Source organism: Carettochelys insculpta, chromosome 1 (genome assembly GCF_033958435.1).
Source record: "Carettochelys insculpta isolate YL-2023 chromosome 1, ASM3395843v1, whole genome shotgun sequence".
NCBI lineage: Eukaryota > Metazoa > Chordata > Testudines > Carettochelyidae > Carettochelys > Carettochelys insculpta.
In genome coordinates this window covers 134,194,293-134,442,792 of record NC_134137.1, presented here as the reverse complement: position 1 = coordinate 134,442,792, position 248,500 = coordinate 134,194,293, and the positions used below count along the sequence as shown (strand labels likewise).

At 44.5% G+C, this 248,500-nt stretch overlaps 4 protein-coding genes across 4 annotated transcripts; 1 reads left to right on the top strand and 3 right to left on the bottom strand.

Annotated features, from left to right (window-relative positions):
• Window positions 1-32,420: 32,420 nt before the first annotated feature.
• On the bottom strand, window positions 32,421-129,706 carry LOC142012321 (cohesin subunit SA-2-like). The gene is made up of 33 exons (XM_074992257.1): window positions 129,142-129,706; window positions 120,482-120,566; window positions 120,048-120,194; window positions 117,841-117,937; window positions 116,650-116,726; window positions 115,409-115,480; window positions 111,048-111,252; window positions 107,242-107,393; window positions 99,276-99,349; window positions 98,485-98,608; window positions 90,626-90,724; window positions 89,156-89,235; window positions 71,375-71,482; window positions 68,386-68,497; window positions 67,607-67,721; window positions 66,226-66,329; window positions 65,632-65,724; window positions 65,458-65,547; window positions 63,069-63,272; window positions 61,577-61,653; window positions 59,467-59,554; window positions 57,815-57,895; window positions 56,411-56,503; window positions 54,564-54,735; window positions 50,938-51,089; window positions 50,123-50,224; window positions 48,698-48,843; window positions 48,478-48,606; window positions 45,489-45,676; window positions 44,350-44,524; window positions 40,325-40,415; window positions 37,321-39,659; window positions 32,421-35,695 (listed from the first exon to the last, which is right to left on the bottom strand). The coding sequence occupies exons 1-32, from the start codon at window positions 129,183-129,185 to the stop codon at window positions 39,417-39,419; spliced, it is 3,819 nt and encodes a 1,272-aa protein (XP_074848358.1). The 5' UTR covers window positions 129,186-129,706; the 3' UTR covers window positions 32,421-35,695; window positions 37,321-39,416.
• A 1,472-nt stretch (window positions 129,707-131,178) lies between these two features.
• On the top strand, window positions 131,179-147,364 carry GTPBP6 (GTP binding protein 6 (putative)). The gene is made up of 10 exons (XM_074992206.1): window positions 131,179-131,630; window positions 135,683-135,820; window positions 137,684-137,754; window positions 138,559-138,689; window positions 140,244-140,314; window positions 142,075-142,233; window positions 143,663-143,871; window positions 145,539-145,687; window positions 146,108-146,260; window positions 146,807-147,364. Exons 1-10 carry the CDS (start codon window positions 131,291-131,293, stop codon window positions 146,928-146,930), a joined length of 1,545 nt encoding a protein of 514 aa, XP_074848307.1. The 5' UTR covers window positions 131,179-131,290; the 3' UTR covers window positions 146,931-147,364.
• Window positions 147,365-149,754: 2,390 nt separating this feature from the next.
• On the bottom strand, window positions 149,755-169,787 carry PLCXD1 (phosphatidylinositol specific phospholipase C X domain containing 1). The gene is made up of 6 exons (XM_074992219.1): window positions 169,676-169,787; window positions 164,622-164,758; window positions 161,053-161,181; window positions 158,778-158,933; window positions 153,466-153,649; window positions 149,755-151,007 (listed from the first exon to the last, which is right to left on the bottom strand). The coding sequence occupies exons 1-6, from the start codon at window positions 169,785-169,787 to the stop codon at window positions 150,742-150,744; spliced, it is 984 nt and encodes a 327-aa protein (XP_074848320.1). The 3' UTR covers window positions 149,755-150,741.
• A 38,477-nt stretch (window positions 169,788-208,264) lies between these two features.
• LOC142006819 (regucalcin-like) lies at window positions 208,265-224,447 on the bottom strand. The gene is made up of 6 exons (XM_074983304.1): window positions 224,285-224,447; window positions 220,904-221,086; window positions 219,312-219,527; window positions 217,497-217,628; window positions 211,024-211,178; window positions 208,265-208,315 (listed from the first exon to the last, which is right to left on the bottom strand). Exons 1-6 carry the CDS (start codon window positions 224,445-224,447, stop codon window positions 208,265-208,267), a joined length of 900 nt encoding a protein of 299 aa, XP_074839405.1.
• Between the last annotated feature and the right edge of the window lie 24,053 nt (window positions 224,448-248,500).

The following is a 248,500-nucleotide window of genomic DNA, read 5'->3' as shown; positions in this document are numbered from 1 at the left end:
CTCAGCTGTTTGTCTAGCTTTCCCAGTCGAGCCTCCTCCCCTGGGGTCCTGCCTTTTCCTTTATAACCCTCCATAGTGAGCTTTCAGGTACCTTGGGGCCACTAGCAGTGATTAGCTCTCCAGAGGACCTGTCAAGGGGATCCCCTTCTCCAGGCAGATGCTTCAGTAGAACAGGAGCTAAAAGCAGCCCCTTCTAATGAAATCTCTTCCTTTGCCACCAAGGCAATTATGCCCCCTCCCTACTACTATGTAGTTGAGTCTGCCTAAGGGCCTAGGCCCAGCACTTTGCTTTGTCTGAGGTTTAGGAACAGTATTGCCAGTGGTTATGCAGCTCTTCCCAAGCAAGGACACTTTTGTAATGTTTCATCTTACTAATATATATTTTAAACTTACACATTTCAGAATCTTATGGGTCACCCATCTTCTGGGGCATTACTAGATCAGTCTTTCCAACTCTTCCACAGACACCGGCCATACAGAAAAGCCTATCAATTTGCTGGACTGGAGGGAAAGCCCTGATTCAGTTTACTGGACTTTTTAGATCAAAAGCACTATTCTTTGTCCCTGGTAAAAACCAGTTTTGAATCAGTATACACAGTCTTCATGAGAGGCTGGTAGCTATCTGGGGTGTTTACAACTTAAAGTGATTCACCTTACACTCCCCTCTCTCCCAACTGTTCTTTGTTAGAACTGTGGTAAGCCTTCCCTGATCACACAGCTGCATACAATCACAAGTAGTCCTGTGCCACTTTACAGATTAACAGATTTTTTTGGAGCATAAGCTTTAGTGGGCAAGACCCACTGTGTGAGATGCATGACATGCATCTGGAAAATGGGTCTTTGCCCACAAAAGCTAATGCTTCAAAAAATTTGTCTGCAAAGTGCCACAGGACTTCTTGTTTTTGCTGATACCCCTCTGATACAATCACAGTAATACATAATTCATAAGCTTAATATTGCCACAAAGATCCTGATGCAGTTGGAATAGCTGTCACAATGGCCACTCATCAGTCCAAACACTATTTACCAGCCTGCCTTATGCAAGAGCTCTGACACTAAGTACTACATTCTGCCTGGATCGCAATAGCTTTTATTTTACTCATGCCAAATTCTCTGGTGGTCAATATGATTGAGCGAAACTGACATCATTCCAATTCAACAGCTTATTGCAAGGATTTCTAATGCCTGGAATTACTTGGGTACAACTAGCAAGCCTGGCTGGCAAAATGACTACATGAACTATAGCTTTTTTTTTCCTGCCCGCCCCCCTTCACCCAGAGAACTAGAAGGACCATCTCCTGAGTGTCACCTTTCTGTGCTAGTTGACCACCAAAGCATCTGTGAAGGGCTCAGTACAGATGCCACATCATCTCATTCAGCACTTGTGCAAACACTATGCTCATGTCCAGTTCACTCTACTGGACCTCCCTGCGAAATCATGAATACAGATGCCTTCAATGCTCAGGTTGGGAGCTCACCTCCAAGACTTTCAGTAGGAAAATACTACCAGTCATCTGACCTGGGTAATGATACTGACTGTGAAATGATCAGGGAGATGAGAGGCTATAAATAGACATTTCTATCCTAATGGGGAATTTCAACTATCCCTTTAGTGACTGGGTACATATTACTCAGGGCAGTATGCAGAAATGAAGTTTTTAGACACCATCGACTGCTTCTCAGAGCAGATATTCCAAGAATTCCCTAACAGGAGACATAATTGTCAGTTTAGTCCTAGATGGAGCACAGAATCTGGTCTGAATACAGCTGAACCACTCAACTAACAACCCTATCCTTGTCAAGGGAGGAGGGAAATACCAAAGAAGCCCAACACAGTAGTAGTAGAAGACTTCAGAAACAGGAGCTATACACAAATAAGGAGGCTAATTAAATGGAAATTAAAAGCCATAGTCAACTGAGTGAGATGTCTGAAAGTGACATAGACATGTTTTTAAACCACCATACAAGAGCCTAACATTAAATGTGTACTGTAAATTAAAAAGAAAAGAGGACAGAAATGCTACCCTGGCTAAACAGAGATCAAACCCGTTAGTGGCAAAAAGGCCGCTTTAAAAAAACAAAGTCAATTCCTACTGAAGAAGAGGGCGAGCCTAAACTCTCGCAAGTCAAGTGTAAAAGACTTTGATGAGTCATTAGCAAAAGATTCAAAAATTAACAGCAAAAATAAACTTTGTGTGCATCATAAGCTTGAAGCCGTCCACTTAGTGGGGCTACGGGATAACTGAGGTGCTAAAAAGAGCAGGCAAGGAAAACAAGGCCAGTGTGGAGCAGCAACATGAATTCTTTGCCTCAGTCTTCACTACAGAAGACATGAGGGAGATTGTGGCATGTTCTTTAGGTGACAAATCTGAAAAGCTGTCCCAGATTGGGGTGTCAGCGAAAAGGAGGTTTGGGGCCAATTATGAGACAAATGAACAAAAAATATTGGAGAGTCAACAGGGCCTTTGTAAATGGAAACAAGCACCTTGTTAGAATTTTTTTTTTTTTTTTTGGGGGGGGGGGGGCACAACAACCATGGATGAAGATGATAGTGTAGACACTATATTTGAACTTTTAGAAATCCTTTGTCAAGGTACCTCACATCATGGACTGTTCAGAAAAGTAAGCTGTCAGAAGATAAAAGATCCTCTCATACATCAGTAACAGGTTAAAAGACAAGAAGTAAAGGGTTGGAATAAATGGCCATTTTTCACAGTGAGGTGGGTAAACAGTGATGTCCCTAGGGGCTATAATGGGACCAGTGCTGTTCAACAGTCATATATGAGCTGGGAAAAGGGTCAAAAATTTGCAGGTGACACAAAATTACACAAGATAGTCAAGTCCCAACTGAATTGTAAAGAGTTATAAGTGAATCTCATCATCTGTGGTGACTGAACAAAAAATGGCAGCTGACATTCAATATTATCAATGCAAATAATTCACATTAGAAAACAGAATTCGAACTAGGCATAGACAATGGTGGAATATAAAGTAACTGATAACACTCAAGAAAGACATGGAAGTCATTGTACTCTGAAAACATCACTGTTCAGTCAAGAAAACAGAACAGAATTCTAGGAAAGGGACAGAAAGGATCATACTATATAGACCCATGGTATATCCCCATTTTACATATCATGTGGTGGTCTGATTCCCTGAGGTAAAAAAGGTTATTAGAAATGGAACAATTGGGGGGTGGGGGACAAAAATGGGGCACAGATTCCAGGAGAAGTGAGATTAAAAAGACGGACAATATTCTTCTAAAAAAAAAGATAACTAAAATGTGATATGGCAGACGTCTATAAGATTCACACAGAGGGGCGCTAATGTGAATTAGTAACGTTTGTTTATCTGTTTGCATAACTCAAGTTCATGTCATTCAGGGAAATGACTAAGCAGGAGGTGTAAAACAAACACAAGCAGATATGTGGTTACAAAACACAAACTGTGACACTTGTTGCCCAGGGATAGTGTGCAGTCCAAACATATAACTTTGTTCAAAAAAGAATGATGTAGGTTATTAGCATTCCCCCTCCCCCGCCCCAATGATCTAGGTATCCTTACGCTTTTACATCCCAGGTCCTGACAGCACATGAGAAATTGTTTCAGTGAGGCTCAATGAGTGGACTCTAAGCAAACCTCCCCAAAAGCTACACCCTTTATACCATCCAACATTAACTGTTGGATTTTTTTTTTTTTTGTCTGAGAAAAACCTCTCAGAAACAACCTGTTAAGACATACTTGCCCCAACCCCTGACCTCAAAGTCTACTAATAGTTATCATTTAACCCTGTTGTGATGCAGGGTCCTGAACAAAGAGAACGCAGTGATTAGCCTCACAGCTTCAGCATGCTAAGGCAGATATGGTTCCCAGATCACAATTTCTGGAACAGTATCAGAGGGGTAGCTGTGTTAGTCTGGCTCTGTAACAGCAACGAAGATGTGCCTCTGATGAAGTGAGTCTGTGCTCACGAAAGCTCATGCTCAAAACTTTTCTGTTAGTCTATAAGGTGCCACAGGACCCTTCGTTGCAATTTCTGGAATGTGACTGTCAAACTAGTTTATCTGGAAAGAGAAGCAGCCGAGCTGGCTTTTATATTCAAATTCGGCACATTAACACATGGTTTAAATCGTAACAGAGAGTAAGCTGCGCTAGTCTATACACTATCAAAACAAAAAGCAGTCAAGTAACACTTTAAAGACTAGCAAAATAGTTTATTAGGTGAGCTTTCGTGGGACAGACCCACTTCTTCAGACCAAGTGAGTCTGTCCCACGAAAGCTCACCTAATAAACTATTTTGCTAGTCTTTAAAGTGCTACTTGACTGCTTTTTGTTTTGATGGTTTAAATCTTGATGGGAACTTTCTGAGTCACTATAGGGGCTCGTCGGCATACTTGGCTCAATCTAATTCTTGACCTCCGCCCCCACCCCTCCACTCTCTGATTTGCTCACCTTGGCTACGTCTACACAAGCCCCAAACTTCGAAATGGCCACGCAAATGGCCATTTCGAAGTTTACTAATGAAGCGCTGAAATGCATATTCAGCACTTCATTAGCATGCGGGCGGCCGCGGCACTTCAAAATTGACGCGGCTTGCCGCCGCAGTTCTCGTCCAGACAGGGCTCCTTTTTGAAAGGACCCCGCCTACTTCGAAGTCCTCTTATTCCCATCAGCTGACTTCGAAGGGGACTTTCAAAAAGGAACCCCGTCTGGACGAGAACCGCGGCGGCAAGCCGCGTCAATTTCGAAGTGCCGCGGCCGCCCGCATGCTAATGAAGCGCTGAATATGCATTTCAGCGCTTCATTAGTAAACTTCGAAATGGCCATTTGCGTGGCCATTTTGAAGTTTGGGGCTCGTGTAGACACAGCTCTTGATTATCTTTTTCTGATTTGTCCTACTTGCTTACTGTTTTTGGTTCTCTGTGTCTTAAACATTGAGTCTGTTCTGGTCTGGCTATGGTCTGAAGAAGTGGGTCTGTCCCATGAAAGCTCACCTAATAAACTATTTTGCTAGTCTTTAAAGTGCTACTTGACTGCTTTTTGTTTTGATAGTTTATCAGGATGGGCCTTGCTGACCTTAAAGTCTACAGCTCACCTGCCTCTAAAGGCATGCCTTTGCTTTCCTTTGATGATAGACCTGCTTACCCAAGAAACCTGAGCCCACCCATCTCATCTTGCCATTCTTCAAAACCCTGGCTCTGGAGCATAGAACAGATTGTTCTGTTTCATGGTGTTGAAAAGCAGAAAAAAAAAAACCCTATCACAAGAAAAAAAAATTTTACTTGCAGATGAGGAATCATTTCCCAAAATCATTATCACCTTCTGAGCTTCACCTTTCTCAAGTTCACCACAGGCTATTGAACATGTCATTGCTTCTACAGTCCCCCTTGCCTCCATTACAGCCAGTCACCTACCATGTGACAAGTTTTCAGTATTTCTGCAGCCCACCACTGCAAATTTGACCAAGCTTTCAGCTAAGCAATACAGTCGCTACTCGCCATCTGCGGTGAATAGGACATTTTGTTGTGGTGAATTTGATGGTGGGGGGGGAGAAGGGGGATGACCAACCCCCCCCCACCCCCCCTGAGCTGCATGCGGCTCTTTGAGCCTTTAAATGCAGCGCCTCCCGAAAGCCACACACAGGGGGTGCATCTACAGTTGCATTCCTCTGTGGAAAGTGGTATGCAAATGAGGTAAACAGAATGCAAATGAGGTATAAATTTGCCTATGTGGTACCTCATTTGCCTATTATTATTTCAAAGGAGCTTCTTTCGAAAGAAGAAAGCCAGTGTAGACATTGCTCTTTTGAAAGTAAACCCCATCTTCAAAAGAATCCTCCTTCCCTTTATTTAGTGAAAAAAGGTTCTTTCAAAGATGGGGTTTACTTTTGAAAGAGCACCCTCTACACTGGCTTTCTTTTGAAATAATATGCAAATGAGATGTTAATATGCAAATTTTACATCATTAGCATTTTCAATTTACCTCATTTGCATGCCTCTGTCAAAAGAGGAATACAAGTGTAGATGCACTCAGGGAGCGCTATACACCCACTCTGCGCATATGCCCCCCCCCCACTGTTTGGTGGTAGAAATGCCTGGTGGCAGCGGCAGCAGCTCTGGTTAGTCACTAGCATTGAATTAGAATGGGGAGGGGCTGGGGGTGCCTGGCTCTGGGGGATGGGAGAGCATTTATTTAAAGCAGGTGGATGGGCTGGGAGGGTGATTATGGAAAGATGACGACACAAGTGTGGTGATCTTTGAATTCCTATGGACACTGCTGCTATCAGGCAATCCACTCCACCCCGGAAGCTTAATTTAGATTGCAATGCCAGACCCCTCCACTACTCCAGGTCCCAACAAATAGCTGCCTCCTGCTGCTCCTCTACAATCTCCATCTATGCTTCTTTCCCCAAAACCCCATCATCTTCTTGGCCCTATCCCCTCAGGGTACTCAGCTGCTCAGTCCCAGGAGCTAGCTCATTGCTCCATCCAATGTGCTTTCAGATCTCAGCCCTCCAGGGGCCCCTAACCTCCATTTCACAGACGCTGGGAATGGGCAACAGAAGATGGATCACAATGATTACCTGTTTGGTTTATTCCCTCTGAAGTACCTGCAATAAATGGACACTGTCAGAAGACAGGATACTGAGCTAAATGCACCTTTGGTTTGACCCAGCATAGCCATGCTTATGTTGTAGTCCTTACTCCCTGGACTTCCAGCAGCAACAGACCCTGCTCTGTGCTGTGGCTCTTTCTTATACAGGCGTGATGGGCCCCCATCAGCTTTCTCTCACATCCTCTCCTATTGACTGACTTTCATACAGTGGCTCCAGGGCTCTTTTAACTCTGTGGTGGCATAAGCCAGAACACTCCCTATTCATACCTAAAGTCTCATCTTACTTCCACATCAATAAACATGTTGGATTACCAGGTTTTTACTCCAAGTCCCTAAGCGGAAGAAAATAAACTGATCTCCATATTGTGGATGTGCCTTCTAGCTTAAGAGAACTAATCCTTTCTGAGCCTCTCCGACAGTCTTTAGCGACGTCTGTGCTACGGAAATAAAAGTCATTTGAGAGATGCAATTCTAGCTACAGCATTTGCCTAGCTAGAATCGACATCTCGGAACCGACTTATTTGCCTAGTGAAGACCTAGCATCTATAGTCTCGTGTTGATGGCCTTTTCTCCATGCGACAGTGTGGAATACAGGGGTTGACTGTCAATACCAGAGAGATCGATTTTGAAGCATCTTCACCAGACGCACAAAATCAAACACTGGCGGATAACCCAGACCAGGTCCATCTTTTGCTTAGTATAGACAAGCCCTTAGTCTTCTTTGCAAGAATGAAGAGAGCTTTGATTGGTTCCACACAGATTTACTATCAGAATGCAGTTTAACATCTTACAGATCTTCTGATAGCCCATCCCAACAGAGTGTACTCCTCCTTTCTAGCCCTACTTAAAAACATACCAATTGCAGACATTTGCAAGGTGCTCAGCTGTGCGCCCCTTTTCCAAGAATAATGCTATCCTTTTTGCTTCAGGAGGAGATACAGCCTGGGGCAGTTCTCGAAACTCTGCTGAATGTCTCAGCACAGCGCGCACACGCGTACGCACGCACGCACGCTACATGGCTGGGGCACTGCTCAGAACTCACCTAACATGGAGCACTCATAGGGACAACAGTATGAAGAAGCAGTTACTTACCTGTGCAGAAATTGAAGTTCTTCAAGATGTTTTATGCAAGTGGGTGCTCCAGTACTCACCTTCCTTTCCCTTCAGCTTCTGAGTCCTTCTGTCTGGACTGCATGACTGAGGACGAAATGTGGTGCTGAATCCCCTCTTTCAATATTCTGTCCAGCATCCAAGGACACTGATAGACCTTTGGATGCTATTCACTAAAATCTCCAATTAGACACAGCTGCCTACACACCTAAAATGGAACATCCATATGGACAATACATTATGAACTTCAATTACTGGATGGGTAAGTCACCTCTCCTCCTATAGGCCAAATCCTCCTTTTAATTATATCTGTATAATAAATTCCCATTGTGTGTATTGAATCTAGAGATGCAGCTGAAGGTAGACATTGGTTTCTCTGTTGGAAGTTAACTCTAACTATATATGAACCAGAATTAAATTCAATTTACTGTCCTATAGCTGTCAAAACTTTGCAGAGCTACAAAGAACAGAAGGGCTAAGAAGGTACTGAGTCTACACAATGCTAATCTTTTCAGTAAAGAATATGCTTTTTAATACACTTGTTTAATATGTCTGGACATGTCTTGTGTGGGAGTGGGCCTGCTATTTCTAGCTGTAGTGACTTATCTCACTCATCAGCTAGAGAGCTGTGGTGAGATCATATTTCTAACTGTAACTGAACCTGATCTACCAGCTCAGAATGGATGATTACCCTAGCACGAAAGGATGTTACCTCACAGTACACACCTGGGTGTTTTGCTGAGGCAGGTAAATCTGTGTCTTGGGCTGCCATTTTCATCTTTGTGAAAGGAAGTCCAGCATGACCTGTGCGATCGGTCTCGTCTTTCCTAATGACTATCACAAAACTGCAAGTTGTTAACATGTGACCTGAAAAACAAACCTTTTTGTTTATTTGTTAAATGCGTCACCCATCGTGTTAAGTAGGATGTGGGGTCGCTAATGTTTCATTTTCCAGATTTGTTGCAGAAAGGGTTAATGGACTGTTCCACAGCGTGGCCAGCTATGCAAATTAAAATATGTGCTCTTGAAAGTGTTCCAAAAGGGACAAGCAAAACAACCACCCAGTCCCTTAGCTCATCTCTGTAGCTGTACTTCTTCTCATACGTACTTGCAAATAGCAAACGCTGTCTCCTAAACTTACACAGCACGAGCAGCTGTTTCACTGCTTCATAGGTTTGACTGGCACGGCCTTATCACAGCAAATGCCACCAGTGGGCCACACCTCTAACAATGGGGATGTGGACCCTGAAGGGCTCTACAGCTATTTGTAAGTTGCCGGTCAGAGAAGAAAAAAAGGCCATTACTAGCAGTGAGGTGTGGAAGAGGAGGGAGAGAGAGAAATTAATCATATAACTCAAATTATACTTGAATTAAGCCATCAGGTTTTATGTAGGGCCAGCCCTCCTGCTCTAACCTGCTCTTGCTGAACATGGCAACACTCTGGAAATCTAGTGACAGGTTCAGCAATAGACAAAATTTTAAGTTTCTCTCTTACTGGCCTTAAATAGTCCATTTTAAAGTGCTGTCACCTCATGCATTGTTTACAGAAGTTTTCTGGGGAAGGGAGACATAGGGGCAATGCAAGTAGTGGGTTTTCACAGGTCAGTAGAGGACAGCTGGGGCTTTTGGCTCCGGTTCTCAATTTTCCACCCCAAACATGTAGCATTTAAAGAGTACTGTAACCTTGCAAAAGACAGGACCAGTTTGGTTTAGACGCCATTTATTTTGTACAGTCAGTAATAAAAGAACAAAAATGAAATCTGAAATTAACAAAGCTGGTAGGAAAACCACAGTGCAATTAAGAGAGCAATCGGATCTCCCAAGCTGCCTTTTAGGGAACAGTTCACCTTTACAGTGAGCAGATGAAAAACAGATAGCATCTGCCACTGAAACAATTTTAAATAATGATCAAAAACTTTACTCTTTAAAAGTCTATAATCTACATGTAAATTGTATTCTTCAAATGTTATTTTCTAGCACAAAATCTGAGAAATAGCCAATTCCCATTGCTCTTACAAAAGTTCTCCTGCCATTTCTTTCCTCTGTCTATCTCCGCTGGCCAGTCCCTCTCCCACACCCCATCTCAGGCACACTTCTCCAGTGTCCTAGTCACATTGCTCTTCTGGAAGAGAAAGGGCAGGATAGAATTCCTAAGAGTAGGAGTGTTGTGTTGCCTCTACAGTAACTGAACATTCTGCCACTTGCAGGTAAAGCATTTCGGAACTGAATTTGTTTCCTTGTAGCTCTGAGCTGGTGCCCGGATAAATTTTGCATGCCACAGAACTCTAATGAAAATTATCATCTTGCAGGCTGTGTATTGAGTGACTATAGATGAACATGACTGATTTCTTATAAAAATTCCCACGCTAATAAGGAGGAACAGGAAATCAGTGATGCTCACTCAGAGGGCCTAACTCTCCTATTAGCAGAAGCCTAACAGCAGCCATGTCAAGCATAACATGGGAGTATTTTCCCATAGAGGTAACAACTGCATCATTTGCAATTTAGTTATTGAATATACAAAGATCTCTGACCAGCTGATGTGGAGGAGAGTATCAGGAAGAGAAGATTATTTACCTCAAACTGGAAGTTCAAGATACATGGTCCTTATTATACACGACGGCCACATCAATACCACCCTGTACCGTAAACCCACTGACCGCTACACCTACCTTCATGTCTCCAGCTTCCATCCCAGACAAACCACACAATCCATTGTCTACAGCCAAGTACTAAGATATAACTGCAGTTGCTCCAACCCCTCCGACAGAGACAAACACCTACAGGATCTCTACCAGGCATTACTGAAACTGCAATACTCACCTGAGGAAGTGAAAAAACAGATCAACAGAGCCAGACGTGTGCCACGAAGCCTCTTACTACAGGACAAGCCCAAGAGAGAAACCAACAGAACACCACTAGCCATCACCTACAGTCCTCGGCTAAAACCTCTACAGCGCATCATCAGGGATTTACAACCCATCCTGGACAATGATCCCCCACTTTCACAGGCCTTGGGAGGCAGACCAGTCCTTGCCCACAGACAACCTGCCAACCTGAAGCAAAACCTAACCAGCAACTATACACCGCACCACAGTCACTCTAAACTCAGGGACCCATCCATGCAACAAACCTCGTTGCCAGCTCTGCCCACATATCTACACCAGCAACACCATTACAGGACCTAACCAGATCAGCCACACCATCATGGGTTCATTCAGCTGCACATCTACCAATATAATTTATGCCATCATGTGCCAGCAATGCCCCTCTGCTATATACATCGGACAAACTGGACAGTCTCTACGTAAAAGAATAAATGCACACAAATCAGACATCAGAAATGGCAACATGCAAAAACCCGTAGGAGAGCACTTCAATCTCCCAGGCTACACAGTAGCAGACTTAAAAGTAGCTATCCTACAGCAAAGAATTTCAGGACCAGACTCCAAAGAGAAATTTCTGAGCTACAATTCATCTGCAAATTCCATGCCCTCAGCTCAGGCTTAAACAAAGACTGCGAATGGCTGGCTAAATACAGACGCAGCTTCCCCTCCCTTGGTGTTCACACCTCCAGATCAACTGCTTGTAGTAAGCCTCACCCTTGCTGACTGAGCTAACCTTGTTATCTCCACCCTTGCTCTGGCTTACTTATACCTGGCCCTGCAGATTTCCAAGACCAGCATCTGATGAAGTGAGTCTGTGCTCACGAAAGCTCATGCTCAAAACTTTTCTGTTAGTCTATAAGGTGCCACAGGACCCTTCGTTGCTGTTACATGGTCCTTATTTGTAGCCCAGACATGTGGGTGGGGGGTCTGCATGTGCGCCACCTGCCTGAGCCAAACCGTTGTCTTAGCGGTGTTCACTGAACTACGCGTGCTTTGTGCATCCCCTCATGCCCACAGCCCAGGGGACAACAGGTCGTGTGAGTCACTGCCTCTCCAGTGTCTCGCCTACTGTCTGGTCTGCAGCAGAAGGGATGGAGGGCGACTATTGGAATGCAAACAGGGACCATGCATCTTGAAGAACGCTCAACTACATGTAAGTAACCTTTTCTTCGTCATGCGATGGTCCCTGCACGTCCTCCAAACATGGGTGAGGAGTGAGAAATGACAGGGGTGAGGATGAGGGAGGTAGTGCCTGCTGCAGTACAGCGCGCCCTACTGCTGCAGCCCCCGCTTGGCGACGGCATAGTGGGGAGTGAAGGTGTGGACAGAGCACTAAACTGCTGTGCAACAGGTACCCTGCCAGGAGAAAGCAGCAACACACGCTGAAGTAGCTGCTTACGGTCTTGTAGAGAACGATTCTTCCTGGTGGCAGCGTGTTGGACTGTGCGCGGCATTTGCAGATACGCCCGGAGACCCATTGGGAGATTTGTTGGGAGTAGAATGCTTGGCCCATGGCATGACTGTAACAGCTACAAATAATTTCAGAAAGGTGCAGAAATACGTAGGTGGATGAACTGATTCAGGTGGAACTCCAACACTATCTCCAGGAGGAATTTAGGCATAAGGAAACTTTATCCTTGTGGAAAGCTGGGCCAGGGAGCTCAGCCATCATGGCCACCATTTCTTGACACAGTGAATTGAGGTGATGGTTACCAGGAACAAGAACCAACTCTTGGGGTATGGTAAATAGACGCAACTGCTCCAGGCTTCATGCTTCACTGTATGTATATCATGCAGCATGGGACAGGTGGGTGGGGGATCGTAGGTCAGCCCGGAGAGGAGGGATGCTTGGGGTGCCTGAACGGGGCCAGGACAGTGGGGGAGGGGGGTGTTTCGCAGATTGCAGGGCCAGGACAGCGCAGGGGGTTCAGGCACACAGGAAGTCTCTATCTTTTCACAATCACAGAATTGCAATGCTGGTGTCAAATGCGGGGATGGATCTGGAAGCCTGGGTAGAGACTTCGGAATGAACGTGCCACTTTGAATCCTATTCAGTTCAAAGATATCAGTTTAATTAACTCAAAGGACCAATCCTGTTGTTACATACAGTAACATACAATGGCTAAGATGAGCAGGGACAGAGCCAAATGGAAAAAAATGTAGCACAGGTGCAGAAAAAAGGCTGTAAAAAAGAGCCAAGAAACAGATAAGGCACTGAAAGTTTCGCAGAAAATGTTTATGGTTTCTCACCGTGCTTTGGCTAGTGAAGAAAATGGGTGCAATCCACCTCCTCATCCAGGTCATTAATAAAGATGGTGAGCAAAACTGGACCCAGAACTGACCCTTGGGGCACTCTGCTTGATACTGATCACCAACCAGACATTGAGCTGTTGACCACTAACCATTGAGCCTGGTGATCTAGCCAGCTTCCCATCCACCTTACCGTTCATTTATCCAATCTACATTTCCTTAACTTGCTGTCAAGAATACAGTGTGAGATTGTATCAAAGGGATTGCTGAAGTAAAGGTATATCATGTTCACCACCTTTCCCATATCCACGGAAAGTCAGCTCCCTTGTCAGACGAGGCAATCAGGTTGGTCAGGCATGACTTGCCCTTCGTGAATCCATGTAGACTATTCTTAATTGCTTTCCCCTCTTCCAAGTGCTTCACAATGGCTTCTTTGAGGTTCCCCTCCATGATTTTTCTGTGGATGGAACTGAGGCTGAGCAATCTATAGTTCCCCAGATTCTCGTTCTTCCCTTTTCAAAGATGGGCATTACAATGGCCTTTTGCCAGTTGTCTGGAACCTCAAAATTTCAAAGATAATGGTCAACAGCTCTGCAATCACATCAACCAACTCCCGCAGCACCCTCAGATGTAAAAGATCCAGCCCCATGGATTTGTGCATATCCAGCTTTTGTAAACAGCTCTTAAACCGTTCTTTCCCCAGCAAGGGCTCCCCAGCTCCTTCTCATATTGTGCTACCTAGTGCAGCAGTCTGGGAGCTGACCTTACCTGTGAAGACAGAGGCAAAAAAACTGAGTACTTCAGCTTTTCCTAAATCATCTCTTAGTAGGTTGCCTCCCTCATTCAGTAAAGGTCCCACACCTTCCCTTACCACCTTCTCATTGCTAGCATGCCTGTAGAAAGCTCTCTCATTAACCTTCAAATCACTCGCTAGCTACAATTCCAGTTGCACTTTGGCCTTCCTGATTACAATCCTGCATACTGGAGCAATATATTTTATACTCTTCCGTAAGTCATCTGCTCAAGTTTCCATTTCTTGAACACTTCCATTTTGTATTTAAGCTCACCAACGATTTCACTGTTAAGCCAAGCTGGCTGGCTACTACATTTTTCTTACTGTGCATCAGGATGGTTTGTTCCTGAACCTTCAATAAGGCGTCCTTAAAATACAGCCAGCATGACTGGAACAAAATGCAAGGGTACTATGTTTCCCGCATCACGTGAAGAAACTCAGATTATGGACAGAAGATAATATGAGAAAGCGGTGCATAGATCTGGGCACTGCGCTGTCTGATGGAGAATCTCAGAATATTGATGATGCAGATCTTTTCTCACAGCTTCCAGTACTGTGAGAATTTGTCTCTGAAAAGAACAAGTATTGCACTTCAAACCTTCGGTTTCTTAAATCACCTGATAGTCCTTTCCCAAACACAACACTAGCATACAGGATTTTTCTCATAATTCCACTCACAGTGGCTTCAGGGGAGCACAGTTTCTCCAAATTAAAAAGTATTAAGAACTGACTACAGCCAACTGTGTATGGCTCAAGAAAAGCTGGATAGTCATGCCATTCTGCCCATTTACAAAGCAGCAGCATCAAATCTGACTTATGATGATCTGATAACAGAATTTGCTGCCAGGAAATTCAGGAAATTAGACTTCGGAAAAAAAGCAGCATGATACTTATCATGATCAGTGAGGGGTTTTTTTTTTAAATTATATGAACTTAATGATAATTATACCTAAGTACAGCAATATAATAACTACATTATAATTACACAATTGGGTGCTATCAATATTTAACCTGTAGCCTGCAGCTGCCCTTAAATTCACTGTACAGTAGACCCCCGAGATACACCAATCTGACTAGCACGTTTCTCCTTTTAATGGGAGTTGAGGGGGACCCCAGCAGATGCGCCAGCCACAGGGAGCTGCCGGGGCCAGGAACCCTGGCAGCACAAGGGCTTGGAGCTGGCTGGGGCACAGCCTCTGCAGCCAGCTCCAGCCCCATGGAGACGGGGGCCGGGGAGCAGGTATCTTCAGCAGCAACCGGCTGGGAGCTGGTCAGGCGAAGCCTCCGTGTCCAGCTCCAGCCCCACTGGGGGGAAGACAGGGGTCTCTGTGGCTCCACCCTGCTGGCAACCCTAGCCTGGAACACTGGAGGAGGGGTAAAGGGGTGGGGACAGCCAGCTCCCTTCTTTCCAAAAATAGCACTAGCCACCATTGTGGACTGCAGCACTTCTTAAAGCTCTCATTTTAGCATTCCCTAACTAGTGGATGTTAAATCTGAGTGCATCCAATCCAGCCAGTGATTCTACACCTGCTTCTGCCTCTAAATGGAAAAGAAAATCTACAGCTTCAGTGAAAAGACTTGAAGCTGTGAAGAGCTCTGAAAGAGGTGAAAAGACAAATGGACATTAGGCGTGTTACTGGGCTGAGGGAATCAACACTCCCTCCAATTAGGGACAATGAGGAGAAAATTAAAGAGTCTTGCAAGAGCACTACACGTTTATCTGCTGCCCGTGTAACAGTAACTAGGTCAGCTACCATGGAAAAGACGGAACGTCTGTTGACAACGTGGATTGAGCATCAAAATCAGGAAAATGTGCTGCCTTCAACCCAAGTGATTCAAGCAAAGGCCCGCAGCATTTATGAATTGTTAAAATATGATCATCCTCAAGCCAAACAATTTAATGCAAGTGCAGGATGGTTTGACAGATTTAAAGCACGCCAGGGATTTCATAACCTCAAAGTGACTGGCAAAGCAGCTGCTGCTGATAAATGTGCTGCAGATAAATTTCCTTCCATTCTAAAAGACGCCATTGAGGAGTGGGGCTAGGATCCTAGGAAAGTTTTTAAGCTGGATGAAAGTGGACCCTTCTGGAAGTGGATGCCAAGTCAAACATTTGGATCAGTTGAAGAGAAAACAACTCTACAGTTCAAGGCTGCAAAGGATCGCTGCACACTGCTGCTTGAAGCAAATGTAGCTGGTGACTTCAAGCCGAAACCGTCGATGGTTTACCATTCCGAAAACCTTAGGGCACTTAAGGCCTATTCAAAGGGACACCCAACCTGTGCACTGGAGAGCTACCAGAAAAGAGAAGTTACTCACCGTAGTAACGATGGTTCTTCAAGATGTGTCCCCGTGGGTGCTCCACCACCCGCCCATCCTCCCCACTTCAGATCTCTGTTTGGTGTTTTTCAGGAGCATCCGAGGCGGTTGGTCAAGGAACTAGCAGGGACTGGATCGCGCACGTGGCCGGGAGTGTGCAGGGGAGCGGCGCGCGCCAGCGCATGCGCGGTCCGGCAGAAACTGCTGGAAAGATCCGATCTGCAGCGCCGGGGCGAGCCCAACACCTATCGTGGAGCACCCACGGGGACACATCTCAAAGAACCATCATTACTACGGTGAGTAACTTCTCTTTCTTCCTCGATTGTCCCCATGGGTGCTCCACGATAGGTGACTACCCACCAGTAACCCAAGAAAGGAGGTGGGTAATCGGGTTACGTGCAGCTTGCCCTCGAAAGGACCGCTGTCGAGAGGTGGGTATCCTCTTGGAATACCCGTTGTAGGGCATAATGCTTGGCGAAGGTGTCACAGGATGACCAGGTCGCCGCTCTGCAAATGTCTTTTAGTACGATGCCCTTGAAAAAGGCTGTTGATGCCGCCACCACCCGGGTGGAATGAGCCCTAGGCAGGGCCAGTAAAGGAGTCTTTCGAAGTTCGTAGCACATCTTTATGCAGGACACAATGTGCTTCGAGATTCTCTGTGAAGAGAGACCCTCTCCTTTTGATCTGGGAGCGAGGGAGACTAAGAGTCTGTCTGTTTTCCGGAAGGACTTAGCTCTGTCCATGTAGAAGGCCAACGCCCTCCTCATGTCCAGGAGGTGCAGGAGTGCCTCCTTGTTGGAGCTATGAGGCTTTGGGTAAAACGAGGATAAAACTATATGTTCGTTAAGATGGAACTCTGAAGAAACTTTTGGAACAAAGGCTGGGTGCAGCCATACGGTTACCGCCTCCTTTGAGAATACTGTGCAGGGAGGCGTTGCCATAACTGCTGCGAGCTCACTGATCCTGCGAGCTGACGTGATTGCAAGAAGGAAGGTTGTCTTTATCATAAGGAGACAGAGGGAAACCGTAGCTAAGGGTTCAAAGGGTGGTCCCATTAGCGCGCTGAGCACCAGGTCCAAGCTCCACGATGGTGGAAGCGGTTTCCGAGGGGGGTAGAGGTTTACCAGCCCCTTCAGGAACCTGGTAACAATAGGATGGGCAAACACCGTGGGCCCTTCGTCTTCATGCCGAAAAGCCGATATAGCGGCGAGATGGACCTTCAACGAGGAGAGGGAGAGCCCGCCTCTCTTGAGGTCCAGTAAGTATTCTAGTATGACAGGTATAGGCACTTCAAGGGGATCTAACTGCTTGGTGGAACACCATGCAGTGAATCGAGTCCATTTCTGTTTGTAGGTCTTCCTGGTGGAGATCCTTCTGCTACTTTCCAGGACTTGTTGCACTCCCTCCATACATGTACTTTCTAGGGAGCTGAGCCATGGATTAACCATGCTTGTAGGCGCAGGCCTCGGGGGTGAGGATGCACTATGGACCCCTGGGCCTGCGTGAGCAGGTCCGGCGCTACCGGAAGGGGAAGCGGTGGACAATCCGACACGCTGAGAAGCAAGGGGAACCATTGCTGTCGATCCCACGTGGGGACCACTAGGATCATGCAGGCTCTCTCCCTCCTGGCTTTCTGCAGGACCTTGTGGATGAGCACCGTGGGGGGGAACACGTAAAGCAGTGGACCTTTCCACGAAATCGCGAACGCGTCCCCCAGGGACCCCCGCCCCAGTCCTGCCCTTGAGCAGTATTGGGGGCACTTCTTGTTGTGCTGAGTGGCAAACAGGTCTATCTGGGGAAACCCCCATACCTGAAAAATCGGTCGTAGCAGATCGGAGCGGATCTGCCACTCGTGTGTGAGTGCGAAGTGCCTGCTCAGCTGGTCTGCCTTCACGTTGTGAGCGCCTGGTAAGTACGAGGCTTTCAACGTTATATTGTTGGCGATGCACCAGTTCCACAGCCGGACTGCTTCCGCACATAAGGCACGGGATCGAGCTCCGCCTTGTCGGTTTATATAAAACATGGTGGAGATATTGTCTGTATTGATCCCGACTACCTTGCCTTGTATGTGGTCTTGAAAGTGTTTGCAGGCATTGAACACCACTCTGAGCTCCAGAATATTTATATGCAGTGACTGTTCCATAGGGGACCACAGTCCTTGCGTCACCTTTTCGCCAATATGTGCTCCCCACCCTATGTGGGAGGCGTCGGTGGTGAGAAAAATAGAGATTTGTGGTTGGTGAAAGGGTACCCCTGTTAGCAAGTTCTTGGGGTTTACCCACCATTGCAGGGATCTGCGCACCTCTGTTGTGGGCGACACCGCCCTGCAGACAGTATGGGATGCCGGCTTGTAAACGCTCGCCAGCCAATGTTGTAGGTTGCGCATATGAAATCTGGCGTTCTGTACCACGAACGTTGCCGCTGCCATGTGGCCGAGCAGCTGCAAGCACATTAAAACCGGCACCGTGGGGCTGTATGTAATGACTTGTACCAGGGAACCGATGGCGCGAAAGCGAGCGTCAGGTAGATAAACCCTTGCTGTGATAGAATTTATGCGTGCCCCTACGAACTCTATGTCCTGTGTGGGGTTGATCTTTGACTTCGCAAGGTTGATGACCAGGCCCAGTGAAGAAAACGTGTTTGCTGTTACGCGTATCATGCGTAGCACCTCTGCTTTCGAGGCCCCTTTCAGTATGCACTCGTCCAGATATGGGAATATAAATACCCCCTGTCTGTGCAGGTAGGCTGACACCACTGCCAGGGTCTTGGTAAAGACTCTGGGGGCCGAGGAGAGGCCGAACAGCAGAACCTTGTATTGGAAATGTTCTTTGCCGACCATAAACTGGAGAAAACGTCTGTAAGCCGGGTGGATCGTTATATGAAAATACGCATCTTGTAAGTCGAGGGCTGCAAACCAATCTCCATCGTCCAGTGCCATGAGTATAGAGGCGACTGTGATCATCTGAAAGCGTTGTTTGCGCAAGTACCAGTTGAGGCCTCGAAGATCTAAGATGGGCCTCCAGCCTCCTGTTTTCTTCTCTGTGAGGAAGTATCAGGAATAAAACCCTTTCCCTTGAAGTCGCTCCGGCACTCTTTCGACCACCCCTATAAGCATCAGGTGGTCCACCTCATGCTTGAGTTTCGCCTCGTGGGAGGCATCCCTGAGATGAGGCCTGGGCGGAGGTCTTGGCGGTGGGAGCGACTGAAAGGGCATCACCTAACCCGTGGCTATGATCTCTAGTACCCACTTGTCTGTGGTAATCTTTTGCCATTGTGAGTGGAACGGTCGGAGGCGATGATGGAACATTAATTGTGGATGACATTGCGCGATGGTAGTAATAGTGCAGCCCTCAACCTGTCCGTCAAACTTGTTGCCTTTGGGCCTGCCCCGAGGCTGCACGGCCTTGTTGGGAACGTCGCCTGGGAGTTCTATACTGTTGTTGCTGTTGATGCCGCCCTTGGTCATAGCCCTGTTGGTACTGAGCATGCTGAGGTTGGTACGGGTATCTCCGTTGTTGAGGGTAATACTTTTTCTTTCTGTATGGAGGGGTATAAATACCCAGTGTTCTGAGTGTGGCTCTTGAGTCTTTACCGGAATGAAGGACCGAATCAGTTGACTCTGCAAACAACTTCTGCGTGTCGAAACGGAGATCGACAATTTTTGCCTGCAGATCCCTCGGGATACCCGATGTCTGGAGCCAGGATTCCCTGCGCATGACCACTGCCGTAGCCGTTGAGCGTGCCACCGTGTCCACTACATCCAGGGCGATCTGGACTCCCGTCCTTGAAGCTGCATAGCCCTCTTGCACAATGGCCTTCAGCACAAGCTTCTTATCTTCTGGAAGCGAATCCATGAGAGAAGTAAGCCTGGAGTAACTGTCGAAATTGTGGTTCGCTAGATGTGCTGCATAATTAGCCACTCTCAGCAGCAGGGTGGAGGAGGAGTATACTTTTCTGCCAAATAGCTCTAGCTTCTTGGCATCTCTGTCCGTTCCCTCCGCTTTGTACTGGGAAGTCTTCGATCTCTGCTGAGACGATTCTACCACCAGAGAATGTGGTTGTGGGTAACTAAACAGAAACTCCATGCCCTTCGTCGGAACGAAGTATTTCTTATCCACCCTCTTGTTTATAGGTAGAGCGGAAGCCGGGGTCTGCCATATGGTAGTAGCAGACTCCATGATTGCTTCGTCGAGCAGGATAGTGATTTTGGATGAGGCCGGAGGCCTCAGGTTTTTGAGGAGCTTGTGGTGCTTCTCCTGCACCTCTGCTGTTTGGATGCCTTGCGAGAAAGCCACCCTTTTAAACAGCTCCTGAAACTGTTTGAAGTCGTCCGGGGGGGCAACATCCCCGGGGGCCGTAGCCTCGTCGGGAGAGGACAAGGAGGAACCACTAGGGTAGACCTCCCTTGAACTCTCAGGGTCCTGCTGCCGGTGGTACACCCTCTCACTAGAGGCTTGCGAGGGAAAATCTCGGGGTTCCAAAATCAGCTCCCCTTGAGACAGCTGTGTTGCCGTCCCCGTCCGTGAGTGCCCGCAGGGGTACTGGGGGGTCAAGGGGGACCTGCCCCTGGGTGTATGCCTGTGGTGTCTATGCCCGGCGTGATAAGGACGACCGTGGCAGCATGGGCACGGTTCCTGGTATGGAGACCTGGACCACTCTCGAGGTGCATACCCCCAATGTCTGGGGGAGCGAGATCGTCTGGGTGATTGAGACAATGGTGAAACTGGTTTGTGGTAGTACTCCAGAGGGTCAAATCCCAGAAAAGGTGAGGGTGGCCCGAGCCATGGTGAGGCTGGTTGGAGGAATGGGGAAGGCAGCTCTGGGTAGGCTGGGGGAGACCCATGTCTCCTGGTTGGTGTACGCAGCATAAGGGGAGGACTTGTTGAGAGCAGCCCTGCAGCCCAGTCCAGAGAAGGGCTGCGGTGCCGGGTTTTCGCTGCTGCCTTTCCCCTCCCCTGCGGGGCTGGCTCCGCCCCTCCCCGTGCCGGGGATCTCGGCCCCGCTGTCGGCGCCGCGCTCGGCACGCTTATCTGTGGTGCAGCGCAGGTGGTCTCCTCCGGTGCCTGCAGGCTACGTGCCTGTTGGCCCTGCACTGTTGGTGCCGCGGGGTCTGTGCCTCTTGCGGCGGTGCCGCTGGTTCTGGCGCTTGCCTGGCCGCCGCTCTGAATGCGCGGGCCGGCTGTTTAGTAATCGGAGGCTCAGCCTCTGCCACGTGCGCTGCTGCGCTGCTGCTCACTTGTGACTGCGGCTGGGGGCTGTGAGCTACACCCGTCCCGCTTGCTGTGACCGCCAGCAGGGATTGGGTTGGAGAGAGCTTCCTCCGTTTCTGCACTGAAGGGGTGAGGGACACCGCCTTCCTTTTATGGAGCCCTGTGGGTCCCTCCGGTTGAGGCCTCTCCGGCACGTCTGGCTGGAGGGCCTTATCAAACAGCAGCATTTTCAGCCGCATTTCTCTATCCTTTCTGGCTCTGGCCGTGAGCTTTGCACAGAAGGAGCATTTCTGGGTGACGTGTGATTCCCCCAGGCATCTGATACATTGACTGTGTCTATCAGAGGCCGGCATAGCTTCGCAGCAGGACTCACACTTCTTGAATCCTGAAGAGGACATTGCAGTGAGTCTTTGAGCTGTTAATAGGGTACTTAGCACCTTCTCTGTGCCTGTTCCCCTCTCACGGACTCCAGCCTGCCGCAGCAGGAGGCCTACTGGCCTTCATGTCCCCGGGGTGCCTCCCCTCCTCCTCTCGTTTCTAAGACTTTCTATTTATGCATATATATATATATTTTGCAATAAAGAAACAAACAATTTAACTAAGAACTCAAAGAACTCTAAAACTCTGAAAAACTCTAAATACGCTGACTCTGGCCGCAGCCTGAGCAGATTCCATCTGCAGCCGCGGGCGGTTAAGAAGGAACTGGCGGGGACCAGATCGCGCACGTGGCTGGGAGCGCGCAGGGGAGCGACGCGCGCCAGCGCATGCGCGGTCCGGCAGAAACTGCTGGAAAGATCTGATCTGCGGCGCCGGGGCAAGCCCGACACCTATCGTGGAGCACCCACGGGGACACTCGAGGAAGAAGGGTGGGTTACCGGGTCATTGTTTCAAGAATATTTTTCCAGTGTGCTCCATTTGGAATTGAGGGCTTATTGTAACAGGCAAAATCTGCCTTTTAAAACTCTAGTGCTTCTTGATAATGCCCCAGGACACCGCCCAAGCCCTGGAGACCTCAGCGAGAACATTAAGGTGCTGTTCCTGCCACCACACACAACGTCACTGCTCCAGCCAATGGATCGGGGAATTATAAGAGCTATTAAGAGCTATTATCTATGGAGGACATTCCAACTGTTTATCGGTGAAACGAGTCAAATGACACGACATATGTCAAAGAATTTTGGAAGAAATTTAACATAAAGATGGCCAGATATCATTGGAGAAGCCTAGAATGATGTTCAGTGGAAGTGCCTTAATGGAGTCTGGAAAAATATCTGGCCTGAAGTTGTGAATGACTTACAAGGCTTTGGTGCTGATTAAGTTATTAGTGATTCAAGGCAAGAGATTGTAGAGTGGGCTAAAAATGTTGGCTGTGAGCAGGCTGAAGAGGGAAATGTGGCTCAACTGCTAGACTCCCATATGGAGGAACTCTCCTTTGAGGATCCTCTGGAGCTGGATAAAGAGCACCATGAAGAGGAAGAGCCCAGGGAAGAAAATGAAGACCCCTCCCCCTCGAATTCTCGCAACAAAAGGCATGGCTGATGTGTTCAAACTGTTACGTGGTTATCTAGTCGTCTTTGATGAAAACAACCCCAACTGTGAAAGAAGTGCTAAGGCTACCCGAGTGATGCAGGAATCCAATGCTTGCTACGTAGAACTTTACAGAGAGAAGCAGCGCAAGTCGATGCAGTCTGCATTGGACAAGTTTTTCAGGAAAAACGTTGACACTAGTAGTTCAACCCAATCAACTGACCCTCGGCCCTCAACTTCAAGTAGAGAGCCAGCTTCCCCAGGGCATGAAATAGATTGAAGATTGTTCTACGTTGCACTGTAGTAAATGTATGTTTCCTGCGTTTCTTACAACACTGTACAGTACAGTTATAAAAAAGTTCACAATATGGTTTTGTACAATAAAGAAGTTCACAGAATGTTTTTGTAATGCAGTATTAGGGCTTTTTCCTCCTGGAACAGTGTGCCAGCACATTTTTTTCAAAGCTGGCTGGGTCCAAACTGCATCTGGCCCTTTAAGACCCGTTTGCAGCTCGGACACAGCCGCCTCTGGCTGACTCCTCCTCCACTCACTCCCTGCTCTGAAATGCCGGCAGAGGGTGGCCACATTGAGGAGGCAGCAGCAAGGCAGGAGCTGAGGTAGGGTGGGTCAGAGGCAGGGGGAAACCAGGTTGTGGCTGCATGGGAGGGGCAGCTTGGGGGCTGTGTGAAGGGGGGTAAGCCATAGTAGGGGACTGAGGCTGCACAAGGGAGCAAGCCACTGGGGGGTTGGGGCTGTGCAGGACAATTTGGGCCCCGGTGGGGGCCAGCCCTGCATGTTGGGGGTGGCTGGGGCCCCACACAGCAGGTGGTTAAGCTCCCTGAAGTAGTTAGGGCCCCACATGGGGGACAGTTAAGCTGCTGGGGGAGGCAACTTGGGCCCCACACCAGGCAGGCAAGCCCCCAGGGGGGTGGTTGGGCCCCGTGGGGGAGGGCAGCTTGGGTCCCCCAGGGGGATGGTTTGGGCTCCCGATGGGCAGTTAAGCTGCTGGAGGGCAGCTTGGGCCCCACACTGGAGCAGTATGGGCCCCACACAGCTGGTGGTTAAGCTGCTGGGGGGCAGTTAGGGATGGGGGCCTGGGGTCTCAGGGCGGTGGTGGGAGTGCCGTTTGGGGCTTGAGTTCCACCACCTTTTTTTGTATAAAAAAAGCACCGTACAGTATAATAAAATTGTTGTTTTAAAAAAGTTTAATTCCAGTACATTTTGTGTGGTAGGTAATACTGTAGGTCTAAGCAGTTTTTCTTTTCTTTTCCTTCCCCTTTTCCCCCCAAAAAAGAGAGCAGCCAGCTGAGTTGTCACTCTTCCTCCACCCCTGGGTTTTCCCCTCCTGGAAATGTCTGTGGTGCTCTATTGTGGCCAGCTCCCAGCCCCATTGCTGCTGGAGACCCCTGCCTGCCCGCCCGCCCTTGTCTCCATATGGCTGGAGCAAGCTGTGGAAGCCGCACCTGGCCAGCTCCCAGCCCATTTGCTGCCAGGTTTCCAACCCCAGCAGCTCTCTGGCGATGCAGCTGGCAGAGCGGTGTGCTCCACCAGCTCCCATCCCTCTTAACCTGGGGAATCCCCAGCCCCCGTGGCTCCCTAGGGGTGGAGCTGGAGGCCCTGCCACCACCTCGTCTTGCGCTAAACTCGAATTATGCCTGGTTCCCCAGGAAAGTGAGTAGCATGCAAGTCAGGGGTCCACTGTAACCAGGTTTCTTTCACCTGTCTAAAATTGTTAAGGGGAGCCCATACAGGCTGATTTGTCCCGGGCCCCAAAACTGTCTACAAACAGCCCTGCCAAGAACATCATGTTCAAGGAGAGAAAAAGCACACTACCAGTGGTTCAAAGGGAGGCTTTGTGGGGGCAGAGAACACAAGACTCAAGTCCCACAAGGGATGTAGGCTTCCCTTGTCATGGTGAGTGGGCTTGTGTGTTCCAGTGAACCTGCGCAGGGAGTCTCATGCTCCCAGCAGGGTCACCCATGGCAGCAAGATCAAGGGGGAGGGTCCAGACAAAGAACAATCTTAAAAGTCCTCAATGACACAACAGGCGGAAGATAGCAAAAGTAGCGCTAAACAGCTGTGAAGGCAGATGAAGGCTGCAGCACACAGGAGACTCCCAGCTGTCGTGGATTCCATGTCATTGGACCTGAGTTTTCTATCCATCAAGAACTGTGTGGTGGCTTCAGTGCAATAGTCCCTCCACGTTAAAAGTCAGTCAGGCACAGGCGTCTTTCTCTGTATACTACTCTCCTAAACTTAAGCCCTACAGTGCCTGGCGAATGGCGATGAGAGCAGGATCGTGAAATTTAGAAGCTTTTAGTCCTGAACCAGCAGGTAGTTGGTGAATGTATATATCAGTTGTTCTGTTTCAAGGACCCAGGTGGTAGAACAGTCCTGCTGCTGCATCCTTGACTGAGCAGCCCTATTTAGGATCCACTCTGCTCACCCCACATGGGAAGGGGGCTAGAAAAGGTGCCCTAAACATAGTCTACCTCAATCCCCCTGACTAGATAACCGCATCTAGTGGGTTCACCTCCAAGTGGTCGAAATCAAACAGTAAACATTGGAACATAGAATATTCAGACTCAACTGGACAACCCAGTCAGTGACCGACCTGAAAGACCCATGGCAAATATTGCCTGAGAGTTGCGATGCTTCAAGGTAGATGAGGCTATCTTCAGACGGCTAAGAAAAGCTTACAAATCACAGACCCTGGTTCTTATGGGACATTTTAATTATTCAGACATTTGTTGGGAGACCAGCAGCACACAGGCAATCCAGGAAGTTTTTGGAGAATGTTGGGGATAACTTCCTGGTACAAATGCTGAAGGAACCAACCAGGGGCCATGGGTGGCTTGATCTGCTGTTCATAAACCGGGGAGAACTAGTAGCAGAAATAGTAGTGGGTGGCAACTTGGGCTGCAGCAAACATGAGATGGTAGATTTCAGGATTCTGACAAAAGGAAGAAAGGTGAGCAGTAAAATACAGACCCTTGACTTCAGAAGAGGAGACTTTGACTCCCTGAGAGAACTGACAGGCAGGATCGCCCGGGAATCTGATATGAAGGGGAAAGCAGTTCAGGAGAACTGGTAGTATTTTAAAGAAATTTTATTGAAGGCACAGGAACAAACCATTCCAATGCACAGTGAGAAAAAACATGGTAGGCAACCAGCTTGGCTTACAAGGGAAATGATTGGCGAGCTTAAACTCAAAAGGGATGCATATAAGTAGTGGAAACTTGGACAGATGCCTAAGGAGGAGTATAAATATATGGCTAGAGAATGCTGGGCAGTAATCAGGAAAGTGAAAGCACAATTGGAACTGCAGCTCGCAGGGACCGTGAAGGGCAACAAGAAAGGTTTCTACAGGCATGTTGACAATAAGAAGGTTATCAAAGAGGATGTGGGGCCATTACTTGATGAGGGAGATATCGTAGTGACAGATGATGAAGGAAAAGCTGAAGTACTCAATGCGTTTTTTGCCTCAGTCTTCAAGGACAAGATCAGTTCCCAACCTACAGCACTAGGCAATGCAGTATGGGAAGGAGGCGGACAGCCCTCAGTGGGGAAAGAACAGGTTAAGAGCTACTTAGAAAAGCTAGTGGTACACAAATCCATGGGTCAGAATTTAATGTACGCAAGGGTACTGAGGGAATTGGCAGATGTCATTGCAGGGTCTTCGGCCATTATCTTTGAAAACTCATGGAGATTAGGAGAGTTGTAGTGCCCATCTTAAAAAAGGAAAGAGGACAATCCAGGAAACTACAGACCAGTCAGACTTACCTCAGTCCCCAGAAAAATAATGGAATGGATCCTCAAGAAATCCATTTTGGAGTACTTGGAAGAGGGGCAATTGATCAAGAGTAGTCAATATGGATTCACCAAGGGCAAGTCTTGCCTGACCAATCTGACTAGCTTCTATGATGAGGTAACTGGCTCTGTGGCCATGGGGGAGTCAATGGATGTTATATACCTTGACTTTAGCAAAGCTTTTGATAAAGTTTCCCACAACATTCTTGCTCATAAGTTAAGGAAGTATGGATTGGACACACAGACTGTAAGATGGACAGAAAGTTCACTTGACAGATGGGCCCAACAGGTAGTGATCAATGGCTCAATTTCTGGTTGGCAGTCGGTTTCAAGTGGAGTGGCCCAAGGATTGGTTCTATGCCCAGTACTGTTCAACATCTTTACTAATAACCTGGACGCGGGGAAGGATTGTACCGTCAGCAAATTTGCAGATGACACTAAGCTGGAGATCAGGTAGATACATTGGAGAGCAGGGATAGGGTCCAGAGTGACCTAGACAAATTGGAGGATTGGGCCAAAAGAAATCTGAGGAGGTTCAATAAGGAGAAGTGCAAAGTCCTGCACTTGGGACTGAAGAATCTGCATTGACTGCATTGTTACAGGCTGGGGACTGACTGGATAAACAGCTGTGTAGCAGAAACAGACCTGGGAATTATAGCAGACAAGAGGCTGGATATGAGTCAACAGTGTGTCTTTGCAGCTAAAAAGGCAATTGACGCATTGGGTGACATCAGGAGAAGCATTTCCCATAGATGTAGAAAAGTTATTATTCCCCTCCACTCGGCACTAGTCAGGCCACACCTGGAGTACTGAGTCCAGCTCTGGGCACCCCAGCATAGAAAGGACGTGGACACACTGGACCGGGTTCAGCAGAGGACAATCAAAATTATTAAGGGGCTGGAGCACATGACCTATGAGGAGCGGCTGAGAGATTTGGGCTAATTTAGCTTGCAGACGAGAAGACTGAGGGGTGATTTCTTAGCAGCCCTCAACTTCCTGAAATGGAGCTCTAAAGGGAATGGAGAGAGATTGTTCTCAGTGGTGACAGATGGCAGAACAAGGAGCAATGGTCTGAAGTTACAGAGGGCGAGGTGTAGGTTGGGTATTAGGAAAAACTATTTCACCAGGAGGGCAGTGAAGCACTTAAATGCATTTCCAAGACAGGTGGTGGAATCTCCATCCCTAGAGGTTTTTAGGTCCTGGCTTGACATAATCATGGCTGGGATGATTTAGTTGGGGTTGATCCTGCTTTAGGCAGGGGTCTGGACAAGATGATCTCCTGAGGTCCCTTCCAGCTCTAGGATTCTATAATTCTATGAAAACCGATATCGCTGCCCTGGCAGAAACACCTAGACCAACAGAAGGACAGCTAAGAGAAGAAGGCAGAGGGTACACATTTTTCTGGAAAGGAAGCCCAAAGGAAGAAAAATGCATTCATGGGGTAGGATTTGCCATCAAAAATGAACCGATAAAGATCCTATCTGAAGTCCCTGTCGGTATCAATGAGCATCTCATGACTCTTCACTTGAAGCTTGTCAAAAACCCACAGGCAACAGTCATCAATGCTTATGCACCAATTCTCGACAGCGAAGATGATGTGAAGAAGTTTTACACCCAACTGGGCACAGTTCTGAAAGACATACCCAAAGAAGACAAGATTATTCTCTTTGGTGTTTTCACTGCCATGGTCGGAAGAGACACAGCTCTCTGGCAGACAGCACTCCATAAGAAGCTGCCGACAGTACACCCTGAGGATGTGGAAGAACACTGGTGTTAACTGAAAAATGCCATCATTGGAGCTTGTGGAAAAACCAATGGCTACCAGACCAGGAAGCATGAGGACTGATTTGATGAGAACAATGTGGAAATTGAATGCTTAGTTGAGGCAAAAAGGAAAGCCTTTAGAGCCTGGCAAAGCGACATCAATTGCACAATGAAGAGAGAAGCACATGGCCAAGGCAGAAGTGCAATGTAAAACAAGGACTCTGAAAAACCAGTTGTGGACTGAGAAGGCACAAGAACTCCACCATCTAACAGACATCAACAATACAAGGAGTTTCTTCAATGCCACCAAACCTGCTTATGGATGAAGAAACGATGGAATCAATCCCATGAGATAAAAGGATGGTGTCCAACTCTTGAAAGACAACGAAGCCATTGCTTGTCACTGGAGGGAACACTATAATGAGCTCTTAAACCTCCCCTCCACTGTAGCTCTAGAATCCCCTGACCAAATCCCTCAGCAACCACCTAGAGACAATCTGGCAACACTTCCAACCCTGAGTGAGGTACAAGCTGCCATCAAAGCATTGAAGTGCAACAAGAAAACTGCACTAAGTGGAATCCGCACTGAAGTCTTCATAGAAGGTGCGCCAGAGCCCCACAAACAGCTCCACCTCCTGATTCTCAACATCTAGGATAGGGAGCAGATGCCACAAGACTTCAGACACAGACTGATTGTCAGTCTTTTCAAGAAGGATGGCAAGTTGGACTGTGGAAACTATCATGGCATCTCCATCCTGGCAACAGCAGGGACAGTCTTAGCTCAAATCCTTATAAACTGATTCCTGCCACCCTCAGAAGAAATTCTCCCAGAATCCCAGTGTGGCTTCCAACCATTCTGATGAACAGCAGACATGATCTTCACCGCCTGGCAACTGCAAGAAAAATTTCACGAACACAACCAAGCTTTATATATGAGTTTCATCGACCTAACCAAAGCCTTTGACTCAGCCAATCGTAGCGCCCTGTGGACCATCCTCTCAAAGATCAGGTGCTCTGAAAAGTTCTTTAGCATTTTAAGGCTGCTTCTCAACAATATGACCGCCACAGTATTGAGTAACAGTGGATCCAAAAGCAACTCCTTTCAAGTCAAAACAGCAACCAAGCAAGGCTGCGTTGCTGCTGTGTCACTGTTCTGCATCTTCATCGTCATGACCCTTCCACTCATTGCTGCCAAGATGGTGTGAAGATAGTCTATAGAATGAACAGGAAGCTTTTCAGTCTCAGGAGACTGAAGGCTAAAAGCAAGACCTCCACAACCTTGATCATGGAGCTCCAGTACACGGATGACAACATAGTTTTTGCTCTCTCTCATACAGCACTTCAGGTCATCTTAAGTGCCTTTGCTGAAGCATATGAGAATCTCAGCCTCACACTGAACATCAAAAAGACCAAGGTGCTCCACCAATCTTCATTGATGGGACAATCTCATGAAACTTCTCTTGAAGTCAATGGGGAACTGCTGGAAAATGTGGAGCACAGAAGACAAAGATGATGAAATTGAGGAAACACAGCAAGCAAACTGGGACTTGCATAAATTTAGTGAAGTATTTCAATATGCAAAGCTGCTAACCAATACGATCACACAATACAAAATTCATCACTGGATTGGAGTCTCAAGAACACTCAGCAAATAAACCAGGCATTGCTCCCACACCAGGAAATGTATAAGGAACTCCAGAGAAAAAGAAAACAGCTGCTGCTAACAATGCTCCTTAAGAAAGAACCACCCACGTTGTCTTCGCAAGTGTCCTTTCCCCAAACTTCACAAGCAGATTCACGATCGGCAGGCACATGCCTCACAGCCACCTCCTTCATCTCCTCTATGGTCTGCTTCCTCCAACATTGATCCTGATGATCTAACAGAAGGTCAGGAGAACCTTCCTGAACTGCAATAACCCAACTTCATCATCATTATGGAGCAAAATGATATTCGCGAAAATTCAACATTCATGAGGGTTCTGAACACCGAACCCTTGCAAATGTTGCGACCCTACTGTATAGCAGTTTCCCAGCAGTAGTCTGTCAGTCTGCCACCAGGTGCTAACCTGGTGCCATAGGTTTCTTCCTCTTTTTAAATCTGCCATTTGTATTCTGGTTCAGGTATGGTTTACATCGTTTGATTCACTGCACCGCACCCTTCCGTCCATTAAAGATGGCAAATTCTAGACCTCAATCTATGAAGAGGAAACAAGTCACATTGAAGATACAACAAAAAACAGATATCCGCAATTGTCTAGTAGGGGAGAAAATTGCAATAAAATAATGCAAGAGTACAACATAGAATTGTCGACCATTTATGATATCAAGAAGCAGAAAGGCGATTTAATGAAGTTTTATGCAAGTTGAGAGTCCACTAAAGCTATTAACCAATGTCAAGCTTTACACAAACCTAAGCTCAATCAACTTTATTATATGAGTGGTTTTTAATGAAACATTCAGAAGGTGCTCCTATATCTGGGCCTGGGATAATAGAAGCAGCTAATTGTTTTCATGAAAAAATTGAGCTTACTGAACCATGTGTTTTCTCCAAAGGCTCATTTACATGCTTCAAAGTTCAACATGGAATTAGAAGCTTTACATATCTGGAGAACAAAAGTCAACAGATCATGCTGTTAATGAATACTGCAGAACGTTTGTGAAAATTGTTCAAGAAAATGATTTATCCCTGGACCAGATTTACAATGCCAATTAGACAGGCTTGTTTTGGTAATGTTTGCCTAAGTTTATTCTTGCTGGCACTGCTGAATCACTTGCTTCAGGATTTAAGGAAAATAAGGAAAGAATTACTGTGTTAACGTGCGAATGCTGCTCATACTCACTGTGTGAAATTGTTAGTGACTGGAAAGTACCAAAACCCACATGGCATTTAAAAATGTTTGCTACCTACCTGTTGAGTATAAAGCTCAGAGTAATACCTAAATGAACAGAGAAATCCTTCTTGTTTGGTTTTACCATGTGTTCATACCTTCTGTTAAGGAACACTTTTGGAAGATCACGAAACCAAAAGACAGCAAATGTATTCTCCTACTGGATAACTGTTGTGCACATCTGCCTGAGTCTGAACTGAGGTCTGGTACTGTGAGGGATGGTGCTTGTTCCTACCAAGAGAGCAGGGGACTGGACTTGATGACCTCCCGAGGTCCCTTCCAGTTCTATGAGATTTGTATCTCCATATATTTTGCAATTTACCTGCTGGCAAATGTAACCTCACTAATCCAACCTATGGATCAAGGTGTGATCCCGAACATGAAACGTCACTACCAACAAGATTTTATTTGCAAACTATCAATCACAAAGGTACAATTACTGCTTTCCGGTCAAGTTATACCATCAAGGATGCAATATTTAATATTGCATTTGCATGGAATCGGGGGAAGAGCCAAACATTACAGAGAGTTTGGCTAAAGTTGTGGCCACCTGAAATGTCTGTTAATGCATCATCTGATAACAGGATTTCAAAGGCTTGAATCAGTGCAAAATGGACACTGTTCAGGAAGTGGTTTCAGTGTTTAAAAATCTTTTCATATGTGATGTAAAAAAAGATGACATTGAAGAATGTCTAGATACAGACAAAAAAGGCTGAAGTTACACACGTTAACAGGTGATGAAATCATTCAGTGGATACTAAACCCAGAAAAAACAAGAGCCTGAAAATGATTGCTCTGATGAAGAATATGCTGCAGAGAGTAAAAGTTGTTGGGCTACAGCTGCCCAACCTACTGAAATTCACTGAATGCCAACCATGCTACTCTGCACAGGAAGTGATGCAACTTCACACATTACACTCCACATTTCTTCCTCAGGGCCAGGCGTGTAGTAGGTAAGTAGATATTCGAGTTATGTTCAAGAGAGCATTAAAGTCTTGCAGTGATGTGCCAAAAGATACACAGAAGCAAAGTGACATGGAAGTGAATGATCCACCTGAAGCAGAAGTGTTGACTGTAACAGGTGTTGAGAAATAAAGTTCATACAGTGAAATAAAGTAAATTTTACAGTAATTAAGTTAAAGATAAAATGGTGAAATAAAGTTGGTTAAGTATGTTTCAGTTAAGTTTCATATAAGCACAGTACCTGTACAGTGAAAGGTAAAATAAACACAGTATACAGTACTGTTTAAGTTAAAAGATCGAGTAAATTTTAGTTACATTTTCATAAGTATAGTGTAGTGAAAGTAAACACAAATAAATACATACAGCAAGTGCAGTATAAGTTTACAGCACACAATACTACTGTTGTTAAAAAAAAAGTACTCTGAATACATTTTTGTTTGTTTCTTCATATCTAATCTTGGTTTTCTTTAATGTTGTGCATTGCTAGGTAGACCTCTCTATTATCCAGAATATTTGAACATCTGGCAACCTCCCAGTCCCAGGACGGACAGATATGAAAGAGTTTACCCTACCTGGGGCAGAGAGGAATGAGAGAAAGGCACTGTGGAGGGAAGAGAAGTGCATCACCCTCAGAGTCTTCCCCTAAAGCTCCCCCCTTAAACAACGAAGGGGCAGCTTGCACCTGTCATTAGTGATGAAGAGATTCCAGCCTGGGATGCCCCACTGGTGGAAGACATATTGGAATATATTATCACATATCTCCCATTCATGACTGAGGGGAAGAGTCCTAAAGAACACAATCGGGTCAGGGAATTTTGAGTGCCTCAAAGGTAGGTGACTTGAAACATTACATGATATTTGATGCACCAGCACCAGGGGTAGATGAACTTGAAGTAGTCGGAGGGAGACTTGGTGCCACCCTGCTTTTTATGTACACAATCACAGCAATGTTGTCGAAGAGTAAGTGTATGTGGCAGGAGCAACTGAAAGGAAGAAACGCCTGACATGCCAAAAGCACTGACCACACACATCTCCTGCACATTTATATGCATCCTGACCACTCAAGGTGTCTAGACACCCTGGGCTATGTGATTATCCAAGTGTGCTTCCAGTCCATGAAGGTGGTGTCGGGGATTTTTATCTCTAGGACATTATCGCCCCCGGGTGTCAGGGGAAACAAGCCTCTTGGCTGTGTTAAAATCAATGCAGGTACATGGCAAAATCTAAAGTCTCATAGGCTGCCATTTAGCAGCCTCCCCCAACAGTCACTCTGAGTCCGTTGGTTTCCCCGGTAACCTGAACTCATGAATAATTCATGATGGCAGGTTTGAAATGGAGTCCTCCGATTGGCCAGGTGCTGGGTTTTCTAGCACCTTCGGCCAAGAGGAGGACCTGTCTGAAACCACATGTGTAGAATTTTGGATATTATAATTAGGTTATGAATAATCATGAGATCTCTCTATAAATTCTGGGCTGTCAGCTCAGTCTGCGGCCCTTGGGGACACAGATAAGGACTCTGTGACCCAGTATGGGAGAGTGCTGGCTGCGAGAAGCGGCGTCCACTGATCCTTAGGCCAGCCCAGCTGGGCGAAGAAGCTATAATCACTGCAGCGCCTGTGTCAGCGGCGCCGCCATCGCTCGATAGCAGCGCCTCACCGCTGAGGGGCCGAGAAGCGCAAGATTGCTCGTCATCTCCATCACAGCCTCAGCGTACACGAGCAGCGAGGGAACAGCAAGCGGGCTCCGTGGCGTATTTGTCGGATGGCGAACTGGCCCGCGGCTCCGGCTGCGGGTACTGCGTACCCGGCAGGGAAACCGGGAGCCTGCCAGTGCCGCGTCACTGCCACCGCTGTTCCCGCCGCTAACACCATCAGCGCATACTTCAACGACTTCCGTACCAGACTTGACTATTGGACACGACCCCTTCTCATCAGCTTTGACACCGGATGCGACCAATTTACCTGATTTTACCTACCAGACAGGACACATAATAAAACTACACACACACACACATACTCATCTAAAATTACCTGGGACATCAGGGTCCCCACTGGGGAAGCAGTGGTCGCTCCTCTGTTGCGCGCTGGCCTGACAAGGCGAGCGCTGCCCCCGAGGACCTGACTCACAGAGCCGGGCCCATAAGCCCCAGGCTAATACTGGCTTCATATTGATATTTCTGTTTTGTATATGTTGTGTTAATTATTACAATAGAAATGTTAAGTGTAATGTAATAATTAGTCTTAAGTGTAGCCAATGCAAGTATTCTAAGGGACTAGTTAGCATAATTAGGTAGCATAGCTTAAGATATTATAAATATTATTGACTACCCTATCCTAGCTTTGCTGTCCACATTCCCATGCTCTCACTGTAACCCGGTGAGTAAGCTTAAGTGCGCCCTGGGTTGCAGGGTTGGTGTGGATGGATTATCGGGCACCAGACGGGGCCGGTTTGGCGAGAAGCACCCAGCCCCTAGGGATAGAGGTGGGGAGTAGCGCCCCCGCCTTCCCACTGGAAGTCTGGGAATCTGGACACTCATTCCCCATTTCCTATTTCCCTTAATCGATATATATATATAATTTATTTGTATAGCATAGTGAAATACAGTAAAAGTTAGTTCCTATAAATGTGATTTGGTTAGTTAATAATGTAAAGGTTTAGTGCTAAGTCATTAAGTTGTGTCCCTCAATAAATCCCCCAGTTTTGGCTTCCTCTAACTGGTGTTCAGTCTCTAGTGTCTCTTTCTCTCTCTCTCCCCTCCCCCTCGCCGGCTGCCGCTCACCAGCAGGGCTAAGTGGGGTCACGTGCATTACCCCGGGTTCCCTCACTTGTCTGGGTGGCGGGGCGGGTCTGCACCACCGTCCCTCCTTGAGGGTAGGCTCCCGGGGTTCCGAACGGATAGCGCAGGGGGGCCTCATCATCCGGTTGGCTGCCCGAGGCTGGCTGGAGCCACCCAGAGCAGGCGGTGAGGCGCCTTTAAGTGGTTTTCACTTTTTACCCATGACAGGTGGCATCTGTGGTGATGGTTGGCTGTGGTCTGTGAAGAAGATACCAGCCATGACCTGGGCATGGTTCATTTACCAGGCAATAGATCCCAGCACTGGGGGACAATAAGTCTTTCCTCCAAGCAGTTCCTGCTGGAACAATACATAGAGAGTAGCCGCATTTTGAATACACCCAAACATAGACATGCATACAGTGTCACAGAGATACAGGCTGACAGATGTCTAAGGAAGGAGAGACAACAGCAATCCATTTTGCATTGATTGTAGAACACATTTGTAATTACGGCCACCAGCATTGCAAAGTGGTTCGCTGGAAGGTTCATGCTACAATGGGCTCAAGATGCGTCCAAACAAATTTAACCGTCTACATAAATATGAGTACCCATTTCTTCTTCTTGATGCAAATACCTAAAAATGACAGGAGTGCACTAAGGGCTAGGATTGCAGAGAGGAAGAGACAGTCATTCAGGTAGAATGTAGTACACCAAGTAGCAGAGGCAAAGTACCTGTGCCATGGCATAGTGGAGACCTTTGTGAAGACTCAGAGAGCTGCAGCTGTATGGAAAAAGAGAACATAAAATAGGTAGAGATGGTGTCCTATGCAGAAACAGAGACATTTCCAAAGATCTGGGTTAATATCAATGTGGAAGTATGCATCCTTCATGCTGAGAGTGAACCAGGTCCCATGGGGGTAGGGGAGATAATGAATGCCAACGTCACATGTGGAATTTGGATTTCCTGATACAGATGTTCAGTAATTCAAGATCACGAATGTGACAGAGCCCTCTGGGATAAGGAGGTATGGGGAACAGAAGCCTCCTCTCAGGTAGGGAGGTCACATTGCTCAATGGCTCCCTTCACAAGAATGGAGGGATAGCTCAGTGGTTTGAGCATTGGCCTGCTAAACCCAGGGTTGTGAGTTCAATCTGTCAGGGATGTTGGTTGGTCCTGCCAAAAGGGAAGGGGAGTGGACTCAATGACCTCCCAACGTCCCTTCCAGCTCTATGAGATGTGTGTAAGGATGTCTGCTTCTTGCTAGAAGATGGCCCTGCTGGGAAGAGTTGCCTAAGGGAGGGCTGATGTGAGGAAATAGAGAAATTCTGTGGAGTATCTGTAATAGACAATCTCCAGTATCCAAGGCTCCATGGTGATCTTGCCCCAGTTGTGGGCAAATAGGATACGATAACCCCAAAGAGGGCATGGGATGCCTGAGATGCTATTGGAGGAGGTTAGTGAGTTTCAACAGGTTTTAAAAAATGGTTACTGGCCTTCTGTAACTTATCCTTCAAGATGTGTTACATGTCTATTCCACCACAGGTGTTTGCACACCCCGAACACAGGTCACCAGAATTTTTTTCTTAGTAGTACCCTCTGGGTACTACTGATTTAAGCATCATCTCATACCATGCAATCAGAGCACCCAGCTAACCTATCACACCCTCAGATGAGAGTACAAGGAGATGTGCAACTCACATGCAGTTCAATGAGCATTGCTAAAAATACCTTCAGGCTCAGGAACCTGGCACAAATGGGCACCCCCACATTTGAAATACTTATAATAAACATCACTCAAAGAAAAAAAAAGTTTTTCAACTAGCCAGATGTCTGGCCCACACCAAAACTGGCAACATGTTCTTAATCTTTCATTTCTTCCATCTGTTCCTCCTCAACTCTATGCCAACAGCAGCATTCAAATAAGTCACATGAAGAAGAAAACACTGTACAAGACAGTGCGCCACAGACGGTGTGCCACTAAGCGGCACTTAGTGTGCCTCACAGCTGTACACTGGGAGTGCCATCCGCCACTCTGCACATGCACCCCACCGCCTGGTGGGAGAAGCGCATTGCAGCAGAGGCAGCAGGTGAGCTGCCAGCATCGATTCAGGGAGGGGCAGAGGGGAGGCTGCAGTGCCTGGGTCTGGGGGAGGGGTGACGGACTGAGTTAGAGCAGGGGGCTGCGGACGCCTAGGTCTTGGGGAGGGGGAAAGGATTGGGTTATATAGGTTGGGTGAGCCATGAAATTACAAGCAAATCCTCCATTTAATGGACTAATGGGGGGAGGGGTATCCATTAAACCCAAAAGCCCGTAAAATACGAGGGCTTACTGCCCACCCACCCCACCAGGCTCCCCCAGCCCCAGTCCCCCCCATCCCACCCCCAAAAAAATGCCCACAACTCACCACAGCCACCGGCACTGGAGGAGCCACCAGCGCCTGTCGCCATGGCTGGAGCCGCCTTGAGGAGCTGCCAGCCGTCACTGGAGCTGCCATGTGCTCCTCCCACCAGGGGAACTGCTAAAGGCTGTGCAGGCGTGAAGCACAGAGAGGTACCTCTCTCCTGCCCTGGCCCTGCCAGAGCTGCCGCATCCAAGCAGAGGCACCTCTGTCTGGTGCCAGCCCCACTGGAACTGCTGCAACTGGGGAGAGGCACCTTTTCCCCAGCTGCAAGCTACTGAGGCAAGAGAGGGCTAGGAGGATTCCTCTCTTCCTGCTGTATACCCAGGACAGCCTGCACCCCAACACAGAGTCCTCCTCCTCAGCCAGAGTCCTCACCCCAACTCTCTGCCCTAGCCCTGAGTGCCCTGCTGCATCCCACACCCTCTTTCAATTGGTCAGGGGGCTCTCCCTCATGCCCTTTGTCCTTCTTTTGGTCTAGGAGTCCCATCAAACATGGTCTCAGATTTGTTTTAGCTAGCACTGGGTCTCCCTACTTACAGACAACCTTCCCCTGCCCTCAACAGTATACACTGGTGTTGTGGCCAAACTGGTCTGACATATGTCCCTCCGACAGCCAACCTTCAGCTTCACGCTGGTGGCAAGGTATGGCTGTACATCCCCATGGATGCACTGAAGGCATATAGTGGCCACTGCCCTGTCCAGTGACTTTACTAAATTAGCTTGTATGAGTGTCTAGTTGTACCCCAAGCCAACCAGACCTATTCCTGGGATGCCATTGACCTGCACGGTGATCAGAAGTTTGGGCAGGCCTCTCTTTCTGGCCTGTGGACCCGCAAGCTATGATTAGGTGTAGTTATAATCCAAAAAAGAGCAGTGTGTGTGAAGTGCCCCTACTGGCCACACTCAGAACATGTCTCCATTGCAGAGTTATGTCATAATGGTATGGTATGGCCCCTTGTCTTCCCATCAGCTTCTCAGGGTCCAACCACTGCCAACAGTAGAGACAGAATCGCTGAGTCACTGCTCAAAATCAAGTTCTGTGGTGAAAGCCCATGGAATGTCTTGAGGTTAACCTGGTGTGGTCCAAGATGATTTCCTTCCCATTGGCATAATCCACCTTGTCAATAGGAGTCTGGCAGGGGATTCTGGCCAAATATGGGACCACCAGAGTAACTCAGTGCTCAGGAAGAAAGCAAACCATGGTGGTGAATCACTCATATATAACCAACAATGCCTCTGAATTAGCTCTTGGCCACGTCTTGGAAAGCCTCACTGGTAATCCGGACAAGGTGTCCTCTGTCCCGCAGTCTGTCACGGTGGTCTGGGCAGTCCAATCTGTTGCAGAAGCCCAGACATCTGCTAACCCAGGCACTTCAGTTGGACTTGGCGCAGTGCTGCTAACTCCCTGAACAGCTGCCACTCTTGTTCTTGCTGATGGCCCTCCGCTGCAGCAGCTGGGCTGTTGTTGGGTCATCTTATACAGCTAGCTTTCCAGCATCCATTTTAGTACCTTTTTAGTATCCACACTGGCCATGGAGTTTTACCATCAAATCCTCCCCTCACTGGACCTCTTAACAGGACCTGAGTGTTACCAGCCTTCTCCAACATGTGTCAGGAGGGTTTGGTGCACTGAATGGGGCTGCCCATTTGCCAAGTGCAATGTTGATACACCCCATCACACAATTGTCAGGATTCCCTGTTAAATCAAACAACCACAATCCAGGGGCTCAGGACCCCTGGTGGCATAGAGAAAATAGTCCAAAGCCCTGGGATGGGGCACAGCAAATATTTGATCTATACCATCTCTCCTGGCCAGGGTAAACAACAACAGTCAGGGGCTCTCACCCTCTGGACAGGGCAGACTGAACCATCAGTCCAAACCAGTAGCCTCCACTAGTGCCCAATGAGGCACAGAGGAAATTGAGCCCACCCTACCCCACTGGGTTCCAACACAGGGCCCTGTAAAGTTAGGAAACTCCCTCTTAAGGGTTCAAGCCTCAGCTCCTGATACTTTCCCTGGGTCACTTTCTACCAAAGCCCATCTCAGGCACTTCCTCAGCTGACGGTGGCTCAGCACCCATGTCAGTCTCTGCGGTGAGTTAAATGTCCACAGCACAGTCTGCATCTGCAGTCCCAACAGCCTGACAAATTAACAGTTCCTCCTCAGGAACGTGAAGCACATGTTCTTCCTCCTCTGCTGCCAGCCCCGACTGAGCTGGGCTGCCCCCTTTTACCTGTCCCCTCCAACTGGAGCAGGCACAAAGAGGGTGAGAGGGTGTGGTCTCCAGTGTTTGGTCAGCACCCGCCGACTCACAGTGGGTTTGATACCCGCCATCGTGCACCTGAAAGTCAAAAAGTCCCATAAAGAAACACATCTGGGAAGACTGGAGAGAACAACAAGAACAAAAAGCCATTTACAAACCAATTCTGCTTGTACAACCTCCAAACATGTCATTCAGGGTAACGTTTAAATTCTAAAGGGAGCCCAAGTCAGGCAATTACTGTCGTAGTGAGAACAAGCTGAAGGAAATGCACACCTCCTACAGCTGCTGACCTCACTAACCATTAAAGAAGTGGTCACAAGTTCAGAGCTGTGGCCCTGCCCCTGGCCCTAGGACCGGAGGACATAGATGAGGTAAGGGGGATGCAACCCTCAAAAGTTTGGGGGCCCACTACCTCAAAGCAAGGTAGGGAAGATAGTTTCTTCACCTGCTCCAAGAGGTTAGTGAGGTTAGCAAGTTGCGGCATGGAATAACTGATAGCCCAAATCATCCTGACAGGTAAAGAAATAGGATTAAGTGGGATTTTATGGAAGGCAATGTTTACGGTTAGGGGGCTTGGCTGGGCATTGCTAGGCTGTCCTAAAGGATAAGACACGTCCCTGATGTAGGCCAGGAAGAGCCAATTGCTCATAGTAAGTAGCTTCGAAGTAAGTGGGACAGTAATGGGTACAGCCACTAAGTACGTGTGTTCAAAGTTGGACAAGTCAAAGCTAAACAAACATTACCGGGTCTGCACCAACAACATCCACATCAACATCTTCGCCCTCATCTTCTGCTCCACCGAGTGAAAAGTCTTCTGTCTTGATCGCTTTGTGGCTAGAACGAAAAGCCAAGCAATTTAGTTCTTGACCACGAAACACACTACCCTTTTATGGAGGTTCTATTTAGGATGAGTTTTGTTTTCTGTGTTAAAGGGGAGGACAGATTTTAAAAACTGCATTAATAAGATAGGAGCTGCTTTTAGGATTCTTGTTCAACATCTTTGGCCCAAAGTGCAAAAGAGCTTCACTATACTCTGATAAAAATGAATTTTGATTCATTCAGACTTACCATTAAACAACCATAAAGTGTAAGAAAAATACAGTAAACATCCTACAAGTCTGTCAAGCATTTTGTAACATTGGATCTCATTCCCCTCCCCCAGGACATTTTACAGCCAGACCCTGCTTTGAAGAGGGAACTTCAGGGGTGAGTTCTTATTTTAAATGATGCTACAAGAGGGCTAACAAGTTGATATCTGTTGGGTGTTGAACCTACGCCGACTGTGGCCCCTGGAACAGTTTGTTAACGTGTATGGGATGGAACGTTGATCCTCCTCACACATCTCCATAAAGCTCTCAGACAAGGAATACAGGAATTCTGCAGTGTGACGCTTATATCGAAGCACCTGCATGTATACAGCCAGTCTGGCCACTATTATACTAATGTGGCACTGAACATGCAAGTCAGCACCTCACTAACCTGTTTCGAAGTGCCTCATTAACATGCCCCTTCCAAAGGGGAAGGGCACATGTAGACATGGCCTTAGTGTTCTCTGAATAAAAATCACCAACATCATCATCAACAACCATGAGCTCAGTGCCCTTTGGCATCTGATGCGTCTCTCACTATTTCCTTCCATCTTTCCCTGTGCAGTGCAGGGTGGCTTAGTCTCAGCAGACTAGCTCCACACCAATCTACTATATCATTTACCCATTCTCTGTGGGGTCTGCCTCTCCTATTCCACCATCGATTATGCTGAATACCAGAGTCTTGATTTTTCGTTCATCGTTCTTTCCGCAAATATGCCCGAATAGCTGTAACTTACATTGTACAACCATCTAGAGTAGGTTCTCTTTCGGCTGGATCTTCCTACATAATTCCTCATTGGTGACCTTCTGCATCCATCCTGTTCTCAGTATCTTTCTATAATAACTCCTCTCAAATGCCAATATTCTTCTCTTTGAATCTTTCATTATCATCCATGTCTCACATGCATACAACATGCTGCTGAATACACACATTTTCAGGACTCTCAGCTTCATTCTTAAGCTAATTGCTTTTCTTTTCCAGACCTTATCCATCGCCTTCAAACTCGCTAGGGCTTTTGCTACTCTAGTCAATATTTCCTTCTTACAGTCTAGATCATATGTTATGTTGCTCCCCAGATACATGAACTTCTCTACATTCTCTAGTTAATCCCATCTACACAGTTCCTCCTTCCTATTTCCTTATCTCCAAATACCAATGTTTTTGCTTTATCAATGTTCATAATCAGTCCATACCACTTCCTTTCCTCATTTAGCACCTGCACCGTTTTTGCTAGCTTCTCCTCATCTTTCTCAATGCCAGTCCCAAGCCTGGATAAAGGAGGAGGGTTGGTCAGATGAGTGACAATGAACTGACCATGAGACAAGAATACGAATGAAATAGGATGCCAGTACGACTAAATGATAAAAGATGCCAGCTCAGATGTCACCCGGATAAACAAGATCCACAACATCCAATCAAGCGACTGGAGTTGGGTTGATAAGCTGTCTACTGAAAGAAAATAACAACTAACACATATGCTACGAATTGGAACATGGAAAGTCCAAACACTGTGGGTGACTGTAAAATTAGAGTTGCTTCAGAAAAAGATGGAGACACACCAATGCAATATACTTGGACTGGCGGAGACGTGTTGGATGGCATCGGAAGAAATGTGAGGTTGTAAAGTCATTTGGTCAGGGAACAAAACAAAGCATGAGACAAGAGTCGGATTCCTTCTTAGAAAAAGAGCTAGATGAGCATTATTAGGATACAAACTGGTGAGTGCAAGAATGAATAAAAATGATTAAGCTTAAAAAAATTAGTGTGTTTATTGTTTGTGTTGAAGGGGTGGGGAGTTTACAAACTTTACAGTCAAGCATACATCATTCAGGTGGCACCTCCTTAAGAGCATCAGACATGGCTGCCAACTCACTCATTCATAAAGCTGTTTTTCAAAGCCTCCCCGATTAGCAGTACCCCTCAATGTGCTCTCCTTATTACCTTGGAGTCTAGCTGCTCGTAAGTACTGACCAGGTGATCTGCTTCGGCCCTCCAGTCTGGCATGAAATTTTCATCTTTGCTCTCACATAAATTATGAAGCACTCTTCAGGCTGCCACCGCAAGGGAAATGTTGCTTCACTGAGGTCTAACCAAGTCAGGAGGATCCTGAAGCTGGCTTTTAAATGGCTAAATGCACATTCTACCACCATTCTACACTTGCTCAGCCTGTACTTTTACTGCTCCTTACTCCAGTCCTGGTTGTCTGTGTTTGGCTTCATAAGGCAAGGAAGCAAGGGGTAAGCTGGATCACCCAGGATCACTGGGATCTCCATGTCTCCAACGGTGATTGTCTGGTCTGGGAAGAAAGTTCCATTCTGCAGCTTTCTGAAGAGACCAGAGTTCCTAAAGATGCACACATCATGTGTCTCTCCCAACCATTCCACATTTGTGTCGGTGAAACAGTACTTGTGATCAACCAGTGCCTGCAACACCATGGGGAAGTACCCCTTGAGGTTTACATACTCAGTGGCAAGGTGATCGGGTACCAGGATACACATGTGCATTCCATCTATTGCCCCACAGCAGTTACGGAACCTCTCTGTGGAAAAAAACGTCTACTATGTCTTTCACATTTCCCAGAACCACTGTCTGTCATAGCTGAAGCGTATTGATTACCTTGGCAACCTGGATTGCAGCAGCCCCCACTGTAGATTTGCCCACTCCAAATTGATCGACCACTGACCATAGCTTTCTGGAGTTGCAATCTTCCACAGAACAATTGCCACAGGCTTCTGAACTGTTGGAGCAGGTCTTATTTAAGTTTCACAGCGCTTCAGGGTGGGGGACAGCCATTCACCAAGTTCCATGGAAGTGGCCGTATGCATGCAGAAGTTTTGCAGCTATTGTTGATCATCCCACACCTGCAGAGCAATGCAGTCCCACCAGTCTGAGCTTGTTTCATGGCACCAAAAATGGCGCTTCACTGGGTACAAAGCAGCAAGTATACCCAGCATCTCCTCGTTCCTCTTCTCCAGTGTCTCCGTTTCGTATATGTCCATGTTCTCCTCAGAGTCTTCATATTCATGCCTACTCATCCACGGCACATATTGTAGCACAAAGCATGAGGTGCTCATAATAATTCCACAACTGTTTTAAGCTTCACCAGTTCCATGCTAGCCTTGCAATGGCTTCTAATGAGCATGACAAAAGGGCATGAAAACCCTTTCTGCCATCGCTTTCCAGAGGGAGGCAGGAGAGACAAATGCCCTTTGAAATACTGACAACACACCCAGAATGACCCATGGCACATTTTTGTCTCATCAAACACTGGGAAAGAAATCCACAATGTAACAGAGGAGCAGGAACTGTGGGATAGGTATTCACAGTGCATTACTGAAAAAGTCAAACCTTGCAATGCTTATGGAGACACTCTCCAACTTTATTCATCAGCATGAACATGCACCTTCAGCTTCACAAAATCAGGTGCTAGAAAATAGACTTTAACAAATTCAAGCTCACTTCCTAGTGTAGACATACCCTAAGAAGAAAACAAAAAAGGTGGAACATAGAAACAAGAAGAGTGTGTAGCCATAGGCAACTGCTCCGTGGCAGCAGTAAGAACACAAGGAGAGCCCAAAAGTGTGACCTATAAGACAAGCAGCAGTTGCACAGTTTTGCAGTCTGCGTACATGAAAAATTTCAGCTTTCCTTAGGACCTTGTAAACCATTTTCCCCTCACCTACGTCTGCTGCTCAACCGCGCCGGACAACGGAACGGCAGACGTTCCTGAAGACTTGCATCTTGAGATTTCAACTTCTTTCTGCTTTTCCGTTCTGTAGCAGTGAGTTCTGGAGTGCACCGGAAACCTGGAGTCTTGTTTGTTACCTCAGTGTGGCTCGTTTCAGGCAGGAACCCTGTAATGGACAATAAATAGCACTATTCCGCGCCCTCGCTCCCTGAAACATTGGGAGAGGAGTATTTCACACAGTCCAAGAGAGAGGAAAAAGCAACATTAATTACAAGGGGTGAGATCAGTGTGGAAGCCAAATTCATGGAGACACTCTGAGGAAAGCATTCATTTTAAAATAGCACTGTGTTGAATGATCTAGCTAACATCTATACAAAAGATCTAAAATGAAAGCCTGGCCAGTGGATGATTTTGCACAGCATACTTGAGCCCTCCAGCTTAGATTTCTGTCCCTTGACTCCTCTCCAGACCCCAGGGCACAGTCAGCACTGCATAAACTGTGCAAGAGGCCCCTCTGGAAAGGCAAACCGACTTCGTGATGTGCTGCTGCAATTCCTCCTGTCCCAAGAGATAATGGTGAAATGAAGGGAATCCCATCACTCCTCACATGAAGTTTGAAAGGCACGGCTCTGAAGGCAACTATAAGCAAGGAAGGGAGGAATTTTAAGATCCTCTCAAAAAGATTCCCTTTGTTTCTCCTAAAATACATCCCAGAAATGGCACCAATAAGAATCTGTCATTAACACTTCTATAGGTACCTGCTAGTATTATTAAAGGGCCTTCAGAAAATTTATCCAGTCCTCAAAATTACTGCATGGAATCATGTCATATGAGCCCCTTGTACACCTGGAGAAACTAAGGCAGAGAGGTTAAGTGACTTGTTCAAGGCTACAGAAGGTATGGATGACAGCTGGGACTAGAACAGAACAGGAAAGTTTCTGGCTCCCATACACAGATCACTGGATCAAGCTCCTCTCTAGTGAATGATGAAAGCAACAAATCTGAAGGGAGGGAAGGGGGTTTAAAATGGCAAGTCTGCAACAGTAGTATTTTAAGGCAGTATGTTAACAAATCCATTTTTACTGAGGACACAACCAATCAGATTTAGCAAGATGGTGGCACTGTCATACCATGGGACAATTTTCTTTTAAAAGAAGCTGTCTTAGATCTGCCTGTGAGCGAGTCTCTTGAACTGCTGATAATAGAATTCTCCTCATCTTCATTTGCCAACAAAGAGTTCATGTACCAAACCAAGGGGTGCCATTCATCTCCTCTGCAAAACGCTGGCTCTGTTATATATCTCTGCAGGTAACCATACCTGGTAAAAATGAAAAGTATAAGAAAAATTAAAATCTCTTTGGTGGCTACCTAGGCTAGCTGTTCTTGTATTTGGGTTTTTTCTCTGCAACTGGGGAGACAGAACCAGATCTGTCAAGGAACAAAAGGGCCGGGGGCGGGGGGAGGTGGGGCTGGCTCCTCCTTCCAGGAAAACAAAAACACAGTGCAAGCGCTTCTGAAGCTGAAAGATTGCTTGGAACATTACAAACAATGTCTCGATTCCCAATAATTACAGAGCACATCCATCTTTTAGTACAATTTCCTACACTCTACTGCTGCCAGGAAGGCGTTGACAGTTTTGTTTTCTTGCAATGTTACTGCTCCCCAGCTACTGAGAAATCTAGTCCTGCTTACTCAGCTGGAGAGCAGAGAGAAAAGCAACTCAGGGACACTCCCTTTGATTTAGCAGGAAGACAAAATGTTGCAACAGAATTCAGAATTAGAAACAGGAGCTCAATGCCTTTCAGCTCATCACTTCTAATCCAGCCAGCACTGCTAAACTAGATACTACATTAGAACACATGCACAGTGAAAATGTTATAAATGTTAATATAATTAACTATATAATAATCATAATTATTTTAATAATTTATTATTGTTATTGCTGCTGCTACTACTACTACGATTTGCAAGGCAGCTTGAAAATATCAGAGTTTTCATCAAAACAAGAAAAAGACAGACCTGAGAGGACAAATAAAGAATTTTATCACTAAACTCCATACACTCAGAACACGTTGGCTATATTACTTTTTCACAAATGCTATTATTTTGTATATCATGTGCTATAGGCACATTCATAAATGTTATGCAAGTCTGTAGACCAAATACCATGTCTGATTAATAATGAAAATGAAAATAACCAGATGTTTATTTTTAAAAGTTCATGTTGACTTAAAACATTCCGTCCTGTAATTTATGATGCAAGTAAACCTAAATATTTCTAAAAGGAAATATAATCTCCAGACCCTGCAAGGTATTTTGAGCCTCCCAGAATAGAAACTGTTATTTTGCAAACACAGCTTGAATGTAAAGTTGTACATAAAACTACAAGTTCCCCCTTCTTACCAACTTTATTATATTTCATTTATTTCCAATACCAGTGAGCAAGTCAAAGACAGCTGAAGATAAACTGTAAGAGAGTTTCTTGCTTGATTCCTTGCAAAAGCGGTCAAAGATGAGCAAACCAGTAATGATATTCCTGCTTTCTTGTAATATACCCAAAATAAGATACAGCCTTTGAAAATCATGAAAATTTACCAAACTGCCCATTCTGCTCATGAAATATTTCCTTTTATCATTAAAAATACTCTCCTTAGACAAATTGATAAATAAAGACTTTTGCAAGGTTGGAGTAACAGAAATACATCTGGGGGAGAAAGAATGATTGTTCTATTTGGTCCTGTCAGCTCCTGATCCTCCCTTTCTCATACCTAATATCAGTATCATTTTCCCCCCCGGACTTATTTTTAAGCACACTTTTTGAATTCCTATAATCATAGAATTGTCTCTGGGTATATTTTGTAGCAAACACCAACTGATAAATAGAATATTTACCAGTAAACTCCATATACTTAGAACATGTTGGTTATAGTCACCTATAACTTAGGGCCCAGGGTCTACAGTGACCTAGACAAACTGCAGGACTGGGCCAAAAAAAATCTGGTGAAGTTCAAAGAAGGATAAGTGCAGAGTTCTGCACTTAAGAGGGAAGAATCCCATGCACCGTTGCAGGCCGGGAACTGACTGGCTAAGCAGCAGTTCTGCAGAAAAAGGACCTGAGGATACCAGTGAATGAGAAGCTCAGTATGAGCCAACAGTGTGCCCTTATAGCCAAGAAAGCTAACAGCATAGTGGGGTGCATTAGTACTAGAACTGCCAGCAGATCTAGGGAAGTGATTATTCCATTTTATATGGCACTGCTGAGGATGCATCTGCAGTATTGCATTCAATTCTAGGGCCCCCAATAGAGAAAGGATGGTGATGCACTGGAGAGAATCCAGTGGAGAGAAACAAAATAATTGGGGACTGGAGCACATGACTTATGAGGAGAAGCTGAGGAGTTTGGGCTTATTTAGCCTACAGAAGAGGAGTGGAGGAGTGGGGTGGGATCTGCTGGCAGGTCCGAAGAGGATGGAGAGAGGTTGTTTTCAGTGGTGACAGAACAAGGAGCAATGGTCTCCAGTTTCGGTGAGGGATGTCTAGGTTGGATATCAGGATAAACTACTTCACTAGGAGAGTGGTGAAGCTCTGGAATGGATTACTTTTGGAGGTAATCCCTAGAGGTCTTTAAGTCCCAGCTTGACGAAGCCCTGGCTGGAATGATTTAGTTGGGATTGGTTCTGCTTTCAGTGGGAGGGTGAGGGCCGGGAGGGGTTAGATTTGATGATCTCCTGAGGTCTCTTCCAACCCTATGATTCTGTGATTCTTTTTATTTGGTTGCAATTATAGATAAAAAAAGGAACTAGAATCAAGTGTGTAGATGTAAGATTCCACACAAAAAAAACAAACAAACATTAGTATAGGCTGAAATGGAGAAGATATCAAAACTGAAAAAGTATCTCCTCCTCCATGTTTTCCGATGGAAAATGGAAGAGATCTCTAAAGTTGGACAGACAAATGAGAAGTACTTGAGCAATTCCTCCAGCAATGACATCACTGACAAATTATTCTACAAGGATACGCTGTCCAGAAGCTATGTATGCACGAGTGCATGTAAGTGCTGCATGAGGCACAGATCACCTAACTTCAGTTGTCTGGCAGTAAGAAATGAAGGTAACTTACACTAGTCTTTTGTCAGGCTTTAGTAGTTTATTGGAGAATTCACTGATGATTAACAGAAAGTGTAAATTTGGAGGCAGGCACTTCCCTTCCACTTCAGCATCTCCTTGAAAGGCAAATTCAATGCCTTGTCTATTAGAGGGTAAAATACAAGAGAAACAAGGTAATTTAACAGAGAAAACAGAGACATGTCATGAACAATATATTGCTTTGTGGCACATACTTGTGTATCATGGCTACTGATTCTCTGGATTTCACCTGATCCCAGCCAAATGTCAGTGAAAAGCGACGTGCAAGTTCTTTAATGTTCATAAAAGATGCATCCATGCTGTTGGTGTTACCATGAGTTTCTATATGTTTCTGAAACAGCTGCAAAACCACAAACATCAGCATGTAAACTTCTGGGCAACAAAAGCACAAGGAGAGCACACCAGGCATACAAAACCTGCCTCATGTAGACAGGAGCTTTGGAAAAGAAAGTGACAAGCGCAAAACACATTCATTTGCTGAAGAAACACAGTCACTTGTAACAAACTTGAGAGGTGTGAGCGCTGCCTGACGCAATCTCTGCCAAGGATGCCCCATTTTTTTAGAAAGCAGGATTACCTCAATGTACAGACCAACATGCGTACGCCTCTAATCCTGCAAAGTGGGGAGTGCTATCAGCTCCCCCGGAGATCACTGGGTCTGGTCAGAGCATGGGTACACAGCTGCCCATTTTGAAAGAGAGGCACCAACACTTGCTAATGTAGTTAAGGACAGGACTGAGCCAACAGAAACATGGAGACCTTATTGCTAAGTTTTTTGTAACGGGACATGTAGTTTGTTCCCTTTGACATGCAAAATCTGAAGGTCAATGAAAGACCAACCTAGGCCAGTTGTCTATGTGATATGTAATACAGGCTTTCTGACTATGTGAGCAGAATCTATGTGGCCAAATGCTGCTTACCCTTATTTTATCTCATATTTCAGGGGTTGGGTCATGGATCTAGGCTCCTGGCAAAGTGTGTGAAGTCAGCAGAGCTCATGTGTCAGTCACTCAAGCAGGAGTCTGTTCTGCAACGTAGAGCATAACATGGATGCTGGGAGAACAGATGTCCAAGAGGTAACCAGGCTACAGCAGTTGCTGAAACAGATCATCAGGCTCAGTACTGCTATAGCTATAGGAGAGTCAGTGTAACTAGAGACGCAAGGGGCATCCTCAGGTGTGTCCAATTTCCTCAACACAAATCTTATTCAAATTCCCTAGGCAAGCATGGAAACACTGGGGGCCTGATCCCAGAAGACACTGAACAATACTGGAGAAATGTCAACAGCCTCCTACACCCAATTTCAGTGGGACTGGAGGCTACTCAGCGTCATAGAGCAAGAGTTCCTTAATCTGTGTCTTGCAACTCAAGATGTGCCATATTCCATGAATATTAATAGCCTAAAAGAACAAGCGTTTGGGGGGAAAAAAATACATTTTTACTCTTGGGTGAAAGGAATCACAGGTGTTTTAACAATGAAAAGCACCTACAAGAGTTTAAGAAAGTGACTTTTTCACTACATAATTATATTAGTTTGAGTAACTACGACAAGATACGTAGAAAACTATAGCGTATGGATGGCTTTTGCCGGAGTCCCGTTCCATCTGCATTACGCTTACCTGCTGCAGGCAGAGAACCAACGTCTTGGCACTCTGGATTCTGTTGTTATTCCTCGTCCTGCTCAGAGTTTCTTTGATTATATCTCCAAAATCATTGTAAGTCTATTAGTGCAAACAAAACAAAATACAATTGTCACTGCCTTACTATAGCTCAATGAATAGATGGGGCACATACTGGATACACAGGAAGAACAATGGCTCCTGAGAAAAACTGAACAATTCATAAAATATTCTGTGCCCTAGATATCTTGCTGAAAGGAACACTTTTAACAAGTTTTCCAAAGGATAAATTTATTTATGCTCCTTTACAAAGTACTGTGAGATCTACAGATGAAAAAAATGCTATAAAATAGGTAAGTATTATTATGAGAGGAAGACTGGATCAGTCATCTGGAAACCGAATACGGAGCTTTTCACAATAAGCTACTGATTTGCACCTAGCCCTGGCCACATGCAGACCAAGTGTCATCACCAGCAGATGGCTATTGAAACTACCAACTCATTTTACTCACGTTTAGAGTGATCCTAGTGACCAAGCGACACCCCTCACAAATGGCATCTCTCTGGCAGTCTGTGCACAAGCCAATAAGTCAACGAGCAAGGGATTAAACTACCCTCTCATCTAGTGATTATTCATTCTACTCTCTGGTACAGACACACAGCAGCAGGGAGAACGGTGCACGACTATGGTTCATTTCTGCCATCATTTTGTGAATAAACAGCTGACTCCAGCCTGCAAGGCTCATAATGCAGCTCCTGCCACAAGCCCTAGAGTCACTTTAAGGCATAAATGCCTTTTCAAAGCTACGTGTTACCTTCATATAGTGCTTATAGACCTCAGCGGCCGCAGACATCTCCACCATAGTAAAGACAATTAGCTTGCAATAGGCTGAAAGAAGACTCCGCCTCCTGTGCAAATCATTCAGTTTGGAGACCTCCATTTCCCTCTCCTCCTCTTCTGTCCAGTCTAGGGAAAAGAGCATGCCAAGGCTTTGGTCTAACATTTTGCTCAACATATTTTATTTTTAAGACCGACTTTAATCTGTATAACACAAACTCAGCTGTTCAGTCAACTCTCTGAACAACAGATGCTATCCTTACCAGATGAAATATGTTTATTTCCATTTCCAACCTTACACCTGATGACAGTGCAAGCCGCTTATTTGCATACCTGATCTTTCCAGGGATTTCACATTTCTACCAGTCAGAACCTTCTTGTAAGATCCTGGCTATAGCTGCACGACAGGGCCAAAAAAGAGAGCACAGAACAAAATCCAAACACACCTGACCAAAAAAGGATGAATGAACCATATCCACATCTTTCCCTGAAAAGAAATCAGTGTGAGTGCTCAACTCTCAGTTTCTGATTAACTCCACGCAAACAAAACAGCACATGCATCCCAGGGTAGAAGAATTAGTTGCACATTTTTAAGTGGCTCTTAACAAAGGGAAAAAAGAATTTATAGATCATTATGAATATCTAAGCCATTTGGGAAATGGTTAGTTTCCATGTGGGTGACATTTATATAGGTTGTAAACTCTCTGGGGCAGGTCGCTTTGTTCTGTGTATGGAGACCAGCACAGTAGGGTTCTGTCCATAACTGGGACCCGCAAGCATTACTTCAGTACGAACAATAATACATTTGGGAACCAACTGTTTTTACGGTTTTGCCACCCTGGCTGCTGGAGGGGATTGGAGAGGGAAAGAATGGGAGGGATAAACTCTTGCCTGGAGTGAATTCTGCCATCTCACTGCCAGAAAGCTTTCTGGATCTCAGGTCTAGGAGTTCCATGTGACCTGCTTCTGGCTCTCAAGACAGCATTTGGCCTAGGAACCAACGAAAGGCAGGTAGGCTGACCAGGAGTAAATGGCTGTCAGGGTTGCAAATGACATGGGGCAGCTCCCGGAATGGGCAGATGGGTTAACAGGAGAGAGATGACAAAGAATGGCTCCTGGATGAAGAGTTTGCAGAGTTTATTGTAGAAGGGAAAGTTAGAGAGTAAGTTTGGAGGGGAACATTGGGAGGACTGAACATAAGCTTCTTATTATGTTGAGTTCTTCAGAGCAATGTGCTGGAAGAATATCACAGAAGCATAGAAACACAGCATGGAAAGAGACCTTAAAAGGTCAGAAAGTACAGGCCCTGTACTGCGGCAGGACCAAGCAATCCTAAACCATCCCTGAGAAGTGTTTGTCCAACCTGTTCTTAAAAACCTCCCTCAGAAGCCTACTCCAGACCTTCACTACCCCTATCGTTAGGAATATTTTCCTATGGTCTAACCTAAATATTCCTTGCTGAGTATTAAGCCAATTACTACTTGTTTTACTTTCAGTGGGTGTGGAGACAATTGATCACAGTCTTCTTAACAGCCCTTAACATAACTGAAGACTGTTAGGAAGATCCACCCCCCCACCAGCCCAACTCTTCTTTTCTCAAGACTAGACATGTCCAGGTTTTTTCAACCTTTCCTCGTAGGTCAGGCAGTCTAAACTTTTTATCATTTTTGTTGCTCTCCTCTGGGCTCCCTCCAATTTGTGTATGCAATTCTTAAAGTGTGGTGCTCACCTAAGGCCTCACCAATGCCAAGCAGAGGAGGACAGTTACCTTCCATGTCTTACATGGGACACATCTGCTAATACACCTCACAATGATACTTGCCTTTTTTACACCTCTATCACACTGCTGACAGGGACACCATTTGCAATACACTATCATCAGGGACCGGGGCTTGGGTGAGCCTACTGGTCCTACACAGATCAGAGCTAGGATTAGAACATCTGTCAGTGACTGAAAAGTCAGGGGGGTAAGATGCCCCAGTAAGAAATCAGGTCAGAGGAACCAGAACCACGTTAACTAAAGAGAGACAAGGCTGGGTCCAAAGCAGGATTCAAGATAAGAGCATGGCTAGAATAAGACTGGGAAAAAGGTGGGAGCAAGTCTGACAGGAAGGTGGGAGCAGGAGCTATCACAGCCATGGGCTGATGGTTTGATCAACCACTTCAACTGCTGTTTAACAGCTGGAGTGTGGTTAACAGGATCACTCTAAGCCATTAAAATCAACGTACACTCACCTCAGTGCCTTCCAAACTAACAATGCCTCCCTTGGTAAAGCCACAAAAGACAAACAGCCGTATACTAACAGAAGTGGTAGCCGTGTTAGTCTGTAACTTCACAAACAAGCAGTCCTGTGGCACATTAAAGACTTAGGCTATGTCTACACTAGAAGCATCTGTCAACAGACGTAACTCTCAACAGGGAAATCTCGATGGAACCTCTGTCTACAGATTGCATCTACACACAACTTGCTTTGTCGACAGAGGGATGCCAGACTACACTGCCCTCTGGTGCCAAAAAGTGAAATGGCAGCTCTGCAAAGAGGGCTGCCCGGCAACCGGAAGTCCTCTCTCGACAGAAGTGTCTACATCACAGTTTTGTCAACAGTCCTCCATCGAGATTGTTATGCCTCAAATTTTTGAGGGATAATACAGTTGAGGCAAATGCAGAGTTCTGTCATGAATCTGTCGACAGAATGCTTTCAGTGTGTAGACGTCTTCTGACTTATGTTGATAGAAGGCCCCTTCTGTCGACAAAACTCTCCAGTGTAGACCCAGGCTAACACATTTATTATGTCATGAGCATTCATGGGTAGGACCACATATCTATACTAGCAACACCATCACTGGACCTAACCACATCAGCCACACCACTCGGGCTCATACACCTGCACCTCCACTAATGTGATCTATGCCATCATGTGCCAGCAAAGCCCTTCTGCCACGTACATTAGACAAACCAGACAGTCTCTGTGTCAAAAGATGAACAGACATAAATATGACACCAGTGATGTGTAACTCCTTTTTTCCCCTCCTTCCCCAACTCTGGTGCCCTTGCTATATAAACCCTGAATTCTATTTCTCTATCTGTAAAGAAATCCAAAGAATTAGCAGTCCATCCACCTGACGACATCAAACACAAAAGCTACGTCTACATTACAGAGATCTTTTACAAGAAGCCCTTCCAGTAGATCTTTTTTGAAAGAGCTTCTTTCGAAAGAGTGCATCCACACACAAAAAAAGCAGATCAAAAGAGTGATCTGCTATTTCAAAAGACAGCATCCACACAAACCCCGCTCTTTTGAAAGACCAAGGCCAGGGGTCGAAAAATCCAGACACATGAGGACCGCTCCTTTGAAAAAAAAGGGGCTGCAGAGCATCTACACACGTTTCCTTTTGAAAGAAGCTGTCGAAAGGGGGTGCACTTCCTGAAACGGGAGTGGAAAAGCGATTTCGAAAGGAGTGCTGCATTCTTTTGAAAGAACGCTTTCTGTGTATAGACGTACTATGGGATCTTTCAAAAGAACTTGCTAGTGTAGACGCAGCCTGCGGGTAAATGGCATCAGCAAATGTTAGCTTACTTTCTTTCTAAGGATAGTGGCTGACCTTTGATTTCTTCTTCCTCCTCCTCCCCTATGAAAACATGATCCTGGATAAACAAAAGCATTTTGGACTGCAGAGATGTGCTGGGAAGATACTGAAGAACTCCTACAGCTTCATCCTCACTTGAAGTTTGGTGACTCAAAATCATCATCAAATCACAGAGTATCATGAAGGCCTGTAAAATGCACACATGCCAAACTAGAAGTTAGAAAGTTGGGAAAAAGCTGCCAGACTGACAATGTTTTTTAATCTCTGTTACCAATTATTATTCCTCTGAGACCAACACTCTGTCTTTGAGCCGTGCGAGGTGGAATGCCCATAACTCAGCCCCTCTGGGAACCAAGACTTTGTGAGAGCAGCACATTCAATCCCAATCCGCATCTGCTGAATATTTGGTAACTTGTACAAAGAAGCTGCATCTTGTCATGTGCCAATGCCACTCTTCTTAGAAGTCTGAGAAGCTGAACTACTGGGCACTTTGAACCCGATTATCCTTTTGTGTAGTTACATTGTTAACAAGGAAACCCATGTTATAAAAAAATTAGGGTGGTAAATACACCCAACAGCAACAGTGTGTACAGTGACTATTAAAAGGACTGCAAATATAGGTATGAAAATTCAATTTATTTCCATAATATATGCCAAAGGTGTCCTGCCAACTACTCAAGTTCAAAGGAGATTGCACAGCACATCAATAATAAAGACAGCAACCTTTCTTTTCCTCTGCCACCCCCACCTCCCTTTATGCTTCCCTGGGTCACAGCCCACTGGCTCCCGATCCAGCATACTCCATGCTGTGACCTCTGTTTATATAGTCATGTTAATGCTGTGAGTCTTCTGATCCTCTAAGGCTGCTTCTACACTCGCCCCCTCCTGTCAGAGGGGCACAGTAGCAAGGCAATTCAAAGCAAGCTAATGAGGCGCTGGTATGCATATTCAGTGCCTCATTAGCAAAATGGTGGCCACGCAAATATTGAAGTGCGGACTAGGCGGGAGTAAGGGAATGTCGAAGTGGGGCTTTTATGTCGAAGCTGCCCCCATCTACACTGCCAACCTGCAATTTGAAGTCTGCACTTCGAAATTCGTGCGACCGCCATTATGCTAATGAGGCACTGAATACGCACATTAGCGCCTTGTTAGCCTCTTTTGAATTTCCTCATTACCATGCCCCTCCGACAGGAGGGGGCGAGTGTAGAAACAGCCTCAGAGCCATTAATCCGTCCCAAGAACACCTCTTCCAGGTAAATTTTACTCTCTCTGCTTTACAGATGGAAAGACTTCAATCAGTCAAAACTGCAGTTAGAATTTAGGAGTTCCTGGCACCTTTGCTCAAACCTGTAGATATCCTCTCTTCTCTTCTCCATGCCACAAACCTCCCCTGAAGCCCAGAAGTTAGGAAGGTTGAGAGGGAAAGAGGAAGGTTATATTGTATTGTATATTTTAGTAGTCTTTTTCGCTTACATGTAAAATTTGAGACAATTTTGCAAACCCTTACAATATATTTTTTTAATGAAGGGCTGCCTTCATTGCAGCCCCAGGATTTTCCTACTAGCAGTACTTAGCACAATTATTGTTAAGGAGGAAAAAAAAAAATCTTCCTATTTATATTTCCAGTACAGTTTTACTTAATGCTGCAGTTCAGACATAACCCCCAGTCCTGCAACTGGCACCATGCAGATGCAATGCTGTGTTTGTGCAGTGCACCCTGGCTGCCCAGTGCTCTCATTAAGGAAGATGCCACTTATTTTAAAAGAAGACTTCTAAGAAGCAAAATAAAGAAAGAAAAGGATTTAAAGGAGGAATGGACAAAACACCTCCCTACACAAACCAGCTCCTAGAGAGCCACTGACCTTTTCACTTAAGTCTTTATCTTTATGGCTGAGGAAGCATGCACAAATGTGGCAGAAAAATCTCAACTCTCCATTCAATGCCGAGAGAACCTCCTAAAATGTATGAAGAAAAAACCAAGATGAGAGAAACAATGGGCACAGCTACCTAAGGAAGAAGACGAGTGGAGTGGGGCATCAAGACATGTACAGCTTTTGGATCAGTCCCACCCTTCCATCACTTCTGAAACATCAAGGACAAAAGACGCTAGTTCCATGTTGGTATCTTATTCTGTATACAGGGTTCAAAAGAGGAAGAGGGCAGACTGCAGAAAACAATACTCACTGCAGTCAGAAATCTCTAGACCAGGGATCAGCATCTCCCAGCACAAGCACCAAGAGTGACAGGCAAGCCAATTTTCATCAGCACACAAGACAGGAGCTCAGCCCTGCCCTTACTCACCCATGCAGCTGGGAGCTCGCCCAAAGCCATGCTGCTTGTGGATTAACAAAAGACCAGCTAATGCTACCAACCACCACCTAAACAGTAAAGCTCTGCCTCTTAATTTACAAGAAGTCATGTGGCACCTTATAGACTAACAGATATTTTGGAGCATCCAAAGGACTTCTTGTTTTTGAAGATACAAACTAACACGGCTACCTCTCTGATACTTGTCATCTTAATTTATTTATTAATGAAGCTGTTGTAAGTAGGACTATTAATGCCTTTAAAAAGTATCACCAGCACTCGAACTGTACATAGAGGTCAGAAGGTCCATACTCCGCCTCGGACAAGCGGCTGACCCCTGCTCTAGACAAAGAACCTACACACTTATTTTTTAGCTGTGAGTGGATCAAAATGCCTGAGCATTCTCATTTTTGCAATTTAAAACTAAAATACCCCATGAAGTGCTTAGCATGCTTTTGGGGCTGCACAGTATCAGTTCTTAAAAAATTATTGTAAAAGAAAACTGATGGTGAGATTGCCTAACACGTGCCTTGGGCATTCTTCATGCACACCACAGTATACTAAACAAAAATGTACGCAAAGACTGAATTCCAAAAGTTTTTACTGAGTATCGTATTTTCACTTTCGTTATTGTTGTTGTTTTATTTTTAAAATCTGTTTACCAAGCAATCCTTGTCTCCACCACGTGCCAAGATTCAGGAACACAGATCTTTGCACCAAGCACAAATGAGCATTTGTTTAATTGAATAATGCCCTTACACAGATTTTGAAAATCTCTACTTTTCCAATATTAAAAACCTCAGAGGAGAGAAATGCCTAATCCTAATTTGGTTTCTCCAGGGAAATGTTCAGAGGATCATTTTGGGAGAGCTTGTGTCTTCCAGCCATCAAAGGACAGCAACTGAATGTGAATGTTTAAAGTACACCGCTTGGGTTCAGAATTATTTGCACTGGCCAACCTTGGAAGATGACCTCTCCACAGCTGAAGATAGCTGCCATAAGAGAGCAAAGTACGTGCACTGTAGAGCTGGTAGGATCATCTGCAAATAAAAATATATACCTTTTAATAATGTGAAAGGCTTGGTAATGAAAGCAAAGAATCAGCATCTCTTAGGCTACGTCTATAATAGATATAGCAGTCGACTGCTGACACGCAATTTTAGTTATGCCAATTGCATAGCTAAAATCAACTTATCAGCGATTGACTTTGATGTCTGTTTACAGGGAAGAAGATTGAAGGGAGCACTTCTCCTGTTGACCTTCCTTAATCCTTGCTGCTCATGAGGAGTTCAAGGGTCGACTCTGATCCTGGAAAGCACCGTTTCGCACACGTGCAAAACAAAACCCCTGAAGATCGACCCACTCTGCGGCAGTGTAAGCCTAGCCATATTCTGTATGCTGCTTGTAGTAGTATTTCTGCAGCACGAGACACTTAGATCCCAATGCCAGATCCAGTAGGCTTACACGCAAATAGGCATGGACTTCCTCAGAACATTTGTCACTGAATTAGGATTCAGTAAAGCAGTTAAGTCTTATTTACTTCAATGCACACTAAGCAGGCACAGGTTTAAGCGCTTCGCAAAACTCGCACGACGTATTCATGGTCAGCGAAGCCTATTAGTTGGTAATGCTGAGCAGCATTCATACCTCCAGCAGTATTAATGCTAAACAGTCAACTTGAGGTTAATAGTTTAGATATTAGTTAATAAACAAATTGGCTTCACTATTTGTTTTGTCAGTAATGGGTCTGTAATACTTTTATTTCTGATTAAATTCAATCCATAAGTGACAAGCAAATCCCTGAATTATTTGTACTTAGTTCAGAGCAACATTGCATAATAGAGAGAAACCCTGTTTATTGTTCTAAGAAAACAATTATTCCAGATTCCAACAGTGACACCTTCAGCACATAACTGGACAAGCCTTGCATTGAATTCATGTCCTAAGTCCACTGACTTCAATGGGGTTACACCAGAGATGAACTTGTCTCTCTGTGCCTCAGTCTCCTGATCTGCGGAATGGGAATAACAGCATTCATCTCCCCCAGAGGAGGATGGGGTAAGGTGGAACTCTGATTCGGGACCAGTGTTCCCTCTATTTTTTTCCACCCAGGGTGGAATAAATTCTATTATGTGCACCGAGACATGTGCTGATGCACACCACCAATAGAAACACATTCTGCCCATTGTGAGTGGCAATGGATGCTCTACTAACCAGCTGGGTGGCACCTGAATCTCTACTGGGTGGCTGCCCAAGTGCTTAGCTTACAGGGAACACTTTACAGCCTGTAAATGGCCTCATAAATTTGTTACATTTCACACATGCCCAATTGCCCCAATTCCTAGTTACCTTCTCCAGATGTCCAGTACTGTAAACATCTAAATCGCTCTCTTTGATGGGATTGTGGGAGCTAAGGTTTCTGCAGGTTGGAGCAAGATAAAATGCAAGAAATAATCTGGGAATAATGGATGGGAGTGGGTATTACAGGGCAGGGCAGAGGCAATATTAAAAAACAGGCCCATGCACAGCTCCAGTGTAAGGTTTAGTTAATGTTTATAAAGTAATTTGAATAAGATAAATGCTTTATTAGTACTAAATACCATCAACTTACCTGGACAGGCAAACTTCCATGGTTCATCTCAAACACCAGTAGCTTTAAAGTCTTCCCATAGAGATTCCATTTGGTGAGATTGTGAGCACTGCCAGTCAAAAAGGAAATTACATACCATACTAAAATAATCATAAAGAGAAAAGAGAAAAGCCACTGTTTGTAACAGTCCCATTCCTCCCCATATACAACCTGCTCCGAAATATAGGACCACAGCTACCAAAGATATTATGTTTTTATTTGGGAAAGAGAAGGTGATGACCTTCAGAGTGGTTCCTAAATTCATTAAAGGAAGTAAGGAAAAAAAAAATCTCACTGACATGGATAACAAGTAAAAGGTACCCTCTTTTTACCAGCATCTAACGGATACCAATGATTCTCTGTGAAAGCTAACTGACGAACACCACACAAAAAATTAGATCAGCTTTGCGTGTGCTTGATCCTTTTGTTTCCTGTGATCCATATAATTAATTTGGAAACAAATAAAACAGCCTCCATCTATGCAGGTTCTACGTAAAGCACAAAGATCTCCCTCCAGCTTGATGACAAATGTTAAAACCGGTCATGATTTCTGCCCTTTACAATGAAATCTATTAAGAGGGCCCAAAATATTCCAATATAACGAAGTTTTCATTACAAACAGAAAAAGGAAAATACAGATTTAGTGGAGCCTAATATCCATTATAGTCTTTAACACATTGTTTCAGCAGTTATCACCCAATCTCATTCCTGCTACAAGTATGCAAATTGCATGAGCCAAAAGGAATAGTAATACGCAAAAGGAAACAACTGCTACACTTTTTCCACACAAACCAGGAATGCTCTCTCCAAACACTCATCCAGTAGAAAATGAGTCACAAACTCATCAGTCAACCACACACCTCATTTGGAAATGGAAGTAAACAATTAGGCTGCATCAGAAAAAGCATACTGTAAACTACTGTGTTACGCAAAAACTACTAACAAAATTAAGGAAAAGCAGCAATTTTTTCAGCATAGGAATGTTTCAGTGTTCAAATGTAAACGTCTGAAAGACCAAACAGCACTTTGTTCAGCGTTACAACCAACCTCCATTTTCAAGGTGTTTGTAACTCTGAGGTTCCACTGTACTACTTCCCAAGAGAGCTCTCAGGCGTCATGCCTTAAATAATATTGGGCCACGTCCACACAGACACTTTACTGTGCTGCAATTTTCTTGCTCCGGGGTGTGAAAAAACATCCCAAGCACGGCAGCCTCCGGTGTTCGAAAGTGCCAGTGTAAACGGCTTTAGCTACTCCCCTCATTTAGGTGGTTTACAGAGAGCACTGCGAGAGCACTCGCCCAGCACTAGGCCGTGCCCACACTTTCACTTTAAAGTGCTGCTGTGGCAGTGCGTTCATCTTTCAAGTGTAGACTTAGCCTTAGAGTTCTTTCTGGAGCAACAGGGAATCCCAGCAATGCAGGATGATGCGAAAGCTTCTCCTGGCTTATGGCCCAATACTGCCATACTCTCTATCTTACATGCTGAGGTGTCCCAGTTATGCCATCCTATTCAAGCCACCTATTCAAGGTGAAGGTTTGCAGAACTAGGCCACTAGTGAACAAGCAAAAGCATTCCTCACTCCATGAGAGGACAGCTTCAGAGCCTTGCTCTTTGAGAGATGGAGACGGGATAAATTAGAGTACTTTTACTGTCTTCTCTACATGCTGATTGCCAGCCTGGACACTAAGGTGGTCAAACGCTATCCAGATAAGAGGTAGGACACGGAAACAGTCCCAAGCAAAGGGCCTACATGCAGACAGTGGTATCCGGATCCTGTAAGCAGTCCACTTGCAGACCTTTGATTGACTTCAGCACTGCCAGTCCAGCCCTGCTAGTAACTTCAACAAAAACTCTCTGGACAATGATGCTGCCAACATTTATAAGAGTCCAGAAACTAGTAGGAAAAAATGCTTGTGATAAAAAAGGAATTCTACCTGAACGGTATATGTGTAAACATCGCACCTACCGACTATGTTTATTCATTTATGAAAGCTTGACTTGCCAGCCAATCAACAGCATTTTCTGCTTTTATAGCAGCACGCTAACATTATAGGAAAGGAAGGCAATAATCATGAAAATAAACATCTCACTTATAGAAAGCTGCCATTCTTCTCAAAGTGGAATATATTCGGCAAATTCCTTCTTCATCTGTGCAAAGACCTTCTCCCTAAATTACACGAGTTAGGAAAGAGAAAAGAATGAGCAGAGGTGTTGCGGGTAACTGCTACCTCCTCTACTAACCCCAGCCTTGAATTAGACTGTGTCTCAGTTTAGAGAACCATTTGTCCTTCCCTCTAAGATAAAGAATAATGCACATGGTCTGGAGAGAAGTGATATGTCTGGGAAATGCCGAGCTGCTATCCTCACATTATAACATCCTCATAACTGAACACCCCACAGCTGCTTCTCGACACACCAGGGTCCTGGGAATACAAACTACAAAGCAGTCCAATGCAGACGTTTTCATGTTGTGGTGTGTGGCCACGGTCAACCCATCAAGCACCTGCTAGAGAGCTGGCTCTCTCCCTTTTCAGCTGCCAAGTCACACAGACAGCTAAAAATACATTAAATACTTTCCTAATATTATTTTCCCATATATACAATTCCTGTAGTTTCCACAAGCATACAACAGCACCACAAATGGCAAAGGAAGTACTCCTTCCAATCAAGAATTAATAGAGGGGGTTCCAGAACAAAACCTTTTTCTTTAGCTGTGGTACACGTTACACAAGTGTTCAAGAAATCCTGTGGACCTCATACCCTTATTTCTAATTAAAAAAAATACACATTGGCAATAGATGTCTACTTAAACTACCAAAATAAATCCAATGTGATTTTTTTTTTCCCCTGACACTTTTACAGTCCCCCAGCACCCAATAAAAATCAACTTGTCGGAACTCCTGTGCCATGGCATGACACCTGTTACCGACAGCAGAGTTCATCAGCTACAGACTCCTGTTGTTGACACCAGCCAGCAAGCTATTCATATCTGAACCGGCTGTTCCTGCTTTTGAGAATTAGTAGAAAACTTGGAGAGAGATCAGCAATCCTCCTTCCAAAAAGCAAAAGTACTTTTAAGATAAAAAAAGCTACTTTAACGTGATCTAATAGAACCTACAGAATTATCTTAACCCCCAACCCCCAACATCAGCAAAATTATAAATGGCTTTTTGATTGCTGCCAATGTGTAAAAATGTAGAATTATACCTCCTCCAAAATACTATATATCTAACAGATCCATCTAGTGTTTCTCATTAGAGCTTAGATGAGCAATATTAACCCCGGGGGCTAGAATATTCAGTAGCACTCTGGCCATAAGAATCCACACGACAGTGCGTGCCCAGAAATCCCATGCTCTAGTGTCAAAGAACACACCATCCCTTCTCTTTCCCTTCTTCCTGCCAGAACATAATTCTCACTCTTTTAAAATGTAAACAGACAGCCCTTTCAGAGTATACAAACTGCTTTTGTTAAGTTTTACTCTCCTGGAGCAAAGAAAATCCATCTGTTTACATTCTACCTTGTATTTATTTCATTTGATCCTGGTATGTTTCATGTATTTCTACTTCCAGTCACACGCACCTCGTGCCAAGAGTCATCCAGCAGCTCATTAAATTTGTCCACCAAGTCATCTATCAACTGAGTTCTGGCAAGATCTGCCCTCCTGTGGATGGCCAGTTCTTCATTGCAGAGGATATAGTATGTCCTGGAGCAAGCCTCGAGAACATCCGCATCAGAGTGTTCAGCTACAATACCTTTCACCACTTTCAGCAAAACATCCAAGTGCTGCAAGTGATCGTGATGATACAGTCAAGTCAACAGTACGCCTACTTATGTTTATGCCTTTTTACTGTATACAACTAAAAACAAAATAAATGCCAACTTGGGGGTGACATGGCAGGGTTCACAGGACACAATTTTGTTTTGTTGCTCTTAATTATATACCTTTTCTACTGTCACATAAGAACAGCCATATGGGTCAGACCAATGGCCCATCTAGCCATGTAGCCTCTCTTCTGACAGCGTCCAGTGCTGGATGCTTCAGAAGAAATGAACGGAGCAATTGCCTAGCAATCTATTCCATTATCTGTCGTGACTTCTGGTAGTCAAAAGTTTAGGGACACCCAAGGCACAGGGTTGCATCCATGACCCTCTTGGCTAATAGCCACTGACGGACCCATCCCGCAAGAACTCATCTAAGTCCTTTTTTGAACTCTGTTATAGTTTGGGCCTTCACAACATACCCTGGCACAAAGTTCTACAGGGTTGATTGTGCGCTCTATGAAGTGGTGCTTCCTTTTGTTTGTTTTAAACCTGCTGCCGATTAATTTCATCAAATGACTCCCGGTTCTTGTGTTACATGAGGGTGCAAATAACATTCTTGATTCATTTTATCCCCAATCAATCAAGATTTTACAATTCTTTCCTCTACCCACTTTCCCACATTGTATCTTTTCTAAGGTAGACAGTCCTGTTTTTTAGCTGTTCCCTAAACCTGATAATTTTTGTTGCGCTTCTATTCCCCCCGCCCATTTCTAATATATGTTTGAGATGGCATGTGCACACCTTTGATCTACAGAGTGACATTATGATATTTTCTGTCTTATTTTCTATCCCTCTCTTAACGGTTCTTAACATCCTATTAGCTTTGTTAACTGCTGCTGCACACTGAGCAGATGCTTTCAAAGAGCTATCCCCAATGACTCCAAGATCACTTTCTTGAGTGGGAACAGCTAATTTAGACCCCTATCATTTTGTATGTATAGTTGTACACCTGGATATTTTCCCAAAGTCTTAATTAGTTACTTCAGCCCCAAGTTTAGCAATACACCTGACTCTAATTAAAAATAATCGTAGAAGAGATTGTTGTGGAAGACAGCCCTCGAGACAAAAAGACTGCCTTCTGCCGTAACAAAGCTGGAGCATGTTTTGGAGATCCCCTCATTCTGTGGCAGGCTTATTCCCATGAGGGGGTTCTGAGGCTATGTCTACATGGTGAGATATTTCCAAAATAATTTATGCAATCTGCACTACACAAATTGTGTAAATTATTTTAAAACGCCTCATTCAAACTTGGTGCCATCCAAACGGCACCAAATTTTGGCATAAGTGGCTATTCCAAGGGGTTTCATTGCTCCTCATATGATGAGGAATACCAGAACTGCAATAGTGCACCCGAAATAGCAGCGCTATTTCAGATGCTGCAAAAAGCCACAACATTGATATTTCAAGATATCTTTGTATCCCGGCATAGCACCCGCCATGTAGATGTAGCCTGACAGTATTGCTTGTTACACAAACAGAAACAGATAGCAGTGCATTTCTGCCATATTGCTATTGCTCTATCTCCCCTTCAGCTAATCTTGTGTGCTGTGAGTATCCAAGGACGTGATTTTTCCCGTGCCTTGTTATGGATATTTACAGGGGATTAATTTGAGCAATCCACTCCACTTACATATGGCCTTTGCTATTTCACGGATTTCATCCTTCCACTCCTGAATTCCCCTCCTCCGCATGCAGAAATACTATCCCCATTCTTCTCTTTGCACTTACTATCCTCCCACAGCAGCTGATGAGGGAGACAGTCTCCAATGAGAATGAAACTTCATTTTGTAGTAAGCCGCTGGGAGATACCAACTTGAATACATATTTTAACTTCCCCTCTTCTCCGTCCAACAAGAGGTCAAACAGCAAGAAGTATTAATTTATTCCCAAAGCTGGACCTCCTGCATAAAGTCATAAATCATTATCCACTGGGGCCTGAGATTAACCTTGTCATAGCCATAAAGACAAATGTTAAAGCATTTCCCCGGTGGCCTCAGTTCAATTCTGAAGGGTTTCAACAGGGTATAAGTATTCCCTTCATGTCTCAACAGTCTCCTGACTGTACCAAGGCCTCTCTATGTCCTGTAAATGGTCTCATAAACTTGTTGTATTTCACACATACCCAACTGCCCCAATTCGTATTTACCTCCTCCAGACGTCCAGGACTGTAAACATCAAAATCATAATACTGGGGAATTTGCAGGAGGAGCGCCAGTTTTTCAGCATCTGAAGAATACTGCAGAAGAAAACAGGATATGAGTGCACTACAGGAATTTTAATGAAAAATTTAATGTGCACTCACAGAACAGCTGCTTGTTACCTTTGCCAAGAGCTGGGGAAGCACCATGATAAAGTGCTCTGTAATTTTGGTACAATCTTCCATTTGTATTTTCTTCTCTTTTGCAGACAGGATCTACAGACAAAGCATTTGGCTTCATTATAAAATACTCTGGGAGCTGACTGCAATGTTACTCTTACCTTAAGATTCACTTTGCACATCAATATTCCTTTAAATAACGCAAACCACCAGACTGAGAGAACTATCTCCCCATGGGATTTCACCCCCTACCTTTTCTCCCCCCGAGTAAAACACACAAGTTAGTGTTGAACAACCAGAGCACTTTTTGGATGCAGACTGCTTTATAACTATATGTACTGATGGATAAAATAGTTACTGTGTGTCGTTAACATGCGTCCACTGAGCTGAGCTTCCTCTAAAAGCTCTTCTCATTCAAAATGCATTGATAAGATGTTTTGTCTGAAGGTCAAAAGGCATTGTGCTTGTCTTGTAAAAACAATGCTGCTCTCTTTCTGCCTATGTACCTGTGACTAGCAGAGTGCTTTGGGCAGAGCACATTGGGAGGACAAATCTGACTGCAGCACAAATAAATATATTAGAATAAAATCCACTGACCTTCTTGGCTGCTCCCCTGCCCACAGGAGGGTGACCTTCCGCAGCTTCTTGAACAGTCACTAAGATGATTTCTATGAGGACAGTTTCCTGAGCGTCACTCAGTGCTGTAAACAAATCATCATCCCCTCAGTGTCTCACAAAAGAAACATGAGGATGCCGGGATGGGTAATGGGAAAGTCTACTCATTGATCAAAACAAATTTGGACAGGGAGACACATGGCCAAAAATGGATGAAGAATGTAATCTAAAATTATTTTCTATCTCATACAGAGTGAAAAATAGCAATTATTTCTTCCATGGCACTTTTGGGAGTTAGGAACCTAAAAATATTATTAAAAATCTGGGCTTTCATCCCATAGCAAAGAACTGACTCTACTTCTGTCACAATAAGCAGTGTTCAAGTAATTTTCTACCTGAAAGTAAAACCTCAAAAACATTGGTCCTCGTCTACACTAGCAAGTTCTTCTAAAATATTTTTCAAAAGAAGAGGCTCTTCCAAAATATCCAGCGGAGCATCCACACACAAAAACTGTTCTTTCGAAATTAAATCAAAAGAATGCAGAGCTCCATTCAAAGGTGCTCTTCCAGCCCTGTTTCAGGAGGAGCACCTTCTTTTGAAAGAAAACCTGTGTTGTTGCTCTGCAGGCCTTCTTTTTTTTTTTTTTTTTTTGTGAAAGATCAGTCCTCACAGCACCCGATCTTTTGATCCCTGGTCCGATCTTTTTTGAAAGAGCAGCTCATTCTTTCGATCCACTTTTATTTTGGAAGAGATCTTCCTGAACAGCTTCTTTCAAAAGATCGCTCTAGTGTAGATGTAGCCTTGGATTTCTGCAAATGACACTAAATTCAACACATCTTCCTTTACCATGGCGAATATCAGCTCCTCATTACTGTGTTCTAGTCAGCACAGTTAGGTCTCTTTGCTTACCCATGAAAACCAATGTGCCCCTTAAATTTAAAAAGGTAGATTAAGGTTTCTGAATGGAAAGAAACTTTCATGTAGTGAAGTTATTCTGTGTGTTTCACTGCAACCTCAGCTACAAAACACACACTGATTCACAGAAACTGTCATTTTTAATTTACTTTAGAATAAAATGAATTTTACTGAGTTTATTGCAAGTGGCTCCCAAGGCATTTGCCAGATAAATCAAGAGATTCAGTGTCACAGAGCTAACATTCCTCAGAAGAGACTAGGCCACATGGCATTGATATTTGAGGGCACCAAGTCATGGCAGGACGCTGAGCCAAAACTGTTGTGACTCTCTACAACCAGGAGGTTGTACAATCCATATGACCCTGCTATAGTTCAAGGGGAAGGATGTTTCTTCTAGCAAACGAAACAAGAGTAATCTGGGCAACATTACAGTCTTAGCTCACCTACCTTCTCCTTCTTCAGCAGCGTCCAATAAAAGAGTGGTCATGCACTCCCAGTCCTTCAGCAAACTTCCAGCCCAATCCCACAGGCTGTCTACAAGGTATGTGACGTGTGTATGTAGCTAGAGATTAAAAAACATAAGCCTCAGGAATCAAATATTTACTGAAATGTGAATATATATTATTTATTTATTCCCCCACCCCCTCGGTTTCTCTCACATGTGAACATATTCTTGTCACTGTGTGTATCTTTTGACTGGACCCAAATTAAGTAAGAATTGTTCAGTTTGATATATGGAGAACAGCACAGGAGACAAGGTTCCCAAAAGGACAGAAAGAAGATTTCTTAAAAAGGCTACTCTCCCCAAAGCTGTCCGGAATACCACTGTTTGGTGTTGGTAAACACCTAAAATGCCCACACCAGCTCAGGAACTTGAAATGAGTTGCACGTTAGTTTTTCTTTCCCCCGCCCCGAAAGCCAGTTCAACAACACTTCTGCATAAACAGAGCTGTAGAATAAGAGTCTTAGTACAATCAAACACAGTGTGCAGTTTTATCTTACTGAAGCTCATCCTAGAGGAAGTACCATCCCAAGATCAACAGTTCTGAGCATGGAATCAGAAGGATCTTTCAAAAGGAAATCTCTCCCTCCACCCCCGCTCTGACTCAGAATTCCTTTCTCCTGCCTATACCCAGCCACATCTCAGTACTAACTCTCAGCCAGCTGCACAGGATTGGAAAGCCTCTCCGTTTTACCTCATCTGTCCCCAGCTACGTTTTCCTTACCTCGCTCTCCAAGAAAAAAGTTATTAGTTTTCTCATGGACCTGGTATTTGTTCCAAACTTCCCTCTTCTTTTGGGTGCAACTTCCTCTTCAGTTCCCAGGTAACTAAGCAGCCTGCCAATGGGAAAAAGAAGTCAGTTCAATTCTCCCGTGCACCTTTAGATTACTCAGGGAAGATGCCGAGATTCTGTCAGGACTTCAGGCAGTTTTACTGCCTTCATTTACAATCTAGTCATCCATTCATCGAACATCCACTTCTGCTGACCGCTGGAGGGGGAGCCACTAGATTATTTTTTAGCAGTGGGTTCAGAAATTTCACATGAAGAAAGACACGTTCCTGGAGCTTTGTGAGCAGCCTGCGCTGACCTCCAGCCAAGAGACACACATCAAAGAACACCTATGCCCATCCAAAAGCAGATTGCTACAGCTGCCAACAAGACGGATGCTGGAAGGTCAGCCATGGGTAAACCGGTGGCAAAAGGTTTCTAAGCCAATCAGGCATGTGGTTTACACCAGTGTGGCAGGCACAAAAGATATTCCTCAGGTAGTTGCTGGCCTTGCAAGAATGGCATTTCCAAACTTCACAAGATGCACACTGATGGCTCTCGTGTGCCCACAGTTTGCTTTCCTCAAGCAGCATGAGCATATAAACTGCAAAGGGTACTGGTTCCATTGTTATGCAGGCCCTGGTGACTCACAGAGGCTAATTTATGAATGTCATTGTGGGCTGCAGTGGAAAAGGTCAAGATTCCAGAGTTTCCTGGAAACTGGGAATCTACGCTATTCCCACAACATGGCGTTATCAACAACAGAATTACTGTCATACACACACACACCCCACCACCACCACCTTGCTGTGCTGGGTACACCCACTTTCACTTTTGCCTGTGAAACCAAATCCTGATTTCAGAGGCCCTGGCAAAAGACTATTTCATTACACTCTGCAGATGCATATGGGCTGTTAAATGTGCTTGGGGCAGATTGAAATCCCATTGGAGACGCCCACAGACCAGTCTGAAGTCCAGCGTCACCAACGTGGCTTGTTGTGCTCTTCACAAGCTCTGCGAAGCCAGAGGTGAGCCATTTCCCCAAAAGGGACCTACGACCGTGAGGGGCTGCTGAATCAGTGCCTCAGCTAGAACGTGCAGCTATCACAACTGGAGCTGGATGCATCCAGGCAACAGAAGTCAAGGGTGCTTTGTGCGCCCACATTACAGACTTCCATGGCCCAATGGAGAGAGGCAAAAGTGCCTTTATAAATGTGCTTGAGGGAAGTTGGTGGGGATAGCACTCACTGATCTGGGGGCAGAGAGGTGATGTTCGGCAGTCCAGGAGGAGTGGGGGCTTGATTGCCCTGCAATGGACTTACAAATAACATTTATGAAATGATGATTCACAGGAAATGACAATAATGTGGGCTGCTGTACCTAATTGTAGAGAGGAACAGCATTTGCTTCCTATTTACTATTTATTCCTGATCATGTGGTTAGTTTTTTTTTATTTCAAAAGCTGATTGTATGAAGAGATGCAGTGATTGCAATAACCTTCCTTGGTGATATAAAAAGCTGCATTTGTAAACATGTTAAAACAGCACAACTGTCGCCCACTGCCAGGCAGGCCAGCTGGTATTTCAACACGAAATCACCAGTTATAGAAGAAAATTTCCAAAACCAAACAAAAAGAAAGTTTAGCGAGAAATGCAACCATGACAGAACTCCCCCTTTTGCTGTATATCACCTAACCTCTTAATCCCCTCTTCGTTCTCCTTTCCCTTCTTTCCCTGTTTTCTGAATACATAGTGCCAGGGATTGGAGACATAGATAACCATAGGGGAGTAGGGTCAAGGTGGAGGGCTGCAGAGGGTACAGTTGCCCCTTCTAGCCATTCTTGGGGCCTGATTGTATTGACCATCCTAACATGGAGTTTTCCAAGCTGTTTCTGGCCTCCATGCATAGTGTGAAAGAGGCAGCACGAGCCAGTAATCTTGCAGCCATGACTGAGGTAAAACAATCAGTTTTTGGATGAACTTTGTCCTCTTCCTCCCTTAGTCACCAGTCCTGTTCTCGGAACTGCATAATAAGCGTCTGCTCCTGTGCTGAAACTCTGTGCAGTTTCAGGACAGTCAACCTCAGCCTTTTCTCCTGCTTCTTGGTACTCCTCATCTTCAACCTTAAGCTCTCTACCTTAAGGACCTGCTTGTCAGAACCTCTCAGGTACTTCAACCATAACTCCTTCATGAGTGGGAATGGACATCAACAGAGGAATTGGAGGGGAAAGTGGTATGAATAATCATGGTTAGCTTTTAACAATGCCTCTCCAAAGCCTTGCCAAAAGTATTTTCATCAATTTTTGCTAAACAAAATACAGAATGTCATTAAACTGTAGATATGGAATATTTATTAATTTCCTTCATAGCATGGCAGTTCCATTCACTTCCTACATCCATTGTCATAAAGGTCCATTTATAAAAGTTACTCCTGGGAAGTTAGATTTTATCTTTCATTGACGTGCCTGAAAATTGGAAGGATATTTTAATCTGTGGACTCTCTCATTATTCAAAGCCTTTAAAATGTATAAGGCAACTTTCAAGGGGAAAAGAAGAGGCCACCTTTGCAATTAATCATAAACAGCTACAAAAAAATCCAACAGATGCCAGGTGATCAACTGGCTCATCAGAAGCAAAACAACAGAGGAAAAGAAAGGAAGGCTGCATAGTTCTTGGCATGATCTAATACCTCTGGACTAGTCAGTTGTTTTATACTTTATTATAGTCTTATACCTTTCTCAAGCTTGTTTAACATGTGGGGGGTGGGAAATGAAGCAGTTAGCCCCAGATATTAGCCCTCCACTCACTCAGCAGACGAAAGCACATCTGGTCTCCTCCCCAGACAAGTCACCAAGTGAAAGACAAATGTTTAATGTCCCTTGCAAACAAATCCATTTTGAATCTGAAACAATGAGAATATGCAAAAAGTAGCCAGGCAGAGGTACCTTTTATAAAGGAATTCCCCAGCTGCTACTGCCAAAGGTCTGTGCGTGGCATAAACAAACTGGAACAAGGTTTCACAGTCGTCAGATGATAAGGCTCCCTCGCAGTCCCTATGCAAAGGCAGAAGTTATGCAGATTTAGTGAAAAAGGGTTATACATGTTATGCTAAGCCTGACTTAATACTGGACCTGATTCTCCACCGGCCCATGTTCATCCAGCTAGAGCCCTACACAGATACAAAATTTGAATCCACATCTGCAACTCCATCTGCAATAATGAGCCACAGGTATCTGCACTGACATCCCTGGAGGTAGATACCTGTGGGTATAAAGCAGATACACGTTGAACCTCTCTAATCCAGTACCCTTGGGACCTGACTGGTGCAAAAATGAGAGAATTTGCCATAACACAGGAGGTCAATATCGTCTAGCACATTACCAACATTTCCACTGCTCACTCAGCTCTGAGAAGACATTTAGAGATAAATTACAGCTAAACAACAGCACAGAACACTGGGAGCCAGGACTGGCGGCTGTAAACAAACCTTATGGGGCACAGGAAACTTGACCACAACCATGATAAATCTCGTCCAGCTAACTAAAATCATGACGGATTACAGATACTGACAGACAAGAGTGTGTCAGACTAGAGAAGTTCAACATGTACCTGCAAATTTGCAGGGTTCTAGATACAAAATTTGTATCCGTGTCCATATCTGCAAAAATGAGCTGTGGAGAGCTGCAAAAATGCGCTGTGGATAGTCACAGCTACATCCATAGATGCAGATACCCATGCATATAAAGCAGATATCCATGGATTTACAGGGCTCTACATATAGTCAATTACACCTCTGCAAATTAAATCATGATATGCTACATAATCAGAGCATTAGTATTTTTGTATTCATTTTTGGAGAAATGTGTCCACACAACATATAAGGAATGAAGAATCATGCTCCCTGTGTGGCATACACATTCACATAAAAGCATGGTTATGTTGTATAAAGCCTCTACTCAGTCCAGTACAACACAGATTAAGTCCTGTAATTTTCTGTAAGCTTTGTTTTGTAGCAGCTGCTAGGTCTATATTAAGTATTATAAGTTAGTAAGAAATTGTTTACAGATATCATAAGTCTGTAAGACATTTTGGCTGTGCCTTTGTAAAAGAAAATCATCTCTTTGAACTGAGGTTTCCTTTGTGTGAATGAGGAAAGCGTGAATGTGGCTTGTGCGCAAAGGAATCAGTCTCTGAAGCCGACCTGTCTGGACAACAAGCTGCCAGCAGCGCTCGACAGACAGATAACAATAGGGGTTGAGCCCTGCAAAAGAACCCATGTAAGAAAGAGAAAGAGGTCGCATCAAGAGAAGATCAAAGTCTGGTGCCCTCAGCAGAGTCCTGGGGCAGTGGGACAAAAAAAAGAGCTATTGGCCTGAAAGACCAAAAAAGAAGGGTGCAAAAACTTGAAAGGACTTCTTCTCATCACATCACCACTCTCAGGACATCATAATCAAACCAGCTGACAAAGGGGTTGCTGTTGTCATCCTGAATAAGTCAGACTATGAACAGGAGGCAGCCAGACAACTCTCCAACACATTTTACAGACCTCTCTCTGCTGATCCCACTTTGGAATTCCAAAGGAAATTACAACAACTACTGAAGGAACTCCCTGCTGCTAGTCGGGACCTCATTAACTCAGACACACCATCTGAGCCGCAGCCTGGATTATTCTATTTACTTCCCAAAATCCACAAACCTGGAAACCCTGGACGCCCTATCATTTCAGGTATTGGCACCCTTACCACCGGACTATCCAGTTACATGGACTCCCTCCTCAAACCCTATGCCACCAACACTCCCAGCTATATCCGAGATACCACCGACTTCCTGAGGAAATTACAAAACATCGAAAAGTTCCTGATAACGCCATCCTTGCCACAATGGATGTAGAGGCTCTGTACACGAATATTCCACATAAAGACGGATTACAAGCAATCAGGAACACCATCCCTGATGCCACCGCAGCCAATCTGGTGTCTAACCTCTGTAACTTTGTTCTCACACACAATCATTTCCATTTTGGGGATAATTTATACCTCCAGATTAGTGGAACTGCTATGGGCACCCGCATGGCCCCACAATATGCTAATATATTTATGGCTGACCTGAAACAACGATTCCTCAGCTCTCGTCCCCTATTACCACTCCTCTACTTAAGATACACTGATGACATCTTTATGATTTGGACCCATGGTACAGAGGCTCTAGAAGAATTCCACAGAGACTTTAACAATCTACACCCCACCATCAACTTATGCCTCGATTACAACATGCAAGAGATACATTTCCTGGACACTACAGTACTAATCAAGGATGGCCTGATCAGTACCACACTGTACCGAAAACCTACTGATCGCTATACTTATCTACACCCTTCTAGTTTGCATCCTGCACACGTGACTAGATCCATTGTTTACAGTCAATCTCTTAGGTACAATTGCATTTGCTCTGATCCAACTGACAGAGACCAAAAACTACAAGAACTTTACCAAATATTCATAAACCTGAATTACCCACCAGGAGAAGTAAAAAAACAAATCAACAGGGCCAGACGCATACCCAGAGACCAGCTACTCCAAGATCGGCCCAAAAAAACCAAGAACAGAACATCACTGGTCATCACCTACAGCCCCCAACTCAGACCACTGCAATGAATTATTAAAGACCTACAGCCTATTCTTAATCAGGATGCTACACTCCAGAAAGCCCTGGGTGACATGCCTGTTCTCTCCTACAGACAACCTCCCAACCTCATGAGGATCCTTACTAACAGCCACAGTCTATACCCCAGGAACACCAGTCCTGGAACCTTTCCCTGCAACAAAGCCCGCTGCCAGCTTTGTCCACATATCTTCTCTGGAAATACCATCACTGGACCTAACCAGGTTACTCACAGAATCACGGGCACTTTCTCATGCTCCTCTACTAACATCATATACGCCACCATGTGCCAACAATGCCCAGATGCTTTGTATATTGGACAGACTTCTAACTCCCTTAGATAAAGGGTCAATTGGCACAAAACAGACATCAAAACACTCCAGATCCACAAACCAGTTAGTCAACATTTTAATGGAATGGGGCATTCTGTCAATGACCTCAAAGTATGTGTGTTACTGAAGAGAAATTATCGCTCCATTTTAGAGAGAGAAGTGGACGAGCTGACTTTTATATTCAAATTCGGCACATTAACACATGGTTTAAATCGTGATGGGAACTTTCTGAGTCACTATAGGAGCTCGTCTGCATACTTGGCTCAATCTAATTCTTGATCTTCCCCCCCACCCCTCCACTCTCTGATTTGCTCACCTTGATTATCTTTTTCTGATTTGTCCTCCTGGCTTACTGTTTTTGGTTCTCTGTGTCTTAAATATTGAGTCTGTTCTGGTCTGGCTATGGTCTGAAGAAATGGGTCTGTCCCACAAAAGCTCACCGAATAAACTATTTTGCTAGTCTTTAAAGTGCTACTCGACTGCTTTTTGTTTTGATAGTGTATAGACTAGCACGGCTTCCTCTCTGTTACCACTCTCAGGAGTTAGTCTCAGCCAGCTGGGGAGGCAGGAGGAAGACCAGGGCCCTGGCCCCGGGTCCCTCTCCCCCACCCCAGGGTGGATGGTACTGACTGCTCCTGAGTACCCTGCTGCCAAGAGAGCAAGCTTACAAGGGGGTTGTATGATCATCTTGCCACATTGGACCCACTATACCTTGGCTTCTTTCACTGTCTCTATGCAACTCTTTGCCAGTGTGAATTCACCTGCATAAGTGTGAGAGTACAGGAAGGTATGAGTGTGTGCTTGAAAGCCACATCCCCTTTTTCCTTTGCTCTAATAGTAGCATTAATAAAATACATATGAGTGTATCCCTGGAATGGTCAGCAATGGAAATAAAGGTAACAACCTAAGGCTCATTGGTTCTCAAGGAAAAAACAAAACTCAATTTAGTTATATAAAAGGAAAGTCATTACACAATATTTTTAATCTTGGATTGTTCGCGATAAAAACTGTAATATAGATTGGAAAATACAGGATATTTAATCAAAACCAATACTCTATTACAATGTGCTTTATTGAAACCCATTTTAAAAATCGCTGAGGAAGCATTAATGTCATTGGAACACACTGTCAAGAGAACAAAGAGCAACAAGACCCTTCTAGCTCTGGAACAGCTTATGAGAAGGGAAAAGTGAGCTCAACATATTGGGAAGAGAGTACACTTGTGGGGAGGTGGTATATTCATTTATTAAACAGCTCTGCTATCAGCCACCAAAAGGCTCTATCTTTTAACACAAAGCTGTCTAGATAAGAGAGCTACTGTGATTTCTAATAACAAGGTTTTCAATTTTGCAGCTCCTGGGATTGACATCCTAGTCTCACACATTGCTCTTCTTCTATGTTGACAACTAGTTCTTCTGTCATCAGTACTGCCTTAGTATTTAGTACCCTGACAAGTCGCAAATTCAAAACACTCAGCCTCCGGAGCCTGCAAATCCTATTCCCTAGAAGTTAAACATCAGAAGCATAGGACCCTCACTAACAGCTACATGAACTAACAGTGGGTGAAGGTTTGTAGAAAATTATAACAACAAAAAAAAAAGACAAACCACTCAAAATAATCTATAAAAATTGGCTGTGGTAGGAGTGTAGTGGGTTGGAAGCCCCAGGTTAGCTGAACAGAGGGCATGCTGTCTGTTGGCTTTTCACACCTGTGAGCCAACAAAGTCTTAAAATTCATAAGTTGATCACTATGGTTCATTTCCCTGTGCTCTACTTATGTATTTTTGCTGAAAAGTTCCCTGCTATTTTTAATAAAAGTTCTCTCTCCTGCTAGGCTGCCCTCAAGTAAACTTGGTTATAATGATCATGGACACAGTAAACAGGTCTTTAGAGTGAAAATGTTTATGTGCCAAGTAAACATTGTCTGGAACTGGTCTAATAGCAATTACGTACTAAACAAATGACTTACCAAGTGGGGGAGTGGTACTCAGGGAATGGCAAATAATTATGAGATTATTATTTAGTCATTGTTTAGGACTGTTGAACTATGGAAAATATATTTATGAACAAGTTACTCAATAGCTGATTTGAAAGATTTAAAATGAAGAACATACAAATATAATTCAAGCAGTTCCTGTGGGAAGTAATTCTATAAGGCACATAAGCAGCCAGCTACGTATCTTGTGAGACAGGATTAAAATTTTAAATATGAGGGCTCATGCTGGTGAGTGGCAGTCACCTTTCCCTTCACTTGTACATCCCATAGTCATACTAAGTCACGTCAATGGGAATGAACATAACCAAACAGCACTTACCGAAGTAACAGTTGCTCAGCCAGCTTTGTATCAGTAAAAATATGGAGAACTGAGTGAAATATGCCAACTGTTTGATATAATTTATTCATAATAGCAATATAGCAAAGGACTTTTATCAACACTTCTTTTCTAGGAAACTGCCCAATGCACACGCGCAATGAAAGTCTCTCAAAGTCTTTTTAAAAGCTGTGATCAAACTGAAAAAGGCAGATTCTAGGGTAAGGTATTGTCATGTGAGTCACCTGTGCACAGCAGTGTAAAGTGAAAGGGTACAGGTTTTGAGAAAGGTAGCTATTTATTGTTCTCTCAACTCATAGAATCATAGAACACTAGGACTGGAAGGGACCTCGAGAGGCCATCGAGTCCAGCTCCCTGCCCCAATGGCAGGACCAAGTACTGTCTAAACCATCCCTGATAGACAGCTATCTAACCTGTTCTTAAATATCTCCAGCGATGGAGATTCCACAACCTCCCTTGGCAATTTATTCCACTGTTTGACCACCCTGACAGTTAGGAACTTTTTCCTAATGTTCAACCTCAACCTCCCTTGCTGCAGTTTAAGTCCATTGCGTCTTGTTCTATCCTCAGAGGCCAAAAAGAACAAGTTTTCTCCCTCCTCCTCATGACACCCTTTTAGATACCTGAAAACCACTATCATGTCTCCCCTCAATCTTCTCTTTTCCAAACTAAACAGGCCCAATTCTTTCAGCCTTTCTTCATAGGTCACATTCTCGAAACCTTTAATAATTCTTAAAACAAAAAGCAGTCAAGTAACACTTTAAAGACTAGCAAAATAGTTTATTAGGTGAGCTTTCGTGGGACAGACCCACTTCTTCAGACCATAGCCAGACCAGAACAGACTCAATATTTAAGGCACAGAGAACCAAAAACAGTAAGCAAGGAGGACAAATCAGAAAAACATAATCAAGGTGAGCAAATCAGAGAATGGAGGGGTGGGGGAGGAGGTCAAGAATTAGATTGAACCAAGTATGCAGACGAGCCCCTTTAGTGACTCAGAAAGTTCCCATCACAATTTAAACCATGTGTTAATGTGCCAAATTTGAATATGAAGGCCAGCTCGGCTGCTTCCCTTTCCAGAACGGTGCGATAATTCTTCTTCAGTAACACACATACCTCTAGGTCATTGACAGAATGCCCCATTCCATTAAAATGTTGACTAACTGGTTTGTGGATCTGGAGTGTTCTGATGTCCGTTTTGTGCCCACTGACCCTTTGTCTAAGGGATTTAGCCTGTCCAATATACAAAGCATCTGGGCATTGTTGCCAACAATTATTGCCAACAATGCCCAGATGCTCTGTATATTGGACAGACTTCTAACTCCCTTAGATAAAGGGTCAATTGGCACAAAACAGACATCAAAACACTCCAGATCCACAAACCAGTTAGTCAACATTTTAATGGAATGGGGCATTCTGTCAATGACCTAGAGGTATGTGTGTTACAGAAGAAGAATTATCGCACCGTTCTGGAAAGGGAAGCAGCCGAACTGGCCTTTATATTCAAATTTGGCACATTAACACATGGTTTAAATCGTGATGGGAACTTTCTGAGTCACTATAGGGGCTCGTCTGCATACTTGACTCAATCTAATTCTTGATCTCCCCCCCCACCCCTCCATTCTCTGATTTGCTCACCTTGATTATGTTTTTCTGATTTGTCCTCCTTGCTTACTGTGTTTGGTTCTCTGTGCCTTAAATATTGAGTCTGTTCTGGTCTGGCTATGGTCTGAAGAAGTGGGTCTGTCCCACGAAAGCTCACCTAATAAACTATTTTGCTCGTCTTTAAAGTGCTACTTAACTGCTTTTTGTTTTGATAGTGTATAGACTAGCACGGCTTCCTCTCTGTTAATAATTCTTGTCGCTCTTTTCTGGACCCCCTCTAATTTATCCACATTTTTCTTGAACTGCAGTGCCCAGAACTGGACACAATACTCCAGCTGAGGCCTAACCAGCAGAGTAGAGCGGAAGAATGACTCCTCGTGTCTTGTTCACAACACACCTGTTAATGCATTCCAGAATCAAGTTTGCTTTTTTTTTTTTTTTTTTTTTTTGCAACAGCATCACACTGTTGACTCATATTTAGCTTGTGGTCCACTATAATCCCTAGATCCCTTTCTGCTGTAGTCATTCCTAGACAGTCTCTCCCCATTCCGTATGTGTGAAACTGATTGTTCCTTCCCAAGTGGAGCACTTTGCATTTGTCCTTATTAAACTTCATCCTGTTTACCTCAGACCATTTCTCCAATTTATCCAGATCATTTTGAATATTGACCCCATCTTCCAAAGCAGTTGCAACCCTCCGAACTTGGTATCATCTGCAAACTTTCTATGCCATCAAGCATACTTTCTATGCCCATATCTACATCACTGATGAAGATAATGAACAGAACAGGTCCTAACACAGACCCCTGCGGAACCCCACTTGTTATACTTTTCCAGCAGGATTGAGAACCATTAAGAACCACTCTCTGGGTATGATTATCCAGCCAGTTATGCATCCACCTTATAGTAGCCTCATCTAAATTGTATTTGCCTAGTTTTTTTTATAAGAATATCATGTGAGACCGTATTAAATGCTTTACTAAAGTCTAGGTATACCACATCTACCGCTTCTCCCCTATCCACAAGGCTCATTACCCTACCAAAGAAAGCTATCAGATTAGTTTGACATGATTTGTTCTTTACAAATCCATGCTGGCTGTTCCCTATCACCTTACCACCTTCCAAGTGCTTGCAGATGATTTCTTTAATTACCTGCTCCATTATCTTTCCTGGCACAGAAGTTAAGCTGACTGGCCTGTAGTTTAATGGGTTATTCTTATTCCCCTTTTTATAGATGGGTACTATATTTGCCCTTTTCCAGTCTTCTGGAATCTCTCCTGTCTCCCATGATTTTCCAAAGATGATAGATAAAGGCTCAAATACCTCCTCTATCAGCTTCTTGAGTACTCTAGGATGCATTTCATCAGGCCCTGGTGACTTGCAGACATCTAATCTTTCTAAGTGATTTTTAACTTGTTCTTTTTTTATTTCAACTTCTAACCCTACCCTTTTCCCGCTAGCATTCACTATGTTGGGCACTCCTTCATCAGACTTCTCAGTGAAGACTGAAACAAAAAAGCCATTGAGCATATCTGCCATTTCCAAGTTCCCTGTTACTGTTTCTCCCTCCTCACTGAGCAATGGGCCTACCCTGTCCCTGGTCTTCCTCTTGGTTCTAATACATTTGTAAAAAACATTCTTATTTCCCTTTATGCCTGTAGCTAGTTTGAGCTCATTTTGTGCCTTAGCCCTTCTAATCTTGCTTCTGCATTCTTGTGTTGTTTGCCTATATTCTTCCTTTGTAATTTTTCCTTGTTTCCATTTTTTATACGATTCCTTTTTTATTTTGAGATCATGCAAGATCTCCTGGTTAAGCCAAGGCGGTCTTTTGCCATATTTTCTATCTTTCCTATGCAGTGGGATAGCTTGATTTTGGGCCCTTAATAATGTCCCTTTGAAAAACTGCCAACTCTCCTCAGCTGTTTTTCCCCTCAATTTTGCTTCCCATGGGACCTTACCTACCAGCTCTCTGAGTTTACCAAAATCTGCCCTCCTGAAATCCATTATCTCTATTTGGCTATTTTCCCTTCTACCCTTCCTTAGAATTGTGAACTCTATGGTTTCATGACCACTTTCACCCAAGCTGCCTTCCACGTTCAAGTTCTCTCCCAATTCCTCCCTATTTGTTATAATCAAATCTAGAACAGCTTCCCCCCCCGCCCCCGGTAGCTTTTTCAACTTTTTGAAATAAAAAATTGTCTCTAATACAATCCAAAAACTTACTGGATAGTCTGTGCCCTGCTGTATTAGTTTCCCAACATATATCCGGATAGTTGAGGTCCCCCATCACCACCAAATCCGGGGCCCTGCATGACTTTGTTAGGTGTTTGAAAAGCGCCTCATCCACCTCTTCCACCTGGGTAGGCGGCCTGTAGTAGACTCCTAGCAGGACTTCACCCTTGTTTTTTACCCCTCTTAGTCTAACCCAGAGACTCTCAACACGTCCATCTCCTACGTCCATCCCCACCTCAGTCCAAGTGTGTACATTTTTAATATATAAGGCAACACCTCCCCCCTTTCTTCCCTGTCCATCCTTCCTAAGCAGGCTGTACCCTTCAATACCAACATTCCAATCATGTGTATTATCCCACCAGGTTTCCATGATGCCAATGATGTCATAGTTGTATTTATTTATTTGCACTTCCAGTTCTTCCTGATTATTACCCATACTTCTTGCATTCGTATATAGGCATCTAAGATATGGATTTGATCTTACCTCCCTGTTTTGCCCTGACCCTCTTTTTACTCTATATTGTTGCCCATGCTGCCTCCCATTTCTGACCCACCTCCCAGGTTTCCATGTTCTCCACTTAGCTGTGGGCTTTGCTCCCCTGCCCCCATAGAACCTAGTTTAAAGCCCTCCTCACTAGGTTAGCCAGTCTGTGTTCAAATATGGTCTTTCCCGTCCTCGAAAGGTAAACACCCATCTCTGTCTAGTAGTCCTTCCTGGAATACCATCCTGTGGTCGAGGAAGCCAAAGCCTTCCTGGCAACACCATCTTCAAAGCCAGACATTCACCTCTAGGATGCACCTGTCTCTGCATGGGCCCCTACCACTGACAGGCAAGACTGAGGAAAATACCACCTGTGCCCCAAACGCCTTCACCCGTGCCCCCAGAGCCCTGAAGTCACTCTTGACCTGCTCAGCATCACATCTCGCAGTATCATTAGTGCCCACATGGATGAGAAGCATGGGATAGTAGTCAGAGGGCCTGATAATCCTCAACAACACCTCCGTAACGTCATCTTAATGCTTTTCACTATATTCGAAGGTGCCAGAGCGGGACAGGTATTACATTCACTACAAAACATCTTTTCTAAACCCCTCTGACAGGTGGAATGCTTGACAACATATGTGCAATTATAAACAAACCTCACTTTGGGAACCAGTCACTTGACTTCAGCGTATCTACAGGTTGCACCTCCAAAAAACAGCACTCTTGTGTCTAGCAACGTGTGTCACCCAGCAAGACCACAGATGCTCCTGGACGAGAGAGCTCTGCAGCAGAAGGGGAGGCAGCCATCTGCAAGGAGGCAGGCAGCCCAGGGCCAGAGCCCTGTGGCAGCCCACTGCAGCAAAGAGCCAGGGCCAGGCTAGGCACAGACTGGAGCCCAACTGCAGCACCGGCTGCGGCTGGAGCTCCAGGTAAAGGGCGAGTGGGAACCCCACTGCAGCCCTGCAATGCCCAGGGCTGGGGCTAGAGCTCTGGGGCTAGAGCTCTGGGGCCAGAGGGAAACCCACTGCAGCCCCACAAAGCTCCAGGATGGGGATGGAGCCCCACAGTAGCTAGGTACGGGCTGAGGCCCTAGCCCCACAGCACGTGGGCAAGGAGGTGGAATGGGGAGAAGCCAAGGCACTTGGGGCCATGGCAGGGGACCTCCCCTGATCCAGCAAATTCTCTCATTTGGGACTGGACAGGTCTTGACCATGCTAGACCAGGGAGGTGCAACCTGTACTTCTAGTCAAGGGAGGGAAAGGCTAAAAATGAATGAAATCCTAGCCCCAGTGAAGTCAATTGGAGTTTTGTCACCGTTTTCAAAAGAGACCAAGATTTGCCCCCAGGTATTATGCCCTGTACTCAGTTTTCCCCCTGTTGGAGAAATGCAAGATGAGTTACGATCCAGGCTCCTTATACAGGATGTTCTCCAGCAGCACAGGAGTGCAGCAGGGGAAATGAGCCACCTCTAGCCAATACAATCAGCCAAGCAGGCATGGCATTCTTCTTAAAAATCCATTAATTGTGCCAACAGAAGATATCAATGTGCATCTGTTCTCTCGCCTTTTACACAATGCTCAGCAGTTGCTTATTGTAAGATGTCAAGGTTTCCACTTGAACCATACTCGACCTGCTCAAAGGCTACGTAACTCTACAAAGGTCAATACCTAGCTACACCTACTACTGGGGCACTTTTAGAAGTATTTCATCAATAATATGGGTGCCTTCTTTTGGACATATAAGCCAATAGTCACACATTCAAACGATATTTCATGTAGTGCAATATTACTGCAGCAAATTTACAGCCCTTAAAATGCCAAGTGACAGATAAAGGTTAAGCCAGAAGTGCCTGCCAGTATTTAGATGCCTAAAAATAAGCATGGCTTTCCAAATACCAATGCCATGATGTATCACTTTCTCCTCACTTCAGTGTGAACAGGCAGGAAAGCAGGACGATGGAGTATGCCCAGGAGAGAGGAAAGACCCCATTCGGATGCCCAACATAAGCTGGGAAATCTCACTTCCCTTTTGTTTTACATTTGTGAGATGACCTTGGAAGCAGAAGACCTACTGCCTTTTCAACATGAGAGGTGAGACTGCAGAGGAGCTAAATGCATCACCTCTTGTTTGCATGCAATTACTTATACTCCAACACAAAAAACATCCCAGCACACGATAGTAACACAAGTGCTTTAAAACAAACACCTTACAAGGGTGCTGTAATTATCCCAAACCCAAACATTGCACACTAAGAAAATTCAGAGAAAATGTTGCCCTTAACTCCAAGTATAAAAATGCAGAGTTAGGGTACATAAACAGCCTTAATTCTCCTCCTTGGCATCACCATCCAGTAAACATGATTACAATTAAGGCATTCGGTATTTGTGGTCCCAGACTAAACTCAAGTAATTTTTGAGGCTGCTAGGGGGTTGCGCTTGTTCCCCCACCACCCCTGGCCAATATTCCCCTTCTTGGTGTCAATATAGGCATGTCACTAAAGTGTCACACAAGTCAAGAGGTGAAATCTTGGCCTCACTTAAGTGGTCATTTCCCAGGATTTCATCCAAGATCAGTGCTCCGAAAGGACAACAGTTGTTGTCAAATATATGGTAGTGGTTTGCAGACTACAGTACCCTCTTTCAGAAGTCTGATTTGTTTCGCATACTCCAAGGCTAACAGCACGCTATTTCTGAAAAATTGCTTATTTTACAATAAATGGTAAAAATCAGAAAGTAAATCAACTGGAATATGACTATTACAGTTACATTTCAGTTCATATTAGAGAGAGCAGAATAAACAAGTCATTATATGAAATTTTAGTTTGTACTGACTTCACTGGTGCTTTTTTATGTCATCTGTTGTAAAACTATGCATAGATCTAGATCAGTTGATGTACCCCTTGGAAGGCCTCCGCACACTCCTCCTTGAGAACCACTGCTGTAGCAGTAAAAACATGGATTTACTTTGGTTCTGGAGCACAAGAAAGCAAGTAGTGTTTCCTTTTTTGTGCTCTCAACAAGGGGAAGAGATTAGGCCAGGCTTTTTGAAGCCTGAGTTTAGTGGAAGCAGATGATGGCAGGAAGATGGCTGCAGGAGATAAGTGGTAACAGAGAGCGACTAGGTCACGTCATCACCATCATGAAGGAGGAGAGGAGTCTCTCTTTTACCTTGTGTGAGACAAGATTGAGTCTTCCTTAAGGGAATCTCAGAGCATTCCCATATTTCTAGATTAATGATGTAGCCCAACACAATTCTGGAGGAGCCATTTCCTTGCACTGTATTCTGCTACTCTGTTGTCCCTTTTCACTCGTGGCAAGATCTGCCACCAAAACGTAGGCCTCAGACAGCATCCATTGGAAGGACTAGAGAATCTATTTGGACAACTTATAAATAGAAAGTTTCATTCTCACACACACACTCCCTACATCTAATTTTAGCAAGCATAAACTTTTAGCTTTACACATCCCAAAAGGAAATACTTTAAGGCCCACTAACAGAGGATATTGCAAAGGCCAAGACTGTAACAGAGTTCAAAGAAGGACCACATAAGTTCACAGAGTTTAGGTCCATCAATGGCTATTAGCCCAGAGGGGCAGGCATGGTATGCCTACATTTTGTTTGCTAGAAGGTGGGAATGGGCAACAAAAGATGGATCACTTGTTGATCACCTGTTCCGGCGACTCCTTCTGAAGAAGCTGGCATTGGCCACTGTCAGAAGACAAGACACTGGGCTAGATGGACTTCTGGTCTGATTCAATATGCCCACTGTTTTATACTGTACTAACAGCAAAGGAAGTCCCTCACTCAGAGAGTCTGGCATTTAATTAACACAATAGGCAAAAATGAATAGAGAGAAGGGTGGAAAAGAGAACTTGCATAACATAAGCCAGACATGTGCACCTCTTGCAGGTTCTGCGTTACAGCAAAGAACTGTGTTGTTTAAATAACTTAGTACATCCAAACAAACAAGAAATATTGGATTTTGTCACTGGCTATCTGTCTAACTGTTAACAACTGACAGCATCTCATAGACATTACCACAGAAGTGCATTGAAAAGAGATCTGAAGGACAAAGTAGTAACATTGCAGACCAGTTCCAAGAAGTTTGATCAAGTGACTTAGGGTACTTTAAAAAGATGCAGACAAATTTATCATCTTTTTACTGGAGTGCCAGGTTCAACATACTCAAGAGATAGTCAAAACTATCATTAAAATATAAGGATATCTCTGAAAGCTCCACTCAGAGGCAATAGCTGCTGAATCAAAAAGGATATTAGAAAGTCCTATCACTCTCCATTCCTAAACTCCATTCCAGTACAGCAGAATGACTGATGTATTATATTTTCCCATATAAGTAATACTGAACCAAATAAAACACACACACTTTTCCTGGTGGATATATCCCATTTGGCAAGACATTTATTGCTAGAGAAGCAATAAAAAGCCTCATCGAAAGGCCAATGTGTGACCAGTTAAGGCTGTATTCTAAAAAGGGCAGTGTGAGAACTGATGTTAACATACTCAATAATTCTGTACTAAATTTAATGGAGTTTAAGGGTCTTTCAAACAACCTAACTGGCAGCACTAGCATCTAAAAAGTCTTTCAGACCTCACCAGATGTGTGTCGTTAAAACTTGGTTGGCAATTCTCCTGATGATGAAACTAGAGGAGAATCCAGCTCCTACAAAAAAGTTGGAACTGCATGTCTAAAAGAGGTGAACATTTTTGTACCAAGTAAGCAAGCAAATATGACTGAACACATATAGGAAGCAGATCTCTCAAATAAATCTAATCCTTATGGTCACTCTTTTTTCATTACTCACTCTGAGGAATTCCACAAGTCCCAAGCCAACTTACTGCTTTTCTACAAGCTGTAAGCTACAGTGCTTAAGACCAGATAATGTCTGTGAGCCAACATATGTTTCTCATGATACCTTAGGTACAAGCCCCTTGGTCTTCATCCATCTTGACAGTGAAGGTGTGACAATAGCATGATTGGTGTGACAGGCTGGGGCCAGGAAAGGAGAGGCAGGAGTAAAAACAGAGCAGAGACAGAGCTGACAATCAAAGTGGGCGCAGCTGAGGAGTAGGCTGCCCTAAATTAATTAGGGCCAGCTGATCCTACTCAGAGCTACCTTTATAACCCCTTCTCCACATAAAAAAGGGAAGAAGGATTCTTTCGAAGATGGGATTTGCTTTTGAAAGAGCAGAGTCTACACTGGTTTTCTTCTTTTGAAATTAGAGTATGCAAATGAGGTGCCAGATATGCAAATCTGCGCCTCATTTGCATTTTCAATGTCCCTTATTTGCATACCTCTTTCGAAAGAGGAATGCAAGTGTAGACATAGCCTCAGAGGAACACCAGAGACCACAAAAGAGGAGCCTCGGCAACCTGGGGGGGCTCACTGCCCCAATCCAGGGGCGGCCTGAAGCTCCACCAGAGACTGGGAGGAACTGGTCAGCCAGATAAGCCAAACAAAGGAGGGGACTTGCTGCCATGGCTACCACTAGTGGAAGGAGGTACCAGGGGGAATCATCTGGGGAAGTGGCCCAGGGAGAGGAGCTGCAGGGGCAAGGGGAGTAAGCCCTCACTGGTAACGGCCATCCAGGGTCCCTGGGCTGGAACCTGGAACAAGTGGGTGGGGACCGGTTTCCCCCCAGGCCACCCGCTAAGCCCCAACAAAGGTAACAGGGTTCATATGGTGGTGCCAGCAGACTAAACAGAGGACCTGGGGCCCAGGAATGAGACTGACTCTGCCACATTGGGCATACTCATGCCACCTTAAATCTAGCTAGCCTGGATAACAAATACAGTATAGATGCAGCAGCACGAGCTTCAACACAGGTTAGTGTCCAAGTATCAACCTGTGCTATAATCACACCTTTTCTGCCCCTGGAATGACAATAATCACTTCTGAAATGTCCTCCCTGCTGGAAAGGCATCTTAAAACAGGCTCTCAAAGCAACCTTATCGCATACAGTTTAGTGCAATTCTTCACGTAAAATGCTTAAACTGGCCAGTGCTAACTTTATAAGTGAAAAATAAGATTCTAGGTTGGGTTTGTGGATTATTCATTTCAATTCCCAACTCCCATCTTCATCTTCTCAATAATTAAACCAAACGAGCAGGACTCAGAATGACTAGAAGCACTGTTGGCTCTGCAACAGATGGAGGAAAAACAAAGACAAGTATGTGGTTCCTGGACCGCTGCCATAGCTTAATCAACAAAAACATGCACCCACTTTAGCTATGAGGAAATATGTTTTACAACGGACAAGTGTTGTTTGAAAAACTTCTTATGAGGAACTGCTCATTGCTGGAAATTTAATTTTACACATTTGTTTAGACAAGGCTATCCGAAGCATAAAGGCAACTGATAAACTTTTTGACTATACTTAGCATTTGCGGATTTTGTGAGAACATGAACCCAACAATAAAGCCAGAGAAGCTAAACAGCTGCAGAGCCAATATAGCACTTGTTGGTTCAGATACAGAACAAGAGCAACCATAACTGGTTTAAAGAATCATTGTATTTTAACAATGGTGTGTTACTCCTCCTAGCACAGGGACACGTTACGTACATAGATGCTGTAACCAAGTACAATGCAATATCTATGCAATATGGGAAAGCAAATGCTATACAAAGTGGTTGTTGTGTTTATATTAGCAGTGGTAACCTACCTACTCTTAGTGTTACTTAAACAATGGTATCTCCACTAAAAAAGCAAGTTATGTCAACAATGAAGTACACAATGGTCCCAAATCTGTTACCATATATAGGCTGGTTTAAGCCTGGATTAATGCCACTGAAGTCAGTTGAGTGGCAAGTGAGATAAATATCAGTTCTAGGGACTATAAAGCACAAGAATATTCTGGTACTGTAATGCAAACAGAAATTCAAAAGGTAAACAGTTGCTTGCCAAGCTATACAGATTCCTCTGTGGCCTCCTGTCATTGTGGGTATACCTACACTTGAAGCTAGGGGTGTGATTCCCAACTCACACAGACACACGTGTTCTAGCTCTCATCAAATTAGCTTGCTAAAAACAGCAGTCAGGAAAGCACCGGCAGCAGAGAGGGGCCACACAGGCCAGCTAGACCTGGCCAAAGATACAAAATAGCCTCGCTCACGTTTTAAGGGAGAAAACATCTAGTCTGTTTACCAAAGTGTTATTTACTCCCTGGGCCAGAAGGCTGAGACTGATCAGAAACACAACAAATGGGGCAGCAGACAGGATGAAAGAGGAAAAGCAGCTTTAAAAGGACATGTCTACACTTGAAAATCTACTGAAATAGCTACTCCATAAAAACAGAAACACCTGGGGTTTACACCAAAATGATTACTTTGGAATAGCTATTTCAACAGGTTTCTTAGTAGAGGCAAACAATTCTGAATTTCTGCATGCATTGCTCATTCTGAAGATTAACCTCAGCAAATTACAAATTCAGACAATCATCCTCACCACAGCACTCAGGCTTCCCTTTTGCTTGTTCAGTAAGAGTAAGAATTACCAGACCCAGGTCAAATTATTGATCCATCAAGTTCTACAACCTTCCTCCACTAGCAATCAACACCCTGTGTTTCAGAAGAAAAGCAATGCCATTGGGCACCTGGACAATCATGAAATGCTGTACATGAATGGAAGCTATCTTTCACTGGCCACATGCAGGAGGCTACTTATCCCCTGAAACACAAGAGACTTTGGGCCCAGCAGGGTCTTAAAACCTGACCAATATCTGCAATTGGATGCAGTCTTTGTACGAATAAAAAGTGCACAACAAACAGGAACAAAGAAGTCTCACTACTCCCACACTTTTTAAAAAATACCATTTATATAAACACGATTCTCCAGAATGCGGTACAGTGGGATAACCATTCTTCTTAAGTACCATTCTAACTTTGGTCACACGCATCACAGGAGACTTTTAACATGCAGTTATTTTGTTTAGCTCTTAGCCTGCAAGAGGGCAACTGTTTCTGAGTTCAATATCAGCCACAGAAAGGCTCCTCAATGGGTTACATCCAGATCTCGCCATCAAAACAACACAGAATTTTTAAAAAAAATTACTTCACTTACTGTGACACAAGCATCAAGAGTTTCACGGCCTGAACTGCTACTTCATGGTCTTTATCCAGAGTCATGGACACCATTCGATCCTAATGGATGTAAAACAACAATAAAGTTGTAACACGCTTTGTTCTGGATAAATATATATTGTGCTAGATCATCTTCACTAATAATGAAGGGGCTTATTTATTTTGTAATAATTCTTTCCTCAGATACCTAAGGCAACTTGCTTACTGCCAAGATTTTCCATCTCCCTTGAAAAGAGTACGTTACATTTTTGAGTTAAATGACTAATATGAAATTTATGTAGATTCAATTGTGGCTTCACAAGAAACTAGCTGCCACTTACAAATTAAGAATGATGTGGCACTTGTTTGTAAAATGAAGAACAATGGTCCAAACCACATTAGTAACAAGATGCTAACACAGGGCAAGTTCCAAGCTACAAGTCTTACATAACTAATTTCTCTACTCAAAAGTGGGGGGAAAAAAAATGGATGCCACAACCCTGCTAAAAAATAAGTCTTGAATTACGTCTGCTCAATAGTGCACAGCAGTACTACACAGACTAGGGTCGAAGTACAGAGTATTGCTGTAAAACTGTACAATATGGATTGAATTCAGATAGGCAGAATTTATTCCCTCAGAATGAAACATGGCTACAACTTGAGAATTATGACCTTCCTCTTTCAGAAAGCTCTATAGGACTTTTAATGACAATGAAGAGCTAAGTCCTTTGTTGTGCGTGACATTCAAAAGACTCTACCGTCAGGCTTCAGCAGCAGGGTATGCTCTGATTGGAGCACTGGCTCAGTTCTCAGAAGGAAGAGTGCCACCTAGGGAGTTGCAATACCACTTCCTGAAGCTCCTGCGACCTTTTTCCTCCAGTATTGACACGCCCCAAACCCTGGCTAGTTAGTGACGGTTGATGAGATCAGAATCTAAGTTGACATTAAAAAGTGGAGTGCTACTGCCTGCAACATAATCAGTGCAGTGTGCTAGAGGGACCGTGGCCTCCACTCGGCTCACCCACAAGACGCTCTGAGGCGATTCATTTACTGCCTAGCATTTGACTTGCTCAGAATGGGGATCAGAAATCTTTCTACAAAGTTCACAGAGTAGCACCGGATCAGCACAGAGCCACACATTCTGATGGTCGATGCAGAATCACCCAATCCAACACCAAAGATAAAAAACTAGTTTTGAGGCAGACGAAAGAACAGAAAATATCTTCGGGATGCCCAGCAGGCTTGCCAAAAGAATCCTGGCCAAGGCGCTGGAGGTGGCTGCCAACCCCACTTCATTCATTAGCCAAAGCAAAACCAGAACATTCTCGCGAATGAAGGGAAATATCCCTCAACCTCTGCCACCTAATAACTCTCGTCCATGCAAGGGAGTAAAAGGCAAACTCTGCTCAAAATATGGGCTCTTGTGTAGTTAGCCAAAGCAGACTTAAAAGAGAATGGTAAATCCATTTACCTTAAATCTGCTAGTAAAGAGATCCATTTTGGACACCAGCTCTTTTCTGTTATAAATACCTTGCAGTCCCAGAAGACACTTCAGCCGCACTTCAGGTTGCTATAAGACAAAAAGGAATCTGCTAGTACTGACTAATCTTTAGCATTAATGCTATTTACTACAAGATATAATGCTCACCCTGTGGTAAAGGAAGCCCTATAAATGCCTACACATAATAAGCAACAACTGCCTCACTCCTCATTAGCAGATAGTTCTGTACTTATGTATTTACATATGCCTAATAGCATTAATGGGTCAAACTGAGAGACGCTCTCTAAGCTCCTTTTGAACATCCACATAACTTAACAATCAATTACTAATGGAAGTGCAAGGAGTCCAAGATCCTGTCATTCACTTGCCCACAGTGTTGGAAGGTGACAGTCAGGAAGCCATTTATGGCAGGCCAGGTTATATCAGTTAGCTATTTTCATTTTTCTTGGAACACTTGTCTCAGACAGAAGTTAAACCAACTTAAGAGCCTCTTTCAACCCCACGACTAAATGATCCAAATTAAAGGATAAAATGTATGCAAGTTATAAAATACTAAACCAGCATAAGTCAGTACAAGGGAGTTTGGGTTGATGCCGAGACAGCCTGTGAAGGTTTTATGTTATACTATCTAGAGGCCCCTATGCCTACCCTACATGGAAAAATTAAGCAGCAGAAATGTAGCACTTTAAGACTAATACAATGATTTATTCGGTGATGAGCTTTTGTGGGACAGACCCATTTCATCAGATCAATTTCATTACTTTGCATTAAAAATTCAAAAGAACCCTGGGCAGCCCAGTTTAATACATGATATCAACAGACTCTGATTATTCCTAGAATTACCTCTACTCACAATTAGGGTTACACACAGCCTGCTGACATGTTAATAAACCCAAGAGCCCTCACCTACCCTGAGTGCTAAACCACATCTGAGTTCATGTTGGTTAAGATGTGTTCAAGCATGATACAATTTTCCAGGGCTGACAAGTCCTCAGGCTCCCTTATGTGTTTGGCTAACAAATATAGTTGGTTTATACCAAAAATATTTATGGACTTCATAAAGATTTACTTCATTTGTTTCTCTGTAAGCCGATACCACTACTTACAATGGTTGTATAAAGAGTGCCCTTTCCCTAGGCTTTAAAATGCCTCAGGTGTAATACTGCAACTTTAAAAGGTCAAAACCTTTCCGAATATTCAGACAGTCATTCCGGGGCTCTAACAGAATTCACTGAGTTCTGCGGCACTCTTGTGGAACAGGGTCTCTGCAGAGCCCCCATATTAAATTGCAGTCTTTTATTCGCTATCATCTCCTACGCGTCTCAGTGTTTTGTTTTATTCCCATTTCTCCCTCTAACATGGCAGAAAAAAAATACAAGAAACCTGAGAAGTACAGACCTCCTCCAAGCAGGCTATCCATTACTACAAACTTCCCATTCTCCTGCTTACGATGGAATGCAAAGGATGCCAGGCAGCAGCAGGCTTTAACTTATGAGACTGTGTAAGGTGTTTAGTTCTACACATAAAACGAAGGCTCATCAAAGAATACAGACACTGATTTTCCAATTGGCTCCACACTCATCAGGCACACTTCTTGAAATATGCTCATCACTGTAAAATTGAAGGCGGTCATGTCAAACTCGCAGCCGGGGGCCGCACATGGCCCAACTTTTTTTTTTTGCAGCCTGTGACTAGAGGTTAATAAAACATCTAAGTGCAGCCCGTCTGGTCACACACCCTTCTCTGGCACACACACACACACACACACACAAGTGGCAGGGGGCGGGACAAACACCAATCCCAACTCCTCAGGCTGGCCATGTGCAGCACATGCATATGTTTCTCCTTCAGTGGAACTGAAAGAAAATCTCCTTCCTAGACTTTGGACAACAGCCACAGAATCTACGAGATCCTGACTTGGTCTCCATCCCCAACAATCCTTCCCCTGCTGGGGGCCACCTGTCCCACCCAGCACCCCTTTCCTTTCTCCCTGTTTCCTCTGTGCAAGAAAAAAACATTGGACTATGATGTCTTCTATCAGAGTGGTAGCCGTGTTAGTCTGTATCGTCAAGAACAACAAGAAGTCCTGTGGCACCTTATAGATTAATAGATATTTTGGAGCAAAGCTTTCGTGGGCAAAGACCCTCTTTATCATATGCACGCATCTGATGAAGCAGGTCTTTGCCCATGAAAGCTTATGCTCCAAAACATCTGCTAGTCTACAAGGTGCCACAGGACTCCTTGTTGTTCTCTGTGATGCCATCTGTGGCTCACTGAAAGGGGCTGGAGGAAAGGGGAATTTTTAACCTCCATAGCTGCGTCTACACGTGCACGCTACTTCGAAGTAGCAGCAGTAACTTCGAAATAGCGCCCGTCACGTCTACACGTGTTGGGCGCTATTTCGAAGTTGAAATCGACGTTAGGCGGCGAGACGTCGAAGTCGCTAACCCCATGAGGGGATGGGAATAGCGCCCTACTTCAACGTTCAACATCGAAGTAGGGACGTGTAGACGATCCGCGTCCCGCAACATCGAAATAGCGGGGTCCTCCATGGCGGCCATCAGCTGGGGGGTTGAGAGATACTCTCTCTCCAGCCCTTGCGGGGCTCTGTGGTCACCGTGGGCAGCAGCCCTTAGCCCAGGGCTTCTGGCTGCTGCTGCTGCAGCTGGGGGTCCGTGCTGCATATACAGGGTCTGCAACTAGTTGTTGGCTCTGTGTATCTTGCACTGTTTAATGAAAGTGTGTCTGGGAGGGGCCCTTTAAGGGAGCGACTTGCTGTTGAGTCCGCCCCGTGACCCTGTCTGCAGCTGTGCCTGGCTCCCTTATTTCGATGTGTGCTACTTTGGCGTGTAGACGTTCCCTCGCTGTGCCTATTTCGATGTTGGGCTGAGCAACGTCGAAGTTGAACATCGACGTTGCCAGCCCTGGAGGACGTGTAGACGTTATTCATCGAAATAGCCTATTTCGATGTCGCAACATCGAAATAAGCTATTTCGAAGTTGGGTGCACGTGTAGACGTAGCCCATATGAGGAGAGAGGATGCTCTTGGGACAGGGGAGGGGTTGCACTGTGTTGTACCCACCCTGTAAAAGGTGAGAGGGAAATACATAAAATCAGCCAAAGCATCGTTCAAACCTGGTCACAATGATTGACAAAGCAAACCCTGTACAACGGAAATGTTCCAACTTAAGCACACCCTTTAGTGACATAACTTCAGGGTGTCCCAGCAGTGAGCTGGTGGTGATGAGTTTCTCTTGGCCCTAATCTTCATTCTGAGTTTGTACATCTCCATTCCCCCTCTGATAGCACTGATTTAAATTAACTATTGCTCTTGTTCCTTCCAGCCGCAAATTTCAAAGCCCACTCATGTTGGGAACTCCTGACTTCCCTGTGCAGTAGGTTATCCTCATTTTTAAAGATAATGAAACTGACAGCACAGAGAGTGTAGAGATAGCCATAGAACGCTGGTGCCCTGACACCTGACTTTGCATGTTCGCTGCAAAACTATCTGTTCCTTCTTTCTTTGAGCTGTTTTGGCTTTTCTGATTTGGCTTTTCTCCCTAGTCCGCTTTTATCATCAGTGTTTTCTCTCTCCCTTCTTCCCTCACTGCTAGGTGTGTCTTTTCTCAAATTTTATGAATGATTACTAAAACTATAAAACAATAAAATTCATATTAAGTATTAAATTATCAATTAAAATTATTGTATTATATTCAAACAAGACCTGAAAAAAATATTGTAATGCATACCTAAAACATAATCTATAATAATAAATATAAAGGAATTCCTGATAGAAGTATGTTTTCTTTGGTGGCCCTGAAAGCTATCAGTTCTTGTTTGTGTGGCCCTCAGTTGGATTTGAGTTTGACACGCCTGATCTAAGGCCTTGTTTCCACAGGTGGACTGCGACACCTGTTATAGTTTCTTACTCGATGAGAGCCCATATTTGTTACTTATCACAGGCTATTGCCTGGCACACCACGGATAAGAGCATATCAAGCTTATAAACACTCTCCGAAAAGCCAAGCTACTTCAATCCTCACCTGAGCCACCCTCAGTATTCCTTTCCTGGGCTTTAATCCTGAATAAAGAGTATATCTGTGCTAAATTTAAGTTGTGCTGGTTGTGTCAAATGGTGAGATATCGATTAGAGCACAGAGAGAAATCGCCGTCATTTGCACATGTCAGTCAGGCACTATTTGAGCAAAGGTCTGCAGATACAAAAAGTCAATAGGTAAAACCACACCACCTGCCTTTCATAATCTCCCTTCCCACCTCAGGTCTCTCAGTTTTAACTCTATATGCATATGTATTTATGGCCGTGTCGAAACACCCCCTCCCTTTTGGAAGGTGTATGTAAATCTGTGCGATTGAAATTGAAGATGAGGCTGGGATTAAACTATCCCGCGCCTGTTTTGCATATTCCTGCAAAATGCAGATATTGGCATTGCTATCAGTCAACTGCATGGAGATGAAATCCAGAGGTCTTCTCATCTTATCTCACAGTTTTTGATGCAGTGACTGCTTCCAGCTAATAAACATTTTTTAAAGCAGCTGTTTCCAGTCTCTGGTAAAAGACAGCAGATGGGTTGTGGACTCTAGCCAAAGACACCAAATTTCCGTTATTTTCATATTGTACTGAACAGACAGCAGTCACATATGCTAAGAACAAAAAGGGAAATTGTATGTAATTTGAAAGAGCTCTCACCTGACCATACTTTAAAAAGTTATTACAATCTGAGCTGAGAACCTTCTCTAGACTCTGTGGCTGTATATTCACCACACACCACATTCAGCAGCCTAGAATATACATCCAGCTATGTACCACAGTGAAAAATTTCCACATAACAAAGAGCAGCTCCAGCAAAGGGGAGACAGCAGGGAAATGCTTCAGCTTCCCCTGCTGCCAGAGCCTTCTGCTGCATCCAGAGCAGAGGGAAGGTCACAGGAAAAGGTTGTGCTTTTTCCCCCAATGCCTCTCCCATTGCTAGAGCCTTTTGCCACTGCTAGAGTCTTTTTCCCTGTGACGAGAAGGGCTCTAGTAGTGGGGAGATGACAGCTTTTCCTCACTGCCTGCCCACAGCTGGAGCCTTTCCTGGTGGCAGGGAAGAAGTCCAGCAGTGGACAGCTGCCAGCCTTTCCCCAGGCACCTTCCCCCTCTGTGGAAAAGGCCATCAGCCGGGGCGAGCTGACGGAGCCTTTCCACACTACCAGAGTCTTTGCTCAGGAGAAAGGGTCTGGCAGCAGGACACTACCCTACTAAAAATCAGTATAAACAGAAGGCACAGTTTAGACCAGCAGAAAAAGTTTAGGGGATGTACATAGCCTCAACTTACACCCATCAGGCATGTCATTATTCTACTGAATTAATGTATGCCTCACCATTTAACTCTGCTGTCTACACCCATTTGAGGAGGGCTGTGTAGGCATATATCCTACACGCTGCTAAAAGCATCCTGCCATTTAAATGCACCTTAAAAGTCCTTGTGGGAGAGAGGGTTGTTATTGGTAAGTTAGTCCCTTGTAAAAGACCACTGAACCATTCTTTGTATAGTTATAGCATGAAACAAAAAACAATGTGATTTGTGCACCCTCTGCTGGCTTTGGAGTTAACTAAATTTCTATTCAAAGAACCATGTATCATCATATAAAATAGATCATCCTGATGCACAAGGAAAGGTGTTTTGGTGTTTCTCTGGGGCTATATGAGCTAATTTTATTTATTTTAAAAGATGTCCTACAGAAGTACACAACCATACTCAGTAATTAAACCATTCACAGCAAATACTGCCTCTGCCAGGCTATTGAACATGCACTTCTAAGACTAAGAACTATTTGTCTAACAGGTTAAATAGTAACAGAGAGATAGCCGTGCTAGTCTATATACTATCAAAACTAAAGACTGCTTTTTTTTGTTTGCTACAAGTTAACTTTTTAACAATGTAGACATAGTAGCTGGGTCTACGCTAAAGAGTTTTCTCAACAAAACTTGGGTTTTGTTGACAAAGCTTATGGAGCATCTACACTTAAAATGCATTCTGTCCAGAAACCGTGGACAGAACACATCAGTTTTCTCACGAGAGTTCTGTCACTCCTGTGCGAGGCAGAATGCCTCTGTCGACAAAACTATAGTGGAGAAGCTCCAGAGAGCCCTCTGTCAACAGACAGGGCTTCTGGTTCACCAAGCAGCCCTGTCTGCTGTTCTTCCAGTTGGCCATTCTGTCAAGAGAGGGCCGGGCAGTCTGGCCACTCTCTGCTGACAGAGCAGATTGCTCTTTTGAGCTACTTTTATGTGTACAAGCAATCTGTTGACAGGCTTTGTTGGAAGATATCTTCTGACAGAAACTTCCGTCAACAGATCACTGTAGTGTAGACGCAGCCAATAAGTTTAATCTCTGCTCTAACACATGAAAATTACCAAAGAGAAGCCAGGAACTTTGGGGAAAATAAGAGACTATTTGGAAGATTTTAAGAATATAAAAGATAATTAAAAGAAATGGTTAAGATTTTAAATAATATTCTTCAAATGTTCTACAGTGCTACTTGTTTTCCCATTCAGAAACAAGGAGTATGTTTGTATCTCTGTACAAAATAATATAATTTAACTATGTGACAATTGTCAAAGACAGAAATTTACTATACTTACAAAATTGTACACACCACAGAGGTTACCCACTTGGCATGGATAGGTATCAAAGACTGTCTACCCAATAAAGTGCCGCATCAACCGGGGACTTATACATAACATCCACCAAAATTATACATGTGCACACCATGGATATTTGTTGCATGCTTCCACACAGCTTTCTACTTAAGATGGATGCTAGTACTTAGAGCTGTAATGTTGGGGAACAGATGCCAAGTTGTTTTATGGCCTCCATTTTGTCTTCCCTCCCCAAGATGGCTGCCAGGCCTTGCTTACCTTCTCCTCTCAGGAGAAAAGGCAGGAAAAAAGGAGAAAAGGCTGGTAAGACGGGTCAACATGACCCTAATCTGCCCAGTAACTGGAGAGTTCTTAAGGGGTGGGGACCCACCCCTCAGGGCTCTCTCCATGCATACCACCAGCACAAACGGCAGTGCTAGGGCAACAGCTGGAGGTTGTTAGGCCTTGTAGGCAATCTGGGCAGAGAAGCCAGTCAGCGCTAGGGCAACAGCCAACAGGCTGTTAGGCTACAGTTGACGCAACTGCTAGTGAAACACGCAATTAGTTTAGTTTGGAAGCTGCAGCAGGGCCTGTCTTACCCACACACACCTGCACCACCTCGTTCTCCATCTGCACACCACACACAGAACAGTGTGTTCAAGAACAGAAGAAAGAAGAAGAAAGACTGTCAACTTACCTGGGTCCCTCCACAGTTCCACCCTGTCACTCCTTGTTTCTTTTCCTCACCTGCAAGGCATCTACCTATCCTTCCCTGGACACTGGGATCACAGTAGGACTATTTTGAACCTCCCATTCCTGTTTTGGTTTTGTGGACTCTCGCCAGATCTCATTAAGACACACAGATTTTATGTTTGTGTTCTGAGTTTAGTGTTTTGTTAAATAAACCAGCTGTTGTTTACAGCTCTTTTAGTTTTTGTTGTGATTAGTGCACGGTGACACAGAAATGGAGCAGGTGTAGAACCTGTGCGCCTCAAACAGGGTTCAGTCCTGTCCTAACAGTAAGGTAAATTTTAAAATAAAACATAGCATTGGAGGACGGAAGACTTTTTGTCCCGGTAAGAATATACAGCCTTAAATTGTTTTATCTCTTAAGATTATGTTAAAGATCTTGAATTGCCTTTCTTCTATGTATGAGATATAGGGAGGAGAAGGAGAAAACCTTTACCTTATCATACAACATCCAACCAATATATTTCAAGTAACTATCATTTAAGAATGTATCAGGGTACATTTTCATCCAACAGCCAATTTCTTCAATGCAGATAGCTCGGATCTCAGGAATCACATCACTGTAAAATTACACAATTGTGTTATAACCATATTTATAAATACCCAAAAGGTATCAGGTTAATTATTTACTTTCTCCAACAGGAGATCAAGAGTTACAAATATCTGTGAAATCCTGAGTAGCATCTTATGAATCCATTACAACTTTTCAATGTCTTTAATCTACACATCCCTCACAAAGGATTTGTAATTGTTTGGGGGAAAAAAATCTGTTAGCTACACAAGTTCCCTATTACAATTATTCTGAGGGTATGGAAGGTCTTTCAACCATAAATTTATTATTCCGTTGCCCGGAACAAAAATCAAACACAGGAATGGAGAATACATGCACATAATGAGGAGGTTACTTTCTAAACCTAAAGGGGCTCTTTCCAATCATTCAGTATAATGTGCTTCTTCAGAACAAATTTCACACTCCTTGGACATTCACCTTGATTTTAACCTGGAAACTGTGCATGAGATTTCTTATGGGATGCATGCACACCTTACACGCTTATTTTTATTTCTTTCTATTCCTTTTTTCAGTGAGTAGAACTTAGATTGTCAATACTTCTTAGATAGGACAGCAGGCTCCTATGAGTTAGTACAACACGCAACACACCAGAGTCCAGTTTTGATTATAGTCTTTGAGCGTTATTCCAAAACCATATAAATGATAAATAGTCTTACCGATATCGCTGTAAGAATATCCCTCTGAAAATAGCATTCATCATATTCTCTATTTCCAGTGGTTTCTGTTCATACTAAAAATGCAAAAAAGAATTTAACCTTTTAAGTATGGAATATGATAAATCCCCTTTATACTGCAGTTCGTTCATATCAAGATAACATTCGCATTGTTACACTTGCTGCAAACCCCTAGGCTACATCTACACTAGAGGGCTTTGTCAACAAATCTCATGGAGCATCCACATTACATACACCTTCTGTCGACACTAGATCAACAAAATGCAGCACTTTTGTTGACAGCATTTTGCTGTTCCTCTAAAAAGCAGAATGCCTCTATCAACAGAAAGCCTGTGTGGACGCTCCAAGGGAGCCTTCTGTCAAAAGAAAAGGCTCAGAGGACACTAGAAAGCCCTGTTTGCCAAACTTCTGGTTGGCCATTTTGCCAAGAGAGCAGCCAGGCAGTCCAGCCACTGTCTGTTGACAAAGCAGATTGCTATTTTGATCTGCTTTGCTGCCTGGCCACAATAGTCGACAGTTTTGTCAGAAGATATCTTCCAACAGTAACTTCTGTTGACAGATTGCTCTAGTTTAGACACAGCCCTAATGGCTATATTAGAGATTCGACTTGGTGCATCTACATCAAAATATAATGTCACTGGACGTCAATTATGAATCCAAGTTCTAAGACACTTCACACTGTATGTTGGCTGAGGAAAAGAACCCTACAGAAGAAATAATACGTGCCATTACACAACTAGTTTGCATATACAAGTCTAATTTGTCTTCTAATGTACTTTGACATATGCTAGAAGAAAAGTCAGAAGCTGGGAAACCTCCAGAATACCTCTGGAGGAGATAGTCCAGTGTGTGCACCTTGACCAAGGTCTGAAAACATGGCAGAGGTCTTCAGAGACAAATCGAGCAATTAGTCAAAATCTATCATTTCTGATTAACGAAGGTGCTGCAAAGGTGACAAGTAATTTTCTCCACACATCCATTCCCTCTGACCTGCCCAAGAGATGGGGATCAGGAAACACACCCACCCTGATCTGTCTCTCTCTTCCTACCCAGCCACCTTTTACCGCAAAAGTTGCCTCTTCTTACAGACACAACAATTGTACATGAGGCAGTTTAAAGACTGTGCATGAAGCTACTTGATTGTGACTTCAGTGAGGCAGGGACCGTTCCCCACATTCACACAGCATCCAACTATGCCAGTATGTAGAAGATAATTTTCCCAGCTGCAAAGTGGTGCATAGACAGTAGGATTGTCATAAAAGTCTGTCCGGGTGTAACCATGTATCCAACATGTAGCCTTATGTAATGTAAAAGACAGTTACCTTTCCTGTAACTGGTGTTCTTGAGATGTGTTGCTCATGTCCATTCCACGTTGGGTGTGTGCTGGTGCACGCCCAGTTGCCAAAAGCTTTTTGCCCTAGCCAATAGCCATAGAGTTGGTGCGGCACCCCCTGGAGTGGCAACAATATGGTGACAATACACATACCACCCTACCTACCCCACTCTTAGCTCCTTCTTGCCAGCTACTCCGAAAGTGCGGAAGGCGGGAGGGTTTTGGAATGGACATGAGCAACACATCTCAAAGAACACCAGTTATGGAACAGGTAATTGTCTTTTCTTCTTCCAGTGATTGCTCATGTCCATTCCAAGTTGAATGAATACAAGCCAATACCTAGGACATGGGGTCAGAGCCCCGAACAGACTGCAGGACAGCCCTGCCCACTGCAGCGTCTTCCCATGCGTGCTGCATCAAAGCACAATGTGTTGTAAACGTATGAACTGAGGACCAGATGGCCACCCTACAGATATCCTGGAAAGGCACCTGAGCCAAATACGCCACAGACAATGCCTGCGCTCTCTTGGAATGTATCCTAAACAGCGGGGGAGGATCTCCTGCGAGTTGTAACATTCCTTGATGAACGTCACTATCCAAGAGGAAATCCACTGGGAGGAGACCAGAAGGCCCTTCATCCTATCAACAACTGCCACAAAGAGCTGTTGCTTTCTTCCAAAGGACCTAGTCCAATCCATATAGAAGGCCAGTGCCCTTCTAATGGCCAAGGTATGTAAACATTGGTCCCTCGGGGAGGCATGTGGCTTCGGGTAAAACACCAGGAGGGAAATGTCTTGGTTAATATGAAACGCAGAGAACACCTTAGGTAAAAACGCAGGGTGAGGTCTCAGACTAACCTTATCCCTGTGAAACACTGTGTGCAAGGAGTCCACTGAAAGTGCCCTCAACTCAGATATCCTTCAGGCTGAGGTGACTGCCACCAAAAACACTGTTTTGTAGCTCAGAAACAGCAGGGAGCAGGTAGCCAGGTGTTCAAAGGGAGTCCCCATAAGCTTGGCTAACACCAAATTGAGATCCCAGAGGGGCAGTGGTGCCCGAACCTGGGTCTTCATTCAGAAACCTTTCAACCATGGGGTCTGAGAACACACAAGATGTTCCATGACCCAGGTAAAAGGCCGAGATAGCAGCTAAGTGCACTCTAACCAAGGAGGAGGACAAGCCCTCCTGTACCAGACCCCATAAGTAATCTAAAATCAACGGGATGGGGATTGCAAGGGAGACAGCCCCCTGTGAGACACCCACACTGAAAACCTTTTCCACTTAGCCAAACAAGTCACCCTCATGGAGGGTTTTCTACTATTTAACAGTACTCCCTTATGGGATCCAAACAGGCCAGCTCCCAGTTCCTCTTTCATGAAGCATCCACGCTGTGAGGTGCAGTGACTAGAGACTGGGATGTTGCAGTCTCCCCTCTTGCTGCAATAGCAGGTCCAGCCAGACCAGCAACATCATCAGCTGGTGGATCAACAGGTGCAGGAGGGTTGAGTACCAGAGCTGATGGGCCCATGCCAGTGCCACCAAGATGATCAATGCCCCATCTGAGCAAATCTTGAGGAGGACCCTGTGAACTAGCGGAATCAGAGGGAACGCATACATCAGCCTGCCCGACCAGGGGACACTGAAGGCTTCTGCCCCGTGCTCTGATTGTGATAGGAGCAAAATGTCCCACATTTTGCATTTTGGTGGGAGGTGAACAGGTCCACCTGGGGATACCCCCACTTCTGGAAAATAGAATGAACGACCTCCGGGTGGAGAGACCAGTCATGATCCGTACAGGACTTACTGAGTTGGTCCATCACTGATTTGTGCACAGCTGGCAGGTAAAGGGCCTGCAGCATGATGTTCTGCTGTATGCAGAAGTCCCAGAGCATCATGGCCTCATGGCACAAGGGAGAGGAGCGTGCACCCCCCCGCAATCACCTATTTGTTTATATAGTACATTGCTGTGGTGTTGTCTGTACTGACTAACAGGCAATGTCTCATCAGATTGGCCTTGAAAGTCACACATGCTAGTCTGATGGTCCTGACCTCCCTCACGTTTATGTGGAGGCAAAGGTCCGACACACTTCAAAGAGCCTAGGTTCGTAGCTGACCCAGGTGTGCTCCCCAGACCCGGTCCGAAGCATCCATTACTAGGGAAGAGAGGGCTGATGAGAGGCAAAGGGGACTCCTGTGAGAATGACCCCCTCCTCCAACCACCAGCGCAGGGTCAACAAGGTCCGTGTCGGCACCGTAACCACCAATCTTACAGGGAGATACACCGATGGCAGCCACAGCTGTAGAGGGCGCATCCTTAACCTGGCATGCCGTACCATGAAGGTGCACACTGCCACGTAGCCCAGCAAAAGCAGACAGCACCTGGTCGTTGTGGTGGGAACTGCCAGAATGTCTTGGATGACGGCCTCCATGGACCCGAACCTGTCATCCTGCAGGAACACCCTGGCACAGCTGGCATCCAGTTGTGCCCCCACAAACTCTACTGACTGAGACAAGACCAACACCAACTTTACCTCATTGATCAAGAGACCGAGGCTCACAAAGGTTTGATGGATCAACTGTACATGCTGAGGCACCTGCTCGCTGGAACGATCCTTGACCAGCCAGTCATCCAGGTACGGGAACAGCTGTACCTCTTGCCTGCATAGGTGCACTGCTACTACCACCATGCATTGGGTGAAGACCCATGGGGCCACAGACAGACTGAAAGGCAGGACTGTGAACTGATAATGGTTTCTATCTGCCATGAACCTGAGAAACCTCCTGTGAGGAGGGGAGACTGAAATATGCATCCTGTAAGCTGAGCGCCACCAACCAATCCCCCTGCTTCAGCATCAGGAGTATGAGACCCAGAGATATCATATGAAATTTTATCTTTTTCATGAACTCGTTGAGAACTGTTAGGTCCAGGATGGGTTTCAAGCCCTGCTTTGGATTCAGAATTAGGAAATACTGGGAATAAAACCCCTGTCCCCTGAACCTGGGAGGAACTTCCTCTATGGCCCCAGAACCCAGGAGGGATTGCAATTCCTGACGTAACAGGATCTCGTAAGAGGGGTCCCTGAAGAGGGACAGGAAAGGGGCTAGGAAGGGGGGTACGAAGAGAACTGAATAGCATATCCCCTCTCTATTGTATGCTGGACCCAACAGTCTGTGGTGATGCTGCACCATGTATGGTAAAAGGGGGACAGACTAAACAAAAAAAGTGGGGATGCTGGAGTGGGTCAGATCGACTCGATGCTCCCGACCATGCCATCAAAACTGAGGCTTGGGCCCCTGAGGGCCCTTTTGGTGGCCTTGAGGTTGTTGGCCTGAACAGCACCTGCCCATCCTATTCTGCCTTCTACTGTTGTCCCTTTGTGGCTGTGGAAACTGTCTTTGCTGAGGATGGGGTTAAAATTCCTGCACTGGTTGGCAGGTGTACGCAGGCCCAAGGAGTGGAGCGTGCAACTAGAGTCTTTCAGACTATGCAGTCTTTCATCTGTCTTAACAGAAAATAGGGTAGTGCCATCAAAGGGGAGGTCCCGGTTCATCTGGTGGACCTCATGAGGTAGGCCGGAAACTGCAACCAAGCCCCCACAAGCATTGCCACTCCAGAGGCCATAACCCTTGTGGCAGCATATGCAGCATCCAGTGCTGCCTGCAGGGCTGCCCCTGAAATCAGTTTGTTCTCCTCTACCATGGCTGTGAAGTCCTGCTTGGCTTCGGGTGGCACCGTTTTAGAGAACCTACACAGACGGCTGACTGTATTACAGGCATACCTGCTAATCAGAGCCTGCTGGTTAGCAATCCTTACTTGCAACCCTCCCCTTGAATAGACCTTCCTCCCATACACGTCCAAGTGTTTAGCTTCTCTATTTTTTGGGGAGGGACCCTGGAAACCTTAGTGCTCTCTATGGTTAGCAGCATCCACTACCAGGGAGTCAGGTGAGAGGTCCACGAACAAATGTTCATTGCCCTGGGATGGTACAAAGTACCAACTCTCATTCCTCCAGGCCGTAGGAAGGGTGGAAGCAGGGGTCTGCCACACCTTTTTAGCCGTAGTGGCAACTTTTTTGATTATGGGCAGAGATGCCTTGGTGGGGCCTCCAGAAGACAAAATGACCGTGATGGTCCATTTTATCCCAGACCTCCTCCACTTGCACCCCCAAGTTTTGGGCCACTTTCCTAAGGAACTGTTGAAAAGCCCTGCCATCCTCCAATACAGGTAAGGCCGATAAGGCTGCCACTGCCTCATCTGGGGAGGAGGAATATGATAGCCCTTGCACTTCTGTTTGGAGGGAAAGGGCAGTAGAGACCTGTTCAGTCATTTGGCCTCCCCCTGGAAATTATGGGCAAACCAGGGGGCACTGTAGGTGGAGCTGGAATAGGCACCAGCTGGCCAGAAAACCCCGCCACAGGTGGCACAAACAGCACCATTACTGTTCCCTGTACTTGAGTCAGTGCCAGTGCCTGGCTGGCACCCACACCATTAGCACAAGAGGTACAATTGCAGATGGCGCCAGAACCGAAGGGATCCAGTCCCGCTGTGACGGTGCTGACAACAGTGCCAACGCCGATGCCAACAACGTAGATGCAGGCAACTCCACCACGACCAACATTTCCTGTGTCTGTTCCAGTTTGTTTGGTGGGGCACCCATGGGCACTGACGGTGCCGAGCGCAGGATCGGTGGGCCCCTGGAACCATTAAAGGCACTCCAACTGAAATGCCCACGGGGTCCAGAAGGGCCACTGCTGAGTTGCCTGGGAAGCCAGCAGCCAACCCCTGTCGTCCGAGCAATGACTGTGGTGCCTGTGATGGCTATGGCACGACCATCTCAAGCTCCCGCTCCACCCAGAGCTCGAGTAAAAGGAATCCAACTCCGATGCAGATTCAACAGTAGATGACCACAGTGGGACCATCAGAGTCGGCGCTGATGTCATGCATTCCGAGGCCAGTGCCAGAGCATAGGGCACCTGAAACCGGCCCACAATCTGCTGGGTTGGCACCGGAGCGCTCAGCACCGAATACAGTGTCAGTGCCGGTGTCGACATAAGCACAGGGGTGGGCACTGATGTCAGGTCTATGGGCCCTGATTGCTCCGTTTCAGTGCTACGGCACCTGTCGTCCATAGACGGAGAAAGACTGGTACCATCATCTGCAGGAGTCCTTGTGCTGCTCAAAACACCTCCAGCATTGAGGACAAGTCCAGTGCCTGCAGGCTCCCACTCCGCATCTGCTTCAACGGACACACCTCCTGCCCTTCAGCAGTGTGCACCGGAGCCTTGGACTTGAGGCTGATCTGCTTCGACTTTGGCAAGCAACACCTCTCATGCCTCCTCCTCTTCATTGGCACCGGAGATTGACTCCTATGGTGCCTAGAAGGCAATGGTGCCGGCACCTGCTCTCGGTGCTGGCAGTCCTTAGGCGTCACCATGGTTGACGGCACCGGTGCACTTTGCACCGAAGAGGCTCCACTTTCCACTCCTGCTGGAGACTCCTGAGGCTTAAAAGCTGCCTCCGTTAAGAGGACTTTTAGGTGCTGGGCCCCTATCTTTCAAAGTTCTGGGCTTAAAGGCCTTACAAATTGGACAGCGATCATGCAAGTGTCCTTTCCCCCAGCAAATCAAACAGGCTGAATGGGGGGGGTCACTTTTGGGCATGTGTTTGCCACATTTTGAAGAAGTCTTAAAGTCTGGGGAGTCAGGCATTCCCTGTGCCGAGGGGGACAGAAAGCCCTGCCTTGGCTATAAGTTAAAACACTAAGACGAACTATCAAGTACTAAAACTATTTATACTTCAAGAACTATTTACACTACAATAGGCTGCTAGCTAAAGAATTGAGCACAGAAAGCAAGATCTCCAACAACCAGCAGTGCGGCGAGAAGGAACTGAACAGAGGGGGTGGGTAGGGCGGTACATGTATCAGTCGCCATATCAGCGCCACTCTAGGGGACACCGCACTGACCCTGTGGCTACTGGCTAGAGCAAAAATCTTCCAGCGACTGGATGTGTGCCCATGTGCACCCAATTTGGAATAGACATGAGCAATCACTCGAAGAATATATGTGTCAGTGCACCCTGTCAAACACCCTTTCTGAGCAGCAGCACTAGCCTAGTGCTGTTGGTAAAGACGCATTAAAAAGGCTATTTGTGTTTGTTATTAATGTTAAGACAGAAACAGGCCAAAAGGATCTTTATGACTCACTGTGGTCACCCTTTCACTCTAGGGCCGGGGTCAACAACCAAAATAGCGAGAAGAGCCATTGTTTCAAATTCAATTACCAGATGTGCACAAAGAGGTGCTAATTCGCTGGCTAGTCACATCCCGAATTTTGAGAGGCTATCATCAAAACAGAGATCTCCAAAAAATATTATGCACTCTATGCATAATGGCTACATCAAATAGCTCAGTTGTAGGTGACATGTCTAGAGGGTTCTTCAATGTAGCATTGAGCATGGTAAGTGAGAACTGCTTTGCAATCTGCCATTGATACTGCTTAGCAAATATCTCCTCCCCACATTTCAAGCATCAGAAAAACGTGTAAGTCAGCAGACAGAAAATAGCCACCGCTATTACAAATCTTCACCCACCACAAACAACAAATGTGACCCACCACTTTCCTTTTTCTCTCCAATTGGTCCAGCCTGTGTTTGGTCTTCTTGACAGAAATCCTTTTCTTCTCCACTTCATATAGCCTTTGAACACTACATTTGCTGACATCAAGATTTAGATTTACTCTTATAAGTGCTGTCAGAAGCTTCACAGCTTAAAAGGAAGAGAAACCAAATAAGTAAGCCTTAGCTCAGAGGTACACATTATAAAATATGTTCAACACATTGAAAAACTAGGGGTGTCAAGCAATTAATTATTTTCATTGAACAGTAATAGAATAGTATTTATCTTTTCTACATTTTCAAATATGTTGATTTACAGCGCTCGCTTTATTTTGATTACAAATATTTACACTGTAAAAACAATAAATAAGATGTTTTCAATTTACCTCAGACAAGTATTAAACTGAAATTTCTGTATCAGGAAAGTAGAACTTACAAATGTAGAACTGTGTACAAAAAGCTTGCATTCAAAAACAAAACAATGTATAATCCACTCAGTCCTAATCCACGTCAGCCAATCACTCAGACAAACCAATTTAGTTACAACTGGTAGGAGATAATACAGCCCACTTCTTGTTTACAATGTCATCTAAAAGTGAGAACAGGTGTTCACATGGCACAGTCAATATTTACATGCCAGATGCACTACAGCCGCAGTGTCCAATATGCTTCCTGTTCGCCGCATGTGATGAAATGGACATTGCAGTGAGGCAAAATGCATCTCCTTAGAGCTATACACATGAAGCACCCTCTGCCTCCTCCACGCACATGCCCCACCACTTGGTGGGAGAAGCACATGGCAGCAGCAGTGGTGGTGGTGGCTCAGGCATGGAGCTGTGTGGCCTTGGCATGGCCCCTAGTGTGGCACGGCTCACATGGCAGCAGCTCTGGTGAGTTGCCAGCAGTTTGCAGGGGGCTGGTGCCCAGCTAGTGGGGAGCCTGTGGCAATTCTTAAATTCCTATTGGACACCACTGCACTAAAGATTCTAGTGTCCCTTTATGCATTGACTACAATTCCAGAGGACAGGCATCCATGCTGATGACGGGGTCTGCTTAACCAACACGTTTGCTTTCATTATCTGAGTCAGATGCCACCAGCAGAAGGCTGATTGTTGTTGGGTCAGATTCTGTAGCTTCTACTGTACAGTGTTATGCTCTTTTAAAAAATTTAAAGCATGCCCCATACCTCTTCCTACTCAGATTTCGGATGACACTTCAAATTCTTAAACCTTGAGTTGAGTGCTGTAGCTGTTTTTTGAAACCTTGCATTGGTACCTTCTTTCCATTTTATCAACTCTGCTGTAAAAGTGTTCTTAAAATGAACATGTGCTGAGTCATCATCCAAGTCTGCTATAACATGAAATATATTGAAGAATGAAGGTAAAACAGAACAGGAGATATACAATTCTACACCAAGGAGTTCAGTCACACAACTAATGCACTTTTTAACAAGCATCATCAGCATGGAAGCATGTCCTCTGAAACTGGGGTTTACAAATGTTTATAGACTGTTCTCACTTATAGGTGACACTGTAAATAAGACAGCAGTTATCTCCTGTACATGTACACAAACTTGTTTGTCTGGCTACAGTTGTGCTAGCAAGTTTTGTCAACAAAACTCATGGAGCAGGTACATACAAAATGCATTTTGTCAACAGTATCTGGACAGAACACAGCACTTTTGCCAACCGCGTTCTGCCTCAAAACTTTGAGGCATAACACTTTTGTCAACAGACTCTGTCAACAAAGAAGCTCTGTGGATGCTCTGCGGGGCGGGGGGGGGGGGGGGGTGCTTTTCTCAACAGAATGGGCAGCCCCATTCACTGTGCTTCCAGGTGCCTGTTTTGTTGAGAGAGCAGCCAGGCAGTCCGGCTGCTTTGTCGATAGAGCTGAATGCTCTCCTGATTGGCTTTTGTGTGTGGCTGCCTTCTGTCAACAGAAGTTTTGTAGGGAAATCTCTCCCAATTCTGTTGATGGAGCACGGTAATGTAACCGTAGCCTTAGCGACTGGTAGAAGAGGTAGGACTAAATCGACTGGTAGGCTCTAAAGTATTACATTGTTTTATTTTCCAGTGCAGTCACATACCAAAAATAGTATCTTCATTTGTAAATTACACTTTCACGATAAAGAGACAGCACTACATGGCTTGTAAAAATACAACTTTTGTTTATTATTTTACAGTGCAAATATTTATGATCAAAAATAAAATATAAGGCAGTGGTTCCCAAACTGTGCATCTGGACCCCAGTTTAATGGGATTGCCAGACCTGGCATTAGACTTTCCTGGGCCCAGAACTAAAGCTCAAACTCGAGCATCACCACTCAGGGCCAAAATGAAGCCTGACTCCCAGTATCTAGTTCTGACATCCAAGGATCAGGCTACAGGCCCCCTGCTCAAAGCTGAAGCCCTTAAGCTTTGGCTTTGACCTCCCTATCTGAGCAGGGCTCAGGCTTCACTTCCCTTCCTGGGTTCATGTAGTAATTTTTGTTGTCAGAAAGGGGTCCTGGTGCAATGACGTTTGAAGTCGCCTGATATAAAGTGAGCAGTGTACATTTTGTATTCTGTAAACCAACATGGGATAGCTCAGTGTTTAGAGACTTTTAAACCCAGGGTTGTGAGCTCAATCCTTGAGGGGCCTTTCAAGGTTCTGGGGCAGGTTAGATTTAAATATATCTGTCAGGGATGATGACAGTCCTGCAGGGGACTGGACTCAATGACCTCCTGAGGTCCCTTCCAGTTCTATGAGATGTGTATCTCCATGTTTTATATTTGAAAAGGCAGAAAACCCACTCAAAAATATTTAATAAACTTCAATCAGCTAATTTAACAGCACAATTTATCAACATTTTTAATCACAGTTAATTTTTGAGTTAATCACATGAGTTCATGTGTTTGAGTCTTCAGCAGTGCTCAACAAAAACACAAGTATACTGATCAAACTGAACCCTACATAGGCTGTTAGGTCACAATCATAGGTTATAGCAGCAAAAAGACAGCCGGCATAATGTTTCATTTCAATTTACTATTTGATTGTGAAACAAAAGGGCTGTCAGAAGGTGTTTTCTTTTGCTGCTGTTGATATACTTCTTTTGGTTTAGGTGAAATTAATAAAAACAATCAATTTTGGACAGCTGTCTAGAGTTATAGGAGTCTGGTGGTCTTTATGAAACTTTTGTTGATTCAGACCAACAGCTAGATTTCCATTTGTCAGTGGGCAGGTACGGCAAAGGGGGAAAAAACGGGAAAGAGCCAACTGTTGATTTTCTAAATGTGTAAACTCACCTAAATGCTGTCATGCTGTGCAAGATATGCAGGTGACCAAGTTATTCATTTTAATAAGGACATCATAAAAAAAAACTCTTGAATGACAAGTTTCTTAGTTTAGGCCTATGAAATTTTAAGAGCCTCCCTTTTATATTAATTATGTTCACTCATTGGGGGGTGGAAGAAAATTAGAAACAGAAAACTAACAGTGAAAATCAGCTATTGCTCATGCATAACTTCCAGTACACAGAAAAATCCTAAAGTTAATTATCTAAGCTGTTACAAAAAAAGTTGCTAAAAAATGCAACTGATCTGCTTTAGAGAAAATCTACATTCCAAGCTTCCTCTTCAAACAAGAATTCAGGGGTGCTAAGAGACTCCTGAATTTACTTTAAATATCCACTCTATGCATTATTAACGTGCAAAGGAAGACAATTCCTGCCCTGGATCCTTTACATATTTTATCAGTTTGTTACACCAACAGTCACCAAAACCCACAGTCTCTGATAAAAACTGACAGCAACATGAGTTGTATTTACCTGCTAAAGTGCTGGTGTGCCTGAACGCTCTGACCCTGGAGTCTGCTAGCCCTGTAAGCAGTGAGATGACTGCGTCCATCAGATAACCATCGTAGAGGATGCTGTACTGGCATTGTTGGATTAGTACTGCAGTGAACTCACAGAAATTGGTCTTAAACTTCTTCCAGTAGGGTCCTGGTCTGATGAGTGGGTAGTCTTCATTGTCCTATATTAGAAGGAGAAAACAATTATAAGAACTGAAAATCTTGTTTACATTTAATTTGTGTGGCTTGTTTACTATGTGCATTTCTCCCACCTTGAGCAGAGAAGAAACATATCAATTTCAGTTTGGTTTCATGTGAGATTCTCATCAGTGCCACACAAAAGTGCTCAGGCTGTCAATGTCTTGAGGCTAATCAATGAGGCCATCAATGGGTTGCAGACTGACCATCTTAGAGATCGCTGGAACATTCCCCAGGGCACAGTCTGAACTGCTGTGTCCTCTTAGCTCTCCATCCTGGGATGCCTTTTACACTGCTTTGTTGGTGAACAGCAGATGCTACAGGCACTGCTCACACACAGCCACAAACATGTAAAATCATTCCCAGAAGAATACATAAAAGCCATGCCTGGGCATCCATGAATTACATAGAGAAAGACACCTACATATCCCCAGTCCCAGCTCTGCTTCCCAGAAATGTGCATCTTGTACTGCTCCATAGCACCCCAGGGCAGTATAAGGTTATTGACTGACTGTCATTTCAACAGTGGGGAACGATTATGCACCAACCTTGTTGGCCTAAGTAAAGATTCCCAAACGTTTCACACAAAACACACTGGTGTAGATAAAACAAGTTTATTAACTGGAGAAAGACAGATGTTACCTAATTACAAGTGATAAGGCCTAGAAGTTAGAATTGGTTATGTAAGAAGTAAAAGAATAGAGCACACAAGAAAATTCCTCACACTCCCATCTCTATTTCCCTTCCCTGTCTTCTTTCCTCTTCAGCATCTGAGGAAGTCAGTTGTAGCTTGTGAAAGCTTATGCCCTAATAAACTGGTTAGTCTTTAAAATACCACTGGACTCCTTGTTGTTTCTGATGAAACAGTCTATTATGGCAAACTCTCTGAAAGAAAATGCCTAAATTTCACTACGGCTAATAGGTTTAAAAAGCAAAAGAAGAGTTTTGCTCATCAAAAGCTTACATGAATCAATACTGTCTAGAAAACAGCCTGGCCAAGACCACTACCCCCACCACCACCAACAAAAACCTACAGTGCAATTATGCTTCTTTTATCTTTCAAGTGATCTAGTTACCACCATCAGAGGCAAAGAGGTGATGTGGAGATCACTGTCTCTTATTTTTAATATCCTCCTCCTCCTCTCTTTCAGGATTAACCCCCCCACACACACACTAGTGTGTACACATACAGCCCCCTACAGAGGAGAGATCTGTACCATATCTGGCATGAAATGTAAGATTCTTGTTTATACTTTCTCCCTCACTGGTGGATGAGCCATGAAACAAGTCAGACACGCCTGAGTGTCTTTGTCCCTGAGAAAATGGTTTGTGGGCAGTGTTCACGTAAGTTCAGTGCTTGAGCAGCTGCCCAGAGAAATTCAGGTGCTACCCACCTGATTAGCAGAGCACCCACAGTGGGCAGCATGTATTTCTATTGGTGGTGCACATTCACAAATGCCTTGGTGCATATAACAAAATTTATTCTACCCATGTGTAAAAAAAATTAGAGGGAACACTATTTATGGGCATTACCCAGAAAAACCATCTCTGTCAGTAGCAATCGCATCACAAAATCTCCTAATTTGACACACATTTCAACAAAATAATAATATTCAGCAGATTATTGTTTTTCAAATCATACTTCATGGCTACAGTTACACTACAGTGATCTGCCAACAGAAGTAACCATCAAAGGAGATTTTCTGACAAACTTTCTGTCAACAGAGCACAGCCACACACAAAAACCAATTGGAAGAGTGCTCAGCTCTGTTGACAGAGTGAGCGGACTGCCCAGCTGCTCTTTCAACAAAACAGGCATCCGGAAGCACAGCAGACAGGGCTGCCCATTGTTCTGGATGCCCTGTCTGTTGACAGAAGCCCCCACAAAGCATTTACACAGCTTTTTTGTCAACAGAACCTGTCAACAAAAGGTGCTCTTCCTCATCTGGGAGAGGCAGAAGGTTGTCAGCGGAAGTGCTGACTTTTGTGCACAGACTGTCAATAAAACGCACTTTGTGTGTGGACATTTCACCAGTTTTGTTAACAAAACCAGGATTTTGTTGGCAAAACTCACTAGCTTAGCTGTAGCCCATGAGGAAGACTACATTTTAGTCATGGGTATTTTTAGTAAAAGTCATGGGCGCATCAAACAAAATTTCATGGCCCATGACCTGTCTGTGACTTGTCCTACAAACCCCACAACTAAATCTTTTGGTGCAATGGGTGCTTGAACAAGGGCAGTCAGGAACCACTGCAAGGGAGGAGCCCAGGACCCCCCCTTTGTGCTGGGCAGAAGGGATTGGTGGGGCTGGCAGGCTCCCTGCCTGGTTCCAAGCCTTCCCAAAAATGGTGACATCCTCCTCCCTCAGCTCCACAGCAAATGGGAACCTGCAGTGGTGGAACCTGTAGGTGTAGGCACCATGCAGAGCTGCCTAGCCACACTTTCACCTCAGAGCTGAGGGAAGGGGATGCCGCTGCTTCCAAAGAGATTCTTGAGGTAAGTGCTACCAAAAAGCCTTCACTTCCACCCATGTCCAAACCCCCTGACCTTAGTCCCCTCCCCACACTAAAGTCCTGTGGCTGTTGGGGGAGAGGTGTCATGGTGAACTAAGACCACCCCAGAAGTGGCTGGTGTTTAGGTGGCCATTGGGCCAGCTGCCTCAGTCATTGAAAAAGTCACAGAAACAGTGGCTTCCATGACCTCCACGACAAACTCCCAGCCATACTCATAGGGCATATTTTTTGCACAATACATCATAGAAGTGGTACAAATGGGGTACAGGGTGTCCCACAATCCAGCAGACAGCGAGTCGAGAAGGGCATTGTGGCTCAGAGTAAAACTCACATGGGTGTGGCAATCTTTTATGGAACTTGGCCACTGCAGAGCAAAGAAACACAAATCATACCACAGTTAGGCTACAATGTATGATCTTCTGCACCTGGAGCATGCAAGCGTTTGCTGAACAACTGCAGTCTCTCTTCTGGAGACACAGCAAGAAAACCATTTCTAAGAAAGAGGCAAAGGCGATAAAGGGTCTGGTCCTTTGGAACGGAATTGCTACTATCTTGTGTACATAGCACCCAGACACCACACTATGGTGATGGGTACTTGACAACATAGATCGTCTAATGCAGCAAGTTATGTGGGATATCAAACACTGAAGAGAAATAGTTGTTTCTGGCGGTGTCTACACTAGCTCCCAACTTCAAAGGGAGCATGGTGAGTAGGGTGTCAGGAGATTACTAATGAAGTGCTGCGGTGCATATGCAACACTTCATTAAGCTAATTCTCCCCTGCAGCAACTTCAAAGTGTTTAACTTCTAAGTGGTGGCTCGTGTGTAGCCACGGCTAACCCGTGGGTACATCAAAGCACCCACAGTACTTCAAAGTCCCCTTACTCCTCAGAGACTTTGAAGTACCTGACGGTTAGCCACAGCTACACACGAGCCGCCACTTCGAATTTTAACACTTCGAAGTTGCCGCAGGGGAGAATTAGCTTAATGAAGTGCTGCATATGCACTGCAGCACTTTATTAATAATCTCCCAACACCCTACTTACCATGCTCCCTTTGAAGTTGGGAGCTAGTGTAGACACAGCCTTTATGTATTCTACTGCAACTTTCTTTTTAAAGTTGCAGAAATTTCTATTAATTTTCAATTTTGTAAAAGATTTTTATCAACTTTGAGCCAAATTTCACTTGACTTTGGCTCTTCCAAAATATTATTTAAAGAAAATAATTTTTCAAGGTATGCATGGGAGAACACACACACATCAGTAAAGCCAGTGGGCGAGGGGGGTGGGTCAGTGAAACAAAGCACAGCTGGAAACAATCTAAGATCAGCCACGCCATTCAAACAGATGTTTGAACATCATATGGCTACTGTACCTCACGCCAGCCTCACTCCTGCAAGGTGCTGAGCACTTTCAATTCTTTTAAAGCCATTGTGGGCTCAGGTTCTTGCAGAATGATGACCACCATAAAGTTTATTTATTCCAAACAATTCTGCAGTCACACAAGCAACATCCCTGCACTTAATTTTCACCACTGTACCACTGGACTACACTATTAAGCAAGTAGCATTTTCACATATATGCAGTGTTTCAAATCTTTAAGGATATTCAAGAAACAGTTATTTACCATGTCTACTGGCCAAGTAACAGTCAGAATCCAGGGATAGGCCATAAATTTCTTGTATTGCAATCCTGTTTCCTAGAATGCAAGAGACAAAATTATAAACACATCTGATGAAAAGGCAGAAATGATTCTGAAAGATTTTACATACGTAAAAATACCCAACTGTGTATCAAGTTTAATTTAAACTTCAGACTGTATACTAGTTTGTACTTCAGTAAAAGACAAATACAATTTTTATTTAAAAACAGCTACTCTTGTAATAACAAGTACTCAGTGCCAAGTTTCATTTAAACATCATATAGTGAAGTTTGCAAACTATAGTCTTTACTGTTTATTCTGGAAAAATGAATCTGCTTATCCCTGACAAATTTAAATACATATCAATCTGCAACTTTCAGTTATTTACTATTGTGAAATAGCTGGCACCCAGAAAACATACCATTTCCTAGGGTAGACAAACATGCACATGTCTGTAGGATAGGGTAAACCATATTTCAAAAGCTCAACAGCTTTATCAGTCAATCGCAGTTTCACAGGAATTTAGGCCTTCTTTGAGAATTATCTTTTTAAAAAAATAGCTGAATGGTATTTTCAGACTTCACCACGCTCTGGATTCCAATGTTCGTTAGACAGGAAATAACATCTGTGATGACTGTGCATTTCAAATTATGCTTACAACTAAATCCACTGTGGATCTCAAACAATTTAAACTTGTTTGAACATTTTCAGTCACATTGCATTCTATTGTTGAGAAGCCCTCACGGCACTTTGCTGGCAAGAGGAAATGAGCACTTTGGTCCTGGTCCTCTAAACACTTGCACACGTTTAACTTTACTACCATTAATAATCCCAACATTTCAGTGATTTAACGAACTGTTTGGCATTGTTCTCATCATGAGACCTGTTATCCCACTGATATCTTTTTTTCCAATTCAATCAAACTACTTAGGATAATCAAGATAAATACATATGTAATGCCACAGATACACTACTGACTTTGGGTGGCACAGCTATGATGGTTTTATGGTTAGGAAAAAACTGAAACAGAAAATATTCCTGTCTTCAGGCACCTTGACTGCTTTTCATTCAAGACATGCACAAAACCTTTCCTAGAAGGGAAGAGAGAACATGTAGCTTCAGCCAGGGAGAGGTACTGGACAATGGATAGTACTATTCAATTCCCATATTAATAGCTATTACTTAGTCAAATGACCTATGTGTAGTCATAGTTGTGTTGTAATTACCTCATCAAATGTCTCTGTCATTTTTTGCATTACACCAGTGTTGCACAAACTTTGGAACATCTCTGCTGTTACCATTCCTAGATGAAATTAAAATATTTGGTAATTAAATGGAAATTAAATTTTACCACACCACATATTAAAATTACTAAAATAACAAAGTCCATATTGTAGTAGTAACTTTGACCTAAATCCACAAGCATCAAAAAGGTACCAAACTGTTCTACCTGTTTTTATATTAAGGCAGGATAACAAATGAATAGGTTATGAGCAGCTGATAACACAGCACAAGGTTCAGCTTTAGAAGAGGGAAGTTCAGATGAGTGTCAAACTGACACAAATTTCTGTTTGTTCATCCATCTGTGTATCTTAAAGTCCTGCACTGGCAATATCTTATGATAAAAGTGCTTAACAATGCAATTAACAGAACAGTTTTTGTTTTGTTCACTACAGCAGATAAAATCTACAAAATTCCAATCTGCCCGTCCAGAGAATACAGGAAACAGACTAAATTGCCATTTACTTTTAGCCATAATACCAAAAAGTAAGCATGGTGAGCACAACGTAGTTGAACCTTTCTAGTCCAGCACGCTCTCCCCCAGCAAGATCCATAATACAATATGATTTTAATTAGCCAGATGCCAGATTATCACGGGTGTGGCCAAGTTTCCTATGATCCCGTAAAGTTTGTTCAGTGCCACCAGTCCTGGCTCTCAATGTTCTGTGCTGTTATTCAGCTGTAATTTGCCCCTAAATGTCTTTCAAGAGCCCAGTAAGCCATGGAAGTATCAGTAATGTGCTAGACAATGTTGCCCCATCCATTGTCCAGCAAATTCTCTTGTCCAGCACCAGTGAGGTCCCAAGGTTTTAGGATTTTAAATTTGAATAGCAACAAAAAATAATTTTTTTCAAAAACGAGTGATTCTGTAAACCTTGTGGGCATGTTTCAGAGTGTTTGTTACACAAGAAGACTGCACCTGCAGCCCCCTGAACACACACAATTCTCAATAAAGTCAGTTGCATGCCCAAAGGTTGAAGAATTTGGCCACTGACATCCTTCATCATTAATCTTGAGACATCTAGAACCCATTAAAACAAACCATCCATTTCTACAGAACTGATCTAGTATAAAGGTAAATTCCATGCAGAAGAAACCTTCCAGAAAAAGGATACTCTGACATGATACTGAATTACCTTGACAGCCTGAGCACTGAATGTAGAAGTTAATCAGATCTAGAAGTGCCACATCTCGATCTTGGATATAAGCTTCAACCCAATCACCTACCACAGACTAAAATAGCAATCAAAGGTTAAATAAAGTGTGATATATTCCAGCCTTCAAAATTCTCAATATACTATGTCTTACAGTATTCTGTCCTCAATAGCTATAAAAAATAGATATCCAAAATAAGTTTGGCGATGGCCCCAGCAGTATGAGTGCACTCATCTCCTTCTGAAGCCAAGTAAACAGTGAGAATGCTACTTCCGGAATGGCACACTCCTCTACATGCAGTGCCAGAACTAATTAACACTATGATACAACAGAACATCTGCTCTCAAAACAAATATGCCAATGTTTATATCAAAGTTCTTTCTTAAGGGTTTGACTAATAAAAGAAAATAAAAGGCAAATGGCACCATCACTAAACAATATCAAACACTGTACAAGATTCATATAATGCAAAAATGGTTATAAAATGTATTTAAAAATGTTCATATATTACATCTGTCATCACAGACAGGATATACTATAAATCCTGGTGTTAAAGGAAAAAAATCAGCTTTTTTGGTTTAAAAAACAGATCTGATTGCCACCTGCCGTTGTTACAGATAATACCAAAGGCAATGATAAGCAAAAGAGATGAGGGAAAAATGTTTTACTTTCATTTAATTTAATTCCACTTCAGATATTGCTAGAAAGAACATTGTGATCAACTAATCTGACCTGCTATATAACACAGGCCCCAGAACTTCCTCACAATGCAGTAAATTCTTTCATATCTAGCAGCCCCGGGACCAGGAGATTGCCAGATATTCAGATATTCTGGATGCTAGAGAGGTTATATCTAGCAATGCACAACACTAAAGAAAAAGCAAGATTATATACTAGAAAACAAGCAAAAATGTACGCAGAGTACTTTATTTACCAACAATAGTAGTACTGTGCACTGACACTGTATTCGCTGTATCTATTTGTATTTACTTTCACTGTACCGTACTTAGGGAAAACATACCTAAAGTTTACTTATGGTTAAAATCCCAGTTACTTGAGAGTTCTGGATAACAGAATGCCAGCTATGAAAGAATTTATTGTAATTCCTTTAAACTATCTCTTACCTTAAAAAAAGCCCCAATCTTGATTTAAAAATTGCCAGTGAGGAAGACTCCACCACCACTGAAACTTATATTACTTTAAAACGGCATGGGAGAAGCTCTTTTTTATCTCATAAGAAATTCTTCAGCAAATAAGAAACTTATTGAGAACAACAAGAAGTCTTGTGGCACCTTATAGACCCATAAGCTTTCGTGGGCAAAGACCCGCTTCATCAGATGCGTGAGTGGGGGGGTGCTTTAAGAAGGGTATACCCCTCTGAAACCACCCTCCTCACTCATGCATCTGATGAAGCGGGTATTTCCCCACGAAAGCTTATGCTCCAAAATATCTGTTAGTCTATAAGATGCCACAAGACTTTCTGTTGTTCTCGAAGCTACAGACTAACATAGCTACCTCTCTGATGCAAGAAACGTATTGACTACACAGGGAAATTGTCTACTTACAAAATGCTGTCAAACTGAGCGGGCAGGAGAGATTAATAGCCAAGGTTTCATAAAAGGGGTAGCTAAATTTAACCTCTTAGGGACACATTTAGACACTCATATAGCTTGGGTTTTCAAGCTATTTAAATCACTTAAGACAGTGCAGTCACAGCACCAGACGAGCGGAGCAGCTAACTGCACTGGGAGTGACAGTAATCCAGTTTACATTTGCACTTCATAGTGCTTTAACCTGCTGCGCTCAGGGGAGGTGGGGTGTTCTTTTCACACCCCGAGGCAAAAAGTTGCAGCACAGTAAAGTGGTAGAGTACACTCAGCCTAGGTTTTGACATTTGCTTACGTATTGCTTTCCCAGCCTGGTTTTAGGAATCTTTTGTTTGTAAATCCCTGCCCAAGTTCTCTCATCAACTCTTTTTCATGTTTACAGGAATCACATTACTTGCAAGGACAAAAAGTATTTCAAACGTAATTTTTCAATTTGACCATATAATAAAAACCTACAAGAAGACTAAAGAGATTTCAAAATTTAACCAGAAATGTTTGAGATTTAACTAACTGAAATAATTTTGTGCCCATTTCCCCTCCCAGCAGGGAGAAAGTCAGTTCAGCCCAAGAACTGCAAGTACCTGCATGGCCCTCTTGCCCATGCTGACCACTTCAAACAATGTAACTGCTTCAACCACTTCTCCATTCTGTGGCTGGCTTGAACTTCTACTTCCGGAAGAATTTCTTCGTATGTGTGCACACTGTTTTTGGACCTTCCTTTTCCCTCTCTAAATCATTCAAGAGAAAATGTGTGACCACAAGACAACGAACAGCCAACCAAATGCAGATTCCCTAAATATATTCTGTTCATTAGCAATATGTGCAAGTTACTCCGATTTTCGCACAATTTTATAGAAGGTACATTCAAATGTTGTCTGACTGACCGTCAGAAGAAACCATCTAGTATGGGGAAGAGATAAAGAAGAGGATATGATTGTACAGGCCTTCCAATGTCCCACCCACTCTTCTCTTAGTGTAGCAGGCTACATGCATTTATATAATGAAAACAACTCACTGGGGTTTCCAAGTTGACATTTCTCAAACAGCTGCCACTCCGTACAGTGGATTCAGGCACAGTCTCATCATGAACAGCACTTTCTCTGGAGCATAATAAAGAGAAAATGTTGAAGGAATATGTGACTTCCTCTGTGAACAAACTGATCTTCACCCAAATAACATATTTGCAGTGTCTTCACAACATGCTTAGTGGCTTCCAGAACACAGGAAGTTAAATATTAAGATGTCAACGTTTGGGAGGAAAATCACGGACTATTTTAGCATGTTTGGTTTTGAAGCCATTTGATTCATCTGTAATGAAATTACATATTTTCTCATAATTTTCCAAAGTGAACAATGTGCTTTAGCCTAGGCAATTATTAAGTTGTCTTAAATGAACTCATTGCCTACTAGCAGGCAAGGAAAGAGGGGAGAAAAGTTAATAGGTATGGTAACCATTTTTCATTCTATAATCAATCAAGCTTAACCTGAAATTAACTTTTATCCATAAAGAATATGGGATCCAGTTATTTTTCACAACCACCTATAAAACAAAAGGTGAACTAAGTAAAGTACTATTTAATGGGGAACAACATTCACAAAGACTATCACATAAGTGACACAGTAACCCTGAGTGCTATGTTACAATAAATCCATCAACGGCATTTGAAATTTTGTAGTATAGGTTGAACTTCTCTTGTCCAGCACACTCTCATACCACAACATGCATAATCTGGCACAATTTTAGTTAGACAGATGACTATCATGAGTGCGGCCAAGTTTCCTGTGGTTCCATAAAGTTTGTTTACAGCCACTGGTCCTGGCTCTCAGTGTTCTGTGCTGTTATTTAGCTGTAATTTAGCCCTAAATGTCTTCTAAGAGCCCAGTAAGCAGTGGAAGTGTTGGTAATGCTGCTAAACCATACTGACCTCCCACAGTCCAGCAAATTCTCTCATTTTGCACCAAACTAGAGAGGTTCAACATGTAATAGGTTTTTAAGGCCAGATGAAGCCATTAGATCATCTAACCTAACAGAGGCCACGGACTTTGATCCAGTCACTCCTGCATTAAGTGCAATAAAATACAAAAACGATGCTTGCTGACTGGTTAGTTTTCTTAGAATCCTTACATGGAACAAATTTGCACCTCACTCCTGCAACCAACTCTGCAGTCAGCAGGGCAGACCCCTACAACTTCATAAATACAGTTGACGAACTGAGGTTCCAGTGTACTTTAATGGTGATAATAAATGGCAATTTGGTTAAAATGTCAAATTTACTTTTTGGACATATTAGGACGGTTCAATATCAGCAGATTTAGACCATCAATAACTGCCACGAAGTTTTAGTATCCTGCTGTACAACACCCATATTCAACAAAAATGTATGCATGGTCTCATTGGTTTCAATGTGACTTCTCACTATAGCAAAATTAAAAATGTACATACATGTCTGAAACAGTGATAAAACAGTAATCCAAGGCAAGTAAGATCTTAGGTAAATTTTATTAATTTAAAAGAAGTTGACTATAAAGCAATGAATTATAGATAATAGCTACATGCCAGGATTATCAAATGTTTGTCTTTGATTTATTATTTTCTGAGCTGCAGACAGTGTCTCTGCTCTTTAAACCACTCTAGATCAAAACTGGAGAACTGAAAAAACTAAATATATATATAGTTAGTTCTTCTAACACATACTCTTTTCCTGATCCCAGATGGATGTCTCCAGACATTAATCCTTTGTAGCTCACTAATTAAAATGATACAAGACTGTACTTTGTTTTGTTCTTTATATTTATTTTTATATATATATATATATATCCATTAGTTTTAACGCTGGGTGTAACATTGTATATCCGGGCTAACAGGTTTTTTCTTGTGCTCTTTTATCATAAAATCCACCACAGAGCATAGGCAATCACGTCACTACTTGCTCAACCCACTTAGTCACAATTAAAATACTTGTTACAATGGTTAATAAAACTCTGCACTACTCGCCTCCAACTCTTCACCTATAATGTACAGCAGTATATTAATACCATTCAATGGTCCAAAGATGCTTAGATGCATTTCACAGCTGTTATAATCAAATCCAGAAGAAACATGAATGCTTAAACTATTGGAAAAGTAAATATCTCATTGTAAAACAACTTGGCCTTGGGCTTGTCTGAGCATGCAGATTACTGCTACTAAGAACTGTTTAACAGTCAATTCAACTAGACCTTTCTATTATGTGGTTGTTTCTCAGGCACCTCATAGAAGCCTGAAAGGTGATGTAAAAACAAGATGCATATGGGAAAGTTGCCTCTGAATTCACTAGTAGTATATCAGGAATGAATTTAGCCACAGACATGTACTTTATTTCACAAAAGTGATATAACCTTTCCACTAACTAGTCAGTCCAGCAGTCAGCAACCTTTCTGAGGCGTAGTCCTGAAATTTGAAATTCCATTTTCTGTTTGTTCTGCATAGACAGCTCACATCCTTCTTCATAGCTACCCATCCTGGCTCCCCACAGCAAATGCTCTTCATTTTGTAATACATCAGAGCTTTTGAATATGCTGGATCTATGGGAAGAGTTCTTGGTAGTTACTCAATAATGAGTAGGACATCTTCATGTCACCCTCCTATTTCTGAGTCCATTGATAGCTGATCAGCACAATTCTGGAGCCACAGATCTTATCACCGAAGGGGAAGGTACTGATAGCTGCTGGAGGTATGCAAGGCAGTTTTTTACACTCTTCTTCTTCTCCACCTCTTCTCACCTGTACTGCAGGACCTCTCCAATTGTGCCATCCCTTCACGGATTACCATTCTCCGCTGGGGACAGTTTTGGGTAAAGTTCTCCCAACTCTCAACACCGATGCTACACTTTTTCACATGTGCCTTCAGCATGTCCTTACATTGCTTCCACTGGCCCACCAATGCTCCTCTGTCTTTCCTCCAACCTGGAAAATAGAATCTGTTTTGGGAGGCACTGATCAGACATCTGAACCATACGACCAGTCCAAATAAGTTGTTGATGAGTGATAATGGCTTCAATACTGTTCAACTCTTCCAAGATGTTAGTATTCATTGTGCCTATCCTTCCAAGAGATTTAAGATTGTCCTGAGATAGCACTAATCATATTGTTCAGTTGCCTTCAAATGACACTTGTACGTTGTCCAGGTCTCACATGCATACAGTAGCGTTGGAACAACCACTGCACGGTATACAAGGAGCTTTGTCTTGGGATAGATGTCCTGGTTCTCGAATACCCTTTGTCTCAGGCATATGAAAGCAGAGCTTGAACAGCTCAGAAAATGCAGAATTTCAGTGGAAAGATGACTTCCAAAGCATGGCAAGTGCTCCACATTTGCCAGCAGTTCCCCCCTGCCTTCAATAGAAATTGCATGAGATTCTCCCATCAGTGAAGATTGGTGGAGCACTTTGGTCTTTTTGATGTTCAGTGTGAGGCTGATTCTAGTATGCTTCAGCGAAGGCACTTAAGATGGTCTGAAGGTCTGTGGGAGAAAGAGCAAAAACCATGTTGTCATCCGTGTACTGGAGCTCCATGATCGAGGTTGTGGAGGTCTTGCTTGTACCCTTCAGTCTCCCGAGATTCAAAAGCTTCCCATTCATTCTATAGACAATCTTACACCATCTTGCCAGCAGAGCGTTGAAGGGTCATGGTGAAGAAGATACAGAACACTGATGCGGCAATGACGCAGCCTTGCTTGACTGCCATTTTGACCTCAAAGGGGTTGCTCTGGGATCCTCTGTTGCTCAATACTGTGGGAGTTATGTTGCTGTGAAGCAGCCTTAAAATGCTTATGAATTTTTGGGGACACCCGATCTTTGACTGGATGGTCCAAAGGGCGCTGCAACTGACTGAGTCAAACACTTTGGTCAGGTCGATGAAACTCATACATAAGGCTTGGTTGTGTTCATGACACTTTTCTTGCAGTTGCCGGGCGGTGAAGGTTATGTCCGCTGTTCCTCAGAGTGGTCAGAAGCCACACTGGGATTCTAGGAGAATTTCTTCTAAGAGTGGTAGGAGTTGGTTTGCAAGGATCTGAGCTAAGACTTTCCCTGCTGTTGCCAGGAGGGAGACGCCACAATACGTTTCCACGTCCAACTTGCTGCCCTTCTTGAAGCAGCTGATGACCAGTGTGTCTCTGAAATCTCACACCATCTGCTCTGTATCGCAGGTCTTGGGAATCAGGAGGTGGAGCTGTTCGCAGAGCTCTGTCCTGCCTTCTTTAAAGGCTTCCGTGGGGATTCCATCTACTCCAGTTGCCTTGTTGCACTTCATCGCTTTGATGGCACCTCGGACCTCAGTCAGGGTAGGAAGTGTTGCAAGATCCTCCCTAGGTGATTGCTGAGGGATTTGGTCAAGCGATTCTATGACCATAGTGGAAGTGAGGTTCAAGAGCTCATTATAGTGCTCCCTCCAGCGAGAAGCAATGGCTTGCATTTCAAGAGATGGGTGCCACCTTTGGTCTCAGAGGATTGATTCCATGGTTTCTTGGCCCGTAAACAGCTTTGGTAGCACTGAAGAAACCTCTTGTCTCATTGATGCCTGTGAGATGCTGGAGTTCTTGCACCTTCTCAGTCTACCTCTGGTTTTTCAGAGTCCTTGTTTTATGTTGGATTTCTGCCTTGGCATGCACTTTTCTCTTGGTTGTGCAGCTGATGTCACTTTGTCAAGCCCTAAAGGCTTTCCTTTTTGCCTCAATCAGACATTCAATTTCCACACTGTTCTTACAAAACCAGTCCTGACGCTTCCTGGAGTGGCAGCCAATGGTTTCTCCACACACTCCAATGATGACATTTGTCAACTGACACCAGTGTTCTTCCAGATATTCAGCCTGTGCTGATAGCAGTTTCCTTTGGAGTACTATCTGGAAGTCACTTCATCTGATGGGGTCCTTCAAGCCTTGTATGTTGATCTCTCAATGGATCTGCTTCCTCTGACGTCTCCATTTGGTGACAATCCTAATCGCCATTGTGGATCGAATAAGGCTGTGATTGGTCTAGCAGACATCAGCGCTAGTCATCACACGTGTGAGAAGGCATTAGCAACTGACATCGTCTATGAGGTGCCAGTGGTTCAATTGAGGATACTTTCATGAGCTCTTAAATTTGTTTTTCCGGCAGAAGAGGGTGATCGTGATCACAAGCTCATGTTCTGCACATTTTGTAATGAGAAGCACTCCACTGGAGTTGCTGTTCCCGACTTCTTCTTTCTCAATGGTAGTCTGCCAGAGGTTCGCATCTCTTCCAACCCTGGCACTGAAATCCCCCAAGAGAATAATCTTGTTTTCTTTGGGGGTGTCTTTCAGGACAGTGTCCACCTGAGCATAGAACTTCTCCTTCATGTCATCTTCAGCATCTAGAGAAGGTTCATAAGCATCAACTACAGTTGCCTGATGGTTTTTGGCAAGCATCAAAACGGAGAGTCATGAGATGTATGCTGATGCTGACAGGGACTGCAGATAGGATCTTCATCAGTTCATTTTTCATGTCTAATCCTACTCCATAAATAGATTTTTCTTCCTTTGGGATTCCTTTCCAGAAAAATGTGTACCCTCCGCCTTCTTCTCTTAACTGTCCTATCTACGATCTATGCATTTTTGCCAGGGCAGCTATATCAATATTGAATTGTCACAGCTCACAGACAATAATTGCCATGCATCTTTCATGTCGTTCACTGTCTGGGTTTTCCATTGGAGCCCAAATATTCCATGTTTCAAAGTTTACTGTTCAATTTTGACCACACAGAGGTGAATGCACTGGGTACAGTTATCCATTCTGGGGCGTTGAGGTGGACTATGTTTAGGGCACCTTTTCTAGCCCCCTCCCCACATGAAGTGAGCACAGCAAATCCTAAATAGGGCTGCTCAGATGAACTGTTCTTCCACCTCAGTCCTTGAAATGGAACAACTGATCCATACATCCACCAACTACATGCTGGTCCATGACTAAAAGCTGCCAGATTTCACAATCCTGCTCCCATTGCCATTTGCCATTCATCCTGTGTCTTAAGTTTGGGAGAATAATGTGCAGAGGAAGACACCTGTGTGTGACTTCTTTTAATGTGGGAGGATCGTTGCACTGCAGCCACCACACAATTCTTGAAGGATGGAAGACTCTGGTCCAATGGCATGGGATCCAAGATAACTGGGAGTCTCCTGTCTGCCGCTGCCTTCATCCACCTTCACCGTTGTTGTAGCATTACCCTTGCTATCTTCCCTGTTCCGCCACTGAAGAGTTTTAGGATATTCTTCGTCTGGACACTCCCCCTTGATGCCATGGGTGACCCTGCTGTGAGTATGAGACACCCTACATCATCGCTATTGGGTTAATTGGAATACACAAGCCCACTCACTACGACAAGGTGACAATCTAGAAAGTATGGGGAGAGTAGGTCACACAGTCACAACAATGGGCTCTGTGACACCTATGGACTGACTTCTTGTGGCATGGAAAAGCAGCACAAAAAGGACATGCAGCAGTGCAGGGCTAAGATCGAGGAGCTGAGACAGGCATCCCAGAAAGCAAGGGAGGCCAACCATCAGCCTGGTACCTTGCCAAAGACATGTTGCTTCTACAAGGAGATGCACAACATTCCCCAACATCAACTGTACCTCCACTACCAAATGCCCTCTGGATACTTGAAGTATGAGGGCAGCAGTGACATCAGGTGGCATGGTGAGACAGGACTTTTTAACTCTGAAAGGGCTTAACCAATCCCAGTGTTCTGGCTCTAGAGTGCCTGATGCAGGAGGGCAGAGCTCCAGCAAATAAGCAGTCTGTTTTGATACTGCAGGGAGACATGAGGCAGAGCACTGCTATTGTTTCTTCCCTGGGTAGAAAACAGAAATAACTGACACTAGTGCTATTTGTATGTGCTTCTCATTCCCCTCTGCAGCTGGGCTGAGGAGACACTGTGGAAAAGACTGTTGAGGCACCCTGGGATATCAGAGGAATCCCCCACAGAGATCTCTGGGAAACTTTCCCGGATGTTCTTTGCAATTCTCTGCCAAAGGTTCCTTGGGACAGAAGCCTTGTTTCTTCCCCCACGGAAGCAGATTTGTGTGACAAAGTTTGCAATTATCTCTGCAATTGTCATCACCAATGGAACACAAAGGCAGTACTGATACCCCTCTTAATTGGCTCATCCACTTTGACCTCGCTATCATTCCTGCCTGTAGAAAACAGCACCAGTGTTGATACCCCTCTGAATTACCCCTATCCACTTTGTTCCATATTGCTCAGTCTCCTGTGGGCTGAATTCACTATGCTGTGTGCCTGCCAAGACAAATTGAGAAAATGGTGCAACTAGTTTATATGAATCAAGTTGTGCATACATTCTGAAACAGCCCTGTCAATGTGAGGGGAGAGACAACTCAGTGGTTGGCACATTGGCCTTGTAAACCCAGGCTTGCGAGCCCAAGTCTGATGGGGAGGTGGGACATACACTGAGCTGAGAGGGCTTCATTTCAAAAAGAGCTTTTTAGGACCTTGTCGCTTGGGGAAAACAGAAATATTTGTACAGCTGGTGAACAGAAAGATCCATGAAAAGACCTTTCCTGTTATCCCATGGCTACTTCCTGAAAAAAAGCTTCCTAAGAGCCTCTGGTGAAGGACCCTGCCAAAGACTTTGAAAATCCAAATACATTGTACCCACCAGATCACAAATGCCCATGTTTGTTAACTTCCTCAAAGAATTCTAATAGATCAGCAATATCTCCATTTACAAAAGCCATGTTAACTCTTCTCTCAACAAATGCTGTCTATCCGTATGCTGGTGATTCTATTCTTTGATGTAGCCCCTACCAATTATTTCATACAGCACTGAAGTTATACTCAATGGCCTGTAATTGCCAGGATTGCACCTGGAGCCTTTTTCAAAAATCAGCATTACATTAGCTACCTTCCAGTCATCTAGCACAGAAGCTCGTCTCAGCAATATGTTACATATTAGAGTTAATAGTTGTGCAATTTCAAGTTTGTGTTCCTTTACAACTTGGTAAGTGTCATGTGCTCCCGGTGATTTATGACCTTTTATCAATTTTTTCTAAAACCTCGTCTACTGACACAATCAGTGTGGGACAGTATTTCAGATCTGTGGCCCAGAAAGCAGAGTTCTAACATGGGTATCTCTTCCACCTCTTCTGCACTGAAGACTGTAGCAAAGGATTCATTTAGCTTCTCTGCAAAGACCTTGTCTTCCTGGAGAACTCCTTTAACACCTTGGTAATAAACAGCCCCGTTGCCTGTTTGGCAAGTTTCCTACTGATGTGCTTAAAAAAAAAATCTTACTATTAGGTGGATGCAAACTGCATCTCAAAGTCTTTCTTGGCCTTCATTATTAGGAAACAATATTGGGAACAAATCCTTTAGGTTAAGATTCTGCAAATTTTTCATGGCAAGCAGACTCCACTTGAAATCAATGAGGACCCAACATTACAGAATAACTTGAAAGATTCAAAGTCTTAGTGTCATCTGCTTAGGGAAAAGAGATATACATATGTATCAATTATACCAATGAGACATGAAAACTAGATGCTAGTAGTTGCATATAATCAGAATAGAGACTCCCCCAAAGTCATGCATCATGGACCCACCCAATGACTACAGGACTCAGACAAAATACCAATGTATTTTTGAAATCCCTCATGTCAGAACTTACTTTTGGCTCAGGAGATTACTGGTTGTGTTGGCCTTGGCTATCATTTCCGTGACATCATTTTAGCAGAGCAAAAAGCAAGTTAACACGATCCACAACATGTTCAGGAAATGCCACCAAGAACGGTGATGAGTAAGGTTACCATACTTCATGTTCCAAAAAAACAGGCATTGCAGAAGATGGGAGAAGGGGAGGGGAAACTGGTGAGGGGGCAACTGCAGCAGCAGTACTCACTGGAAGTGAGAGGGTAGTGTCGCTACCCCTTACAGTGCAAGGGAAGCTGGCACAAGCCTAGGACATAGACTGCTCTCAGTCAACACCACCCTGTGAGACAGTCCTGAGACCCCTTCTCCAGGGCTGAGAGTGGGCTATGGGCCAATCAATTGCAGATGCAGGGGAATGGATGGACCAGTAAGCTGTGGATCCAAGGAAGAGATCAACTAAGAAGCACACCACTTGGGGGTCTTTGTGAACTGCAGCTTGTCTGCTGTGCAAAAATCCACACATTTGCTGTTATTTGAAAACCCTGCCCGCACAGAGAAACCAGGCTCAAGAAAGAGGCTTTCTCCAAGGAAACCCTGATTCATGGAAACCCCAATTAAGGCCAGCAGAGACTAAAGTCCACTTCTTTGGTTCTTGTCAGAGAAACAGCAGCAAGCCTGTCAAGAAAAAGAATGGCTAGAGGTTAGCAAACCAAATCTCCTAAAATAAAGTTAAAAAGAGAACCAGACAAGTAAGATATTTTAAATGCAGCTACTTCAAAATAAAATAATTAATTGTAAAGGCAAGGTGGGAAAGCGGCATTTAGCCACTATGAATAATCCTACAGAGGAGGCAGGGTTTTTAAAGGTAACTAACCACAACATAGCATGAGTTCATATTTATCACTGCACCATTACAAAAAGCACAGGGAACATATAAGTATCCCCCACTGAATAAGAAGCAATCCTAGGGATTTGCAGATAACATGAGCAACCAGTTATGTTGGGGATATGACAATATAATCCAAAGAAGGGGATACAACGGACCATAAAGATAAAACTATGTACATTTGAAAGAGACATCCTCTTTTGTAGAGAGAACACCTGTTACACAGGTGATTTACCTATCTCATAGAACTGGAAGGAACCTTCAAGGGTCATGCAGTCCAGTTCCCAGCCCTCAGAGCAGGACCTATCACCCACCCTATCAGACTTTTTATTAAGCTATTTGCCCCAGATCCCTAAATAGCTGCCTCAAGGATTGAACACAGCACCCTGGATTTAGCAGGCCAGTACTCAAAGCACTGAGCTATCCCTCCCCCCTATAATTTGCAACGTAAGAGGGGTAAGGTAAAGGGTTGCAGGGTACAAGGGTTACACTGGCGCAAGAGAGTGCAATCTCAAGGGAAGTCTTGAAAAGTTTCAGAAGAGAACTGGTTAGGTGCGGTGCGCGCTGCGGCACGGGGATGCAGAGCAACACAGGTGTAACACAAGGAGGTGCAGTGACGGTAACACATGGGGAGGTAGCGCACAGAAGACATGGGGTTGCAAGGCAAACGCGCGCAATGCAGTACAGTGCAGTGCAGTGCAAAGCAAAGCAGCACAGCAGGATGCCGAGCGGGGAGCTGCAATGCAAGCGGAAGGTGCCTCGCCCAGGTCTGCAACGCCAGAAGGGACCAGGGCCGAGGAGCACGGAGCGAGAGAGACAGCGCAGGCTGAACTGGCGGCGCCGACACACCCCCCCCCCCGAAGCACTATCACCCCTGGCGACTCGCCCCCGGCGTTCTAGAGAACAAACCGTGACACCCGCGCGCGCGCGCTACCCACAAGCGGCAATAGCCGGCTCGCCCCTCCCCGCAGCCTCACCTGCCTCAACCCAAGAGCGCATGCGGCAAATCGACCTACCGGAGGGCGGCTGGGTGTCACGTGACGCCGCTGAGCCGTCACTCACTACAATGAGCGAAGTCCCTCCGGCGCAGCCCCGCCCTCCTGCATCCCAAACCCCGCCCACCCAGGAAACAGACCCCCTTTTTCGGAGGGGAGGCCTCGAGAAGCGGGGGTGTGGGCGGGGTTTGCGCCGGGCACGTGGCCCTCATGCAGGACTAACGGCGATCGCGCGCGCTGCCCTTCCCCCCGAGCTGGGCAGTCCCTCTGGCGTTACCGGGCGGGCGATGAGGCCCGGGTTCCTACTGCTGCGAAGAGCCGCTGCTCTGTGCACGTGGGGCCTCCGCCCGTGGCTGTCCCGGCAACCCGCCCGCCCCCTCCGCACTGGGGGCTGCTGGGGCCTCCGCGCCGCGCTGCAGCCGCCGGGCAAGGGGGAGCCGCCCTGGAGCGGGAAGGGGGCGGCGCGCGGAGAGAGGGAGAAGGAGGAGGACGAGGACGAAGAGGAAGAGGATGATGAAGAGGAGTTGGACAGCCTGCTGGGTCCAGCGCCCCTCCCCAGCGCCCAGCGGCTGCTCGTGGTGCACCCGGCCATAAAGTGGGGCCCGAAGAAGCCCCTGCTCACCACAGGTGAGACTTAGTAGAGGGGCAGCGGTGTCAGTGTGTGACCGCGAAAACAACCAGCAGTCCTGGGGCACCTGGCAGATGAACAGATTTGTGGACCATAAGCTTTCGTGTGGAAAGACCCGCTTCGTGGCAGGCGTCTGACGGAGCGGGTCTTTGCTCACCGCAGGTTAGGCTTCAAAAATCCGTTCGTCTGTGATGTGCCACAGGGACTGCTCGTTGTTTTCCCAGGTGGAGCTGGTCCCCGCAGTGCCTTGACACCAGCCCCTAACTCGCGGGCAGGGGCTGTCCTCTCCCTGCAGGGAGGAGCTGGCTGACCTAGAGTAAAGATGAAAGGGAGGTACAGGTAGATTTTTAGCTTGATGCGGCTCTCATCTCCCCCGGTGGCATTTACTTTGAGCCCTGACCTGAGGATGAAAACCACCTACACCTTGACTTTGAGAGGGTTTTAGAAACAGGTGGATGTCTTGACACGCAAAAAAATCCGTCTTTTGTGTTGGAGACAGGGGCACCTGTCTCAAGCTAACAATTAGGAGACATAACAAATTGTAATCATAGATGCTTCAGTGCCCTTTCCACTGTGTCAGTTATTGCTCAGTTCACTCTTACCACTTCTTTGTGAATTAAACATGTTTTCAGGTATATTAAGAGTCTGTCGTGGTAGAAGAAATGATCATAGAATGCTAGGACTGGAAGGGACCATGAGAGGTCATCCTGTCCAGCCCCCTGCCCTCATGGCAGGACCAAGTACTGTCTAGAGTCTAGACCATCCTTCATAGACACTTACCTAACCTGTTCTTAAATATCTCCACAGATGGAGATTCGACAGCCTCCCTAGGCAATTTATTCCAGTGTTTGACCACCCTGTCAGTTAGGAACTTTTTCCTAATGCCCTAATGATGGGTTTAACAATTCTGCCATGGTGCAGATTCAACTATTAGGACAAGCTAACTGTAAGAGTAGTTAAGCTCTGGCATGGGCTGCCAAGTGGTGGAATCTTCATTGCTGGAGGTTTTTAAGAGACAATTGGACACTTATCCAGATGAGCTGGATTTACTTAGGCCTGCCTGAGGACAAGGGGGTGGGCTCAAGATCAGGATCACTTCTGGCCCTGTATATCCATGATTCTATAATCCTAAATATAAACTTAAATTAGGAGATAAGCAAGAGTGTTTGGCAGCAACCAGAGAACAGATTTATCTCCTTAAGAAGTCTGCTGTATAGTTCATTCACGTTATGAAGATACAAAGTCAAAATGGCCAATTAATTTGTTCTCCTTTTAACTACTTAATGGCACATGGACAATTACTTGCTGCAAACTTTGGTCTTGATGCTGCAAACTCCTGGACTTGATCAGCTGTTTTCAGGGCCTATCTTCAGTGTTAGCTCTAGTTATTATTGACGTGCAAGTTGACTGAGAGAGAGCCTTGCTTGAATTGAGGTGGGCTATGCTGTAATCTGCAAAACAGCACTCAGGCAGCACAGAGTAATTGAGTTAGGGATGTTAATGCCTCCGCTAACCCTCTTCCTAAACAGTTTCGATTTACCCATTATGGTTAAGTGGAAGGGGCTGGTGCAGTCCCCTACCAGCCACGGGCAGAGGTATGCACCACCTCATGGGGCTGCTGTGGGTGTGATATGTGCCAGAGCAGCCTCCATATGTAGGGGAAGGAGTGGGGGCAACTTGGGAGGTCGCTCTAGTGGACAAGGGGGAACAGCAGCCCATCTGGGATTAGGGCTGGTCCCACCCAGCTGAAGTGCCCCTGCCCATGGCACCCGTGGGCTCAGCTGCTCTGGCCCTGCTGGACCACTCCCTGACCTGCAGCAGCACTCCAGCAGAGCCAGAGCAGCCCCTCTGTTCAGGAGGAGGCAGGGCATTCCAACCGTGTTGGCTGGAGTGGCCTCCCCGGCTGCTGCCCTGCCCCCCCACATGCTTTAACCAGTTAAATCTAACATTTAACCAGTTAACTAATTAAACAGGATTTTGCATCCCTAAACTGAGTCCTCCATTACAATACTAGCTCAAGCATCTTTACCACTCAAGCTTCTAGCCAAGCATCCTGATGGGCTAGTTAAACTAGTTTGAGTCTAAAGCACCACATAAGTCATGCTACAGATTTTTTTTGTTCATGAATGGGAGTCAAGATAGGGGCAACACAAATTATACCTCAAGCTAAAAAGGCACTGAAGGTAATCATCTAATGGGATGACTACTGTGCTTAAAGTTAGGCACGTGCGTATTTCCACGATAGGGCCTCAATAAGGAATACTGAGTTGTCTCTGGTTTCATTTCTCTGCCACTGCACATACATACATACTATCATAAAAGGAAAGTCCATCTGTCCATCCCACTGTAGTCATGAACATGCTGGAATGTTGCTCTGGGATAGTCTACAACAGGGTTTGGCACATAGCAGGAGCCCAGAGGCTGCAGTAGCTCTGCCCTCCTGGCCGGCGAGGTACCCTGCCTAGGGCCACCAGCAGCTCCTGTCCAAATGAGTACTTCGTCTGTAGCTACCACAAAGGGCAGACCCTGCTAATTATTATAACTGCCCAAGAAATGATTTTTTTTTCCAAGAATGGAAGAGCTATCTCGGAGAAATAGTATACAGTAGACCGCCAAGATATGCTCACTCGAGTTGCACGTGTCTGGGGTTAAAGATACTTATTTAGTCCAGATTTTCAAATAAATGGGGTACCAAGTTTATTTCTGTTTCGACCAAGTCTAGAAGGCGATTCTCTGCTTTAATGAAGTTATTTGAAATTCATTGTATCTTTTACTGTTCTTCTTACTAAAAATGATTACACCTGATACCCCTTTATTTCAATAGAAAATTTAAACATCTTAGGCTAAGGTATACTGCTTGTCGTCTTATGGTACCTGCTGTAATAATTCTGACTGATTGCAAAGTTACCTTTGTTATCTCATGGACTAAGGTAACTACAAAATTAAGCAGACCCAGAATCTGGATTGTCTCTGTCTCATAAGTTCAGGCTTCCTGACCAATGCTGTACCAGGGAGGATTCTACCCACTTAAAGTAAATTGGAAGGAAAACAGACACTAAAATATGTTTAAAATGCATTAAGGGATACATTTACAATAAGTAAGAAAAGGGAATATTATTCAAATAATCAACACAGCATTCATGAAACAAAACAAACGGGGTCAGTAGTTCTCAACCATTTCTATACTCTTACCTTATGTTACAACTAAAGAAAATTTTGCTTTGTAGTCTTACCCTTCTGTCTAGTCAGAACAAACAAGGAGGATGGTTGTAAACACTTGAAAATCTATTTATGATCCCTGAATGGCAATTCTGTTCACTAGCTGAATGTTTCAAAATTATTGCCAGCTATCCCAAGGAAAAACTCACTTAACCCATGTGTAGTAATTTGGGCATAAGAGAAGATATATTTTTCCTATAAAGTTTTTTCAGTAAGTATAATTTAAAATATCAGTTATATACTGTACGACTTTAGAGATCATTGTGCTTATTTAGCAAAAAGGTTGCAATTTGATTTGCGGGGGGTAAAACTGCCTGTTACTATTCTGTTTATGAACCAACATCACTGGCGATGTTAGCGGAAATGTGCATAACTCTAGAAGTTCTTTAAGTATTTCTGCAAAACCATGCAGGGGGGCGGCTGTTAATAATGCATTGTTTTGCTGTCACAATTTTCCCACCATCTTTGTGTGATGGAGTATGAAGGTTAAACAAAATAATAACTCCCCTTTTAGGACTGATGTACAATGTTGATGCTAATAGTTGTGTGACGTTCTTGCTGTGCAGATTCTTTGTCAATATACGTTAAACCAGTTCCTTGAATGAAAAGGACTTTTTTGTTAGAATAACTCCATCTAACCTAAGGCTTTTTGCCATCCTTTCTATATTGGTGAGGTTTATTTTTTCACATTCCTAACCAGTGCATTTATGCTGGCAAAAATCTTAAGTGTAGGCCAGGTCACGCTGTTTTTGTTCTTGCTGCATATATTGGAAATCTGTGTACAGAATTAAGCGTGTGTACTATAACCACTTTTCTTTTTCCAATACTAAAGCTGAATTACAGATGGCTGAAGCTGTTGCTCTAGTAAACACCCTGCATAATTGGACAGTTTTAGATAAAATAATTATGTCTACAAAAATGCCTGACAAGAAGTTTATTTTTGGCAAAGGAAATTTTCAGATTTTGACAGGTAAGAAGAAAACCAAAGATTTATAAATACAATGGTATCATACTAAGTGTTGAAATATCTTCCTTTCTTAAGCTATTTGATGATTATTTCAGACATAGGAAAGAGATATAGCTTTGTCTGCTCCAGTGGTTCTCAACCACAGCAGTGAAGACAAGCCTTAAATGTGACATATAGTATGATTCTAAATAAATTATGTAAAGATATGTAATATATATCGTAATTCTGAATAAAATTAAATGATTAACTTAAATAAAGGTGACAGTTGCCTTTGACCAATGTTGCTAGTAATCAAAGCCTGATGACTATTCAATAGATTGAAGTGTGTTCATATTCTTAGGCCCAGACCCCAAAGGGATTTAGATATTAGAGTGTCTAGCTTTTAGGACCCAGCAGAATCCACAAACACAAATCCACACTTTTCTGTGCAGTGCATGGGGAGAGATGGGCACTAAGAATAGAGTCCACAAAAGCTTAAGTGAGCAGATGCTTAAACAAGTCAGTAGATGCCAACAAGAGGCTATTAGCTAGGATGGATAGGAATGGTGTCCCTAGCCTCTGTTTGTCAAAGGCTGGACATAGATGACAGGAAAGGAATCACTTTGAAGATTACCTGTTCTATTCACTCCCTCTGGGGCATCTGGCATTAGCCTCTGTTGGAAGGCAGGATACTGGGCTACATGGACCTTTGGTCTGGCCCAGTATGTTCTTGTGAATGTGTTCTAGGCCCTGCCATTCACACTGACTTCCTCTCTTCCTTGGGGGACGGGGGAAGTGCTCAGCCTTACCCCACGTCCACCCCCACTCCTTCCTTCAGGTGCCTCCTGTGGAGAGGTGGAACCTCGCCTGTTGGTGGGTGCTGTGCACTCAGTTTTTTTCTATGGGCTGTCCATGACTGGAGCACCCATGGAATTGGCACCTATGTATCTTCCTTTGGGATCCACTGTCGTGAGCCCTTTCCCAGAGTCAGATGCCTAAGCCGTTCCTTGCAAGAAGAGTCACTGCCCATGCCTAACTCAACACGAAATTGCTTGAGCAAGTGGCTCTCCCATCTAACCTTTAGTCCAGTAGGTAGATAACTGACCTGAGATGTAGGATCTCACCACCACCCGATGAAGCGAAGAGTAGCGAATGTGGGTTTCACATCTTTCAGGTGAATGCCCTGACCTCTGCTCTGTAGAGTCAGTGTCTCTGGCACAATGTATATTTAAGTAGTTCTACAAAGTGGACTTGCTTAGTAGGAGAAATTGTGAGAGGCCAATATCAGATTATCCTATAGCCCAATGGTTAGATGGGAGAGATCTGCTCATCAGGAAGAGGGAGGAATTGAGCCAGGGTCTGCCATATCCTGGCTAAGTACCCTTTAGATCACTAGAGCAGGGGTGGGAACCTCTGGGAAGCAGTGCCCGGGTAAGCACTCTTCCCCCTCGGCCAGACCCCCATCCTCATCCTGCTTCTGCACCCCTAGGGAGAGTCTACAAAATCTGCTAGCCCTGGGCCCCCTGAAGAGTTAATCTGACCTGGGGAAATGCCCTGAGCCTTCGTGCATCCTCCACCCTCCCAGGGCTGGAGTACAACAGGAACCCTGGTGCTCCAAGTTGCATGAGTGAGATGAGTGTGTCTCCTTTTTTTCTGCTTATCAGTTGGGAGCCACATGAGGTTTTTTTCTCAGTTGCATGTGGCTCCTGACTGATTTTAATGCAGATCAGTGACCCCTGACCCTGAAAAGGTTCCCCTTTCATGTACCTATCGGTCTGTCATTCCATGAACCTGCACTTGCTTTTTAACATATAATTAAAATAGACTTTTTGCTCTAGATCGGCATTAACCGTTACAAAATTACACAGAGCAATCTTCTTTGTTTAGAAAAGATTAAAGAATTACCACATATAACAGCCGTCTTCTTGAATGTAGAAAGGCTCTCTTCACTGACAAAGGTAATTATAAAAACAATAAGTACATTTTTATTTTCTGTATTCAAAGACTGTTGTAGGAATTACTAATTATTCCTTAGATTTTAAAAACTGGAAAAAATTAAAATTGAATGTGCTTTTCACTATGTTTTGACTTTGTTTTTTTGCATTTCAGTTAGACCAGTGGAAACTAAGACTTTGAATTAATAAGCACTTTTAGAAATGCTTTAAAGGTAAAAGTATCGTTTTCTAGTTCACATGCATAAGTAGCATCCTGCACTGTTGCGGTTGCAATCCCTTCAATAGAATATTATTTTTTATAGGTTGGTTTTATTTATAGTTTTTAAAAAGATTATGGATAGAATTTGTGAAAAGATTTAATTCCACATTTTTGTTAAAAAGACACATTTTTCTCAAAAGTTACCAGTTTTTCATCATTTCGTTTGTGGACATCTGTTTATATTAGGTTTTTTAAAAGATAGTTTTATCATACTTAAATCTTGGATATGATTTAACATGACAGTGGCTGTGATTGAACCAGGTATTTAAGAATATATGTAACTTTAAGCAAATTAACAATCCCATGAACTTCAGTGAGACTATTCACATGCGTAAGTACCTTCCTGAATCAGGGCTGAACTAGCTTACAGCAGAAAAAGGGCCCTGTGTAAGCTTGCAGGCTTGTCTCTCACCAACAGAAGTTGGTCCAATAAAAGGTATCTCACCCACATTATCTCTCTACAGTTTAGTTTCTTCACCCTGCTTCCTGCAGATTAATTTATAGTCATTGCCATAAAACAACTTCAGGTTATTTTATGTTTTTTTAAGAGCGAGCTGGAAGATGCTTGGGGAGTGACTGTTTTTGACAGATACACAGTTGTCCTCCATATTTTTCGTTGCAATGCTCGGACTAAGGAGGCAAAACTTCAGATCGCATTGGCTGAAATCCCACTTCTCAGGTACCTCAGATTATTGAAATACAAATGTCTGCTAATTATACGGAGTGTAAAGCCATTTTTTCACATTCACTAAAATAGTAGTACTATTCTTGAGAGAGCAAACTCAGTAATTTTTTTTATAATGTGCTTTATTGCATTTTATGCCATAAACTGTCCAGAACAGATTAGAATATATCATTGCTTTAAGCTTGTCACCATTGACTGGCCAGAAATAAAAAAAATGTTCAAGAGGTATTCTTACCAAATACAATTTTCATGTGAATTGCTAATTCATCACAAACCTAGTAACCTGCCAGAAACAGCAGCAGTAACTTTATTCTTAGAAAGTATGTGGCAAGTTTATAATACACTCATCCCTTGTTTAATGAGTACTTTACTTACAAGTACTCATTAAAACGAGGGAGACACATACCTACCAATGTTTGCTAGACGAGTGAACTTCCCCCACTAATATGAGCCGGGGGGTGGGGGTGGGGGAGGGAGTCTGGCAACCCCATGCCTGGCTCCACGTGAGCCACAGGGCCCTGGTGGGGCGGAGGAGTCCGGCAGCCCTGCGGCTCGCTCAGCTCCTGCCGTTGGGTCCCTGGTGAGAGGGGGCTGGCGAGAGTAGCTGCAGTCCCACGGCTGGAGCCAAGCCAGCCACGGGATCCCTGGCTGGAGGGCAGGGAAATCTGCAGGCCTCCCGCCACCCACTCCCAACATTCCCACAGCTCCCCGCACCGCCCCCCCCAGCCTGCTCCCAACACCCATCCCATCCTGTTCCATTCCAAACACCCCAGCCCTGCCACGCAGGTACCTCTGGTGCAGCCAGGAGGAACAAGCCGCCACCTCTTCCACCTGAGCCACCTACAGGTTTTAACCCACTCTGCCTCCTGCTCATGGCGCCAAACTGCCCCCAGCCTTTAACCCCCTCCCAGCCCCAGGTTCACTGACTTTTCAAAAGCAGCGCCATCTGCTGTCACTCCGAGCACTTGAAACCAGAGTCTTTTACAAGTATTTTAATAGGAATTTAATATCCCTCTTACGAGTTTTTGTCTTTGAGCAAAAAGTTAGGAACCAATTGCGCTCACATAGCGAGGGATGAGTGTATACAGAGTTACAATTTTAGCACTCACCAGAGGAATTGAAGTGAGGGTCTGGTTGTTTTGTGTGTGTATCCCACATCAAATACTGGCAAGTTTAGTAAACTATGTGATATATTTTGTATATTACCATTCCTATACCTGACTGGAGTCAGTGGGATTTATGTATGTGCATCTGACAATATGATTGTCTCCCTGCAATTTTGGTTCAGTCATTTTTTCTGCAGTTATTTTCCAATTGTGGTGTCTGTTTGCGGGTGGGTGTTCAGGAGATTTGGATTTCATTACCAGTAAATCTGCTTATTCATTGGATGACCTTGGACTAGTCACTTTGCTTCTCTGTGTCCCAGTTTCCCCAGCTGCAATATTAGGTTATTACTACTTAACCATATTTCTGAAATAAGTTTTAAGATCATTTAATTAAAGTCACTACCTTTACTTTGGTACAAATTTACTCTTATTCCACTGCCAGAGCAAATCTGAAAAATGAGACATCTCATTTAGATCAGCAGAGAGGTGGATCAAGATATATCATGGGGTCAGGTAAAGTATAACCATTTATATGAACTGTAGAATTATCCCTTATAATGTGACTGTCTAATTGCATGTTGTGAGCAGGGTGGATTGATTTAAGAAAAGGCTATTCAAATCAGCAATTTAAAAATTATTTAAATGACCAAGTGGAAATCGAGCTTTGAGAATTAAGCCAATCAGAGGTCAGATAGGAAGAAGCCATAAAATAGGCATATGATACCACCTAATGGGCTCAGTGGATGAGTCTGATACATAAATGGTGCTGTCTCCTGAATCCAAGGCTGTGTCCTAATATTTGTAATGATTCTGCCAGTCTCTTGCACCCAGTGACACAGGTCTGGGGTCCCCTTAGTGTCAGACACTTAATACAGGACGTGACTGATTTTGTCATTTATAAAGCTTGACTTCAGAAGTTAGATTTGGGGGAAGACATCTTTCTTCATATAGAAGAGCTACTGTTTACTCATTAAATGTTTTAAGAGACAATGAGCTTGTCTACACTAGCCCCCTCCTTTGGAGGGGTCATGTTAATGAGCCTGAGTGGAGAATAGCAATTAGGTGCTGCGCTGCATATGCAGCACCTCATTAGCCTAATAGGTCCCCCCACGAACTTCAAAGTTGCAAACTTCAAAGTTCTGGCAAGCCTTCAGGAGCAAGGGCACTTCAAAGTTGCACAGGTACTTCAAAGTGGCCGCGGCTACACGGCTTGCTGGTGCTTCGAAGTGCCTGCAGCAGCACGGCTTGCCAGTGCCTCGAAGTTTGCAACTGCAAAGTTTGCACAGCAAGAATTAGACTAATGAGGTGCCGCATAAGTGGCACAGCACCTCATTCCTCTTCTCCTCTGAGGATCGTTTACATGCCCCCTTCAAAGTGGGGGAGACTAGTGTAGACAAGAAGAATAAGTTGAAGCCTTAACATATTTTATATTGTTTCAATTTCATTTTACACAGATTTATCTTTAAAAAAGGAAAACTATCTATTTTCATCTACTGTGCTAACATGAGAAATTAAGTTCTGTAGAGGAAGAGGGATTGTCTAAAGCTGCAATTATTTTTCTACAAAAAAAAAAGTCCGACTTTATCTGATACAGGTTGAACCTCTCTAATTCAGAACTTTCTCATCTGGCAAAGTCTGTAATCCAGCATGATTTTAGGTAGCTGGATGACCCACTTTTCGTGGGTGTGGCCAAGTTTCCCGGGGTCCTGTAAGGTTTGTTTGCAGCCACTAGTCCTGGCTTATAGTATTCTGTGGTGTTATTTTAGCTGTAATTTACCCTAAATGTCTTCTAAGAGCCCAGTAAGCTGTGGAAATGTTGGTAATGTGTTGGTCACTAAACTAGCTCAGGAACATCAATGTGCAAATATCAAATTCTAAAAAATATTTAGAGAAATAATAGCTTCAGTCAAACTCCTTTTCCACACTGAACTTTATTTCTCATATTGACACAGAAAAATTCCAATGTTTTCTGAGTCAGCAAATGCCTTATACACAGACCACATCATTATTATTTTTCAAATGCTCAAATGTGCTAATTGCAAAATAAGGCAATGAGCAGCCCAGATGGTTGCTCTGGTGTGACACTTGTAACAATCAAGAAAAAGTTACAAGTGACTCTGTCTAAATTAAATAATTGAATATGTGTATTCTTAAGACTGCTTTGAATTTATATTGTCAGTTCTTCTATCACTGTTCTGTGTAGTTTCATAACTTAGCTTGATTTCCATCTGTCTTATTAGTTCTTCAGCCAGTGACTAGTTTATATTTTTTAGGTGAGACTTTCATGGAAATGCAATATCGTCTCTTGAAAGAAAAAGAATTTAAAATTAGGAATGCCCTGGAAAAGCTGAGGAAAAAAAGATCTGTTCTCAGAACTCAGCGTAGAAGGCATGAGTTTCCAGTTGTTGCAGTAATGGGCTACACTAATTGTGGTAAGAGAGAACTCCTGAAATTATAACACAAAAAAGCTTACCTTTCTAATAGTTAATTAGAAGTACTAGCTAAAATCCCGTTTCAGCATGCATGAACTTTGTGTTGCAGAATTTTAATTAGTTCCCTGATTTTCTAATTACTATATGGCAATGAGAATTTTGGTAGAAAGGTAAACAATGCTTGCTGTTAGTTTAAAATTGGAAGAAAAAAAAAGGCAGTCCTGTAGCACTTTAAAGACTAACAATTTTATTTATTTATAGTTAGCCTTTAAGATGCTACCCAGCTAGTTGGTTTTTGTTTTGTGAAAATACAGACTAACACAGCTACCCTTCTGGTGCTGTTTGTTAGTGAGATCTGCCTCTTCTAGAGCCATGTTTTGCCCTAGGTAACTACCAGATTCTAATTATTGTCAGTAGCCTTTTTCATATTGTAAAAGGGGACATTGTAGAATACGAGAAGTGGAAGACGCCTTGAGAGAGCATAGAGTCCAGTCTCCTATACTCACAGCAGGACCAAGCACCATCTAGATCATCCCTGACAGATGTTAATCTAACCTCCACTTAAATATCTCCAATGATGAAGATCCCACAACCTCCCTATACAGTCTATTCCAGTGCTTAATCACCTTGACAGTTCTGAATCTTTTCCTAATGTCCAACCTAAACCTCTGTTTCTGCAATTTAAGCCCATTGGTTGTTGTCCTACCCTTAGAGGTTAAGGAGAATAATTTTTACCCATCCTCCTTGTCACAACTTTTTATGTACTTGAAAGCTGTTATCCTGCTCCCTTTAAATCTTCCCTTTTCCAAACTAAACAACCTCAATTTTTTCAGTTGTCCCTCATAGGTGATGTTTTCTACATCTTTATCATTTTTGTTTCTCTTCTCTGGACCTTCTCCAATTTCTTTACATCTTTCTTGAAGTGTGGTGCCCAGAACTGGACACACTACTCCAGTTTAGGCCTAATCAGTACAGAGTAGAGTGGAAAAATGTGCTTCTCATATCTTGCTTACAACACTCCTGTTTTAATGCATCCCAGAATGATAATTGCTCTTTTTGCAACAGTGTCACACTGTAGACTCATATTTAGATTGTGGTCCACTAGGACACCTAGATCCCTTTCTGTGGCACTCCTTCCTAGATAGTCACTTTCCATTTTGTATGTGTGAAATTGATTGTTCTTTTCTAATTTGTCCCTTATTATGTATCCTTATCACTGGTCAAACTGGGTACTAGATTAAGACTTCATTTTAACTTTATAACTTTCCACAGAGAACTAACAGTAATTTCTACATGAGCTGTATTTAAACTGGTGGTCTAGGGCTAAAAATGTCTATAATCCATTATTCAGTCACTTGAGCTACGTGTGTTAATTTGACTTGAAGCAAACGGTTTAAATTTTGTTCTAGTCAACTCTTATTTCTTTTAGGGAAAACCACTTTGATCAAGGCATTGACTGGAGATGAAAGAATTCATCCTCGAGATCAACTGTTTGCCACTCTTGATATTACAGCTCATGCTGGCTATCTACCCTCACACCTGGAAGTTATTTATGTTGATACTATAGGGTTTCTCTCTGAACTGCCTCATGATCTCATTGAGTCCTTTTCAGCTACGTTAGAAGATGTGGCTTACTCAGTAAGTAATTGAACGTAAAACGTATCCATGTCTGGGATATTGTCTTTGGGACAGACTTCACCTTTGCGTGGGTGTGGGAGTTAACTGGCCTGCTATTTGCAGTGGTACATCTGACTAGCTTTATTGCATCAGTTTAGTCACTCTTGCACAAGATCTTCTTGTAAGCCAGTGGACATGCTGTTATGTTTTTTGTATTTTTAAGTGTGACAAGGTTTCAGTAACAAAATGTATGCAAAATATCCACATTTGTTCCCACAGAATTATATACAAACCTAGATAGAGGTTTAGGGGTCTTTGAGGATGTCTATTTTTTAAAGGGTATAGGGAACAACTTTTTAGAAATTTGCTTACATAAAATCTCTTTCGGTGCCATTAAACAGCAGCCCAATAGGTAATGAAATTATAGCCTGAAGTGTGAATAATCATGAAGTTAGTGTCTATGTATTTTCCTGAGGGACTGTTAAAATGAATTTCACATGGCGTTACGGACGTACAATTGATATACAAACCCACAGGCGTGAACACTAATTAACATATTAAACTCATATAAGTGACATTTTGAAAGCTAAGATACTAACTACCTTTGTTATTTTCTGGTTAATACTGCAGTTTATGTAAGATATTTTTAGAATTTTTTTACAATAGTATGTAGGTCCAAGTTGTTGAAGAATTTAGAGTTAGGTGCTAAAAATAAAAGTTTGATATATTTTGGGTGCCCCTTTTGTTTCTCTTGCAATATGCTTTTTGCCCACATTTCTGATCACAGGTACATTAATCCCTATACTGTATGTACAGTCTGTGCCAACAGATTTATTGCCTGCAAGAGGTTCACCATCACTGAAACAGGTGTGCTAAAAGCTACAGGGAAAAATAAAGTTCTAGCATGTTTACAGCATTACAAAACTACAGTAAAAGTTAGGTTATCCAGCACCCAGATAACCAGCACATTTGGTTAACCGGAATGCCATGGGCTGGTTACCCACTTGGGGCCGGCTGCAGTGGGGCTGGCTGACTGGTCAGGTTTGGCTACCATGGCTGCCACAGGGCTGGCTACCAGGCCAAAGCCGGCAAAACAGGCCAGCTGTCCAGTTGGATGCTGGATGAGCTGGAATAACCAGCCTATTTTCCAGATAATAAAGCTTGTACTGTATATATTACCTAATATACCAGTTTCTGGTGGTAGGAGAAAAATAAAATTTTGAAGGATCTGAATTGTTCCTTCTTTATCTCCCCAAAACTACACAAGCTGAGCTTTGTGTGTTATTGGATATCTTCAGAGATATTACATCTCTTTTTTTCTACTGTATTTTTCAAGCTACTCTCTCTACTCAGCCTTGGCTTTGAAGGATGGCCCAGTGCTCCCTGAAACCTAAGAACATTGTAACTAACTTGATTGGTGGAGGGGTTTGTTTGGAAGCCATATGAGGTAGTTGTCACCCTTGGTGGAGCTGAGGACCAAGCTACAGGCCTGCTACACAGTTAGTCTTCAACTTTGCAGTAGACATCCATTCTTGATTTGAAATTTGTTCCAGAGATAGAGCATACACAATCAGGTTAACATTTTAAGGTTCCTTAACAAGGAATGTGCCTTATGAAGTAGCAATGACAAATATTATTTTAAAACAGCTTTTATTACCAGTAACCATATTGTATATTATATTTGCTAGGACTTAATAGTTCATGTGAGGGACATTAGTCATCCAGAAACTGTCCTCCAGAAAGCAAGTGTTTTGTCTGTTCTGAAGAATCTTAATCTTCCAAGCCATTTACTGGATTCAATTGTAGAAGTTCATAACAAAGTGGATTTGATAGAACGGTAAGAGAAAAAGAACAGTTCTAAAGCTGTTGCTACTTGAATTCATGTTTCCTAGTTGCATTGTAGCGTTTACGAGTATTTATATCTTTGCACACAAATACTTGCAAACAATCTGGTTTCCTACCCATGCCTGCAGGGAGCTTGCAACAACCTTTTGTGTACACTACTAAGATATTGGTTCCCTCATTCTTTTCCTTAGATGAGGTTCCAGAGAGGCTTGTCTTCAGAAATCAAATAAAATCAGAGTTCATTATCATCTGCAGATAAGATGTCTGTGTAGTGTGATCGGAGCCTAAAATACAGTCAGTCTGTTTGGAACTTGCCTAGTTTTTAATCATTTTAGATATACAACCCTGTGCCTGATGATAAATTCCTGCATCTCAATTAAATCACATTTCTAGCTGACATCTTATCTTCTAGGTATCAGTCCCCTGAACCAAATGCAATTGCTGTTTCTGCTCTTCTTGGATATGGATTAGAAAAACTGAAAGAGGAAATTGAGAGAACAGTTTTGAAAACAACTGGGAGAAATATTCTGACAATTAAAGTCAACTTAGCTGGACCCCAACTAAGGTAAACAATTACATTTCTACTGTTAAGACTTTCTGAAAGGCAGACACATATGAGAAAATTTATTTTCTGAGAAGCTAACAAATTGTATTAATTTTGGGTTCAGTCTGTGATAAGAATGGTGAGAACTTCTGAAGTTTTGACTGACCAGTCTTAGATGAAATGATATCGTTGTCTCCCAAAGAAGTTTAGATTCTGCTTTTTACAATGTTAATTTTTGAGAACCCAAGAAGGGATTTTTCTACGTTAATTGACTATATGCGTACAAAATATTTTTTAAAAAAACCAACCTCTTGGCACTAGAGCCAGAGTTGAATCTAATAAAAGACCAACAATCTTATGTTTTGTGAAGTATTATAACTTTTCATTAGAGGAGTAGCTTTATTGTGGAAGCAAAAATAAGCATGTTTCCCTCTATTATTATGATTATTTGTTTCAAAGTGTGGAATTATTTGCATTTAAAATATATATAAATATCTTGTAGTTGATGTAAAATAAAGGCCTTGTGTTGTGAATTATTGAACGCCTGTAAGTTTTTTTTTCTTTCAGTTGGCTGTATAAAGAAGCAACAGTTCAGGAAGTGGATGTTATGCCAGAAGAATGCATGGCCAACGTGAAGGTGATCATAAGTAATTCTGCCTTGGGCAAATACAAAAAACTTTTCCCACGATAAATTATTGTATACAAAAATCTATGGGAAAAAACTAATTAACTGGCAATAAGACTATTTGAAACGAAGGTAATCATCTTTGAGGTCATATCTAGAGACATTGTGTCAGTGCTGCCCACTTGAATTTTTTGGACACATAAAATTGAGCTGACAGTGGTGACACGTGAAGTGGTGAAAGTATTCCCTAAATGCCCCTGCAGAGCTCCAGCCTCATTCCACTGACAAAGACACATTAAGAAAAGCACTAATTTCAAACTGTAAAGCATTGGTCAGTGTGCATTTGAACTGAGCAAAACGGCTGTTCTGAACACTGGCCCTGGAGGATTTGTGAACCACTGTGTGGTAACCAAATTCAATTTCAGCCAATTGCCAAGTTCATTAAATCATGTACACTTGTTTTTATGTAACAGATCTAAGAATAAATATTGTTTATCACTGATGGGCCTACCCACCTTATTTCATTATTGGAAAGTTTAAATTGTAGGAGGGAAAAGAGATTGTTGGCCACTACCACAGCTGCTTGAGCATCTTACAAATAATAGAAAGTAGTAGTTCCTGTGTTCATTGAGCATTTTACTTACTGGCTATGTCTACACTAGAAGCATCTGTCGACAGAGAACTGCCAGTCTGCGCTGCCCTCTGGTGACAGAAAGTGGAATGGCAGCCCTGCAAACGGCTGCCCGGTAACCGGAAACCCTCTCTCTGTCAACAGAAGCGTCTACACTGTGCTTCTGTCAAGTGTTATGCCTCACAGTTTGGTGGGATAATTCTGTCGAGGCAAAAGCACAGTTCTGTCGGGACTCTGCTGACAGAAGGCATTCTCACTGTAGACACTCCCTGAGTTCTGTTGACAGAGGGACCCCTTGTGTCGACAGAACTCTCCATTGTAGACACAGCTACTAAAAGGTTAATGTAAAGGTTTTAGTTATATTAAAGTAGAAAGTACAGGTTGATCCTCTCTAATCTGGAACTCTGTCATCCAGCAAACTCTGTAATCCAGCATGATTTTAGTTAGCCAGGTGACCACTTTTCATGGCTGCGGCCAAGTTTCCCATGGTCCCTCAAAGTTTGTTTACGGCCATTAGTCCTAGCTCTCAGTGTTCTATGCTGTTATTTAGCTCTAATTTACCCCTAAGCATCTTCTAAGAGTCCAGTAAGCAGTGAAAGTATTGGTAATATGCTAGAAAATAATGAATGACCTGCCGTCGTCCAGCAAATTCACTCGTGTGGCACCAGTCAGGTCCCAAGGCTCGACCTGTACTTGTTTCTGTAATTTTAAGCAGGGAAATATAACAGACTTCTCTGTCACGTCTCTGAACAAAAAAGGAGCTACAATCTATGCTTGAATAATTTCAGTATTATTGAAGATCAAGAGTTAAGATAAATCTTTTGTGCGTAACAGTTTATCAGCGTGGTTGGAAGCTATTGACAGGATTCATCTAACAAAAAATCAGTAGATTTCTACTTCAGACCTCATGGCACAATATATTGTAGGCTTACGATAAACAAACTGCAGGATTCAAATACTGCAAACAAAGAAATTACATGTCAGATTTTAACTTAGAAGAATATAACACTTACAAAAAGAAGAGAAAAAAATATCAGCTTGCACTGTTTCATATTTAGGACTATGACTCAATAGGAAACAGAAGATATAGCCATACTGGAAAGAAGCGTGAAGCAAATGGCATAACTGTCATAGAAGTGAATAAAAGATAAGAATGATACTGTACAGAAAAAACATATCAATATGTGTAACATAACATTTTATGGAAGTGGCATATTGAAATTATACATACACTTTTATAAATCCAACAAAACACAGCATCGCTCTATACTAACAGTGGAGGAGATAACATGGATAAAAAAATACCATCACAGATGGAGAGATTTGTCTGCTTGCAGTTCTGTTAGAAACAAATCAGTGTGATATTTGACAAAGATGCAGTGTCTTTGCCATTTATTTCTGGAAATCAGAACTCAAATATGAGTAACATTTGTGAGTTCAGTCTTCTCCCTAACTGGATATTTTGTTCATCTTAACAACTTACCTGTAGCATAAAAAGTTTCGCATTTAATCAATGAGGTACACTGACAGAACATTACAATGAAGGTTATACAGTATCTGCATTCTCTGGTCCTTGCTCTTATCATGGCCCTCACTTTTATGATCAGTAAAAAGGCACCTAGTTTTTACAATCACTAAAGCAGAAAAATAGCATTAACAGTGAATGACATAAAACTTGTGATTGGCAACATACAGGTATGTACAGATAACAAAAAAGAGTAGCTGAAGCAGACTGTTGGATGGAGTAAAAGGGGGAAAAGGTCTGTTTTTAATTGTAGAAATACTAGTCTAGAACATAATTTAGGCTGGAATCAAGAAAATTTCTAACCAAAGAGCTGGTTCTGGAACAGCCTTCCACTAGAGGTCATGAGGGAAACTAGTTTTAAAGCGGAGCTTGATATGTTTATGAAAGGGTTGCTTGAGTGGTAAGGGACTGCACTTGACCCAATTGTGAAAAACATTTTTCAAAATCTTGCTTGTATTTTACCAGAAGCTGACATAATAGCCAAGCTATTTCAAGCTAAATGGGCAAAAATCTGCTTAGAGGGCCCAGCTATGCTATGTTAAAGTCAGAATGGGCATAAATATAAAATGGGAGCAATATCAGGCCTTAGAAATATGTAGTAAACAGTACAGTAGTATATTATCACAGAGCCTGCTGAGGAACATTGTGATGATAAATGCATCAGGATGTAAAAACACCGAGAAGTCCTGTGGCACCTTACAGACTAACAGATTTGTTGGAGCATAAGCTTTTGTGGACAAAGGCCCACTTCGTCAGATTCATGACATGACAAAGTGGGTCTTTGCCCACGAAAGCTTATGCTCGGAAAAATCTGTTAGTCTGTCAGGTGACACAGGACTGCTCATTGTTTTTGTTGATACAGACTAACATGGTTACCCCTCTGATACTTCTCAGGCTGTAAGATAGTAAAGGATCAATTCAGCACCCTCTTGGGCACAATATTGCCATTTCCTTCCAAGATGCCACATTGCCAATCTGATGACCAACTTTACATATTCCCAGATTATGCCAAGCTTCTTTATCAGCACAGTTTTGATAATACTTACCTATAACTTTTGGGTAATAATCCCTTGGATTATCAAAATGTATTATAAAACTGTCCTTTTCTGTTTGTTAATTATGTTGTGTACATTTAAAGCGTCACTCATATTGGCCCTTGAAAACAAACTAGTCCGTTTCATGGTTTGATGCACATACCAAGAAGTTTGGGGCAAAAAAAAAAAATGCGCGCGTGCACGCACACACAGCAAATTTTAAATCCATACTAATTTTTTTCTTTTAAATAATTTGCTGAAAGAATATATTTAAAGAATAAAATAACAGTAAACCTAAATTTATTTTCCAGAAGTTTTTCAAAAGATGTGCAAGATTCTTAGCATATTCTCTAACATCACTTACTGCAATTTTTGTGCTCTGCCCAGCTACATTACATCTAGGTGGGAATGGCTGTAGAAAACTTAAGGAGAGACTTTGCTCTTCTCCCCTGGTTATAGGAAAATTTGCTTGCCATAAGCATTTTTAATTTTAAGTCTGATTTTGGTGTGAAAGCTTCAAGTAATGAATCTTCACAACATCGCTGGGAGGAAGAAATGTCATTTATACACAAACATGATACATGGGAGCAGGAAAACTGCCCTTGCTGTGAGAGCTAATTAAAAGTTATTCAATCAAAAGTTACTCAGAGATTCATGGTTATGAAGCTGAAAGTCACAAAACGTCTTTTAATCCAGCTCGTTACTATGATAATGTAATGGAGGAAGGATTTTTTTGTTAAGTTCTATCACATCAGTCACAAAATTATCACTTCCTATGAAGTCTCCAGCAATGATGTTGATACATTTGCTCTCTGGTCCTGGATACTGTTGCTTTATCCAGCTTATAAAGTATGGAAAGCTTGAAAGGGTCATTTTCTTCAAAGATCCATATGGATGTGCCAAAATATATTTTAAGTCTTCAGTAAGGTTAATCCCTGCAACAAAGAAACCTTCTGAAACAACAAAAAAGAAGCATTAAATGGGGATCTGTCATTACTGAGCATTGACTCAGCCCTACATCCAGAGTTTTATTTGAACAATAAGCACAGGAGCTGCCTCCAGAAAATTAGGTACCTTTCCAGTAACTGGAGTTGTCTCAACAGCTCACTTTCTCTTAGCAAGCAATTAAAACCAAACATTGCTCACCATCCGTTCATCTCTATTTCAGGGGGAAAAAATGAAGGACTGACAAAGTGAAACCAACTTCCCAGGGCTTGTTTTACCTATAAATTGTGTCTGAGAAAAGATAGTTTATAATAGGTTTTTAAAGTCAGTGAAAACCCTGCCTGTCTTTTAGTATCAGTCCCCCCGATTTCTGTGTTTTCCCTGCCTTAGTTTCCTTCCTAGAATTCAGGTTGTTACACTTACACAAATAGCTGATACCTAAAAGAGAATCAAACAGCTGATCCATTTTTGAAGCCATCAGATAAATTTCACATTGATAACCAGTCTGAGTATCCTTCAGTACTATGGACATTTAAAGCAAGGTAACAGCTATAGCACACAATGTAACAAACAGGACATTAAGGCCCAGATCCATAAAGGGACTTAGGAGCTGTGTCTACACGTGCACACTACTTCGAAGTAGCGGCACTAACTTCGAAATAGCGCCCGTCGTGGCTACACGCGTCGGGCGCTATTTCGAAGTTAACTTCGACGTTAGGCAGCGAGACGTCGAAGTCACTAACCTCATGAGGGGATCGGAATAGCGCCCTACTTCGACGTTCAACGTCGAAGTAGGGACAGTGTAGACGATCCGCGTCCCACAACGTCGAAATTGTGGGGTCCTCCATGGCAGCCATCAGCTGGGGGGTTGAGAGACGCTGCCTCTCCAGCCTGTGCGGGGTTCTATGGTCACCGTGTGCAGCAGCCCTTAGCCCAGGGCTTCTGGCTGCTGCTGCTGCAGCGGGGGATTCATGCTGCATGCACAGGGTCTGCAACTCGTTGTGGGCTCTGTGTATCTTGTGCTGTTTGGTGCAAGTGTGTCTGGGAGGGGCCCTTTAAGGGAGCGGCTGGCTGTTGAGTCCGCCCTGTGACCCTGTCTGCAGCTGTGCCTGGCACCCTTATTTCGATGTGTGCTATTGTGGCGTGTAGACGTTCCCTCGCTGCGCTTATTTCGATGTGGTGCTGCCCAACGTCGATGTTGAACATCGACGTTGCCAGCCCTGGAGGACGTGTAGACGTTATTCATCGAAATAGCCTATTTCGATGTCGCCACATCGAAATAGGCTACTTCGATGTAGGCTTCACGTGTAGACGTAGCCAGGTAGTGTAATGCTGGCCCGGTAACACCTAACTTTTAAGCACCAATCCACAAAGCCTGAGTTATATGCCTGGTATCCTAATACAATGTGTGGGCAGAGATAGGCACCTATCATGATCCAAAAAGCTAGCATGTGATGGAGGCAGCACCTTAAACTAGCTAATGGGCGATGCTGATTAAAGGGGTGTGTGGTAAGTTCCTTGCTCTGATGGAAAGTGATCCCTCCTTATAGCTTGTATTTCACTCTCTCTCTCTGATAGCCATCTAAAAACAAGACCCCCTTCATGTGAAGTCGGGGGAGTTAGGTGTATAAGTTGTTTCTGATGAGATTGAGGTAAGCATCTGCTTCTAAACAGAAAAAAAAGGTAGCACCATCTAACTTTTAGCCCATTGGTTAGGGTACTTACCTGAGTTCCCCTCTCTGTGTAAGGGGGTCAAAGAATTTGAACAGGGATATACTTACCTTTAGGAGCTATGGGATATTCTGATGTGAGGCTCTCTAAAACCCCCACCTAGAACAGTCACTGAGCCAGAAAGAGAGACTTACTTTGTGATCTGGCAGTGAAGGCAGCTGGGAGATCCAGGATCCAATAACTTTCACTTTATTCACAGTGGAGCAGCTTCAGCTGGAGAAACTGAGGGCACCCAACTTCAGAATATCCCATAGCATAGTCCAGTGGTTAGCACTTCCTGCTGAGGCACTGCATTAGAACAGGGGTTTCCTTTTATCGCTTCTGGCAGAGATGGGGAAATTAAACCTTGCTCTCCCACATCCCTGGTGAGTGTTCTGACCACTGGGCTAAAAGTTAAGGTGAGTTACATCACCACTAGCCACATGTTCTGTAGGTCCTGGTCTGATATACAGTCTCAGAGCATTCCTTCCAGATCAGGCCTCAAATGCAAGATAGGTATTCAAATACCTAGAGAGAGGCAGCAGTGCACAGGGCCAGAGGCAGAAGTTCATGTGCCTACAAGGTTCAATGAGAGTTTTGTAGATCACAGTGGAGCCTAAAACTGGGACTTGGACACTTAAGTATCGTTATGGCTCAGGCCCAAACACACACATTGGAACAAGTAGTTTGACTTCTCTAATTATTTCTTATTCCTGGTTGTGTTCCTAGTTCCTGTAAATGAGAGATGGTAGATACCTGGGCGCCCATTCTGTTTCATACTTTCTAGATACTGGATGAGATCTTGGGTTGTGGTCTTGTTTCCCCACCAATATGGAATTGCAGGCCATAGTTCACAGTGTGTCATTACTTCAATCATATCTTCATAGGAGATGATAACCTGGTAACCATATGTCCACATGTTCCGAAGCGTTGGAACTACCTGAAAGAAATTGCATGCTACTATTAGGGCTTGGCTACACTACCACTTCCTTCGAAGGAAGGATGGTAATTAGGGTGTTGAGAGTTTACTAATGAAGTGCTGCCGTGGCTCACCCGCCAGTACTTTGCAGTGCCGAGGCAACTTCCAAGTCCCCTTACTCCTGAAAATTTTGAGGAGTAAGGGGACTTCAGAGTTGCCCCGGCACTGCGAAGTACCGGCCGGTGAGCTGTGGCTAGATGTGTGCTGGTACTTCGAAGTTGCCGCGGGGGGTGGAATTTGCTTAATGAAGTGCTGCCTGTGCATGGCAGCACTTCATTAGTAAACTCCTAACACCCTAATACCATCCTTTGAAGGACGGTGGTAGTGTAGACAAGCCCTTAGAGTTGACAGGAGCTAGATGACTAACTCATGGGCAATTCTTCAGCAATTCAATTGCTAAAGTAAGAACTTGATCTAAAATGAGATATTTGGGGAAACAGGAAGGCTCCATTTTTACGGCAGTTCTAGTTAGAGGACACACTACAAGTTCCCCTTCCACATATCTAACAGCAAACTGACCTCAGTTCCCCTAATGCCTTCTACAAAATACACACCACCTCTAGACAAAGGTGCTAGATGTACAGCAAGAGTATGTTGGGGTGGGGGGGCGGGGAACAGAAGAGGTGTTTAAAAAAAAAATCTTCCCAGAGCCCTCAAGGAAGCACCACCAGACTTAATCTCCTCGGCCCATCCAGGAGAACTCCTGCCACCAGCATGACCCTCCTCCCTGCTCTCACAGTCCCCAGCATCCCCAATCTCCACCTCAATGGAAAGACTCAGAACCAGTTCATCTATCCAGGCAATAAGGGATGTATAATTTGAAACCTAAAAGTCACACAGAGATCTTTTCAATGTATTGTCCCCTCTCCCTGATACTTTGGTAGATGGGATGTGATCCATCCATGTGCTTTAAGTAATGTTTGCCTCATTTCTTACTCCCAATATCTACTTAACCTGTATGGCTGTGGAGAACAAACTGAAGTTGTTTCAGGGAAAGGCTGAGGGGAATAAAGGGATTTCTCAGCTGAGGGGAATAAAGGGATTTCGAAATGTGTGGGGTTCTTTCGAAAAGGACACCCCCCCCCCACCCCCCCCCAATGCAGCCACACTGAGCCACGCGCGTTCAAAAGCGGTGCTTTCAAAGCACCCTGGCCGGAAGCATCCTAATGCTAATGAGGCGCTGAATATTCAATTCAGCGCCTCATTAGTAATCGTTGAAATAGCCATTTGCGTGACCATTCTGAAGTTTTGGCCAAGTTAGAGCCTGTCTGTTCCATGGCTCTATTGTTCTTGCCCCTCAGATGGCTATACTGAGTTCTGAATGCTTAGAGCTGGGGTGTCCAACACAATAGAGACAAGTCACTTGTGGCTGTTTGGCCAACTGAGTGTCACTAATTGGCTTGATCAATAAATACAGTTTGAGAATAGGGTGTCTAGTTTGCTACTGCACTAGCCACTACAGTGGCTACTGCTTCAGAACTGATTGGACACCGCAAGCTTAGAGGGTGTAATTCTCCAACCCTCTCCCTGGTTTGTGTTTGCAACATGACCTATTGCTGCCTTTCCCTGAAAGAACTTCAGTTGGTTGGGCAGGTAGTCAAAGCAAGGGGGAAAAAACCTTCGTATCTCCATACTTCTCTCTTCAGCTCTCCACAAAGAAAGGGAATACCTCCCTTGCTGCAGCACCATGGAAATGGGAAGGGGGGGGGCGCGAATTCATTTGGTAGGAAGGACCTAAAGCAGAGGGAGCAAAGTGGGCGGTGGGCCCTCTTGGGGGGATGGGGAGAGTGGCTGCTGGGTCTCAGACATCACGCATTATAAATGTTGAAGTGTTGCTGGTTTTATATACGTGTATTCATATTTATGTACTGATTAATAAAGTTTTTACATTCTACACACTTATTTTCCTACACGTGCCAAAAGAGTATTTTTCACATGACCCTAATCAAAATTTCCACCAGTTTGGATTACATTCAACAGGCTAGAGGGGGCTGTGCTAATAGTAGGGATAAATAGTGGGGCCTGACATAAAAAGTGCTCACCTCTGATCTAAAGAAGTGTGACGTTTTAAAGCAGGTAGAAATTAAACACCACACTTGCTATAATTATCTTGGTCACTCCTCTCAATGCTGGCACGCCAGTGATTTTTGATTCTTTGCTTCCAATAGATCTAAAAGGAGTTTTATGCAGTTTTTACCAGAACGAAGGGCTGGCAACATGTCATGTTCAGCAGCATAAGTGGTACAAGCAAGAATCTAGCACTGAAACTTACAGTATAGATATGCTAGTCCCACCATGATCATAGTCCCTTTTTATGTTGTATCAAAACTTCCTGTTGTGGTGAGCTCAGCTTTATTCTTCCCATTCTGGTTCTTCATTCTCATTCTGAACACAATTAATCTATTCCATTACATTCTCTAATATTGGTTCTCTTACTGCAGGATTTTATTCCAAAAAAATGAGAAAGCCTGTGGCACTTACAGACTAACAGATTTATTGGAGCAAAAGCTTTCATGGGCAAAGACCCACTTCATCAGAGAGGTCTTCAAAGAAACCGTAAAAGAATGTCACTCAGGTCTTTAGTTATTCAGCTGAAGTGAGGCCTGAATATTCAGGATCATCCAGTTTTCCCCAGAATTGTTCTATTTTAACTCTGCTCCACAAACCTCTTTGAAATGGTAATCTTGAATGGTTACCATTTCATACAGTAGCTTCAAAGGCTTAATTCAAATAGTAAACAGGGTCATCATTATCTTAGCACCCTCAAGTCTCCAGAGAGGTCTGACTGTTCATGTGCCCCTTTGAAATGTTAATTGTTTAACTGCTCAAAGCTCCTGTACCTTGTAGCTGGTTTAAAAAAAAAACTTGAAAATTGTAACTCTTAGAATTAAATCATTTAATAATTTCTGATTATTAACTCACGTGCTTTCTGGAAGGCTCAAAGGAATGGTAGTAGGATGGCAAGCCACTCACTGCTGGGTTGGCATGTCAAATCCAGCATAAATTGAATGGCAAAAGTTAGTACCACCTGCTGGTTGTTGTGTGAAGTCAGTATGTGGTCCCAGTCCATTCCCTAATGGGCAAGTCCATCTCTCTCTCTCACACACCCGCGCGCCTAGCACTAATTAGCACTAGTTGTAGCACAGAGGTCCAGGATCAAAATGACAGACCAACCTCCATTGCTGACATACATTGGTGGAGCACTGTGAGGAAGCCTGTAGTGCTGCTAAGTATCGGAGGGGTAGCCGTGTTAGTCTGGATCTGTAACAGCAACGAAGGGTCCTGTACTGCTGCTGCCATTATGCAGCAATTCCATCAGACAGCTATAGGGCCACAGAGTTGTCAGGGGAGCACTGGCACTGAAACAATACTAGAAACCCACCACCACGACAGACATTCCCAATCATGCCTTCAGAGCGCAGATAACATCATTCTGATCAGCAGGGCTAAGAGCCACCACAGGGCCCAGGGCAAGGTGTGGGCGGGGGAGACAGCTCCACACCCCCTGGAAGAGTCAGGGCCTCAGGCGAAAGGGCTAGGGACGGGGAAGCCAGCCCTCAGCACTGCCCAGACCATGGCACGCGTCCCCCTTCCAGCCTTCAGAGCCGTGCAGAGCGCCCAGTGCAGCGCTTCAAGTAGCAATTCAAAGGAGGGCGGGGCTCCAGCCACTGCCTCAGTAGCAGTGGCCAGGAGCCCTGGACCCCTTTGAATCACCAGGCCCTGGGGCAATTGCCCCCTTTGCCATCCCTGTCAGTGCGCCTGATTCTGACTAAGCACAAGAGGGAGTGAATTGTTTTGAATCCCATCAGTGGAATGGCTGTGGATCAATCCACCCAGGTGTCTGTATAATTCACAGGTGCAGTTACAAAATTTACCTAATTACTACACATCTTAGGTACCCTTTAGTGGATTACAGTACAACAGATTTTACATGCATCCATTTTAGGCATAAAGTGAGGAGTGAGAAAAGAGACTTTCTTTTTAAAAAAATCTATATTTATATATTACATGGCCTTGTCCATATTAGCAATTTTCTAGCCATAGAAAAATGCAGCTCTACTAATGGTAACAACTGTGGAGGATTACAGCTATAAAGTTTCTTACAGGTGCAGTCTGCTTTCCATTTTCACATAGTTCTATTTAACTGAATTAGGAAGAAACCAAAAAAGTCTCTTCCAGAAATTCAACCTATAGATAATACTTTGTAAGTGTATAAGTGTTTTTAAGTCATCCTTACTGAATTTAAGAAATTTCTGTACCTGTTATGGAATCTTATTGTGCCCTAAAAATGTTAAATTATGTTTGAGTTTTGCATTAATAGCTAGAGAATCTTATTTGAGTGGCCCAGACCGTGAGTTCCTTTCTCATGTCGGTAAACTCATACAAATAAGCGCATTGCCTACAATATCTATGTGTGACTCTGTTTTATTCCATGAGGGAAGGTTACCACAGTTCTGCCAGGACCTAAAAACAGCAGGACTGGATTACACAGCTCCAGGGAAGCCCCACCCCATGAAATGTTTGTATGTGATGTTATAAGCTGGGTTTTCCAGAAACTCAGATAAAGAGTTTTTGGTATAAAAAGCTTGGTTTGCACTGACACAGGTCACACAGAGCCATCATTTTTTTTGTCAGCAAATGGACAGAGCCCTCTGCTCACAGAGTGGGGGGGTTTTGTAAGTTTCAGTGGGTCCTAAAACTGGGACTTACACCCCTAAATCTGGTATTTAGGTGCTTACATCCTTTTGTAGATCTGAGCCTACGTTACTTCCCTAAGGTCACACAGGAAATGTATATTTCAGCAGGAACTTGATCACAGCTCTCCTAAGCTCCTAGGCTAACACCCTAGACCTTCTGCTAACCCTTGCCTCAAGTTCCCCTCCTGGGGCTTCCTAGTAAATGTCCTTCAGTTCTCAGGAAAGTCACATAAACACAACTTCTTGGGTTCAGACTTATTAAGACAGCAAACTTAAACTTCAAAATCAAAACAAGTGTTTCCCCAACTCTATAGGTTCATCAAGAGCTTCACTGGACCCAACATTATTTTCTCCCAAAGCCAGGTCCTAAAAATAATTACATCTCCACTTACATCTCTTGGACACAGTATAGAATGGAAAATCTTTTTTATGCAGGAGATAAGATGATAATGAAGATCCCTGGTCAATCCAACAAAATTCCTGCAGGCAAGTATAACAACTTCCCGAGGATGGGCTTGCAACCACTTGAAAACTTCCAACAGGATATCCTACAAAAGTAAAAGTCAGTTCAACTTGGGGAGAATTGAATAAACAATAAACCAATAATTTGTGATGGCTAGCCCCTCAGCTGGTACAAATCAGCATCGCTTTATCATGAAAGACAATATGGGATAGTCTTCAGGAAATTTCATAGTGGCTGGAGAGCCATCTTTAGGATTATTATTTCAGTGGAGCTATGCTTATTTATGCCACCTGTGGATATCTACTTTATATATGTAGGGAATGTGGCAGAAGGAATGCAGTGCTGCTGAAGGCTGGGAGGAATGAGTCTCCCAGAGGTCATCTGCATGAGAATGCAAAAGGTGTGCACGTGTGATACCTTTTCAGGCAAAGCCTCATGGGTAGCAAGTAAGCCATGAGATTTGGTCTATTGTAAACATGTAGTTGTAAAATCACAATTTAAGCTGACACTTAAGGTGGGAGTTGTGAGATCTCACCAATGCTCCGGGTTGTTGAGGGGGACAGGGCAGACACCTTAGCTGTGTAAGACATTGATTACACAGGGCTCCCTGGTTTAAAGCATTGTGAGAGAGCAAGGGGAGGGGTATGGGTTGAGCCAGCTTGCTGAGTGCTTTGGCCCTGCCTATGCCTTGGCCATATAGCTATAAGCCTGGCTTGACTAACCCTCCCCACCTGTTAAAAGATAGAGCTGGATACTAGGGTGTTTGTGAAACCCCACACTAGAGATACCAAGAGCTGAAATCACAGAGTGGCAGCTGAGGCCACACAGAGCTGAAATCACTGGGTTCTGCCTTAGGGCAGTCCCAAGCAGTGGGGTTAGGACTGGCGGACAACAGCAGGACCAGCAGGCGGCCGGTAGGAGCGGCGGCGGTAGACGACGGCGGCCGGCCGGTAGGAGCGGCGGCGGTAGACGACGGCGACCGGCCGGTGGCTGGTAGGAGTGGCGGCGGCAGTAGACACCGGCGGGCGGCCGGTAGGAGCGGCGGCGGCAGACGACGGTGACCGGCAGACGGCTGGTGACAGCAAGGGGAGGCTACAGACAAGTGGACAGCTAGTATTGCCCTGGTGATGTATCTGTGGGCTTTGAGTTTGGGACTGCACCGCAGAGGGTACACCCTGTAACTGTGTGTGTGTGGAAAAGGGCCAAGAGCCCCAGCAAGAGACTGGGTTCTACTGCATATGGGGATGGTATCTGGGTAAAAGGGGTTTTGTCTCTTCTATGCTGAGATATACTGCATCGGTCGCTGTAACCTTGGGGTAGGTTACGGTCATTAAACAAGCCATTTCTATCTCAGACTCTGTGCTTGCAAGGCGGGGGAGAACCACCTTACAGGCACCCAGCACGGGGGTGAAATTGTCCCAGGCCACTGGGTGGGGGCTCGAGCCGGTTGATTGTATCCTTGATAGGAAAACCCCACAAGAGTTGAACCCGGCCCTTCTGGCAGGCATCTGGCGTTAACAAAAGGGTTACATATATGAGTGTATATATGGTATATAAGAACTTTGCCTTTTCAGTGTCTTTCATCCAAGGATTTCAAAGGTAAAAATGGAATCCTAATTTTTCTGAATTAGTTCAAAGGCAGAGTGAGTCAGTGGAAGAATCCCAGGGTAAAGTCCCAGATCCAATGACTCCCATAATCTCTTATCCTGTTAGTTGTGTACCCATCTCATTGAAAGCATATGCAACTAACAGCATAGCCAGGCCCCATTATTCATTAAATACATTTACCTTGAAAAATATTATACCTGTAGTACACTTTAAATGCCTTTTTTTTTGTCATTTATTTAGAAGAAAAGTCACTTTGTGCTCACATCCCAGAGTGATGGACTGTCTCAAGATGAGATACAATCACAAAATTCATCCTGTAGAGCAGCAATCATATGTTTGCAGAGAACAGTGAAAGATAATTCCAAATCAAGCGGCTGTGTGGGAGTTAAGCCTTGTGAAGCACTGCTGAAATTAGTTTCAGTTTCAACAATCAACCCTGCAGTACATTTAATTTCCTATTTTGAGTTCCCATGTTACTAAAGAAAGAATAACGTGTTCAGAAAATCAAAGGAACTCTTATTCAAAAGTAGTGATTGGTTCTTAAATATATATTAAACAGCCCCCCTGTCTGAATGTGCCAGATATAAGAAAAATACCTCTACTACAGCCGTTGTGTACAGCATATGTACAAAGAACAAATTGTCCGAAGGGTCATTAGGCTTGTGAGCGATCCTAAAATCCAAATATCTAATCCCAGCATCCAGTTGTTCTGACACATTTAGTACCTGAATGGGTAAAAACAGCAAAATAATCCTAAATTGTTTGTAGGTGGCATTTTAGGGAAGTAAAGAAGATTATAAAATTGTCCAATCATATTTTAGGGTTACAAAAATCAATTACATCTTTCAACCTTAAAGTGACGCTGAAAGTTTTGTCTGTGTGTGTGTGTGTGTGAGAGAGAGAGAGAGAAAGTTTATTTCCTTCTGAAGTGGACACTAAACACAGATTAGATTCTTTTAAGATCTTTTTAAAAGGACTTTACATTATCTATATAATAAACATTTAGGAGCCAATCCTTTAACCTCTACACACAAGTAGTTTTGATTTATAGTGAGTTCTGAGTTCAGTAATATTCCAGTTGAAGTTATCTGTGCTGCTTGCACAAGAAAAGGTTGCAGGCTCAGCAACTTAAAAAGGTCTACATTAATTTCCCTCTGATCAAAAGATTTTACAGAGATTTTCTTTAGGGAGCTCCCTGATTCAGTTCTCTCAACAGAAAAAAATAATCCCACAGATACTGGATTTTTATTTTAAATACTTATTTATAATATTAAAGTAATTAAAAAGGCTGAATCACTTTCTCAATTCCTACAAACAGAAGCCTTATCTACTCTTTCCCATACCCCTGTAACTAATCGTTCTACTAAGACAGTTGGAGAATGTGGCGAATGAAAGGCTTAGTAAAACCCCATAAGCATATAAATTCATTTAGATAGTGGCTGGGGCACACTTTGGGGAAGGGGTTCCAGCAGCCAGTGGGCAGAGTTATCTGTGCCTTAAATATTGAGTCTGTTCTGGTATGGCTATGATCTGAAGAAGTGGGTCTATCCTAAGAAAGCTCATCACCTAGTAAATTATTTTGTTAGTCTTTAAAGTGCTACTGGACTGCTTTTTGTTTTGATAGTACATAGACTAGCACAGCTATCTCTCTGTTACTGTCCTATGGCTAGTTTGTCCAACCATCCTGGGTCCCTTTCTTTGAGGTTCCTTCAGGTCCCAGGGACTAGCAGGGCCCTGGCAATGGTGGTAGGGATTGGCCCCTGCCCCACATTCACCACCAGCAGTGGGATGCTGAGCAACCTGACCCCAGCTCGCTCTGCTTCTCACTGTCAGTGCATGGGGGGTGTGGTTCTACCCCTTACCCAAACCTCATCCCCCTTGTGATGTGGTCCTGGAGGATTAGGCGGGGGCCTGGAATTGGCAGCAGGGATCAGCCCCCTGCCCCACTCACCGGCAGTATCAGGAAGTGGAGTGACCCAGCTCCAGCCCACTCTACTCTCCCAGCCAAAGCTCTTGGGTGGGGTCTGGACGAAGGTGTGGAACCACCCCACGTTCATCATCAGAGTGATGGAGCTGGGAGCAGATGAGCAAAGTGAGCTGAGGCTGGGTCACTCTGCTTCCCCCTGCTACCAGCAGGGAGTGCAGGGGCGGGCCTGACCCCTGTGCCTGGGGGCAGCCCACTCTGCCCTGTAGTCACCTGGGCTGTGTTGCTAAGTGGAGAGTGCTTGGGGGAAGAGGTGGGGTGGGAGCAGAGTGGAGGCAGAGCAGTGGTAGGCAGAGGCACAGGTTTGGGGAAGAGCTGGAATGAGCACGGGAAGAAGCAGGGCCCTTCCTCAGGCTAAAAGTAGTGTGGGGAGGAGTCATCTGTGGGATGGTCACATGGTCAGTGCCCCCCTTGTGTCCCGCCCCAGCAATCGCCACTAAGATTACCTATGAGAAAATTTGCACCTATCTGTCTAAGCAGTTATAGGACAAGAGGGAGGGTCTTATTTAAATGCTAAAAAGACAGAACAAAAGGTACAAATGCATGGTCATTTTTCAAAACAGAGAGCTGTAAAGAGGGGTGTCCCCCTAGGGCAGGGGTCTGCAAACAAAATAGCAATTGTTTTTTCAAAGTCAGTAAAATACTCCATCATTCAAGAGCTGCAATGCATGTGACTACAAATGGTCCTTAATAAGTAATGTCACACCATACTTTTTGTAACCCCTATTTTAAAAACAGCACACACACAATGATTTGTAATGCGATACATGTTTACTGAAGGATGTTCACGCACTTTTTACATATTCTGTTTCCTCATGCTGTACAGGTGTGTGCTTGTACTACTGCCATCCTGATTTTCACTCCTGAACCTATTTTAATTATGCCAATTGTACTTCAAGTTTTAGTTTGCTTTCTTAAAATGCGTCTTGCCCTTCACAGCCCGAATGCCACAAGCTTCCTTTTCCTTTTCAAAATCAAGACTTTATTAGCAATACAATCAAAACACAGATACAGTATCATATCCCACAATGCACTGCACGTATTGAAGGGGGAGTTACCCGACATTTCGAGATCATGTAGTGTTTGATATTTACATATGAGTTGTTCATTGCTGGGTTTTAAACATTCACTGTTTATGAAATAATCATGAAGGGGCTTTTTTACTTTGCAATTATAGCACTGGGAGCCACAAACAAGTCCTTATAGAGCCGCGTGCAGGTCCGGAGCCACAGGTTACAGAGCCCTGCCCTAGGGCTTGTACTGGGGCTAGTTCTGTTCAACATATTCATAAGAGATCTGGAGACAGACGTAGAGAGTGAGACTGGAAAATTCGCAGCTGGTGCAAAACTTCTGAAGATAGTTAAGTCCAAAGGAGACTGCAAAGAGTTACAAAGGGATTTGGCGTATGGAACAGCTTCTATATGAGGAGAGACTGAAAAGACTGGGAAAAGAGATGACTAAGAAGATGGATAGAGGTCTATAAAATTATTACTAGTGTGCAGAAAATGAAAAAAGAAATTTTATTTACTCCTTCACACAACACATGAACCAGGACTTATCTGATGAAATTAATAGGCAGCTGATTTAAAACAAATGAAAGGAAGTATTTCTTCCGCACAGCCAACCTGTGGAACTCAGTACAGGGAACGTTGCAACAGCCAAAACTATAATGTGGTTCATAAAGGAACTAGACAAATTCCTGGAGGATAGGTCCACTGATGGTTATTACTCAAGAAACTAAGACTGGATTACAGGGATGGATCACTCGATGATTGCCTGTTTTGTTCATTCCCTTTGAGGCATTTGGCCACTGTTGGAAGTCATCATACTGAGCTAGATAGGCCATTGTTCTCACCCAGTATGGCTGTTCTTCTGTTCTCAACTAATTTGGATGAGAAAGCAGTATGTGGGGGAGAAGGGGCAGTTAAGAGTTGCCTTTATTTATGAATCGTCTAGCCCTAAAGTATCAACATCTCTCACCAAAATATCTTCCCCCTAAACAGAAATTTGGTAACTACAGCATGTTTCTGTCTTACTGCTCTACCTATGGCATTGTTTACATATCTAGGTACCAGTGAATTCCTTAATTTGATTGGAAAAAAGTATGAACATTCAGTGCTGTGTAACAAACTTTAGATAGGACAATTAATTCAAGTCTGAGAGCATTAGATCATTGGTTACCTGTGTTTTAGACCATTTCATAATAATAGGATGTATGATGAAGGGCACACATTTATCTATTATCTGCAACAGCTTTGATTCATTGACACTTATATGAGAATTTTTGTCCAAACAGTAAGTCATAGTGTCATGGCTCCCTGCAGAATTAAAAACAAGGGTAAATTACTTTCAATCTTTGCTAATAACTATCTATTTCACACTAGAAAATCATATCACATATGCACACCTAACCTTCTAATTCCCAGCCCACCCCCAACATATAAGTGTTTATTAGCAAAAGGTACATCTCTTCAGTGTGTTTCTACTACTGTGTAGCTAAATCAAGATTACCACCTCCGCGTAAAATCCTAATGGGATAAAAGGCACTGTCACTTTTGTCTCAGTGTAGCCAGTCAAGCCCTCACCTGGTTCACTCAAGTGTAGATAAGAGCAACAAGGCTTTCTCACTAGTACGATTTTACACTGAGTTAGCTTATCTGCAGTTAGATACCTCAATGTAAAACTGTCTCTGTTTGCAATGAACACACAAAAATTTGAACCTGGATATAAATGTCCTCAAATTAGTGGAGTTCAGTCCAGGATATCACTCTCTAACCCATCATCAATAGATGGGAAACTCCCAGAACTGTGATGTATAGATGAAATTCAACTCTCTGCACAGTGCCTAAAAGCCACTTAACTTTCACTTGTATCTAATGTTTACTGTGAAAAAGTTACAAGACACTGCTTTCTAACTCTGTGCCCTATTTAACTGGATACTGCTGCACAGTATAGTTGATCACTTTGCTATCCCGTTTGTACATGGCCCTCTAATTTTGCAGAGTATCATGAAAATTAACTAATGACAACACAGAGATTCACAGGAACTTTTACAGTCTGTGTGTGGGAAGAAATTTGCAAGATAAGGATCGACTTTTTTTAAACCTTTTGTTGTGTGTCTCAATACTGTTTCTGACAAGTGTGCAAAAAGTTATGGGTCAGTCCCAGTGAAGTCAATGACAATACTCCCCTTACCTTTGAAGGAAAACAGATCAGATCAGATTGTCAAATAATCAAGATCTTCCATCTTAGAAATGGAAACCTCTATGCACAGACATTTACTCTACTATTGTCCCTTTGGATCTTTAAAATTATTTCTAAAATACGCAGCAAAGCCCAAATGCAGCACAAAAAACACTAGTGAGGGACACTGCACTACACTACTGCAAGAAGCTTACTTTAAAAAGACGGGTCTTTCTTATCTTTAGCTAAGTACAAATGAGCCAAAGCCAAGCTCGATTTTAAATTCTCACACATCTATCGATGTCAATAAGGCCAGATTCCACCCATCCCTTGTAATTTCCACTTCAAGAATCTGCTCTTCTGATGTAAATAATGAACAGTAGTAGAAGTCGTAAAATGCTAGATTTGTGGAGGATCAAGGTCACAGTGAGTCTAAAGTAAGGGACCTTTGCTCAAATAAGAAATATCCTGCCTAAAATCCTATTTCTATTGTTTTGCTAAAACAGTAGACCCCCGACTTATGTGGAGGTTGCATTCTTGTGCAATCCCACATAAGTCAAATTTGGTGTAACTTGAGGAGCCAGGAAACTGACCGCAGAAGCACGTTTGACTTTCGTCTGACTCTCGCCGCCCCGACAGGAGTAAGGAAACCTCACCTGTCAGGGTGGCAGCTGAGCATCAGGCTCTTGGCTGCTGCCACCCCACAGCAATGCTGGTCCCCACTCCTCCCCGCTCCATGTGCAGGAGCCAAGAAACTGACCAGCACTGCTGCGCTGGTCAGTTTCCTGGCTCCCCTGAAAGGCAGGCAGCCTGGAGCCAGGTACCAGCTCTCCGCGACTTAGAGTCGCATTAATTCGAAATACATGAAACTCAAGTGCATGTATCCCAGGGTTCTATTGTAGTACATAATCTATAGCTAGTGGTCAGAGGGAAATGGTCAGTAGGGACTACTGACATCACTATTCATTATACCTTTCAAAAACACACCCTGCCAATGGTGCATGTAGTCTACATAACCACTTGTTCCTCTCTTTGTTCCACTCATTGTCCTTACCTACTTCTTCTTTTTGTTTATTAGTCCTGCCCGCTGAACCTGGCCTGTCTCAGGTCTGGGTAGTGCACAGAGCTTTTGTCTCATTGTAACCCTTTCAGTTTGGAGTGTGATATTTTACCAAAATAATTAAATTGGTGCAACCTCTAGTGTGGATAGAATCATACTGTGCCAGCACAAGTACATAGATTTCAAAGCCAAACAGGACTACTGGTCCAAGCCCGAGTCTAACACAGGCCACAGCACTTCCCTGAAATAATTCCTAGCGGACATCTTTTAGGAAAACATCCCATTGATTTCAAAATTGTCAGTTATGCAGAATCCGGTAACACGCTTGGTAAGTTATTCCAGTGGTGAATTGCTCTCACCATTAAAATGTATGAGGTTACTCGCCTGTGCAGGAACTGAGGTTCTTTGAGAAGGTTGTCCCTGCAGGCTGCTCCACAGTAGGTGTCTGTGCGTTCCTGTGCCTCGAGTCAGAGATTTGTCGTAGCAGTGCCCATGGTAGGCCGTGAACAGGGCAGCCGGTGTGTGCCACTCGGAGCCACTAATCCACAAGTACAGCCAACCGGTTAATTCTCTGCCGCAGAGGATGCCAGAGCACTCCGAATCAGAGGAGAGGAGGGTGGGTAATGGAGCACCCACAGGGACAAGCATCTCAAGGAACCTCAGTTACTGCATGGGTGAGTAACTGTCTCTTCTTCTTTGTGGAGTGTCCTTGTGGGTGTTCCACTTAAGGTGACTGTGGAGCAGTGTCTGTATGCAGAGGAAGAGATTTCACAGCTAGTGAACAAACCCTGGACAAGATTGAATGTCCCAAACCTGCAACAGAGGCCGACTACTTCTCCAATGTATAATGTTTGGTAAAGGTTTGAGCCAGCGGGGCCAACCGCCACCATGCCCTGGGGTCAAGATACGGGTGGGCTCAGCTCAACACCCCCTGAACAGGCAGAGCTTCAGCTGTAAGGGGCAGGGTCAAGGCCAGTCAGCCCTTAGAGCTGCCCAGAGCATGACACTGGGTCCTTCCCAGCCCTCAGAAGCTATGTGGAGCGGTAGATTGCCACTCCCACAGCATTTCAAAGGGGCCCAGATCTCCTGGCTGCTGCCACTTCTACTGCAGCAGTGGTGACGTCCAGGGGTTCCCTGCCCCTTAGAATGCCGGGCCCCTATGCACTGGCTTCCCTTGCCCACCCCCCACCTACTTCAGTGGGCCTGGTGTAGGCAAATACCCAGGTCAATGCTTTGCAGATGTCCATTAAGGGACCATTTTTGAGGTTGTGATCACCACAACTTCTAGATCTTTTTCAGCAATGCAACTGCCAAGCCAATTATTCCCCTTCTGTGTTTGTACACGTGGTTTTTCCTTCTTTAAATATAGTACCTCCATTTATCTTTGTTAATTTTCACTTTTTTGTCTATAGTTCAGTCTTCCAGGTTTCCCTCTAAATTTTAGCTCTATCCTCCAAAGCATTTGTGCACCGTGATTCCTAAGGAACTCTACTCAGGACCTCTCTAATCTGACATCATTCCATTAATAATTGAATATTCATGTATCCACTTAACAGTAGTTCCACGAAGCCCACATTTTTCCATGCTACTTCTTAAAAAGTCAAAAGCCTTACTCAAGCCTGGGTATATTATGTCCACCACATTCCCACTGTCCACCAGATCAGTAGGTTGTCAAAGGCATTCTGTTTACCAAAGTCCCTTGCCAAAGACAATTACACAAAGTTAGCAGCCCTGGGAAAAAAATGAAAGGTCCTCTCACAGATCAGTAACAGGCTAAAAGCTCTGTTCCCTCTAATTTTTCCCACCCCCACTGGAACAAATTTTGTTATATGCACCCATATAGATGTGATGTGCTGCAATTCAATGTGGCAGTGGTTGGGTCAAGAGCCTGAGTTCTGAGTATGGTAGGGGGCTCAAGCCTAGGGCAGAGGGTTGGGATGCAAAGGTGTGAAGGCTTTGGCTGGTGGTGCAGGCTCTGGTGTGGGGCTGGGGATGAGGAGCTCAGGGCTGGAACAGAGGGCTGGCATGCAAGAAGCTCTGGCAGGGGTCAGGGCTTTGTGGTGTGGCTGGCAATGAGGAGCTCAGAGCTGGGAGAGAAGGGGTGTGAGGGCTCTGACTGCTCATGCAGGCTATAGTGTGGGATTGGATTGAGGAGTTTTGGGTGAGGGAGTGTGCTCCAGGGCTGCTGTGAGGCGAGAGGATTCTCCCCATCCCTCCCCCAATCTCTTTTCTCTCAGTAGCACCTGGGCTGGAAGGGAAATGCACCTCTCTGCACCAGAGCAGCTCCAGGGCCGGAGGAGCAGGATAGGTACCCCTCCCCAAGCCCCTGCAAGTTTCAGCTGCGGCTGGATTGGAGCTGAGGGAGAGCCATCCTGGCTGCTGCAGAAACTAGTGCCATGGCTGGGCCCAGTTATGAAGACCAAGACTATGACAGGGTTCAAAGAAGAATTAAATAAGTTAATGGAGGATACACCCATCAATGACTATTGGCCAGTACGGGCAGGGATGGTGTACCTAACTTCTGTTTGCCAGAGGCTGGGCAACTGGCGATGGTTCGCTAAATGATTGCTTGTTTTTTTCTTTCCTTTTGAAGCATCTGCCATTGGCCACTGGCAGAAGACATGGTATTGAGGTAGATGGGCCATTAGTCTGAGTCAGTATGGCCATTCTTAGGTAATTAGACTAATCTTTCCCAGAGGGTAATCTGCTCCAAACATAATTCGCCAGGAGAGCAGAACTACCCTGGCAACTTTTGAAAACAGTCACGTGGTCATTAATGATCGTAAGAGATCAGGAACCTGGTTTACATCCAATTCAACAGACTGCACCTTCAGCTACTCTCACCAAATCTGTTTACATTATTTCTTCCCTGGAAAAGAAATTATATTATCTTTTAGCACAAAAGCTGAGCATGCTGTTAGTACACAAAGGGTCTGCTGCTTAAATGATCTGACAAAATGTTGAATATCTAAAGGACAAAATTAATCTTTACCTGGGAGGGATAAGTTATGGAGAGGAACATCCCAGAGATTTTCTGGCAGCTGTGACATCCAGTTACCATTTTCATGGCACCGATTAATGAACCTTTCTGAAGTGGGTTCCATTAGTTGCAACTAACAGTGGTTTCTTACAGGATGTTCTGAAAAGCATTGAAATATTTTGTAAATTTTAAATAGTTTGAGTGATCCACGCTCCCACTGTAAAACTCACATTTGATCTGCCGGATGAGGTGCAGTTGAGGCCTGACGTTGAGTGCACTGAAATCAATGGAAGGACTCCTGTTAGCTTCATTGAGCTTTGGGCCAAGACCCCTATACTCTGAGAAAGAAGCTAATTTACTACTAAGGTAGGAGATGTGACTTAATGGTCTCCCAAGTTTAACTTTGGCACCAATATCTTCCTGGGTACCCCATAAGCATAACCCAGAAGGGTCACCTTAGTCCTTCCTTCTGAGGTAAATAATCTAAGAACCATGCAACTTACTGTGTGTGAGACCTTTCAAGCATAGTCAAAGGCTCCATATGCTAATCAAAGATCCCACTGCACCATCCTGAGGCACATTTCTTTTCCCTTCATTATGGTTTTGTATATCAATTGGCTGGTCCTCTTCTCCCAATTGACCTGTATTTCAGTGGTACTGTGTGTACTTGTAGCCAGACAGAAACCCCCCTTCCCCTCCTCCCTCTTGGATCGTAAGAGAGAGAGAAAGCAGTCTTTGATGTTTCAGGGGTACAGATGTGCTGCCTCATCATGACCCTGAACAACAGACAGAAACCAGACAACAAAAGACAAACGGGCTAGCAGACAACCAGGGCCTCAAGCTGCCCTTGGCTAGTACTGGCGATTGATACATCTACACACTGTCCCAGGAGAGGAGTCTCACGCCCATAAGAAAAGAATGCCTAAATTATCTCCACCTCACAGGTGTAAATTAAGTCTCTGTAACTCTTCTGTGAGAACTAGCATCACAAAGACAATGGGCATCTTTAAGATAAGAAAGAGTGTACATGACCCAAGGGGTATAAAGAAGGGTCCAGCAGCCCACTCTAATTGAGCTCCAATTACCTATACCTGCCGGTCAGGAAGGTCTTTGCCTCCCAAGGTCCCAGGGGACGCCTTCCTCATACTGCTTCTTCCTGAGGGATTGAGTGACAGACGCTGGCCACGCCAAAGTTGGTTAACGCAGGGGTGAGAATTATACCTGCTATGTGTTTTCTTTTGTGCACATTTAATAATAATAGATCTATGAACTAGATTATTTTGTTATATGCTAGCTGTTTGTAACCAAAGATGTGAAGCAATAGCCTTGTAACCATAAGAGTTAAGTTTTCTTATCTAATAAATAGCAACTGTTTAAGTTTTCAGCCTGACTCCTGTTACTCTGCTAAACCGAACACAAACAAAGAATCCCAGCCGGTCTCGGCTGTATTAGCATGGTCACTGGTGAGGTGTACTGACAGCTGAGCACTGAGTCGTGTCGCCTCCGCGGGGCAGACTCTTGGGGCACCCATCAGCCTCCCTGGCTGCCCGCTGCGAGGGGACTTTCTGTCCTAGTAGTCAAAGACTCGGGTGAAGGAGGCTCTCAGTATAACCCCTGGGGCACCCGTCAGCCTCCCTGGCTGCCCGCTGCGAAGAGAGTGTGTGTCCTAGCAGCTAAAGACTCGGGGGATAATCCTTGGGGCACCCATCAGCCACTCTGGCTGCCCGCTGCAAAGGGACTGTCTGTCCTAGCAGTTAAAGACTTGGATGAAGTGAAGGCACACGTGGTATCTCACCAGGCCATTGGCTAACAGCATTGCATATATTATTCACACTGTGGAATCAGAGGTGCTATGTTAGATTAAAATAATATTTTAAATGCTACACATTTGCAAGAAGTTGGATAGGCTCCCTCTCTCTTTCTCCTTCTCTACAGCCAACGGTAGCTGCCGGGTGTGCAATACTTCTGAATATGAGGCTACTTACTTAGGCTTCAAATCACCATTTAGGTACCTAATTTTAGGCACCCATTTTTGAAAGTCTTTATTTTAAACTGAAAATTAGGGATGTTAATGATTAATCGGTAAGCCTCTCCTAAACTGAGTTCTAAATGTCCTTGAACGAGGGGCCTCTCCAGCCCCAACACAGCCATTTAATGGTTAACTGGTTAAATCTAGCATTTAACTGGTTAATTCATTAAACAGGATTTTACATCCTTACTGCAAACCTCTTCTCCTAGGGCATGGATTCCCAACCTATAGGTCAGGACCCAAACATGGGTCGCCATTAGATTTTCTAAGGGTTGCTGGCTGGGTGGCTCTGAGCCTCATGTTGATCTTTAAGGACCCATTTGAAGCTCCTGCTGCTGCACCACTCACTCCTCCAGCTCCCAGTCCCTGCCCTGTTGCGCTGAAATTAACCTCAATTTAATTGATTTAACAGCTGGCAGGAGGGATCCAGCCATTAAACCAATTAAACCAAGTCCTATTTCAGTGCGGCAGGGCAGGGAACTGCCCACGCTGCAGGTGGAAGAAGGGAGTAGGAGGGCTGGAGGGAGCCGCGTGGAGGAGGTGGTGGCCCGGCGAAGGAGCAGCAGGGGGGACAGCAGTGGTGCATGTGTGAGGTAGATGGGGGTGCACTTCACGGCTGCAAAGGGTTTAAGCTTGGGGTAGGGGGAGCGGTTTGTGGCTTCAAGGGGTTTAAGCGTGGGGGAGGGGGAGCAGTTTGGGACTGCAAGGGGTTTAAGTCTGGGAGTGAGGACGAACTGAATTGCCTTGGGTCACAAAGTCTTACTGAATTGTCAGAATGGGTCATCTTCTTGAAAAGGTTGGGAGCCGCTGTCCTAGTGGCTTCTTGGACTAAGAATTTTCCACACACAGGCAACCCCACAGAGTTGGAGCACAGTCACTTGAACTTGAAGCCAGTCTCCAAATAAACCTTATTAGCTATGTAAACTAATGAAATCAGCTGTGCAACTTACATTCAAGATTTTCAGGATGATACTGTAACATCCACACTCAGTGTGCCTCCCTGGCACATGGCTGGAACTCTGAAGGCACATCCGTAGCTGGTGAAAATTGTCAAGAGTTCCACTGAAGTTAACAGAGCTATGACAATTTATATGAACTAAAGATCTACCTTTCATGTGACAATGACTCCCCCTACTGTCATGGAGGACTTGGTGTGGCTCTCTCTCAAGCCTGGAGAAGTCATGCTTGCAATGGAAACTAAGATTCAGCTGCATGGGCCAACCCTCCCAGATTTGCTGGAAGTCTCCAGGAACTGGCCTTGATCTCCCAGGCTACGTCTACAGCAGTGATCTGCAGTTGCTCTCAGAAGAGATCTTCCATCAAAACTTCTATCGACAGGTTGCGGCCACACATGAAAGCAAATCACTCTGTCAAGCCACTCTGTCAACAGAGAATGGCCACACAGCCCAGCTGCTTTCTCGACAGAACGGCCAACCAGAAGCACAGCAGACAGGGCCGCCCACTGACCCAGACACCCTGTCTGTCAACAAAGGGCTCCCTGAAATATCCACACAACTTTTTTGTCAACTTCTGTCAAGAAAGGCATCCTGCCTCATGGAGCAGAGGCAGAAGGCTGTCGACGAAATTGCCGAGTTCTGTCGGCAGAACACATTTTTAGTGTGGATGCTCCACAAGTTTTGCCAACAAAATTCTCTAGTGTAGACATAGTCCCAGTGGCTATTGAAAGCAGGCTGGGATATTTTAACAGGACGCTAAAAGCCCAGTCAGCAGTTTAAAGGGTCTAAGGCAGGATCCCTTGTGCCCTGGCTCTACACAGCTCTCAGGAGCAGCCAGTATAGGGGCTTCTAGGCATAGGGACAGCCAGGGAGTGGGGACAGGGTGTTTAGGTTTATGCAATTAGATAGGCTGCCAAGGGGGAACAAAGGGGTGGTGTCTGAAGATGGGACAGCACACAGAGCCACCTGGCTGTCCCTCCACCTACAGCCAGAGGGACATCCCAGTTGCTTCCAAAAGCAGCTCAAGATAAATGCCACCTGGCCAGAGCCCATACCCCAAATTCCCTCCTGCACACCAACCTCCTGCCCCAGCCCTGAGCCCTGTCCAATACCCAAACTCCCTCCCAGAGTTAATACCCCAACACCCTGCAGCTGGGAGCCCCCTCCCACAATCCAAAACCCTTGGCCCCACACCCCAGCCCAAAGGCCACACCCCAAGCCCCAGCCTCAGCCCACAGAAAATGAGTGAGGGTGTAGAGGGGGAACAACCAACAGACAGAAGTGCATGAAATGAGGAAGGGGCAAGGCCTCAGGGAAGGGGTGGGGGCTTGGGTGTTTACATTTGTGCAGTTAGGTGACAACCCTACAGCCGCAATAAATAATGGAATGAAATTATAATCCTAAAAATAACAAATATAAACAAGTTAATTATGTATTTTCTCTCTTCCCCACTGTGTCTGTTGCCTGTCTTCTTAGGCCCCAGTTCGGCAATGCAGAGTCCCACTGAAATTAGGGACGCCCTGTACAAGTGCAGGAGTTTGTCTGCCCATATGCAACACGTGGCAGAATCAGGGGGCCTGCGTTATAACAACGCTGAGGCAGGGAGTATGTCTTCCTGTTGACTTTAAGACCTGAAAGGATATAAGGATCTCGTCTTCCCTCCTGTGTAACATAAGCCATAGAATCCACCCAAACAATTTCTGCATTGAGCCCATATTGAGCTAGAACATCTCTTTTAGAAAGAGATCCTATCTTGGCTCAAGACTGGAAAGCAATGGAGAATCCATCACACCCCTGTGTCAATTGTTCCAATTGTTAGCTGCCTTCACTGATAGAAACCTGTGCCTTACTTCTCATCTGACAGTAGACAAGCTAGGTGTGGTCAGCGCCTAGCACTTTGTGGCTGTTACCATAATAAAGACAATAAATAGTAAAGCCAGTATACAGTATATAGTAAAGCCAGTAAAGCTGGTATACATTTCCACAGAGATTATGGCAGTTTCATTCATATTTTAATATCTGTAATATGCATGACACATTTCCAAAAATGCAATAATGCAACCTTTCAAAAATAGAATGCAGAGTATGATAATTTTAGCTCCTTGTCTTCTAAATTCAACAGGCCAAAAAAAGGAGGGTATGGCATCTTAGCGAGGCAGGGAACTTTTTGTTGAAGTGTATATTGTATGCTAACATAAACCAAATTCTTAAGGGCATGGTTCACTGCCACAGGTAGTGGCACAGAGACCACTTACATAGAGAAAGAATGAGTTTCCTCTACAGCCATAGTTAATAGATAGCTTTTAGCTCAAACGGTACAGGTTTGTGCACTAAGCTCCAGCCGTCCCAGGGTCTAGTCTGCCTGTGGGCAGTTACACTCCAACCTGTGAAATTCCTGACGGAAAAATGAAGTGATTTCACTATCCCTCTTAGAAACAAACTAATTTTACAGTGATTGGGGAAAATAAGTTTATAGTAAAAGACCTTGTTTTCTGTCATGCTGAGGAAACATCATGGGGAGGTTGGGGGTCTGCCAGTAAATTTAAAGTACCAATTAACTAAGAGAGAGGGGGTTGGAACACGCCTTCTAGCCACCACCCACACACACCCTCCAGCCCCCTGCTGGCCCAAACCAACCGCACTATCAACCAGACTATTTGTGCACATCCAAAATGTGGATCTATTAAGCTTGCTGGTTGGTGAAGTTCTAGATAAAGGGGCTCTTACTGTATATAAAGTAAGTGAACCACCACTTAAGAATAAATTGTCTCTGGAGTATGTCAGCCAAAGCATCCATATCTAGAAACAGTCTAAATAATATTGAATCCATCTCACAAATTGCTTTTAGAAGACATTAAGATCAAATACTTCCTGGTGTTTGATTTATTTACACTATGCTTTGGTTCTCAAGGGGGAAAAGATCTTTTAATTTTACTCACTGTTATGAAATCATTCAGTTTTCATGTCAGCTGTTCATTGCTTCAAAACCATTTTCGCTTTCCTGGCAGCTCTCCTTCCCCTGTGACAAGACGGAACTGAATCTCACTTGATACAGCAGAAAATAAATGCAAACAAGCACAGCAAGCTACCTGACAGGGGATTGGTCAAAGTCTGCAGCAGGCACTTTCAGATAAAGCAACACCCAGATTCACAAAAGGAGTAACAAAAAGTTCCACAGGCAAATGGAGCTGCCTGACACGTAAGAAGGTTGCTAAAGCTGTATTGCTTCCTGATTAATGTACATGAAAGGAAGTCAAGCAGCACACAATGGAATAATATGTAGCAGCCTTTACAGCACTTTGAGACGCAAGCATTAAAAAGATGTGTAAGAACTAATGTATGTTATTTCTATTATTTTTTCAGCCTTATCTTCTAACAGAGTTTCCATTCACTAGTTCGGAGAGATGACCTAATATTTCTTTCCCCATCTCCAGCATCTACCATTTCTGCACTTAAGGTGTAGATTATCAGCATTTATTCAGCTATTTTACAGACACAGGAAGCGGAGGTCCCATGCCCTAGAGATTTTACTATGTAAACCAGAGATGAAGTACCTATGGATCATGGGATGGATTTGTCCTGTGACAAGGATCAGAGCTTTCCCCCGCAGCAGAACAAGCCAGCATTGGCATGTCAGCCCTCCAGCAAGTCTGCGAGTCTTAGGCATGCCCTCCCCGCCGCCCCTAGAGCACGACTGATGGCTCCCTGCTACGGGGGCAGGAGTGGGTGAGCCAGCTCTGTCTGTTATGGGGGAAGAAGCGGCTCTGTGCACTGCCGTTCTCCCTCTTGCTGAGGGAAAAGTAGCAGCTGGAAGCTCTGCCCCTGTGCTTACCTGCAGGCTCCACCCCTGTCGTTCCCCACTGGCCAGGAATCGTAGCCAATGGGAGCTGTGGGTGGACAATGCCTACACCTCTGCCTCCACCCCATTAAATGTGAGCTGTGCCAGGTGAGCACCCCCGCCCTCTCCTCCACCCAACCTCCCACCCAAACCATCCACCACAACTCCCAGCTTACTCTCCAACAGCCCTCTACTGCACACCTCATTTTTGACCACACCTTAGACCCTGTGAGAGGCCATAAAATCCACTAACCCTGGACCCCCAGAAGAGTTAATCCAGCCCTTGAGGGAAGCACTAAGCTTCAGCACCTCCCTTCATGTGGGGCTGGAGTGTGAGGTGAACCTGGGTACCCTGAGTAGCATGAGTGAGGTGCTTCTCAGTTGGGGGCCAAATTAGCGAGAATTTTGTTTTTTGATTTTTTTTTTCTTTTCATAAGTACTTGCCCTTGACTGAGTTTCTTCCTATGGGCCATTGTTCCCAGATGCAGAAAAGGTTCCCCACCTCTGATCTAAACAGGCAACATGTATACAGGTAATGGATGAATGCTACGTATTGACAACTAGTTTGATTCTCCAGTCAAGTTTTGCAACCACAATGCTAGTTACAAATTTGTTCCCCACAGTTAGTAGAGACACTGTGATATCAGCCGCATGCAATGGAGGACATACATCAATAAGCTTCCCTATTCCAAAAACACATTTGTTGCCTAGTGCCCAGATGAAGGAGGTGATCGTAAGGGTTATTTGGTGCTTTTGTTATTGTGATTCAGAAGCACATTTCTAAAAGTGCCTCTTCAATGTTAAAACACAGTGCAATTTATTTGTATATCGTCTCTTTATACCAATACAGAGTATCCCATACAACAGAGACACAGCACTTTCCTGAAGCTGGGTAAGAAGATTATCAACCCCAGAAAGTGGAAGTTAGAAAGGACAGGGGAGAGTTAAAGAATGTTTAAAAGCAATAAAGAGATAAGTTACTGTGTGTCACAGTTCTTTGCTTAGTGCTGGGCACCTCCTCCTGTCAGGGCAGTGCTGGGGGAGGGGGGCCTGGGGCAGCCGCACTCTACCCAGTGCCCCAGGCACAGGGCCTAGGGCAACTCCCCACCCCTACCTTGCTGCAGGCCCCACTCCTCTCCTGCTCTGCCCCCACCCTAACCACCTCCACAACCTGCCGGGCCAGTGCGTGGCTGCAGCAGGTGACAGTAGCAATGGGGGAGGTCACCTCCCCACCACTCACCCTACAGATGGTTCACACAGTAGCCCACTATGCTCTGCCGTGCCCTCCCAGCTCACTGAGCCATGCTTCTAGTGCATTGCTGGCACGTTCCCTCTTACTTTTTGCACGCTTGTGAGCATTACATTTTGTTATGTGCACAGAGACACGTGCAGGTATGTGCCATCAGTAGCAACAACAACTACCTAGATAATATATATGTTTAAAATGTTACCGTAAGTGTAAGTACTCCATCCAGGACAAGCGTGTCATTTTAGTTCTCACTACTCAAAGAATTACATTTACGTGTAAGAGAAATATAAATTGTGAAATGCACAGACCAGTCAAAACTCTAAAGTACGTTGGAAAGAATAAAATTACAGACCATAAATGTACATCACAGGAAGTACCAAAGTAGTAACAACAATACAGTGCAAGTATGCATCATGAGCTGAGTGTGACAGACAGGACTGTGTGTGTGAGAGAGAGACAGACAGAGACTGCGTGTGTGTGTGTGAGGAGGGTGTGTGTGAGACAGAGACTCTGTGTGTGTGTGTGTGTGTGTGTGTGTGTGCGCGCGCGCACATGCACACACTGGCTGCTAAGGAAATTTGAGAAATGCCTGAGCTGTCTCTTACATTCACTGAAAGCTCTCCTTTTCTGTTCCTGAGCCCTGTCTCCCCGCCCCTGCTCTGCAGAGATGGGGTACATTAGCAGCGGGTAAGAAGGAGAATGAGTGCACACAAGAGAGACTGTTTCCTGGGGACATTACAGAAACAGTTCACTGTCTCTTTAAGAAAAACAGTCATACAGTAGACCCTCAACTTATAGGGGGGTTGCATTCTCGCAACCCCTGCATAAGTCAAATTGCCACGCAACTTGGGGGAGCCAGGAAACTGACGAGGGCAGCAGCCCTGGTCAATTTCCTGGCTCCAGCGAGTGGAGGGTAGCCAGAGACCAGGCCAGTATCCCCACTTCTGTCAGTGGTGGCAGCTGAGAGCCTGACTCTCAGCTGCTGCCAGTGACAGGAGCAGCTGCCACTCCAGACAGGAGCGAGGAAACCTCTCTTGTCAGGGGCAGCAGTTGTGTTAACCTGAGACATACACAACTCAATTGCACATATCCCGGTGGTTTACTGTGCACCATTCAGAGTAGAAGGAAACAGCTCTGACCTGAGTCCTGAACCAGAGACTCCTGTGCCCCCTCCCCACATCCCTGCTTAAATGGGGTACAGGCACAGGGGCCACCCTGAAATCAGCACCCCCACCTCCTTCTCTACATGACTACCAGGAGGGCCCCAGAAGCACTGAGTTGCAGCAGGATGGAGAAATGTGGGTAGGGGCACCTATTGCCTCCTCTACTCAACATGGAGGCATACGACTCTCTCTTGCACAGCAGAGCCCTTTGAAATCACCCAGCCTCCACTGGGCAATTGTCTTTTCCCGCCCTGGCCCTGCTCCCCATTGGCAGGCCCAACAGTTGAGCAGAAGGTTATGATGCCAGAGATACAGGAGGACAGAAACCACTGACAGTTTTAAAAATCAGGAAGACAAAGTTACATTTGAGTCCGACTTAGGCAGGCAAAGCGATGGAGGGTGGGTGAGAAGAGAGATTTCTGGCTCTCAGACACTTACTGTGATGACCGCATTAGAAATAGAGAGGTTCCTGTACGCTGGAGCAAATCTGGCAAGACTTTCAAATGTAATTCTCCTCTGTGGAATGATATTGGTAATTTCAGTGGAGTTACTCCTATTTAAATTGGGATGAGTGAGATCACAAAGGCACTAAGATTTAGAACAACCGTAAAAGGAATAACAGGAAACAAATCAGCACCCAATTTAAATATGTGTAAGTATTTCAACAGAGTAAAGGGTCGAGGTCAGGATGAATTCTCGTAATAGTATAAGCATAACGGTAAGTAGATTTACTGATAAGAAAGTTGCGGGAGAGAAAAAGTCCAGGATGTCGTCAAGATTTCTGACTTTGTTTGCGAAAAAAAAAAGAAAAAGAAAAATGTCTGAGTTAAGGAGTTTAATGGTGAAATTAGAAATACTGGACAATCAGGAACCCAAAAGGAGTTGCTGTGTTTCTGGAGCACTCAGTAACAGGAAATTATGGAGCTGGCAGAATGAAGACAGGGAGCTATAAGGAGATAAATGCATGAGTTGATGGACACAGAGGGCTGATTTATGTCTTTGAAACATTTCTGCTATATTAGCTATGCACTCAACAATCACAGCTTCATAGTTAAAACTGACTTGGAGTCGTTTACTGCGTGTGAAGAAAAGGCCCACTGACCGAGGGGGGAGCTGAAGGGGCAAGAAGGGGCAACTGTATAGGGGTCCCAGCATTTCAAAGGGGCTCAGAGCTCCCGACCACTCCTGCAGCAGCAGTGGTGATGACAGGGAGTTCCGGACCCCTTTGAAACGTTGTAGGAGCATCACTCCACCACTCCATCTGGCTTCTGAAAGCTGAGGGCTGCCAATGCTATGCTCTGGGCAAAGCTGAGTGCTGACTGCCCTGGATACCACCCCTGCCACTAGAGACTCTGCCCCTTCTGGGGGCATGAAGTCGGCACACACACACACAACTTGCCCCCAAGGCACATGGTGGCTGTCGGCCCTGGGGAAGAATACACTTTATTTTCCTCCCCATTGCAACACAGACTCTTCTGAATGGATTTTCTGAAGACATGCAAATAAATCTGTCTGAGTTAAAAGCAATTAAAAATGGGCCCCTTAATGAACCAAGCTGCTCTGTGAGAACTGTTTTGATTTGAATGATCTCATCTCGGGCACTGTCTAGCTAAGCAAAAAGAGGCAAAAGAGTAACTTTTTAACAGAGGTGGAGCACTGGGTGGGTTTTCTAAAAGAACTCTTCAATATCGATGGTCTTTTCTCCCTGCTATAGAGTACAGAAATGTAATGTTAAGGCATCCAAGCAGTCTCAGCTGTGAACTTCCAGGGTTTGCAGTGCTTGTTTCAGATATGTGTGACACACAGGTATATATGACACTCTGTGGCTACCTCTACACGAGCCCCAAACTTCAAAATGGCCACGCAAATGGCCATTTCGAAGTTTACTAATGAAGCGCTGAAATGCATATTCAGCGCTTCATGAGCATGCGGGCGGCTGCGGCACTTCGAAATTGACACACCTCGCCGCCGCGCGGCACGTCCAGACGGGGCTCCTTTTCGAAAGGACCCCGCCTACTTCGAAGTCCCCTTATTCCCATGAGCAGATGGGAATAAGGGGACTTCGAAGTAGGCGGGGTCCTTTCGAAAAGGAGCCCCGTCGGGACGAGACGCGCAGCGGCGAGGTGCGTCAATTTCGAAGTGCCGCGGCCGCCCGCATGCTAATGAAGCGCTGAATATGCATTTCAGCGCTTCATTAGTAAACTTCAAAATGGCCATTTGCGTGGCCATTTCGAAGTCTGGGGCTCGTGTAGACAGGGCCTGTGCCTCCAAGCAGCATAAGGGCACTCCCACATTCACCACTGACTGTCACATAATTCTGACAGGCTTCATACAAAATACACCTTGTGAGGTATCAATCTGAAAGCGTCTTGATCATGAATATCCTGTTGGATTGTATGTGCTATCATTATCTGAGAAGTTACCAAATGTTGTTATCTGTGTGTTACTGAAATAGGTTGTTAGAGTGGGAGAGGTCCACAGCCAACCTTTCAGCTCCAATGTGGGACCAGCCAGATGTTCTGACGGCTCATGAAAAGGAATCTACACTCAACAGCCACCCCAGAAACTTCTCAGACAGCATGTATACGAAGCAGACTGCTTGACCAATGGGGACTGCCTGATCCCCATGTCACAACAAAAGATCTTTCCAGCAAGCTGGAAAAAAATACGTAAGAGAAGTGACAATATCACCTGGCCTCTCTTCCACACACACCGCAACTCAACACCTGGAAGAAATATCTGAAGCTCAAAGACTTTGAATCAGGGAAGGGTGGTCCTGGGCTGGAAGGCATTTTCAGCCGGTGTGTTGAGGACCTGTGACCTGCATGTCTCATCTGCCAGGGTGATTGACAAATCCTTGATTCAAATCCCACTTAATTTCTAGAATTTAGACTGCAAATTTATTTTTATTTCTTTAAAAAAAAAAGAAAGAAAGAAAGAAAGAAAAAGAAGTCCTGTGACACCTTATAAATTAATAGATATTTTGGAGCATAAACTTTTGTGGGCAAAGACCCGCTTCATCAGATGTATGACGTCAGAAGTGGGTCTTTGTCCACAAAAGCTTATGCTCCAAAATATGTTCGTCTATAAAGGTGCCACAGGACTTCTTGTTGTTTTTGCAGATACAGACTAACACGGCTAACCCCTTGTATTTCTTAAGTAACCAACTGATCTCTACACTTGCTATTTATAATCACTTAAAACACATCTTTCTGTAGTTAATAAACCTGTTTTATATTTTTATATGAATGGTGTGTTTTCGTGGAAGTGTTTGGGAAATCACAGCTGTTTACAAAGGCTAATGGGTATCTTCTCTGCACTGAGGGAGTGGCAAACAAAGAACTTAACACCCGTCAGGCCTCTGACCAGTACAAGACTGGGGATCTGAGGGGAGGTTGGACCTGAGAGGTAGCCATGTTAGTCTGTATCGTCACAAAACAAACAAGCATTCCTGCAGCACTTCAAAGACTAACAAAATAATTGATTAGACAATGAGCTTTCATGGAGCAGACACATTCATTTGCAGGATCTGAAGAAGTGGGCCTGCCCCATGAAAGCTCATCACCTAATAAATCATTTTGTTCTCCTTTAAAGTGCTACAGGACTGCTGGTTTCCCTACTGCTAGTTCATGAGTAGCTGGGAGATCATTCGTGTAATTCAGCTGAGTGAATCCCTGCTTGTGGAGGGTTGGGCAAGCCCGATACGTGTCAGCAGATTGTAACTTGACAACAGCATCACAGTGTGGGAGGCATAGCCCCAGGTTGGTGGGGCAGCTTGTGAGATTGCTGAGTGCTCCAAATTGCACCAGGAGAATGCATCACAGTGGTGCAGAGAGCAAGGTGAAATGCACAACTTGTTGTTCTGAGTGAGATGTGCACTTCACACATGGGTCTAGAGACTTTGAAGGCAGTGGCTGAGAACAGTCACAGAGACCATAAACTGCTTGTTACTTTCTCTTTGCTTATTTCTGGAAAGGGAGGTAGGAACAGAAAAAGCAGAAGGGTGGGCAAGAGTGATGCAGTTGCAGAATTAGAGGCGTTCAGACATCAAGTGGCAGAAGAGAAACAACATCAGCTTATCTTGACATTAAAGAAACAGGCAATAAAAGAGAAAAAGAAAGCTGATGGGTTAAGTCCTATAACTGCAAGCCTATGCAGCTGAGGCCAAGAAGCAAGCACATCAGCAGGCCCCGAAGCTGAAAACCAAGTAGGCTGATGACCGAGAGAGCTTACAAGCATTAACTGGGTCTGGCAGACAAGCAGAACCAGAACTCTCTCACACACACACACACACCACTGATTTCCACCCCTCCAAAAATCCACAAAGGTAGCAAGTGTGTCCTGCATACAAAGACACAGGTGAGATTGCAAGATATTTTACTACCTTTGAGAGGCTGAAGGGATTCATAAGCTTCCTGATGACAAGAATATCCCCACTTTGGTGGCAAAGCTAAAGCTTTGAATATATTCAAGGACCTGTAAATTGGATTATTGTAAATTCAAAGAAACTATTTTGAAATATTTTCAGATTACCCCTGAAACATACAGATAGCAACTGTGAAATCCAAAGAGGAGCGCTAGTGAGAGCAATAGGGAGTATGCAAACAAGATGAAAGAGTTGATGAAAAAATGGGTGAGGGACAAAAGAGTTACAAGCGTTGAAGAAATGTTTAACTTTGTTGCTTAGGAGAATTTCCTAGGCACTTGTAAAGATGATATGAAATGGTGCCTATAGGACAAAAATGCGAAAACTGTGAATTACATGGCACCTCGAGCTGAAGCCTTTGAGCAGACCCAGGCATCTATTGAGAGTAAACCATAAAAAGGGGGATCTAAACCTAGTGGAAAACAGGGTTCTCGTTTTCCCCCTGCACAAAATGAGGGTGGTTTTGGAGGCTGGACACACATCCCCAAAATCATCCTCTAATTCCCATTCCAAATCTCCTGTGAAAACAGAAGAGCCCCAAAGATGCTACCACTATAATTCGAAGCAGGTATTACCCATGAAAGCTTATGCCCTAATGAATCTATTAGTCTGGAAAGTGCTACAGGACTCCTCATTATAATTCCACCGATCAACAGAGGAATAAATTCCCTCTGCTGGGAGGAACCTGGCAGCAAGTAGTCTATATTAATTCTGCTCTCTAAAGCACAGAAAGCCCTCAAGTGCCTGTCATACGGTTTTGTGAGATTAACCTCTTCAGAATTAATGTATAGAACACAGTAGGGTTGTCAGGATTATCACCAGGGAATGGTTAGAATGGAAGGATACAGGGGCTCCAAATTTCTCTGGTTAAGCAGAGTGTGGCCACATGTCCCACCGTATTACTTGGTCAAGAGGCAAAAATTTTAGACAGGGGCCAGAGCCAGATTCCCAGAGCCACTAGCTAGAATTTGTATGTATGTGTGGAAAGATCTGGAAACTGTTTTGACTGTGGAAGTGATGAACACCTTGGCTGCATCTACTCTACAGTCCCCTTTCAAAAGGCGAATGGAAATGAGGCCAATTGGAAATGTAAATGAAGTGCCAATGTGCATATCTCACACTTCATTTGCATAATCACATTTTCGAAAGAGAGTCTTCCAAAAAAAAAAATCATAGAATCATAGAACAATAGAGCTGGAAGAGACCTAAAAAGCCATCAAGTCCAGCCCCCTGCCCTCAGCAGGGCCAAACCCATCAGATCAGCCCAGCCAGGGCTTTGTCGAGCCGAGACTTAAACACGTCCAGGGATGGAGACTCCACTACTTCCCTGGCTAGACCATTCCAATGCTTCACCACCCTCCTAGTGAACAAGTTTTTCCTAATGTTCAACCTGGACCTTCCCAACCGCCACTTGAGACCATTGTTCTGTGTTCTGCCATCTGTGACCACTGTGAACAGCTTCTCTCCAGCCTCTTTGCAACCTCCCCAGTGTAGACAGCATTCTTTCAAAATAAAACCCCATTTTCAAAAGCACTCTTCTTCCTAATTTTTTTCAGGAAGGTGCTTTCGAAAACCGGGTTTTATTTTGAAAGAACCCCATCTACACAGCTGTTTTTCTTTTGAAAGACTCTCTTTCAAAAACATGATTATGTAAATCAAGTATGAGATATGTAAATTGGCACTTTATTTGCATTTCTAATTTGCATTCCCCTTCTGAAAGAGGACTGTAGTGTAGACACAGCCCTTCTGATTGGCATGCTTTTTTGGACACGATTATTTTTCTAGGCATAGCTCAGCTTGTTAAAATGTTTGTCCACAGCAAGAAGGAATATTCTGCCATGAGCCTTGAGGAAAAAGGTAATGTCCCAAGAACTGCTGAAGCAATGGGAATGAGTTTGTTTGATTCCTCTGCAGTACAGGCAAACAGCATGTTGCTGGGCGTGAAGAAGGTTGAGACCAGCTCTTGTGCTGCAGCTGAAGCCTGTACCAGCTCAGGAAGGGTGGTGTAGCAGCTGTCACTGAGAAAGCAACATTGCAGCTGAAGGAGTGACAAATCCCACTCTAGAGATTATTGGGAGATGTATCCTAGAGGGGGGCTTAGAGAAGGAAACTGGGGAAAGAATAATCTGAGGGTGACCAGATTTCTTGATTTTATAGAGACAATCCTGATATTTGGCACTCTGTCTTACATAGGCACCTATTACCCCCACCCCACCTTTTAATTTATTATCTGGTCACCCTAATGAAGAGAACATAAATGTCTCTCAGGGATCATTAGGGAGAGGATGACCAGGACAAAGTGGCTGAATAAGCATCTGTGCACCCAAGCACTCAGCCTGTGACTCAGGTTTTGAAAGTGAACTGTGGTAACTGACCTTTGGGAGGGAGCAGTCAAACAGATAACTGGAGAACTGGTGGAGGGTACCTCAAATCAGGTCCCAGTTTTGCAGAACACCGGTACTAATATGCTTATGGAAATTAACTGTGTCTCTTTAAAGAAGGAGGCAAATTACAGCGAAGAAATCGTTGTCTGTGAAAATGCCAATGATCCAGCTGGCAGAGGAAAGAAGGGCTTTTCCCTGGCTGGTAAGATAGAGAAAGCAGCTAAGCGAGAGTTGCTGTGAAAAGGTGTATGTGACCAAAGAAGAGACACTCTTTGCCCAGGGTGTATAAAACATAATCCACTGGGAAAAGAGGGCAGGGGAGGTTCTAGTACTGTGGTGGTAATCGCAGGGTAGCCCCGAGAGGGGAGGTGGATTTTTGCAGGAGCGTAACCTTGGGGCTGAGTGTCAGCTTCATAGAGGGCTAGCCAACATGCAGGATCCCCCCACATCCTTACCTCAGCAGACCCCGAAGGGCAAGAAAAAACTAACTGAGCGCATTCTGAGATCCAGGAAGGAGTTGAAAGAACGCAAAATGGGTAAGGAAGAAACCAGACTGTCTAAACAGAAGATTACAAAAGTGTGCTCTCTACCTTAACTTTGCTGAGTACAGTTTCTTTGTGGACAGATGAATGGCTTGGTATTTCTGAGGGGAAGCTGTAATTGTAAGGTGCCAATAGGACTGCCTGTGATGAGTTGAAAGGAAGGAGAAAGTTCTGTGGCAGTTGGTCCCAGAGACAGGGGCTCAGGCCCACAGAGAGTGTTTGGAGGTAGTTGTTCGACTGTTTTTGGGACCCATTAAGCACTAGAGCTCACTGGGCCCAGGAGCTGACACATCTTTAACACTTGCCTCAGCATTGTAGATACAGCTGGTGTCCTACCAATTCTCTTACCAGATGAGTGAGCAGAGCCCTCCAGCAGCCACAGGGGAGACAATTACATAGACAGCATTGCTCACTCATCTGTGTCATTATTACACACACACATCTCATAGAGCAGCAAGGGACCTCAAGAGGTCATCAAGTCCAGTCCCCGGCACTCACAGCAGGACCAAGCACCATCCCTGACAATTTTTTTTTTTTAAATCTACCTGCTCCTGCCCATTGAAAGGCCCACTCAGGGGCTGAGCTCACAACCCTGGGTTTACCAGGTCAGTGCTCTAACCACTGGACACTGTTCTTTCAAACAGCCAGACTTGATAAAGGAAAGCTGGAGAGGAGCCACACAGCTGGTAGGGTGGGCAGTAGCTACTGCTACATCACATAAGCAAATAAACTGACTATGATAGCCAACATCTGAATAGGCTTGGCTCTGATAAAGTATTCTGTTCTCTGAGGCACTGTACTAAAGCTGATGGACTCAGACCGGGTCTATACTCAAAAGCCAAGTCAACACAGCTATAGTGCTCAGGGATGTGAAAAACTCACACCCCAAGTGACATGGTTGAGCCATCCTGATTTCCAGCGTAGACCGCACTGAGATGACAGTAAAAGTCTTCTGTTGACCTAGGGCAGGTCTATACTTACTGGGAGATCGACATATACTGGTTCAGCCTGGACCCTCCAGGAGCCCTGACCAAAGGAAGGACTTTCAGTTAAATACCTTACATTAATCCCTCTCTGGGGCTTTTTTCCTCATCCAGTGAACAGACAGGGATCCTACTCCACAGAGGGCCGCAAATCTTACGGAAGAGTCGAAAACACTTTAGCTCCATAAAACTGGATTCTTGTTCTGAGCAAAAGCGATGTACTTAAAACCACAAGAAACTCCCCAGGAGGGTGTGGGGGAAAGCTGAAAGACTGTCCCTGCCAGAGTCCATGCTGCGGTTGGAGTGATGGCTGCTAAACTTATTAATAAACATATTGGTTAGTTTATTGCTTTTATTATGTTTTTCTAGGTAATGCTTTTGCCTTAGGAATGAAATGTGCTCACTTAGAAAGAGCTTGTGTGGTACCTCATACCTGTGGCAATTATAGTATGTATCGTCTTTGAGGAAAGGAGAAAAACGAAGCCAGCCTGGCTCGGCAGACTGCTTTTTGCTAGGAATCATAGAGTGACGTCAGGGAACCATTCAGCCTGAGAAACATTAGCTCTGTCAGAAGGGAGAAAGATGAGGGTCTCCACCCAAGATAGGAAGCTGGGCAGCTGGAAAGCCCAGAGTAGGTGTCCTGACCTGTTACAAGGTGATCTGCTCCTCATCTTGAGATAGACGTCTGGCAGGAAGATATGTCCAAGTTCTACTGTGAAGATCACAAAGAGGAGGTTGACCAGAGCCTAGTTTCTTAAAGGGCCAGACATCACAGAAAGACCGACTTGGAGATGGGACATTCATTGCCAACGGAGTGCACTATTAAAAAGAAGACCTCTGTACTAATTGAGGGCACTCAGGAACATGCAGCATTGTTCCTAGGACTTGTAGGACCAACAAAACTACTTGCGGTGCACTGCAAATGACTTCTGTCCAACGTGTTGTTACATGGAGACCTAACAGAATTTTTACTGCTTCTGTTTGTTATGACAGCTCACCAGAGGCAGTGAGACACTTTGGCAGTGCTGTGAACATCATTCAATCCCATACTACAGTGCAGTTAGTAAAAAGGCAGGAGCTTCTCTGGGGCCAATTGGCCTAGATATGAAGTAGATGTGTGTTGGAGTCCACTGACTGCTAGTGGCACCCTGTCCTGGGGACCAAAATATGGAGATGTACCTATCTCATAGAGCTGGAAGGAACCTTCAGAGGTTATTAAGGCCCATCCCACATCCTCACAGCAGGACCTATCACCATCCCCACTTTTTTTTTTTTAATTTATTTGCCTCAGACCCTTATGTGGGCTCCCTCAAGGGATGAGCTCACAACCCTGGGTTTAGGAGGCTAATGTGCAACCCACTGAGCTACCCCTACCCCCTGAAGCTGTGACAGCACCCTCAGTGGGTGGGCTGGAACCACCATCCCTTCTGCTAACAGCCGAACACACTGACCCATTAGCTTCGCTAAGTGCTGTGCCCCTCTACCCATTGGCACATCTTTCCCATCACTCCAGGAACTGCAATCTCCCACCCTGCTCTTTGTGACTCAGACCTCTGTCAAGTCATTATATGGCTTCCCCTTCTGGGGTGTCAAAATCATTCCAGCACAAATCACCCCGGCGGCCCCTGACCTCTGACAGGCCTGTGCCACGTCCTCAGTCTCTGGCAGGGTGACCTGGACTCACACTCTATTCCAACTTTCAGCTCAAGGGCCATCTGATCAACAACCAAGGTCTGCACGCCTATTCCTTGCTGCTTTTCCCGTGAGCCTTCTCCTGCCCTGACTCTCTGCTCTAGCACAGACACCCTTTTCTGCAAATATGTGGGCTCGCCATTCTCACAGGAGGATCAGGGGGAGGAGGGAGCTTAAAGTGCCTCTACTGCCACCTTCCCTCCTCGCCTCATGTGGGCAATGGGGACAGTTCCTTTGCTCATCCCCCGTCCAGCACATAACCTGGGATGGGGCAGAAAGAGGTAAAGACCCCTGGAGCTATTCCCCTCAGTATGGAAGGTGCTTCCCTGCCCAGCCTGGAAGAGGGACAAAGAAACACCAGGGGAGAAAAGATAGGAAGTTGCAGGGCTAGGCAAAATTGACAGGAGTTGTGGGCAGAAGAGGTTAGAGGATGGGCAGATGGGAGATAAGAACTCTGGCAGCAGAGCCAAAAATATTTTGAAAGTAAACTCTTTCACATCCGGCATGCTATCATCCAGAACTCTCAAATAGTTGGCATTTTAACCATAAGTAAATGTTAGTTACATTTTCCATAAGTACAGTCTAGTGAAAGTAAATACATATAGATACAGCTAATACAATGTAAGTTTAGAGCGTACAATACTACTGCTGGTAAACAAAGTATTCTGCATACATTCTTGTTTGTTTCTTAATATCTAATCTTGGGTTTTCTTTAGTGTTGTGCATTGCTAGGTAGACCTATTATCCAGAATATTTGAATATCCAGCAACCTCCTGGTCCCGAAGCTGCTGGATATGAAAGAGTTTAAAGTACTACATTTCCGAGCAACTTCAGCACTACTTTTACACACACACACACACACACACACAGAGGATGTATGGGAGAGTTCAAAACTATAAAGACAGACCAAACACACAACTAGGATCTGACTCATTTTATTTAAACCTTTGGGTTTGAGAAGCTGGCTGTTGTTACACTATTCCAACAAACTATACAGTCACTTTCTACATTGTTATCCAGTGGTAATTTACAATATATAAGCACATATAGGCTACGGTGGTTGTTACTCTGTGTGTTAGGATCGTTGTGGCTTAGAACCAGCCAATCTTTCTGTGCTGTTCTCGATATAGATGCCATTGCTTTTCCAAATTAGTAGTCATTCAGGCCACATCTACACTAGCAAGTACATTCAAAATTAAACTTCAAAAGTTCCGGAACACCCTGGCGTCATGGGCATGGCGCCAGTCCTTGGCGCCAATGAGAGCCTGCAGCACCACAGAGTGGTAGCCCTGGCTGCTTACATAGGCCTTGCTGCTGTGCTCCTGGGCCTGGATGGCCATATGGGTGCTGTCCAGTGCCCCAAACAAATTGGAGAAGCCCAACTTGTCAAACCCCCTGAGAACCTGCAGGGCATGAGAAGAGAACACGATTGTGAATGTGGATTGGGGAATAGTATGCCTGCCCGTCTCCGTCCCCACCACCCTGTCCCTGCCCTCGTCCCCTACAGGGCACTCCTCCCCAAGACACCTTCCCTCTGTGTGCCTGTCCATTCCCATCCCCTCCCCCGACCTCGTTGGGAGCAACCACCACCCCGGATCCTGATGGTGCCCCTTGTCAGGGAGCCCCGTCCCCCACCTGTGGTGGGAGTGCAACCTGACAATGGCTCACCTCGTTAAGGACAGCCCCAGTGCTGGTTCTGCCCACCCCAAACTGGAGCCAATGGATCAGTGGCTGTCCGGGGTGCCCAGTTTCCATAGGGCAATGGCCACCCTTTTCTGCAGGGGGCCAGCTGGCCTCATGCGGGTGTCACAGTGCTGGAGGGCTTGGCCGAGCCAGTGGCACAGCTCCAAGAATGTCCCCTTGGTCATCCTGAAGTTCTGCAGCCACCGGTCGTTGCCCCAGTCCTCCAGCACCAGCCGGTCCCACCAGTCGCTGCTTGTGGGGTAGCCCCACAAGTGGCAGGTGGCCCAAGGGACTGGGCAAGGGCGTCATGACCTGAGAACAGCCTTCAGGAGTGTGTCTACCAGGGTGGGCACCCAAAGCCGCTGCAGAACCACAGCCAATCACCACGGCCAGCGCGCTGGCCACAGCCTTAATGGGTGGGTGGGGGAAGCTGCTCAGGGTCCCTGGTGTGCCCCGCGGTGCCTCCTCTGCATGGTCTCCATGTACCTACCTCAGGACAGCTAGCTGACCCTAGCCATGTGCAGGCCGAGGGTCTGGGAAAGGGGGCCTTTAAAGGAGAGTCTGGCGACAGCCCTAGAAGGGCTTGGCCAACATACAACCCTGCCTGCAGCATGTCCTGGCCCTGTACTTTCGAAAGGGCACCCTGGGATGTGCAGACCTTCTCTTTTGAAAGAGTGGTTGGACCTTTCGAAAGGGCAGATCAGACCTTTAATCTCCGTTTGGCTGTGTGGACACTCCTTTTCGAAAGGGCCCTTTTCAAGTGTGTTTTCAAAAGCTGTCCTTTTGAAACCACATTGTAGCGTAGATGTAGCCTAAGTGACAGAAAAAAAACTAACTGTATCTAGAATAATCCAGAAATAATGGATTTTTCACATCTTCATACTTACTGAAATGTTATGAGTGTGCAAAGCTGGGCAGAAATTTGACAAATACACAGGAACTCACATGCCCTTTCCAGCATTACGACTACCAGCTTGACATTGAAAAAAATACCATTGACAATTTTAAGTCATAAAACAGGTTCATTTCAAGTTTTGTTTGTGAACCTGAGGTTTCATTTTTGTTCTTTCTGATGCTTCAATATGGCATAGTGTCTACTGCACTTGACAAAAATCTATTCAATAAGCCATCATTAGTTCTCCCATTATTCAAGTACAATGGGGAAAGTCCACTAAGAAAAGCTGCAGATGGTGGATGTATTATGGGGGGTCACCCCTAGGTGCTGGCGTAAGCGGTGCTGGCTGAACATAGAACAAAAAAAGCAGTCCTCTAGCACCTTACAGACTAGCCATATTATTTAGTAAGAGATGTGTTTTCATGGGAAAGACTCATTTCCTCAGCTTTGGAGAATAGTAATAATAGCTCAGTGGTTTGAGCATTAGCCTACTAAACCTAGGGCTGTGAGTTTAATCCTCAAGGAGGCCATTTAGGGATTGGGGCAAATAAATGTCAGGGTGGTGCTTGGTCCTGCCCAGGGGACTGGACTAGATGATCTCCTGAGGTCACTTCCAGTTCTAGGAGATGTGTATCTCCAATTATTTATTTATATATATTAAACCCAAATGCCTGGTTTCTGCCATCAGCATTTCTACTATAAAATTGTTCTAGCAACACTGGGCATAGCTAGAAACAGACTCTGATGCCTCAGCTTGAGCTCAGCTCAGGTGACTTGGTGATGGGCTAAGGGACAAACAAACAAAAAAATCAATGTGGACAGAAGTCTGGCTGACTCATGCTGTCTCCAACATATGCGGTCTTGAACTGATTTCCTGTGTAGGCAGCTACAGTCATAAAAATGATGGCCTTATTCTTTCAATGCAAACATTTTATGTCCCATTCCCATTGTGTGTGTTAAAGCTCCATGTAAATTACCACCACACTTCTAGCCAGATCCTGGAGCCTTTACTCATGCAAGGAGAACCACTGACCTCAGCCACTGGCTCCATGAGTTTTAGCACTTGAAAGAAACCTCAAAAATATTGACTGCTCAGCAGAGAATAGATGCGAGGCATACTCCAAGTTTCTATGTTCCCTTTTTACCCCTCTGAGGGTTCAGGGTTGAAGAAATGCATCCTCCTCCCAAGAGCACTGAAGGACATTTTTCGTCCTGTCACAGTATCACCAGCCCGAGTAAGCAACCTGCCGCTCCCACCTGCAACACACACAGAGAAATAGCTGGGAGTGACTTACATGCTGGAGGCTGTTTGTGAGAAGTCCAAACTAAAGGATACAGACCAAAGGCCATGTAAAGAGCACTGCAGGTTAGAGGATGGGGTGACACAGCTATTCACTAGTCTGGATTGCACCCTAGCTATGTCACAAGGGCATTTCAGATCTGGGAGTGAAATTTAACCATGATTTCATGTGCTATTTAAGCCCTTACGTATCTAATACCTGTACAAAGAAAGAAAATTAAATATTTGACCCATTCAGCTCTAATACAAACAAGTTCTGACATCTCATGTCATGTTATTTAAGGGACAATGGGCAGATTTACAATTTTAAAGTATCTTCTTACTCTTGAACACAACAATTCAAACAATAGTAGCAAAATCTACTTTGCTTTCTACCATTAGGCTACTTTTTGCAGTTCATCAGTCTTGAAACGGACCACTTAACTTTTGGAAACATCCTACTCAGGATGTTTGAGTAGGATGTTTTAGGAGTTTTACATTGTACCTTCCTGGGACTTCAACAATGTTACCATCCTACAAATAAAAGACTAAAAATTGACTTTATATGGAGGTGAAAGGGACCCTTTCAAGTTACTATCACAGTATTGTCAATCGCAAATATGGAAAAGTCATGGATCAGGCTCACCAGAATCAGGAGATTGCCTTTTAAAATACAAATCACAAGATTAAGTTTACTGCGTATTTTAGAGTGCATCTGTCTGTCAGTGCTACGTTTTTTCAGGAACTCCTCTTAAACTGCAAGAGCTACAACCACAAAATTTGGTCTGCAGCTTCCTCTTACCCTAACTGCAACCAAGGTCAGGGTTTGGTTGTGACTGGAAAGTGGCCAATGCCGGAAATCCCAGGATTTCCCAGAACGTGGAAAGGGACACCCACATGACGGACAACACACCTCAGATTCGCCACTGGGAGCAGAGAGCACAGGGAACAGCCATACTGCAGAGTGACCACTGGGGGCAGCCGCAGCAGGAAAACAGTGGCCACCTGGAGACAGGGTCTCCACCCTTCTGGGAGAGATAGGCACCCTCTACTCCAGCTCCCCTCTGCCCCCAGCCACAGCACCACACGGGGGCGGGGGGGAAGGAGTGCTGCCCTCCCTGCAACTCCCACACACAATTAGCCCTCCCAAGACACTGCAGCCACAAACCTGGCCTTGCCCCAGCCCTCTCCCCACCCACCAGCCACCCATACTGGGGCCAGGAAGACCACTGCTGCCCCAGGCCAGGTCCCATCCCAGCTGCTGTCCTGAGGGCTGGGGAAAATAGTCCCGCCTCCACTGCTGCCCCTGTGCCTGGGCCAGGAAAAAAGTGCCAGCTGCAGCCCCGGCTCCTGCCCCCTCCTGATGCTGTGCCAGGACTGTGGCAAAGAGCCGCTGCTCTAGCCGGGGTTCCCTGCTGCTGCTGCTGCTGCTGCTGCTGCTGCTGCTGGGACAGAGCCAGGAAAAATTCGTGGCCACAGCCCTGGCTCCCTGCTGCCTCTGTGCCGGGGCAAAAATCTCCAACCCCCTCTCTCAGCTCACTCGCGCGCTCTCTCTCTCTCTCTCTCTCTCTCTCTCTCTCTCTCTCTCTCTCTCTCGTGCGCTCTCTCTGTCTCTTTCTCAGACTGGAGAAAACAACTGCAGCCCGGCCTGCTCCCAGCCCCAGTTGAGGCTCCAGCCCCAGCTCCCCACCCCAGTTCACAGTGGGGTGGGGGAAGCCCCGCCCAGCAAGGGCTTAGCTACAGCTTCCCCCCTCCGGCAGGAGCTAAAAGTGAGGCTGCAGAAGCCGCTCCAGCACACCATTCCCCAGACACTGGGGCCAGGAACCTGTGGCCTGGACCACTGTGAGGAGACACCAGGGCCCGAGAGCACAGCCCTGTCCTCCCAAGGACCAGCTCCACCCTTGCTGCTGTGGCCACCTTCTGTAACCCTTGAGACCTCCCAACCCCCTGCTATAAGATCCCTGCTCTGTGACATCCCCGCCCCGCCCCCATACATGCACACCTTGCCCTCAGCCCACCCACCCACTGCCCTCACTCCACTACCTCCCACCCCTGCCCCGAACCCCCGGACAACATCCCTGTTGTAATGTCTGCACCCCCTCCTCTGCCCTGACCCTCCCACACACTCTGAGCCCTCTACCCTCACCACATCAGCCCCCTCCCTTCCACTAACCCCTCCCAGCCCCGGCAGTCCTCTGCCCCACCCTGGCCACAGCCCACTCCCACACCACGCCTAAACCCCCCCACCCTCTGCTCCCTGCCTTCTCGGTGCCACATTTCACCTCTGCCCTCAGCCACCCCCACATCAAAACCCCTCCTGAGACATCTACACCCCCCACCCTCCACCCAGACACCCTCGCTCACACCAGACCCTGTGCTCCGAGTACCCACCACCCTGCCCTCACTCCAGCAGCCCCCACTCTCTGGCCTGAGCCCCACACTCAACCCCCTGCCCTCACCTCCCCACCCCCACCCCATGCCCTCAGCCCCCCCCCAACAACAAGCCCTCTTCCCTTAACCCCCACCACAGCACCCTCCAACCCCTGCCCTCACTCCTACCATCAGCCCTCTCACACCCCAGCACTCACCTACCCCTCTGCTTTTTCTCGCAAAAGGCAGAAAGACTGCATATGTTGTCTACCAACAGTCTACGCAATCTTTGAATCACTCTCAGACTTCTGTTAATACAAACTTTCTTTCCTTCATGTTCCAAAAATACTATCATTTGCAGAAACCATATTTTTTTTTTTAAATTTTCCAAACGGGGGGAAAAAATGTATTTTACTTAAGTACTACAGCAACGCTGGGTCAATTTCCTAGTAAAAATAATATGTTTGGTATTTATTTGCCTTCTGTTTTTTGAGACTTCCACGTGCACTTGTCACGTTTTTAAGCTATTGTCACAGCCGGTGGTGCCAGGTGAAGAGGGTTCCAAGGGAGGCACCAACCACATTCCACACATGCCCCCCACCCTGGGGAAGGGCAAGAACCACCTTCCCTCCCCACAAGCCCTGATCCCTCCTCACACTTCCTCTGCTCCTGCCCCACCCCCCCTCCCAGCTCCTGCCCCACTCCCCAGAAGTGGCACAGGGCTGATGATGTGACTCCTCATGTACTCCCTACACGTCGCCCCTGTTCACAGCCACAAAGTCATTCTTTAAGAATGAAGGCTGAAATCATAGTATAGCCACATGACTTCAGGAGTGGGGACACTAAGAAAAACCATAATTACCATGATACCCATGACAAAAATCATGAGGTGGCAACTCTGGTTTCTGCTAAAGGCTAGTTACTTTCTGGAAGGCTTTTAAGAGCAACGTTACAGTGCTTGAGTTGCAGTTTTCACAGGAAAATATTTAAATCCAAACACCAAGAAAATGCCACATTTAAAGCAGAGGAAAAATTGAGCCTTCTGAGGTATATAAGGGCAGCACAGGCTGGAAAGAAAAATAAACAGGCACAGAAGCTCTGAGCAGTTCTTCCTCTTGGAAGGCAGGGAAAAATCAGCAGGTCAATTTTTCCAGTCCTTTATCAGGTAAAACTTCTATAGCCATCAGCACCTCCACTCAAAGATATTAAGAGGTGCCAAGACATACATGTATATCTGAGTCATCTTATCCAGTGCTACATCTTTTATATGCATTGGATCAGGACTATTTTTCCTAACATATTCTGAACAGTGCTGAGCATGCAGATAGTGCCAGTGAATAAGTCCTACTGGGTCAGACCAAAGGTCCATCTAGCCCAGTCTCCTTATTTGTGACAGTGGCCAAAGCCAGGTGCCCCAGAGAGAAAGAACAGATCAGGCAATCACCAGATGATCCATTCCCAGTCCCCAGTTCCCAGCTTCTGAAGAACAGAAGCTAGAGCCACAAGCCACATAATACAATATTGTGAATAATATAAATCGTGACAATAATCATCAACTTTATGGACTCTATGGATGCAATTTCTGTTCTTTGTTTGCGCATTGGCCAACTCCAGCTGAAACCACAAGAATTTTAATAACAACAAAAAGTCCTGTGGCACCTTATTACTAACAGATATTTTGGAGCATAAGCTTTTGTGGGAAAAGACCCACTTCATCAGATGCATGAGTGGGGGGGTTTCAGAGAAGGATTTAAAGAGGAGGTCTCAGTAAAGGGGAGGGCCAGAGCTGACAAGGTCTATTAAGTCAGGGTCGATATGGCCCATTATCGGCAGTTAGCGTGGAGTTGTGAACCTCAAGAGAGGAGAAAACAAGTCAGTTCAGTCAGGGGGGATGTGGCCCATTTTCAGATGCTAACTGTGCCCAGTTCTGGGCACCACATTTCAAGAAAATGTGGAGAAATTGGAGATGGTCCAGAAAAGAGCAACAAGAATGATCAAAGGTCTTGAGAACATGAGCATGAAGGAAAGCTAAAAGAATTGGGCTTGTTTAGTTTGGAAATAAAGAAGATTGGGAGGGGACATGATAGCGGTTTTCAGATAGTGATAGTGGTTTTCATGATAGCGGTTTTCAGTGGTTTTCAAAAGGGTGTCATAAGGAAGAGGGAGAAAACTTGTTCTTCTTGGCCTCTGAGGATAGAACAAGAAGCAACGGGCTTAAACTGCAGCAAGGGAGCTTCAGGTTGGACATTAGGAAAAAGTTCCTATCTGTCAGGGCGGTCAAACACTGGAATAAATTGCCTAGGGAGGCTGTGGAATCTCCATCTCTGGAGATATTTAAGAACAGGTTAGATAAATGTCTGTCAGGGATGGTCGAGACAGTACTTGGTCCTGCCATGAGGGCAAGGGGCTGGACTCGATGACCTCTCAAGGTCCCTTCCAGTCCTAGTATTCTATGATTCTATGAATGTGGAGGTAAGAACATCTAGAGCAGAGAAACTGCTTTTGTAATGGGCCAACCACTCTCAGTCTCTGTTCAATCCTTGGCTGATGGAGTCAAATTTGCAAATGAATTGCAGCTCTGAAATTTCTCTTTGCATTTTATTTTTGAAATTTTTTTGTTGTAGGACTGCTACTTTTAATTCTGTTACTGAATGTGCAGAGAGACTGAAGTGTTCTCCCACAGGTTTTTGTATGTTACCGTTCCTGATGTTTGATTTATGTCCATTTATTCTTTTATATAGAGACTGTCCAGTTTGGCCAATATAAATTGCAGTGGGGCATTGCTGGCACATGATGACATATATTATATTAGTAGATGTGCCGATAAAGGAGCCCCTGATGGTATGGTTGATGTTAGGTCCTGTGATGATGTCGCTGGTGTCAATATGTGAGCAGAGTTGGCAGCGAGGTTTGTTGCAGGGATTGGTTCCAGGTTTAGAGTTACTGTGTTGTGGTCTATAGTTGCTGGTGAGAATTTGTTTAAGGTTGGCAGGCTGTCTGAATTTTAATAATAAACATCTGCTAATCATACGACACTTTGTTTTCTCAAGCTCAGAGCTAAAAACTACACTAGGTGCTTTGATGCCTTTTACAATCTGGCCTTCAACCTGTCTGTGTCTTAGGGTGCATCTACATTTGCATTCCACTTTCAAAAGAGGTATGCAAATGAGTTAAATTGAAAATGCAAATATTGTATAAATTTGCATATTTGGCGCCTCATTTGCATATTCTAATTTTGAAAGAACTTCTTTCGAAAGAAGAAAGCCAGTGTAGACACTGCTCTTTCAAGAGTAACCCCATCTTCGAAAGACTCCTTCTTCCTATTAAATAAAGGGAAAAAGGAGTCTTTCGAAGATGGGATTTACTTTCAAAAGAGCAGCATCTACACTGTCTTTCTTCTTTCGAAAGAAGCTCTTGATATTAGAATATTCAAATGAGGTGCCAAATATGCGAATTTATACCTCGTTTGCATTTTCCATTTACCTCGTTTGCATACCTCTTTCAAAAGAGGAACGCAAGTGTAGACGCAGCCTTAGTGCCCTATTTGTACAAGGGGTAATGGCACTGCTCCACCTCGCAGGGGGTTTAGTTCTTGTGAGGCGCTCAAATACTACAGTGAAAGTACTCCAGGGGTGCGTCTACACTAGGAGCTAACTTCGAAGTTAGGCACTACTTCGAAGTAGCCAGCAGAGAATCTACACACATTTTACCCTTACTTTGAAGTTAGGGAGCCCAACTTCAAATTCCTTACTCCATTCCTGGGAATGGATTAGTGTGCTACTTTGAAGTTTAACTTCAAAGTATGGTGTGTGTAGGTGCTCAACCTCAAAGTCTATTACTTAGAAGTTGTACTTCGAAGTAAGCAACTTTGAAGTTATTTTTGTAGTGTAGACACAAGCCAGGTGAGTGGGTAGGTATTTCTCAGTACCAATGCTAGCCCTTCACCTGTTTTTGTCCTCTTCTCATCTTCACCTATCCCCCTCACATAGGGTTACCAAATATAAAGAGAGAACACCTCGAGAGGGAGTGTATCTGTATCAGTATCTACCAACTCACGTTATACTAATGTGCTGTAGTGTGTACATGTAGTACATTAATACAATGTGAGTTGGTAGTTACTGATACAGATACACTTCCTCACAGAAGCATCCTCTTATTTGAAAGGTCAAATACTCATACCCTCAGATTTTCCTCTTTTCTGAATGTAACCTTGGCTCAGATGTCTTGGCTGTATTTCTTCTGAATCCCCTGCTTCTCTCATCAACTTCCCTTCTTGCAGAGCGATGCCTGTTTTACAGCCTCTCTTAAGGACTTCTAAAATTTTAATTTAATTACCATTCCTGTTTTGTTTGTGAAAACAAAGAGGCACAAGCAAGTACCAGCACCTCTCAGTTGATGAGTGCACAGGCTGCATGCCCCAGTCAAATCAAGAGAAGAAAGGGGGGATGGCTAGGCCACACTTTCCAAAAACCATCATCCAGCATAGTCCGTCAAGTTCTCACATGGAACCTGCAAGGAAAACACAAAAGAGGAAGACCTCGGACAATGTGGAGAAGATCTACTGAGACTGAAGGACAACAACTGAGGTGCTCCTAGAGCCAGCTAGAAGTCTTGTCTCGAGACAGAGCCAAGTGGAGGAGACTTGTTTCTTTAAGCATCCTTTTGAGGGATGGGCCCCCAGTCCAGACAGGCACAGTTCACGAGGACTGAAACAGCAAAGATGGTCACTGCCAGGGCCCATCTCACAGTTTTTCATGTGAAGTGAAAACTCCTTTCTTCTCCCATAGATCATGGGTTACCATCTGACCAGGTGGGCTGCTAAGGCATGATGCCATCAGTCACTGCCTTTGCCAGTACGCCCCAGTCCCTTTACATAGTACGTGGAATGGATGTCGAGGCCTTTGTTTTCTAGTCCATCATTCTGGCTGCGGGAGGTGATCACATTTTCTATTGTGAAACTCATCACTAAAACATTTCCAATGCAGCTATACAGCCAACATCTCTAACTTCACACACAAACATGGCACAGACACACAATTAGCATAAACAGATTCAGGGCATTTCCAGCTTTCGCTAGTCACCTCTGCTGGCCCACCTGGCACAAGATTTGGTGCTGCTATATAAAATGGTGACAAAAATGGCTTTTACGTTTAATTTAAAAATCCAGTAACATCACACCAGGGGAACCCCAGCAGCCTCCAGGCGGAAGCCATCTGGTGCTTGGAGCCCCGCTGGCAGATCTGCAGCTGCAGGGAATCCTGCCAGAATGTGGTGGAGCTGGGCAGCCCTGCAGGGGAACCCTGCAGAACTGGGGGGCCCCCTCTAGGCAGCCAGCATGACCTCCCCTTGTCCAGCAAATCCCTCATCCAGAATCACTCAGATCCCGAGGGTGCCACACGAGGGGGGTACAACCTGTACATCAAAATAGAAGTTAAATTACAAAACAAACAAAATCACACTCCCCAAGCCACGTAAAGTTATCTGCAATGGCTTAGGAATGCACATAAACTTTAATTGCCTGAAAGCTTTATTCTCCTTGACAAATACTGGGGTTTACTAATCAGTTCCAAAACCAGAATATAACTACATGAGACCAAAGTTGCTATTACACTGGAACATCAGGGTTAACAGAGTTGCTCATGGGAAAAAAAAATCCCTGGATTCTTTTAATGCCCATGAGCAGTGAAGCTCTGAGTTTTATGACAAATCCATAAGAGAACACATTTGGCATCCCAGAGACTCCATCATGGATTGTGATGCGGTTGGTCAGGCCTAATGGTTGGACAGTGGCAGACAAATCTAGTCTTTGGAAGCAGGAACTGGGAGAAAAAGCCGAGAGTCAGTGTCAGGAGCAGGGTCAGCAACAAAGCAGAGGAGCGATCGAAGCTACAGGCATAAGTGCAGAGCAGAGCAGGCAATTGGTATTGCCGGACTAACAGCAGTCCTGGGAATACCATTCAGACTATCTGGCCAATCGGGGGTTACTACTGCAGTTAGCTAGCTGATCCCAGGTCCCGCAGCAAGCCCTCATAGCTAACAGATCCATAGTTAATGTTCGTTCCAGACCACTCCTCCCCCAGAAAATCCACAAAAGGGACCAAGGAGGAAGGGAAGCTCCCCAACGTTCTCCTTGATGAGTTTTTTCACTTCCTCGGGGGGGGGGGGCAGTGAGGGTGGAAGGGGTTTCACACTGTGCCATTGTCAGAGGAGTACAACATGAGCCCACCTATGTCTCAGAATTCAGAACAAAGCACAAGAACCGCAAACCACAGAGAGAGAAAAAACAGATCAGGCTGCTCCCTAAGTCAGAGCAGCATCACTCACCCACCTTGCTTTAACCTGGCTCTTCCCATACTGCCTGTCTGCTCACTGATTCAAGGGATCTAGATCACATGGCGTTCCTCCGAGCCTTCGAGCCTGCAGGCAGAGCTAAGAAAGCCTCACACTTAAAGGGACAGAGAGGTAGCTGTGTTAGTCTATACTGTATTCTATCGAAGAGAAAAAGAGGTCATGTAGCAGACTGTCAGAATTCCAGACACTTTAACAACCTGCATCCCACTATCAGCGTCAGCCTTGACCACTCCACATGAGAGATACATTTCCTGGACACTACAGTACAAATCACTGATGGCCAGATTTTGTTTTTTTCCGGAGTCTTTAAAGTGCTACATGACCGCTTTTTTGTTTTTAAAGGGACAGTGTCATTTTTAACCAGTTTCCAATACTGGCCTCAATACACCATCCCTACCAGAAAAGTTGGTGTCCACTTAAGTATCGAATCCTATTTCTCATTTAGCTCTTCCTAATGCCTGTATTTCTTTAAGCAGCACTTTTTGGTGCTGGTACTTACTGGTATTGCATACAGGCATCTTAACAGTCCCAGCTGTGTGATTGGCTAAACGTAGGGGGGCGGGGAGCCAGCTGAGTACCAGCTCCTCTTTTCTTTTTTTTTTTTTTTGCAAAAAGCTCACTGACTAAGAAATTCAGAGCGCTAGTCTGAGTGAAATGGGTCCAACTTCCCTTTAAATAACACATATGAATATTACAGTTGACACCAATGGGAAATGCTTAATTCATGCTTCTTTGTCATCCATTAATTATTTGCTGGTCCAAGTTTCCCGAGGAAAATCCATACAATGCTCCCAAGAGCTGTATATTGCATTTAGATTTCTCATTTGGCTGACAGATGTGAAATACGGGTGCAGCTACCAGGCAGAAAACTCCAACATGATCATCTGGGCAAATGCCAAAGAGAGTTTCCTATAATAGCTCACTTTATTAAATTAATGTGAATAATATTAATTAAATGCTTTCCATTTCCTCCGCATTTGCCTTCTTCTCGTGGTGTAATAATGCCTTACAGACTGTAGTGGTTTATGGTACCCTTCACATTTAAACAGATCCCAGCCTACATGGAGACTCTAATGCAAACTTGGATGGTGTGAAATTGGAAATCAGCTCCTTTTGCTGCACAGCAGCATAGTGACATGCCTGAAAAGTGCTGCAGAAGCTGCTGATCAGATTCAAGGTTCCTCCATGCAGCTAATAATGGGATCATATATGCTTTTTTGTCAAGGAAGAGTGAATTTGGTGATCTCGTTCATCCTTGTGCATATAGAGCATTTGCTCACCAGAAAATGTGGCACATATTTAAGGCTCTCTTCTACAGGAAATTGGGCATTTAAATATCAGAGAGATGACGGGCAAGGACAGGTTTCACAGAGATGTGGAGATAACCAGTTGATTATGCAGAATCTAGCCACAATTAGTCCATCGGCTTCCAAGAGCAGCCCAGATTGTGGTTTTAGCTGCCCTTAACCTTGACCCCTCTTCTGCTTTCAAAAGAACCAAACTCAGACTGTTTGGTTTTTTGAACAAAAGCTTAAGCTACTCCTAGCTCTGTAGCCACACTATTCAGCGGTCACCAATCTGCAGATCAGGATCACTGGTAGGTCCTGGAGCTTCTGGGTATGTCTTCACTACCCAGAAGCTAGACCCAGTCAGGATCAATCTTCCGAGGTTCAATTTCACACACCTAGTAGGAATGCACGAAACTGAACTATCGAAGGTTGACAGTTGACCCCTGTACTCCTCATTATTGCAAGAAGTAAGGGAGGGTGGGGGCAGAGTTTCTCCTGTCAACCTCCCTCTGTGAGGATGGCCAGGTAAGTCAGTTCTAGATAAGTCTGTGCCAGATACGCAATTCCCATAGCTGAAACAGTGTATCTATAATCAACTTTAAGGTCTAGTGTAGATCTGCCCACCTACAGGGGCTCCTGAGTGGTTTGACAGGGAGGCTGTCCAGGACCGGCACTTCAGCTGCCCCTCCTCGCACTGCCATACTGCTCCTGCTCTCTGCCTTGCAGCTGCCCCACCCAGGAGGCTCCTGCTTGCTGTGCACAGCTAGGGGAGGAAGAAGAGAAGGGTTGCTGACACCAGAACATGGGTTGGTTTTGATTTTTAACTGGTCTGTGTATTTCATAATTTTTCTTTCTCTCTTATGCTTAAATTGAATTCTTTGGGTACTCAGTTCTAAAATGCCTAACTTGCCATGGCTGGAGTAAGATGGTCCCTTGGCTCAGACACTGGAAAGAGACTCAGCTGAGCAGACACAGATTTACTTCACCCATCTTCTGTGTGATTTTACACACGTCATTTAATCCCTATGTGTCTCAGTTGTCTATGGGTAAAATGATACTTCCCTGCTCCCACCCATTATCTATCTGCCCGACTTAGCTCTTTCAGGCAGAGACTGTCTCTTGCTATGTGTTCGGACAGACCTGTGTCTCCAGAATCAATCTGATCAGCCATCCGCAAATAGAAGGATGACATGAAGACACCCTGCTTATTATCAAGTGACTGCCAAGACAAGACAATGGGGCCAGACCACTGCATGGAGCTGCTTTGTGCTCCTATAATGCAAGTCCCACTGTGAATGTCAGTAATAGCAGTGATTATTACCAATCAGTAAGAAAAACTCAGATCAATAAAGAAAACTAACCAGATGGATTTTAATGCTGAGTGATGTGTCATAGAACCAGAAGGGCTTGTTTGCCGGGGACATAAAAGCAAAATGGATTCTTTTCTGAGATAGTATAACTGCCACAGGCAAACTCCATTCTGGGCCTTCTGCAGCTTAGGGCTGAAATCGCTACAGCTTGAGCTAAAAGCCAGTTGACTCTCAGCTAAGGCTGTAGAAGACACTCAGTCTTTCCCTGTGTAAGTGGTCTAGGTGCCACTACATGAGACAGTGAACCACACCCCTACTTGTGTGAGTTACAATGGCACTTACAGAAAGTCATCTGTTGTCAAAAAGAGACTCTACAGCGTTGCTATACTTTTTAATACAATATTCCAACTGTCAAAATGGAATTTAAAGCGAGACAAATGCAAATCAGAAATAAGGCACACATTTTTAACAGGGTGATTAGCAATTTAGAGCAAACTACCAAGGGGAGTGGTGAATTCTAAATCTCTTAATGGCTGTAAAGACTGGATGCCTTTTTGGAAAATGCGTTAGTCGAACAAACAATTGGGCTCAATACAGGCAGGTAACTGGATGAAATTCTCTGGTCCATGTGGTAAAGTAGATCAGATTAAATAATCTAATGGTCCCATCTCGCCCTTAAAACCTATGAATCTATAAATAATGTATTACAAGTATTTTTGTTTTGTAAGTTTCATATGAGGTATTATAAAATTGGTTTTTGCTCAAAAATGAAAAATGAAAAGATATATTTTAAAGGAAGAAAACTTCTATTACATCAAAAAGAAATCCAGAGTTGTAATACTGTGATTAAATTTTGGAAGCAATATTGCACCTCATGCTTCACACCTGAAACTAATTTCTGCCTAGCTTGCTCTGACTAAGGCCCTTGAATACTGTGGTGATATAAATAACAATGGGCTGGATGGCCCATAGGTCATAGCCCAGGAAAATCCCCTGGATTGGAGTTGTGTTACAATATTCCAGCTGCCAGAATGCTCCTGGGTTCATTTCACCAGCTGTCCGCTCCTAGGATGTGATTCACCATATATGGAATCCTGGGAGCCCTTAGCTAAGGCTACCCTTTGCAGTGCCTGGGAAAACCCATCAACATTCTCTTACAGTGAGTGAAAGACCTCCTGAGTAGAAGACATGGTGTCATCCATTAATGGCTATTTATTAATTTAATACAGTGGACATTGATTATTTGACCATAGTGCATTAGTGTATGCGAGAAGTCCTTGAAACAGCACATACCAGAAGCAACTTCATTCCTATGCAGAGCACTTTATTTTTACACTATAGTTGAAACGTCACTTCAATGTTGGTGCCATATGTGATGAATTATTACAAAACGATGTTTTGATGCACATTTGGGAATGGAAGCGATACAATAGCCCAATCAAGTGTTTGCAATTTGGCCAAAATCAGGCCAGGACACTAGTCAGCCAGGCTAGTCAGCTGACTGATCTTCTTCAGGTGCCTAACTGAATGTGCTCCAGTTCCCTGTTCCTTCCCTCTGCAATCCCGGCAAGGGAAACACATTGCAAGAAGAGGCATCCTGCTCTCTCATGCTGCTGCTGAACACTTGTCCTACTCACTGCTGCCAGATTCAGGGCTGAGCCTTTGCCTGTTGCATCTTGGCAAGAGAAATTCACTGCTCAGCCATTCCAGGGCAAGCAGCTCAAAAAATGTGACCCAAAAGGTATTGATATCAATTTTCAATATGGAAGAGACCCTCTCTATTCCCATCCCCACTCCCAAAACTCCTGGGCGTTATCTACACTAGCCCCCTCTTTTGAAGGGGGACATGGTAATCAGCCCAATTGGAGGAGGCTGATGAGGTGCTGTGATGCATATGCAGTACCTCATTAGCATAACAGCCACCTTGGGAGCTTCAAAGCTGCTAACTTTGAAGTGCCGACAGACAATGTAGCTGCAGGCACTTTGAACTACCCATCTAACGTCAACGTTCTTTTATTCCCAAAACTTTTTGGCTGTGGCTATGCTACCACTCCCTTTTGGAAGGGGCATGTTAATGAGGCAGTTTGGAACATGCTAATGAGGCACTGGCATGAATATACAGTGCCTCATTAGTATGATGGTGGCAGTGCATAATTTGAAAGTGCTACTTTCGGAATGCACACCACCCTTGTAGCCAGGGGCCTTTCAGTAGGACCCCCCTGACTTCGAAAGTCCCTTCTTCCTATTTGGTTTTAGGAAGCAGGAGCTTTCAAAGTCGGGGGTGGGGGTCCTTTTGAAAGGCCCCTTGCTACATGGGCGGCACGCTTTCCGAAAGCACACTTTTGAACCACGCACAACCACTGTTATGCTAATGAGGCACTGCATATTCATGTCAGCGCCATATTAGCATCTTCTGAACTGCCTCATTAACATGCCCCTTCCAAAACAGAAGGGTAGTGTGGGTACAGTGTTTGGGAGCAGAGGAACTTTGAAGTTTGGCAGGTATTTTGAAGCACCCACAGCTACACCGCCTGTTAGCGCTTCAAAGTTAGCAGCTTTGAAGTTCCCGCGATGGCCATTATGCTAATGAGGTGCTGCATATGCATCGCAGCACCTCATTAGACTCCTCCAACTTGCCTGCTTATCATGCCCCCTTCAAAGAAGGGAGCTAGTGTAAACGCACCCTAGGAGAGTGAAGAGATTGGGTATTGCAGCGAGAGATCTGTGCAGAGATCTAGAGCCTTGTAGCCAGGGACAAGAACTGTGAACTTGGTATACAATGTGATAAGGCTCCTCTAAAGAGACCCAGGGGAATTGTGACAGTGAAATTAGTGGAATGGGGAGGAAGGAAGGAAGATAGATAGAGAGATACATAGATAGATAGATAGATAGATACATAGATAGATATGGGGGATGAAGGAACAGACACTAAATTGAGGAAGAGACATACCACATCTGCAACAGGAAAGAAGGGAGGGAAAGAAGATATAACAAAAGCAAGAAAGTGTGTGCATCTATCTGTGTGCCACTGTCCATCCAGCTTCCCTCTCTCTTTACAGATTTACATAAGATTTGCATAAGACTTCTTTATTATTCACTCACATTCCTAGGTTGTGGGGGTTTTTTTATATATATATCCTATGACCTGGCTTATTTGTGTAGTTCTGAAGCCAGAATTTGAATTAAATGTAGCCGTGACTGCGCTTGGGCATCAGTTTGTAAGCTTGTGTCTCGAGGGCTGAGTGAATGTGAACACACACATACATACTGCATTCCCAGGATAATTTTTGTTTCAAAAGAACTTTTCAAAAACACACTTTGTAACACGATCAGTTTATTTTCAACTGTACAGAATTTGGCCTCAACTAAAATGACAAGATAGAAATAAAGACAAATAAAGGGTAAAAGGTTCACAGAGGGCAAAAATAACTAAAAATGGAGAAAGGTGACTGCAAGAAATAGACCCTGGAGGGAGATCCACAAGCAGAACTGCCTGGTTCAAGTCAGCACATTTGAAAAAGTAACAAATCAGAGTATACCTCATTACAGTTACAGCATTTTAACATGAGGTATAATTCAAATTCTGGCTTTAGGACTACACAAATAGGCCAGGTCATAGGATTAAAAAAAAAACCACAAAAAAAAACCCCTAGGAATGTGAGTAAATAATAAAGAAGTCTTACTGAAGAGCAAAAGGAATTTTCAAAGTCCACACATTTTGTAAATCTGTTTTCCCTTAGGGATACCCTATATAAAAGAGGACACCCCAGAGAGGGAGTGTATCTGTATCAATATCTACCAACTCACGCTCTATTAATGTGTATATCTGGTACATTAATACAACATGCGTTGGTAGATACTGATACACATACACTCCCTCTCAGGGATGGCCTCTTTTTTGAAAGGTCAGATATGGTAACCCTATTTTCACTAGAATGCTACCTCATTTATCTGCTTCTGCTAAAATTCCACTCTCATGCCAGGCTGTAGAACCAAACGTGGAGAAGGAAAAAGCAGTTCTAAGCTTCACAGAAATGACGGTTCAAAAGGTGCATAGAAAAATCTTCCGCTAGCTAGTTTTGCAATTCAATGAACAGTTCCTGTTCAGAAGTGCTCCTGCATGTTCCATGTGTTTCTTTTGCTTGCAATGAAGGATTACCATTTAAGCAACATATGAATATTGTGGGATTCCTTTCACACCCAGGCCCGTTATCTGTTTAAAAAAAACAAGAAAAATAGGTCAGTTGATTCCTATAGAAGCAATTATATCTCATACCATCAGAACACTCAAATTACAATTTATTAACCTTCCCACACCCCTGAGAACCTCTATCCCCAAGTACAGCTCATTATAATCTGAAAGGGAAGAAGAGCCAAGTGACCCCATTAAGTTCAGTAGGGACTGATAGCTTTTATGCAAAAGGTGGACAGATATATCACAGTGATTGGCAGCAGTACAAAGCCCTGATCATAGAATACAATTCAGTAATTCTGTTCTACTGACTATGGGAGTTAGGTATTTCTTTGGTCCCCATTACCACAGATCTGAGAGATGCTATGTCTCTACTAGGTAAAGTAAGTCGACTGGAGATACACAATTCTAATTACAGCAATTACGTAGCTAGATTTAACCTTACTTGGCTGTCCTGACTGAACAAGGTGGATGGGAAAGCGTCTCGTGAACAGCACAGGTGCTGACTGTAACCCCCGAGTGTTTGATTTTGTGCATCCCTACTAGCTGAGCAAAATCAAACACCAGAAGATCGATCCTGAGCAGGTCAATCTTCCAGGCTAGTGTAGACATAGCCTGACTCATTCTTTTTAATGTATTTGTTCTCACAACACCCCTATGAGGTAAGAAACCACTAGCTCAGTTTTATAGTTGGAGAACTGAGGCATGGAGAAATTACATGACTTGCCCCAAGTAAAACAGGGAAAGTTGTGGTAGAGCAAGGAATTGAATCTGGCTTTCCAATATCTCAGACTCATGTCCTAACCACTGAAATATATTTTCAACATGCCTGCAGGTGAAACAAAATGACCAGCAAAGAGGAGTAGTTTTGAATTCACTAGCTAGAGTTAGAAATGTAATTGGTATTTAGCTGAAACATATCACTCAATTGTAAGGGTCTAAGTAATGTTAAACAAACGTTGCGTAAGAAAATTTACTCTGCTGTCATTTGGTTCTAATAAAAAAGTCCTCTTGTAAAAATGTAGATACCCTGGCACTGTTCAAAATGAAAGAACTACCATAACTTAGGACAGTACAGCCATGTCTACGCTACCCCTCCCTTTCAGAAGGGGCATTTAAAGGACACAGATTGGAACTGGTTAATGAGGTGCTGATAGATGGGGGAGGGCTAGCTCAGTGGTTTGAGCATGGGCCTGCTAAACCCAGAGTTGTGAGCTCAATCCTTGAGAAGGCATTAGCACAGGCAGTGAAATCCAAGATGGGGTCTGAATGGGTTCCATTTGTATACGGCAAGTGAGCAGACTCTTAGTTTCCTGCCAAAGGCCGGTGGGGAATCTGCCATGCGCATGACACAGGTTTGCGCTTGGCATGTAAGGTGTCTGGTAGTGGTAAACAACCTGGTGCACATGGCACTCAAGGGGATTTTTCCCACCCTGAATAAAAACTCTGCCCCAAAGGGAGGGGTTCAGCACGTCACGATCTGGAGTTCCACTTCAGTGTCCCAAGAACAGCAGTCTTGTGCTTCCTGCTGTCAGCAGCCAAGCTGAACCAGAGGCATGGTGAAGGCCCCCTGCTGGACCCTGCAAGGCTGGCACTATTGGGCAGCAGTGAGAGTCCACAGGACAGAGCACTGGGGAACTGCCGCTGCCAAAGGACAGTGGATCAGAAGTTCTCTAAGATACAGCCACTGCTGGCGATTGAAAGCATCTGAGCACTTTGGTGAAGACCAGAGGACCACTTCATGGGGCCACCTCACAGTTTCTCCCCAGAGGCCCTGTGTGACCAAATGGTTTGAGATCGTAAGCACCTGTCACCTAATCTTAAGTATTATTATTGTTGTAAAAGGGCTGTTCTATCTCCTTTTCTTCTGGGTTAGGGTGTATTGTATTCATTTCATAATATTCTCTGTGTGTTGTGTTAAAATTCTCAGTTTTCACAATATATGGTTCAGCCCCAAACTTGTGCCCATCTGTTGTTTGGAAAATCCCCCGGTGATAGGTATGGGACAATCAGGCGTACCTCACTTCATGATTAGGGAAGAGATAGCCAGAGCAAGCCCTATTGCAATTAAATATCTGAGATTACATCGCTTCCCTGTGTAACAGAGGCCACTTAGGGATTGGGGCAAATAGATGTCAGTGATGGTGTTTGCTCCTGCCAAGAGGGCAGGGGGCTGGACTGGACTCAATGACCTGCCCAGGTCCCTTCCAATTCTAGGAGATGTATACTTCCAATTATACCTTATATGAATATTCAGCACCTCATTAGCATAATGGCGGACAGCTGCACTTCAAAAGTGCTGCTTTCAAAACGCTATCTGGCTGTGTAGACGCAGGCACTTTGACATAAACTCCAGACTTCAATATTCCCTTATTCCCAAAATGATTGGGAATAAGGTAATTTCAAAGTACAGGATTTATTTTGAAGCACCCACATCTATACAGCCAGTCTGCAATTCAAAAGCAGCACTTTCAAGGCACAACTGGCCACCACTATGCTTATGAAGTGTCTTTTAAATGCCCCTTCTGAAAGGGAGGAGTAATGTAGACACAGTCATAAAAAGGAATAAGAGGGTCAAAAGGTTGAACAAACTATAGAGAATATAAAAAGTCCAGAAATATGTGGATCATGCATGCATTTAAATCTGGCAGAGAGGTGCCAGATTTGAACCAGCACTATCCAACCTGAACTGTTTCAATCTTTCAACTAAGAAAACAAAATCCAGTCACCTTGAAAATCTCCCCTGCCTGAGGTTCCTTTGCCAAAGCTGTCTTGTCCAGGCCATCGTAGGCAGAGGTCACATACATTTCTGAATAATCCTTTCCACCAAAGCAGCAGGAGGTGATCCTTGAAGCAGGCAGCTTCACAGTCTGGATTCTTTTCCCTAGAGGAAAAATAATGGTTACTTGGGCTATGTCTACACTGCAGGTTGGTTGGTTTGTTTTTTTCATTCTAACATCTAAATAAGTTATCTTGGAAAATCGTATTCACACAGCCACAGCATTGGGAAATGGAGTGCTCTCATTTACAGCCACAGTTCATGGCCTCAGCATTACAAAAGAAGCCTTCACATGAGCCAATAACAGCTGTGCTTTGTTCACACACGTTCCTCTTCAGACCTTGAAGAAGGAGCCTGGGGGGATTGGCAAATGTCATTTGCACAGCTGGAGCAAATATTTTGAGGGAAAAGTCCTCTTATCTCAAATTATCCTGCTTGGATAAATTTTGGGGTTTTTTTTCCAGGGGGTGGAAAAAACGAGTGTAGACAAGCCCTCAGTTTAAACTTTCTGGGGAAAACGTAACATGTAATTTGCTGTTAACCACATGGACAGCCATTGTGATTTTCAGACTGAGCCTCTTATAATATAAATGGAGTGTAACTCCATCACAAAGAAGCAGTAAGGACGGTCCATGGGAAAATGTGCTGAACTGATTTGACAGTAACACCTGCTTATATTCTGCTTTTTAGCAACGCTTCTGACCTTTGTTTCCATGAGGATTTATTTCCGTTTTTCAAATGCAAGCAATAGTCAGGTGTGTGAGGTTAGCGAGTTCAGGAACAGGTAAGCCCCATATTACCTGAAGCTCTTGTGTCAAAACAGCACATCATGAAGATACATAGCAGTACTAACAAGATCTTAAACTGCACATTTAACCAGCAAACATAATGGATTGTACCATGGACCACTCAACATAGGACACTTTGGCTATGTCTACACTAGCCCCCCCCTTTCGAAAGGGGGATGCTAATGAGACACTTCAGGATATGCTAATGAGGCACTGACCTGAATATGAAGAGCTTCATTAGCATAATGGCGGCCACAGCAATTCGAAAGTGCCACTTTTGAATCACACGCTGCCCATGTAGATGGGGGCCTTTCTAAAGGACCCTCCTGACTTTGAAAGCCCCTTGTTCCTAAAGCCAAATATGAATAAGGGGCTTTTGAAGACTTGTGCGGGGGGTGGCTCCTTTCAAAAGGCGAGGGCTACTGTAGACATAGCCTTTGGGTCACATTCAGAAGGCCAGTAAATGGGATTTGGATATTACACCTCAGCAGATCAGCAGGAGAGAGCATGAATAACTAATTTGCCAGGGGGCTGGAAGGGTGGAGTTTGTATCAGGAGAAGCAACAAACAGGAAATAAAGGAGGCGAGTTTGGTTTTTCTGACAATTTTTTAAGGTTACCTGATGACCACCTTTCCTGCAACAACCCCACCGATCTATCCCCCAGCACACAGATTGTGCCACAGTACTGAAATCTAACTATACACATCATTTCTGACTTTGGCCCAGTGTTTCTGTTTCTCTTAACTCAGCATTACATCACCCAATGACAAGGTATGTATGCCTGCTCAGGGATAATATCTCCTAAGCATGGTCACAGCTGGCCCAGGTCAGCTGACTTGGTCTCCAGGGCTGGAAAATGAGCCCTGGAACCCTCCATCCTCACAAGGTCCCAGAGTGTTTAGGCCCCAGGCCAACCCCAAATGTCTACACAGCAGCTTTTCAGTCCCAGACCCCAAGCCACACTAGCTCAGGTCAGCTGACCTGGCCCAGCTGTGGGGTTTTTATTGCTGTGCAGACATGCCGATAGAGAAACACAGTTACACTGTCAAGTAATCAAACACATGGAATCAGGATTCTCAGACAGTGTAAATCAACGCAGGTCCCAGCAATCAATGGAGAAGCACCAATTTATGCCAGCTGAGAGCTAGGTCCAAGATGTTTAACGCATACTTAAAGCCTCAATATCCAATTAGTGGTGAAAGTAATTACTGTCAAGCAATGGCAATGTTCTCACGAGGACCCAGATCCACAAAGGTATTTAGATTCCTAAAGCCCAATTATGTCCAAGATGGCTACAGTCCCTGCTTTGAATGGTTTACCATCTGATTAGCAGAAGGAGGAGAGAGACTTGTTCACGCAATCCTAGAAAAAGTGTAACTTAGGCTTTTCTCACTAAGGTGTTTTCCTGTGAGTTTTGAGGAGGGACCGGGAATGTGAGGAGACAGGAGTGGGGAGGATTGTGCCACAATAGCAAACAGTAATCACCTGACAGAAAAGGAACATTCATCGTAAACTTCATTTCATGCAGATAATCTCTTCAAACCTCCAGGCTGCATCTACACTAGCAAGTACATTCAAAACTGGGTTTGAAAGACGGCCCTCTTTCGAAATTCCCCACAGAGTGTCTACACACACACACACTGAAATCTTTTGAAATTAACTTAACCAGAACAGTGCTGTTCCGTTGAAGTCGGTCCTCCGTGGCGGATGGCTATTTCAAAAGAGGGGGTCCTCCATGGCGCCGATCAGCTGTAGGGCAATGGCACCACTCACAGCACAAGTGGAGCTCTATGACTCCGGTGTCTGGCTGCATTTAAAGACACAGGCTCCCACATACCCCCAGGCAGGAAGCTGAGAGCGTGCAGGCAGCAGGGAGCCCACGCTGCTGCACAGCCGCTTCCTGCAACAACACTCCAGACAGCCCGCCAACCTCCCAGCACCCACGGCCAGCCAGGAGGACTCCCACCCACCTCTGGAGCCACCTAAGGACACCGGGGAGTCCTCCCGGGGGCAAGTCAGGCCCCAAAGTGCTGGGACCCCTCCTGGATGGAGGCCAAGCTGCTGGACCTCCTCTCTCCCTGGGAGGATGAGGCGGTCCTCCACCAGGCCGCAGTCTGATGCTTCAATGCCACGGCTTTCAAGAGGCTTGCCAAGAGCCTCACCAGCTGAGGCTACCCCACCCACACCCCAGACCAGGTGAGGTCCAAGGTGAAAGAACTGAGTCAGAACTGTTGCGAGGCCCGGGATACAGGCAGGCAGTCAGGGGCAGCACCCACCATCTCCCCCTACTACAGGGAACTAGACTGCCTCCTTGGGCCCAAAGAGGCGGGACCCCCAACTGCCATCGTGGACACAGCAGAGGCTGAGACCAAGCTGGAGACAGCAACAGAGGGCAAGGACTGCTTGGGACCAGCGGCTGGCACTAGGCGCCTGCAGACTGTCCACCCACTCAAGACCATCAGCAATGATGAGGGCTCAAGTGAGGGGCCCTCATCATTGTCATTGTGTCAGGGCTGTCCAGCTGGGCCCCATCCACCCATGCCTCATCTGAGTTCCTGGAGGGATCCCCAGGTAGGTGTCATACATTCCAGCTGCCCTGGGGCCTGGGGAGGGGTGCTCAGTCCTGCCCGGGGTGGCTGCAGCCCACCCACGTGACCACTAGCTATGGTGCACGTGGAACCCGGACGGGCATGCCCCTTGGGCCCCGGGGAGGCTGATGTGCGGCACTCAACACCACGCAGCCAGGACAGCACCATGGGCCACACAGCCACGGAGGGATGGGGAGGCACTGGCGGTGGGGCCTGTGCCTGCACTACCCACGTGGGGAGCCCCAGGATGCAGACGCTGCAGGGCCCCACGATGCGGAGGGGTGGGGATGCAGGGTTGATCGCACAGAACTAATGGCCTGTTCCTCTCTCCTCTTCTGTCTCCACAGCTCCAGCTACTGCCAACTGGACCAGTCCTGTCCACGGGCCAGGGAGCCCAACCTCAGAGGGTGAGGGGGAGTGGCCCGGACTCCAACTGGGGACAGCAGGGGGCCACTGCTGGGCCGTCTGTCAGCACCACCAGGCTGGGGAGGAGGAAGTGGGGGATGCAGCCCACACCACAGCCCTGCAGGACCTAACAGGTGTGCTGTGAGAGTGGCTCTCCATGAAGTGGCAGGCCTGGGACTGAGTGGTGGCCAGCCAGAATGCCCTGAACCAGGCCGTGATTGGCCACCTGGCCCCGGTCGCTGCCCCATCACAAAACCACTGGAGCACAGCAGCCCAGAATGCCTCCTCCATATCCGCTCCCTCTGCCTGCCTAGGGACAGCTAGCTGGCCCTCCGCACGTGCAGGCTGAGGTTGGGGGAGAGGGGCCCTTTAAAGGGGTGGCTGGCAACAGTACTGGAAGGGTTTGGCCACCATGCGACCCTGCCCACGGCGTTTCCTGCCCCTGTACTTTGGAAAGGGCAGCCTAGGATGTGTGGATGCTCTCTTTCAAAAGTATGGTGGGCCCTTTCAAAAGGGCTGGTCAGACCTTCGCTCCCCATTGGCCAATGTGGACGCTGCTTTTCGAAAGGCCGTCTTTCAAGGTTTATTTTCGACAGACAGCCTTTCGAAAGAACTTGCTAGTGTAGATGGAGCCCCCAGGGTACAGCAATGCCCACCATGCCAAACTCTTCACACTGTTCCACCACTCTCAGCTGCTCCATTGTAAGCTTGTTTCTCATGGAGCCCCCGACCTTCATTGTCACATTTTCAACCTGTTTCATGATTCCACTATTTTCCACTGGTCTTTGGAAGCCATCACAAAACCTTCGCGCCACTCACAGATAATTAAGGTTCAATTTCCAAAATTTCCCATCAAAAGCAACATTTTTACCAACTGCTTTGGCCCTAATTTAGCAGGGCACTTAAGTTCTTTCTGGTGGTCACTCAATAATGAGTAGAACAGCTTATGTCACCCTTCCTAAGTACATGCTGAACTTTAAGCACATACATGACAGCTTTGCTAAATGGGGGCCCTTATCCAACTTTCCATCTTTTTCTGCATTCGGACCCAGCGTTCATTGTTCCCAAAGTTAAAATATAGGAATATATCCATGACACAAATGAATTTTGTCTGGAAGAACTACCCCTAAATGATTTCCTGTTACTTGTTTGTATTCATTACGTACTATTCTTTATTCGTACTATCATAGCGTCTAGGAACCCCAGTCATAGGGAAGGACACATTGTACTAGGTGGTGTTCAAACACAGAACTAAAAGATGGTCCCTGCTCCAAAAAGCTTGTGTCCATATAAGAACTTAAGAATGGCCGTACTGCTTTGGACCAATGATGCGTCTGGCCCAGTACCCTCTCTTCTGACTTGTGCTGTATGCATCAGAGGCAACGTACAGCCAGGACAACTTTGAGTGAGCCATCCTCTGCTATCCCATCTTCTGGGAGTCAGGTTGAGGAGCCCTCAGAGCATAGGGCTGTAACCCTGACCATCTGGACTAATAGCCATTCATGGACTGATCCTCCATGATCTTACCTAATTCCTTTTGAAACCAGTTAATTCTTCTTCCTTCACAGTATCTCCTGGCAAAAGAAATCTACAGGTCGGCTGTGCTTTGTGTGAAGAAATACTTCCTTTTTGTTTGTTTTAAACTTGATGCTCATTAATTTTATTGGGTGACATGTTCTGGTGTTATGTGAGGGGACTAATAACATTTTCTTATTCACTTTTTCCATTATTCATGATTTTAGAGACTTCTATCATATCTCTGCTCAGGCTTCTCTTTTCCAACCTGAACAGTCCCAGTCTTTTTAATCTTTTCTTTTATGGAAGACGTTACATATCCTTCACCCTTTTGTTGCCCTTCTCTGTTCTTCTCCTAATTCAAATACATACCTTTTCTGAGATAAAGTGACCTGGACTTTATGTGATATAAGACAAGAGACAACAGATGGGGACAGAGCACAGAGTGTAAAGAAACAAGACAATACTGATTTGTCAGCAGGATAAGAGATGGACTCAGCACAACAGCAGACTAACTGCTGCCAAGAGTTTTTGTAGGCATCATGGCAAAGGAGAATTTTGTGTCAGGATTAGAAGGATAATTGTGAATATGTATCGGCTGTTTACAAGTTCATACTTGTTGCCATTTTCTCATTCCTGCCCAAAGAGGCTATGTCCACATGGCAGGCACTATTTTGGGATATGGTGGCATCCCAAAATACTTGCCCACATCTAAGAAACATGCCCATTGTCTTGAAACAGTTTTTATATAGAACAGCGTGCTATTCCGGCCTCCCTGTACACCTCACCACAGGAGCACAGGGCTACCGTGAAATAGGGCTTTATTACAGCATGTAGCACCATTTAGACAGTGCCACATGCCAAAATACCCTATTTTGAAATCTACTCAAAATAAGCTTCACAATTGTGTTGCACACACTGCCCCAGTAGGGTGCCATAGAGACATAGCCAAAGGGAAGTGATCTGTTATCAGAACAGGCCACACGTAGAACCCTTATTGCAATATAAGCAAACCCCACAGAACAGAGCTTGCCTGCCTCAAGCAATGCATGTGACACAGGTAATTCCCATCCTGAAACTGGGTTATTCAACACAGAATTCCAGTTAATCCTTTGTGAGGTCTTACCTGTCTCAGGATCGATACGGATGACTCTCCCTCCATCAATACAGGCCACCCAAAGCTTCCCTTCTGCATCAATGCACATTCCATCAGGCATTTGTTCCTCCTTTTCTAATTGGTACAAAACTTTACAGCAGGCTGAAAAAGGAATTATGAAGTCAGCATAGATAGGTCAGCCTGGACACCATCCCATAATGCTAAGCTTAATTTCGTTTACAACTTCCATATATGCTCTCACACACCAATCAGCTCACTTTGCAATGAAGGCATACAACAAATATTTGATTTGTGCATGTGCCTAGAGATGGCTGATGGGACATAATTAGGCTGACCAAAATACACAGCCAGTAGAACTGCTCCACATACTGAATTGAGATGCCTGTGCATTTAACCAAATGAGTACAGATCTTTGCTGTTGATGGATCTGTTCCTTCTGTTCTACTCAGCATAGTAGCCTGAGGCCAGTGTATGACTATCACAAGCATAGTGACTTTGCTTTAGGTATTCGCCACTGATATCTGCCAATGTGTTTTGGATTATTTTTTTCACATACAAATCACAGAGCTATTTAATTTAAATGTAGGCAATAAATAACAGCTCCCAGACAAACAAGAAGTTATTTTAATACAAAGAGAAACTGCCTTCTTGTTGGCCAGCTAAGAACTCGTTACATTAATTGGGCTTTTGACACCAAGGACTTAATTTTCAAAATTAGACACTGATAATTCCAGGCCTAAAACACAGTTCAGGGCAGTGGTCTGTGCAAACTGCTGTGGACACCTGCTGTCCCATTTACCCACTGAAGTTTCCCAGGTGCAGCAGTGTACTTGTTTAGATTATGATGTAAGAGCGGCACCCTAGCTTGAAACCATAAAGGGAGATTCACCAATATAAAGGCAGTGTGAAAGGAGATTCTCCAGCATAATTCCACTGAGAAAGGAGTGTGTTCATATATTGAAAAGACAGGTGTTATGAAAAAACCTTCTCACCTGAAATGTATAGAACTAGGCAGGGACAATCTACTGGGGCAGTTTTATTCCACTTCCAACTACTTCATTTATGTATGCATAAAGTCTGCACTGATGAGTGTACAAAAGAAAACAGTTCACTCATTTGAATCAAAACTGACATGAGATAACAAGTCTCAGATGATTTGCTGCTATATGAGATGGATCAAAATAATAAAAAAAAGTTTCTCTGAATGTTTGTTCGAATTTTTAAATGAATTTGTGCCAGCTGTACTCACACTCCTGTTTCCTTTCTGCAAAGACTGTAGTAAGCAAGGGATATTTGCCCAAAACATGGATTTTGTATGAATACTAAAGAATATTTGTGGAAAATTTTAAATTTACACTTGTGAGCATTCATACTGGAAGCCTGTTTTTAAAAATATGCTTGTATAATCAAGGAAGAGAAACATACAGTACTGCATAACCTTTTACGAGAGTTAACAGAGTGCCAGTAGATGGCACTCAGGAATATGCAGCATTCTTTATAGGTTTTGTAGGACCAATACAATTCATTATGATTGTGCACTGCAAACCACTTCCTTTGTGCAACTGTTAACATCAGCTCTTAACTTGACTCTGCTGTTCAGGTTCAGATTTTGAATTCTCACAATGAGAACATTCATGAACAACCTTGAATCCAAGAAATGTTTACCAAATAATCTTGTATCATAGATTGTGATTTTCTTTGTTCACTAACAATTAATGAACAGAAAAATATGTCATCTACTTCACTGGCAGGTACGCGCCTGACTCTTGCTGCAGAAAGTCAATCAATATTGATTTAAAGACTGATTTTAAAAAACATCCATACCGATTCTTCCTGTGTGCACATCATAGTCAAAGGCATGGACAGCATATGTCAGGCTATCAATATGAAAGAAGGTTCTATGATCTAGGGACCAATCCAATCCATTAGAGATGTCCACTTGGTCTAACTGCTTCACTACAGAATAATCAGGAAAGAGCGTGTAGAGGGCACCTTGGCGTCTAGCTCGCATGCCAGGTTTTGTTTCCTCAGCCATGGTACCTAGAAGGATAATGGGATTAATGGTTGGAAAGTACAGCAGTCTGGAGACACTTTACACCCTGGTAACTACAGTAACGAGCTCCTCATGTTCTCCATGGAGTACATGGAGCTCACACTGAATTCAGCAGATACTCCATGCATGGAGGGATTCTAGAATCAGGTCCTGTGGATGAGGTGAAGGCCTAAGAGGGAAGCACCTAAATTTAGGAAAGGGGAGAAAAAAAATCACACCAGGAACAGAAAGGGAAGAGGTCTTCTCAGAGTGAAGAAAGGAGGAAGAAGAATCAGGTCAGAGCAGTTCTTTCTTGGTAAAAGTCACATGAGGTTTAAAGCTCAACAATTAGAAGATCATAATACAGGAAAGAGGTGAAGTTTTACCCACAATCTTCAGGTGAATAGTCTCAGAAAGGTAGCTGTTTTAGTTGATATCTTCACAAAACAAAAAAAGCAGTCCTGTAGCACCTTAAAGACTAACATTACACTCATCCCTTGCTATACGAGCACAATTGGTTCCCAACTTTCTGCTCGTAGGCAAAACCTCAGAAGAGGGACTTTAAATTACCATTAAAATACAGGTAAAAGTCTCTGATTGGTTCCTACTGCTCCTAACTCGGGGAAGAAGTGGCAGCAGGTGGTGCTGCTTTGGAAAGGTAAGTGAACCTTGGGGGGAAGGGGTTTGCAGAGGGTTAAAGGCTGGGGGCAGTTTGGGGCCATGCAGGAAGGAGGGTTAAAACCTGGCAACAGCTCCGGTGGAGGAGGTGGTGGCTTCTTCCTCCGGGCTGCAGCACTGGTACCTGGGGAGGGGGTGTGGCAAGCTGGGGGTTCGGGACAGGCCAGGGTGGGTGTTTGGAGCGGGCTGGACGGTGGGGGTTGAGCAGGGAGCTGTGGGCTGGGAGAGTGTTGGGATTGGGTGGGGTGGGGGGTGTGCAGGGAGCTGCGGGCTGGGAGAGTGTTGGGAGCAGGCCAGGCTGGGCTGCGAATCTCCCCACACCCCTGCCAGGGACCCCGCAGCTGGGTCAGCTCCAGTCCTGGGGCTGTGGGTCTCCCCACGCCCTGGCCGGGGACCCCGCGGCTGGTTCATATAAGCGGGGGAAATCACACGCATAGTGAACAATGGTAAGTATATGGGTCCCTCGTTTTAGCGAGTACTCATAAGCAAAGTACTTGTTAAAAGAGGATTATGTGATGAGCTTCCGTGGGACAGATGTAGTGGTCTGCTTCCATGATTCTCCAGTTATACGCGTACCAATTCTCACTCTCTTCACTTATTGCTGAAAAAGTTCAGCTGAAGAATCAAGTCCCCAGAGAATAAATGTGCAAGGCACGTTAGAAGCAGTCCTACTTCATTCAGAGTGAAAATCGTATCACAAACATACCAGCAAAAAACCTCCCCTTCGGATCCACCTTCCCATCATTAAACCTGTTGTTTGGTTTATCCTGTTCGAGTTCAACAATAGTGGTTACCAATTCTGTTTCCCAGTCTAGAAAGGCAAATCTGGTTCCCAGTGCAATGACATAACCCCCGCACTTTCGAAGGGCCACCGAGCCAACACGAGCATCTATAAACGAAAAAGAGGGGGACGGGATAAATTGAGTGTCAGGTTGTATTATATCCTGTGCTCCATATTCAGCTCAACATCACCTTCCTACTAGATGTTCAGTGCCATTTCTTAGTTCTCCGAGGGTATGGCTGAGATCAGTAGCTATATGGAGAACAACTGGTTGCAGCTGAATCCAGGAAAGACAAATAATGCTAGCAGGAGAAATGAGGCACTCTAAGGGTACTTCTTTACTTACCAGCAGATCGACCTGCTCAGGGGTTCGATTTAGCGCTCCTAGCTAGGAATCACTAAATCAAACCATCAGGGCTCAACAGTCGACCCTGGTAGGCCTCATTCTTGTGAGTAGTAAAGGAGGTCAAAGGGAGATGTGTGGGTGTGAATGTGTGGATGACCTGATAAATCAGTCTTAGACACATTGACTCCAGCTACTCAATTGTCATAGCTGGAATTGCGATCTAAGATCAACTTCCAGATGTAGCGTAGACCTGCCCTGAAGAACTTGCCGCCACTGTAACATTACCTTCCACTGAGATTGTTAACATCGCTTGTATTCTCAGTGTTCTACATTCTTTGCTACTTCCGAATTCTCAAGCACTCAGAGCCAAGGAAAAAACCATTTTATCCATAGTGCCCTTTTCCACTGACTTTGGACAGTGATCCATGCACTTGGGACCTCCACGCTGATAACTATAATTCTCTGACTTGTTGATTTGTGCCACCTTGTACAAAACGATTGTAGGGGTGCAGTTCACTTGTCTCAATGGAAAGTAAAAAGATAGCAAGAAATGCTCTGAACCAGTGGTTCTCGCTCAGGTGTAACTGAACCCCATAGAGGTACACAAAGGTCTTCCAGGTGGTGCAGCAAGTTATCTAGATACTTGCCTAGGTTTACAACTGGCTATGTGGAAAGCACTGGCAAAGTCAATAAAAGCTAAAATCTCATGAGACAAACTGAAAAAGTAACTGAACTCTCCGTAGTAGGGCGACGCTTCGCTCTTGTATTTTTACGTCTGATTTTGTAAAGAAGACGTTTTTAAGTGAGGTGTAACTTGGCTGTATGCAGAACAAATCAGGTTCCTGACAGGGGTACAGTAATCCGGAAAGGTTGAGAGCCACTGTTACAAACTACTTGTGACAGAATCTTTCCCCTATCCCCTGCCCTGCTGAAGGCCCTACCCCTGCCTGGTTCACCCCCTGCTGCCCCCTTGCCTGAAACCCTCTCTCCTGAGCAGAGTGAGCTGGGAGATAACTGGAGGGCCTGGCGCTGGGCAACACCAGGTGTTGGGGATCCTGCACTCACTTTGATGGCAGAAGTCAGAGTAATCCAGCAACCTGCTCTGCTCCGCCCTGCCAGCCTCTCCCATCTCACTCACTCCACTTCCCCTGGGCAGCAGGAAGTGGAGCCCCCTGGGGCAGGGGGTGCTCCGTTTGCCATCACTATGGTGAGGTGGTAGCAGGGGGCTGGGAGATGGCAGCAGAGTGGAGGCAGGTTGCTGGGTCACTCTGGCTGTCATCACCACACTGAGTGCAGGGGGGCCTGTCCCCTGCTGCTTCCCCAGCTCAGGCCCTCAGTAATCCCCCAGGGCGCCATGGGCCATGCAGCACCCACCTATAGGATGGTGGAAGTGGTGGCCACAGGACCCCAAAATGCAGGGCCTGGGGCAGCTGCCCCAAACCAGCCTGTGGACAGGATGGCTCTGACTTGTGGCGCTGTATAGAAAGAAAGATAACCAAGTGGCTGCTAAAGTTACTACCACTGATAGAGCAGCACCAGGGTTCCACAACTGTGATACATTATACAAAAGTATCCCTGCCCATGGTATCATAGAGAGTTGTGATTCATTCAGCAATGGTATCCCGCACACACACATGTATTATCATGGTATATTAAATGACCAATCTTTGCTTCATGTTTGTATCTCAAACATGTGTTTCTGGGTGATAGCCCCAAGCCAGATTTACAGCCAGATCAGACAACCACAGCTGATGGGCCAATGGGAAGAATTCTTCTAGAGGGTCCCTTCTGAAGATAACTCAAAAAGCATAAGTAACAGAGAGGTAGCCGTGTTAGTCTGTATCTTCGAGAACAAGAAGTCCTGTGGCACCTTATAGACTAACAGATCTGGTGAAGCGGGTCTTTGCCCATGAAAACTTATGCTTCAAAAGATCAGTTAGTCTATAAGGTGCCACAGGACTTCTTGTTGTTCTTAGAGAGCATATAGACAATGGGTGCCTTGTGACTGAGCGAGGACACATAGAAAATATGGCTCCTGACCCCATATCTGAGACAATAACTCATCATGCACATTGGTTTGCAGGTGAGGGGAGAGGTTGTTAATAAATTGCAGAGTATGACATCATCCCTTTGCCTCTTTCCTGCTCCACACCTCTGGATTATTATTTCTAACAAAGAAGAACTTTTAACAATGGACTGAGGACCCCAATATTTGAGATGAACCAGCCAGGCTTATTACAAACTGGTAGATTTAACATCACTACAATTATCCTGAGTTACAAACTCTGAAATCAGCTTTAATGCATACAGCTAAATGCAGTACCTGGCAGAGTAAATAGTCTCAGAGGGTTAGCCATGTTAATCTGTAGCTTCACAAAAACAAGCAGCATTTTTGTAATGGATATGAGCCATTGCAACCTTTTAAAAATGTTCTCTCTTTTTTATATTTTAATGAACAGTTAATTTTTAATTACTAGCATAGTGTTCCAGTAAGACCTGAAGTATATTTTGATCTGGAGCGCATATATTGTTCTTTGGAACCTGAGGAGTCAAATATATGTGATTCTTGATTTTACAAATCATTTATCACAGAAGTCTGGTTTGTCTGGATGGTATCTGAGAGGTTGGAGGGCCTGATGGGAACAGTCTGTAGTTTCATAATAACTAGTACAGCGTTTTGGAAGCACACATTTGTAACCGGGTTGGTGAAATCTTATCCTACACCAGCAGTTTGGGGTACCTGCTCTGACTTCTGGCAGTCTGACCTGGGAGTGGTGTTGTTAGCTGTGCCCCATACCAAGCAGAATGACACTCCTAACCTGGGACTAACATGGCTGCAACTTCACTGCCTATAAAGGACAAACAGAAGAGCTACATCAACAATAATACATACAAAACCCAAAAAGTTACAGAAACAAAGTAGCGTACAAGTTTTAAGGCCCCACATGGCTCTGTCTTACCCACAGACACACTATGCACTTCCTTGGTGAGTGAATTCCAGCGGCAAACTTTCTGTGAATTAATATCCACATATACAAGAGCATTTTCCCTTTCTTCCCATACTGGGCACTCTCCCATCCTGTTTTTCTCCTTCACAACAGACTCAACCTTAATAGAAGACATGGCCTGAGAGAAGAGAAAATGATGACCAACATGAAAATTCATTTTAACAAAAGAAGGCTGATTGTATTGAATTTTTATAGAAGCACCATATTTTGAGCAGGAATTAGTGAACTATACAATTCAATATATCCCACCCAGTATAAGGATGAATATGTAAGGGAATCAGATACATTTAATCTACAGTACTTTTATTACTCCCATTGTTATCTTAGCACCTCATGATCTAGGACTAGAATCCTGAGACATACAGGGGCTCAAATTGACGGATTGGGCCAAAAGAAATCTGATGAAGTTCAACGAGGACAAGTGGAGAGTCCTGCACTTGGGACAGAAGACTCCCAAGCGTTGTTACAGGCTGGGAACTGACTGGCTAAGTAGCAGTGCAGCCAAAAAGGACCTGGGGATGACACTGAATGACAAGCTGGATATGAGTCAACAGTGTGCCCTTGTAGCCAAGAAGGCTAATGGCACATTGGGGTGCATTAGGAAGAGCATTTCCAGCAGATCTAGAGAAGTTATTATTCCCCTCTATTCAGTATTGGTGAAGCCAGACCTGGAGTATTGTGTCCAGTTCTGGGCCACCCAGCATAGAAAGGATGTGCACGCAGTGGAGAAAGTCCAGCAGAGGGCAACCAAAATGATTAGGGAGCTAGTGCACATGACCCGTGACGAGAAGCTGAGGGATTTTGGCTTATATAGTTTGCAGAAGAGTGACAGGAGATTTGACAACAGCCTTCAACTTCCTGAAAGGTGGCTCTAAAGAGGAGGGAGAGAGGATGTTCTCATTAGTGACAGATGACAGGACAAGAAGTAATGGTCTGAAGTTACAGTGGGGGGGTGATCTAGGCTGGGTAGTAAGCAAAACTATTTCACTAGGAGGGTGGTGAAGCACAGGAATTTTTTTACCTGGAGATGTGGTGGAATCTCCTTCCCTAGAGGTTTTTAAGTCCTGGCTTGACAAAATCTTGGGATGATTTAGTTGGGGTTGTTATGATTCTGGGATCAGCGTTTCATACCTGAACAAATTACCGTACTCAGTATATAGACTAGCACGGCTATCTCTCTGTTATTACTCTAAAAACTGTGTAAAACTCATAGCAATATTTTCAAGCCTTACATTTGCTAAACAGGCTTCCAAAGAGAGAGAGGGGAAAGAGGGAATAAATAAAGAAATGGGAGGGGGAAAGTAAGCATCACTCTTTATAATTAAATAAGTTAGGTGAGGTAATAGCTTTTATGGGAACAACTCCTGTTGGTGTGAGCGTGAAGCTTTTGAGTTTACACAATAAAAGATGTTATCTAATCCATCTTGTCTCTGTAACATCCTGAGATCAACACAGCTACAACACGGCATACAAACTTTATTATTAACATTTATTTCCATTCTTGTTTCTACATGTATTTTCTGACACCTCCCTGGACTGATCCCTCCTCCACTCTGCCCCCAATTTTAGGACCTGTGTAATGTTTTTGTAATGTTGACAAGTTTTCCCACAGGCTGTGTCCGCAGTTGGCCAAAACTTCAAAATGGCCATGCTAATGGCCAAATCGGAGAATACTAATGAGGCACTGAAATGAATATTCAGTGCCTCATTAGCATGCTGCCGGCCACGGCACTTTGAAAGTGTCCCATTTCACTCATGTGTGGCTCCTCTATACAGGGCCCTTTTCAGAAGGCCCCTGCAAACATTGAAATCCCCTTATTCCTATCAGCTAACAGCATATTGGGATGCATTAGGAGGGATCACAACACGGCACTTTCAAAGTGGCGTGGCTGGCAGCATGCTAATGAGGCGCTGAATATTCATTTCAGCGCCTCTTTAGTATTCTCTGATTTGGACATTACCATGGCCATTTTGAAATTTTGGCCAAGTGTAGACACAGCCATGTTGTTAAGCTATGCTGGGGATGTAAATGTAGTGTGGGAGTCTAGGAGAGCAATGTTTAAAAAAATTGGTGAGTTAAAATAGTGTTTTAATGTAATTAAACCCCCCGTTGCTGAAAGCCTGTGCTGCCACACAGGTGTAATATGTAAAGTCTTGTGGTAAAAAAGTCAGAAATGACTAAGAACTTAAAAGAGCAATGGGATCAAACTGCTTCTCTCACTTCACACTGACACAACAGACCATCTAGGCTTCAGAGGGATGCTGGGGTCATTGTGCATGCTGGTTGTGTGGATGCTTATGTTAAGTTGGGGCTATGTAAATTATTCTGGGAGATTTGTGTTAATTTGTGCAGGTGGCAAATATAAGGTGCAAACTGCAGAGGGGGCTGTGTGTATTTGGAGTTACTGCGTGTGCTAGTTGTATTGTGGGGGGGTTGTGTTGAGCAGGCAGAGTTGTGTGGATTTGTGTGGGTGACAAATGAAGGGTGTATGATGAGGTGAAGAACTGTGGGCCCTTAGGGTTGAGTGTGCTGGTTGCATTGCTATCTGGGCAATTATATTGGTAAGTGTCAGGGGAGTTGTTTGTGCTGGGAGAAGGTATGGTAGCAAAAGAGAGGTGCATGTTGTGGTGAAGGGCTGAGTTGTGTTTGGCATTATTGTTTATGCAAATTGTGTTGATGTGTGTTTAGAGGTAGCTGAGCTGCAAGATTTCTGTTGTTTTGTGCAGGTGGTGAATATGGGGCATGTGCTGGGATGAGAGGCTGTAAGGAGGGTTTTTGTGTGTGCTGGTTGTGTCTAGGTAGTTTCAAAGACCTCTGGCAGGGGAGCCAAGTAGTCTGCCTCATGCAGCCAATGAAATTATTGCATTCAAATTAGCCGTAGGGTGAGGATGGTGATTGGCTGAATTACCTCTGATATCACTGTGGTCTAGAATGGTTGATATGATACCTGCCTTGTACTTGGGCTCTGAAGCCTATGGAGAGAAGAGGACTTCAGAGGCGAAGCTCCACCTCAATCCACAACTTCAAAGTGCTGTCTACACAGCTAGTTTTAGAGGGCTGGCACAAGGCCAATCTGTCAACCCCTATTGCTGCAATAGGCTGTGTAAATATACCCAGAGGTCTTCATACATCTTTGTTTCCATGAGGCTTCACAGTAAGTTAATAAGCGTGGTCTAACAATCACTGAAAGTAACATGTGGTTCTGAAAGTCTCACCATTGTGTCTTCCTCCACATTTAGTACAGCATACCACACCCACTATCTGCTAAATTACTGATATGGATCACACCTGAGGTGATGACCAGGGAAGTTAACATTCCAGAGAGAAACCAGTAACCTCTAGCATACTTTCATCAAAATAACAACAGCTGGTTCTTTTCTCACGAAGGTGTTCTGCATGCTTATATTGACATTTTAGTTTCTTGAAATCATGCCTCAGCCACTTTCAGAGCAGACACAGACAACATGTATTAGCAAAATCCTTTCCATATTGAAACATCTCAAAGTTCACTATTGCTTTGAGGATGCAAGAAGTATTCCCAGGTAGGCACAAAAAGCCAAATGATATCAAAACATCCATTTAGTCTTCTGTAAATAAGAAAATGTGTTATTAAAAACCTCTTCCAAGAGCTCTCTTAAAATAGCATTTCTGAATTTTAAATATTGTATGTCTTTAAAAGTCATTGTTGTAACAAAGTTTATAGCTTCAGTATATATTAGTTGTCTGAAAAGAATCTACTAATAATCACTGGCTTCCCAAAGGGTGCCTTTTCCACTTCTCTCTCTCTTTCTCTCTCTCTCTCTCTCACACACACACACACACACACACACAGAGTCACAAAGTCTCAATTTTAACTTCAGATTGAAATCTTGAATAAGAAAACAACAAATGATACTTTAAGTTTCTGTCCAATTGAATAATAGTCTGTGAAAGATAGTCTCAGAGGCGTAGCCTTGTGAATCTGTAGCTTCACAAAAAGCAAGCAGTCCTGTAGCACCTTCAAGAGCAACTATTTTATTTATTAGTTAATGAGCGTTCATGGCTAAGACCCACCTCCTCAGATTTGGAGCAGAAACAAGAAAACAGGATTTACATAGAAGAGGGGGGAAGGAGTAGGAGGAGGGAAAAAAAGTGGGGGAGTCACAGTCGTTAATAGGACTTGTGGAAGAAGTAAATTAAGTGGGATGAGTATCAGAGAGGTAGCCGTGTTAGTCTGTATCTTCAAAAACAACAAGAAGTCCTGTGGCACCTTATAGACTTACAAATATTTTGGAGCATAAGCTTTCGTGGGCAAAGACCCACTTTGTCAGATGCATCTTTGCCCATGAAAGCTTATGCTCCAAAATATCTCTTAGTCTATAAGGTGCCACAGGACTTCTTTTTTTTGAAGTGGGATGGATGCTATTCCTGTGAATATCAAAGGTGGGGAAAATGCCCTTGTAATGCGTAAAATAATTAAGTAATTTTGGGAATTACATGAGTTTAAGGACACTGCCATTTTAACAGTCAAAAAGGCAGAATATTTAAAGGAAGTTATAGCACAAAGCACAAAGAGGAAATGACACCCCTCGGATAATAAGAACTAATTAAAGAACACAGCTCCCGCAGACAAACTGAAGGACTGGGTTTGGTGTTTTCTTTCCTGTGCTGACACAATAAAGCTGTCAACAACTTCAGAGATTAAAATGTGCAAAAGTTGTTGTTATCTTTTCTTAGCTGCTAGCTGCTTACATTTTCTGTGCAGTCAGCAGTCACATGAATGATGAGGCATGAAACATGGCCCTCTGCCCTCAAAATGGTCTGTTTCACAATGCTAGCAGCAGCGGGACAATCTGATAGGTGGAAACGTCTTGGTCAGAGTTGTCATTGACAGCAGAAGAGGAAAAGAGACCATGATCCAGATATTTCACCATCTTTCAGTGACTAGCCCAGACTTTTTAAATGTAGATATGATGAGAAAGAGAAAATGTGGGGAAAATGGAGTTTTCAGTGACTCACAGAGTCATGCCCTCGTCCATAACTTATCAGAGCTGACCTGGGACTATGAATATACATAACTCAAACATGCTTTGGACAAAATACGTCATCTAACCCATTAATTTAAATGTTAAAATCTGCTGAATGTGTATATCCTAGCTGCATGTGAAGTATATCCTATCTGTATGAAAAGTTAGAAATATAAAGTGTGGATCTAGTTATATTTCTAAATGTGCTAATTAGGGCTATTACTAGTACCCCAGAAACTTAATGACTCAGTGATCAAATCAGCAACCTATGGATAGTCTTGTTTGTCCTGTAAGCCCAAACAGTGGTGGTCTAGAAAGATATGTGACTATGCCACGTGATACTGGAATCCGTTTTGAACCTGGTATTTTTCCATGGGGATAGGAGATGGAAAACAACGGTTCCTGTCTGGGAGAAAGTCCACACAAGCAATGAGAAGAAATGAGCCTTTTGTCTTTAGCTGGCACACCCTAAGAGGAGACAGAGAACTCTGAAGAAGCTGTAGAGCTAAGTCAGGCCAAAGAGCAAATCTGATTTGAAGCTATTATCTGAAATAAGAAAACTATTTAGGGTAAGAATTTGCATGTGACAAGTTTATTTGTGGATTAGAACTAACTAGTGTTTTTGTTCATTTTAATTTAGTAACTTAATTTGATCTGTTTTCACTTGCAACCACTTGAATCCTACTTTTTTTACTTAATAAAAACACTTTTGTTCTTTATGAAGCCCACTGTAAATAATTATTACTTGTTACAGCAACCACGGTTCATATCTCTTTCCTTAATAGTGGCAGCTAACCTTTTGAGCTTTTCCTGTGCAAAACTTTTACCTAAGGCAAGAGAGATGTGTGTGGGGCTTTGGGTCCCATTGAGGGGTTGGGTTCATGGGTGCTGAGCCCTTAGAGATGAACTGGTTCAGTGTCTGTGCAGTTCTGCAGGGAGCTGGTAACCTCAACTCTGAGTTATGGCTTGGGGTGACCTGCAGCACTGGGTGGGGAGGTGCTCCAGAGAGCAGAAAGGGCACCTAAGGCGTCAGTCACATGATCAGCACACCAGGGGACGTCTGTGATTTCACTGCATCGCATACAGGACTGGAAGGGGCCTCAAGTGTTCATCAAGTCCAGTCCCTGGCACTCTCGGCAGTACCAAGAATTTGTCATTGTTTCACAAGTGTTTGTGCCAAGCTCAGTTTTACAACATAGACCCTACTGGCCTTTCTTCCCTACACAGAGCCAATTGAAAAATCTTTACAAGACTTTATATTTTTAAAATGCCTTTTTGACTAACTGGAATTTTTTTAGGGAAAAAAATCTATTTTCATCAAAAAACTGAAAACAAAAAAAAATCAGTTTTGTTTATCAAAAATTGAAAAAATGGCATTTTTTAAAATAAATGCCTCCAAAAATCCATTTTCATCAAGAAATTTTTATGGGGGAAAATGTACTTCTCAACCAGCATTACTTTTCCACTGCTGAGACTAGCATGGCCATAAATGTGCCCAAATGAACTGAAACAACGCAAAGAAGCAAAGTAATAATCATGACAATGAAAATGAATGCACTCTTTGCTCACAGGACAATCTGGATGTAATACTGTCAGTCATTCCTTGCAGCTACGAGGCAGCTATGAAACCAGTATCACAACGAACAATTACAAATCACATCGAGCTAGAAGTAAATCCATCCCATGGAAGATGATCATACTCAGCAACAAGTGACCACCATCGCAGATGTAAATGCTTTGTGAATGTGCAAGCATGTGGGTGGTGGTGAGGGGGACTGTGCTCCCAAAAACACATGAAGTGCTTCTGCTATGTGCCCCTTGAGTTGCAAGACACCCCAAAGCAGGGCCCAGGCTTGCTACTCATGTGCACCAGCCAGCAAGGGTAACCAGCATGCACTGAGGTGCACGTTTTCCTCCTTAAATCTCAGAAAGTCTCCCAGGGCAGTGCACCTCAGCCCCTGCCCCCGCCCACCACTGCAACCAAAATCCACCAAAATCATACTGTATCTTTACAAACATGGTTGAACCCACAGTTAGGTGTCCACACATGCACACACATTAAAAGTTTACCTCAACTTTTCCACAAAAGATAATGCTTCAAAATATGTTAGTCTATCAGGTGCCACAGGACTTCTTGTTGGTTTTGAAGATACAGACTAACACGGGCTACCCCTCTGATTCTTTTCTGCCTTTATCTTCTGTTAGTTTGCTTCGTGTCCTATTGCTCAGTGAAATGAAATCCTCAGCCTACCAGTAGTATTCATAGATCATAACTATATCCCTGTGAGTTCCCCACACCCTGACAGCATTTCTCCCTGACCCTCAATACCAAGATTATACCCACTGGCAGATCCTTGTGTCTGTCCTGATATCTTGCTCTCCAATCTTTATGCGATTGCTGTTGGCTTCTTTTAATTCTAGTTTTCCTAAACTGAAGGAGCTGGTTTAGACACTGAAGCTGTGTTCTAGGGCACTATTGCCTCTCTGCATGAGAATTATGGTTTTAAATACACACATACACTTTACTTATATATTACATGCACTGGAGAACAATACCGTTTGTCAATAGGGCATTGCAAATATTCACTAATTTTCTCTCTAGCTCAATCCTTTTCTACTCACTGACCTCTTTCCCTCCCCCAAGGTGTCCAACTTCACACTGATTGCTACTAAAATCTCTCTTTGATGTAAGCTGTATTTTGCAGTTTGATTCTGTCCTACTTTGCACTTGCCAGTCTCCCCTTTTAGTGTCAACAACAAATGTGTGAAATTACACTGTTAATAACCAGACATAACTGCCACTACTGACCTCTGTGGTATCCAACTGGTCAATGTCCTCCAAAAGGCAACTGAGGGGGTATAGTCACGTAACTCGCTTCTTCTATGAGGAATCCCTGTTGAATGAAACGTGGGTCAGGAGGATTTTGGATCCCAAGGCCTTTTCCCAGGTCAGCTGGAAATAAATACACTCACCTGTGACTATAGATCTAGATCACGAGTGAAAAAAACCTTCAGGGCACAGCAGCACCTCCACCCAATGTGGCTTTTCCTGTTGCTGCCCAGCCCTGTCTTAAATCAGGGCAAGTAAGACTCTGTTCAGGAGATAACACACATTCATTAATTAAAAAAAAAGTGAAGCAACTCTGCTAAATTAAATGAATCGCAGCAGGGCAGGAAGCGTGAGGGAGAGGTGGCTGCTGTTGTTTCATTCAAATATGAACTGAAAAGCATTTGTATGAAGAGGCGGAGAAGTTCCATTGAAGGGAGGGGATTCACTATACCACATGCATGAAAATCTACCTAGCAGTTAGTCCCCAAGGATCAAGGTATGGGGAGCTGAAATGAAAGAGTGGCCACATCCTCTAGGTGGGATTTGGGACTGAGATAATACAGCATTCCCACAGCACCTTACACCAAGCAAGTGGAAGCTTTTTTTAGCAAATGATTCATTGTTTTCCACTGATTTCCTTCACCAAAGTTCTTCTGGTCAACCATATTTTAACAGCGTTAAATCCCAGACAAATCCCCTTCTATGAATATCCCAATATGAATACCAAATGGCAGTGCTCAGCTTTGTGAAATCCAGGCCTGAAGGATCTAGTGGGCTGTGGGGTATTAGAAATTGTCTAGGGTTTTATGGCAGGGGATCTGGAAGTATTCGTTTGAGGGCTTAGCTGTTTCCCATCACTTCCTGTACATTGCACTATGGCCAAGATAAAATAAATGTCAGCAATCTCTGAAGAAATCAAATTAAAATGTTGAAGTGCACACATGTATTCTTCCGTGCATACAGGCACCCACTCCCACACTTTGTTCCCTATCCAGGAGCTGTACTAGCAACTATGGGACACCACAAAGCTGAGAATGAGAACACGTTGTGTGTGAATGAATGCACAAGTTTACAGAAATCAGGATGGTTAATATTGGCACATAGTATCACTAGAGGAGTAGAGAGAGCTGGACAAACTTCTAATAGTCAGACACTAGGAATAGAATTAAGTTTGCATGTGGTGGGTTGGGCATCTGTACAGTGTGTTTTGAATAGATCAAAGCCAAGCCTCAGAGCAAATTGTCTTACAACTCTTCTAGAGAAGCCAAAGGCATGAGTATTATCGCAGTTGTGACAGAAGGAAAGTTTCATAGATTCATGGATTATGAAAACAGAATGGACCATTATAATCATCTGGTTTGACCTCATGCCTAAAAGTCCGTAGAACTCTCCCAAAGTAATTCCTAAAGCAGGTCTTTTAGAAAGAAAACATCATATCTTGATTTAAAAATTGTCTGTAATGGAGAATCTACTTCATAAATGGTTTCAGTGATAAACCACTATTTTCCACCACTAAAATTTACACCTTATTTCTTTGTGTGAACTTGTCTGGCTTTAAGTTGTGACCCCATGATTGTGTTATCACTTTCTCTATGAGGTTGAAGAGTCCATTATTTTATATTTGTTCTCCATGTAGGTACTTACAGACTGTAATCAAGCCATCCCTCCGACTTCACATTATTAAATTAAATAGACTGAGCTCCTTGAGTATATCACTAGCAATCTCCTCTTGGAATTGTTACTGGAACTGCGCACAGTATTCCAGCAGTGCCAAAAACAGAAGTAAAGTACACTCATCCCTCACTGTACGAGCACAATTCGTTCCTAACTTTTTGCTCATAGGCGAAAACTCTAAGAGGGACACTAAATTCCTACTGAAATACGTGTAAAAGTCTCTGATTGGTTCCAAATGCTCAGAGGGGCAGCAGGTGGCGCTGCTTTTGAAAGGTAAGTGAGCCTGGAGTTGTGGGGGGCTAAAGGTGGGGGGACAGATTGGGGACTATCCAGATATATGTTGGGAAACTAATACAGCAGGGCACAGACTATCCAGTAAGTTCTTGGATTGTATTGGAGACAATTTTTTATTCCAAAAGGTTGAAAAAGCTACCGGGGGGAAGCTGTTTTAGATTTAATTTTAACAAATAGGGAGGAATTGGTAGAGAACTTGAAGGTGGAAGGCAGCTTGGGTGAAAGTGATCATGAAATCATAGAGTTCACAATCCTAAGGAAGGGTAGAACAGAAAACAGCAAAATAGAGATAGTGGATTTCAAGAGGACAGATTTTGGTAAACTCAGAGAGCTGGTAGGTAAGGTCGCATGGGAAGCAAAGCTGAGGGGAAAAACAGCTGAGGAGAGTTGGCAGTTTTTCAAAGGGACATTATTAAGGGCCCAAAAGCAAGCTATTCCGCTTTGTAGGAAAGATAGAAAATATGGAAAAAGACCACCTTGGCTTAACTAGGAGATCTTGCATGATCTCAAAATAAAAAAGAAATTGTATAAAAAATGGAAACAAGGAAAAATTACAAAGGATGAATATAGGCAAACAAGACAAGAATGCAGGAGAAAGATTAGAAAGGCTAAGGCACAAAATGAGCTCAAACTAGCTACAGGTATAAAGGGAAACACAAAGGCTTTTTATGAATATATTAGAAACAAGAGGAAGACCAGGGACAGGGTAGGGCCATGGCTCAGTGAAGAGGGAGAAACAGTTACAGGGAACTTGGAAATGGCAGAGATGCTCAATGACTTCTTTGTTTTGGTCTTCACTGAGAAGTCTGATGAAAGAGTGCCCAACATAGTGAATGCTAGTGGGAAAAGGGTAGGGTTAGAAGTTGAAATAAAAAAAGAACAAGTTAAAAATCACTTAGGAAAATTAGATGTCTGCAAGTCACCAGGGCCTGATGAAATGCACCCTATAATACTCAAGGAGCTGCTAGAGGAGGTATCTGAGCCTTTAGCTATCATCTTTGGAAAATCATGGGAGACAGGAGAGATTCCAGGAGACTGGAAAAGGGCAAATATAGTGCCCATCTATAAAAAGGGGAATAAGAATAACCCAGGAAACTACAGGCCAGTCAGCTTAACTTCAGTGCCAGCAAAGATAATGGAGCAGGTAATTAAAGAAATCATCTGCAAGCACGTGGAAGGTGGTAAGGTAATAGGAAACAGCCAGCATGGGTTTGTAAAGAATAAATCTTGTCAAACTAATCTGATAGCTTTCTTTGATGGGTTAACGAGCCTTGTGGATAGGGGAGAAGCGGTAGATGTGGTCTACCTAGACTTTAGTAAAGCATTTGATACGGTCTCTCATGATATTCTTATCCAAAAACTAGGCAAATACAATTTAGATGAGGCTACTATAAGGTGGGTGCATGACTGGCTGGCTAACCATACCCAGAGAGTAGTTCTTAATGGTTCTCAATCCTGCTGGAAAAGTATAACAAGTGGGGTTCCGCAGGGGTCTGTGTTAGGACCGGCTCTGTTCAATGTCTTCATCAATGATTTAGATATTGGCATGGAAAGTACGCTTATTAAGTTTGCAGATGATACCAAGTTGGGAGGGGTTGCGACTACTTTGGAGGATAGGGTCATAATTCAAAATGATCTGGATAAATTGGAGAAATGGTCTGAGGTAAACAGGATGAAGTTTAATACAGACAAATGCAAAGTGCTCCACTTGGGAAGGAACAATCAGTTTCACACATACAGAATGGGGACAGACTGTCTAGGAACAACTACAGCAGAAAGGGATCTAAGGATTATAGTGGACCACAAGCTAAATATGAGTCAACAGTGTGATGCTGTTGCAAAAAAATCAAACATGATTCTGGGATGCATTAACAGGTGTGTTGGGAACAAGACACGAGAAGTCATTCTTCCGTTCTACTCTGCGCTGGTTAGGCCTCAGCTGGAGTATTGTGTCCAGTTCTGGGCACCACAGTTCAAAAAAGATGTGGAGAAACTAGAGAGGGTCCAGAGAAGAGCGACAAGAATGATTAAAGGTCTAGAGAATGCGACCTATGAAAAGAGGATGAAAGAACTGGACTTGTTTAGTTTGGAAAAGAGAAGATTGAGGGGAGACATGATAGCGGTCTTCAGGTATCTAAAAGGGAGTCATAAGGAGGAAGGAGAAAACTTGTTTTTCTTGGCCTCTGAGGCTAGAACAAGAGGCAACGGGCTTAAACTGAAGCAAGGGAGGTTTAGGTTAGACATTAGGAAAAACTTCCTAACTGTCGGGGGGTCAAACAGTAGAATAAATTGCCAAGGGAGGTTGTGGAATCTCCATCACTGGAGATATTTAAGAACAGGTTAGATAGATGTCTGTCAGGGATGGTTTAGATAGTACTTGGTCTTGCCATTGGGGCAGGGGTCTGGACTCAATGGCCTCTCAAGGTCCCTTCCAGTCCTAGTGTTCTATGATTCTATGATTCTATGAGTGGGAGGGAGGGTTAAAACATGGTGGCGGGTTGGGTCTGCGGAGGGGCGGGTGGGGGACGTTCAGGCTGCTGCAGGTTGGGTCTGTGACGATGGTGGTGGGGTTCAGGCTGCAGTGGCTGGGGCGCATGGGGCCGGTGGAGGGTTACATCTCGGCAGTTCAGGTGCGCAGGTGCAGAGGAGGGTTTAAGTTTCAGTGGTTCGGCGGCAGAGGGTTTAGGTTTCGGCAGTTTGGTGTCTGTGGGGTTGGCAGGGGGGGTCACGCTGCAGTGGGTTTGAGATGTGGGGAGGAAGTAAGTCTCATATTAGTGGGGGGAGTTCACTCATTGAGTGAACTAGGGGAGTTATATGTGTCCATCGTTTAAGTGAGGGGGACATACTCATAAACAAAGTGCGCGTTTAACAAGGGATGAGTGTACTACTACTTCTACTCAAGGTTACTCCATTTATGCATCTCAGAATCAGATCAGCTCTTGTGGCCTGAGTCTCACACTGGGAACTCATATTCAGCTGATAATACCTGTACTCACCAGTCATTTTCAGTCACTACCTTCCCAAGATAGAATCTCACATCGTGTAAGTGTAGCCTAAATTCTTTGTTTCCAGATGTGTATAGTTACCTTTAGCAGCATTACAACGCATATTGTTTAACCTATATTGTTTGCTTGCACCCTGTTTACCTAGCAATTCAGCTTGCTCCTGTCCTCTTCAGTGTTTACCACTGCTTCAGTTTTTGTGTCATTAGCCAACTTTATCAGTGATAATTTCACATTTTTTCCAAGCCATTGATTAAAATGTTAAATAGGGTAACTGATCCCTGCAGGACCCACTGATGATTCACTGTTTATAGTTATAGTTTAATACCTATCAGTTAGATTTTAATCAATTTAATGTGTGCTATGTCACATTAGTTTATATCACCACAATTTTTAATCAAAATATGGGCACCAAGTCAAATGTCTCACAGAAGTTTAAATATTTCACATGCTCCTACACAAAATTAATGTCAATTATAATCATATTCCCAAGAGTGTTACACATTGTTGTTACAACTCAAATAGCTGAGGTTTGTAAGGTCTCTAGTTGGCACCCAAGTTGGGTGAAACTTTTGCAAAACCACTATGGGCAGAAATTATTTCAGTTAACAGCCAGAGCAAGAAACATGACTGCCTTAATAAAGTGTTCACATTCACACAGGGTAGGATTATTCTCGATATTCACAAATACTCACACAATGCACCAGATACACATGAAAAATGTTTGTGAATTCTTGAAATTTCACTTTTTTTTCTTATTGTGAATGATTGCTCAACAGACACAGGTATAGACTGTTGCTATTTAATATCTGTCTTTTCCCTATTTTAAACATTTCAGACATGCAGAAAAGGAAGAGAAACAATCTTACATGACTTAAATTACAAACCACACAATACAAATAAGGCTGTGTCTACACATGCCCCAAACTTCGAAATGGCCATTTGCATGGCCATTTCGAAGTTTACTAATGAAGCACTGAAATGCATATTCAGCGCTTCATTAGCATGCGGGCGGCAGCCGCACTTCGAAATTGACGCTCCTTGCCGCCGCGCAGCGCGTCCAGACGGGGCTCCTTTTCGAAAGGACGCCACCTACTTCGAAGTCCCCTTATTCCAATGAGCTCATGGGAATAAGGGGACTTCGAAGTAGGCGGGGCCCTTTCGAAAAGGAGCCCGTCTGGACGCGCCGCGCGGCGGCAAGGAGCGTCAATTTCGAAGCGCGGCTGCCGCCCACATGCTAATGAAGCGCTGAATATGCATTTCAGTGCTTCATTAGTAAACTTCGAAATGGCCATTTGCATGGCCATTTCGAAGTTTGGGGCACGTGTAGACACAGCCAATGTGTACAGAGAACTGTTTAATCAGCGTTCATCAATTATAAGGGTAAACACCAAAGATGAATGTTGGGGGTTCTCTCCTAGAGCTTTTCCACTTGACTTATCCAGAACAGCTTGTTACTTTTGGGAGAATACTTCACCCAGTCCTCTGGGATTCAAAATACTCAATTTGACTGCAGATTTTGTCACTCATGGTTCCTTTATTTGATAAATAGCAAAGCTATGCTGATGTGATCAGTCTCAAATGTAGGTCATACAACACAACCAAAGTTACAGGGGAAATTGTTTTATTTATGTACATTACATTTTCAGGAACCAATATTTGTACAGCATCCCCTGTATAAGTACAGTTCATTTAGAACCTGAGCTTTGCATTCTTAGTTTATCTTGTCCATTGTTCCTAACATCAGGCTGTTGGTCCTTATCTTAGCTGACACAGACATCCTGACTCCAGCAGATTAGTTGAAAAACTCCTATTTACAAATTAACCTTTCATTCACCTTCTTAATCTTGACAACTAAGAAATTAAGCCTACAATGGGTACAGTGATTTACAGTATTAATTGAATACTATACTTTAGGTCGTAATTTGTCAACCAGATTTGGTGTTACATGACATCAGGGGTTTACTGTCCTGAATTCGGGGTGGCCACATGGTTCATAAATTATCCCAAACAAATGCTGATAAAATATTTATACTATCGGACACCATCAGGTTCATACACAGCTGCTGCACTGATTGTTTTCAACCTGCGGTCCAATGACCCTTTGAGCTTTGCAGACTGCTGCACATAAAGGGTCCAGCAAAGGGTATCAGAACAGTGGTTTTAACCATAGTCATAGATTACAGCTATTATTTCAAAAGGGGTCTTTACCTCCATACTATTTTTTTTTTTAGGGATTCACAAACGAAAAAAAAGGTTGGAAACCCCTGTGCTACATGTTATCAAAAAGCTCTTTAAGGCCTGGTCTGCACTACAGGTTAGGGTCGATGTCAGTTGCATTACATTGACTTTATAAGCAAGCAGTTCACACCACCAAGCCTCTTTTGTCAACTTTAAAGGCTTTTAAAGTTGATTTTTGTACGCCTGCAAAACTAGAAGAGTAATGTTAAATTTGACCTTTCAAAGTCGACTCAGAGTCCGTGCAGAAGCAGCGCTGTTAAGGTCAATGTTATTGGACTCCAGGATGTGGCCCACGGTGCCCTGTTGTGACCACTCTGACCAGCTCTTTCAGCTCTGCTGCTCTGCCAGTTACACAAGAAAAGCCACAAGAAAGTCTGAATTTCACTTTCCGTCTGTCTTGTGTGGTGATCAGAGCTGCCAGTGCACCTGACCAAAACACCTCATCATGAATACCCAGGGCTACAAACAAGCTCCACCATGGAGTGTCCCGGAGCTCCTGGATCCGATCACTGTGTGGGGAGAGGAACCAGTTCAGGCAGCACTCAGAAACAGGCACAGAAATGCTGCTATTTATGCACAAATCACACAAGGTAAGTTGGAAAAAGGGGCACAGCAGGGAGACCTAGCAGTGCCATGCGCAAATAGAGAAACTGAGGCAAGCGTACCACAAGAAAAAGGAGGCAAATTGTTGCTCCTGGTCAGAGCCTCAAACATGCTACTTCTATGAGCAACCTCATGGAGTTCGGGCGGGAGGGGTAACCCCACCACAGTCGCAAAATTCTCCATAGCTACCGCTCAGCTGACTCTTCCTGCAGACATGGGTAACAATGAAGAGGACATTGTGATGGAGGAAGAGGAAAATGCCCAGCAGGCAAGCCTAGAAGCAGAGCTCACCAACAGCCCAGGACCTTTGCATAATCTCGGACCCAATCCCCTCCTAGGACATATCACTGCCAGATCCTGATGGTGAGTTCACATTTGTAATCATGCTACAAGTGGGTAAATTCAATCATGTTTGCTGTGGCGTGAGGGGTACACTGGTGGGCACTTTGCATACACAGCGGGCGCTCCCTGGAAAAGTTTGTGACTTCTTCAGAGACAGAGCAGAAATCCTCCTTGCACTCCATCATAAAGCTCTGGGAGAGACACTTTTTAATCCTTCCCACAAGGTTTCTGGGGAGGCCTACCTTGTTCTGGCTGCCCTGGTAGGACACCTACCCACACCAAGCCAGCAGTAAGTAATCTGGTGTCACTTCAGTACAAAGCATAGCAGCATTCGGCCCGGGTTTGGGTTCAGCTTTGAGCAGCATCTGCTCTCTGTCATGCTCTCTGATTCGTAGCACACAGGGCAACTTGCATGAAACCGGGGAAGCTGCATGAAAGGATTATCCTGCAGACAAGTGACCCTTCCTTGTCCCTCTTTGCAGCAGTGCTCTGCATGTGCAGAGCTTTGTCACGGGCAGGGAGTAGGGGAGGTGGGCAGCATACACTGTCCCAAAGCAGCCTCAGAACGTGTCTAGGCAACATACTGCACAGGGAGATCCCCGCACTGGGGGCAATGCAGCCAGGGAAACTCCAGCTGGGCTGTAGAGCGCCCCCACCCTGGTGTGTGGGCCAGGCCTGCTCCAGATGGGCTGGAGAGCCCCTGCCTGCAGGAGGCCATGCAGAGCTGAAGCAACCCCCCACTCACAAGGGGCTGCTCCAGCCCCCACTGGTTAAATAAAACTGGTAAGCCTCAGCTGTTTAGGGTGAGGCTTACTGGTTAAGGGGTGAAACATTAACATCCCTAGTGGCCAGTCAGCACACCGAATGGGGAGAGCTACCTCCCTGCCTGGAAGGGGTGGCAGCTGGCATGCACTGCCTAAAACAGCCCCAGTGAATGTTGTCCTTCACAAACAGGCAAAATGTGGGAAGCAAACGGGGGGGGAGACAAATGCACCCCTGCATCCACCCCCCCCCCCCCCCGCAGCACTCACTGTGAATGCCGCTTCCAATGAGTACGAGCGCGCTCCTGCCCCACCCCCACAATGGCACAGCCCAAAAATCACTAAGCTAGGTTGTGCTGCTCCAGAAGAAGGGGGGCCCTGCCCCGCACTCACCAGAAGTGGCATGGTACTTCTGTAGGAAAAGGCAGGTGGCGGGCAGAGAAGGGGCAAGACGTGGGTGGAGCAGGGACAGGAAAGGGTGAAGCACGGGCAGAGCAGGGGAACTTTGCCGGTGCACCCCCTATAATTCCTGCATCAGTTGTTCCTGCCTTCACACGCCTCCCACCCAAAGATCTCCTTACAGCTCCTTGCAAACCCAGGCCTCTTTGAAAAGTCCCAGCCATGAGAGCTGTACTTTGCAAGCGTCATGCATCTTCTCAAAGTGGAGACAAGAGCAAAATCTGTGTTGCTTACCATGTTTGCTCCCTGAAAGTCAGTGTAGCCATCCCACACTGTTCCTTGTACCTACTTAAATGGCACATTTGGCCTTGCATATAATACATCTCTTTTGTTCAGAATAGGGCTTCAGACATTGTTTACAAGTTAACGTTGGTTTTACGATGTTTCATCTCCCCTGTTTGGTCTCTGTTGAATCAATTTCCTAAATGAAAATACATGATTTTAGAACAACAGGTTCTTTATTATTTGTGCCAAAGGCGTCTGGGAAGTGGGACATAATACAGGCCACCACACGTACTGAAGTGGACACCTTGTTAAGAGTAACAGACATAAATGTCACATCATGGTCTTCGCATTCATCAAACTGGTTTTCAAAGCCTCTCTGATTCACAATGCTTCTTCATGTGCTCTCCTTTTTGCATGGCTGGCTGGGTCATACTTAGCAGCTGGGCCCGCTGCCTCAACCCCCCACTCTGAAATAAATCTTCCCCCTTACTTTCACAAACATTATGGAGCACACAGCACCGTCCACCAACCCCAGAATATTGCTTTTGCTGAGGTCTAACAGAGTAAGCACACTCTAGAGCCTGGCCTTTAAATCCCCAAAAGCACATTCATCCACCATTCTGCATTTGCTCAGCCTGTAGTTGAATAGCTCCTTACTGAAGGACAGGCTGCCTGTGTATGGCTTCATGAGCCATGGCATCAAGGGGTAGGCTGGGTCTCCAAGAATACCTATTGGCATTTCAACATTTCCAATGGTAATTCTGTGGTCTGGGAAGAAAGTTCCATTCTGCAGCTTTCTGAAGAGACCAAGTTCCTAAAGAAGCATGTGTCATGCACCTTGCCTGACCATCCCACTCTCATGTTGCTAAAAGAGCCCTTGTGATCCGCAAGCACCTGCAACACCATGGAGAAGTGCCCCTTGCAGTTTATGTACTGTGTGGCAAGGTGGTCAGGTGCCAAGATAGGGACGTGTGTTCCAGCTATCACCTTGCTGCAATTAGGGAACGCCATCAGAGCAAAGCCATCCACTATGTCCTGCATGTTTCCCAGGGTCACTATTCTTCTTAGCAGGTTATTGACTGCCCTGGTGACCTGAATCAAAGCAGCCCCCACTGTAGACTTGCCTGCTCCAAACTGATCCCCACTGAACACTGCAAACTTCCACAGGGCTATTGCCGCTCACGTCTCCACTATCAGCGTGGGTCTCATTTTGGCATTGCTGCTTTTCAGCGAAGGGGACAGTAGTTCACAAAGGTCTGTGAAAGTGGGATTACATATAAAAGTTTTGCTACCTCTGGTTCCATATCTGCATATCTGCAGTGTCTGTGCTTGACGTGATCTGCTGTCTGCTTGGATAACCAAGGGAAAAAGTGTGCCAAAAAGTGTGCCAAAAAGTGTTCCAAAAGCTTGTGTGCTGTTGCTTTCAGGCAGGAAGGGAGGGAAGAAATGAGTGCATTATGGGAGGCCAATGATAGGTACCCAGAACATCTGCTCTGATGTTTTGGTCTCATCAGGCGCTGGGTGCATAACCCAGGCTGCAGAGGGGCAGCAGGAACTGTGGGACGCCTATCCACAGTGCATTGCTCTTAAAGTTGAAGGCAGGCATGGTACTGGGGAAGCACTCCGTCAACCACCCCAGTACGGAGAGGCAACTTAAACTTTGTAATTTCAGGTACTATAAGGTTGAATTTAGTTAATTTGTCCTATTCCTCTAGTGTAGACATACCCTTAGAGACACTTAAAGCTATGTCTGTTGAAGTGCTATGACTTTCATCTCTCGCTCTCTCTATCTGTAAGGCCAGATGCCTTAGTTAGCATGAGACCAAATGTACAGGTTCTGAAGGGAAAATAACTCATTAAAAGTAGACTCTGGGTGGGGGTAGTAGCCACGTTCAGCTGTAGCATCACAAATAACAAGTGGTCCTGTAGCACCTTAGAGACTAACAAATGGATTAGGTCATTTTTTAGCTTCGTAGGTAAAACCCATTTCTTCATAAAAATTAAACCATTTTCAAAACCCTTTCAGAAAGGCTCACTGCTGACAGCCATGGCTAGCTACAGAACCATTTCCTACTGCACTTCAAATCCAGTATTAAAACTGTATTTTTAAGAAATACAGCCCAGTCTTGTGTGCATAGCAAACATGGCGGTAACAAAAGAATACACCAAGGTTATCCAACCAATAGCCTCATCTGACTGACTTCAGTGCCCACTACTGAGTAAATAAAGACCGCTGAAGAGCAATCAATCATTGTTAGTGTATGCAAACGGACTTGAAGGACTAGTTCCAACTGCCATTCAAACCATTACAAAGACTTCCACTTCATTCAGTACTGGATCAGGCCCCTAGTGGTGACTTGTACATGTATGTAAGTTAACATGCTGGTCAAATTCAGAAAATTTTCATCTAATTAAAAAAAAAATGTAAATTAAGCCCCACTTGTAGCTAGAGTATTTTGCTGGTTTATTCGTTTGTGGTGCTTTCAGGGCAAGGGTTATGGTGCAGGAAGATTGTTAAGAATGGTAGAGATCCTGTACTGTCGAAGAATTTGGCTCATATACCTCTGTCTACTCTGGAAAATTACATTTTATGGGCAAGAGTGAAATTACCTCAGTGCTATCAAAAGTCAAGGTTTAAACATGCACAGACACACACACATCCCTTACAAGACTTGCCACTGAAAATTTCAATCCTTGAACTTGGGAAAGAAGATGCAATCACGTGATTCTTTCATGGATATGTCATCACCAATAATTGACTTTGACAATATAGATAAGCAAAAGTATAAAACAACAAAGCAGAAGTCAAAGATGAACAACAAAAGTGTAAAACCAAAAACATATCTGATAAGCAAAATACAAAAATTAATTCCAAAAAATAGAATCAGTGATTAGCAACATAACAATCAGTTATTAGTCCCCAGTCAGGTGTTTCAATGGGGCAAATTGCTTGCCCTATGTCATAGCAACACCAAAGAAACACTATTCTGAACACATCAGAATTGAGATATTATGAAAAACCAGCAGTTACAAAAAACATTGGCACACCAAGAGCACTAAACATTGGATGCAAAAGCCTTAATTTTGGGCTATAACTAAACACAACTAACAAAAGTACCCAGACTTTGTTAAAGGGTTCCTTGTCAAGCCCAAGTCATAAGAAAATTGGCTACTCCCTGAATCTTGTCAGACGGAAAAATAACAATGTCAATCTACCACCAGCTCCTGCATAAATTTTGTAGAGCATCTTTCAGAACTCAGCACCGCTCTACTGCTACAAAAATGCTCAAGTTCCACCACATCTTGGATAAATCATCCATTACATAATGTAAATGCTGACACCCTTCCTCTTCTTTTTGGTCCAGAGCAGCGAAACCAAAATGTTTTTTGTTATGAGGGATCATAAATTCAACTGTTATTTCAGGCTGGAATGCATGCATTTTGATGAACATTCTTTCTCTTTTAATAATTCACTTGCTATTAGAAAAACTGTGAATTTGTTGCTGAATTTTATTTTTAAAAAACTCTGGGTATCGAAGTAAAGTTCCACATTTGTACCCTGTAAAGCAGGACTTCCTGCAGAAACACACATGTGCTCTGTCAAAAATGGAGAGCCCTTCATCCTGGCCTGCCAAGGCCTGTTCTGAACTAGGTAATGGAATGGGTAGGTCCCACTAGAGGGGCTGACTGAATGACAGAGCCTACACACCTAGACATGCTAACCATAAGCCAGGAGTGCACAGAGTGGGTGGGGGTCACCCCCCCTCTGTGGTGGAGGGTGAAATTTTGTCAGGGGGGGCACAGCTTGATCACCACCCCTAGGTTTACAGTGCCTCCCCTGTGGTTTACCCTCAGCCTCTACCCCGAAGCCTTTGTTGCCCCGCTTCACTCCCCCATAGCCTTCATTGCCACAGTTGCCATGGGCGCACAGTAACCAATGGGAATGGTGCTCCACCCACTCCAACACTCATTGGGCCAATCAGCGTGTGTGGGGGCATCACCAGGAAGCCCTGAGCCAGGTGGCAGGAGCAGCCAGTGAGTTCTGACCTGGTAAGGTGGCCAATGTGGTCCCACGGCCTGCTGGCACCTGGGACTCCTCCACCCAGAGATGGCAGAGTGGAGCAAGTGCTGCTGTTGCCACCCATCAACACAGCACTGTCTGGGTTTGCCACGTCCTTGCTTTACAGTGGCACCAAGTTCTGCGCCCAGTAGATCAGCAAGGGCAACACCTACAAGGTCGAGATTCACATAAGCCCCCAGAGTTCCCCCCAATCACCCCTCCCTCTTTCAAGGTACCTCCCCCACATGCCCTCTTGGATCCTCCCTTGAGTGCCCCACCCCTTTTGGGCACCTCTTGGAGTGCCACCATCATCCCCTTCCAGAGAGCTCCCAACACCTCCCCTCCTGTGGTCCTCCTTCAGGTAGGGGGCCCTGCTAATTACAGGGATGAAATCTGGGGCCTGACATAAAAAGTTTGCCCCCCCCCCAGGTTAAGCATTTGCAGGCCTATTACCATGTGCAGCAGCCTCATTCACTGTAGCACAACTACATTGTTAATATAACCACGCTGCCACTATATCCGAGGATAAGCTAACTAGGCACAGAGTCCAAGATTCATAGTGGCCTCTCACTGCAGATGTCGAGAGGCAACTTGTCAGCCCATTCTAAGGACTGTGGGAGGAAATGGTCCATTTCCTGGCAGACCCCGTAGGCTCGTGTGATATGCAGAAAATACAGATTCTGTTCACACTAAAAAACTGACAGCTGCTTTGTGTGGGGAGGAGGGGGGATTTTTGTCATGCCTCTGCAGAAGATGCTGCCAAGAGAGAGTGGTGTGTGCTGCAGAAGCTGCTTTTAGCCTAGAGAGGATAGCGATAGGGGATTGACAAACAGAAGCACAAGAACAGAAGAGGATGATGGGTGGGTAGCTAGACGACCCTAGCTGATGATATTTCTCCATTGCAGCTCCTTCCCATGAGACCAGTGCTTTTAGTTCAAGAATCACAAAAGACACTGAGGAAACAATGATGTGCTAGGACAACGGGTTAACAGCCAGTGAATCCAGAACTTTTGCGTGGAAAGTCAGGGTACGCCTGGAGCTATGGGAGTTTATCTCAGGAGTTGAGTAGCAGAACGTCTGTGCAGAGAGCTCTCAAAACTCTTGAGTCCAGGAGCACATTGCACAGCACTGTGGAAGTTGGCAAGCCCAGATGGTTACCAGTCTCTTGGTATTCAGAGGTAGGCAAATCCATGGCTGGCACAGTGGCCATGGCAAGGCCAACCAAAGGGGTTGGGGGATGACAAAGGGGCAGTTGCCCTGAAGCCAAGTGATTTGAAAGGGCCCAGGCCACGGCCACTGCTTCCGTAACAGCAACAGTAAACCGAGCCTTGGCCATTTAAATCACCAAGGAGCACTACACCAGACTGGCAGAGGGAGGGGAGAGTCCAGCATGCCATGGGCAACACTAAGGGCTGGCTGCCTCCCAGCCCTGTCCCTCTCACCTGAAGCCACAACCCTTCTGGGAGCAAAGAACCACCTTCCCTACCCACAACCTTGCCCAAAGGCCTGGTGATTCCGTCGGCCTCCCTGGCCTGGTGGTTTGCAAACCAGTTAATGCTGTGCTGTTTTGCAAGGTTGTGTAAATTGGACATATTTCTGAACTAACCATGGGGTTTTGAGTGGATGGGGTTCCTGAGCTGTGCAGATGGGATTAACAGCACCCACCTATCCATCCTATGTCTGCCATTTCAAGCAAACAAACACATTAACAGGAAAGGATACTACTCCAGGGTTATGTGTGTGCTTGTAGGGTATCATGGCACGTTCATTGTGGATGACTATATTGGATGTACCATGAAAGTGCCTCATGTCAGGATTTTCTGCCCCATTTCAGTGTGCTCAAGTGTGAGTGAATAGGGTGTGCTTTTCCTGGGGAGGCCAGGCTGGGCTGGAACAGAGACAGAGGACCCATCAGCTGAAGCATCTGAAAGCACCTGGGCGTTTCCTTGTCCAGGACATGCTCGCCCAGGACATGCTGCTGTCTGGAAGCATGGTCCACACTGCACCACAGGCACATCTTTTTATGGGGTTAGGGGCTAGCCACATGGTGTAGTTGGGCAGGAGACAGGCCCCCAACTGCCTGGCACCTGTGAGGAGGGGGAGGCTGCCCCCGTACAAATGTGACTTGCAGAAAAAAAAATTGTGGCAAGGGCTCCACTTTCCCCTGCCAGTCTTTGAGGCTGGCAGCCTCCTCTCTTCATCAGGGCTCAGACTAGCTATTTTCTGGAGCTGGAGTCTGGCTACTCCCTCTGAGTTCCCTCCCGCACTCACAGCAACTTGTGTAGCTTGGCTTGGTATTTTCTCCCCCTGCCCCCCAGCCACTGGGTCTGCCCCACGAAAGCTTATCACCTCATAAATAAGTTTGTCAGTCTTTAAAGAGCTACAGGACTGCTGGCTTGGTTTGTGAAGATACAGACTAATAGGGTTACCTCACTGCAACTATAGGGAAACATAGCGAATGTACACAGTGGATAATTTACTTAAAGCTTTGAAAGCTCACAGAAACATCTGCAATAACATCCTCTTACCAATCACAGAACTTAATTCAATCATAAGCACCCCAGAATACGTACCCTATCTTGAATAGTAACAGAGAAGGAGCTGTGCTAGTCTATATACTATCAAAATAAAAAAGCAGTCAAATAGCACTTTAAAGACTAGCAAAATAAT

What these genes read in the sequence shown, in the direction of transcription:
- LOC142012321 (XM_074992257.1), bottom strand. Translation starts at nt 129,185, where the DNA reads ATGATAGCCAAGGCCAACACAACCAGTAATCTCCTGAGCCAAAA. An exon ending in AGTAATCTCCTGAGCCAAAA is followed by an intron (nt 120,567 to 129,141) that starts GTAAGTTCTGAC and finishes ATTATGCTCCAG; the next exon opens with AGAAAGTGCTGTTCATGATG. An exon ending in GGAGGAAGAAGAAATCAAAG is followed by an intron (nt 51,090 to 54,563) that starts GTCAGCCACTAT and finishes TCTTTTCCCTAG; the next exon opens with ACTGGACAGAAGAGGAGGAG.
- GTPBP6 (XM_074992206.1), top strand. Translation starts at nt 131,291, where the DNA reads ATGAGGCCCGGGTTCCTACTGCTGCGAAGAGCCGCTGCTCTGTGCACG. An exon ending in AAATTTTCAGATTTTGACAG is followed by an intron (nt 135,821 to 137,683) that starts GTAAGAAGAAAA and finishes TTCTTTGTTTAG; the next exon opens with AAAAGATTAAAGAATTACCA. An exon ending in AAGATATATCATGGGGTCAG is followed by an intron (nt 140,315 to 142,074) that starts GTAAAGTATAAC and finishes TATATTTTTTAG; the next exon opens with GTGAGACTTTCATGGAAATG.
- PLCXD1 (XM_074992219.1), bottom strand. Translation starts at nt 169,787, where the DNA reads ATGGAACCCACTTCAGAAAGGTTCATTAATCGGTGCCATGAAAATGGT. An exon ending in CCATAACTTATCCCTCCCAG is followed by an intron (nt 164,759 to 169,675) that starts GTAAAGATTAAT and finishes TTAATTCTGCAG; the next exon opens with GGAGCCATGACACTATGACT. An exon ending in ACACAACGGCTGTAGTAGAG is followed by an intron (nt 158,934 to 161,052) that starts GTATTTTTCTTA and finishes TTACTTTTGTAG; the next exon opens with GATATCCTGTTGGAAGTTTT.
- LOC142006819 (XM_074983304.1), bottom strand. Translation starts at nt 224,447, where the DNA reads ATGTCTTCTATTAAGGTTGAGTCTGTTGTGAAGGAGAAAAACAGGATG. An exon ending in AGTGCATAGTGTGTCTGTGG is followed by an intron (nt 221,087 to 224,284) that starts GTAAGACAGAGC and finishes TTTCGTTTATAG; the next exon opens with ATGCTCGTGTTGGCTCGGTG. An exon ending in CCGTATCGATCCTGAGACAG is followed by an intron (nt 211,179 to 217,496) that starts GTAAGACCTCAC and finishes TTTTTCCTCTAG; the next exon opens with GGAAAAGAATCCAGACTGTG.